At 34.0% G+C, this 243,793-nt stretch overlaps 16 protein-coding genes across 19 annotated transcripts; 9 read left to right on the plus strand and 7 right to left on the minus strand.

Moving 5' to 3' along the window:
• Nucleotides 1-28,846: 28,846 nt before the first annotated feature.
• On the minus strand, nt 28,847-56,709 carry LOC149909959 (anoctamin-1-like). Of its 2 annotated transcripts, none has more exons than XM_090120070.1 (21): nt 56,160-56,709; nt 51,767-51,864; nt 49,643-49,750; nt 48,292-48,508; nt 47,806-47,871; nt 45,729-45,797; nt 44,004-44,164; nt 42,873-43,041; nt 42,088-42,208; nt 40,783-40,894; nt 40,147-40,307; nt 39,664-39,800; nt 37,639-37,905; nt 36,900-37,103; nt 36,357-36,505; nt 36,036-36,121; nt 35,513-35,718; nt 33,684-33,844; nt 32,768-32,870; nt 31,943-32,165; nt 28,847-29,514 (listed from the first exon to the last, which is right to left on the minus strand). In XM_090120070.1, exons 1-21 carry the CDS (start codon nt 56,388-56,390, stop codon nt 29,363-29,365), a joined length of 3,201 nt encoding a protein of 1,066 aa, XP_089976196.1. In that variant the 5' UTR covers nt 56,391-56,709; the 3' UTR covers nt 28,847-29,362. The 2 variants fall into 2 exon arrangements, with proteins under 2 accessions (XP_089976196.1, XP_089976198.1); XM_090120072.1 differs by having other exon boundaries at nt 29,379-29,514; nt 31,910-32,165.
• Nucleotides 56,710-57,559: 850 nt separating this feature from the next.
• On the plus strand, nt 57,560-70,967 carry Stt3A (catalytic subunit 3A of the oligosaccharyltransferase complex). The gene is made up of 13 exons (XM_090120082.1): nt 57,560-57,826; nt 58,106-58,273; nt 58,645-58,805; nt 59,342-59,539; nt 60,232-60,423; nt 61,040-61,193; nt 61,534-61,611; nt 62,095-62,255; nt 63,013-63,177; nt 66,673-66,861; nt 67,271-67,490; nt 69,052-69,240; nt 70,737-70,967. The coding sequence occupies exons 1-13, from the start codon at nt 57,724-57,726 to the stop codon at nt 70,880-70,882; spliced, it is 2,124 nt and encodes a 707-aa protein (XP_089976208.1). The 5' UTR covers nt 57,560-57,723; the 3' UTR covers nt 70,883-70,967.
• A 1,882-nt stretch (nt 70,968-72,849) lies between these two features.
• Nucleotides 72,850-77,230, minus strand: LOC149909961 (uncharacterized). Its single transcript, XM_090118433.1, has 7 exons — nt 77,048-77,230; nt 76,759-76,922; nt 75,853-76,030; nt 75,230-75,387; nt 74,709-74,880; nt 73,383-73,510; nt 72,850-73,027 (listed from the first exon to the last, which is right to left on the minus strand). Exons 1-7 carry the CDS (start codon nt 77,094-77,096, stop codon nt 72,896-72,898), a joined length of 981 nt encoding a protein of 326 aa, XP_089974559.1. The 5' UTR covers nt 77,097-77,230; the 3' UTR covers nt 72,850-72,895.
• A 354-nt stretch (nt 77,231-77,584) lies between these two features.
• Nucleotides 77,585-84,198, minus strand: LOC149909962 (exonuclease 3'-5' domain-containing protein 2-like). Its single transcript, XM_090120073.1, has 10 exons — nt 83,902-84,198; nt 83,257-83,413; nt 82,211-82,411; nt 81,644-81,873; nt 81,382-81,534; nt 80,770-80,972; nt 80,062-80,227; nt 78,800-78,961; nt 78,111-78,281; nt 77,585-77,840 (listed from the first exon to the last, which is right to left on the minus strand). Exons 1-10 carry the CDS (start codon nt 84,087-84,089, stop codon nt 77,771-77,773), a joined length of 1,701 nt encoding a protein of 566 aa, XP_089976199.1. The 5' UTR covers nt 84,090-84,198; the 3' UTR covers nt 77,585-77,770.
• Nucleotides 84,199-84,547: 349 nt separating this feature from the next.
• On the plus strand, nt 84,548-87,216 carry LOC149909963 (putative ATP-dependent RNA helicase DDX23). Its single transcript, XM_090120074.1, has one exon. It carries the CDS (start codon nt 84,662-84,664, stop codon nt 87,152-87,154), a length of 2,493 nt encoding a protein of 830 aa, XP_089976200.1. The 5' UTR covers nt 84,548-84,661; the 3' UTR covers nt 87,155-87,216.
• On the minus strand, nt 87,186-90,510 carry LOC149909964 (uncharacterized). Of its 2 annotated transcripts, none has more exons than XM_090120075.1 (7): nt 90,411-90,510; nt 90,181-90,341; nt 89,343-89,509; nt 88,971-89,080; nt 88,360-88,495; nt 87,847-88,016; nt 87,186-87,383 (listed from the first exon to the last, which is right to left on the minus strand). In XM_090120075.1, the coding sequence occupies exons 2-6, from the start codon at nt 90,339-90,341 to the stop codon at nt 87,847-87,849; spliced, it is 744 nt and encodes a 247-aa protein (XP_089976201.1). In that variant the 5' UTR covers nt 90,411-90,510; the 3' UTR covers nt 87,186-87,383. The 2 variants fall into 2 exon arrangements, with proteins under 2 accessions (XP_089976201.1, XP_089976202.1); XM_090120076.1 differs by having other exon boundaries at nt 87,836-88,016.
• A 556-nt stretch (nt 90,511-91,066) lies between these two features.
• On the plus strand, nt 91,067-108,286 carry LOC149909965 (uncharacterized). The gene is made up of 3 exons (XM_090118435.1): nt 91,067-91,291; nt 97,816-97,989; nt 107,589-108,286. Exons 1-3 carry the CDS (start codon nt 91,225-91,227, stop codon nt 107,675-107,677), a joined length of 330 nt encoding a protein of 109 aa, XP_089974561.1. The 5' UTR covers nt 91,067-91,224; the 3' UTR covers nt 107,678-108,286.
• Nucleotides 108,287-116,540: 8,254 nt separating this feature from the next.
• On the plus strand, nt 116,541-131,849 carry LOC149909966 (actin nucleation-promoting factor WAS-like). Its single transcript, XM_090120077.1, has 12 exons — nt 116,541-116,884; nt 120,099-120,326; nt 121,350-121,449; nt 123,771-123,929; nt 124,535-124,651; nt 124,989-125,159; nt 125,975-126,058; nt 126,836-126,934; nt 129,039-129,256; nt 130,231-130,320; nt 131,027-131,208; nt 131,718-131,849. Exons 1-11 carry the CDS (start codon nt 116,798-116,800, stop codon nt 131,177-131,179), a joined length of 1,506 nt encoding a protein of 501 aa, XP_089976203.1. The 5' UTR covers nt 116,541-116,797; the 3' UTR covers nt 131,180-131,208; nt 131,718-131,849.
• Nucleotides 131,850-135,227: 3,378 nt separating this feature from the next.
• On the minus strand, nt 135,228-145,069 carry LOC149909967 (uncharacterized). Its single transcript, XM_090120078.1, has 5 exons — nt 144,777-145,069; nt 141,968-142,100; nt 140,768-141,872; nt 139,776-140,604; nt 135,228-139,689 (listed from the first exon to the last, which is right to left on the minus strand). The coding sequence occupies exons 1-5, from the start codon at nt 144,894-144,896 to the stop codon at nt 137,005-137,007; spliced, it is 4,872 nt and encodes a 1,623-aa protein (XP_089976204.1). The 5' UTR covers nt 144,897-145,069; the 3' UTR covers nt 135,228-137,004.
• A 525-nt stretch (nt 145,070-145,594) lies between these two features.
• Nucleotides 145,595-148,680, plus strand: LOC149909968 (protein arginine N-methyltransferase 9-like). The gene has a single exon (XM_090120080.1). The coding sequence runs from the start codon at nt 145,714-145,716 to the stop codon at nt 147,910-147,912; it is 2,199 nt and encodes a 732-aa protein (XP_089976206.1). The 5' UTR covers nt 145,595-145,713; the 3' UTR covers nt 147,913-148,680.
• Nucleotides 148,681-149,729: 1,049 nt separating this feature from the next.
• On the minus strand, nt 149,730-164,039 carry LOC149909969 (PAX3- and PAX7-binding protein 1). The gene is made up of 16 exons (XM_090120081.1): nt 163,742-164,039; nt 163,154-163,281; nt 162,534-162,788; nt 161,806-161,947; nt 160,182-160,283; nt 159,375-159,510; nt 158,932-159,121; nt 158,573-158,696; nt 158,135-158,323; nt 157,214-157,389; nt 156,869-156,933; nt 156,444-156,610; nt 155,898-156,078; nt 151,752-151,885; nt 150,636-150,810; nt 149,730-150,299 (listed from the first exon to the last, which is right to left on the minus strand). Exons 1-16 carry the CDS (start codon nt 163,899-163,901, stop codon nt 150,245-150,247), a joined length of 2,379 nt encoding a protein of 792 aa, XP_089976207.1. The 5' UTR covers nt 163,902-164,039; the 3' UTR covers nt 149,730-150,244.
• Nucleotides 164,040-164,467: 428 nt separating this feature from the next.
• Nucleotides 164,468-171,509, plus strand: RpLP0 (ribosomal protein LP0). Its single transcript, XM_090120083.1, has 7 exons — nt 164,468-164,598; nt 164,780-164,870; nt 165,163-165,399; nt 166,276-166,432; nt 169,492-169,616; nt 170,355-170,591; nt 171,081-171,509. Exons 2-7 carry the CDS (start codon nt 164,817-164,819, stop codon nt 171,219-171,221), a joined length of 951 nt encoding a protein of 316 aa, XP_089976209.1. The 5' UTR covers nt 164,468-164,598; nt 164,780-164,816; the 3' UTR covers nt 171,222-171,509.
• A 3,175-nt stretch (nt 171,510-174,684) lies between these two features.
• Nucleotides 174,685-202,834, minus strand: gzl (godzilla E3 ubiquitin protein ligase). The gene is made up of 12 exons (XM_090120090.1): nt 202,432-202,834; nt 198,162-198,353; nt 185,590-185,756; nt 183,971-184,062; nt 180,024-180,126; nt 179,196-179,304; nt 178,639-178,813; nt 177,486-177,637; nt 176,748-176,846; nt 176,546-176,592; nt 175,986-176,341; nt 174,685-175,080 (listed from the first exon to the last, which is right to left on the minus strand). The coding sequence occupies exons 2-12, from the start codon at nt 198,276-198,278 to the stop codon at nt 175,025-175,027; spliced, it is 1,473 nt and encodes a 490-aa protein (XP_089976216.1). The 5' UTR covers nt 198,279-198,353; nt 202,432-202,834; the 3' UTR covers nt 174,685-175,024.
• On the plus strand, nt 192,798-196,255 carry LOC149909972 (uncharacterized). Its single transcript, XM_090120155.1, has 3 exons — nt 192,798-193,056; nt 194,083-194,097; nt 195,387-196,255. Exons 1-3 carry the CDS (start codon nt 192,798-192,800, stop codon nt 196,253-196,255), a joined length of 1,143 nt encoding a protein of 380 aa, XP_089976281.1.
• A 3,525-nt stretch (nt 202,835-206,359) lies between the features above and the next one.
• Nucleotides 206,360-214,276, plus strand: LOC149909973 (carcinine transporter-like). The gene is made up of 12 exons (XM_090118444.1): nt 206,360-206,443; nt 207,445-207,665; nt 208,080-208,263; nt 208,804-208,933; nt 209,354-209,482; nt 209,691-209,883; nt 210,201-210,306; nt 211,247-211,479; nt 211,873-211,952; nt 212,286-212,461; nt 213,583-213,737; nt 214,198-214,276. The coding sequence occupies exons 1-12, from the start codon at nt 206,429-206,431 to the stop codon at nt 214,235-214,237; spliced, it is 1,662 nt and encodes a 553-aa protein (XP_089974570.1). The 5' UTR covers nt 206,360-206,428; the 3' UTR covers nt 214,238-214,276.
• Nucleotides 214,277-216,298: 2,022 nt separating this feature from the next.
• LOC149909974 (solute carrier family 22 member 3-like) lies at nt 216,299-243,571 on the plus strand. 2 transcript variants are annotated; one of them, XM_090120085.1, is made up of 12 exons: nt 216,299-216,492; nt 227,523-227,755; nt 235,791-235,968; nt 238,052-238,181; nt 238,519-238,647; nt 238,853-239,045; nt 239,632-239,737; nt 239,974-240,206; nt 240,451-240,530; nt 241,047-241,222; nt 241,730-241,884; nt 242,472-243,571. In XM_090120085.1, the coding sequence occupies exons 1-12, from the start codon at nt 216,490-216,492 to the stop codon at nt 242,530-242,532; spliced, it is 1,677 nt and encodes a 558-aa protein (XP_089976211.1). In that variant the 5' UTR covers nt 216,299-216,489; the 3' UTR covers nt 242,533-243,571. The 2 variants fall into 2 exon arrangements, with proteins under 2 accessions (XP_089976211.1, XP_089976210.1); XM_090120084.1 differs by lacking the exon at nt 216,299-216,492 and adding an exon at nt 225,432-225,518.
• The last annotated feature ends 222 nt before the right edge of the window (nt 243,572-243,793 follow it).

Below are 243,793 nucleotides of genomic sequence, written 5' to 3' on the forward strand. Positions count from 1 at the left end.
CTTATAAATCATGACAGACCTAATCTAAACCTAAATTCGATGGCAAAAGGCCCTAAGGCTGGAAAGCCATAGAAGGTCACCCCCGTGCTCTTGAAGCTAATCAATAAGTGAAATGGATGTTAAATCACATGTCCCACAAACTAATGTATTGTCACCAAAACTTATTGCTAAATACCAATCTCTATTTGTTCTTGTCGGTACAGATAATATAAAAGAAAGTGACCAAATATGGAATATACTTACGTATCTCAGTTCCATAATACTCCGGTACAATCAGAAATACCCGGTCCTGGAAGGCTTACGTGGGGTCACAGATCCAACACGCAGAGACCCTTTCGAGAATTAATCATTGCCGGCGTTAGGGGGGGGCGTTAATTCGATATCGATAAAAAATAAAAAACAAATATATATATATATATATATATATTTGTTATATATACATATATTATACAAATATATGTATATATATATATAGGAGCTACAAAACTTTCTACGTCGTTAGCTCTGGGTAACGCTAAAGGAAAGATGAAATTAATATAATTTTACTTGGGATCAGCAAAAATCTAACACTTGATATTGCTTCCCTCAAGTGGGCGCCACAATATTTTCGCCCGGGGTCAGTGGCCCTTACGCCGGCACTGACTTTAATGTGATGTCATTATTACGCATAATTTGCACAAATGTTGTAAAATCTTTTATGTTTAACAATAATATATATATGCCCTTAAGTCGGTTCGAGATAAGAAAAAATTGAAAAGCTTCCAGTTTTATTTTACTGAATAAAGATTAAACCTTTACTGGTAGATAGTTAAAGTTATACCTCATATCATTTCGCTTTAGAAAATAAATTATATTTTCACCCACATCAACAAGCAATAAAAACTATCCTCTTCAATTTTCACACCCAATGTCGACACGCCGTCGGCTACTTTTATATACCTACATTCGTAAAATCTATGAAATTTCTTTGAATGTTATTGTAAATTTTAAGACAATAAAATGGATGAGCATACTAAATTGATGAGCAATCGTGACCTTGATTAAATTTTTCGCTTCATATTATATCATTACTAGATTTCCGCGGGCGGCTTCGCCCGCGTTTTCAAAGAAAAACCCGAATAGTTCCTGTTCCTGTGGGATTTCTGGGATAAAAAGTAGCCTATATGGCTTATTATGGGTCTTAGGTGAAGACCCTACCTATAGGTATATCAAGTTTCATTGTAATAGGTTCAATAAAATTTTGCATTTATAATATTAGTTGGATTATTTTTCCAATAAAATTACTTTACATGAAAAAATTACCTATTCTATTGTAACTTTTTAATTTTAATATACCGACAATAGACAAAAGACATATTTTATTGAAGCACTAAACACATAAAAATATAACTCCATACAAGTTAACGAACAACGTCTTCTAACAATAAAGCAATAAGCTTATAACCTTTTATGTTTAACAATAATATATATGTGCCCTTAAGTCTGTAACAATTTTAGGTTGTATTGATAACTTCGAGGTAAGAAAAAATTGAAAAGCTTCCAGTTTTATTTTACTGAATAAAGATGAAACCTTTACTGGTAGATAGTTGAAGTTATACCTCATATCATTTCGCTTTAGAAAAATAAATTAGATTTTCACCCACATCAACAAGCAATAAAAACTATCCTCTTCAATTTTTACACCCAATGACACGCCGTCGGCTACTTTTACATACATTCGTAAAATCTATGAAATTTCGTTGAATGTTATTGTAAATTTTTAAGACAATAAAATGATGAGCATACTAAATTTATGAGCAATCGTGACCTTGATTAAATTTTTCGCTTCATATTATATCATTACTAGATTTCCGCGGGCGGCTTCGCCCGCGTTTTCAAAGAAAAACCCGAATAGTTCCTGTTCCTGTGGGATTTCTGGGATAAAAAGTAGCCTATGGCTTATTATGGGTCTTAGGTGAAGACCCTACCTATAGGTATATCAAGTTTCATTGTAATAGGTTCAATAAACTTTTGCATTTATAATATTAGTTGGATTATTTTTCCAATAAAATTACTTTACATGAAAAAATTACCTATTCTAACTTTTTAATTTTAATATACCGACAATAGACAAAAGACATATTTTATTGAAGCACTAAACACATAAAAATATAACTCCATACAAGTTAACGAACAACGTCTTCTAACAATAAAGCAATAAGCTTATTCGAACTAATTCACTCCAACCAACGTCGTCATTGTACACACTACACAGGTGAAAGTTTCTGAGCAAATTATTGCAGAAATGTGGCTAGAGATTTATACGAACGTCAACAGAATCATCAATATTGGAAACAAGATAATAAAACTGAATGGACGTGATATTCGATTGTACAATAGAAAAACAAACCACATTGCGGTTTTACATGCTTAAACGAGTTTAGTTATTCTTTGTTTTTTTTAACCGTAATTTAAAAAAAAATATTCGATGAACAAACTTTTTTTAAAGCAATTGAAAGTTAATCACTCGTAATCCAATTAGTTAAGTTATTTTGTTAACTATGTAAGTAATATGTAGTAATGTTAACATTTTTGTCATCTTTAATAAGAAAGGGGATAGCTGTATTTTACAAGTAAATTGCTTGTAGGTATTTTAATTATGCCGTTTTCAATCTCTGGATAATAATGGCGTGATGAGTTTCACAATTACATCCATTTGTCTGAAGTTTTCAAGCTTTTACGTGCTTTTAGAAAAGTACGAAATACTAAGTAGATAATATGCTATTTTCATTTATTAATTACTAGATTTCCGCCCACGGCTTCGCCCGCGTTTTCAAAGAAAAACCTGCGTATCTCCCGTTCCCGTGGGATTTCCGGGATAAAACCTAGCCTATGTATTAATCCAAGTTACCCTCTATATGTGTGCTAAATTTCATTGAAATCGGTCCAGCAGTTTATGCGTGAAAACCATACATACATACATAATTACAAACCTTTCCTCTATATAATATGTATTAGTAAGTATAGATTAGTATAGATATCTAACTCGATATTCTATTAAAGTACACTAACTATACTTGCATGTGAGTTTTCATTATAAGAATGTATTCCATTTACGTTTTGTATGTATTTTAAAGTACGTATTGATGTGAACAAAATATTCGCCAACATAACAAATCAAACGCGAGATTCATACCAGATTCAACACTCGTCTCGCAAGCGTGATCGATAAAAAATAAATATCAAATCATACATATGAAGGAGTACATCGGGAATAGACGTATTGCGGTCGTAACTCTTGTCGGATGGTATTTGTGAAAGAAGAGCGGACTTCATTGAAATTGACCTTGTGATCCGACCTCTGCGGTGTAACTGTAGAACTCATATACGGTGACGTGAGAAACTACGATATTTCCCTTGTTTATGGCCCGGCTAAGTGAACTCTTATCTGGCTTTAAAAATAGTATTTTACGTACCTGTGTTATTTGATACTTGTCGGAATTTATTAACAACTCGTGATACGTTCTGGACAACCTTTGATCCCGTTGGGAAAATAAGTTATTTTAAAATGTTGCTTTTAAGGAGCAATATGTTTTGTATAATTTCTTAAGGTACCCACCGACCTTCAGTTAAAGATGTATAAAATATTGATGTTGAATATGTACATTGTACAACCCTTTATAAACTTCACAAAATATCTTCAATAATAACGCGGCCTCTACATTCTCGAATCAAATTATTCACGGATTATTCAAGTATCATGAAAAATACTTACATATTTGTAGAGAGTTTTTAAAACGGGATTTATCCTGAAATTACATCTTTTGTAAAAGTACTTACATATAGTTATGATATTGTGGAAAAATTTTCTTCAACATGTCAATTATGGGATTTTCCCATAACATAATATTATAACGTGCTATGAAAGAACTTATACATTGTATATTCTATGATTTAGTTAGTCCATTCAATTACTCAACCCCTTTTAATTACTTAAAAATCTTGCATATTTTATCGAGCGAGAGCTGAAACTCTTTGTACATTTTAGATACACCTCAATCTCTTAAACCCATTTAATTAAAGTAAATTTGTTAGTTTTATTCAAGTTTTATTGAAAAACTGTATTTTCAATCTGTCTGTTCACCGGAGCGGTAGAATTTTACACAAATACCTTCACAGGCCAAAGCACACGGGTCGATGGTACAACTAAAATATGTATATTGATTTATTTAAACGTAAAATGTTATTTATTTTATGTTTGTATGATTGTGAGAAATCTTGGTAAGTGATTTTATAATGTTTGTGGAGGATCGTGGGAAAACAGGCAAGTTCAAGAACCAAAAAGGTCGACCACATTTGCCAGTTTGGCCAGCGTGGTGGATCATGGCCAAAAACGTCACAGCAGAGGGAACAATCATCAAATATTATATTATGAAAATGATAATAATATATTTAGTTCTATTATATTCATGTTCTTTCGTGGTCTATCGATTTCATTACAATGGAAGTTTCTCGGTATTGTACATCTGACTAACTGCTGTTTTATGTGTATAAAAAGACAAAAATAGACATTAAGATATATTTTTTGACCTATAAACCAAAAATTAATGAATTGAATAAACCAACATTACATTTGCAAAAATCTGACTCTAGCACGCGAGCAAAGCCGAAAACTAAAACTAGTCAATAGTCATAAAACCGTTCGTTAAATTTAAATGAAAATTCAATATAAAATCGTTTCATTTTAAGTAAATTACTTAATTCAATTATATTTGGTATGAAAGCTACAGTTGAATAATACCTAGGGTTACGATTTAAATTTTCCATTACTGCAGAGGTATTAGTATTTTATTCATTTCGATTTAAAAGCACGTGCTATTAATATTATAATGCCGTAATATAGTATTGAATATGAATCAGCTCCATCCAATCACTGGGTACATAATTTACCAGATTTCATTTTTATTACTCGCTCCAAGAATTGTATCAATTATGTTCGATTTACGGAATAAATAACAAGAAAATTATTTTGTTAAATTAAAATTATGTTTACGGCAAAATCCAAGAGCAAAATGTTGTCAATTATATAATGTTGTCTAGGTTGTCTAAATAAGAAGAATTCCAACCAATACCCGCGGCCCCATCATTAAAGCGGCTCGACGGAACACAGTGGTTATGTCATGTCGGTAAAAATCCGACATAACCACGGGTATCTTTGGAAGATTTCCCCACTTAAAAAAAAGGTTATCCAAATAAAGAAAAACACTGTCATGTGTTATTAGTTTTTATATAGAGTAGAAAATTAAAATCAAAGTCAGTATTAAACACCTTTTTATGCATCGGTGCGCTTCAAATTAAGACTCGGTATATTCAATAGGACCTAGAGTCAATACCCATATTTGTTACAATAATTGATTTTCTTTACGGACAGGTAGATTTCCGGCCTTGTGTGGCATGAAAGGCCGTGTCTTTTTATTTTCCACCAAATCTTTCAACTATAACGCTCATTCACCAAGGAGACGGTCTATCAAGGTAAACAATACAAAAAGTACAACAATAAACATCATCAGATTAACGATTGCAAGAACTGTGCTAAAAACTTAAAAATATGGCCCTAAACCTTGCGAATAATATTACTATAATATCTGTGCTCCAAATTTCCTAGTAAATAATTTGTTTACGTTGGAAGAACCAACCGGAAAACGTAGTATAATTGTATTATTATTACACAATATAAAATAGGGAATATTATTTATGAATGAATTGCAATTTGTATCTGATCATACGTAACGATCATGTCATATGACGAAATATGTTGTAAATTTCCTTGTAAATATGCGGGAATTGTCACGTACATTGATTTGGTTATTATACAATTAAATCCTTACAACAAAAATTAAAAGCATTGTGATAATAATATTTAAATTGTATATCAAAATACATCTATGTATCTTACAATGATTCTAAAAAATGATGATAAATGATTCTAGTTTATTGAATACATCTCGTCAATCTCAATTTCAACAAACAAACAAATTCAAAATAGATGAATTTTGTTTGTTTGTTGAAATTGAGATTTTTTGAATAAAAACTATTATAAATACTTTATTACCTTCATATCAAAAACTCCAAGAACCATTACCGCTATAGCCACTATATCTTACCAAATATAGTAAAGGTTCAATGATACCTCTCCGTGAAGATAAAATGACAGGTACTTCCACTCAAAATGAAATCATACTCAGCTGTGTAGAGGTAAATGGATGTCATATTTACCATGTAGTAAATTATAAAGAATAAACGTAAATATATCACAGAATACATAATAGTAGCTAAACGCTACAGAACGGACCAAGGAACGGACACTCTCCGCCTCCCGCCAAAGTTAAACTTACCTCACCCCCGCGCGATCAGACATAAAATGGGCCATATTTTTCTGCAAGGACGATACGCAACGAAGATTGACAACATTAATCAAATTGCCAAGTAATTTTATTATTTTGGATTTGTGATTATCGTTTTCGTAGAAAATGGTTAGATATTGTGCTGTTTACGGATGTATTTCATCAGAAAAACGCGAATTTTTTTTACGCTAGTCACAAATGTGCCAACCATAAAGCGTTAACACACACATTTGCAGTCTCTACAGTGTGACTGTCAAAACGATCATTTTGTATGGAGTGTCCGGGGTGTGAATATATTAAACTTATTATAGATATTTATAAGTTAAATTTCAGTGAACTTTCTGACTGCGAAGCAATAGTATCGTAAAAATTCAAATAATTTGGAAAATCCAAAAGTGCACGCCTCATATTTTTTTTTAATAAATATTTATCAATTATTATTTTTGTTTATTTAATAACAATTAAACCACATCGAATCAGACCCTGGAAAATGAAAGGGTTCTATTCCTGAGCATACTCAAGCGTAAGAGAAAAAAAAAGACTCGATTAGTAAAGTATTTCGGTCGCTATCGTGTTAACAAGAAAAAGGATCCGCACATACAGACACACGGACGTCGAAGACAGAACTTTTTTAAACTGTTTTTTAACTAGTTTAAATAACAAAAATGACATCAAAAATATCATGAACGTTAAAAATAGTGTTTTTTCTTAATATGTGTGTGTATGTATTATCTTACAAGTGCAATGTATGATACATAAAGACATTTTAAGTTTGAAAAATCAGATGTTTTGCGCGAAGTGACAGTAGTACCCACCTCAACGCTTCGCTTATGAGGCGTGCAATAATGTCTAATAGTTATTAAGTTAATTAAACTACTTATGTGGCTTTTTCATCAACGTTTTTAACGTTCAAAAGATAATAAACATTTTCAGCCTTATCAAACCAATTAAAAACAAAATACCTTTATAATTTAAAGTTACGAACAAAGGGTTACCGTAATACCAAACAAAGAAGACCCATATCAAAAATATTATCGAAATGTCATTACAAAATCGAGAAACGCCCTTTACATAGTCTCATAGTTTTATGAAAGTTACGACGGAAAATTAATTAAATTTAAATGGAATCTGAATTTTGATTTAACATGTAAAATTTCGGGTTAAAGAATGGTTTAAGTGCGTAATATCACTTGGCGAACATAAAATATCTGACAATTTTTCTTCTTTAAAGCATTTGAAATCAGTTACAGTCAAAGCATTAGAATTCGAATGATTAAACTAAAATTACTAAAAATAAGCTTAATATTTTTTGTACTTGTAATTTTTTTCCTTAATTTTCATCAAAAACCAATTTTTAGCTTTATTTCAACCAGCCAACCTTCCTTCCTCGTATGAAATACGATATATATTATATGTGATATAATGCTGTATTAAACCACATGGCCAACTTCAAAGACTGGTCAAGTGAGAATAAAAGCGTACAAAAGCTTTGCTTTTTCCCACCAGTAATATACACTGCATGTTAATTAAATGATTGAATAATTACGAGTAAAAGCTGCTTTGCAGAATGAGAACCAAGTATTACGTATAGTATTATATTATCTGTGGTATTACTAGACATACGTAGTATAATATTACGAAGGAATCGATTTTCGGATCTCGCTTGCAACTACAAACAAGATACAAAAACATACATAACGTGTAGGATTTGTTAGTTTGTCAATCTTTATGAAAGTGTTTCTTTGTATATTTAATGTTATAGCGATTTCGCTATGTAATTAAACAGCTACCTATAGTTATCCTTTACCAACGTATTAAAGTGATATAAACTGCAATATTCTGCGTAATAATTTTACACATACAGAACAAATCTAACCTAATTTGTACTGCCATACAATTTAACTAGCACACCTAAGTGTTATATATGGTATCAATTTATAAAATAAGTGAACGCCATTACTGATATAAGACAGCAAATTTAATCAGCTGGAGAGGCGACACCACTCTACCATATTACTGTTCCCGCCTCAATATTGTCAATAGTACCGTGTTGCCAACGACTTAAAAACGATCTTAGTACTCTGTGTATTTATAATATGGTTATAAATACATTAAACACTTGACCGTAATTTGAAGCTTACTTCATTGAGAAGGTACCTAGCTTTTTCCGCCTATTTTGCCCTCTCTTTCCGTTGTATATATGCTATCTCTCTCGCACACCTCTCCACCAGGTGGCGGGGCGCACGATAATGTGCGGGCGCTGGATGTTTTTTCATTGGCGTCTAGCTTCCGCCGCGAGAAGGTTGTCTACAAGACTACAACCTTGGTGCTATTAAGTATTGCTTAAAGCAAGTGCTAAAAGTGTTAAAAAGTGTATCCCGTCGGATCGGTACAGTGAGTTATTTTTACATCTATTCTAATAATATTTTACTTAAAAATGAGTAAAAATCTTTAAAGTCAACGGTATAATCGTTGGACTTTATTTAAAATGCTGAGGTTTTTAATGAATCCTTCAGCAATAGTTTATTTTTCAATATGCTTAAATACTTAATAGCATGAAAAAAGATATTTAAAATTAACGATACAACCGTTACATTTTACTTGAAATAGTAACTTTTCTTTTGAAATATTTCATTATGCAATATGTACTAATTAATATTTGAATTTTTAATACTGTGAGTAAAGCTATTTTAACGGTGTTACCGTTCGGCTTTACTCGAATCGTTAATATTACTTTTGTGATTATTTGATATTACTAGATATATCAAATACCCTCTCTTGTATATAGATATTTTTAATTATTTATTTCATTTTTAATAATGTGTTTTTATTACAAGGTTACAAGTGAATTTTTCTTGGAAAAATTACAATTAATACCTACTTAGTATGGATATGAGCCAACTCAAAGCTTTACAGGCATACAATCCATTGCTACGACTTTATTACATTGTCGTTATCGCTAGGAACGGTTCGGAATTCCTATAATAGTTTATTACTAAAAATTATCGAACGAGATGAGTCAGCTCCAAGAAGTCACGACATGTCAGAACATGTTGTGATATTATTTTATAAATCGTACGGGAGTTACAGCTCAACTGAATAATGATGGAATTCGCTCATGTATAGTAGATACGTACCATGAATGTACCACACATTCAAAACTATCCGTAGTCTATACGTGTCCTTTTATGAGTATTATTCTGATCCGTTTTTATGTGAAAATATACATATTACACACGGCTAATTTGATTGAAAATTACGTTTCCTATGTTTCAAATGATGCAACTTTTTTGTTTAAACGAGTAAGTACCAAAATTTTACAATTAAATTCTTTGTTTTACTGAACTTGTGCTGAAAGGGTTATCGTATAATAATTATCGAGATACCTTAATATAAATTAGATTTAGATACATTTATTTCAAAGGATTTACAATTCACTTCTAACGTTTTAGAATAATATTATAAACTTGTACACCTTGACAAAAAGTAAAAAATTGCGGGTGAGTGGAGATTATTTTGTTCAATTAAATATAACGTCCTACGACGGGGTTGCGTTCGTAAGGAATGTTAACGGATATAAAGCAACTAAATGTTACATCGATTGCATGAACAAAAATAAAAATGAATCGAAGTTCATTTTAAAATTTAGTGAATTGATTTGAATTATGAATTTATTAAATAGTTAGTTCTTTTTTATATAAACATAATAATTAATTACCATTGTCAAATCAATTCTTATTAATTCATCCTGGACAGTTGTCGCTAACATTGGAAAATAAGTTAAAGGACCTTGTTAATTGCTATATTATTTAAATGATTATTTACTGCTAATTTTATATTAGCACTAAGGTGTATTCTTGCTCGAAGCAGAATACATAAATGTGGCCACTACTCCTCGCAGGGGTTAGCCAGGTCAAATCCACCCTCGCAGGGTGTCTCTTAAGCATTTTTTGGCAGGCCCTACTTATTTCTAGTTACAAACATCCCTCGCGCAGCTGTCGCTCTTTCCCTGCGAGTTTCCTGGTGCAAATATATATCGGCCCTCGCGGGGCTTTGATTACAACCGTCCCTCACGGAAAAGATGGTGCAAATATATATCAGCCCTCGCGGGGCTTTGATTACAACCGTCCCTCACGGAGAAATGGTGCAAATATATATCAGCCCTCGCGGGGCTTTGACTACAACAGTACCTCACGGAGACATGGTGCAAATATATATCAGCCCTCGCGGGGCTTTGATGGCGATTGGTGCAAATATACAAAGGATTGATCATTAAAATGATCATAGATATTTGCTTTCGTCAACGAGGACCCACGAAAGAAGTTTTGGATATGACCGTATCGGATCTTCACTCTTCTAAGGTAGGTAGAAAAAGGTTTTGAAATCTTCTTCACAGTGGGCAGTATAGTAATATGACCTAATAAATACAATAAAGGTTAGAGACGTCAAATAATGGGCGCATGAAATTGATACTTCGTATCCTAAAAGTTTTACGCGTCAGGAATCAGGAAACCACCATTGGTTTACCAATTATGGAAATTGGAATTGAACAAATCGTATTTACCAATGTAAAGCCTATTCACAACAAAGGAAGGCGAGTCGGATCAAATATCATCTCGCAGATGATTTGTGGTGGTGGTTTCGAGGATTGTCACCAAGCCTTGTGTCAACGGTATGTGTGGTATCGTCATTCAATGGCACTAGCCGACCAATTTTCATATAAAAACATCGGAAGAGATTTTTTTAATCGCAAAGCGATTGAATGTAACAAATGACGATTGATTCAAAATCAAATTTCAAATTTCAAACGATTGATTACGTATATTTGACCTCTCATAGGCCTATTTTAGTTGCCCGGTCTTGTAGGCAATTTATTTGACTCGTTTTTCAACCCATTTGACCTGATTATTGCACCCATGAGATTTTTCTTCAGGGCTCAAACAATAAATCGCTGAGGGATTAGGATAATCGTTTGTTAGACAAGTTTCTTGTCATCCCACCAGGATTATTATATTGTATAATAAAGTTATATACAACTATTTACGTAAAACGTTTAAGTACTCAACGAATACTGAGAATACTGACTGTTGAGTTACATAGGATAGAGGATAAATAACGGAAAGTCAATCTATCCAAACAAAAGCCTCTTATTATTAGATATTACTTGGAACCCCTACCCTAACGAGAAAGCTCTGCCAAATGACTGTTCATTTCTTTGCTTTGAGGGGGGGGGGGGGGGCAATAAATGAAATGCAGTAGGTACAGACTATACGGCTTTTAAAATATAAGTCTGGTAAGCGAACTAAACTTTGCTAGTTTAGTTCTTGCTATATCGCTGTCCGTGGCTGCCTCGCGTGTTTACGGATGAATAAAGTAATGTCCTGTCTTCGCATCCACAGCTAACTGTCCTATACTGTCATAATCTTAACACAGATTCATTGGACATAGCTCCCCACGAGCTCTGTTCTTCATTTTTGCACTCGCACAACTGTGGACAACACGAGAGCAATGCCTGCATTGGTAGCAGTTACAATCAAGGGCTAGCAAGGTAGGCTAGCCATATTACGGATGTTGGAACAACCGACTATATTTAGGGCAATTTTCTTTGTCCAGTGTAACGTTTAGACTGTCGTAGCATTCCTACGGAACAAAGATGGGATCAGATCTGCATCCTTAATGAAGTTAATCGAAAGGAGATACTTTCAGACGACGATAGTACTCAAAATCCACCATATTCCAGAGCATAATAATGCATAGTTAAGCTTATAATCTCTCTTGCCATTATCCTGCAGCAGAATTCCTTAGCGATAATTTGTTCTCGTAATGCTGGGGCCACACTAACGTCTAACGTCTAATGCCCTTTATCGCGATAATTATTCCGATAATTTTTAAGGCGTTAAGTGGGTGGCTACACTTGAACGGTCAACGTGAATGCCGATTGTTGGCGATAAAAACGGCGTTAATTTTACTAAAATTCTAGCAAGATGGACGTAGTGTGACCGCTTCATTGCGTTAATTCTCGCGATAAAGCTATCGCCTCGCCAAACGGCAATGTTAATGCCGTTGTTAAATCATACTGGCTACACCTAAAGTTAACGTCCATTATCGCGTTAATTAATGGCATTTCCCGTTAGTGTGGCCCCAGCATTAGAACGAGCGAGGTTGTTACGATAATATGAGAAATCCTGTCAGTTAGAGACCTGAACGACGCGATAGAGTACCGCTATTTCAGTAGTAGTAGCACCTAGAAGGGTGAAGGTATTCTGGAAAGCGGAACTGAAGGCCCGGTCAGCAGCACCAGCCACCTAATAGACAGTGTTCAGTGCTGCACCACTATAATCTGCAAAATGACTCTGACGGTATGAAAATGTGGAGTACATTTTCAAAATATCAAATGATATAGTTGGAATAAAAATCCTATTTGCCTCCGTCTACCCAAAAGACGTACGGAGTAGCTAGTAGTAGTTGGTTGAATTATAATAAGTATAGTTAAAATCCTTTATTACTGACTGGATAAATTTGGCTCTTTTCCTATCTGACGTTCATATAGCTGTTGACTGCCTAGTGTTATGCACAAACACTATTATAAATAAGTCACGTTATGTAGTCCCGAGACTTTCGGTATATAAGTTCTGATGTAAATCATAATTATATCTTAAAACTGAATTGATTAAAAGTAACGTACTTAGCTGTAGTAATTGCAGTTTTGGGACACAGATAAGCTCTTTATCATTTTAGTCTCTTGGGTTCAGTATATTTGTTTCCAGTACAGAGTTTATGACCTATCAGTTTTAAATAAATAATTCATGCATTGTACTGAAAGTACCAGCCATGTTTAGATTATGATTGCGACGTTGGCTCTAAACATTAAAAGATACCGCACGGTTTAGTTGGATGTTAAAAATCTGTTTTATAATTTAAACCATTTACCTGTTTTGTTATTTTAATGCCTTATTCAAGGGGTGACCTCTTTTAAATTTACTTCTGACCCCAAAAGTAAGGACCAAGGTCTCTTCTTGTCCGCTTGTAGCAGGTTGGGTTAAAACTGTGTGAGTTGAGACATTTGGTAATTCTATGTTAAGATGATTCAATGATGCTTCTGCAGAGTTCTAATTGAATAAATAAAGGTTTGAGTTTGAGGTATTTTTGCCTCGTCGGGATCAGCTGTTGCTTCATTTTGTAAGTAACATCTAAATGCGTAATTGAAAGTCGTTACTGGCGCTTTCGCAGATTTACGCTAAAGATAGTGGAAATTGTAGTAACTTTAACTTTTCAAAAAGGTTAACTAAGGTACGCTTGAACCAATCTCATAAGTTCTAATACTTTTAATCATTATGATTAACTTTTTGGTTCTTATTTGATTAACTTTTCATCTGGGATTGTTAATATATTATATAAAATAAAAATTTGTGTGATTTATTAGTAGGTATACTATCTGCACACCTTACTCTTTCAAATAAAGAAATAAGTAATTACTTATGTATTCAAATTCACATTGGCGTCACATTGTACACCAGGTGGGTAACAAACAGGTCTCAATGAAGTAAGCTTCAAATTACGGTCAAGTGTTTAATAGCTGTGTTTTACCTGAAAATAAAACACATATTAAATACTTACCTATATTTGAAGCTTACACTTAACGTCCACCTGTTGTGGATTTCGACTCAATGAAAAAACATCCAGCGCCCGCACATTATCGTGCGCCCCGCCACCTGGTGGAGAGGTGTGCGAGAGAGATAGCATATATACAACGGAAAGAGAGGGCAAAATAGGCGGAAAAAGCTAGGTACCTTCTCAATGAAGTAAGCTTCAAATATAGGTAAGTATTTAATATGTGTTTTATTTTCAGGTAAAACACAGCTATTAAAGAAATTAAAATTTAAAAAAAATAATTGCTAAAATTAGCACTGTGTTGTTCAGAGCTACCGAAAAATGGACAGAATAATGAAAGTCTACATTAAATAATATTTATGTTCCATTTCGAAATGAGAGAAATTAAAACTGTTTATCCGCGATGCTTGAACAATAGAGTGCGGCACTACACGATATTATACTAACTCGTTTTGTAGATGAAAATTCATATGATAATGCTAAAGGTAGGTACTTATGTAGTAGAAAGTCGTAGTCGCATGCTATCTTGTCCTAAAGATCGCTTCTATTTCTACAATGTGTAGAACTTATACAATATGTTTTGTATTACGTACCACCCTCTAAGGTTAAATAATCACATACATCACATCACCTTATCGTTATTATATTGAGATGTAGTGGCAAATATTTTCTACTAGCGACCCGCCCCGGCTTCGCACGGGTGCAATGCTGATACTAAATACACTACAGAAAAACTGTGAACGTTGTATATAAAAACAAAGCGGCCCGCTCCGGCTTCGCACGAATATAAAATATGTAGCCAGGCGGCCGGCCGGTACCGCCGCAAACGCTACGTCCCGCAATTTTGAAATCTGTAATATCTTCGAAAGTATTCACTTAAATCATACGGTGTAGTGGCCATATAGATCTATATTAAATGAACAATGTATTCAAGGTATTTAATTGGTTAAGGATTAATGCTGTATTGGTTAAAATCGCTTCGAAAATTAGCCATTATTTGTCGTAAAAAGTAAATGATAAAAAAAAGTTATTGTGGGTTATCCATAAGAGATAGACATATACCATCCCGGACTTTTCTGTAGACCTTTTCAATGTGTATATTACTTAGTACATTATTTTGATAAAACTCGTAGGGTTCAGCCTGCGTTTGCAATGTAAGCGGAAAAAATGTAATTTTTTACGACATCACATTAGAAACCTCAAAAATAACAGTACTTCTCCACTATTAAATGGATGTTATTATACATATAAACCTTCCTCTTGAAGCGTACAAAGGTACATAGGGATATAGGGACATAGGGACAGTGAAAGCGACTTTGTTTTATTATTTATACTATGTAGTGATGATGATAACACGACTCATTTAGTAAAGTATGATATTTTTAACAAACGATGAGAAAGTTAAGAATGAAAGAAAAATTTCAACTGATAATTAATCGTCAAGATGGTTTATTTGAGCTTTCCGGTTCAAAACATTTTAATTATTAATTACATAATTAATAATTAAAATATTGATTTGAGTAAATGTTTTCCGTATATTATTGAAAATAAGTACGTAAAACGATAAAAAACTTTCATCTAAAAATCGGGTAGCTCTATCCATCAAGTACCTATTTCCTATCCTTTGGTTTACGTTTCAGTAAGGTTTTCTTCCGGTACATTTTCAATGTAAACAATTTGTTTTAATGGTAATGGGTGCATTGACCTCATCTTGTTTACATCTATACATCTTGCGCGACATTTAGTACTTTTCAATTTTATTGATGTGAAACTTTATGGTTAGTAGTTTTATTGGTATAATACAATACATTGTTAGTTTGATTTGAGGCCATATTGTTTGTGTGGAAGTTGAAATGTAATAACGGAAAACTAAATGAAAACGGTTATTGTAAAATTGGATTGAACGTGAATTGAAGTGTGCGATAGTTACATATTTATTCGTCATATATGTTTAACTGAATTATAAGAATTACCAAGATTATTATTTTAAAATCATCTTGAGACAATGTTACAATATATTTTGTAAAAGGGAATAAACAGAAAAATTATAATAAATTTGTTCTAATAAACAATTAATAAAAACATCAGTTATAGCTATTGTATACGAGATCTTTCTCACACAACATTCTCTTGGATAGTTGGTTTATCTCTAGTAAGATAGGCACCAAGGCCGATGCTTGTAACGACATAGATCATTTACTAATTATTCATTCCTCTGTTCATAGAGTATTGTTTATGCAATAAACGTCATCTTGTGAGCTTTATCTTGGCTTTATCCTTGTCATTAATAAGGATTATCTGCACAAAACAATATTACGTATGTGTCGTCAGTTTAGATCACATTTTTCATATGCTTTTAACCTTATGATAAATGAAAATGGTACCTAAATATTAATCTTCTAATGAACATTTTTAAGTATTGGTACTAGTAGTACTTATAGTATTATCTTCTTATATATAAAAATGAATCGCAAAATGTGTTGGTAAGCGCATAACTCGAGAACTGCTGAACCGATTTCGATAATTCTTTTTTTATTATATTCCTTGAAGTACGAGGATGGTTCTTATGTAGAGAAAACGTAAACATGTACCACGGGCGAAGCCGGGGCGGACCGCTAGTATCAAATAAAATAACAATCTAGCTCTACTTCATTTTCTATCTGTGTAACTTGTAAGTATCCGTAGCCCTATAAATTCGATTTCAAGTTAAATCTAGGCAGACAGACGGGCTGACTAAAGCTAAAAATAAATATTAGAGAAATTTTCATTGCATAGGAACAAAATCACTTTATTCTTAAAGTATTTCCGATAAAAGACATTAATATTACCTAGCTTTATCTTACATAGCTTTTAGAACCGTCTTTAATCCGTCAGTCCTCGGATCACAGACACAATAGAAAATCTATTGTGTCTCGGCCCGATCGGGCCGCTCGGTGGTCAATGGGTTAAAATCTTAGCTACCCAGACGAACTACTCAAGTCATATATTTCGCTAACAACACCTATTGAAGCAACAGCTTTCGCAAGCTTTACCGTTTGAACTATTACCATCCAACGAACTGCACAAAGGTAATTAAAGATAAACATTTGTCTAATGGACACTCACCGCTCGACCACTATACAGAGACCCCTGTCTCCATGCAGCCACAATAAGATAAACAAGAAAGCGCTTCAATTAAAGGGGTCAACGTATTTTGGAATAGCAATTTACGGATATTATTACAAAGAGGTATCATCAACTGAAACGCTTGTAATGGCGCGGTTTTAAACAATTAAGATCAATCAAATTAATGTGATCTAGTGGTGTCGCTTGATGAGTGTTTAACTATATATACCTAGATACGTATCTACTTGTTTTGAAACACAAACACAAATATTATTCCTGTAGAAGATACGATTTTGATTTATTTAATAGCAATTAGTTTTCGTGACAGTAAACAGATTTTGCAATGTAGAGTCGAGAGAAAGTCTTGTAATTAATTTTGATATTGATTTAAATTTAAATACATTATTTTGAACGAAATCTGTAGGTATAATTTTAACTATGCCATCGACTTTGTCTCTTAAACGATTGTCATAAGATATTTTAAATAAGATTTAAACAAACACCCTTTACTGTGTGAAATGACTATATATTTCATTCTATTTGCCGCATTAGGTGATCAATTCACATGAAAATAATAAATAAAAACATTTTAAAAAGCCCTTGTGTATCAAGAAGTACCAAGAAATACTTCGTAACATATTAATTGAAGAAATTTCGCACACAACACGCTAACAAGCGATGCCCTATAACATTCCCTTTATATTAAATTTAGTATTAAATATCAATTAATTTCGTCTTTCATGTGAAACGTGTTGAAAACTATGGATCGTATAAACCGAGTATAAAGGATAAAGCTCTCTAGGGAAAAGTATTTAATGGATTACGTCTGGTCGTGTCGTTGAGGAAGAAATTATAATAGGTATATCCGAGAATTTTCTGGAAGCTTGCGTTTATTTGAAATATTATTTTTATGTTAACCTCTTGTGTTTTTATATCAAATATAAAATTCTATGAAAACGGTTAGTTTTTTTGTGTTTTATTTCGCGAATATTCAACATTTCGAAACACAAACTTATGGTTTAGCTTGCCTTTTAGCCCATTGTAGTTGATTACCTACTTGCCTTCAACCAAAATAGCTATGACACATGCTCTAAAGAACTGTTAAATTTTTATATAGACACATTTATCAATTGTCTACGAGCCACAAAGTATCCATACTTAACGTTTAAGTTGCCCTTATCTTAAGTATGGAAGTAATACCCTAATGACAAATCGATAGGCTGATAGCCCTGTGACACGCATGTTTTTAAGTCAGTTGTAGACATGAAGTTAGGAATTCCACCACAAATTTTATCAATATAATAATGATGATTTATATTTTGAATCAAATATACTGTTATTTTAACATACCTAGCGTACAATTGAGTAAAACATTGGTATGCAATAAATGATAAAATTGTATAAATTGAATAGAATATAAAGGTAAGCAAGTAACAACCTAGGTAACTCGCTAGGTATTCATTAGTTCTTATCTTATTAGTTGGTGATGTTGGCGTAGTATTTATTTGCGACCTAATTTATTCGTTAACCCAAACAAGGAAAAGATATATCGTACCTACAAGTTAAAATCTGAAAATGGTCGTGAATGAGTACATGTCCAGCGCAATTGGTATCAATTTAATAGCAATTTGATTTGTAAATACAATATACATGTCTGATTGTTGTGTAGAAAAAAACAAACATTGGTTAATTAAGACTAAAGTCCACTTGATTCAACAAAGGCGATATTGTAAAACAAATGAGGAAAAAGGTGAAAATAGGTTTCATGTTAAATGAAGTGAAAAGGTATTATAAACAGTGGAAGCATTTCTCACAAATCTTGCGTAATGGGGTATGTGCAGTTGACCTGGTTATTACAAATTATAAATGTCTTTCCTAGTAATATTATGAACACGAAAATTTGTATGGACGTGCGTTTCTCTTTTATGTGGAATATTCTGGAACCCGTTTGAATTTTGATACGAAACACAATTTAAATTATGGCCCTGATACTTATTATACTATCAAATACATGAGGCAATACACCCGACCTCCAATTCGTCGGTTTCTTCCTAGTATTTCATAGTTATTGTGTAATTTCTTTTTATTATTATTTTTGCCTACGTGTCTTAATAAATCGGTGGTTAATTCAGATGGCATCATATTGTTTTCGCAATATTTATAACTGTTTTCTGATGTGCTAAATATATAATATTATATAGAGGGCATTGATCCAAACATTATGACACTCCAGCTTCAGAATGACAAATCAATTAACAACGCAGAAAACGTGTGAAAAATTGAAAACTACCTCGATCTTTTGCAGTGTTCAATGAACTGATATGAAACATTATCTTTCAACTTACTAGGAGTGTCTACTAATGTATACCTACATAAATAAATTAAATATAGAATTAAACATTTGTAATAACTATCACCTATAAAAAAGTCGGTTAAATAGACTGTACCCACTAGATTATACCAAAACATAAGATTTGCTTAGTTTGAGTTGAAATAGTGTTGTATCTAGGCATATTTATTTATTTCATTTTATCCATTATAACATGAGCATGTTATTAGCCTGTTAACCTTCGACAGGTTTTGACAAAGGATGGGTTTCCAATTGACGGATTGTTTTGTTTGAGTTCTCTTCAGTCTAGACATAATTTGAGGCATTATTTTCCTCTCATTTCAAATCTATACACATATACAAAAGTCGTGTTAGTTACACCACTTATAACTAATGAATGGCTGAACGGATTTTATTGATTTGCCTCCTCCTGAATTAGAATATAGTTAACTTATATACCTACCACAAATATAAAACGAATTGTATAAATAAAAATGTTAAACATGTTTTTCATCTATGTTTTAAAAATAAAATAATAACCCAACTGTGTAAACGACTGCTGACCTACGACATCCCTAAGGACATAGAAAACTATCTAATTTACTTCTGATTTTTTTAATAATAAAACAATATTAAAATAAAATATTAATTTATTAATTCTATTTGCTCTTCAAAAACTGAAGAAAATCAAATATAATATGAAAACATAGATATTAGGTACGTCGAAATCTAGGTACATTATGTTTGTAGATGTAGAGACAGTCATTCTACGTCAGGTAGGTATAAATTGTATTGGCAAAAATTACAATTTAATATTTCTCATTCTGTTAAATATTAAATTATATTTTTTGCCAATACAATTTTATGATACTGATATAGACTCTTAAACACAGATTTCGTTAAAAAAAATATAGAGCAGCTCCCTTATAAGAAATACGGGCGAAAACCAAGAAATACAAAGTTTTCATTTCTTCATTGCGACCGTATATATACGTCTATGTATCAGTAAACCAAACCAAATCGTCAATAATTGAAAAAACATCTCCATCCATACTTAAAGGAGCTGAATAAATTTATTTCCGTATTCCCAAACGCAATCATTACCTATTCTGTTTTCATAAACGCGTTCGATACAAGAGCCTCCAATCTGTTATCGAAAATATCAGTGTTTATCGGTCCTTGATAATGGTCTAAAAGCTCGAGGCAAGCTATAGGCATAGATAATATAATACTATACTAGCTATAGATATACAGTGTAGGGCAACGCAAATATTTTGCTATACGATTGAAGGATTTTTACTGATGTGTATGTAAAATTGAGTGGGGAAAATGTATTCGTTTTAATGTAGCTGTCAGCATAAATTGTGGTACGAATACGAACGTCTGTCACAAATGTTTGATTATACTTGAACGAAGTATTTCAATATTTTAATGGTTCATGCTCTGCGCATTCGGTTGGATTGTGCCTGGATGTTCAATCGATATGATAATACATATCTATTGAATGATTTAAAATCTCTTGTTTTATAAAATTACACATAAACCATATTTAATTAAACAAAGTATAAGCACAGAATACATAATACTAAACGCTAGTATAAGTTAAGGCTCTATATTATTGATTTAGGTATTTACTACAATTAGAGGTCAAATCAGGTCAAATGGATTTGACCCAGACCATGATATATGTCCATATCGTTATTAAAAAGGGGTAAGGACGACTAATTTAACTGTTACTAAGAAAGTCGGTTTTAATGAATCAAAATTTCTAACAAATAATCTGACTGAATCGAGACAACTATACGTATAAAAATAAAACCCATTTTCCTTGGTCGCGGCATCACGCTTGAACGGGTGGACCGATTTCGATAATTCTTTTTTTCAGACATATTCAATATTTTTTTGTTATTCCACAGCAATATTTATCTTTGTCTCAATCTACGTTATAAAAACGTATCTATATACCTATTCATAATTTCAACAAATTTCAAATATTCTTATTGTTTTATCTCTACATAATCTTGAGAGAGCACCTGTTCCTTTCTCAGGAAAATGAAAGAAAAAAAACATGTAGGTACCTATAACGTAAAACAATGGAATTTTAAATGATCAAAGATAATAACTTTATCTGATATATTAATGCATCTTGCAATTAATTAAATGCAAATCGTGACAGGCATTAGAACAAAGAATCAACCACTTTCCGTATGTTCTATTGTATTTTAATGAAGGAGATAATATCGTATCGTTAAAAGTTTATGTTTTGATGATGAATAGATAACTGACATTTTCATACAAGAGAAGAAATTAACTAAAGTACCTAACCTCTATGAAAAAAAGGTATACCATGGTCCATGACGCCTTAAGACAGTTTTAATTCCAGTGTGGGAAAGTGATGGTGGTGATAGCTCTGCCATTATTCCATACTGGAATTAATACTGCTTTAAGACATCATGGTATCTCCTTAGTAGAAAGTTTTAGTTGTGTTAATATTTTTATTATATTTCGTTGGATTTGTATCCGCTTAGGTCTATTATTCAAAAAGTTCAAAAATTTATTTTACAAAGACTAAAGTGCATGCATTTGGGCGGAGCCAGGGCGGGCCAATTAGTTATTATTATAAATATTAAATAATATTTATCGTAAAATTTTTCGATTTTCTATACTTAAAAGATAAGATTAACTTGTAAGTCTGAAATAATCTATAATATAAAAATAAAACGCCAAATGTGTTGGTAAGCGCACAACTCGAGAACTGAAGCGAAAAACTTAACACGGGCATTGAAAAGTGAAACCATTAAGAATTCAATATCTTATAATATATAATCGTAACACCTGTTTAGCAACATTACGAAGCATTTTCCATTGTTAAACAATATATTGATACTAAGAAATTAATATTTACAAAATTGATACAAAAAATATGGAAGAGAAATATGGATTTAAATCTCCTTACCATTTTCTATAATATTACATCACGTCAATAACAAAAACTATACATAAAATGAAACTTGATAAAACTTCCGCGAAATCCGCATAACGAATACAACACATGTACTCCCGCTTTGAGCAAAAACTAAACTGAATCGAGTATGTAATTGTAGCCTCTTCTCAAAACAAAATACTAAAGTTGTCCTAATAGACAGATATTCGTATCATATCTTATCATTGGATTCAGCGGATTTGTAAAACCAGCTTTACAAAATGTTATATTATTTAGGTATGCATTGCATAATTACCTGTAGCAATTTATGAATGAATCTTGCTAAGTAAATATAACATAAATAATTAATTAGCCTCGGATAGAATATTACATACTATACGCTGTGCCGCGCGGTTTTACCCGCGTGGCCCCACTCCTGTTAGTCTTCCCTATCTAACACCGAAAGAATTTTTCAAATCGGACCAGTAGTTCTCGAGATTAGCGCGTTCAAACAAACAATCATACAAACAAACTCTTCAGCTTTATAATATTAGTATAGATTAATATAATTAAATCAAACTCTACGTAAGGTAGAGCTGAGCTCCTATCTCTATTGGAAGGTAAGTACGCTCTTTAGGTCCACATGACACTAATTATTAGTAATTGCTTACCTACAATAATAACAATTTATCATCAAATACAAAGCTACCACTGTGTTTTTTCTCATGTTAATAGAGAACATGATTGAAGTAATTACAGCAATTATTTTTAAATAGGTACATGTAAGTTATACCAGGGAAAATGATCAGTTAATAACACGCTTGCTTACAACTAACGATAAAAAATCAAGCAATGTTTACATTAAATTCCAAAAAACCTTTACCAGTCGTATCATAATTTCCTTGCGTGGTACTTGTATTCAATTAGGACTCAAATGTAATAGAAACAAGATCCTACGACAAGCACAAGGAGCGATTAAATCGAGACGTTTTCATTACCGCGTGTGTATGTAAGGTAAGCTTCTGTTATCCTACGCGGTAACCAACTTTATTAATCACTTCGTATTGATTCACGGTACAAACTTATGGTTACAACTTCCTATAGAACAAACGAAACGATAGCTAAAGATATATAGGTACGTAACTTATAAGTCATAGGCTTACTTTGTGCGTAACTTTCTCGATTGTTTTTGGGAATATTCAATTTCATTTTAAACGAAATGAATTATGAAATCCCGAATTGAATGAATGTAAAACTTATAATGGTCAGTTTGATTAGAAATTTTTCTTTTATTCTGTAGAATGTTACAATAATTACGGTCAGGTTATAAAAACAAAGAAAACTTTGATTGTTAGAAAATGAAAACTCAGATAGAGTCATAGAGTTATATATTAATTTTGTTATTTGAACTTGTTCTAGTGGTTCAAATACATTTATATTTATAGGTACTGATACACATAGACTTTTCATAAGAAAATAGTTATAGGTATCTCATAATCTACCACCGTAAATTTATTAAATGAAACCATGAATAAAAGTTACAATTCATTATAATAACATTCACAATATTAACAAACACCAGAAAATGGTGTAATTAACACTAATTCTAATTAGGAAGGAGAATTTTCTTTTAGCTAAGCCCTGTTATAAAAGCCAGACATTTACGACATCCCCGCTATTTCGTCGCGGCCGCCTGTGGCGTAATGGCTAAGAGTGAGCCGGATTTATGATACCAAACAGTAGGATCAATATCTAAAGATAAGGTTTCTGTGGACATTATCGTTACTATCTAATATCCAGAGATGTAACGGAGCTTCGATTCCGGTTCCGTTAAGTCGGAACTTCCGATTATTATTACACTTTCGGTTCCGACTTCGGTTCCGATACTTTTGTATCGGATGTTAATCGGAGGTCGAACGAAACAAAACGGGCGGCGCGCGACGGCCTGTGCCGAACAGGTTCATACATGTCGCGCGGGGAATCCCCCGATTAAACTTTAAATTCATTAATTTTATCTTTTGTTCATTTGGAATTATGCCAATTTTTTTTCACAGTTGTTTTTTATTATATAATAAAAAATAAAAATGAAAAGAATTGACTATAAATCATGTTTTATTTGTCCTTAAACAAACTGACCCTGCCTCCGATTTCGATTCCGATTTCGATTCCGATTCCGATTCCGATTCCGATAAACCAAATTTGAAAACTCCGATTCCGATTTCGGTTCCGATAAAACTACCTCCGTTACATCCCTGCTAATATCTATACTAATATTATAAAGCTGAAGAGTTTGTTTGTTTGTTTGTTTGAACGCGCTAATCTCAAGAACCACTGGTCCGATTTGAAAAATTATTTCGGTGTTGGATAGCCCATTTATTGAGGAAGGCTAAAGGCACGAGCGGTACTTATATCATCACGTTAAGACCAACAGGAGCGGAGCCGCGCGGGTGAAACCGCGGGGCGAAGCTAGTATTGTTTATAACTGATTATAGTGTGTGGTAGAGCGTAGGTAACAGCGCGATAGATAGGTCGGTACATTAGTAGTGTGTTTAGATATAAGCCTTCTTGTGCCTATCAATTAGGACAGTAAAAAAAGAAGTTATATATATGCTCTGCATTTTTTTATTGTCAATTCAATGTGTCATTTTTCTTACACTGAATGACGTACTCACAGGACGTACTCAACACTTGTTTTAGGTGTTAATAATAATTAATAATTATTGATTATAGGTAGGTACATTGAAATAATAATGATTAGGTGCTTTAATTTTAATGGCTCCTACTATCAAAAACGAATGAAGCTGAATCTTAAGTTTTATCATCAAACTACAACGTATATATCCTTATATAAATATATGATATACACATACACATATTCTAAATTTCCATCGTCACCCTATTAACGTCACATAACGTTGGTGATACATCATGGATTTTTCTCTCGTCATACAGCAGACGTCATCACCATCTCACCATTTCAAACGTTTTCCTTCCACCTGCATTCCACGCATTATGGTGCATTTACACATTCGTGTTCGCCATTCGTAAAAACATTCGACGTAATATCGTTCAATGTATACGAATGTCGTGGCGAACACACATTCATCCAAACTTTGATTATATCCGAAAAACCGGTTTTATCACGAATACGCAAATCTAAAGGCGAATTAAGAGTGCACTGTTTACGATACTCATCTCGCTATTCGCACGAATGTGTAATGCACAATTAAACAAAACTTACCTACCTACTACCCGTGAAGTATCCACGTGGTATATCTACACTAATATTATAAAGAGGAAAACTTTGTTTGTTTGTTTGTTTGTTTGATTGTAATGAATAGGCTCATAAACTACTGGACCGATTTTAAAAATTCTTTCACCATTCGAAAGCTACATTATCCACGAGTAACATAGGCTAGGTTTTATCCCGGAAATCCCACGGGAACGGGAACTATGCGGGTTTTTCTTTGAAAACGCGGGCGAAGCCGCAGGCGGAAAGCTAGTCTAACAATAAAGACTAATTATTCTGTCTCTATAAATTTATACAAATAAATGCTATAATAATAGTGCAAAATAATTATCAAGTCTTTTAGTTATCAAGTTATTGACTACAGTTACGCTCTCGCATATAACTAGACAATATAAGCAGCTGTTCAAACAGCCAAAACATAGCATACATTTGAATAATAAATGGCCTCTCATATCATAAATCATTTTGAATCGAAGCACATGTTCACTTTACGTAAAGCTATTTCATAAGTACTTTGCATATTTTATTATAAGTGGCTAAAAATATGTGTATAAAAATATTACGAATCATTGCTAAATCGTTTATTTATAGAGATTGTATAATAAATCAAAGAGAATACAAATACTACGTAAGATAATCAATTATTATCAGACACGCCCGTGACTTCGTCCGCATGAAGATTTTTGTGTGCAAGCTATATATTAGAAGTTTGGAAAGGTAAAGTTTGTCCACAATAAATTAACCCCTAGTGAACATTTCATTTAAATCATAATGTAGTCTTATTGTACTTTATGTACCTTCCTCACAAACATAAAATAACAAATTTAATTTTTTTCATTTTTAGTTAGTTCGATTCCCGGTCGAAGCAAGTGAATTTTCGAAAATCTTTGAATGCAGTTCTATTTCTTTTTAAAAATAAAGGAATGTTTCCTTTCAGCAAAATTCGCTATCTCCAGTATTTCAAGTACTTTCCCTCCAGGGCCCATCGCAAATTTCCACACTGTTGTGTAAACGCCTTTTCACTAATTAGCCTATTTTTCAGTGACCACTTTTAGTAGAGTATAGTATACGGGTAAAGGTAAAGGGTCGAAAAATAAAACACCAAATATCATTAAACTTTCCATATATTGATCATAAAAATTGTAAAGCATCTCACATACACAACAATTCCAGTTAAACGTTAATAACAGACATCAAAAGCTATTCTACTGGCAACACTAACAATTAGCGTATCTGTGTAAACCATAGATAACAACATATACATGAAAATTATTTAACACATTTGCCTGTGGCTTATAAACTGTATTTTTAATCTTAAAATAAATTAATTAATTTATATTTCTTGTAGCACAGCCAACTAAATAGTTTTACTTTTATTTGGAGTTTTTAAAAGAAATTCCTTTCTAAATATTTAGGATGGCAATAATTTATTGTCTAGTATATAGAGCCGAGCCTTTTGCGCGTGTGTTGCCCTACATAACACGATGGGTTACATATTTCTTTGATTTGGTTTGGTTGCCAAATCTTAAAATATACAAACGGTGTGATGAATTGATCTTTTTTTATATATTTGAAAAATATTTAAAACATTGATGTGACGTCCATTTTTATGGCGATTTTTTTATGACACAGATCGCAAGAGACTCTGCTGTCGCCATCTTCACATTTGAATTTAGTCTTAAATTTCAACCCAATAAAAAACCTTTTAATTTTTTAAGTGGTCATTATTAATTAAATTAAAATTATACATTCCTTCATTCTCACTGATTACTTAGGACTAGTAAACATTATTCATACAAAATCGATATGACCGTGACAAAAGCACCATCAAATAAAACGCATAAGCCTCGAAACCAAGTTAAAATATATAAAAAATATACTTTAAAAAGCTTGTTTGTGCATGTCTTTAAAAATAGTTCATGTATATAATATATGTATCTATTCATTTAAAGTTGATATATTGAACACGTTTGTAGCGAAAAAAGAGCATTAACAATTTATATAATTACAAAAATACGTTAAACACTTCTGAATATACTTTAAAAGCTATTTGAGATTCGATAATACATTTATTTAATAATAATAATGAACAAATAGGTGATAATTTTTGGCAAAATATAAACACTACAATACACATACAATTTTCTTCACATAATTTAATTTGTTTAAAAAATTACACATCATTAAAAAATTAAAAAGTAAAAAGTAATTAGATCTAATTTCATCTACGTGATTTCATTAAATAAAACCATAACTTGAATCATTATCCTCGTATTATATTTTTATGATATGACAACTCTGTTAATATAAAAAAAATGTGTGCGTGTACTAGTGTACACACGTAAGAAGAGAAACTTCTTTATGACCTTATTTTTCAAAAAATAATTTACAACTTTACAGAAATACGTCGAATCACGCGTGGCAGGGATAAGAAAAAGATGGCGCGTAACGGAAAATATCACGCGTAACGAAGAAATGTTACATTATATTTTTTTCCAACCCCGATAAAGAAGTTTCACTTCAATAAAGAAGTTTCACTTCAAAAAAATCCATTTTTATGAGATTTTTCTCCATTCTCACTAAACCCCGACTTAGAAAACGTCCCTTTCAAAAACATTTCATTTTTCTTTTAAGCATTTAAGATATTTATCATCCAAAAACACATCCAAACATAAAAAAAGTATTTTGGCAAAATATCGTAACGTCAGACTTGAGGTCTACTAAATTATTAATACATTAGCATTAGTAATGCCTTAACAAACATGATATATTCATTAAGTACATTGAAATAAGATCCTACTTCGAGACAGACGAACATTTTATATATTCAGTTCAACTTGGTCTTTATTTAGTTAAATATCATCAATTCTGCTCCATATACATAAAAAAACATATGTCGACACATAGCCTAACACTTTGATACACTTTCCCAAAAATCCGAGAAATTTTCTATATTTTTACTGACTACCCTCGTTTTAGTAAACTGTAGTCTTACATTTCCTACTCATTATTCTTACTTACAAGCTTTTGAACACCGATTTAACTTAACACTACTTTGTTCTTTTCTCTCTTACTCGTAGTTCCAATGCGTTATAATGTGAGTGAACAAAACAATAATAAAAGTATTAAATATCGATTTTTTTTCAAAGTGGGCACAAGACAGCCCAAAAACTTTTATGTGGCTGATAGCTTACACGATAAAGTAATTCTTAAATTTCAAAAAATCTTCGTAATACTTGAAATCATTAATAATGTCATATAACACTTAATGGTTCTTTATAACTTTCTCAGAATGAAAAATTAGACCACGTAATAATTGCCTATGGTATTTTATAACACTTTTGGCCGTGTGCTAAAATAACAGTCAGTGCCAGAGACGACTCATAAAATTTCTGGACATGTAATCACGTGGTCACGTGCGTCAACACACTTCAACACATGTAAATACATGTAAACACACGCTAAAACGCATCAACACACATCAAAACGTGTGAATACGCGTTAACACGCATCAACACGTACCAAAACGTGTGAATACGCGTGAACACGCATCAACACGTGTCAAAACGCGTCAATACACATCAACACGCATCCACACGCTATATAAGTGTTGGTTCGTGACCAACACTTAACACGCCAACACTTATCAACAACGCATCAACACATATCACGACTCACACAACACTCGTACTACCGAAAATTAGAAACAATATCCACACCTCAACACGTTTCACACATCAAGACATGTCAAAACCTGTCCCTCACACGTGTGTGGATCTCCCGGTCTCAGTGTTCGGTGGAATGACATGTTTGGCCAAGTCCCGAATGTCCTGATGTTCGCCGTGCGCTGCCAAGTCAAAGTCCGAACCGGATAGCGTGGCTATGTGATTCCAGTGTGTATCTTCTGTGTCACCTGCAATATCATAATAATAAATTAAAGTAAAACAAGTCATATGTAGATACTAGCTGTGCCCCGCGGTTTTACCCACGTTGCTCCGCTCCTGTTAGTCTTAGCGTGATGATGTATAGCCTTCCTCGATAAATGGGCTATCTAACACCGAAAGAATTTTTCAAATAAGACTAGTATTTCCTGAGATTAGCGCGTTAAAACAAACAAACTCTTCAGCTTTATAATATTAAGTATAGATTAGGACTTAGGATAGTTTTTTGAAATGATAAAAACCTATTTTGGTCATCTTTACTGAGTGTATTTAGAGTTTAGATTAAGTTGTGAATTTGACGTATTCGTACTTTGTAGAAATTCTATTCGATTACTGAGTATAAGATATGTATCACATTGAAAAATAATTCAGTGATGCAATGGTATATTATCATTTGACTTATCCCTGCCTCGAGACAGACAGAATAAGAAGCATTAAATTACATAATGTGTTTCTAATGTATAAATATTTTATCAATACATTAAATTCAGAAACACGTGAATATACAGACTTAATAAATGACAAGAAAAATTAAATCATCAAAATATTTGCAAGATTTGCAAATTTTATCTTATCTACTTTGCAAACCAGTAAAAAATCAACTGATGAAACACTTTGTGCGCTTTACTACCAAACTCCAGTCAAATATCAACTTAAGAAAGCACCTTCTGCGCTCTTCTACCAAAATATGCCTTCACTCAAACAGCGTAAAGCCGCCAAAACTACTTAAAAGCTAGTACTTTAGCTGCAAACCACCACATTGTCGCAAAATATATCATTCGAAGCATTAAACTATGTTTAGTGTGACAATGGTGTTAAGTGTAGTGTTAAATGCACTTTCTTAGTGTAAGTGTTAAGATGCACTTTTTTAGTGTAATATGATATTTTTTGGTGTTAATTTCATTCCAATCATGCTATTATGTGATGGTAAAACAAATCACTCACATTCTGACGAACTCTGGTGAAACCTTACGCCTTGAAGTGTTTAAGCTTAGAAGTAATTAGCAAGGACATCTTATTTTTGTAAATATGTATGGGACATTTGGAAATTTATTTTTATTTTTTGATTGCAATTAATTGACGCGAATCTTTTAGTCTATGGTAGGCATAAATGACGTAATTCAATATTTTTTTCACACTACCCTCACTTTTAGACTTTTTATGTAAATATCAGGAATGTTGATGAAATAATAGATTTACATTCCAAAATGTGCTATAATCGCGTTTATATTATGCATCAATTTTAATTTTAATTTGTAAAATTATTATCGTAATAAAAAAATATACTTAAATTAACATTTACAAAAAGGTTACTATCTCAACAAAATTAAGATTTATCAAATTATTTGATTGATGTCCTTGCTATAAGCACCATATTGTGTATAATTTCACACTGACCGGCTTATCTGTCCAATTTTACAGCAAATATTTTAAAGCCCTGAAATTTATTGATACTTACGTTTATCCCAATATATGTATATCCCAATATATCCGAGGTATGAATTATTAAATTAAGCTGAAATTCCCTTAAGCAAAACTGTTCTTCTATTTTTTATTAGCGTATAATCGCAGTTATAGCTAAGCGAGGTTATTTACAAAAATATATTGAGAAATCTTTAATTAGACTTCTACGAAATATAAACCCTGTATCATAAAGCTCTTTTTCCCTTAGATTGTATTCCACTTTTATAGAATTGATTATATCTATCTACTTTATGTATGATAATGAAAAAAATGTTCTCTTTTCAAGTAATGATATAGGCACAAAAAATCACTAAATTAGTTGATGGACAAACCATTCTCAATCTAACAAACTTTTATAAATAATGTTACTGAATCTACCAATAATAAAATCGAAACCTTGTCAGTGTATCACGACACACAACACAGTCTTTTGTACGGTGTTTGCTCGCTGCTTTTAGATTTATTTATTTGAATGATATGAATGTATATTTGTTATTAAAATATTACTGTAATAACAAAATAATAAGAAAATTGAAATCTGAACTTATAATGGAAATCGGAACATCCTGGATAAGTCAATCAAAATATGGAATTTGTATAAAAATAACTTTCTTTAGATTTAAATTACAATTCCTTTAATAGCACAAACCAAGAATTAAATGGAAATTATTAATTTATTTTTTGTCGAATATATTATTTTTGCTATATTATTTATCATTTCTGAATATAGATCATATATTTACCACAATTTCAAAAAGCAAAAAACATATCTTTTTCCAATTATTATCTTATTTTCCCACAACGCTTCTTAAGCCAGGACGCACCACAACCAAAAAAAGACCCTATATATACTCAAACAGCGAGCAAACACCGCTGTTAGTACAGCACACAGCCAACGCCTACCGGAGAGACCGTGTAACTAAACGCTGGTGTGACCTTGCGCGGGCCCTGGGGTCCCTAGAGGCCCCATCGTCCTCAACGTGGGTCCCTCGGGGCCCCGCTCATCCCGTGGGGTCCGGGATGCGATGGACCTCGCTCGTGTCTCTTCCATAATGAAGCTGTTGATGACGTAAGCCTCGCGCCGGATCCGGTCACGTAACTCGCCGGACATGTCCGGTATCGCCCACCGGACTACTATCATCACTAGCGCTACTACGTTCTGGAATAAAGGAACGTATTTTTTTGATAGCACGGATCATAATATGCGCGCACACACGTACGCAATATGCACGCATACATGTACGCAATATGCGCGCACACACGTACGCAATATGCACGCATACATGTACGCAATATGCACGCATACATGTACGCAATATGCGCGCACACACGTACGCAATATGCACGCATACATGTACGCAATATACGCGCACACACGTACGCAATATGCGCGCACACACGTACGCAATATGCACGCATACATGTACGCAATACGCACTCAATATGCATTCATACTCACGATTTCACATTTACTGTTTCTTCCCCACTACAAAATTTATTTGATTCAGTCAAATGATTCCAACTTTAATTAAAGAATTGCCAACAAAGAAAATTAATTCAAGATGAACCCAAATTAGTATAAACATTCAAAGTTGTATTCTTCTGTAATATCTAGAATATATTCATTTTATCTTCGCAACTTATAAAGATCGAAACAGAAGAGCTTTTTTTAAATCACATATTTTTTCTATCAATAATGTGAGATTCTTGTTTACTTATACCCCAATTCTATAAAATTTTTAAAAATCAAATAATTCTCACCTCAAAAACAACGACGAACGCAAGTCTAGCTCCCATTACATGCCAGTACCAGTTGGAGTGTTCGTAATCGTCGCCCTCCTTGTAGTGCCAATGGCCGGGGTAACTGATAGTAAAGAGAAATTTTCAATTATATCTATACTTCTATACTAATATAATAAAGAGGAAAGGTTTGTAATTATGTATGTATGTATGGTTTTCATGCATAAACTACTGGACCGATTTCAATTAAATTTAGCACACATATAGAGGGTAACTTGGATTAACACATAGGCTAGGTTTTATCCCGGAAATCCCACGGGAACGGGAGATACGCAGGTTTTTCTTTGAAAACGCGGGCGAAGCCGTGGGCGGAAAGCTAGTATTGTATATTTTTATTTATAGGCGCTAATTTAAATACTATATGAAATATCTAGAACGAAAATTAATGAACCTAAAACACACAACAACTATGCAGCATAAATAATAATAGGTCCTTATAACATCAAATCAACATTTCAATGAATAAAAATCCCTCGATTAGGACATAAAGAAGTGTCTATATTCGGCAGTTATTAATTTGCTTCTATAATAATCTCACCTAAAAAAATTACGAAGAACTTATTTTTGTCGGATTTGAGAACACGTCCCTAATCAAAGCTTTTCACACACAAATCATAATATAACCCTACTAGGTTTCCGCCCGTGGTTTCGCCCGCGCAGTCAAAGAAAAACCCGCATAGTTCCCGTTCCCGTGGGATTTCCGGGATTGCGTCATTTTCCCGGGATAAAAAGTAGCCTATGTCCTTTCTCGGGTATCAAAATATCTCCATACCAAATTTCATGAAAATTGGTTCAGTAGTTTAGGCGTGATTGAGTAACAGACAGACAGAGTTACTTTCGCATTTATAATATTAGTATGGATTTAAACACCTCTCACCTGCACATAGACTCATTATACGTAGACCCTATAGGCGGGTGCTCCAACACGGTCACGTTGAAGTCCGTCAGCGTGTGGTTCACGTATTGTCGGAGCGAACCCGTAGTATAGTGGTATACTAGACGCGGGATGAAGTCCGATGTGAACGCTATTATGAAGCCCTGGGGGGATGGAATTCATGTTTATATTATGTACCCCGCGGTTTCACTCGCATTGCTACGCTCCTGTTGGTCTTAGGGTGATGATGTAATATAACCTTCTTCGATAAATGGGCTATCTAACACCGAAAGAATTTTTCAAATCGGACCAGAAGGCTGAGACTAATGGCAGAGAGTAGAATAAACGCTAAGGAATAGAAACTGCTATCGCTAATTATTGACATATGCTCATGACATTTTAGTAATGGTTCGGTCACACTACCAACGACGACGACGACAACGACCAAAATTCCCATCCAGACAAAATTCGTTCAAAATAAAATATTAAAATTTCCCGACATACTGGTACTCGAAAAGAAAAAAATTTCGAGGTCAATTAATAAAAAGATAGGTTTTTTGTGATTTTCGCCGAGATGGTAAGTTAATCGTATAATTACCTGGGACCAAAATTGTAGATCATAAAATTATCTATAAAAAACTTCCAATACTTTTGTTTCTAGGAAAAATCTATGTTTTCATTCATTATTCTCAAAAAAAAAATTCCAATCACCAGAACGACAGGAAATTTTAATATTTTATTTTTAAGTGTGTTTTTCACAATTTTGTTAAATTGCGACTGGATGAAAATTTTGTTTGTGGTCGTCCTCGTCATTGGTAGGGTGAACAAATCCTTAGCGAAATATCGTACGCTTATGACAATTAGTATCGCTAGCGGATTCTATTCCATTGCGTTTTGACGTTTGGCTAAAGGGGCAGTAGTTCCTGAGATTAGCGCGTTCAAACAATCAAACAGCTTTATAATAGTAGTATAGATAAAGATGTTTACTATATGGAAATAAGAGAAATACTAATTGTCTATGTATACTCTCTATTATACATGGTGTAGCGTCATAACCTAAGTGGAGATAGAGGACGTTTAGGAGGTCCAGAAAACTGCATTTTGTGTGTAACGTCTTCGAGGTTTTCGAGATAATCGATATTTTCGAAAATGTAATAAATTACACACTTTGCCACTTTTTCTGGCGGTAAAAAAATGGAGGACTTATTTCAATATTTGTTTGGCATAGCCATGGACGTATAAAAAAGACGGACACCGTATTACGAACAAACAACGTGAAGCCACCATAGTAAGCTAGCGATCGTGTAAAGACAATAAACACGCACACACTCTCACCATAGTAAGCTAGTCGGCCGCCATTACGTCGTGAACTACCGACTGATTAACTGCGTCACTGTTTCACAAAAAATATTTAAAATGCCGTCTTGTGTGGTTAAATGGTGCCGCAACAGTACAATTTTAAATAACAAAACACAAGGGATTACATTCCACAGGGAAGCAAGTTATTTCTTTTATGTTTTAATGACAAAATTATTACGGCAAAATTTATAGAAAAAAAATACAGCCGCCATTGTCATCAGGACAGCTGTTGCCATGGCAACCTGGCACACACACATGGATGTTTCGCCGCCATTACTAGGCTTCACTCAATGTTTAGGCGATATACCGTCCGTCTTTTTTTATACGTCCATGGGCATAGCATTCCTGGATAGATGGGCCATCGTGTATTAAACCATCGATTCTAAGGGAGTTGGAGAGGGAAAGGGAACGAGGAAGGGATAGCTTTGTTAAGCTGTGTGTGTGTACTGTGTACGAGTGTTGCAGCAACTCACGTTAGTGATGATGCTGAGCTTCCCAATCGAGTCCAGAATGCGGAACCAAACACCGATATCGTTGACCCTCTGCGGCACGGGCCGGCGGTAGCACGACAGGAACTTGGTTGCGTCCAGTCGCATCTCTAGCACGTTGTTGATGAGCGCGAATAGAGGCGCCAGGGGAAACGCAGCCACGAATATTGTTACGAAACCGTACTGTAACACTGTAAACACGCAAAATATCAAGCTGCGCTTCGCGGTTTCACTCCGCTCATGATGGTCTTAGCGTAATGATATATATAGCCTTTCTGAATAAATGGGCTATCTAATACCGAAGAGTTTGTTTGTTTGTTTGTTTGAACGCGCAAATCTCGAGAACTACTGGTCGGATTTGAAAAATTTTTTCGGTGTTAGATAACCCATTTATCGTGGAAGGCTATAGGTATCATCACGCTACGACCAACAGGAGTGGAGCACTGCGGGTAAAACCGCAGGGCACAGCTTATAAAATTAGTATAGATATAAGTGAAAGCATACATACCCATTTCTAAATACTCCGGAAAGAGACCCATATTGCCGAAATCTACCAATTTGAAATCTTTCACCCACTGCAACCGGCTTTTAATCCTGAAAAGATAACACAATTTAATATTTCAAATACTTATCATTTTACCATAATATTGTTTTTTTTTTAGTGAAATTTCTGTAGGCGTGTTGAGAATAAGATTTCAAGGTCATGGCAATACCGTCATGTCATGGAGTAAGGCGAAGATTTTGGTAACTTTGAATCTTGTCAAAGAAGTTTCACTTCTGCCACGTGTGCTTTCACACGTTTTTTTTAAACCACTTTTTTCACACGTACTTGTTTTTCCTGCCAATAGTTCGTAACACGTTCCACCACTTCAGCAGGTAGGGCATCATCATCTCTACTATGGTGTTGATGAACTGCTTGCCGACCATTATGATCGCTAGCTGGATGGAAAGTTCTAGGAAACAGCCTCCAGGCGAGCACTGAGAAAAATAGATAAATTTAGTTTAAACGTTTATTTTTCATATTATTTATTTACGTTTTTATTACTTTACGTTTATATTATTTACGTAATATAATCGAAGTTTATACGTTCATATGACTATTTATTCCTCAACTCTTTTGTAAGTCATCATCATTCATCGCCAAGTAAAAAACGATGAAAGGAAAAATATTTGCCACACATTTTTCCGAAAAATTTGAACATATACATTATACAGAATCAAATGGTTGTTATATGTTACATATCTAAAAATTCTACTTTTTTATTAAGATCATAAGTTGCAATTTACTACAAAAACCACACTACGAATTGAGATCCCCACCGTTTTCAACTATAATATTGTAAAAGCTACCTCTTATATATAAGTGACTCACCTCCTCCTGCCTGTGCCCAAAGAACCGTATATAATCCCCTGGACGTCCCACAAACTTGCCTTTAAAGAACGCTATGTAGAATATCGACGCGTAATAGTTGACGAATTGCAGTAAATATATCTTTAGTGTTAACGAATCGTCGAATTCTGTTTGCGTTCGTAACAGCTCTTTTTCCGTTAGCCATTCAGCTAGGAATTGATATATCTGGAAGTTGTTTTAAACAATTAATAATTTGATATTTTACTGTCTAAATAATGCCATTAAAAATTGTATGATTTTTCCCTATAAATAAACATGTAGATATACATAAAGATAAACATGTAGCAGCCAAAATTTATTTAATAACGTTACAAAACAACATAAAAAAAAGACGGGTTGCACTCCGGAAGTGCCGGCAGAAGTTAAAACTTGATTATTAACGTTCAGCATGTTTGATATTTTGGAATGGTATCCGTCTTACGCATGGAATATAAGGGCTAAAAAAAAAAAACATCCGTCTTACGCTTTTTCGATCAGGCCACGTGTCCTGACGCGAGTTTAAGATTTAACCCAACGCCGCTAAAGAAGTTTTCACTTCAAAAATCTTTTAGAAACAAATTATTTTTTATGCCTTTAAATGTCGTTTAAATTGTTCAAGTAACATACGGAGAAGCTAACATACTTGTGTATAATCAATATTTAACTATTTTAGAACTACACTTTAAAAACAACAACAAAAGTGAAAACACAAAATACTCACATAATTAAAAATACATATAAACACAAGATTGATACACGCCGCCGTAGCCGTAGTAAACATGATCGGGCTATACGTAATCAATGCATTATCGTTCTGTCGCAAGATGGCCGCACCCAGTAACGACATGCGGTATAAAACCACGCCCAGTACTGTGGCCAGAGCCAAGAGCACCAGGAGACAGACCACACTGAACGACATCAGTGCTGCCGGTAAGCGCATTCGCCAGAACGGTACCATTGGTTCACGTTCGCCGGTTACCACGTTCAACTGTGGGGAGATAAATAGAAAATCTTAATATATATAAATCTCGTGTGACAATGTTTGTCCTCAATGGACTCCTAAACCACTTAACCGATTATAATAAAATTCGCACACCATGTGCAGTTCGATCCAACTTGAGAGATAGGATAGTTTAAACATGTAGGTACCACGGGCGAAGCCGGGGCGGACCGCTAGTGTTATATATATTTGACCTAGTTCTGTGGCCAGAGCCAACAGTAACAGAAGACAGACCACACTGAACGACATTAGTGCTGCCGGTAAGCGCATTCGCCAGAACGGTACCATTGGTTCTCTTTCGCCGGTTACTACGTTCAACGGTGAGGAGATAAAAATCCATACTAATATTATAAATGCGAAAGTAACTCTGTCTGTCTGTCTGTTACTCAATCACGCCTAAACTACTGAACCAATTTTCATGAAATTTGGTATGGAGATATTTTGATACCCGAGAAAGGACATAGGCATCCCGGAACTCCCACGGGAACGGTAACTATGCGGGTTTTTCTTTGACTGCGCGGGCGAAGCCGCGGGCGGAAACCTAGTGTTATATATATTTGACCTAGTTCTGTGGCCAGAGCTAACACCAGGAGACAGACCACACTTAGCCAGAGCCAAGAGGACTATCAAAACCACACTATTATTTACAAGGCTCTATTTGATCCAGTGCTGTGACCAGAGCCAAGAGAATCAGAAGACAGACCACACTGAACGACATAAGTGTGGCCTGTAAGCATCTTGCCAGAACGGTACCATTAGGGAACCGGTAGGGAATAATTTACAAGATTATTTAATTATGTATTTGACCCAGTACTGTAGCCAGAGCCAAGCTGGTAGCTGTACTAGTGGACAGACCACACTGAACGACATTAGTGAGCTCGGTAGAGGCGTTGCCAAAACAGCGCCATTTGGAGGACTTTAGAAATACAAAGTAACAGATAAAATGCACCTACTAAATATATTCTTACATTTAATTTTATAATAAGTCATGTAATGCCTCTCTGAAAATGCGCCCTGTGAAAACGCGGCACCAAATGTCCGAATGTCATCGTTATTTTAACATGTACTTGTCTCGCCAAGTACTGCGGTCACTGAATACCGCAACCAATAGAGCTTATACTTTTACTCTCTCTCTCTCTCCTCTCACTATTATCTCACTCTCTCTCTTTCACATTCTCTTCCTCTATCTCTCCCTCACTCTCGCTCCCTCCCACTCTATCTCTCCCTCCCAATTTCTCTCTCTCACTCTCACTCTCTCTACCTCTCTCTCTCCCTCTCACACACTCTCCCTCTCCCTCACTCTCTCTCTCTATCACACTCTCTTTCATTATCTCGCACTTTCTCTCGCCCTCTCACTCTCTCTCCCTCACTCTCTCTCCCTCTCCCTCTCTATCTCCCTCTCACAAACTCTCCCTCTCTCTCTCTCTCACTCTCTCTGTCTCCATCTCACTCTCTCTCACACTCTCTTTCATTATCTCTCACTCTCTCTCCCTCTCTCTTTCCCTCGCACTCTCTCTCCCTCTCTCTTTCCCTCTCACTCTCTCTCCCTCTCTTTCCCTCTCACTCACTCTCTCTCCCTCACTCTCTCTCTCACTTTTTCTCACTCTCTCTCTCTCCATCTCACTCTCTCACACTCTCTTTCATTATCTCTCACTCTCTCTCGCCCTCTACTTCTCTCTCGCCCTCTCACTCTCTCTCCCTCTCACTCTCTCCCTCTCACTCTCTCTCACTCTCACTCCCTCTCACCTGGGTCCGTTTAACATGCGCCAATCTCGCCAAGTACTGCGGGCGCGGGTGCTCCTCGTACACGTCGAAGCCGGTGAGGTCCCAGCGGTGCGTCATCTCTGCTGAATAACGCTTCCATAGCTCGAGAAAACATGCCGCTAGAAGGTAATAATATTATTTTAGAATCTCTTTCCCTTTCTCAATCTCGTATTGTCTCCTCCTCTTTCTCTTTTTGGCGTTAAGTTTTATTTAGGAATTCAACAAGCAATGAATCATCGGTATACTATTGCAACTAAATCTGGGAATGATAACAATTGTATCTGATAATATCCTACCAACAAGTCATATGTCCTAAATAAGATTTTAACACATTCGTATCATGGAAAAATTTACGATAATAATCGTTAGGAGAAAATCATGAACAGTTTCTTCTCAAGACATTATCGAACCTATCTTTTAACAAACAAATTGTAAATAAATATAAGAAAAGAAAAATTCACTCACCCCAAAAGCTCATAAATATAGCGAAGAACACAGTAGTGGAGTTATCAAATAAATATGTAATTCTTGACTGTAAACACGTCGTATTTAGGTCCCAGTACTCGCATAAATAATCACATTGAGGACACATCTTGATCGTAGAGTTGTAGTTGCATACGTCTTCACTGTGGATGAAGAAGTTAACTTTAAATAAAAAAAAGACGTGTGGCACTCGGGGACTGCCGCGGTAAAGCTATTGCATGCTATGCCTTCAAGCCACACCTCCGCGCCCGTCCCCGTGGGGAGCGTGAGGTTTTTCGTTACGGAATTTCTGGATTCGGTCCCCGCGCTCAAGGCCCGCGATAGAAGCTATGCAATAGCTTAAAATTTACTTTTAGGTAGTTTTTATAAATTTTGGAAAGATTTCAACAGTAGTGTCACAGAACATTAGAAATATGATTTTTTTATTGAATGAAGGGGGCCATTTCAATCTAGCTGAATTAAATGTAAAAAAATTCACACAGTTACATAAAAATAAGTTTTTTTGTAACATCTGTTGGGAGCCAGTGAACCGAAAAAAGTACGATTATAAAATTATCATCTCTAGCTCATATGCTAAATATATTATACTATATTTACTAATTACAAAATAAAACAAACCTCGGAGTATTAGAGTAAACAGTAGCAGCTGAATAAATCACACAGCAGAGACCAACAATGGACGCAGGGATCAGCATGTGCGTATAAAAACCCAACCACGCGAAATATAGACCTATTGTAAAAGTTTAACTATAAGATTAGTTTTTTTGAAGCGAAACTTCTTAAGGCGCGATGAGAGTAAAATTTCGGTACAATTTTGGTATCTTTGAATCAAAGAAGTTTCACTTCTGAGACGTGTGCTTATCACACACGCTCTCTTTTTACACTGTTGGCATTTTATCGATCAAATATTATTGAGATCTAAAAATTTATACACAAAAAGTGTTTTAAATCAGCAGATGATAAATGTATTTAAGTCAGTAAATATTCAAACATAAATAAATGTAGGCAAAATCATGGCTCATTTTTAGCTCTTGAGTCAAGGTAACTTTGGACTAAAACATATAAATAAATAAATATTAAATACTAGCGGTCCGCCCCGGCTTCGCCCGTGGTACATATTTACGTTTTCTCTACATAAAAACCATCCTCGTACTTCAAGGAATATAATAGAAAAGAATTATCGAAATCGGTTCAGCCGTTCACACGTGATGCCATGACAACGCGAAACGGGTGCAGACCCGCCGCCTTTTTATAGCTCCCGCCGCGAAGCGCGTCGAACGCGGCAACTGATACACAAAAATAATCCTTATGGCTGCATGATTCTGTATTCACGCGCGATGACTATATAGCGTATTTCATGTATAACTTTGGTGTTTCTACACCGATTTACATGATTCTTTCACTATAACCTGCCCAGGAGTATGAAGAATAATTGTGCCAAATTTGGTTAAAATCCGTCGTGTAGTTTTTGTTTCTATAACGAATATACAGACAGACAGACAGACAGACAGACAGACAGACAAAAATTTTACTGATTGCATTTTTGGCATCAGTAGCGATCCCTTATCACCCCTTCATAGTTTTTTTTTAAATATATTTCATGTACAGAATTGGCCTCTCTACAGATTTATTATAAGTATAGATTATAGGACATTATTACACAAATCGACCTAGTCCCACAGTAAGCTCAATTAAGGCTTGTGTTGTGGGTACTAGGCGACGATAAATATAATATTTAATAAATACATATATATAGATAATAACACCCAGACCCAAGAACAAATAATTGAGTTCATCACATAAATATTTGCCCTGACCGGGGATCGAACCCGGGACCGTCGGCTCAGTAGGCAGTTACTTTACCACTGCTCCAACCTCGTCGTCATATCTTTTTACATCGATCAAAACATAATCATTACTTACCTATCTTAACACCAAAGTAATCCTTAACATAATCCAATGGTTGATATTTGATGCATTTGGACACACTAGCCCATTCCGTGTATAACAAATGTCTCATAGAGCCGGGCGTTTTTAGGTCACCCTGCAAACATAATGAGGGTATTTTGTACGTCATTCTTTATATAAATAAATAAAATATTATTTCAGGACAATTTTCACACACGGCACGATCTGATCCCATACTAAGCTTTCGCTTGTGTTATGGATACCAGATGGCTGATAAACATACATATATAATTTTAAATAAATACTTATATAGATAATTAACACCCAGACACAGAGCAAACATCTATGTTCATCACACAAATATTTGCCCCGGGTGGGGATCGAACCCACGACCTCTGGCTTGGAAGGCAGGGCCACTACCAACCAAGCCAACCGGACAGTCAGATATGATAAAGATATAATGAAGTATTATATCTTTCTAAACATAGGAAAACTGACGCAAATATTGACGGATGTATCAATGCACAGACCAACCTACAAGGATTAGATACTTGAAATGTTGGCCCATGCATTACTAAACATAAGTACAGATATGATTTTTTAATGACACAGTTAGCAAAGGAGCAAACCACCTGATGTTAGTATCCATTCATGATCTAGCAACACTGACTATACAGCAGTTACTTTGCCGGCTTTTCAGAACATATACCCTCTTTTCTTGAAGGCCCCAATCCTGTCACTTGTGAAGCTAAACAGACAAAGTATTATAAGCCACCATTTATTATTTTATTTATACTCACATCATGCAACGGATAAGCAGCGCTATACACATTTTTCGAGATGAGTCTCGTGATACCGAACGCAAAGTCATCTGTAGTGGCCTCTGAGTACTTCTTGCGGTCCAAAAAGAATTGGACTATGCGGGACCGGATAGATGGCGTCCAGAAACAATCGGAGGTTGTGTCGAATCTGAAAGTATTGGTAGTTATTTACTTCTTGTATTTTAGTTGTATATGGAGAACTAAAATTGCACTAGGAATGGGAAAAGAAGTAAAGGACGTCAAATGAAACGTTGGGAAGACGATCTGAAAAAAGTGGCCGGCTCAGAGTGGATGCGAACAGCGAGAGATAGAGAGAGATGGAAGTCTTTAGAGGAGGCTTTTGTCGAAAGACAAACTGTTAATTATTGAAACCCATTGATAGGAAAAAAGTAATAGTTTAAGAAAATTGTGAATATTTATTGTAAAAGATACAGTTGTAACTATTGTAAAATATTTAACAGTGATAAAGGCTTATTTTATTTTTTATTTTTATGGAGAACTAAAATTGCACTACAAATATCTACTCTATTCTAAATCACTTTTTTATTCAAACAGTTTTATCTACTTATTCAGGTACACAACCTCGGTAATAAAAATTACTGAAAACGGTTTAATCAGTGTGTGTTGAGAGATAAATAGAACAGATAGTATGTAGATATATATACATACATATCTGTACATATGTGTTGTATTTTTAAGCCATTATTATTAACTTCAAGAGTAGGTATTAATATTACTTATTTGTATTTGAAAAAAAAATATTTAATGGAATTATGTCTCAAGTAGACACATCTTCTTCTCTTATATATAAAAATGAATCGCAAAATGTGTTGGTAAGCGCATAACTCGAGAACGGGTGGACCGATTTCGATAATTATTTTTTTATTATATTCCTTGAAGTACCAGGATGGTTTTTATGTAGAGAAAACATAAATATGTACCACGGGCGAAGCCGGGGCGGACCGCTAGTTCAATATGATTAGTGAGTGAAAGAGTTGGTAATATATGACATAATTAGTCTATTATTACAATATTTTTATATATTTTTTTTTCACAAAATCATTTCTTCCAGAAGTAATATTAGCACAATGAAAAATAAATAAATCTTACAAGTACTCCTTATCCTTGGAATAAATGGCTGTGAGTCGGTGTTTCCTTTCCGGGAATAATTTAGGATCGACCCTGATCTTCGACATGACGTTGTCCCAACATGCATCTATGCTGTCCAAGAACGAATTTGTCTTTTCTGGAGCGTCTTTTAACACTGAAAACTGGAGAAAAAGTAATATTTTATTGAGGTAATTATGAGATTTAGAACAGATTTTCAAATCTACATGTAACATTGATATGAATCTTCGTTCCTGTGTTTATTTATCTGAATTACTTTTTTTGGGCAACGACTAAACCTGACTAAATTCAAGCAGTTTTTTAATCGTATGTAGTCTGCTCGCAGTTTGAGCGTACAAATTTAAATAAATTACTAAGTTTTAAAGTTCACACAATTAATTTACTCTCAATAGATATTAAATATGTCTCCCCTACATCTTAAAAGGTAAATCTTAATTTCTAAACCGGACAAGTAATGATCTGTCGACATGAAAACAACACGATGCAGTTTTAATCTGATCTTAGTCATATGATATGACAGCGTCGTTACACGGATTAATTGTTAGTATTGTTATAATATGTAGTATTAATATGGGGATATCAGGAATATGGCAAAAATGTTAATAAAAGATATTAGGGAAATTTTTGATTAATAGAAAAACCATCTAAAGCTTTGCCTTATAGTTCTGGAAAAAAAATAAATACCCTTTATTAAAATGTCCACAAATAGTAAAGGAAGAAACAGTAAATTTCATTTACATTTTTTTATATTAATTCTACATTGGGACTATTTTCATGCATACGATGCTAATGAAATCGATTCCATCAATAAGCTAATGACTGCTGCATTACCCCTGTTTATAACGCATGCATGAATAAAAACACCAATTTTACTACACAATGACGCAGGCAAATTGACCCCAAAAATCATAATCGTTTTCACTAAAAACTTTGACCATCATTCTGAAGAAAGGTTAATTCTAATCTTCCCAATACACAATAATACACAATAAGAAATATTAACAGACTATTAATTCCGCTTCCCACCAATTTCATTCTAACAAAAGTCGCTACAGAGAAATTCTACAAACATGATATGGTTATAAATTGATAATTATATTACTTGCTAGTTGCTACAGATGTGAGATATGAAAAAATATCTACTGCTACAATAAGGTTTCTCGACTTGTGGACAACTAAATACCACTACCATGTTCACTGGAGAACTTAAAAAAATATATGAATCCTACTGTGCTAAAACTATCCCAAATGTATGAAATAAGTGTGAAACTTTATAAACAAACAATATGGTACAAAATGTCGAACAACTTTGATATTTATTCATCCTGCACCCTAATTAAAACTTATCATTAAGGACTAATGCATAACCAGAGATAAGCCAATCGACTGAACCCACAACACTAATAATCAATATATTAGTTACATATATACTTTAGTAATAGTTTTAGTACATTTTACAAGCTCGCATGATTTATGGTTCATCCACACAGAGCCAAACTTCCCAATATGCCATTGACTCAACACAAAATACTTCTACATTCACGCGCTACTATTCTTCATCTAGTTGGCTTAAATGCCCAAATCTTCCACATCTAGATTATCTACTCAAATCTAGAGCTCTGTGTGGACACACCATAAAGCGATAGACAGTTAATCCAGCACTCCAAGCGCGGTTAGCGAAGCCTCGTGATCACGACAGCTGCATACCTTAGACATATACATGGCAGCGCTCAGTATTGCATTCGTCCGCCCACTTTTCCGTATCTTACTGCAGTCCTAATGAACGTACTGACCATTAACACACACGTCTACACATTTATCTATAACCTTTGGGTACTTGACTATAGGCATTTAGGAAAGTGTGGTCAATAAAAATAATATAATGAACTATAATTTACACTATAATAAATTAGTTTCTACTACTGGACAAGATTAAGCGTATCCTTCAATAAAAGTACTTATTTCAAAATGTTTAAAGTTGTTCTACATAACAGGCTCTTATTAGCAGGATCAATTAAGACTCAAATAAGATACTAATAAATGCACAATGGGCAACCTTAAGGTGCCGATTAGCATATTTCATTTACAGAAACAGGATAGGCATTGAGAAACAATTTCGATCAACGCCTTAATACGCCTCTTCCATACCAACCATATTATAAACACACGAGCAGATAAAATTGCAAAATGAGTTTTGGTTTCGTTTAAGTGAGTGAGTATAGGATCTAAGTCAAGTACCCATTAAGGGGAGGCTCCCTAACCTAATTTCTGGCACTGAGAGACCGGTTAGACCGCTACGCTGCTAGACGCTATCACAGCCGTAATAAAGTTGAATATCGCGTGCGCTCTTTGATCGCGTTCGAGCTCGAAACTGAATCTCGTAAGTCTCAATTCTCTTATTTCGTTTATAACTAAAGTATTAATTGATCTAGAGAAAAAATATCTTGCGATTGGATAGTAAACTACATCTGTTAACATTTATTTTAGACATAAAGTCCAAGTAAATCTTAAAAAAATGTAACAATCCTTAAAAAAGGCATAATTTTTGAATAAAAAATGAATCGAGCGAAAATGTTACATTAACGTAACTGTCTTGGAAGAAAAAGACCCAAGTTCCATTTGGATTGTATGTGTGACTGTTTCAGAATATAGGCATGACGAAAGATTTTCAAAACCTCTTCCATAATGTGTGTATACGTTTATTAAACAAGAAAAACTCTAAATTTCGCTAATATACTTAAATTTAACGAAGATAAAAGCTATTTTTCAAAAAATATTTATTAACTGTGCTAAAACAGCTCACAGGTGTCATGGCGTAGGCGTGACGTCACTCTTACGTAAATACGTAATTATCTGTATGCATAGCGAAGTAAAATTAAACAAATATTTAATTATAAAGTGTTATAGAATCTAATTTCAGTTTATAAGTGGTGTGCAGTATTGCAATGTGAATCTACATAAAAATAATACCCAAAAAAAGTGTTAGTAATTGTTTAAAGTGAGAAAATAATATGAAATGATTGTATAAATTTCACGCAGAGAAACCCGAACCACATATTCGTGAATTCGCAATTATATTTCTGTTCTGAGTCGATAAAGCATATGTGAAAAAATTGAAAATAAATAAAAATGCGTATTCTCAGCATATTCATAACAACAAAATACACCTGCCGCGAAGTTGTTGTGAGTTGTTTACGTAGACGTGACGTCACGCGTGTTTCAGTCAAAATGGCCGACTGCAGAATTTCAACGTTTTATTTTATTGATAATCTCATTAATCTTAATGTTTTTAATATTTCTAAGTCACTATTTTTAATTTATATATTATACATTTTCCCTTAAAAACACTAATTCGAACATTTATGGATACTGTCGTCATGCCTATTGCAAATTCACATAAAATTTAGGGAGCCTCCCCTTAAGAAAGAAGGTGCTATGTCAAGCCATGTAGTTTAATATAACCTCATACGCACATATTATTAAACACATTAATTTGAAAACGTGCAAATATGATCCATCCAAAAGTTCTGTGCGTTACTCACAGAGAAAGATTATAGTCCAAACACGTGTAAGCTAAAAGCAGTCTATTTGAACCATATTGCAACACGTCACATTCAACCTACAAGAACTATTTTAAATTTTTAACAATCCAGCTATTACATAGAAAATTGCATAATCGATTACTACTGAAAAATAACTCCTATTTCTTGAAATATATACTGAGAACATCGCAGCATTGTTTACATTTCTTAATAATATTGATTTTAATAATATTAGGTCTTACCTTCATTGGCATCCTAAGTTTCAATATTTCACTATAGTCTCTAAGTACAGCTAATGGTGCATGGATCTGAAAAAAAACATACATTGATTATAAAATAGGATAAGGGTGAGAAAAAGAAGAAATTAATAAATCCGTCATGAAAGTAAAATAGATGAAGAATCATTTACGTAAGTATATGACAGTACTATTATTTACAGACAGCTGAAACCTGATAGAATTAGACCTTAATAACCTAAATTGGCAGCGTAATGTCGCTCCTCCTTTAAATTACAGCACATTAAATATACTTATTTAAATTTTGCTGCCACTTTCAATTTTTCGCGGTTATCATTATTCATTCAGCGTTATTACTATTCCCCAAATCTACTAAATAGTAAATTTAGTAAACGAATACTATACGAATAAAGTACTCCTTCTCCCAGTCAGCCCGTGCAGATTTGTTGTGGCAAAAATAAATGGCTAACGAATGTCTTTACCGAAATGTACCTTAATAAAGCTCAACCCATGCAGATGCTCCGGGGCCTCTCTTTCCAGTTGCAGACCTTCATTCTCCAGGTTCTGCTCGAAGATCCTCCTCTGTTCAAACGCCTCTCGAGTGGTAGCATCTTCCTTATGCGCCTCCCAGACCAACACGAAGTCCACTGAACGCACCCCATCGTTGAACGTAAGAGAGGGGTTGTTGAGGATACCCCCCATTACTATTCTAGAAGATTAATAGAGAGCTTTCATTATTGTAGCCAGTTTAAAGTATAGTTGACCAGGAAAAAAACCCTTAAATTAAAAAAAAACTCGAAGCCTTTTATGGTCTTTTTAATTTTTTTTTATATGTGAGTTATTTCTTGTTTTATAATTAAAGTGGAGATTTTTAAAACAAACACATAAATTTTAAAATTAAACACCTACCATCGCCAGGCATGCATGTGCACAAGCGTTTTAATTGAAAAGCAGACATTCACAAGGCACAACAATGCATAGGTTAGTAATCATGCAATAAGCTGTATGAAGGTTAGCTTCATCCGGACAATAGCGACTTCACATTTCTCCCATGCAATACATATAAGGAAACAAAAGACTATGATTTTTTTTTTCACAAACATCCAAAAGTAAACTATCATATGACCTTTCTTTCTTAAACTAGGTATATAGCAATTTTCGTATAACTTTTCAGTAGTGTATCGACATATATTATTTTAGGATTTTGATAGTACCTCAAAACGTAAATAAGTCTTAACGATTATTTAGTGATTTACCAAAAAATATGTCGCTTTGCCCAATATAGTCAAAGAAACGTGCAACGACTTAACAACAAAAATTATTTATATGAATTATGTATAACAAGTTAGAAGTTAGTTAGTCAAATGACTGTCGTTAAAATTCATAGGCACTACTTGGACATATCATAATAGTTAATACCTATTAAATTTGTAGAAAAAGAACTGAGAATATTTAAAGAATATCATTGTTATATTTTTTGTCAAATATCTCAAATGTGAACAATAGTTTAGCAAATAGAATCATTATCACAACTCGTTTGATACGATTTTAACGGACATAAAGTGGACATTATGATAAACATAAATCTACACCCACACCTTTTACTCACATGCGTCCATATTCTACAAACACTATAAACATTGATATTATCAGCTCATTTAAGCTCATGTCACCAAGTAATGAGCGAGAGCGACCAATTACTCCAATCTACATTCATCAAAACGCCAGCTAGTGGCCAAAGCTGGGCAATACATTTGTCCAACTACCTAGAGTAGCGGTTATCTACAAGCAAAGTGCCAACTATTTGTAAAATGTCTGGTGGTGTTGGGCCAACGTTACTCACGAGCAGTGGTTGGCAGGTTTGCCATTATTGTTGGCCGAATCGAATGATGTAGGCTGGACGCCACATCCGCAGTCCTCCGCTGTTTTAGTCGATGCTTCGCTTCCATCCCTGTAATTTTTTATGGAACTATTGCCTATAGGAGACCTTATGTATATCTTAACACGTTCGCGGACAGTACTGGTTTACAGGTTGCAGCTACTGAGACACTACTTTTTTTCATACATTGCCCAGGGGCGTAGTGTTACAACACATGGTTAAAAAACCATATGATATGACAGAACGGATATAGGCGTAAACGTCGTAAGTACTCAGCGTCAGATTCATAGTCACCATCATCAGCAAATGGGTATGGACTCGATTCAGGGGTAGACGCTGCATCAAACAGGTCTTGAAGACGTTTTTGTTCTTTTTCGAACGAGTCTCGAGACGCCATTTGCAAAAATATTCGTTACAAATTTAGTTCAACAAAATCGTGTTCACAACAAACAATAGCAACATAAATATGTTGTTTACATAAGCAACTAGACTTGAATTAGTACATCCAGTATGAGTAAAACAATTAAATTACGTTGGAAACAAAATACTCATTTTCTAAACAACAATTCACACGCGGCACGCGGGATCACCGCAGCGGCGCAGTACTCGACTAACCGTATGCAAAATAGACGCCCACGGGCGTAGTGTGCGCGGGGAGAGGGTTAAAAAAATATGAATGTATGCGTGGAAGTACCTTCCTTTGACGAATTTTTGTAAATAATGCAGTGACAGTACAAAAGTCGTAATTATACCTGTGATGACAGTACAACATGCCGTTCTTTATGATAGTATGAAAAATCGCTCGTCGTTTGGCGTACTGATTTTATGCAAGTAAAAACTGATACGTCGACAGACGTACTGTCGTATCACTTTTAGCTGTCTAGACGCCAGTGGTCGTTACTGTCCGCGAACGTGTTAATAAGCAATCTTTTCTAATCCTGTATCTCGTTGGCTAGATTATTACGATCGATGGTATAAAAAGAATGACTTTCAGACTACTACATTGTGAACAACAAAACTACCTAATATATAGTAATAAGTAAACCAACAATATATATAATACCTCGTAATTAACTTAATAATGACGAAGCTCCAAAAAAAGAGTAGATTTATTTTCCGGAACAGTTGGACAGGTTGGACTTTAACATTTATTCATGTAGACGTACTGTAATTGCATTGAGTCATTTCTCGTCTCAAAAATCACAATCAGAATTCAAATATCGATGAATCGCAGTGTGTAAATTAAGTGATGTCATCAAAACACAATAAGATTAAAGAAGGTGAATGCACTGACCATTTAGACAAATTGGGGTAGGTATTTAAAATTTAAATATTCCATTTCATTAAATTTATTTTCAATATAATTAATAGAAATACCTTTTGGCTTTTTTTAACAAAAGTGCTCCTTTATTCCTTTTTTATGCTAAATAATGTTAATTGTCCAATTGTCACATTCAATTATTTTTAATTCAGCCTGACTAAAACATATCCAGGCAATTTTTTATCGATAAGATAAAAGTAACTAACTTAGTATTATAATAACAGATTTTTACAATTTGTTACTTAAATATCAGAATATGTACAATTAATTAAAATAAGTAAATTTTTATTTTTATTTGTTAGGTAGGACATAAAAAAAATTATCATGCATGTTAAAGAATACAAACAAAACCAAAATCAGTACAAAAGATTAGAATTACTTAAAATAAATCCCACGCCATGAATAAATTAACTGAATAAACAATATTTATTATTATTTTGTACATTATTTCACTTAATTAATTACTTAGTTATTACTTATTACCGACAACAACGAATTAATAAACTTGTTACCAAAGTTGCTTATCATTTTGCAATATTTTTCCTGGTTCATACGTTTGACGTAAACGTAAAAAAATGTGGATACCTGTGGTGGATACGTTGATCGTTCGATACTCATATTATAAACACTAACTTTTATTCCAATAAAAAATAATAACAATTTAAAGCGGTAAATCATTTCCATATTCAAAATTTTGACATAAGACCCACAGATAACAACAACAAAATTGGCGGGAAGCGATTCGAAAATTTAGAACAGGAACTCACCGATCCGTGTTCATATCCTGCGAGAGGTTGTCCTGATAGGTGCTCAACACCGACATGGCGTGCAAGTCGGCATTCCTCTCTTCCGCCTGCTTCTCCTTCTGCCCCAAATAATACATTCCTGTCAGTCATGCTCAATACTCATACGCCAATTTTACAAAATCACCTTGCGCGTGATAAGGCGGCAATGAATTTTAATCTTTAACCTTGAGAAAAAGTAACAGATTTGTCTTAATAGACGCAATTACCTGTTGCGATAAAAACAACTCTATAAAATAGATTAATGTAGTAATTTTTACAAATTCAATCGACTTAGGTTGATAGTAACAACTGCAACATACGAATACATACTTAGCAACAGCTGATCTTGGTTGTTATATTTACGACTTACATTACGATGGATTTTTTATAGTAAATAATATTTTTAAATATAAAACATTACACATTGACATAAAATACAATAAATTAAGCAGTAACAAGCACCAATTTATTTCCCCAGTAAAAAATTACGCAAATGAACACTCATACTTTCTAAGTTCAACCTTACATAATCAAACACACAAACGATAACAGAAACATATCTAACAATAAAACGGACGAACGAAAGCCTAAAATACCGTACATTATAAAAAGACCTGCGTCGATTTCGCATCCTAAATATCTGTCTCCCGCCAACATCGTAAAGCACATAACACAGCACGTCTATAACACTCCTTGCGATCATTTAACTTGAACACTGAACGTTGCAAAAACACAGAGACAAGACCAAAGAACACTGACCTTGGCACCGCCACCTCAACTGTGAAGCTGAATCATCTGTATTTGATTAACACTCGAAGTCTACTGACGATCGTTCAAAACTTGATAAATTTTATCATTTATATCAATTTTATAAAATCCTTAAAGATAAGGGATTCATCTCACTTCTACTTTTCTGATTTGATAGTTTTCATACTAATTTATATGTGTACAGTTGAAATTTTACTTCGTAAATTTATGGATTATGATAATATTATACTATAGGAAGATTTAACACTTTCAGTTTTCACTCTATCACGATAGAATATGTTAAAAGTTACTATCACACTGTAAGTAATTTTTTATTTTATTCTAATACCTAATTAACGATAAAAACGTTCACTATTTGCCTTCAACAAAAATTTTGTTACAAAATTCCACGCACGTTTAAATTACTACTGGTTGAACTGGTAGACAACGAAAACCTTCGACACCACAAAATTATAAAAAAACTATAGGTATTGATTTCAATACTTTTAATATATTATCATATTCCAAATTACAGTAACGAGAACCAATTCTCAAAATAATTATCCCGTATTTTCTAAGCTTAATATCGCTTATAATTATCTCTATTTTACTTCTTTCTCAAAAACAAGAGAGTGTCAAATTTTTATTATTTTCAAAAACACGGGTAAACGAACCGCGTCACGCGCACCACTGTCGCGTTATACACCACTTATCTTCATTAGCCAAATGCCTTGGGATTACCATTTCCAGTAATGACTCAATATATTGACTTTTCATACAAAACACACCTGTTATTCCCGTGTTTTAAATTCATAAATTTAAAAAGCAGGACATTTAAGTTAGTCCCGAAAGATTATATTAAATACTAGCTGCGCACTGCAGTTTTACCCGCATTGCTCTGCTCCTATTGGTCTAGCCTGGACACTAGCATTCCTCAATAAACTAAAAATATATATAACACTAGAGGTCCGCCCCGGCTTCGCCCGTGGTAGGTACATATTTCGCAATAAAAGGTAGCCTATGTCCTTTCTTGGGTATCAAAATATCTCCATACCAAATTTCATGTAAATTGGTTCAGTAGTATAGGCGTGATTGAGTAACAGACAAACAGACAGAGTTACTTTCGCATTTATAAATGAAGAAAAATATTAGTATGGATTATAAAATTTAAAATTGATTTTTCTTAAATTAGACAGTTAATGAGATAAATGCAGTCAAGCAAACAAACAATCTCTTCACCTTTATATTATTATGTAAAGAAGTATAAATTTCCAGCCATAATACTGCTTAATCCTCAAGTATATAATTAAAATCAATATAGACTTCAGCAAAGGCTTGTTACTTGATATAAGCATTAGATGTTAGCACTTACAATTTACATTGAGTCATACCTATTTTACAAGGTAGCTTAGGTATGTTATTCTGTGCCTAATTTACCACATTAATATATTTATATAGAAAGAAGAGGAAATAAGGGATAAAACTAGTATTAAGATTTATTATCCCAGGTTTACCAACTAACGTGTAAAAAAAAAGTTTATGTACATGTTACAATCTGAATATTCTTTCATAAAGATATTCTTTCATAAAGATAGTTTAAAAAACTTGACACAGATATTACACTCAAATTTATTTTTGGTAACCTAGGGCTGACAATTTTTCAGGTACACTTGAGTATTGTGTCTATTAACATAATATAATGCTTTTATTATTTAAATTGAACCTCTGGCGTAACAAAATAAATTTTTGGCTTCTGATTACTTAATTGGGACTTTATGCTAATCCCTAAATTCATTTTATAAATAAATTATTTTCTATTATTTTGCATTCAAATGCATTTTAAATGAGAAATTTTTAGAGTATAAAAAAGTTTGAACACAAGGATGGATTGTACCAAACGGCAAATGACCCGGGTATGAATCTGGCCTTGTGATTACATTTTTAAGCTATTGCATAGCTTTTATCTCAGACTTTGAGCGCAGCAACCGCGACCGAATGTAATAATTCCGTAACGAAAAAACCTTACATCCCCCACTCCAACCGGCACAACGATGCGATGCTATGCAATAGCTTTACCGCAGCAGTCCTCGAGTGCCACACATATTATTATCTATTTTTTTTAAATTTCAATTTTTTAATAAAATATTTTAAAGGAGTGCTTCAACCATAATTTATTGTGATCCACATCATATCATAAAATATCACACTCTACAGCAAATAGTCTTTTTTCCAAGCAACATTTATACTACCCTACAAACACTGATAACAGAACAAATAAAATTAATTTGATTGCTGTGCTAAGCTCCACAATCAAATAACTTATATTCTATTATTTTTGTTATATTAATTATTGATATAAAAATATTGAAGGATGATCCTAAATCATTAACAGATTTCAAATGAAAATACCTACTCATAAGAGAGAGAGTAAGGGCGTATTCAGAAAGAAAGCTGGCAACTTATAAGCGCTTACCGGTGCTTGTCAGCGCTGGTTCGTTCTACACAAAGGAAGCAGGTTGAAGCAGACCAATACAAATTTTATATGCAGCACCCAGCGCTGATAAGCGCGTGTTGAAGCTTGTCGGAACTTATCGGCGCGGGTTCATATATTTTCCTGTGTGGGTTACCAGCAAGTACCGGTAAGCACTTATAAGTTTCCAGCTTTCTTTCTGAATACGCCCTAATGCTTGATAAACAAGTAAATCCCAGTAAATTGAGGATGATTCTAAATCATAAACAGATTTTAAATGAAAGTACTCATAAGAGAGATTAGGCCATAATTACACTAGCTGAGTAATGCTTGGCAAACAAGTAAATCCCTGTTAATTATTGAATGATGAGGTAATGAGTATGAGTATTCAATTGTTTTATTTGTTTATGCCTCAAACAATTTCCGTCAATAGATATTATTAATCAACAATATGAGGAAAACAACTCATTTGAATCACATTCATATAGTGCATATTCATATTTCAATAGAATGGGAATTTATTTTTATTGGTAAAAAACAATCTTAATTCTCTACATTCTACAATTTTATAACTTATAATCACACACACTTGATAATTAATGTAAATATTTCCCATAGATATTAATTTTACTTACTTCTAATTTAAATATTGCTGTTAGACAATATAAATGACCCCTATGGGTCTGGTCATATAGCTTGTTAAAGTGAAACTTTTATTACATCGTCTCAAACTTTTTGGTCTGTGTAGCGCATGTCGCGTGTATCGCGGCTGCCGAGTAGGTATACCAACTCGGCAGCCGACCGACACGCGACATGCGCTACACAAAGCAGTGTTCGGAACCGTTCGAACAGTTTCACTTTTACCGTGGTTTCATAAAACCACACAACATTTTTTTGTTATTTTATATTATTTGTCTATTCAAACTTTTATAAGACTAAATGATGAAAGCATGATATTGTCATGATCTACTTCCAAACCACTATCCGTAAGCATATGCAAGCCTGATAAAGCACATTACAATATCTTATTTATACTATAATTTGATAAAGCAATGCCTCAATACATATTCAAATATTTGAAATGCAATAAAATCACCCTCATTTTGCAACCTGCATATATTCATATACATATTTAAATTGTAAGAAGACTCCACTTACTTCGAGAAGGTTCTCATCTCCATCTTGGAACAGCTGTTGGAAGGCGAGGTCATTACGTTGAGCATCTGATAAGAACGACTCCGTTTCAGCGGAGTCCGAAAGCTTGTGATGAAGCTTAACGGTGCCAGCGAATATCGGCGTCGCTATCTTTGGTGTGAACACATTTTCTTCCGGCCGCTCCAATAAAGGTTTCGGGATGTCTTCTTCAAGGGACGGGTCGCCGTCTGACATCACAAATATAAAAATCGAGCACAGGTATCTATATCAAAAATAACCTTTGATATGTCATAATTCTACATTAGGCTTCTGAGGACACGATTAGTCACAAACGGAAGGAACATAAATCTTTGTCACGGCTTTAATTTACTCTAGTATCACAAAAATTATCACACAAAATAGTTTCAATCAAAACACGTATTTCAGCGAATATATATAAATATTTTGTAGGTATTATATTTTAATTCGTAAAATGATGAGAAGCAAGGGACTAGACAAGAATCAAGAATCGAGATAAATAATTGGTAGGTAATTGTAAAACAGTGGGGATTGGGAGGACCGTCCGACCGAGGAACGGAGGAAGATCAGACGTGACGTATGGTTTGACGTTTCTGCCTTGACGTTTAATTGCGCTCGAGTCCCGCCCATGTCCCGCCCGACAGCTGATTGTTTTCCCATAAGCACTTATTACACCATCCTAAATTGAGTTACTAAGTCAAATAATGAAGATCATGAATGTTTCAGAAATTATTTACAATAATTCATTCAAAATCTTTTTATTCTACACACAATAAAATTTCGTGCTATTGTTAATTCAGAAGCAAAATACTTATATATTGTGAGGAAGTCTAATACTTCCTATTTAAAAAAATTATAGGGCGTAATCTATGATATTAAGAAAAGTACATATTATGATTTCAGATTCCTTGTTGTGATAACAGTGGTAGTTTTCCAATTACAGAGCATAATGCGACTCAGTGGCGCACAATGCTGAATTATGCTGATGCTTAATTGGAACGTGAATTAGTTTTCAAATGCACCAAGTATATAATAAAATGCAAGTATATTCCTGTAAACAAATTAGTTTGTAGATTCGAATTCTGAAATGAAATATATTCACATTTTAAATGTGAAATATAAAAAAAGTCAATGTTTGTACCTTCATCCATACTTATATTAATTTTTTTAACACAATTTGAATTAACTTTGATTATTTCGAAAAAACTACAATGAAACGAAAACTTTAAAATTTTTTCCAACAATTAATAATATTACTAACGGTTACTAAAATCTCAATTTAGAATGGTGTAAAGTAAGTGCATTTATTGTTTTTTTTAATGGTAACTTTTCCTACCAATTGCCACGCCATTGGTGTAATGTCAATGTCATGACCGTTCACCGTACCGCGTACGTCAAATCGTAAGCTCTTGCATGCCTGCTTGCGTCGGCCTTTTTAATTTTAGGATAGGTTGCCGGTGAAAATATTTTAATCATCTCTCTAATTTAAAGTATTCATAGCATATATGTGTTGTTTGTAAGAAATCAATAATAAAAAATCCAGTCCAAGATGACTGCGGACGTGCAAAGCAAGGCAAAAATGCCGCATCTATCTTCCGATAAACAACTTACATTTATAAAATTAGCTGTTTTATCAATGGCAGCGATATTATGTGAGTAAATTTAACTATGTCAGACCATAATAATCGAAAAAAAATACATAAGTTTTCGTACATATTTAGTTATAATTAAATATTTATGTCGCTTGTGTATAACACTTACGTGGTCTTCCGAAGCCGCGTTATCTATTTAATTAATGATAAATGTCTCTAAACAAAATAAAAATAAGATTTCATGTACGAAATTTTATGAGTACGATTGCTATATTTACATTTTATAATAATAATTGTGAGTCCATTGAAATATTTTTTAATATAATATTGTTTTTGTAGCGTTTGCAACACGGTTGTTTTCGGTGTTACGGTTTGAAAGCGTTATCCACGAGTTCGACCCATACTTTAATTATAGAACAACTAGATATCTAACTGAAGAAGGATTTTATAATTTCCACAACTGGTTTGATGACAGAGCATGGTATCCACTAGGAAGAATTATTGGTGGTATGTATCCTTGTTATTTTCTATATTTATAAAACAGAAAGAACTGCATAAATTTGGTGAAACTGTAAGAAATTGTTATTCATAAAAAACATATTATTTTTGGAAGGAATAAAAGGTCTGCAATACCCTAATTTCATATCTATCATTGTTTCCCATTATTACATGTGTGGGACCAAAAAATGCTTTGCTTTTTGATACCAAACTTATTTGAGTTGAACAAAGATACCAAGATTTGCATACTTTTACATATTAAACCAGTTTTATTGTGTGTTATAGACCTATTATTTCAATATATTAAAATTATTTGTATGATAAATATATGTCTTTAATAGATGCGTTTTATCTGTATTTATACTAAACTTCTTTCATAGGAACCATCTACCCTGGCCTGATGGTGACATCAGCTACACTATACAACATTATGCAATTTCTGAATATCACCATTGATATTCGAAACGTCTGTGTGTTTCTTGCACCATTCTTTTCGTCACTCACAACAATTGTGACATACTTGTTGACTAAGGAACTTAAGGTAAAACACTAATTGTTTTATAATGTTACTAGCCGCTCTGTGCGGTTTCACCCCCATGGCTCCTCTCCTGTTGGTCGTAGCGTGATGGTATATAGCCTTCCTCGATAAATGAGCTATCTAACACCGAAAGAATTTTTCAAATCGGACCAGTAGTTGCCGAGATTAGCGCGTTCAAACAAACAAACTCTTCAGCTTTATAATATTAGTATAGATTATAGATAAAAAATATCTACAGATTATCTTATCGTTCCATAAAGATTGATTTGGAAGTTTGATAAATTAATAGACATATACTCAACAATATACATACTGTTCCAATTTCTAATTTCAATAAAATAACCACCATAAGAGAAAGATGAAAGATGGGAAACAAATTAAGGAAAATAACTTGTTTTGTTAATAATCTTAATTTCATGCGGTTAGTGTTTTCAAAAGTAAAAATTATTTTTGGAAATAGAGCTGATAAAAGCACATTAACCATTCCTTTTTTTTACCATTTATCAGTGTAATTATATTCTTATATTTTACTGTTTTAGGGAGAAGGTGCAGGCCTTGTAGCGGCGTCTATGATAGCAATAGTGCCTGGGTACATCAGTCGTTCAGTTGCTGGCAGTTACGACAATGAAGGAATTGCCATTTTCTGCATGTTGTTAACATACTACTTTTGGATCAAGGCTGTCAATACGGGGACTATTTTGTGGGCTACTATGACAGCTCTTGCTTATTTCTACATGGTAAGGACTTCTTAATGCTACTAATTATGTAGGTATATATAGAATTAAGAATATTTTTAAGTGTCAATGGCTTTTTTAGAATGGAGATAAAAATGAAGATGATGATGAATTATTATTGTGTAAAATTTATGTACTAGCTACAATTTATATTCTACATGAAGGCATAGGCATAGTCATAGTACTTAAAAAAGTGTATTGATACTTAATTTTTCAATATTTTTGATGCAAATTGATTGACTATGTTGACCATTTTGGTCCAATCTTTACATCAATATGTAAGGACTGCAAAGTCAATCATATATCAAGAAGATGAAAGTTTCACACTAGTGAGTCAAATTGACTTTTTAGTTTTTGCACTTTCGTACAAAACTATAAATATATTAGACTATAAATTTAACAGCCATACGACATTTCTGTCTACAGCTGTAGACAGAAATGTCGCAGAAATACCCGCAAATTGAAAAGAAATTTCTATGCAAATGAGATGTTTCGCGGTAAAAAGCCTTTGTCTCTCTAGCCTCTGAACTATCTCCGGACACAATAATCATACCATGGAATCCCTATGATGCGACGTAAAATTTTGCAATTTTACCTGACATATGGGCTAAATATAACACTCGATAGTGTCAAAAATGCTCTCAATAGTATCAAAATTAAAACAAAACTACTGTCTAATTCACGAATATTTGCAGGTATCATCATGGGGAGGTTATGTGTTCCTAATCAACCTGATACCGCTCCACGTGCTCGCGCTCATACTGCTCGGCCGCTTCTCCGCACGAGTGTACGTAGCGTACAGCACGCTGTACTGCGTCGGCACGATACTGTCCATGCAGATATCGTTCGTTGGATTCCAACCGGTGCAGAGCTCGGAGCATATGTTGGTGAGTTGGGTTTGGTACTGCTAGGGAGCTTCTCTGCACGAGTGTACGTAGCGTAAAGCACGCTGTACTGCGTCGGCACGATACTGTCCATGCAGATATCTTTCGTTGGATTCCAACCGGTGCAGAGCTCGGAGCATATGTTGGTGAGTTGGGTTTGGTGCTATTTTTAATGGCATAAGATGGGAAAAAATGTTAAATAAAAAATTGGACATATGGCGGCCTTTTCGCTCTTATATTTTTCTTCCTTATTTTATAAGACCAATTTTACAAGAAAATTTTGGTCATGTTATAAAATAGATTCTTTAACAATAATTGTGGATTTTATTACTGATAAATTCCATAGTAATAATTTAGATAATTTCTACAGTAATAACAATACGTACTATTTCATACTATCTGCTTTTAGCAATTAATAAATCATATCAATAGCTTTCAAATCAAAAAACATACATGTATGTCGTACATGCATAAATAAGTTAAATTTCATATTAACTACTGAATTACTGATGTCAATCAGGCAGTTAGATAGTGTTTTATAAAGAGCCTTTAAATAAATGGCTGATTTAGGTAGTTCACTGCAACATATACAAAACTACTAATAATAATATTTTTCCAGGCTCTAGGCACGTTCGGTCTATGCCAGCTATACGCGTTCACGGACTACCTGCGTTCTCGCCTCTCTCCGCAGAACTTTGAAGTGCTGTTCAAAGCTCTGCTCACTACTTTGCTCGCTACTTTGGGCACTGCTGTCGTTGTGTTGACTGTGACTGGTCAGTTTTGTTATTTTTTGTTTATATGTGGTACTTATGCATAAAAAAATTAAATGCGATAATATGCATATTTTGCAGTTTTTGCCAAACATTATTCCTTCTTTTATTTTAATAAGTGTATTGAAAACAATGCATTCTTATACATTTTTAAAAGTTGATTAAGGCGTCGCCCCGGATTGGTTTAAGACACGGGTTCGAATCCCGCTTCGTGTTCGAATTTTTTATATTCTTTAAAAATTTATATTAATGTATATTTATAAAGCATTCTCTTTCTTTCCATCTAAAAGTTCAGTTATAGGTAGTCGCATTTTGATAAAATATTATGAATTTCTTTTTGCAGGTAAAATTTCACCCTGGACTGGAAGGTTCTATTCGCTGCTCGACCCCTCATACGCTAAGAATCACATTCCCATTATTGGTAAGTTGATTTGGGTATTTTACTTTACTTTGTATTATCTTCAAAATACAGCCACTGGATTATAGCTTTATTTTTTGTAAATTCAGTATATTCATACACAAGGCATGATTATACACGCTATTGACATTATTTTAAAATAGCAACTGCAGAGGAGCTAGACTCCTCTCTGTAGAAACTGCTTTACGAACCTGTGGCAAAAGTGCTTATTAAACAAATATTTGAGTTATGATTATGATAAAAATAACGGATTTATAAAGAATAGAAAAAATTCTATCACGAGGCGGGACTCGAACCCGCATCCTCTCACGCCGATCCGGGTGGTTGAGTTGATCAGGCATCCGCCCCGGATTGGCGTGAAAGGATACGGGTTCGAGTCCCGCCTCGTGATCGAATTTTTTCTATTCTTTATAAAATATTTATAAAGCATTTGAATGCCATAAAACCAAAAATATCAAATTCATAACACATTTGTGTTAATTCCAGCCTCGGTAAGCGAGCACCAGCCTACATCCTGGTCCTCGTTCTACTTCGACCTGCAAGTACTCGTGTTCTTGTTCCCCGCAGGACTGTACTTCTGTTTCACAAGGCTCACCGATGCTAATATATTCATTATACTGTATGGTGTGCTGAGTATTTATTTTGCGGTGAGTGTAATCTTAATATATATATGTATGTATATAAATCTCGTGTCACAATGTTTGTCCTCAATGGACTCCTAAACCACTTCACCGATTATAATAAAATTCGCACACCATGTGCAGTTCGATCCAACTTGAGAGATAGGATAGTTTAAACATGTAGGTACCACAGGCGAAGCCGTGGCGGACCTCTAGTTTTTTATGTATTAAGTTTCATATATTTTGCGATGGGTATTGTTAAAGAAAATTGCATTTGATAGTGATTTTAAAATGTTTGTTTGTTGTAAGTTATCTGTATTCTATTTTTTTTTCACGTCTAGGAAAACTTAAATTATTATTAGAGAAAATGTTTGTTGTGTTCATTTGTATTATCAATTAGATCTTTGCACACGGTTGTATCGAATTTGACTGGTTAGGTAAAAGTTTAAAGCATATATTATGTTGTTCTAAGCTACACTATGTGATTTTTATAAAATATAAAGGGATATAGATAGCGTAAACTACCAACTAATATTAATATAAAATCAATTTTTTTTATGGTGGTTTTTTGTATGAACAAATCTTTTTAAAATATTTTGTCAAAAACTAACCCAAAAATACCATACAATGATGAAAAATCGAAGCTAGAGTGCGTAGAGTGAACGTCGAGTATCTCCGTCGACTCCGCACAATGATCTTTACACTTTGATCGCTGACTAACCAACTTATAACCTAAATAACCAAAACCAAAATACCTAGAACTCATATAAATACTATTTTTCAGGGTGTCATGGTCCGTCTTATGCTGGTCCTAGCTCCAGTAATGTGTATAGTCTCTGGTATAGCCGCTTCGAGCTTATTGAGCCTTCACGTTAAGGACATAGAGCCGAAAGTCGAAAAGCACGATAAGAAGAAGAAGCACGAAAACAATTTGGTGTTTAGGTCTGAGGTAGGTTGACTTATTTTATCCTATACACATTGGTATAAGAGAGAATTCTGTAGACTCGAAAAAAATATTAAAAATTTAATCATTTAAGGCTGCAGTCTAGCAAAATTGCGTTTTCAACAAGTTATTTGACAATTTTTTCCCGGCTAATGAAATGATAAACTGAATTTTTTTTCTTGTTTATCAATTAGTGTTATATACGCAATGCGCGTGAATTTTTTCACATTTGTAAAGTTACTTTATGTTACCTTAATCAGGCCTTCAAGATAAGTCTCTTTCCCCCAAAGACATTTCGAGCTAAGTTTGTGCACTCACTACGTTGCAACCGATTACAATTTACACAATCTGATCAGCACATTATTATCCTTATACAGTCGTTATTAAAAACTGCTGAATACAATTGCCGAAAAACTTATGATTTTCTTAATTAGAACGTTATAAATTCATTAAATTTCCCATTTTTTGCCTTACAAAATCTATTGATAAATACTGCTAAAACTTATTTTTTCCATTAATTTATTCGAGTTGGTTGAAGAGCAATGAGTATTAATCCTTTAAAAATTTTTTTTTTTGAATTTTGATAATTCTTTAAATATTAAAAAAATATTTAAAATAATTAGGAAAAATCCTAGCGAATTTCTTTAGTCGCGCTCCTTGGGCCGGAGCGTTCTGACGTGTGCTCTACGCTCGATTTTCCTTCATACCGAAGTGAAAGTTGCTCTACTTCATTAAATTTAATATTTTTGTTAATTGATTATTTTTATCTTAGTTTTGTGCAAATATTCGTATTTTTAAACATTTGATTTCGATATGGAAAATAAACGAAAAAAATACGCGTGTAACTACATACTAGAAAAAAAATTATCTTCGAACATAAAGTTAATGAAACCAAATAGATTGCAAAGGTAACAATTTTTGGCAACAATTTCTTTATTTTACGGGGTGTCAGTAAAGGGGTGTATATTTCTTTAAAACTAAAGTAAGCTCATAAATTTTCTTATAATATAATTTTTTTGAAGTTCCAAAAATGTTTATTTTTCGTTTGAGAAATACGAAATATAATATAAACTTGTATTGAGAACTTGAACTTCCCAAGTTCATGCGAGGAAATCCCCATACGGGGAAAATGATTTGTTTACTCCAAAATTGATCCGAGGTTTTTTAATTTTTTCTTCTAGTCATTTTCAACGTAGCGGCATGTTGTTTGATTATTAATTTTGTAACTTAAATACAGGATGTTGGTTTTATATTCTGATCTTACAGACGCGCTGACAAATTTAGTCCGCCATTTCTAGTTTAGTCTACCAACTCTAAGTACCAATATTAAAACGAATGGATTATCATCACATCATCAAAACTCAGATGTAATGGAAGATCACAATAACATAGAAAATTCAGTGGGTGTTGAGAACTAAACAAACAGAAGTAACAGAGACGCGAAGAATAAAAAAAGAGGACGAAAACGATAATTCGTTGATGCTTTCCCTTTTCGACGTATTGTTAGGGTACATCACCAATCTGCAAAAAACAAAACTGATGATTCCCAATTGCTGATTAAAAATGAAAAACAAATAATCGACAACAGTGGTGAAAATTTGCTGATCACAATGAAACATCCTTCAGTAGTAGCAGATTTACTCATTTAAAATGTATCGGTGAACAGCGTAAAGGAGAGGAGGACAGGAAAACATTATGAATGTGGATGGTGGATTGTATACAGGGTGTAATCGATAAGTATGTGCAGGCGATTATGACGTTTTTATTGCAGGTATCAAAAAACTTAAAACTGATATCGAAATTACTTTACCTAATGAGCAAAATGACAATAATAACTTTTTAAAAGTATAACGAGAAATATCTAAAAAATTTACTTTATACACTCCCATATCAAAAAGGGAAAATGGGACTAGTAGAAGTTAAATGTCTAATTCCGGCAAAAGACATGAATGCGGAAGATGCGGTTAAAAAAAATTTAATATTTGAAATACAATGCAAAAAATAACACTTTTGTCATAGATAAGAATCATGACTATTTTTTCCAAATTCAGGGACAACTAAACGTTGCAGAAGCAGAAGTCTGCTCATTTGCTGTTTGGACTGGAGTGAATCATTCGTTAAAAATAGAATATATAAAAAAGTATGTAACGTTTAGGCAAAATAAAATGATGGACCATTATCAAGATTTTACATAAATTGCCTACTGTCAGAATTGATTGATTCGAGACTTCAGCATTCGATGCCCATCAAGGACCCATCCTATATCATTCAAGCGATTGAAAAAAAAGAAATAAATCCAGTGCAACCGATAAAGCATCAGAATGCTAGCAAAAGATTTATTAGGTTTATCAATATAAATCTATATATTATACATAATATAATAAATCTGTAGAAGACGCGAAGACTGACATCCGCGCGGACGGAGTCGCGGGCGGAAGCTAGTCAGAAATAAATATCTTTTGTTTTCATTTGCGTATTTTTCTATTTTATAATTTTTTAACACAAACACTACATTTTTTTTATTATATACAAAATTTGTTTATCCGCTTTATTAGTTAAACTGAACAACTTTCACTAAGAAACTTAGGTCGAAAAAAATGTATAGAGGTATGCATTTTGTATGGAAAGCTTATTTTTTTTATATTTCGTCCAAATTTCTTTGTAAAAGTTGATCAGTTATATAAACTTGAAGTTGAAGATATCAATAGAAAGTATTCGCAAATTTTGTGTACTGATAGAAAAAATCACCCGGTGTAATTTTCACGAAAATTGTTTCAAATTGTCTTTTTTGGTACTTATTACTAATATTAAATTATACGAATGATTTAATTTTTAAAAATTAAGTGGAGCAACTTTCCCTTAGTACATTTGTATTATTTACATATAGGATGACAGGATGCATTTGTTTGCACTACTAGACCAAGCCCTTAAGTACTGTTTCAAATACTTTTGAGTTTATTTTTATCATATATTTATTCGATTAGATTTTTGTGTTTTTTACACTTAAATTTTGAAAGAGGCTGTGGCTAACACACGATATTTTAGAATGCGCCTATTGTCAGTGTTTTAATTTGTTCTCATATTTTTATATTCTAAGTGTTGTTCCTCGTGTATAGTAATTATTATATGAATTATTTCTCCTTCTATGTGGAGTTAATAAACGATAAACAAATTGTGAGTGTGTGTATAATTCGTGCTTAACCCAAAAGGTACTGGTGTCTACATATTCATTTACACGCACCACACAGAGGCAGGTACTGAAATTGTAACAGAAGTAAAATGTATTATTTTTAGGTACTTACATATTTGATAGTTAATTTGCGCTAAAAAAAAATTGTCGTCCATTAAAAAAAAATAACTGAATTGATAGGAATATCCTCCTCCATCCTCGCTGTAATTTCGTCTACACTTATTTCCAAAACGTCCAAGACGAAATTTAAGAAAAAAAAATGTTTTTCGCTATCCACAAAAACAAATAAAAAAAATTCTTCTTTTAACTAGGTGGGCGGCGTGTTTGTATGTGTGCTCGGTTGTCTGCTCGTGTCCTACGTGTTCCACTGCACGTGGGTGACGTCAGAAGCATACTCCTCCCCGTCTATAGTGCTGTCTGCGCGTGCGCATGATGGCGCTAGAATTATATTCGATGACTTTAGAGAGGCGTACACTTGGCTCAAGATGAATACCCCGCAGGTGAGCTTTTTGTTGATTTAAAAAAAAGTGTGTGTGCTGAACACGTGTCAGAAGTGAAACTTCTTTCGCAAGATTCAAAGATACCAAAATCCTCGCCTTACTCCATGATGTGACGAAATTGCCATGACGCGACCTTGAAACTTACTTTCAACGCGCCTAAAGAAGCAAAAAGTGTTCAATAGAATTTTGTTGGAAGATTGAATTTTTATCACATTTTTTATTAATTGTAAAGTACCAACTTATGATCTGTTTAAGAAAATATTCGTTTTAAAAGCATAAGCTACATAATATAATATACTTTTTTTTTGTTACAATTTTAATTATTGCCCACAGAAAGTACAAATAGATTTTCGTACACATACTTTACATATTTTCAATATTACTACCATTCTAATATCCATAATTCCAGGACGCAAAAGTGATGTCCTGGTGGGACTACGGCTACCAGATAACAGCGATGGCGAACAGAACGGTCATAGTCGACAATAATACTTGGAACAATACGCATATATCCCGAGTGGGCCAGGCTATGGCGTCTACAGAAGAAAAGGCGTATGAAATTATGCAAGAACTCGATGTAGATTACGTTCTGGTGATATTTGGCGGTCTGGTCGGATATTCTTCGGATGGTAAGTGCTTTGTTTTAAGGTAAAGTCCAGTCGCGGAGCAGGAAGAATTTCGTACAATGACCTCTTTACCTACTGACAGTGGTCACAAACATTTTTGAATGAAGTGCAGTTTACATGAAATATTTAGAGGAGAAAATGTTTTTTACTAACTTATTAAATAAATGTCCTTTATTCATTTACAATACTTTTTAGTTACATTTTAATTTTTTTTCAATAACCACGATATACATATTATACGATACGTTTTGTCGTGACTCAAGGACAATAAAAAAACCACATGCAATCAAGAACAAACCTTACGCTCTCAGGTTAAAGGTTTACAATCCCTAAGGACGGCGGTCATTGCACCTGTGCGAGCAAGACATTATATTTACACGGGAGTGACAGTGACAGGTAATAACAGGTTAATGTACGAAATTTTTCCTAGTTCGCGTCCGGACTTTAGTTGGTAATGAAGCGGGGAGAGTTTCCACTGAGGAAAAGGAATTTATAAAAAACTAGCAAACCGGGCGAACTCCGTTTCGCCACCAGAGACACCTTTTCTTTGCTATAAACCTCATGGAGCCCGAGACCTTTCCAACGAATGCAAAACCGTGGAAATCGGTTCGTGCGTTCTGGAGTTATAGCGTCAGGAAGGAAAACGCGACTTTTTATATAGTAGATTTAAATTACTAATCACAGTATCACAGATATACCCAATTTTTGCAGACCCTTATTATGATCTATATGATCTATTATGACAATTATACTTACAATCCCCCCCCCGCAATTTAGGTAATTATTCCCTTTAATGCCATGTAATCAACAAGCTTTCTCCGTTCTTTAAAATTCTTTATATTATATGCGACGCTTATTATTGTTATCGCTTAACAGCGGTAATGCCTATATGACTATTATGCTTTACCAACACAACATACATACATCCACCGTACACATAACACACAGATGTTGGAATTGTCAGTTCGATAGCCCCCTCCTCCCTTAAATAATAAATTTCGCATTTTTTCACCTACATATTTTTACGATTTTTCTCCTGTACCTTGTATTACCACTATGATACCACCTCACACCATACAAACATCCACAGACATAAACAAGTTCCTCTGGATGGTGCGTATCGGAGGTAGCACCCCCCGCGGTGCGCACATCCGCGAGGCTGACTACTACATTTATTATAACCTCCCTTTCAATACACTATCTCACACTTTATATACCACCTATCGTTATTATTATTTAGCAATATACTATACCTACATCCACCATACACATAACTGGTATAGAGAGAATTTTTAGTTAGTCCCTCCCCTTGGTTAACGACCTGCGAATTTTTGAAGTGAAAACTTCTTTAGCGGCGTTGGGTATAAAATCTTAAACTCGCGTCAGGACACGTGACCTGATCGAAAAAGCGTAAGACGGATGGATATAAAACATGCTGAACGTTAATAATCAAGTTTTCACTTCTGCCGGCACTCCCGGAGTGCAACCCGTCTTTTTTTTACCTACCTTTTAGATTATGAGATAAGATTTTTCGCACTTATTGTACACATCCAAACATCCACAGACATAAACAAGTTCCTCTGGATGGTGCGTATCGGCGGCAGCACCCCCCGTGGCGCACATATCCGCGAGGCTGACTACTACACACCGAGCGGGGAGTTCAGAGTGGACGGCGACGGGTCGCACACACTACTCAACTGTCTCATGTACAAGATGAGCTATTATAAGTTCGGCCTCGTTTATACGGAGGGTGGTGAGTGCTTTTGAAGTACATATGTCGTATTGTGTGTATAGACATTTCTATGATGTTTATAAGTGTATTGTCACACTTGCCAAATATAATGTAATATATGGAATTTGTAAGGGAAGGCACTGCCTTCTGAGATACAGGTAATTACCTAGTTCAGAAGGCAGAGCAATATTGTAATGTTATATTTAAAGTTGCTAATAAATATTATTTTATTTTTATCGTACAGTCTTCTCTTGTGCTTGATAGCCTAGCGTGAATAGTATTTTGCGGGAAAAATATTATGATTGAAAATTTATGCAATAAAAAAATTGGATCTTTTATGGAAATCGAAAACACGTCATTTTACAAAGCTTTACAAAGATAAAAAATGCTTTAAAATAGGGATGTAACGATACATGATTTTGCCGATACGATACCGATACCGATATTTGTAGTAATGTATCGGCGATACCGATACCGATACCGATATCGATGGCTTGGTAGAAAAATAAATAGTGAATTATGCATAAAAAGTTACCAACATTTAACAGAGACAACTGTTAATCGTATTCTTTTAAATAAAAATGCCAAATCAAAAAACAACAAATTTATTTTAGTATTATTATTTTACGAAGTCAGTTAAACTTTAAGTAATACACATACAATCAGTACCTAATAAAAGTTTACTATATAATTGGTTGAGTTTTTTCAGAAAACAAAGTGCGCACGCGCGGGCGGCCTCCCGCATCGTTCATTGGACGCGGATTTTTGAATTATTTGATATCAAAAAAATTGGTTGTTTGTAAAGTAGGTTTACGATCGAGATGTTTACGTGATAACATAATGCAGTGGCAGCGCTCGAGATGAAACGGGAGATCGGTCCGTCTCTCTCTCGTTATACCTGCGATCGCGCTCGTGAGGTTTTGGTGTGACACAAGTTTATGAACATGTCACGCGACTAAAACGATTTTAAAAACGTTATCACGTTAAAAGTTAAAAAAATTCAAAATTATTTATTTCTTTCCTTTACATAAACAAATTTGTGATTGGAACACTCCTTGTAAGCAAATAAAATGCTTGTGTCAGGAGGTTCCGCTCTTCCTTAACACTATTACAGAAACAGAAATAAAACAATATGAATGAATACAATGCAAAAACATAAAAGAAAAGAAATAATTTAATAAAAAAATATCGGTATCGGTTGATTTATTATCGGCGATACCGATATATCGGCTTGCCGATATATCGGCCGATATATCGGTATCGGTATCGGTATCGTTACATCCCTACTTTAAAAATAAAAATTACAAAACTCATATTCGTATGTTACATTTGCGTTTTTTTTGTGTGCAACACAAAAAATCATAATCACTCTTATTTATTCGACAGATTAAGAAGTCATCCTTTCATGAAAATCTTTCTGGAAATATTCTTTTTATTTTTTATTTCCATAGACGATTAAAAATTAAAAACTATACAATAAAATTGGTAATTTTAATCAAGTCTCTTTTCTCCTATAGGTCGGCCACCAGGCTTCGATCGAGTGCGCGGTGCTGAAATTGGGAACAAAGATTTCAACCTAGAAGTACTAGAAGAAGCATACACAACAGAACATTGGCTTGTTCGTATCTACAAAGTGAAGCCTTTACCTAACCGTGGTGTTTGATTAAAAAACATTCGATCAAGCCCAATGTATACGTTATAAAATCTGTTCTAGTTCAAAATTGTCGCAAATTTATTTATTTCATATATGAGATTTTGTAAAAAAAAAAAATTCAGTTTTTTTTTAAGTATATCTGTGCTAGTATTTTTAGTGTTCAAATAGTTTGTTAGGGTCTTGATCGTTAGAAAATTGTTACCTAAATTGGTATCAATAGTGTTACCTTTAACATTGCTAGAGAAAATGTCTAAATTTTATTTTATTAACCATTAAAATTATTTTTATTTTGTATGTCTAAGTAAATCTAGTGATGTTGAAAAAATGTTCGAAGCATTCCAGACTCCGGTAGTAAAATGGAGATATCTGGAAATTTATTTAATATTTGTAGCTCTCTTAAAGCTAAATTTTGTCACAAAAATGTCACTAAAATAACCTTTATACTCTATGAAATAAAGGTCTAAGTAAATATAAGATTTTATCGCAATCATAAATCTAGTGTTCGAAATTTTAATGAAATGAAATCGACTGCGCACAAAAATTAGACGATTAGGGCATATTGTAGGTGCAAATTATGGCAATGTTTCATTTTTTATTTTTTTATTAAACGATAATCGACAATAGAATATTGATTTGTTTGAAGTTATAGAAATAAATTGTATTTACTGCCACGTTTTATGAATCGTATGTATGATAGCTAGGAAGTGTTGTATAAATTCATTTTCTATTTGAAATAAAATTATTATTAATAATTCGTGTGTTTTATTCCAATAACCAAGTTTTAGTGCATTGTGCACGCCTTACATATATACATTCATACCTCTATGTTTCGAAAATACTTTTTCATAGATACTTATATAGACTACAGGCCCATGTTGAAAAAATTATGGGTCATTTGACCCACCACCTGACCTATCTAGAATGATATAAGAGCATAAAATAATAAGATTCAGCACTATGACGTCACTCGTAAGCTGTCCACCTGAGTGCAGGTGAGAATTCGAAAGTTCAGGTAGAGATTTTCTCCCCTTGTCTCCATGATTTTTGTACGGCGTTGCGGAATAATGGCTTAAAAGCAGTATAGAAATAGTATGACACAGATGCCGTACTATAATTAGACAAATAAGGTTTCGTTAGAAGCCTCTTCATCGTCCGCTAGATAACTACATGCTCGCTGGTTATAGATTGTATGACGTCACGTCAAATTGACTAGTCTACAGCGCCCTCTATAGGAAATAAAGAATTTAAAAAAGGTTGTGTGGGGTATCAATAATTATTATCAAATGAAAGAGCTTTCGTAGCACATTTCAAATATGTAAACACCTAACATGAATTCAAATATGTAATACTCAAAACTTCAAAATAACTAAGAAAAATAATGTTTAAAAACTAAAACCTTACCTGAAATAATGGCGCTTTCAATTTATGCGTTTGTTGTCGGCCGGCTGCGGTGCGGCAACAGTGCGGCGCCGGTACCGCGAACGCTCGCGGCTCCGCACTGAAAAGTGGATCGTCCGTGCGTTGTACGTCACGCTCAGCTTCGGCACCGCAGCCGGCCGACAAGAAACGCATAAATTGAAAGCGCCCGAAGAAAATAGTCTCGAGGCTCTTCTTCAAAAACCCGATATCATTTTGTGCTACAATGACATAAAGGGTGGGTTCGATGTTGAAGAATGTAGATCGTCTATAAATGTAAAAAATAAAGTATATGCCTTGAGCATGTAGTGCCTACTTGCTCGAGTTGTTTGGTTATCGAAAATGAGCTATTTTAGTCTTAAGTATTACATTTTATTTTATTTTTTGAACGAAATACAAATTTATATTTCCTTTTTTTATGTTTCCAATGTTATAAGATTGACAAAGCTAATTTTATAGTTATAGGCATATAAATCGTGTGTTAAAAAAAATAAAAAACGCACGATTTTTTATTTTATTGTATGTGTAACACATATTGCAAGTAAAAATAAAACACAATATTCTCAAAAAAATACTTTATTATTATGAAATATACATTATTTTATGTCATTCCACACAATCTTCTTCGCCTTGATCTGAGCAGTCCTCCGGTAGGAAAGTATCATCGTTGTTATAATTACGTTTATTTGGTCGGAATCTTTTGTTTCTCACTTGTACCGTTTCTCTGCGCGGGCCGAGCTGAAATTTAGAGGGCAATTTGAAAACTCAAAAACTACTGCATGGATTTACTTCAAATTTGGTATGGAGATAGCTTAAGACCTGAGAAAGCACATAGGATAGGTTTTATGCTGGAAATGCCACGTTAATGGGAAATATGCGGGTTTTTTGACAAATCTTCTATATAATATATAAAAATGAATACTTATTTCCCTTGGTCTCGGCATCACGCGTGAATAGGTGGACCGATTTTGATAATTATTTTTTTATAATATTCCTTGAAGTACGAGGATGGTTCTTAACTCACCCATGATACTTATAATAATTGTTTTTCTATAAAAAAAATTAACATATGCCAATAAATTGAAAAACACACCTGTTGTACCAATCTGTAAGGACCAACGCCATTTACAAATATATCTTTAAAGGCTCTATGAAGCGGTTTCTTCTTAAGAGTTATACACTGCTCTCTCAGGGTTTCCGATACACCTTCAGGTAGATCGACTGTGAAAAAAAAAAATTGGTTGTCTGTAAAGTCGGTTTACTGACGATAGTTGAACGTGACAACGTCCGATTGTGCTTCTTTGTCGCTCGTTCCGCGCTCTCGCTTGCACTTCAAGCTTTACATGGAACGCCTCAGAGCGAGGTAACGCCGCATGAGTCATGTTTTTTCGTGCGTGCAGCCGGCGCTATCGAATTATAAGACGTTGTCACGTCAATGATAAAACAAGTGTAAATTATTAAAGTTGTCGGCACGTAACTTGACCACTTTTTCACGTAGTTTTCACGTATAAGCTTGCGTGTATAAAAATGTACTAAAACTTGATGCCCAAACTTCCCCCACCATGCTACTTTTTTACCAAGAAATTTGCCGGGCAATATAACTTCTTTTTCTCGTCTAATTTTAATTTTTTGTTGAATAAAATTATAACATTTCTTCAATTCATCTATAACTAGTAAAAACTAAAAAAAATTAATAATATAAACAACTCTGACAACAAAACAATTCGTTAAAACTAAACTGATAAAACGACAGGTGGACATATCATACCACTAAATGGCAGGTTCCAATCGGCAAAAGGAAAGTGGGAAGGCAGAAGAAGAGGTGGGTGGACGACATAGAGAACATAGCAGACAAAAACTGGATGCGTATGGCCCAAGATAGGGATCTTTGGTACAAGATGGAGGAGGCTTTTACCCATAAGGGGCCACCTAACAATGAATAGATAAAAAACTAAAATGTCATATGTATATGTATTAATTATTAATTGTAAGGTGGAATAAATATAGCTTATTATTATTAAACTGATAAAAAAGTATTTCTAATATACATCTACGGCCTTACTAATAAAAAGTTAAACAATGGATAAATTTCTACTATTTTCTACCATAGCTGTGTCCTGCTCTTGCTCACATGAAACGTCAATCATAAAAACAAGACAGGTTATTGCAATAACTAATCCATTGCATAGCGAATAGCATTTTATTAGTAAGACCGTTAGTTTATAAATGATTCAAGCCTCTTACTCAATGAAAATTTAAAATTAAGATATGTTTAAATTATAGTTCATTTTCAAGAATTTTGATATATTTTTAGCAACTTAATTTATTTATTTTCAAAACTCAGTTTTACAACACAATATAAACTACATCATAATGTTGCATAAATTGTATAAAACTTAATAAATAATATATATCTTACCTTCTTTAAAGGACATACTCTTTGGTCTAATATCGCACACTCTATAGTCCAATATAAGAGTGACGGGAAGCTGTTCATCTTGCTCCTCAGCATCACTCTGAGCAAAGAACGCTATCTCCATGTGAGAACTGTCTAGCGTCTTGAATAGTTTACCGTCCACTGTTAGTAGTTTCTGAAAATTAATAAGAATGATTATTTTTAATAAGCTCTGCTAAAAGACCTAAGTAAAATAGGCAGATAGGGCTTTGCTTATTAATATAAGCAAAGCTATATACTATAAGCTTATTAAGCTATAAGCTTATTAATATATCAATTAATATTGGGAATTTGTTTATAATTATATTAAAAAGTAACCAAATAAACACAATGTAATAGATGTGAACAGCCTGATCAAATTATTATATCTTTACTTTTATCTAAGAACAACAGGAGCAGAGCCACGCGGGTGAAACCACCAAGCGCAGCTAGTATTAGTATAAATCTTTCATGCCATTATAAAACAAATATTAATTATTAATTACCTTCAATGCTTCATACTGCTCCAATCTATCATAATATGCAAGTAAGGCTTTCTTTATTGCATTCAGACAATCTGGCATCATGACATTATCATAATCTTTTATTATTGCATTTAAATTGAATCCCATTGGTAGAGAACTTTTTGTTACTTCTTTGCCTCCTGTAATAAGGAATATAATAACTCCAGTGTGTTAAAAAAGAGTGTATGTGCCGAGCACATGCGTCAGAAGTGAAACTTCTTTGGCAAGTTCCAAAGAGACCAAAATTGTCGTCTTACTCCATGATGTGATGGTATTGCCATGACACCTTGAAATTTTACTCTCAATGCAGAAGAAGTTTCACTTCAAAAAAACTTTTTCCTGTAGTTAAAACATGTATGCAAAGAAAAATCAATTGTATTTTCAATTTTAATGGATAATAAAAATATAATGTAATATTATTCCCTTTGTTTAACATACACCGTAAATAAAAAAAAGAACAAAAAAAAAAGATAAAAACATTTATCATTTTAATTTTTAGATGTAATAAATTTGCATGAAGGCTGAACATGCTGAGAAACTAACTTGTAACATCTATGTAAACCATTTTTAATGTAAAAAAAAAATGTATTTGAATTTGAATTTACCTGTTTTCATTTCAATCCTCAGTCCGTGTTTGATCTGATGCTCAGAGAGGTGTTGCATGTGGTACACGATGCAGCAGTGTTCATGCATCACATACGACTGAACCTCCACACCAGTTAGTAGTGTTATTAGTTCTATATTTCGCTTCATCGTCTCTACTGCTGCGTTTAACATTATTTTCTATAATGTACATTTTTAATTAATAGAGGTAGGCTTTAACAGGGAAAGTGTTATTGAATATATGCAATACTAGCTTGCCACCCGCGGCTTCGCCTGCGTTTTCAAATAAAAACCCGCATAGTTCCCGTTCCCGAGGGATTTCCAGGACAAAACCTATCCTATCTCTCAAGTTGGATTGAACTGCACATGGTGTGCGAATTTTACTATAATCGGTTAAGTGGTTTAGGAGTCCATTCAGGACAAACATTGTGACACGAGATTTATATATTATATTAAGATGTATACTATTCAATTGTATATATCTAACTGTATATAACTTTCCGACGAACCAGAAGTTATAATATTGATTTTAAATCACATTTATTGATATGTTTGTGAGATATAAGCATAAGACAAAAATAAGAGCAACTTTAATTATTACACCTCAGTATGAATATCCTACAAATATTATAAATACGAAAGTTAGTGATGATGGATGGATGGATTTTGTTACTCTTTCACGAAAATACTACTGAACCGATTACAATGAAATTTGGTAGGTATGTAGTTAGCTGAAGCTGAAGACTCAGAATAAGCTTTTCACATAGGCTTTTTACCCTGGAAATCCCACAGGAACGAGAACTATGCGGGTTTTTCTTTGAAAGCGCGCGCGGAAATCTAGTATATTCCAATTTAGTTATAAATCAATTTCTGAAAAGGCACAAATTATTGCAACTTTTGTAACTTACGTGAGGTTTCACGAACGCATCTTTCTTTGGTTTGGGTGGAGATGCTTTGCGTTTGTATGCATGACGCTGTATTTGAAACAATTCTTCTTGCTTAGAACGTAACTTCTCCTCTAATTCTTGTATTGTTTGCTGAATTTCTTCACAATCTTCCGGCACTTTAGTAGCTGAAGTAGGTAAATACTTATTATAAATTTGCAATACGTAGTGGTAGCTTATAAATTATATCCTTACTTATCAAAGATTTAAAATAAAAGGTGAGTAGTTAAGTTCAAAAACCAAAATAACTTACCGCCTTTACGAAAAAGCTTTGTTATTTTTAACTGTTTCTGGTTAGTCATAATTAAATAGGCTTTTCTTTTATTTACGATATATCTTTGCACTATAATCGTAAGCAATATTTATAAACGCAAATAGTTTTGTAAACTTTGTTTTGATATTCGTAATTCGTTTTGGTTTTCACATCACGGTTACAAATTTGAAATTTGATTTTGACGGATCAATGATCTGACATTTGACAATTGACATTCACTGCAGGGTGACCATCTCTTATAGTAGAGGCATAGACTACTTCTTAAAACAACAAGCAATTTGTACAATATTAAACCTCTGTGATTAAACCAAATTAAACTGACTTGCCGATGTGAACGTGCATTAAGAAGGCGTGCGAAAGGGGTTTTCTTTTGAACGCTTTGTATCCCTCCATCTCAACGGATTATGATGAGATTTTTATAATAGATTTTAGTATATATTTATTCAGATATAAACACGATATAAACGACCGAGAAGCCATCGGCGGAAAGGTTGTACAAAAAAAAGACAATAAAAATACTAGTAAACATTTATTATAAAAATATTATTCTAATATTTACAAAAATATCCAACATTCGATATGCATGTTACTCTTTAGGCTTTACTATGTAAAGACATCCAGCAAAACCGGAGTATAGATTCTCCTGTACATTCATTAGATGAAATATATTCAGACATATTTATTATTCCTCGTAATATTTTTCTATAAAGGCATCCCGACCATCTTCATTTCATTTTCAGTTAGTCGACCTTCTGATAGACGTACTCGTAACCTGCGTATCAAAAACAAACTTATTAAAAAACCGGTATGGCAAAAATAAAAAGAAGGAATAGAGTGAATAAATAATGTTTATAGATTTTTTTTTTATTTTTAAAATATATTTTAATCTAGTGTTATATTTGACCAATACTACATTGCACCTTTATGAAGGCAGCGAAGCGAAAAAAATCCAAAGATACTGTCCCAATCACCTCTATAGTCTATACCTCTTTTAAGAGCAACAAAGTATTACCAGTGTAAAAATGTTTTTTTTTTTAATTACCTCTCCTCATTATGCTTGACAGACCACAGATGCGGCATGTGCCTCGGCTGCATACAGTCGAGGAAGTGCTGTCGCCACATCTCCTCGAGGCGCAAGAGACCACCTTCTTCGTTGTTTAGGAAATATTCCACCACTTTGAATCCGTGGCACTCGTAGTCCGCGTTCTCTATACTACATTAAAAATGTAAGAAACAATAAATTTCAAAAGTAATTATTAATTCATTAAAAAATATTTTAAGTTTATATGGCAGTGATTTTATGCGTCGGTTAATAAGAACTTTTTTATAACTAAAGCTAGCAAAGATTTATTCTTAATCTTATAATCTGATTTCAGTTTGTTAATTATACTGAAATTAAAATTATTTAACTATTATTTTGACTTGAGGATGAAAAATGAAAATAGTGAACCGTAAATAAAATCGTTGAGACATTAAACATTTTTGGAAACATACTTTAACATACTCATAAAAAAAATTGATTGTCTGTAAAGTCGGTTTACTGACTATAGTTGAACGTGACAACGTCCGATTGTGCTTCTTTGTCGCTCGTTCCGCGCTCTTGCTTGCACTTCAAGCCTTACATGGAACGCCTCAGAGCGAGGTAACGCCGCATGAGTCATGTTTTTTCGTGCGTGCAACCGGCGAAGACGTTGTCACGTCAAAAACACACTAAGACTACACCACACTCACACAACAGAAATCTCCGCAGCTTCTGTCAACAGTTGTTCCGTGATCTCATCATGTTCAGGGTAGTGCAGCAGCAGAACAGTCTCTAGTTCCTTCACCCGCGCTTCAGGGAGCACGTGCTTACGCGATTGGTAGAGTAACGCGCGGGCCGCGGAACGGATCTTTCTAGAATGATAGTTTTGTCTATGACTTTGATGTATACATGGTATACCATAGACTATAGTCATAGACAGTATGTACTAGCTGCGAAAAAATATATAACGAAGTATATAATTATTATGTAATCGTGAATTATTTGTTAAATGTAAATTCAGAATAATACTATTTACATTGGGCAACATTTTGATCCGATCTTTCATTGACTTCTCGCATAATGGTGTTGGATCATGCACAAATAAAATAATTTGGAAAATCCAAAAGTGCACGCCTCATAATTTTTTTTTAATAAATATTTATTAATTATTATTTTTGTTTATTTAATAACAATTAAACCACATCGAATCAGACCCTGAAAAATGAAAGGGTTCTATTCCTGAGCATACTCAAGCGTAAGAGAAAAAAAAGACTCGATTAGTAAAGTATTTCGTTCGCTATCGTGTTAACAAGAAAAAGGATCAAAGGAGGTTTTTTAACTAGTTTAAATAACAAAAATGACATCAAAAATATCATGAACGTTAAAAATAGTGTTTTTTCTTAATATGTGTGTGTATGTATTATCTTACAAGTGCAATGTATGATACATAAAGACATTTTAAGTTTGAAAAATCAGATGTTTTGCGCGAAGTGACAGTAGTACCCACCTCAACGCTTCGTTTATGTGGCGTGCAAAAATCTATTTTTAATAATTATAATCTTTTTACAATAATTAGTCTGTCAGAAACTCATCTGCTGTACAATAAACACATATTTTTATAGACTAGTTGCACCCCACGGTTTAACTCGAGCGCGCGAATGAGCTTTTTTTAATCGTAATGTTCCTGTGGGAATACCAGTATACAGTTACTCCTTATACCATCAGCTATCTGTCAGTGAAAGTCCCGTCAAAATGGGTACAGCCGTTCCAGACAGTAGCCGGAATAAACAGGCAGACAAAAGATTGTAAAAATAATAAATTGTAATAATAATAATGTTATATCTACAGTGTATACACTTAGAAAGAATCAGTCATTTCAATATTACAAGCTGAGAGAGATTACAATATAAATAAAGAAATAATAATAATATACAATATATATAAATATATAATATAATGCACACAAACATACTTGCACTCAGCGTCCTCAATATATTTGGTCTTGTCATGCGACGCGAAAGGCGCGTCACATAACAGCGCTAGTCTTTCTCTCACCGCCTGGTCTAATATATTGCTGCGTTGGTGACATAATACGCATAGTAGGAGTACGTCGTGGGACGAATGGTCTTTCATTACCTCTGGAATATAGGTGTTTAGGTTAGGTATGTGATGCAGGGTTGCCCAATATTAACAAAAGTATTTTGTTCACTATACGTATACAATATACATATTATACTTTCTTGTATTGAAAAGAAATTAAAAATTTAAGGATACAAATACTTAATAAGTACAAACTAAAAATAATACTAATATGAAAAGTTATTCACGGCAAAAAAACATTAAAATATTTAAAAACGTGATGTTAACAATTAAATATTCACTTTGCCTGTAAGGTTTTTTTTACACTATAACTAGTAAAACTTGCCTAGTTTCCAAGAAAAAGTACTTATAAATCACATACTTAATCACAAACCCATAATAATTCCCACTGAACATGAACACACACACATACACCAAAACCCACCTGGAAAGTGTTTCCTATACTCTCTGGGTACAACATTCTTGCGTATATACGAGTTATCCTCCCCGCAGACCACGCATCTATTCTGCTTGGTGAGTTGATAGTATTTACCCATGATTCCCAACAAACACAAACAAACATACACACACCAAAACCCACCTGGAAAGTGTTTCCTATACTCTCTGGGAACGACATTCTTGCGAATATACGAGTTATCCTCTCCGCAGACCACGCATCTATTCTGCTTGGTCAGTTGATAGTACTGACCCACTCTGCCCACAGAACGTCCAGCTGGTTCAAACCGTAAGCGAACTGTGAGCGGATCGTCTGACACTTTGTCCGCTAGCTCTTTTTCTACATACCTAGAATTGGTAAGAATGTGTATACGTGTAAAACAATATTATACTACTGCACGGTACATTTGTATTTTACTTAGAAGTTGAAATAAAGTTTTGTATAAATGTAGTAGTTATATAAATATTATCAACTAGCGGTCCGCCCCGGCTTCGCCCGTGGTACATATTTCGCAATAAAAGGTAGCCCTTGTTCTTTCTCATGGTCTAAAGATTGTCTGTGCCAAATTTCATCAAAATCGGTCCAGTAGTTTATGCGTGAAAACCACACATACATACATACATAATTACAAACCTTTCCTCTTTATAATATTAGTATGTATAGGCATATAGTACTTTTTATTCAAGTACTATGTCGTAAGAACTAAGAATCCTATTCTCTGTTTTCCAAAAATAAAATAGAATATTATCAACTCACCAAATAGCCTTTTTCGTGTCACAAGTGCACAACAACTCTCCATCTGGTGCTTGTAAGAAACAGTTGTGATATAACGGTTTAGACCGAATTGCATATGGATACCGCTTGCTGAGAACTAAATCCTTGTTGGGTTTGCCTTCTTTCTCTTTTAATCTGAAAATCAATATACAGGCAAAAAGTGGTATTAAAAATAAGTAAGTAAGTAAATATTGAATATAAAATAATTTTTTGAAAGCAAATTTAACCATAACTCAAAACTTACCCATTCTTGACTTTCTTCGTTACTTTCGTTTTGAAACACACATCTGCGTATTTCCAACATAAATCGTTCAAGTTTTCCCAATAATTCTTGCTTCTAAACCAGAGCAAACCTCTTCTCTGATGTTTGTTAACAAGATTAACGAATATTTTGATTGCTACGTGCGCGTCTGCTGCAGCATAGTTGATTTGACGCTCTGTTAGTTCGGGTGCCGCCCAATCACTGCAACGAATCTAAAAAAATCAAGAGTTTTATATAATAGGGAAGACAAATATAAAAACAATATTGGAGGAAGAAAACAGACATTACACGGCGAAAAACATGAAGACACAAATTCATAATATGTTACACATACATATACTATGGAGAAAAAACAAAAATATATGTTTGCAAATGAGAAATTTTATGACAATTTTCCATATTAAAGTTACATTATCCCTGACATTGAGGATATTTTATTGCAGACCAACAAAAAATATATTGTAATAATTAATATATTATTTTCCTTATTCTTTTTCTCCTAATTTTTTACTTTACACATTTGTACATAAAAATGAGATAAAACATTACCCTCCAAGTCTTATCTAAAGTTACGCCCAATAATGACAAAGAGAGTGCCGCCAGTCCTCCCGAATCGTAACCACAGAGTTCCACAATATTCCGTATGTCTAACGTAGACCTGATGAACACTCCGTAGTCCGCAGCCACATACTTCGCGTCGTCGACTGGTGCTACACCGACTTTGTATATTTTCTCATCTTCTAGAAGATCCTGGAAAGTAAAAATATTCATAATAAAATATTTTCTATAATCAAAATAATATTTCTTTAATTATGGATTGCTTGATTCAGTGAGCTGGGCATAAAAAAAAATAGTTTGGAAAATCCAAAAGTGCACGCCTCATAATTTTTTTTAATAATTATTTATTAATTATTATTTTTGTTTATTTAATAACAATTAAACCACATCGAATCAGACCCTGAAAAATGAAAGGGTTCTATTCCTGAGCATACTCAAGCGTAAGAGAAAAAAAAAGACTCGATTAGTAAAGTATTTCGGTCGCTATCGTGTTAACAAGAAAATCCTCCGCACATACAGACACACGGACGTCCAAGACAGAACTTTTTTAAACTGTTTTTTAACTACATAGTTTAAATAACAAAAATGACATCAAAAATATCATGAATGTTAAAAATAGTGTTTTTTCTTAATATGTGTGTGTATGTATTATCTTACAAGTGCAATGTATGATACATAAAGACATTTTAAGTTTGAAAAATCAGATGTTTTGCGCGAAGTGACAGTAGTACCCACCTCAACGCTTCGCTTATGAGGCATGCAATAGAAATGACTAAAATATTTATGTATTTTAATAAACATCTATAATTCACATTTCCTAATTACTATTATTATAATAATAAGACTTTTTGTTACTTTTACAATGTTTTGAATTGTTATTTTTTTAAAGGAAAGTTATTATGTGAAGTCACAACAACGTTTATATAATGTATACTCTCATTTGTGTACTTTTTCTGTATAAATGCATATTCATTGCCATCCTTACAACACTTGTTGTAAAGAACAAGGGATCAGAAGTAATATCAAACAAAACATACCTTTAAAGATGCAGGGATAGATTTCATTTTACTCAATCGGAATAGACTGCAAAATCCATCATAAGTGGAGAGCTGAATCAAGGCTACAGGCTGCCTTTTCCCTTGCACTGTTACCCATTCACAATCAAAACCGATTGCATGGTGTAAACTGCACTTCCTGTGATATTTTAAATAAATTTACAAAATAATCAATATTCAAATGTTTGTAGTTAAGTAAATTCATAAAATTATTTAAAAATTATCAATTTGAAAAATATTGTGTTAATAAATTGCACAATTTTATTAGAATGGTAGTAATATTTATTTTTTTGTTTGTCTCAAATCTATTCTGTTCTATATTTACATAAACAATAACTAAAATAAACTATACATGACCTATATAACTAAAGACAATGACAAGACTAAGACATGCATAATATAATATGTGTTAATTATAGCTGCTCCGCGCGGTTTCACCCCCGTGGCTTCCGCCTGTTGGTCGTAGCGTGATGATACATAGCCTATAGCCTTTCTCGATAAATGAGATCTAACACCGAAAGAATTTTTCAAATCGGACCAGTAGTTCCCGAGGTTAGCGCGTTCAAACAAACAAACTCTTCAGCTTTAATATGTTAGTATAGATAAAGCAAACTTTTCCTTACTTACTTTCGAAATTCATTGACAATTTCATCACAATATGCCTCATTTTCTACAAGCTTTATATTTAAATACTTAAATGCTTCTGTGGCAGTAAGTTGTTGCTTTCTTTTCAAATAAAAATAACTTATACCAGCAATAGAAATTACTACTATAAGTGAGGTTATGTTTATCAAGGTATTAACTTCCACAGTCATTCTTGTATTTTATTTTGTACACTAATAATCATTACATGATTGAATCAGTTAAGGAAAATAAATGTTTAGGTGTATTTAAATATTATTATAGTAAACACTACAAAATAAGCTAGAAATTAGAATTCATGCAATGTTTTCCTCTAATTATTGACATTTGATATTGTCATTTGTCAAATAGCGGAGCATATTGGATAGTCTGTGGAAGTAAAGTAATGAAGTTATAGAAATATTTAGCGTGAGAAGGCCAAAAAAGCACAGAGTTTTGACAAAAATGTATGTAATAACACCCGTTTTAATTTTAGTGTCCATTTTTAAGACACACTTATTTTATAACTGAGAGCATTTCAATAAATTATCTGTGTTATGAACGTAGACGGAGGTTATGAATGTCACTTTGTGCTACAGCCAATGTCATTTGTCAAGCTATGGTTTATCAATATCAAATATGACAATATCAGTCAAAAAGTCATAACTCTTAACCACATAATATTTGTCGTCGTTTTCTCGTTACCTATTGTGAATATTTAAAATTGTTTCATGTTAGTATTAAAAAACTATTTTAATACATAAGAATGGCTCGCGATCGTAGCCCAGAGCGTAGGCGCTCAAGATCCAGGGAACGCCGTGAGCGAGATCGACATGACGAGCGGGATTCTCACCGTGACAAGAAGCGTAGGGAACGATCACGGAGCCCTAGAAAAGAGAGAGAACGTTCTCGTAGTCCAGTCAGGAAAGATAGAGATCGTTCACGAAGCCCTAGAAAGGAGAAGGAAAGATCTAAAAGTCCAAACAGAAAAGATAGAGGCCGGTCTAGAAGCCCTAAAAAACGCGATGGTAAGGAGAAGGACAGACGCTACGAAGAAAAAGACAAAAACAAGTCAAAAAAAGATAGTGATAACAAACAAGATAAAGAAGAAGTGGAACAAGTAGATGAGAAAAAGGAGGATATAAAACCAATTAAAAAGGAACCACTGTCGTTGGAGGAATTACTTGCAAAAAAGAAAGCTGAAGAAGAAGCTCGAAGCAAGCCAGTGTTTTTAACAAAAGAACAGCGTGCAGCCCTAGCATTAGAGAGACGTCGTGAGCAAGTTGAAGCAATGAGGGCTAGTGCATCTAGACCAACCATAGCAACAATAGACCTCACAGGTTCAAAGAGAGATGAAGAAAAGAAGCACAGGGAAGATAGAGAAAAAGAAAGAGAACGTGAACGTGAAAGAGAAAGGGCAGAGAGAGAGCGAGAGAGAGAAAGAAGATATGAAGAGAGAAAATCAAATGCTGAGCGTAAGAATGATGATAAGAAAGAAAAGGAAGAAGAATTAACTGGCAAAGATAAAGAAAGAGAAGAGGAAGCGATTAAAGCCCGGTATCTTGGTATAGTGAAGAAGAAAAGGCGGGTAAGGCGTCTTAATGACAGAAAATTTGTGTTTGATTGGGATGCATCCGAAGACACTTCAAATGATTATAATACTTTATACAAAGAGAGGCACCAAGTACAATTTTTCGGTAGGGGTCATATTGCTGGTATTGATATAAAATCTCAGAAAAAAGATTACAGTAAGTTCTATGGTAATCTTTTGGAAAAGAGACGAACGGAACTTGAAAAGGAGCAAGAAAAATTGAGATTGAGGAAAGTTAAAAAGAAGGAAGACAAACAAAAATGGGATGACAGGCATTGGTCAGAGAAAGACCACGATGAAATGACTGAAAGAGACTGGCGTATATTTAGAGAAGATTACAACATTACAATTAAGGGAGGTAAAATACCTAATCCAATTAGATCTTGGAAGGAAGCAGGCTTCCATGAAGATGTTATGGAAATTATTAACAAAGTTGGCTACAAAAGTCCAACACCCATTCAAAGACAAGCTATCCCTATTGGCTTACAAAATAGGGACATCATTGGTGTTGCCGAGACAGGTTCAGGTAAAACACTCGCCTTCCTCATCCCCTTGCTAACTTGGATTCAATCATTACCAAAGAGTGAAAGAATGGAAGATGCAGACCAAGGTCCGTATGCCATCATTTTGGCGCCAACTCGAGAATTGGCTCAACAGATTGAAGAAGAAACTAATAAGTTTGGTATTCCACTGGGAATCACATCTGTGGTAGTTGTGGGTGGTCTCTCAAGAGAAGATCAAGGTTTCAAATTGAGATTGGGTTGTGAAATTGTCATTGCTACCCCTGGTCGTCTTATTGACGTATTGGAAAATAGATATTTAGTACTCAATCGCTGCACCTATGTTGTCCTTGATGAAGCCGATCGTATGATAGACATGGGTTTTGAGCCAGACGTTCAGAAAATCTTAGAATACATGCCTGTGACAAACATTAAACCTGATACAGATGCGGCTGAAGATGCTTCAGTGTTATTAGCAAATTATAACACCAAAAAGAAGTACAGACAAACTGTGATGTTTACAGCCACTATGCCGCCGGCAGTTGAACGCTTAGCGCGTAGTTATTTACGACGACCAGCAATTGTATACATCGGATCTGTTGGTAAACCAGTAGATAGAACAGAACAAGTTGTATACATGATAGGTGAGAACGAGAAACGAAGAAAACTCACAGAGATCTTACAGCGTGGCGTCGAACCTCCGATCATAATATTCGTCAACCAAAAGAAAGGTGCCGATGTACTTGCTAAAGGCTTGGAGAAACTTAGTTTCAATGCATGTACGTTGCACGGAGGTAAAGGTCAAGAACAGCGTGACTTTGCTTTGGCCAGTCTTAAAAATGGTTCCAAAGATATACTGGTCGCGACAGACGTCGCCGGTCGTGGTATCGATATCAAAGACGTCAGTATGGTCATCAATTACGATATGGCTAAGTCTATAGAAGACTATACACATCGTATCGGTCGTACGGGTCGTGCTGGAAAGACCGGTAAAGCTATATCATTTGTTACGAAAGAAGATTCGGCGATATACTACGACCTCAAACAAGTACTGCTTTCGAGTTCAGCATCGACGTGTCCACCGGAACTAATGAATCATCCTGATGCGCAACACAAGCCTGGTACCGTCGTAACGAAGAAGCGCCGAGAAGAAATGATATTTGCTTAATTTAATTGTTCTATTTTTACAATAAGACACATTTTTCATTAATAAACATTTTAATTCATCAATTTCGTTTACACTGTATACATTAAATAAATAGTCAATAATGAATTTGATAGTTGGTATCACTGTAGTGGAATAGAAAATAATTCACATCAGGTACACATGATGGTATTTCATGTAAAATTATTTTATTACTCAATATCTAAGTCGTCTATGTCGTCAAGATAGTAATCTGAAAAAAAACAAGTTTAAAATATTAATTATATTCAAATTTTCCATATTTAACATTTTTATGCAAAAATTAAATTAAATGTTAAAATTGGTAATTTAGCACAAAAATTTCATGTCATTCAGTATCACATATTTTGCCGATAGAAACATGCACTATAAAACAATCTTTGCTGGAACAACTTGCACTATCAAGGAACTAATAAAAGAAAAAGATTTTTAATCTGTTTCGAAACTAGGTAGTAGCAAGAGGGCGCCACTGTCTACACGTGAGCGGTGCGTCTATACAACATATTATGTATTTACAAAATAACAAGAAAAAGAGTCAATAATAATTTTGTAGTACCATTTGGTGAACATAGTGTGCAATATTAAAAGAATCACGCAAAGGCAGTTAACAAAAAACAAGCAGCATAAAACATCAAGGCTCATGCAAAAGCAGGACACACCAACAACCTAAAATCTACCTATTCCTTTTTCTCCGCTACTTTCTCGTCTGATTCCTTAGCGGGTGGAGGCATTACAGCTTGCTTCACCGTTGACGCCAGAGAAACTGTCATGTCAACTAGTTCTGACATGTCTTTTGGGATAGACAATTCGGGGAATTTGACTTCGAGTTGAGGATCACCTGGTTTTACTGATACAAATATACATAGAATATATTACATATATAAATAATTAAGTACTTGTCTAACTATTGGATTTAATTAAATTACTATCTAGAAAGTTATTTTACTTGTAAAATATTATATAGGTAACTATAGACTATACAACAACGTCATTTGTTTTATTTCTTTTTATAAAGAAAACTTACAAAAACATAAATAATTATTTTATCTACAATATATAAATCAATACATATTTTCTCAAAAGATAATACTAAAAATAAAAATTAAATTTTAATATTGTAACTCTACTCTGATAATATTTAAATACTGCATAAACTTATGTATAAAATATATTTATCATGAAAAAATTACCTCCATATAAAAAGTTGTAAGCAATGTTGATATATTGTTTAGCCAGAGTACCATTTTCATTCATAATTTGCTTAGTTTCCTCCGGGAAGCAGACATAACCCATAGCCGTTGTGCCTAAACCAGCATAGAATATTCTCTGAAACAATATATGTTAATATCATCAAGTATTAAAACATAATTTGTTTGATATAGTACATATTGATTATTTGTATAATATCAGCATGCCTACTAATATTATAAATGTGAAAGTAACTCTATCTGTTTCTTTATCACACCTAAACTGCCACCAACTTGATAAAATTTGATACAGAAATAGTTTGAAACCTTAGAAATGACAGAGGATAGGTTTTATCCCAGAAATCCTGCAGGAACAAGAAATATGCAGGTTTACAAAGGTAAACTTCAAAGAACTTATATGATTATGGCTCACTGGCAAAAAATTTCTTAAAAAAAAAATAGAAAACGACGAAATTTTGAAAATTAAAATATATGAATACCAGGAATCTATGGTTCCCAAATCCCACCAATTATATTGTAGAGGAGGATGTCTACTACAATGTACTGTGTTGGACATATTATTGTAATTAAATAAACTATAATTGTCAACTCACCCTTATAAAACCACCTCTCAAGCCAAAAATGAATCCAGTGAGACCACCCATTGCTACAGCTCCATATCTTGTCTGTTTATTGTCTTCCTCACGCAAGTACTGGATGATCCCTTATAAACAAGTTCAAATTATTTGAATTTGAATCTAAATTCATGATATATAGCCTATAGCCTTCCTCGATAAATGGGGTATCTAAGACCGAAATAAATTTTCAAGTCAGACCAATAGTTCCTGAGATTAGCGCATACAAACAAAAAAACAAACTCTTCAGCTTTATAATATTAGTATAGATTTATAACGTCACTCTTATTCCATAATATAAATTTTAGGAGTGATTGTAAGTACCTTTTTTAACAGTTAACAGGTACTCACAATCACTCCTATCCTTAAATTCATGATAGTTATCTGCGATCCTGTGTTTCAGAGAGGATGTATGAGCTACTCCCGTCTCGAATGTCTCCCGCACAGCTGCCACTGGGGTTTGTAACACTGATCTGATGTAGCTTGTTTTGTTCTCTTTGCCTTCAGCTTCTAACTTTCTGAAACATTGTATTTTCTAGTCAGCTTCTAACTTTCTGAAACATTGTATTTTCTAGTGTTTGATTTTACGTATTATACATTTAGAAATTAAAGAGTCTCCCCGTGACCATGCTCGCTGTAAAGTGTTCGAAACGACGGGAAAATAATATAATGAATAAATTGCGTTTAATAACTAAGGCCCCAGAACCACAGACACAATAGAAAATCTATTGTGTCGTGGACTGATCGGGCTGTTCGGGGCTCAATGGGTTAAAATCCGTTAAAAAGTCTTTAATTTCTTCCTGAAACATTATTTGGAAAATAAGTTTGTGGAAATATTTAAATTGTTCTGGGTGTTGTATAAATAAGCCTTATCATATAGATAACATGTATCACAAAAGAGAAATGTCATATCATTCTGTGTGCATATTTAATGGGATTTACTTAAATATTTCTGTGGAATAGAAAAAATAAAATTTACTTTCCCTAACTACTTCTCACAATACCAAAAAGAAACACAATATTAACGTAATCATTTAGTTTAGGTATAAACATTTTATGACATTATCTTTATCTATGCGGGAATGTGATAATAACAAAGATAACACGAGAGGTTTTATTAACATCAAGGAAAAAGTGTAAGTATTGCAGATCTACTCTAATTATTTTTGTATTTAATGATATTACATACTCTGCGTAGTCGGCGTGAGGCGCTTCGTATATTGGAAGCTCCGAAGGTCTCATAGGAGGTGGAGGAGAAGGTCCCTTTGCCTCTGGTATTGGAGTTGCAGCTCCCACAGTCGGTATGAGGACCGCTGCTAACCCCGAACCAATTACTACTTTTCGAAGCATCTGTAACCAAAAATAAGACAAAATAGTACGAGTTCCAAAAGTTATTACGAAATAAATCCATACAATTACCTCGAAAGAGATGTTTCACAGGTTTATTACATAAATAAACCGTGTACAAAAGAGACAAAAACCAATGTAATCAGCTGCTATTTTGACATTGACATGTGCATAGCGCAGTTTGACATTACGTAACAGAATCTTAAGCTGAGTCTACATTACATCATTCTCTAAAAAAATAACGAAATTCTAAAATACGATCTAGAAATAGACCGAATTAACATGCTAAAGGAATTTTAAGCTAGCCATACAATAAAAATAATAAATCTTATTGTATCTTAATGAATAATTTTTACAATTTTGAAATAGTCGTTGAGATACGATTACGCTATTATTTTATAGCTGCAATGAAACAGATTATAACTTACAAATATACGCAGTAAGTATATTGTAAAAGAAACTGGTATATTCTGATAATTAAATCATAAATAAATATGCACACCCAAATTGCTAGATGTCCTCAGATTAATTTCCATATTAAGAATAAAACAGATGTCAAAATCAGACAGCTGTGATTGCTATTCCTCTGAGTGTGATTGTGATTGAAATTTGAACAGTTCTAAATCGCAATGTGTAAAAAGCTGTCATATTTTTTCTTCAAATCGTAGTTCTGTGCTTCTTTGTCTAATAATTCTTGTGTATATTATAATAGTAAACTGATTTTTTTTTTAAATATAAAGTGGCCTTATTAAACATATAAACGCGGCGTAATTTCAAAAACAATCGATATTCAAAATTTGTTCCACATTGTGAGTGCATTGTCCAAGAAGTGAATTGTTTTTTAGATTTCACGGTAATATTTTAGCGCTTCTTTTAATTATTTAAAATGTCTGGAGTGCGTGTCGGTCGTGTGCCTAAGCGCAGAAGAGCGAATCGTGCCAAGACGCGGTCAGGTAAGCGAAGGCCCGCATGAGGTGTCTTTGCTACCGCTGTTCAAAAGTGCGGGGTTTGAAATTCGCTTGGAGTTCTTTAGATTAGCTGCTTGTACCAAACATTCAAAGTACCGTCAAACTGACTTAAAAATACTAAAATAGAGCTGAAAATGTTTTATTTATTTGATCAAGTAAAATCTGTTGTATTTTTCTTGATTTTTAAATAAAATACGTACAAATATTTTAGTTGCGCGTGTATAGCATCAAAAACATTCAATTATTTTCTTTTGCAATTTTGACAAAACAGTTATACAGATATTTATCTATCAAGAAGATATTGGTGTGTAGAGGCTATCTATGTCATATAACATGTTACTGAGCACATTTATCATTAGTGTTGGTGTATAATAATAAACATAAACAATGTATCATACATACCTACTGTCGTAAAACCTATTATAAAATTTTAGTGGCAGTTGGTTGAACATTTATAACCCATTAGTTTACATAATGTACGTTAGTCTGACCTCAATGCTTTTCTTGTATGTAACATAGTGTCATTATGATGCATTGTTATGCATAATGTTTGGGAATGGAACAACTCCATAACTATGTAAACATTATATAGTATAGAATGTAACATGTAAAATATATTATACTAGATTTCCGCCCGCGGCTTCGCTCGCGTCAAAGTTCAAAGGAAAACCCGCATAGTTCCCGTTCCCGTGGGATTTCCGGGATAAAACCTATCCTATGTGTTAATCCAAGTTACCCTCTATATGTGTGCTAAATTTCATTGTAATCGGTTCAGTAGTTTTTACGTGAAAGAGTAACAAACATCCATACATCCATACTTACAAACTTTCGCCTTTATTATAGTAGCAGGATATACAGTTTAAATACATCTTCAATGCATATATTGTCATGGAATCTTGTTTATTATGCAAAAATATAAGTAGCCATATGTATAATATTGTTAATAATATTTAGTTTTACATTTTTGATACTTTGTTTTCCACCTATAGCCAATTGAGTTTTATATGCTTGATATTTTCATGAAGAGATACAATCAGGTGACCCGCTTGCTAAAAACGTAATATCCAACTTTGAGTAACAATAACATCAGTTAATTATTATTTATGTATTAGCTAAAACATATTCCCATATTTAGTATATCATTAAAATTAGATAATTATTTTGAAACACACATTTCTCACAACATTTAGCTTAAGTGAGATCAAACTTATAACCTTTGGCAGGATTGTCAAGGTCAAAACATCTGCAGCTATATTTAATACCAGCTGTGCCGCGCGGTTTCACCCGCGTGGCTTCGCTCCTGTTGGTCTTAGTGTGATGATATATAGCCTATAGCCTGCCTCGATGGGCTATCTAACACTGAAACAATTTTTTCCAATCGGACCAGTAGTTCCCGAAATTAGCGCGTTCAAACAAACAAACAAACTCTTCAGCTTTATAATATTAGTATAGATTCTCTAAACAGGAATCTTCGCACATTAAGTCAGTTTAACGGTACCTAAATCTATTATAACTGATTTGCGTTACTGGTGTACTAACAAAGTGATTGCATTGATACAGAATGCTAAGGTGCATGAATAGAGTGATGATCACATAACCATCTGGATGCAACGGTTGCAAGGGAGGACTTCTTGGAATGAAATGGTATATATCCATTTTATCGCTCTTTTCTATTGCGCTAAAATGAGGCAATACATGTACTTTTTTAAAATTTACTAGAAACTATTAATTTTTGGATGTATTTTTTAATTAGATTAATATATTTTTTATGCGTTATGATAGCATAACCCATATTATAATATATAGTTATGTTTTTATCTAATGAAAATGACCATGAAATGGTCCTTCAATCCGGATCTCATTTGATATAAATACATAAAAGAAAAATAAACACAACTCAATACTATTGCAAAATATTTCACCATTATTATGGTATGATAAAATAAAAATTCTGTAAAGATTGTAAGTATGTATGGCCTCATTTTTGTATTTTTCCGTAGTATAGTAGGATTGTGTTTTTTATAGGTTTAAATTCTATCTATTCTATTATTACCTGATAATTTTATATTCATTATCTGTATTCTACGCTGATAAATATTTGAGAGTGTTTGGCTTTAAGTTTCACTGCATGGTGTTTTTAGATGGTATTCATTATATTGATTTTTTTCCGTTCATCTACATTCTAGTCAATTGCACGCCTCATAAGCGAAGCGTTGAGGTGGGTACTACTGTCACTTCGCGCAAAACATCTGATTTTTCAAACTTAAAATGTCTTTATGTATCATACATTGCACTTGTAAGATAATACATACACACACATATTAAGAAAAAACACTATATTTAACATTCATGATATTTTTGATGTCATTTTTGTTATTTAAACTAGTTAAAAAACAGTTTAAAAAAGTTCTGTCTTGGACGTCCGTGTGTCTGTATGTGCGGATCCTTTTTCTTGTTAACACGATAGCGACCGAAATACTTTACTAATCGAGTCTTTTTTTTTTCTCTTACGCTTGAGTATGCTCAGGAATAGAACCCTTTCATTTTTCAGGGTCTGATTCGATGTGGTTTAATTGTTATTAAATAAACAAAAATAATAATTAATAAATATTTATTAAAAAAAAATTATGAGGCGTGCACTTTTGGATTTTCCAAATTATTTAATTCTATGGGAAACAACTCAATTTTTCAGTGACACAATTTTTAACACAGCTTTTAATCATAGTTTAGAGGTGAAAAGGCAAGGTAGTAGAAGAAAAAATGTTTTTGCATTTGTACGGTATTGTAAAAAAGTATGGTACAAATTGTACCATACTTTTTTACTCAAATATTAAAGGTTATGAAACTTTTTCAGTAAAAAAAAAATGATTGTAACATTGTAGTTGTAATTTGAAACTGCTATGCACTTGATATTATCATAATACAATTTCGTTTAATTTATTTCCACTCAACATTGTGAATATCAAGTAATGTTATTATTTCCTCATCTCGCCTTTTGTTAAATTGTGAAAAGCTTACCTAAGCTGTAGTACGCCGAATTAGTACAAGAATAATTAACTACTGGCAATTATTTTACACAAGCTTTATTCTGCGTAAAACTGAAACAACGTCTTATTATATTCTAAGTGCCTGTTATTATGGTATATGGTGTGGATTACTTTAATGTAACGCTAAACCATAAGTCTGCGGTTAATTTTTCACTTCGTTTTTTTTTTATTTTGTGAAGGTACATATCGATTCCGAAAATTTTTATTTGTAGCTTTCTATATCTTTCTTTCTTTGTACCAGTTACAATGTAACGGAATGTTCATCATTTTTTATTCCCTTTTTAACTTAATATCGCTAGTTTTGCGCCCACGAATTCGCTTATGGGCACTTCTAAGGGGCGAGTAGCAGTTATCCATAAGAATTTCCATCCCCTAATTCACTCGATTTTGTTTTCGGGACAATGGTGCCGACAAGGGTAACTTGAAAGCAATTTCGTCAATATTTTTGTTTTTCACTTAATATTTTCCAATTTTCCCCATACGAGAGTCGAGAGGTTCAAGATAAATAGTTAGGTATATTTTTTTCGTTAATCGGTTAAATGATTCAGCAATTTAACAACCAAACTTGCGTGGGAAATAATTAGTATTTTGTATGAATTCTTCTAAAATACTTTAATATAATAATTGCCCTTTATTAACGACAGCATAAAGTAACATCATAAATTGTTCATGTTTATATATTGTTTCCGCTACCTAAAATAATATAGGTACGTGGTCGTGCGTCAAACGGAAAATTGCCATAAATAATTTAATTAGATATGGTTCACTTTAATATCGCCCAGGGCAGGCTTATCTATTTCTTTTTACGTCATTATTGTAGATGCACGACACCTTTATTAACTTAGAGCGGTATACTTTGATGTAAATAAATATTTTGAACATTAAAACTTAATGATTTATTGAACTCTAACTATTTAATAACTCTATTATTTACACATATCCACTCAATATATTATATGTACATACCTAGGTATATCGTAAAGAGGATAGAGAGGATTATCCGCAATATTTTGGGATGTCAGTTCTGAAAATATATTTTAACGTTTTTTCCTTCAACATAGGTTGTATTTATCCTCATTTCATATATTATATATAATATATCTAACGATCCAATTAACTACTGCTAAGTTCTGTAGGATCTTTGTTTGTTTATGTTCAGAGTTTTCCAAAAATGGCGCGTTTAATAGGTCAAGGTGACCCATTTATTTAATCGACCATGATTCCATAGCAGTCAAAATAGTCTGAGAAGTATCGTCAGAACCCTCTTAACTGTAGAAATTCCATAAGGGCGGGGTTATATAAAAGTAATTGGTTTTGTTCCCGAAAGTCGAAACTTTTATAAAGTTCAGTCATAGCTAGTGCAATATAACATACCTATCGTGAAAGTAATCTATAGGTACTAATAATATTATAAAGAGGACAGGTTTGTATGTATGTATGTATGTATGTATGGTTTTCACGCATAAACTACCGGACCGATTTTGATGAAATTTGGCACAGATAATCTTTAGACCCTGAGAAAGAGTATAGGCTACCGTTTATTGCGAAATATGTACCACGGGCGAAGCCGGGGTGGACCGCTAGTTCGAAATAATTTAGAGTACTGATGTAGCTTTAAATAAGAAACAAAAAATCGTTGTTTATGCTCCTCCTGAAAGACCTCAAAGTAGAATAACTTGTTTTTTATTCATGACATTAATAAACCTATTCGTTATCATCTCGGCATTATTGAAATACTAAATTGGAATTGTTGATTGAAGCTTGATATTTTCTAAAAGCTAAATTATACGAAAGTAGGCCAAGAGTTATCGCACTCGTTAATAATTAACTGTATTGTGTGTCAACGAGTATAAATATAGGCATAGCGATGAGATAATAGGAATGGCAAAACTTACTTTAAATCTACCTATACCGTGGTATCAAAATATGGTTTATTCAGTCTACGCAATTGACTTGGCAGTGGGTAAGGAATATACCAGTTTAATTTAATTTCAAGATCAAGGATATACGAAATCAAAGAATATTAACCTCTGATACTTACTTTGAAATCGATAAAGACACGGAAGTAAAAATAAGAAAGTACGGGAAGTGGAGATGTATAATAATTTGCGTCAATACCAACAGATAGTGAGCACTGATAAATAATTTGACAAGATCAATGACGTAAAGCTTATAGCTGTAGTGCACGAAATATGTTTACATCCTGAGTCGAGTAGTGGTCGAGTGTCGTAAAGTATTGAAGTTCTGCTGTTTATCTACATACTGGATCATTCTTGGATATTGACAACAACTTTATTGAGATTAAAATGATAAATGTTCCATTTATTTGCACTCGTATAGAGTTGTTGCTGAAGTTGCAAAACTAATTCGTAAATTTTACAAAATTATTGAAATTGTAAGCTACAAAATGGGCTAAGGAAATGCTGACGTACCTATTTATTCTGACGTAATAAGAAGCCCAACTCAACTCGGTTTAGCTCAGGAGCTAAAAGTTAGATCAACAATAATTTTCTTTATTAGGTTCCATAAAAAAAATCCCAAGAATACTGGAATAATAATTCCTACTTCTAGTCAAAAACATACCGCATAGCGCATTTATTTTGTTTTAAAATTTAAATGTTTTGTCTAAGATAAAGGAAACACCTTGAAGCGTTCACGTATTATAACGAATTCTTTAAAATGAACTATCGTGCCAACATTATTTTTGAGGTCGTCGTCTATGCATTTTTTGAGACCATTAACCTTCTCTGAACATAATAGTATCTCTTCACAAAACGTTTTAATGCTATACGACGCGGTTGGCGCAGTGGTAAGTAACTGCCTACTGAGCCGACGGTCCCGGGTTCGATCCCCGGTCATGGCAAATATTTGTGTGATGAACTCAATTATTTGTTCTTGGGTCTGGGTGTTATTATCTATATATGTATTTATTAAATACTAGCGGTCCGCCCCGGCTTCGCCCGTGGTACATATTTACGTTTTCTCTACATAAAAACCATCCTCGTACTTTAAGGAATATAATAAAAAAAGAATTATCGAAATCGGTTCAGCCGTTCTCGAGTTATGCGCTTACCAACACATTTTGCGATTCATTTTTATATATAAGAAGATTATATTTATCGTCGCCTAGTACCCACAACACAAGCCTTAATTGAGCTTACTGTGGGACTAGGTTGATTTGTGTAATAATGTCCTATAATATTTATTTATTTATTTATTTATACCTAACTGTTGAATTGAAATTCTGGCTGAATTTATGCTTAGACAATTTGCTTTGTTCCATTAATAAATACGGTTAGTCTTTACTGTAGTCGGTTTTTAATTTACCTTTCACCGTCCGTCTCGTTTATTGTAAGTAATTTCAAAGCGTATAAAATAGAAAATGCATTACACAATTACACACAGAACCATTCATATCATGGTGGTAGCGGCAGATTTTATTTCAGTGCACGTATGTTTCAGTGTTGAGAATGATGGCAATCATGCAGGACAGGAACAGTGAGGAGGTACCGCGGGAGTTCCTCGAAACTGGCCGGACGGGGCGACGGAACGCCATGCCCGACATCCTGCATCCGCAAGGCGCTGAGATGACCACAGCGGATCTGCCCTCGAGGTTACAGAACCTGGTCACTACGGGTAAGTTGTATAGCATTGAAAATTGTGTGCACTATTGTGGTGGTATGTAATCAGTTAGTCAGTTAGTCGTAGAAAAGGATCATACATTTACATTACCTATAGTGTCTATTTCTCTACTATTTTCTTGAAAGTGATTTTTTTAATGAGAAGTATCAAAGTCAGTCATTGATTCTTATCAAACGATACTTATTTCGGGAATAAATTTCAAGCTGAAAAGACGACTTGTAATATTCTGATACAAGAATTATTCCGTTTCTTATTGCTCGATCTACATCTCAAGAAACTTTTCCGTTAATAATATTAAATGGATTTAATAATGTAATATGTGTATTGACGTAGTAAATACGTGGGACGTAAGCGTGTACGACGCGACGTTCACGAGTCCGGAGAGGTGAATAAACTTCTCATCAATTTTGTCATTGGAACAGGCGAAAAAAGAGCCAATTCCCAAAAGAATCTGAGATAAAAACTCAGTACAATACTATCGACATAAATTCGCATACATTTTAATGTTTTAATACTATTTAATATAATCATTGGGGTCATATAACAGTTGGTTATAAAAATGGTTTAAATATAATAATTAATTTCACATTTGATGAAGTTACGCTTAGTGAGCTATGCATATCCGTTGAATTTTTATGAATACATTAATTTATTTTCTAGTTCATTTTAGAATGCTTTTGTACAAAAACCGAAAGCTTAAGGCTGTGTACGCGGTCCGTGCGCTGTTTGGCTCAAATATGTGATTTTTCAAACCAGATTGTCCATCAACCACTTATCTTACAAATATATGAATTACTAATAATTTTAGGAAATTTTATTGTCTATGTAGTTAGTTAAGAGTTTTTTTCAATTAATACAGTATTTCTGAATACCATCAAGATAACTGATCCGATGATTACTTGATTTCACTTTTAGTGTCAATTTCGAAGCTAAAAAAATCTGAAATTGCTGACAGATCTAACACACAATTATTTTTAACTAACTGCAAAAATCCTTATTAAAATAGTTAGTTAAAAGATTTTTTATTTTGGACTCCTAACTTACGAAATTAAAATCCGAACAATGTGAATTTTTTTAGAAATTATAGTCGACAAAATTATTATTTTCACCAAGATATTTGACTTTATTGAATATAATTTATACATATTGCAATAAAAGAATGTCTTACTTATAAGATAAAATTTAAAAAATCAACTAAGGTACCTCTATTATTTTTCTAAAATTTTTTTTAAAGTACTATAAAACACTGCGCGCGACCCGATTAAAATCAGTCGGCAGCGAGCCTTTCCAGAGAGAGGACATGTTGCTCGGCGCTCTCCTGTGGACCTATGCTGTTCATAGTAAAATGATAGCGCAAGCCGCGATCTATCGTAATAGATCGCTGAGTTTTTGACTTGCGTTAAATAGAATATGCGCTCTTAAGAAGATATTCCTGTCTTTCGTTGCGTTTTAATATTTTCTGACGTTTAAATAATATCTGTATATGAATTTGTACCGTCCACTGTAGTCGCATATTATTTCGTATTCATTGGAGTTTGTTGTCACTTTTATCGTGCATTTTTTCTATACTTTACCTTGTTTTTGTATTTTTTTAGGGACAATTTTCCCATTTAGTATGTTTTCCTTTTTCCTTCCTGTCCGTATACTATTTGTATTCCGTCGAACAGGGTTGAAACAAAATACTCTTGGACTGAGAGTAACCTGATAAATTCGTTATGTTGCTATTAGGAATTATATTCCATTTTGTATATAATCAAATCAAAATGATTTTCTTTCTAATAGGAGATTTTTTATTGGAAAAATTTCCATAGAAGACCCATAGCTGCCGTGGGTTATATTGAACTTCTACCCACATCATCATCATTAAATGATTGAACTGAAAGTTTTGCCTTGATATCCATGATCTATCGACCTACTGCCAATCTAACTACGTTGCGTGTATTTGACAAGCAGTTTAATTAAAACAAACAACGTTATCTACAATTAATTGCCCTACCTATATATTGGAAGGTGTGTACTCCTGACTAAATACGCCACAGTACATTTACAGTGACCTTGTATCACTGTCTATAGTGGAGTACTTACATGCTATAGGTATTGTTGGAAACTCTAAACCGTAAAGCCGGTGACGCAAATTACACGGTGTAACTGCTTTAAGTCGCCTGTTTTATTTATGAGTATGCTGAACAGCATTTACTGTCATTACGGCATTTCAAATGATTGGCGTATCGAAAGCTATACTGAAATTCTTCAGTCTTTCGAACTATTCTTTTTTTACATTATGTTTTGGTAGTGTAGGCCCTTCAAAATATCTCTAATAGTTCAAAATATCTCTAATTACTCGAACTAAGTACCTATTACGGGAAGTTATTTGTGCTACTTGATAAAGTTAATTGTAGTTTTTAGAGGTTACCAGAAGATAATGTTATATAGGGTGTCCCAACAAGAACGCAAGATTTAAATTTGACATAAAACGCAGATACTAAAAAGAAGATTGTGAAAACTATATTATATCGTAAAGTAGACAAGATGAGGTTATGTTTGGAACAACACATCAGGGAGATAGCCGCCGCGGCTTTGCTGGCACATACCCGATCTTTTAATGAAATTTTCAATGACCGTTTTACATAAATGCTGTGGTATTTCATTAATACAGCGTCCAATTTCGTCTTTTAAGGCTTGAGTCGTCGTTGGCTTAATCGCATAAACCATCAATTTCAAAAAACCCCTAAATCGCATGATCTAGGTGGCCAATTATGGTCCCCAAAGCGTGAAATATCACGACCGAGAAATGACTGATGCAGCAATTGTATTGTTTCTCTAGCTGTATGATATGTGGCGCCGTCTTGTTGAAACCACATCCCCTCCAGCATGCAAGACGCAAATTTTTCGTCAAAATTCGCTGCATAGTGGATTCCGAAACACCAATTTTAGGAGCTTGGTGTTGAATTGAGATGGATGGAGTTTGAGCGATATCATCACGTACAGCTGCGATATTTTCGGTTGATCAACCTGGTCGAAGGCGCGTTGTTGTCATTACATCACTAACAGACCCAGTTACAACAAATTTTTCCATAAATCTCTTCTAAAAAAAAATAACGCTTGTTGAAATGTCAAACAATGACACTTTGAATGGCGTCAAATTTAAATCTTGCGTTCTTGTTGGGACATCCTATACAAGGATTCTTTTTATATTATTTAGATGTCGTGCGAAATTTACACTAAAGTTACGATAATGAGAATCTTGTCATCTATACTTTTACGAATAAATAGGATTGGGATAGGGATTCATTATTTGGTATGAACAACAGTTCATAACAATGTATAGGCAAATATGAAATGTAAAGCCAAAGGGGATTACTCAGTCACTTTCGGGCGATAACACGAGCTAATCCACATCCACCGACGATCTCTTATTATAAAAATACTAGCGGCCCGCCCCGGCTTCGCCCGTGGTACATATGAAAAATAGATGTTGGCCGATTCTCAGACTTAAGTACCCGATATGCACAGAGAATTTCATGAGAATCGGTCCACCCGTTTCGGAGGAGTATGCAGACTAACATTGTGACACGAGAATTTTATATATAAGATATAAAGGATAGAAGAAAGCATAAAATAAAATATCATCGATGATCGATTAGTTATCAAAGTTCCTTGTGTCAAATATGATTACAGTTCAGTTGAAGCAATTCCCTTTCATACAATATGTTCAATAGTCCTCGATTCATTTCTAACAACGTAATAACTAAAGTAATATATAGGAGTCGTGTTTTCCAATCCCATTGGTCTTGTCGTCTCACAATAGAATTGCCTTTCAAATTATAAATAGACTCGCCGCTCGAACGTAATTCATCGTAATTGATTTAATATTTCTTAATTAACAGAGAAGCAATAAAAACAATGTCTCTGTGGCTACTGTTTGTTTCAATTAGTATCGATTTGTGGACTCTTTAATGAGATTTATAAAAACAATCAAATAGTATTAAAATATGTATATTATTTATATTTTATAGTTCTGAATTACAAAGTGCGAGACATGAAAGGTACTTATCCTACGGTCTGACTTTAGTTTGACTTTGCTCATAATAAAAAGTGGATATTTAATGACGATATTCAGTAAATTACCAACATTGTTATCTGTTGAATTCCTTTTTTTAAGACCTGTTTTTTATTAATTCTCGAAACCTAACAGCTTTGCCTGAATAATTTTAGTTAGTTTAGTAAGAATATCAGACAATCACCATCCCCTTAGTCAGATTTCTCATTGTTGAAGACAATAATCTTTGCAGCTATAGCATGTCTTTATTTCTTTATTTAATAGCAGTGAAGACATATTCTTTGGTCTACTGATTAGACTCTAGTCTGTTATTAAGAATCTTCTGAGACCGCACTTGTATGAAACACATCTATAATGAAAAACTGTGCACCGGTCCGTGTTGTTCATCGACCAGTGACTGATAGTGAATAGCCACTGATTATTGATTATTCACGCTGATTGCTTCAAAATTAGATCCAACCGGATGGTTGGCTGAAACATCATTATGTCCCTTACTGTAATATTTAAATATAAAAAGGTGTTCCGCTTTCACGTCGTCGCGTCGCGGGATTTCATGAATTTTATCATAGAAATGGATGATCTCACAGAGACCAATGTAAATTATTCCATATTGAAAAATAAACCTTGAAAATTTCAATGGACGAGAAATCGCCACGCAATAGCGTCTAATGTAAGCAAATACTCGCTCCGAAAGCTGTTGTTTTATTCAGGAGGACAAGTCGGTAGTTTATAGTATACTATCCCTTTTATCGATATTATGCTCATGTAACAGAAAAAGAGAGAGACCTCTTCTGATTTAATAAATGTGCTACTCGATAGGAGTTTGTACATACTTAGCTTAGTCATTTGGTCAAATATATTAACATAACTATGAATAGATTTTGCTAAGTGTTGAAGATTAAAAAGTGAAGTCCCATGTCCCCTAGTGGGGTAAGGGGCAGATGCATTATACAGGGTGTACCAAAAAGTAGTGATGAACGGAAGCTGAGAGGTAGAGGACCTAGAGGGCTATCCGAATCACCCCCATGTATGTAATGCGATTTTTCGTATTTTCGGAGTTATGACGTTTTTTTTCAATTTTTCACCTATCGCCGAGTACGATGATATTTTCACTCATGCTGACGTCAATGATTGCGGAAGATGCTTGATTTTTTTTGTGTGCTAAGCTGAAAGATAGGCCAATTCAGTATGGTAACATTTACTATCGTTATATCTTTGAATGGAATAAAAAAAAGAATTAAATGGCAAGAAAGATAAAATTACCCAATATGTTCACCACTTCAAGGGCCCGTAAAAAAATAAAATCACATAAAAAAAGTTTTCCATTTGACTTTTAAAAACTTGCTCTATCTATCAGATAGCTACCCTGAAAATTTCATTTAATTATTCAGAAGGCTTCAATCGAAAAATTTAAATCTAAATGTGGTAAGTGCAAAAATTGAATTAACTTGATGATCATTAAAACCAATAAATAGGTGTTTAATTACCAGAAATTTTTAAAATAACCCCGCTGTTGCTCAATGCAAGTGCGACATCACCGTAAAAAGTTGTCTTTTAAATGTCTGAATGCCCTTTTATCATTTTTAATGGTTTCTTCTGCTACTATGAATTTCCGGGTTATTTCGTCCAAATTGTGGCATTTTCTCAAGTAGCCGAGGTCTTTTTAGTATTCCCATTGAAACAAATCAATGGGGTTTAGGTCGAGGGACCGTGGAGGCCAGGCTTTAAGGCAGGCATCACCGGCGCATGCGCAGGCTGCAACGACCAATCCATCTTTCAGGGTATCTTTGCCCTTTAGCCTGGCCTGCACGGTCCCCGGACATAAACCCTATTGATTTTTTTCCTTGGGGATACTACAAAGACGAGAGACTGCCACAATTTGGACGAAATAACCCGGAAATTCATAGTAGCAGAAGAAACCATTAAAAATGATAAAAGGGCATTCAGACATTTAAAAGACAACTTTTTACGGTGATGTCGCACTTGCATTGAGCAACAGCGGGGTTAATTTAAAAATTTCTGGTAATTAAACACCTATTTATTGGTTTTAATGATCATCAAGTTAATTCAATTTTTGCACTTACCACATTTTGATTTAAATTTTTCGATTGAAGCTTTCTGAATAATTAAATGAAATTTTCAGGGTAGCTATCTGATAGATAGAGCAAGTTTTTAAAAGTCAAACGGAAAACTTTTTTTATGTGATTTTATTTTTTTACGGGCCCTTGAAGTGGTGAACATACTGGGTAATTTTATCTTTCTTGCCATTTAATTCTTTTTTTTATTCCATTCAAAGATCTAACGATAGTAAATGTTACCATACTGAATTGGCCTATCTTTCAGCTTAGCACACAAAAAAAATCAAGCATCTTCCGCAATCATTGACGTCAGCATGAGTGAAAATATCATCGTACTCGGCGATAGGTGAAAAATTGAAAAAAACGTCATAACTCCGAAAATACGAAAAATCGCATAACATACATGGGGGTGATTCGGATAGCCTTTTAGGTCCTCTACCTCTCAGCTTCCGTTCATCACTACTTTTTGGTACACCCTGTATATCTGTTTCTTTAGACCTCCTGTGTCCTGCCAGACCGAGACATTTTTATTGCTTCGTCTCCACCGGGAATCGAACCCAGGACCCCTCGGTTTTACGCTCACGCATCAACCACTGTACCAAGGAGGCGGTCAAAGATTTGCTAACTCATAATTATCTTTTTTACAATCTCACAAAAGTGATGGCAATATTTTAATTATACACATATGTCAAAAAATATCAGGAAAAAATACATCTTATCCTTTTCTTGACGTCAACCGTACGTCATCACATATGATTATTGATTACTGCCATTTACCGTAGGTATCTATTGGATAGTCTGCATGATATTACCTTAAAGTATTCCCTAGATGTATGCAAGCATGTCATGCGTTTACGTAAATTGTCATGCAGCATGACTGCAACGATCTAAGGGCGTATTCAGAAAGAAAGCCTGAAACTTATAAGCGCTTATCGGCGCTTGTCATGTTCATATATTTTCCTGTCAGTGCTGGTAACCCGCGCAGGAAAATATATGAACATGACAAGCGCCGATAAGCGCTTATAAGTTTCAAGCTTTCTTTCTGAATACGCCCTAAACGATCATGCGTGCATGTCAGTCATATACTTGCAGGATAGATTATATAGAAAGGTTTATCAATCAGCTATCAGCTGTTTGATGAGCAGTTTACATGGCGTTTACTTTGAATGTCGATCTAAACATTCTAAATGATCATATATGACACGTAACTCATGTTATGCTGCAATACCCTTATCTTTGCTAATTATGAAGCCCTCATCTTTGCTAGTTTAAGATCTGGTTATATTTACTTAGATAACTTCTAATATCAACAAAATTACATGAGAAATACTTCTAAAAAGTAACTCTGTCGTTTTATATACGAGTGGGTTAGGTTGATGTCCCATTTCTTTGATCAATCATAGCTAGGTCACAGTTATTAAGTTCATGTCAAAGCATCAATCAAATTACGACATTTTGCCTTTCACGGGTCATGAGGCTCTATATTTTTTTGAATATATTCCTATGCTAGCCTGATGGTATGTTAAAAATGAGGGCACGTCAAGCAGTTTTCTTGATAATTTGTTCTCTCAATTTTAATTTTCATTACATCTTGTTTTTAATGTGTCTTGCTTTTGTTCCAAATTATTTAGGACTAGATATTGGTTCACGACCATTGACCGCGTGGTTAAAGGAAAATCCTATTCCAAAACCTAAACAATTGTTTGATAAAAATTCACCAAAAAAGGTTTTAGACTTTGGCGGGAGACTGTAAAAATAAAAATACATACATAAGATAGTGAACGACGAAATCATGTTGGAATATTTGCTATTTGCTTTGATATCCTGAACTAGAGGCTAAATCAGTGATGACTCGACCATATTGTCACTCCTGTAATATCAGTTATAGGTACGTGTACATGTTTGCGTATTTACAAGACTCCGCAATGCACGTACAATGAACTTTTATCGTTTATTTGCTATGGCAGATATTATCATCGCGTGACACGCTCTAATCTTAATCCCATTGTTGAATCGCACGACTGATTACTATAACAAATACAAATACTTACTGTGCTGTATACTTAAATTCCTTCGCTTCCTGAGAATATTTTATTTAAATATACATTTTTGCCAAATTATTTGGTAACTGTGAACCAGAATCCCGGTTTGGGAACCGTATCATTGTTAATTCAATAAATAAGAAGTCCTTGTCTACTCTGATGTTTCTCTTATAAAATAACGTCTGATAATATTATATTCAGAAAGTTTCTTCGAAGATGAAGTCTTGTGGCTAATATAATTTAATAATTACATTTGTTAAAAACAGATCACGCAAGCCGCAGACATTATGTCGCGCGGACTATCAAAGGCAGTTTAGATATTTTAGATAGCCGAGAACTTTTTAAATTTTCAGGCATAAGATCCTTCTTCTAAAAATAACGAAAAAAAAAAATATACTGAAACTATAGCGCTGTTCACATGTGATGTCGAGGTCGAGAGAAATACATGATCAGAGGAAAAGATCATGATGAGAGGTCAGCATGATGTGTAAATTTCCTATATCTTGTGTTAAGGATGAATGGATTTGTATATGTTATGGAATCCAGAGATAGAAATAAAGAATAAGAAAAAATGTGACATACTAAATGTAGGTAGTTGTATAAAACCAACTTGAATACTACCTAATGGAAATTGCTCAAGACGAATTACTGTTTTTATTCAATTTGAATAATGACAAATATTGGAGACAAATTGCCGTCTCTATCCAACTTAAAGACGGATCCCAAGGAGATGGAAAACACCGGTGACACCTCTCTCGCTATCCAGATGTAATTAAGCCGACCCCACGCTGATAAGAACCGCTACTTATCTCCTTGACGCAATCGAGTGTCATATGTAATCGCTAATAGCCAATAAGCTGATTATACCCTGTATTGATTAATCATGTGACTTACATAAATACTTCATTATCGGCTTTACGAGTCCTTAACGTGGACTGATATTAGCTCTTATTGACGTATTTCATAGTGGTGGCCGTAAACATGTCAGCAGTTTGTATAGATCTAAGATGATGAATGTGAGTGACTCATGGTTCATTAATATTTATGGCATTCCAGTCCTGTCGTAGAGTCTTCTAGGTATGCGGAGTTAATTGAGTGTTTCGCTCGTTCTGAGTGATATTTGCATTTTCGAGCGTTTTTAGACTGAGACTAATAATTTGTCTTTAGGCCGAGTGATTGTCGTAGAAACTTAAAATCAAGTAAAACATTTTACACAGTTCTTAGGGAATTTTCACTCAATTTGTACATATAAATATCCACACAAGATGAATAATATACAAATTACGTTACATTAAATAAGTAAGCCGCTGTCGTTTGCTTGTCGTTTCTATGATCGCATTTGTTTCCATTGTTTCTAATATTACTGATTTGCATATATTCTCAGTAAATAATGCAAGTATTTAATTATTTCAGACCCCGACAATCCCCAGCCGGGTCCCTCGAAAGCGGACCTAGAACCGAACAAAGTCGACGAAGCGACAGCTAAAAAGGACTGCAGTTGAGCTAACTATCGCAGTCCACAGGACTACACTGGACTTGCCCAAAGCTTGTAATCTCAATTAACATAGTATTACTAAGCAATCATGTAGCCCCCCACCATAAGGATTAGACGTAGCTAGTGTAGATATAGACTTGTCGATTTTGTGTTTTGAGGCTGTCGAAATTAGTGCGTATTGGTTTTGTATTTAAGTAGGTATGTATGTTGTATGCGTTTAAATGTACGCATATTGTTGGACAATATTCGTCATTTTTTTTACTTATGCGTTAAAGTTTTTAACCGTACATATAACTGCATGTTGCCAGAAAAGTTTATTTATTATTAAACTTCAGTTTTTTTTGTCTTTTGAATATTTTTGTTAAAGTTATTGACGGTAGAATTAAAACAAATGACAGCTATGTTGGTACTGTAACAAATAAATAGTACAAATATTTTAATCGATGTTTCTTTCAAATTAAACATGTAAAACAATTATAAATTAATTGTATTGTGATATATTTGAATTGTTCCTATAAAGTTTCAAGTTTAATTAATATATAATAACTTATATTGTACATAGTGAAAAGTGAGTGTTTTCTACTTAGATGTTGACAGTTTTTATTTAATAAATTTTTTTATTTAGGGCCGATTTTTCAATGCTTGGATAAAACTTATCCGTCCAATAAAGTATTACACGATAGTATTAAAATGTCACGTAAACTGTCAAATATGGGCAATAAGAATATGTTTTCAAAATGGTAGTTTTATAAATTATTCGACAATTAAGTTTTATCCAAGCATTGAAAAATCGGCCCTTATTAGAATTTAATTGAGTTCCATTGTGATACTTGATTGTTTTTAGTTTATATATTTATTTGAATGTTAACAATAGGTGGGGATACATTTAAACTTATTTTTTAACGGAATCTGATTGTTACAAGTAAATTATTTGAAATTGTAATACCCAAGTGCTTTGTGCTTTAATACAGAATTTTTCCGTTAAATTTTTCTAGTGATAATTTATTCTCATTGTAATATAAAAAATGTGAAGGTAGTCGCAACCATAGGAGTTAAATTTTTATATAATACCCCAACTCCTTATAAATACGTAATAATTACTACGATAGTCATCTAGTGTGTATTATCTATTCATAAATGTAGTTAGTTATTTGAGTGTCTCGAATTTGTATATTTTTGCATATAATGTGATTGGAGGAGCGCCAATTACAAATGTGAAGCAATTTGTACTTGCTATCAATGGCTTATGAAAGTTTATTTTAGAATTGCACAAAATTTGGCACATTACGTATGTGTGTGTACGTTTTATTGTATTGTTATACATCCTCACTGTACCTAAAGTACATCATTGCATTGGTAGGCGCTGACTCCACGAGCGAGAGAATCGCGACGAGTCCGCCCTTATATCGTCGGATAATCTCCACGAACGAGCGATAATTCCGCCGCGTATCGTCGCGAGTCGTAACGGAATCGCAGCGTTTCCGCGGCGACTCGTTACGGTATCGCCACGTTTCCTTGAAGAGAACTACGAGAAGACCAGAGGCAACGCTGAAATGACACTGCGTTTGACAGCGCGCCCGCTGCGCGATCGTCGCGAGCGCGCGGCGGGCCCGTTGCTAGTCGCGGCGGGCTAGCGACGATGTAATGACGTTTCGCACGCTCATTGCCACTCGTCGCATCGCGGCGATAATATCGCCGTGTGGAGACGGTTCCATAGAGAGTGTATAGAAATACGTGGCACGACGATAATATCGCCGCGATTCTCTCGCTCGTGGAGTCAGCGCCTTAGTGTGACAGTGTTCAAACGTTTCAAAGTACAAATTTTTATTGTTCTTGTTCGATTGTCAGTTAGGAAAATTATTTTTATCTGGTGGCACCTAATACATAATAGTAGCTAAACGCTACAGATCGGATACTCTCCGCCTCCCGCCAAAATTAAACACTTACCTCACCCCGCACGATCACGCTTTAAATGGCCCGCATTTTTCCGTAAGGACGATACGCAACGAAGATTGACAACATTATAGTCTGTCCACTATAAGAATTGCTTTTTGACAGCTCGACGGGTGATACCAGAAGTGATGTTCAAAAGATTATCGATTGTGATACCATTTCAATTATAAATTCAAAATATTATCATAAATCGAATCAGGTACGTAAATAATAATTAGAACGTAAACGTACTAATAAGATATATAATAATATGACCACATATCTATGCATTGTATGTTAAAACTAAACTAAACTAATATTTTATTATTTATTGGTTTCTATCTTACAATTTGGTTGTTAAATTATATAACATAATAGAAGAGTTTTTCTGTATCGGATATATTTTACAGAGTATTTCTATCGATTATTATAATCTATCGACCCATCATTGAATAATTCTGTGTAGACATCACTAAGTGGGCGGGACCTGTCCATGAAGTACGATAATTATTTGTATGACATTTTAACATAGACAATACAATCCTACATAGGCGTGAAGCTGTCAAAAAGCAAATAATATAATGGACAGAGTATAATCAAATTGACTTAAAGTAATTTTATTATTTTAGATTTGTGATTATCGTTTTTCGTAGAAAATGGTTAGATATTGTGCTGTTTACGGATGTATTTCATCAGAAAAACGCGAATTTCATTACGCTAGTCACAATTAATGTGCGAACCCTAAAGCGTTAACACACACATTTGCACTCTACAGTGTAACTGTCAAAACGATAATTTTGTATGGAGTGTCCGGGGTGTGCTGGTGGTAAAATGACCTTTTTTTTACTTATCAAGATTGTAACTGAAATATTTTGAGAGATCTTTTAGAAAAAGAACGTAACTTTATACTTGTATTTCAATTTAAATAGACATGTCATTCAGAACAGTTTATCTTATATATGTACAGATAATAACAGATAGTTAGTTATTGTCATCATTGTAACTTGTTTGATATCTAAGTATCTAAAAATACTCGAAACTAAAGATATGATTTCTGTCAATAAAATACTAAAAATCAAACAAGATGTTGACTCTAATCTTGGTGTTGCTATTAAAATTATATTTTTGACATAATTAAAAATTACAAGTTAGGAAAACCACCCAACTTAATTTATTAAAAGATACTTTACTTAAAGATTACTTTGCAGATTTAGAATTCAGGGTCTGAAATGAATGCGCGAAGTGATACACATTTTTAATCTGTAAATGGTTAAATGGATAATTTTGCTTTTAACGCTGCATTCTTAATCTCTCACATTAACACCATCTTTGAAATAAGCAATACGCTTATGATATATTTTGAACAAAATAATAAACAAATAAAAATCTGAATGTACGAATGAATGTGTCTTCTTAGGGTGCTTTTTCATCAATAATGTGCGAGGAATGTCTTTTTATAGAACCAATAATATAGCTTCATTTACCTCGCCTCGCACAGCACAGCTAGGTTTTTGCGCATAAATAAAAGCAAGACATGCGTGCGAAGGATTTGTGCGTGTGTATATTTATTAGTTCTATCATTTTGAGTAATAAGACATTTCAACGCACCCTCGTGCATTATTGGTGGAAAAGCACCCTTAACATCAATTTTCAACGAATTTGCCTTTTTAATTGTTTAACATCGAATCTTTCAACGGTGTCTTGTTTCAATGTTTCTATGTATTTCCTTGTTATTGATAACATATTGAACGTCACTTAAAGTATATGTGATGAAATAATGATTTTTGAGAACTTTGTTGTCTTATAACGGGTGATTTTTTAAGAGGTTAGGATTTGATTTTCAAAAAAACACAAAAAATTTGAAAAATTTGTTGTAATCTCTAATGGAATCGATAGAACGATCAATATAATTTAATGTTTGAAGATGATTTCATGCAAATGCTGGCCGTGGCTCCGGTTTAGATGGCCCATTCGCAAGGCCCAATTTCGGCACACTCTCTACAACATATCGGCCGGTATATCACGAATAAATGCTTCAATATTGGCTCCCAGTGCGTCAATCGTTGCTGGTTTATCCCTGTAGGCATAAGAAATAGTCCAAAGGCGTTAGATCACACGATCTAGGCGGCCAATCGACGGGCCCAAAACGTGAGATAAACTGTTCGCCGAAGACGGCTCTCAATTGGGCTATTGTTTCGCGTGCCGTGTGTCATGTGGCACCGTCTTTTTGTCCAATTCTTCCATTTTGGGCAAAAAAAAATCGCCAATCGAAGAAGTGCATCGCGCACTTCTTAACCGACTTCACACTCTTAACCGAGCATGCATTTTGATAGTAAAATTCAATAATTTGCAAGCGTTGTTCGTTCGTAAGTCGATTCATGCTTAAATTATAGACCAAACTGAACAAGTTTGATAAAGACACAAGACACGATTCACGCGTGATCTATCAAAAACAGTATTGCCAAAAAGAAACCAGCAAAAAAATCACCCTTTATAAACTTAGTCATATTTAAAGAATGCTGAATGTATGGGCGGGTCTTAGTATCTGCGCAAGTCATGACGTTTGACGATATCTTAAGACTACGATACAAAGTTTAAAGTGATATGAAATGGCAACTAACTTATTGTTCCTTTAATGTTATTTGTTTAAATTCAATTTGCAACATACAAAAACATGCCGAAGGTTTGTGAAGTGTCCATTTTATTAATAACTAGGCAAGTGTTAAATCGCCTAATAGATGATAATATTTTTAAATTCTAAATGGAGTACTTAAGGCCTTAGGTGTTTGTCTCGCTCTGAAAATTTTAAATATCAAGTGAACTAGTAAAACTTCTGAGATAATGGCAATGAATTTTTAATTAATTCTTAAGTGCTTCTAACTTTTGAAAACAAAATCAATAATAAGAATAGAGGGACTTTTGACAAATAGCAACATTAACAATGTTTTGTTTTTTATGAAGCAAAGGTAAAAAACAAAGCCTAAAATTAAGGTATTAAAATTATAATAAATGCGTTATTATTGACGATCTGCTGTTTTGTGGAGATTATTAGTTTTGAACAAATTTAATATGACATATAACGATTCACGGTTTGATATTTGAGTACCTTTTAAATAAAAATTGTTAGGAAAAATCTATCTTATTACTCAACAATTTTTCTCATGTCTCATTATATTATAAAGATATTAATATGTATCTAGTGAAAATTTTGTACGTTTATATTACGGCTAGGTACAGTTGCATAATTAATACACATATCCAAATAGTACATAAGACTTAAAATGTATGTCGGCTCCATATTGTATTTCGCAGACTATTAGAAAAAATAGATTTTGTTACTCTTAAAAATTTTAAACTTTCTAGTTTTATATTTACAAAACATTTATGAATGACAGTAGATAGAAGTTATTTGTAACGAATTATTGCTCTTTTAGTTCATAACAGATGTTTTATTTACAGCGCGGAAAATTTCGAATTTTGTAGGTACGAAATTCTAGTAATTAAAACGTTTGGTTGTTAGTAAGCGATTTACGTGAGATTCATTAATAAAGTATTTGAAAACCATAGGCTATTTTTCTGTTTGTGATTTAATATTTTTATGTGTGTTGCTTCCTACGTTTCGATGAATTGTAGGTAGTTGTGCAAATTCTATAATATTTTCGTTACATGTTTTACAGTAGTTTTAAATTTTACTAGAACATTAAAAATTCATAATAGTCATATTTCATAGAGAAACGCACAGTATCGAGATTTTGCGTCAATTTATAGCAAGATTGAATCGAATTGGTTTGAACATTTAGAATTAATGTATATTAATGTTGTAATTGTTTGAAATTATATGTTAATAAAGACTTATGTTGTGTGTCGATATCTTTTTGTAGAAACGCACCTAGATCGATATATTATAAATAAATAATTTACTATCGCCATGGCACTGTTTTGATTTTCTTACATTTTGAAGTATGTGCAATTTATAGAAAACTTCATGTTACAAAACTAAATGTTTTTAGGCTGTGTAAATAAAGAAATAGAAATAAACAGCACTTATATAATACATGTGTTTTATTTATACATTCGTTTATATCCTTAATTATATTAATATATATATTTTATTATCAATAGCTGTACATCATACCTACATGTACAAGTGTACATTATTGATCGGAGATGAAAAACCTAAAAGTCACAATAATTTAAAAGTTTTTAATAATCTTAAATCAAGACGATAAAAATTAACTTTGCAAAAACTACAACTTGCTACGTTATTTAATTTACTACAGAATAAGTATAGCTATGTATTATTAAACATGTTATTAATCATATTAATAAAAGCAAAGAATGACTCACTGAATCGTCATAATATCTGCCACATCCTTGAACTATTCACTGGGTACATAATATTTCAAAACAAAGTCCTCCAACACATAATATGTCCATCTCTTACGATAAACTTAAAAACTACTGTCCCAATTTTCATTATTTTCACAAATGAATACCTTGATTCTTGAGGAAAACTAGTATAGACTACAAGCCCGCATAGGACAAAAATATGGGTCAAATGAACCACCATGGGACATATCTAGAACGATAGTAGAGCAAAAAATAATAAGATTCATCACTATGCCGTCACTTGTAAGCTGTCCAACTGAGTGCAGATGAGAATTGAAAAGTACAGGTAGACTCGGTAAATTTTGGTCATATATTTTTGTACGGCATTCTTAACCATCGATAGATCCATTAAAAATAATAAGAAACCGCTCAGTGCCGTACAAAAATGTGGGTCCACCAAGTCGGAATTTTTATTTAATTTCCGAGAGTTACCGGGGGTAAATTTGGTCATTTGACCATGTACGGCATCTGTGTCATACTATTGCTATACTGCTTTTAATCCATTATTCCGCAACGCCGTACAAAAATCATGGGGACAAGGGGAAAAAATCGAGAGTTGTAATCCCCTCTCTTTCCCCACTCCAGGGGGTCATTTGACACAACACGAAATAAATTTATTTTTAAAGTATTTTATGCATAGATAATATTTTTTCATGTGCCGTACATTTTCGTTGGTTCAAAGGGGAAAAATCTGAAAAAGAAAAAAATCCATATAACGAAATATTTGCTTTATATTTTTATAATAAAATATAAATATACATTAATATTAAGAAGCTCGAGGTGGTTAATTATCACCTTGGAAAGTCGGAGTCAGGTGGAATGGACTCCGTTAAATTGATGAACTAATAAAAAAGCTATGAACGAAAAGATGTGAATTATATGCAATCAGTCCATGAATACAGGTAAAGTCACAAGCAAATGCTAGTAATATATACATATTCAAAATGTACAAGTAAAGCGCTTTCAAATGATACCAAACACTGCATATTTATCTTAACTTTATTTTTTTACTCTGTATGTTTTGTCCGCTAGAGGGCGCCACATTAGATTTTGTGAAACCCCATATAGCCTTTAGCTAGCTGGTCGTTGGTTATCCAGTGAACAATTCAGACGCCTCTAATGATATGTCATTTGTCGAATTCTGATAAGTAGTTTAGAAGTTACGAGGGAATAGATGAACATACATACATGACCTGTAAACAACCATAACCCTCCTTTTGCTTTGCCGTAGTTGGGTAAAAATATGTTAATGCCGTACTGTATCAAATGGCCATAAAGCACTCTTAAAATTGTAGCTTTCGTCGCTTTCATCAGCCTAAAAGATGTGGTCTGCACAAAAATGTACGGCATCGTTTTTTCCTAATTTATCTATGTTAATATGTACTATTTAAAACAACGGATAAAGTGTAGAAAACTATTATATTTCATTAATCTACGATGTTTAAACTTTAACAAAATTTCTGGTTTTGCATTGCTCTATAACTTTTTTTAGAACGGTTTCTTTTGAACGGCAATACTATACAACAATTGAATTTTACAATATCATGTTAAAAAAAAAGTTCCCGTACAGGGTCAAATGACCTTACAGCTCTTTATATCAAGAATTCGATGAAATTAAGATGATTATTGGTATACATTTAAAAGAACAATTATTTTTTGACGGCATTGCTTTTAATAGTACTTTTGAGTGCTAGATAATGTTTTGGAACCGAAGCCGTACTTAGTCAAATGACCCCCTGGAGTGGGGAAAGAGAGGGGATTGCATCTCTCGATTTTTTCCCCTTGTCCCCATGATTTTTGTACGGCGTTGCGGAATAATGGATTAAAAGCAGTATAGCAATAGTATGACACAGATGCCGTACATGGTCAAATGACCAAATTTACCCCCGGTAACTCTCGGAAATTAAATAAAAATTCCGACTTGGTGGACCCACATTTTTGTACGGCACTGAGCGGTTTCTTATTATTTTTAATGGATCTATCGATGGTTAAGAATGCCGTACAAAAATATATGACCAAAATTTACCGAGTCTACCTGTACTTTTCAATTCTCATCTGCACTCAGTTGGACAGCTTACAAGTGACGGCATAGTGATGAATCTTATTATTTTTTGCTCTGCTATCGTTCTAGATATGTCCCCTGGTGGTTCATTTGACCCATATTTTTGTCCTATGTGGGCTTGTAGTCTAGTAGTGTATATTGCACAGATCTAGCACGTATATTGTATAATTATGGTATAATTTCAATTTGCAGTTTGAAATAATTTTAAATTTTGAATAAACCCGCCATTGGTTTTTTTTTTGTTTTCACTCGTCTTAGATACAAGCTTTTTGGGAAGAACAACTAATGGATAAATACGCGATGATTGGAATATGAATATACGATAAATTATTGACGCTATAATATAATGAATACCTTTAATATTTTAATAGCCTTTTAAAATACATAATAATGCTTATTAACATTAATAAAATAAATAGGTGATGATTCATTTTGACATTAGGCGTGGGCAAAATTAATTTGACGTTTCATAAACTTGCAACATCAGTGTAATGATTGATGTATCGCAGACGGGATGTTGAGAAAGTAAATCATATTTATCCGTTTTAGCATGTAATTTGCATCGAATAGAAAATTAAAGAATATTTCCGTGTCTTGAGAATGCGCCTTTCGTTAGGTATAGTGAGTGAGTGCCAAATTATTAGTTGTCCAGTGTTAATACGTTGGGAATCTGTGATGAACAATATGTATGGCTGTGCCTATTTAAAGTGATTTTATGAGTGTTTTATATAAACAACAAGCAGAATGCCGAGAGGTGAGAACAGGCCGAGCGTCCTATTGTCTCGGGAAGAGAACGAACAGGTGTTTAGTCTCATAGGTCCAAAATGTCAGGTGAGTTGTATGAAAAAAAAAATGTGTCCTTTGAATTCAAGCTACAGATTACATATCACGCCCTATCTGGCGATTATCAGTTGGTTTCGATAAAGAAAAAAAAATGCGACGTATTTTTACCACTTTTTACATAGTAATTATGAATCAATTAATTATTTGAAGTTTTGTTTCAAACTTATTTTGTGTCTAAAATTTAATTAATTTATGAATGCAAGGCCTTTATGATTTTTCAGACTAATTGATGTAAAATTTATTCTTTCTTGTAAATTTATCTTTATTTCACACTAATGAAAAATAAAAACCCACATACAGTATAAAAGTATTAAAATAATAAAATATATTATTGCCATCCCACTTTCCATTCTGCTTAACAAGTATGTATGAATCACAGTGGTCATTAACTTTATATTGTATGGATTGATAATGATCACTTATATTATGTTTGCCAAAAAGATCGTAATTAAATACTTAATATTCATTACTCCATAAAATTATGAATAATATATTTTTGATTTGTCTATATCTTAGTCATAGAAAATGGAAACCGGCAAACTGTAATAAAAACAGTTTCAAATTTATCTGAGGAATTTAATATGGTAGGTATATTAAATAATGATAAGACAAAAATATATGTTATCAATGATGTATATGTATGTTCATAGAAAAATTAATCATGATCTTGATTATGATTCACAGTATGTAGATTTATATATAAAATTTATTGATAGTCCTGAATACAAAAAAGTTGCATCTAAGTAATTAAAAAAAAGGAACAGCATATTTGAACAATTATTGTTTGTACCAGGTTCATTTGGTCAAGAAAAACTATAAATACACAAAATTACATTATAAATAAGAAATAAATTCTTCAAAAAAATGTTCTCAATGCCTCTCAAACATTATTAATTTGCTTCGTACCTTATTATTAACAATAGTAGAAATTTTTACCAAAAATATAAATTTTTCATGAAATATGCAAAAAGCATAATTTGAAATTGAATTTTAAAGTATAACAGACAGCAATTGATTGAAAAATTATCCAGTGTCTGAGAAAAACAATGATATGAAACGTTAAATATGAGCTGTCCATTTTTGACGTGACAACGTCTTATAATTCGATAGAGCCGGCTGCACGCACGAAAAAACATGACTCATGCGGTGTTACCTCGCTCTGAGGTGTTCCATGTAAAGTTTGAAGTGCAAGCGAGAGCGCGGAATGAGCGACAAAGAAGCACAATCGGATGTTGTCACATTCAACTATCGTCAGTAAACCGACTTTACAGACAACCATTTGACAACAAGCGCCTATTTTTATGCAAAATAGGCGCTTGTTGTCAAGTTGCGGATACATACCGCACGTGCCTATTTAAAATCATTATTATGAGCTATCCTCTCCATTAAAGACACGGACAGCTTCAAACAGTTGAGACCGACTACTTGAAGCCGCGAACGTGCGATGAACTATAGACATTCATTCACTGCTGTACACATGACTGCTCGAGTAGTTGCGATGGCTTCAAGCCGTCAAATGCGCGGTTGGTAGTGACAGCTCGAGCAGTCTACGACCGACCCCTCAAGCAGTCCGTGTACGTCGCCCAGCCATTAACTGCTCGAGCTGCCCGTGTATGGCTGCTCTAAGATGTACCAAATTAAATTCTATAAATTTTTGGTTTCAGTATTATGTGATGCCATTAATATATTTATGTAAGACAACTCGGTATTCTTCATAGGTCATTACATTTCATTATAGAATTTTCTTTATTAAACTATTCTAAAATTTATATTAAAGATCTTTCCAAATCATATTAATTTAACTACATAAATGAAAGAAGGCTGTATAATGTATTTTCTCTTCAAACATTATTATATTTCATATAAAAACTAGAACAGCAAATCAATAAATAGGTCAATGGACTACCTTGAAATATTAATAGAAATTGTATGTTTTAAATACCATTTGTGGCTTAGAAACCACTCTGTGTTAGTTTTTACTATTACATAATACATGTGAATAGTTTATTGTCTCCACTTTCTCATTATGTAAACAAAGACTACTTTTATGCATTAATTTACAACTGCTTAGATAATACTATAGATCAAAATTCGCAAACTGTTAGGAAAGATTTTACGTGCATCATTAAACTTAAAAAAAAAGACTGGTTGCACTCCGGGAGTGCCGGCAGAAGTGAAAACTTGATTATTAACGTTCAGCATGTTTGATATTTTGGAATGGTATCCGTCTTACGCATGGAATATAAGGGCTAAAAAAAAAGTCCGTCTTACGCTTTTTCGATCAGGCCACGTGTCCTGACGCGAGTTTAAGATTTTATACCCAACGCCGCTAAAGAAGTTTTCACTTCAAAAATCAATGTTAGGAACAATTAGGAACATTGATTTCTTATATTATTGTATGTGTTACCAAGTTTTAACTTTAATTGATGTACTGTTCAAATTTATGGATATTATTTGCAATACATTGCTTGAAAGATTTCATTTAATTAATGTAAATAATAATATTTTCCAACAATCATTTCAAATCCTCTCAATGGTATTGTAACTAAAATTGTTACAAATAATCTTAAAGTTTTCAAGTAGTATTGTACGGTATAATGAATTCAATACAATAATAGACAAGCCATATTTTAACACAATAACTGTAGTCCCATAAAAACGAACAGAGGAAGGAAGTGCATTGTGAAAGTCTAGTCTGATTTGGATACTGTCATGTTATCTATGGATTTGATCAAGAAACATGCGCGCATACTAATCCTTTTCTTTAGATTCAAGTTTTCGCGCTTTCGTATTTTTCTCGGCGACTATCGACTGCCGTAACGGGTTTTGTTAGATAGACGATAAAACTCGTCATGAAGAAAGATGTCTTATAACAAATGCATTTAGTTCACATTATAATATGAATACATAGTTGATTCCCAGACGAAAATAAAAAGGAAAGGATAACTTCGTTTTACAAACGGTTTTAAGAAAATAAACAAGAAAATCGGCGAAATGTTTGTTAAAAATAATGTTTTTTTTTCTGAGGCTTTTTTTGCGGTAAACAATGGTTTGCAAATACCTATAGCCAAGGACAGTGTTTTCCTTCTGAAGTAAAATATATATTTTGAGCTTTTAAAAGTATAAATTAGGTCTCTACTAGGTCCATACATCGCTGATTAGCATTGCCGCTCAGTGATTTTCATTCGATCGTTTATTGCAGAGTCTAGCGACAGCAGTAGTACAGCTCTTCACCACGGAAGGTCCAGGCCACACAGAATGGAAGAAAAAGGACACAGGTGTGCTCTGCCTGATAAAGGACAACAGCAAACGATCATACTTCTTCAGGATCTATTGCTTATACAGGAAGACGATGATATGGGAACATGAGGTGTACATGCAGATAGAATATAAGAGTCCAAGACCGTATTTACATACGTTTGAAGCTGAGGTCAGTAACACAAAAACCTTTAAACTGTTATATTCCTAAATCCTAAGTTTATTTACATTTTGGGTAAAAGTCTCTCAATCCTGTCCATCCTTAATTTCACTCTTATCTTAATTACCCTTTGTTTTTATTCATATTGTTAATGAATTAAAAGTAAACCGCATTTTGAGGATGAGTATGCTCAGGTCTTGTTTGAGTTATGACATGTTTGATTTCCGGCTTCCCGTTATGAAGCTTTTAATAGGTATGTGGTTAACTGTAAGCTGTAACGTAATAAATAGGTCATAATTAACTTCACGATAACAGGAAAACTAGGATGATCTAATGACGTTACCCAGAACATCATTAATTAGTTTCTGGTACACAATCAGCAAAAATTTACGCAGCTCTCATCTTTAACATTTGATTTCAAAATACTGCTTAAAATATCGCCGAAATAGGAATGTAGCATTGCTGTAAATCATTGTTTTAATTGAATATGTGATACAAAAGCCGATATTTGGATCAAACGATTGACTCATGGCATGATATTCCGTTACCGATTCGTTTCGTGAATCGTGTCTGCACGCTTTAAATGTATTTCTGATATGCATCTAAAATTTCGTCTGTCGTTATTTATTAGACAGTAGACACTGTAGATAACAGTATAAGGTACCTACGTTGAACTGTTAGTAAAAAGTGGCTCCTTTTTTGCGTCAAGTTATCAGGATTCAGGGCTTAAAAATTGTCTAATAACAAAAAATATTTACTACAAGTTATAAGAAATACTATTTTAGAACTATACATTAAATATTATGTTAGGTAGGATGAGAAATTAATTTGTTTTTCCATAAGAAATTTGATAGAAATTACTCTCAGATAAGTGAATTTCGCAAAATAATTTTCCAGGAACACTTCATTTTGTTCCCGTTTCTTATCTACTTTTCAATATCAAGAAGTCTTGTTAACTATGCAAAACTTATATCAAGAGGCCCTTCACAAATCACCGATATCATAATTATTAATCTATTTAAAAATGATTTCCAGGAATACATGACAGCGTTCAACTTCGCCAACGAAGATGAAGCCAGAGTGCTCAGGAATATACTCATCGAGAAAATCGAACTGCGGAAACAGAGGCGGGAAGGTTCGTTGTCTTTAACTTTCACTGTCTGTACAGTCTGTGTATTGGCCCTCTTCACAATGGACAGCGTTGGCCCAACAAATGATCGTCGATGTTTGTCGCCATTACGATTATGAATAAACGTCTGCAATGACGGCCGATCACAGACATTTAGGCCCTCTACACTATCGTGATTGCCCAACGCTGCCCATTGTAAAGAGGGCCCATTAGAGCTAAAGTTTAGTACTAAGGTTACCTAGGGTGATGACGTCATAGATAATACAAATTGAAGATGCAGAGTTTTGAATGTTAAACACATTTGTGTTAGTTTGAATATGTAAGGAGAATAAATAATTGCGATTTACATAATAATGCTCTTATAAATCTTTAAACTTATCGCAACGTTGTTCCAGTCTTTATAACGTTAAAGAACTTGAAATTTTCTCTTTATACATATATATTTTTATAAATCCTCTTTAAATTATAATAAGATATCGAATAAAAAGAGAAAGCCAACGATATAAATAAGATTAACACTTTAATATCATTAAGATTTCGCACAATGGCTTACGTAATTTTCTAACTCTCACACTGAATGCGAATTGAATTAAATACTTAATTATAATTAGTCATTAATGCCATTAAAATAACATTATCTAAGCGTTGCGTGTGAGAGAGAAATTTCATAATGATATATCAAGGCCGTATTCTATGGAGTGATAATAAAACCATTAGTATGCTAAAATCATTAAGACACGAAATCGTCTGTTTATAGATATGATATAACAAAGCCGCTAACAATACAGTTGTGTACAAACATACACACATTTGGATGTTTTTGTATGTGCATCATCAGTGACTGTAAGATTTTGTGTTATAGTAATATTACGTACGTCAAACGAACATAGAGCTAGAGCATGAGCATTCTTTCGTGATCTTTTAGTGTAAACGAAAACCCGTATTCAGTGTTGTTCAGTATTAGAACATTGAATAGAATCTTTTCGAACGCACTAAATAATGCTCTACGCGTGTTTACACTACAAGAATTTGATGTAGTGGGGTTAGAATAAGCAATAACTGATTTTCAATAAATATCTTTCTTAAAATAGTGAAAGTCATACAGTTGGTACACTTTTAAATAAAACAAAATATAAAATATCTAGTCTCGAGAAAATGAAAACTAGGTCAAACTCAAGTTCATGAGTAATTTTCGTTAATATTATTTTAGCAATATTATATTATTTTAACAATAATAATTAATTAACAATTATCATAATTAGTTGTATAGAACACGGCACGCTTTTATAAAACTGTTACATATTATAATCAACATGAGGAAGAAAAGAGTGACCTTAACCTATCTAGGCTAGATTGGATTAAAATCTCTTACACATGTCATTATTCTGAAATTAATTAATTAAATAAAGGAAATGTTACTTACCTATTAGTTATTATATGAATGAACTGGCTATTAGATATAATTGTGTAGTTGATTAATTATTATTATTAATATAAGATGTATCGATGTATCCCACCGGTAGAAACGGAATAAAACATTATCCCGCATTCCTTTCATCTTCCATTTTTTTGTTGTTTATTTTTTATTGTTTTACCTGTTTTCCTAATGTATTGCATGTTTGTTTTATAAGAAATGCTGTTAGTTTGTATACTTTTATTTTAATAACAAAATTTTTGTTGTATCAACTCGTGTGACATTTGTGGCTACAACAGGCTATGGCTGAAAAACAGCGGTGAAAGCACTGGCCTTTTAGTCATTGCTTCCACCATATGCTGAGTCCATAGCCTTTTCGTAGTAAACTGTTATTTTTCTTGTGTATTTTTTTTGTTTATGTGTTTGATTTTTACTGCGAATAAATTCTTATTCTATTCTATTCTATTCTATTACTCTTATTAGTTACGTGTTAAAAGACGCTATACAATTAACCGTATTATTTTCGACGGTATAATGATGCATAAAAACATTTTTGAAGTGAAACTTCTTTAGGCGCATTGAGGGTAAAATTTCAAGATAGCGTCATGGCAATACCGTCACGTCATGGAGTAAGGCAACGATTTTGTTATCTTTGAATCTTGCCAAAGAAGTTTCACTTCTGACACATGTCATAACATAACTTTTTTAACATTAACATTTTATATAATGTTATGACGATTCAAAGTGCTTTTATAAGAAGTCTAATTGAAAAAATGTTTGACACGTGTGCTCGGCACGCACGTTCTTTTTTTTAAACATCATAATGTATAGCTTATAAGTGTTAAATAAGTAATTATTATACTTGCAATATGATGGGGAATAAAAGGCTTAATTATTATTATTATCTTCATAGAACGTAGACAGCGTTCCATGTTGGCGTCTCGCGCGAACAGCTCAGCGTCGAGCACGCCGAACTTATCCGCTCGCGTGAACGGCGTGACACACACGCACACGCCGCCCGTCGCAACGCCCGTACCTGCGCCCGCGCAAGTCAAGAGCAATGCTGTTTCTGGTGAGATTTTAGTCTTATTTATTGATATTATTTCCCATAGAGCGTAGATGGCGCGCAAACAGCTTCGTCTCCACACCGAACCTATATAGGTAACTAGGTTTCCGCCCGCGGCTTCGCCCGCGCAGTCAAAGAAAACCGCATAGTTACCGTTCCCGTGGGATTTCCGGAATTGCGTCATTTTCCCAGGATAAAAAGTAGCCTATGTCCTTTCTCGGGTATCAAAATATCTCCATACCAAATTTCATGAAAATTTGTTCAGTACTTTAGGCGTGATTAAGTAACAGACAGACAGACAGAGTTACTTTCGCATTTATAATATTAGTATGGATGAAATAGAATGAAGATATATAAGAACTAAATGTAATAATGAATATTCTTCAGGCTAATGATAGATTACCAAATAGCAACCAAACAAGCCAAAAATAATATTTTTGTGTACTTTTAATGCTCATAAACAGTTGTATTCGCATTCCATCAGGCGAAACATTAGCTTGTTTGCCCGCTCATATAGAAACTGAAAAAAAGGGTGTTCTTTTATACTATGATGAATGATCATTAAAACAGAGATTTCTAAGTAATCACTATAAATAATTATCCGTTTACAGGCAGTGGATACACATTGAAAGGCAAGAAACAGAAAGCGCGAAAACTGACAAAGGCGGACATCGGCGCGCCACAAGACTTCAAGCACATATCGCATGTAGGATGGGATGCTGATAAAGGTAAATAAGTTTATAGATTTATGATAGACTAGCTTACCGCCCGCGGCTTCGCCCGCTTTGTCTAAAACCTAATAAATTGTATACTGAAACCTTCCTCTTGAAACACTCTATCTATTAAAAAAAACCGCATCAAAATCCGTTGCGTAGTTTTAAAGATTTAAGCATACATAGGGACAGAGAAAGCGACTTTGTTTTATACTATGTAGTGAAGTCAAGAGTAATGTAGCTGTCTACTGTTCATACAATTTTCGAACTCGGCATTTACTATATAATTAATCCCATATAAACGAATCAAATCTTTCCTCTCTATAATATTAAGCATAAATGTATTTCACAGGTTTCGACGTAGACAATCTACCAGAAGCAGAAATGAAATCTTTCTTCTTCAAAGCCGGTATCAGCGACTCGCAACTACAAGACCACGCGACAAGACAATTCATATACGACTTTATTAATAGAAACGGAGGGTTAGATGCAGTAAAGGAGGAGCTACATGATGCTCCTAAAGGTACAAACATACAAAAATTCCAAATTGTAATTTATTTGTTGTGTTACAGTTAAAAAGTTGGTATCTTTTTATGCGTATAAAACCTGTTTGAATAAATTAGATTCAAAAATTAATTAAGAATTAGAAAAATAGAGATTTTTTTAACACATCCAAGTTATAACTTCGCTATATCTCGATTTGAAATCACAATTCAACAGTACAGCAATCTTTTCTTTGTATTATATAGACAAGGTGGATAATTGTGAACAGGGATGATTGTAAACAACTAACAAGAATATTTTTCTAAAATCAGTCAGATCAATTTCCAAAAATTTGAAAAACCGGATCTATAAAATGAGATATTATTTACAGTTAAAGAGAAGTTATTTAGAATGGGTATTAATGGCCGTTCCCAATATTCAAACTACGATTATAGATAGACAGCTATCTCTGATAGCTAGTAAGGTTCTATCTATCGTAAGATAGATACGATATTGGGAACGGCCATTACTGGCTGACAGCTGTCCAAACGTTATTGGGACGCTCAAATAGACAAATTCAAAGAGAAAAATATACCTCTAGTAAGCAGTTAGTCCTCCAGACGATAGATAGCGATCAGAGATAGGTTAGCTTATCGCTAGTAAGCTTATTGGGACGCCAAAACAAAAGATAGATAGCATTTTCTATCTTTAGTAGGGTCAAACCGAAGATAGATACGATATTGGGAACGGCCATAAAAGTGTAAGTGGAGTTGTTTCCAATCACCCCTGTTCACAATTACCCACATTGACCTAGCTCATGTACAATAAAGTGTAAAAAAATGTGTCTCTCTACAGAGGTGCTAAGCTCCCCCCCTCCCCCGCCGCCCGCCGCGCCACCCGTACCCTCCCGCGCCCCGCACGCTCACGCGCCCGCACCACGTGAGTATTAAATATGTTCATTTTTTTAAGTGAAGAATTTTTTTTACTTATGCAGATGTTAATGATTTTGGGTCATGGCGATCGTTTTAATAACGAGCTTGTACGCCGTACGGCGTTTGTTACAATTTTTTGTGTCCTTGTTTGTACGAATTATCTTATTTATAAAAATTCGTAACAAATCCCGCACGGTATACATGCTCCTCTTCACATAATAACAAAGTAAACAAATGTGTGAAATTCGTAACAAATCCCGCAAGCCATACACACGCCTACACCCCACTCCAATAAAATACACTACCGTGTGTACCAAGTTTACGATCTTGCAAGTGTTCACAAAATCACGCAAGTCATATGCGCTCTTAAGTATATAGTAATAAAGCACACAATCGGTTGTAAGATTGCTAACACGTAAGTTCGTAACGAATGCCAAACCATACACGCGCCTTTCTCCATGTTAATAAAGCACACAATCGTGTCCACCAATATTACAAACATGACTCTATCCTGTGCACCAATGTTACAAACATGAACAGTCGTAACAATTATTCCTACAAGCCATAAACGCTCTTACACCCATACTTATTAAGCACACAATCGTGTGCACATTATGAACTTAAAAACATCAAACAAATCCCTCAAGCCATACACGCTACTTTCTCCATGTTAATAAAGCACACAATCGTGTGTACCAAGATCACGAAAATGACAAATTTCCACAAAATACCGCAAGCCATTCTCGCTCTTACTCCCATACTAATAAAGCACACAATCGCACAGCGTCCCGCGCCCCGCCGCCGCCGCCCGCGCGCGCCGTGCCCCCCCCGCCGCCGCCGCCCGCCGGCCTCGCGCGCAACCCGCCGCCGAGACCGATGCAACGTGAGTATAAACTGTATAGAAAATTACTTTTGAAATGTCAATACAAAATTATTTTTCAGTCAAGTAACAGTATTCAAAAAGTTATCAGTATTAAACGTTGGGATTACCTACAGTTTGCGCAATTTACCAACTTTTAATAAAATGTGAATATGTAAAATAATATTATGAAAGTTTTATCAATTACAGTTTATATTATTGCACGCCTCATAAGCGAAGCGTTGAGGTGGGTGCTACTGTCGCTTCGCGCAAAACATCTGATTTTTCAAACTTAAAATGTCTTTATGTATCATACATTGCACTTGTAAGATAATACATACACACACATATTAAGAAAAAACACTATTTTTAACGTTCATGATATTTTTGATGTCATTTTTGTTATTTAAACTAGTTAAAAAACAGTTTAAAAAAGTTCTGTCTTGGACGTCCGTGTGTCTGTATGTGCGGATCCTTTTTCTTGTTAACACGATAGCGACCGAAATACTTTACTAATCGAATCTTTTTTTTTCTCTTACGCTTGAGTATGCTCAGGAATAGAACCCTTTCATTTTTCAGGGTCTGATTCGATGTGGTTTAATTGTTATTAAATAAACAAAAAAAAACTCGGCTGTTTTTTTTTTTTTTTTTTTTGAAGTGAATTTTTATATTTTTATTGAAATTGATTCCAGAAGATTACTGGGAACTTTAAAAATTCATTTTGTTACTTTTATTAGTAGGTACGATCCTTATAAGTATTTTAGTGTATTCAACCAACTTAAAAAAGTGTGACTATTTTACAACAATTTGAATATGAATTGTATTATTGTATACAATATCGAAGCTTTTTAAGAAATGTATAAAATACTTTTTTAAGAATTATTATCATACATAATATTATGTTACCGGCAATATATTAAAACCGGCATTGTATGCAATTCTTAGTAAATGTATGTTATTCCGAGAAACAGTCGGAATGAAATAAATTAAATTCGTCACATTACCTACTTATATCTTTAAATCTGAAATTTTCCTAAGTAGCAAACACATTTGCAAAATGTGGGTGGTTTTTGGGGTAGCTATTAACCAATATGAGGTCAAAACTAAAATCCAAGATGGCGCCGACGAAAATTTGAAATCTTTTCGTCATGGGTGTCATTTTCATGGTTTTTGGGGTAGCTATTAACGAATATGAGGTCAAAACTATAATCCAAGATGGCGCTGATGAAAATTTGACTTTTTTTCGTGATGGGTGTCATTTTCATGGTTTTTGGGGTAGCTATTAACGAATATGAGGTCAAAACTAAAATCCAAGATGGCGCCGACAAAAAATTTACATCTTTTCCTCATGGGTGTCATTTTCATGGTTTTTGGGGTAGCTATTAAACAATATGAGGTCAAAATTAAAATTCAAGATGGCGCCGACGAAAATTTTACACATTTTCGTCATGGGTGTCATTTTCATGGTTATTGGGGTAGCTATTAACCAATATGAGGTCAAAACTAAAATCCAAGATGGCGCCGACGAAAATTTTACATATTTTCGTCATGGGTGTCATTTTCATGGTTATTGGGGTATCTATTAACCAATATGAGGTCAAAACTAAAATTCAATATGGCGCCGACGAAAATTTTACATCTTTTTTCTCTTACGCTTGAGTATGCTCAGGAATAGAACCCTTTCATTTTTCAGGGTCTGATTCGATGTGGTTTAATTGTTATTAAATAAACAAAAATAATAATTAATAAATAATTATTAAAAAAAAATTATGAGGCGTGCACTTTTGGATTTTCCAAACTATTTTTATAATTATTTCCATTATATCTTATTGCAAAGATGCGATGTCAAGAAAAGCGTATACATAATTACACAATATAATTGCGTGTGCACATTTAAAGCGTATTCTCAATTCTCTATATCTCTGAATGGACTCATTAATACGGAATACCCCAAGATACATATATGTAGTACAATACGATTTCAACTTAAAAAAAAATGAAACCGCAACTAAATTTTCAAAAAGTGCTGTATGCGGCTGTATCCCAATAGTGGTAACCGTATAGTTAAACGTCAAACTATACGATCTCCAAAACAATACACTCGACAATGTAACATGCTCACGCACAGCGCCTTCGGCCGCGCCGCCGTCAGTGCCGCCGCCCCCGCCGCCGAGCGCCGCGCCCCCGCCCCCGCCGCCGCCCCCCGCGCCGCCCGCGCCCCACGCTCCCGCGCCCTACGCCCCCGCGCCCCCCGCACCGCCCCCGCCGCCGGACATGCCCGCGGAGACACCAGATTCAAGAGCCGCGCTCATGGAAAGCATTAGAAATGGAAGCAAGACACTGCGGGTGAGTCTAACTATATTGCATATGCCGGCGGATACGCACCTGCATATATGCGTGCGGACTATAAGGAAGCAATGATGCTGCGGGTAAGAGTGTTATCTGTGACTAGGTATACAGGTACGACCCCGCGCCCCCCGCACCGCCCCCGCCACCAGATATGCCTACAGAATCACAAGATAGTTGGGCAGCGCTCAAGGAGAGTATACGCAAAGGGAACAAGACACTGCGGGTGAGTCCTATATTATAGTAGCAAGTCAGAAAGGCGCACGTGTATAGAGATGCGTGCGGACTACAGGGGAGCAAGATGCTGCGGGTAGGTGTATAGTGTTCCATGACTAGTTATATAATCCCCTCGCACCAGATATGCCAACAATCACAAGATAGTAGGGCAGCGCTTATGGAGAGCATCAGGAATGGAAGCAAGACTCTGCGGGTGAGTGTATAGTCTGTCACTAGGTTTGTAGAGGTACCTGTGACAGACACGCGCGTTTATATGCGTGCGAACCAAGAAGCTTATATCTAATACACTGGAGATTGCACTGTGACCATTAACGTGTAACAAGAAAATACGCCTGTATGTTTTTTTATCCCTTTCACACCTAACTTGGCAAGTTGGTGTGAAAGGGATAAAAAAACATACAGGCGTCATTCAAGGTCATATTTTCTTGTTACAAGTTAATGTTCATACTGAAATCTCCAGTGTATTAGATATAAGCTTCCTGGTGCGAACTATAGACACTTGTTACCAGTAAATTGTAGGCAACAGAATGGTAATGGTGAGTTTATTTTATATTTTATACGATAAAAAGGAGTGAAGACATTGTTTGTTAACTATTTTATTATTAAATTTTTTTATCGTGTTAATTTTGTTACTTATATTAAATATTAAAAGTACTGCAAAGAATGCTAATTGTTATAGCACTTCCTTTCCTGAAATTAAATTATATCAAATTCTTCAAACTACTTTTACGTTACAGCATGTTGAAGTGGGATCCAAGACTTCGCTCAACGACGACAGCAGGAGTAACTTGCTGAGTGAAATTCGACAGGGCATCAATTTGCGTGCTGTAAGTATTTCGTCATTATTTATTATTGGAACTGAAAACATGAGTAAAATTTTCGATACCTACTACTTTCGATGTTCCAAAGTTTGAACAAAGCTTATTTGAAGCAATTTTAGGATCATTAATTGAAAGATAAATGAGATAAACATTTTAGGTAGATCTTTCTATACACATACACGCATACGCATGTGTGTATACGTTTCACAACGTACCTACACATAGAGTCATACAATAACACAAACCACGCTCTATGCATGTGTGTCACGATTTTGAAATATGTGTGTGTATCGCTATGTTTAAATTTATAGTTTTGCTCGTAAATGACTTTGTTTCTGAAAAAAAATAAGTACTTCGTCTGTGTATTTTACAGTATATAACTTTGTCGGTTTGTTATCTGTATGTGACTTTGTGTGTGTATTTTACTAATGACTGACCGGTTGGCTTGGTTGGTAGTGACCGTGCCTTCCAAGCCACTGGTCGTGGGTTCGATTCCCACCCGGGGCAAATATTTGTGTGATGAACATAGATGTTTGCTCTGTGTCTGGGTGTTAATTATTATCTATATAAGTATTTATTTAAAATTATATATATATGTTTATCAGCCATCTGGTTTCCATAACACAAGCGTTAGCTTAGTATGGGATCAGATCGTGCCGTGTGTGAAAATTGTCCCAAACAAAAAAAAATTAAAAATTGTGTTTTTGTCCAGGTGAACCGCGTAACAGGACCAGTAGAACCTTCCGCACCAACATGCGGACTAGCGGGTGCACTCGCTAAAGCGTTACAGGAACGAGCTCGCGCGATACACTCGTCCGACTCGGAGGACAGCCAGACCACGAGTGACGGCGAGTGGGACGATTAGCCGCGGTTTGAATTTGGAGTGCTGTTTAGGTGATTTTTTTTTGTTAGAGCTGGCTAGGAAACTGGGTAGTTATGATTATGGCTGGGGTGGTTTAAATTTGGAACACCGTTTAGGTGAATATGTTTATGTTTTTTTTTGACCTGGCCCGGGAAGTTTTTGATTCATGATGATGGCTGGAGTGGTTTGAATTTGGAACGCCTCTAGGGGAATTAAGCGGGAAACCGAACTGGTGGTTCGCCTGATGGTTGGAGCCATAAATTTTTTGTTGAAACATAAGATTCTAAATGACAACACTAGATGGTGTTGTTATTAACATATTTATTTCTTTTAAGTGGAATTTTGTTAAAGTTTTTTAACACTGAGCTGCTTACTAATCTGTATTTACCTTTTGTAAATATATTTCAATATTATTTTAAACGAGCCTAACTCGCATATTTGATCAAGATTTGATTGCAAGACCCAATAAAATTGTGTCGTACATATTAAATTTAATACTTTTATTTTTTACTTCTTAAAATAGTAAATTGTTTCGTTTTAGATTACGTCTTTACTGCGATGTCCAACGAGTATTGTATGGAAACGGGAAATCAAGCATTTCAACTCAAAAACAACCAAGAACTAATGTTATGTTTCAAATTAGTTTTAGATACTTACTATAGTATTATGTTTGTTAATTTTCATATTTCTGTACTTTCAGATTAAAATTTATTGAAATACTGTTTTATATTTTAGTACAAAATCTTTTCTGTTTTCATTACTTTGCAAGATTAAACATTAATACCTGTATTCGTATTAGAATATGATGGGAATAATAATGAATAACATTATTATTTACAATTTATAATTGTAAACACAACTATTTCTTAATAAAAACAATAATAACTTGAAATAATTTTTAATGTTCAAATAAACTTTCTACTGGTGTAAGATTCACAATCGGATAGTAGCTTGTTTGGTACAAACATCAACCAAAATCTTTCCTCTGTCTTGTATTAGTATAGATTTTTTTTAATATAATAATGTTCTTTATTTTTACACATTTTAAAAATTTTCAATTTCATTGCTCAATAAAGACAATTTAAAAAAAAGACGTGTGGCACTCGGGAACTGCCGCGGTAAAGCTATTGCATGCTATGCCTTCAAGCCACACCTCCGCGCCCGTCGGAGTGGGGAGCGTGAGGTTTTTTTTCGTTACGGAATTTCTGGATTCGGTCCCCGCGCTCAAGGCCCGCGATGGAAGCTATGCAATAGCTTTAAAATTTAAATACTAGCTCTAATTTCATTTTCTAAACCTTTTTATCGTTGTTTAGAATGTATTTCCTACTTAGTCTATCCTTTGTAACTTGCTAATAGAAAAATGTAAGCCACAAAAATTATTACTACAGTATTGTAAACCGTATAACAGTGTAACTGTAACAAAAACACATTAAATGTGTTCTTTCCTGCCCAAAATGTCCTTTCCTCACTCATTCTTAACTTTGAGCCAATGTAAAAAAGGCATATAAAGTATATTTTAATGTAATAATTTTATAATTGTAGTTTTAACGAACTGTTACTTTCTGTAAATTGTGTACATAGTTTTTCATTAGGCGGATCGACTGAAGAAAAACATTGGTGATAATATTCGATTTTATATAATTCAAGTCATAAGTGGTCAGAGGACATGCTTTCGTTAGCATTTATAATTAACAAGTATATAACCTTATTTATATGTATTAGGTTTTTTAACACAGGCAAATTTTCAGGGAGTTTATCAAAACATCCTAATTTTTAAAGCAGTATTACATTGAAAAATGAAATAGCTATCGCTTTCTCACACTGGAAATAATACTACTTCAAGACGTCATGGTAACCACCCTGAAGTCCCTGAACAAATATTATGAAAATCTATAAAGCTGAATGTTACAAAGAAATGACATTTGAATATTCTTAAAATTCATTTATCTTTATTTATTCTCGTCGATTATTTTTAACTTTTCTGTTTTATTTATACCACTTATACCTTTAATTATATGCAATAGTGTCGTGTATCTAAGGGCTTCTTGTGATGGATACTAAGTCTGCAATCGTCATATTTGTTATTTAGTAATTATTCAAAATATTTTTTGTAATATGCGAGGTTATAAGTGTTTTTTGTAATTAATTAAATTATAAGCTGTTCGACGATAGCAAGCATGTCTAAATATGTAAGATATTATTTAAATTTGTATTATGAATAGTTTATACTTTGTAATCACAAATACGTTTAATCATCGTAAGTAATTATTGTTTGAGTTTTATGGTTTGCAGAAAATGGTCAAATATTTTAAAAGTAATTGTTACTTGCGTATATATTACGTTACATTGATTATTATTTCACCTATATACTGGTGGATTGGTCTCGATTTGAAATTACAACAATAAAGTTTATGAGTACACACAATGTGTACGAAATTGACTCGGAAACGCATGTATCAATTTAATGGTAAATGAAAATAAAAAATATTTTTATATAATTAGTTTTGTATTGTGTCGGAGTATAAGTCCGACGGTGACTAATTGAATTACACCTGTAACACTTCGTTGACATAATAAATTATTAATAACTATAACAATGGTTTCATTTATCTGACCTTATCCGAATTTTAACCAGCTGCTCATGCGCTTTCATCAGCGCTCTTCACAATGAGCAGCGTTGGCCCAACGAATGATCGTCGATGTTTGCCGCCATTATGCCGATTATGAATAAACATCCTCCAATGAAGACCGATCATAGCTATATGCACTTAGGCTCTTTACACTATCGTAATTGCCTCTGCTTGCCCAACGCTGCCCATTATGAAGAGGGCCCATCAAACAAAACAAATGAACGTCTAAGTTTGCACCCATGTTCGCCTCTTCCGCTTCACAGTCGATGTTGGCCAAATGATCGACATTCATTGCCGCCTATGTGGCAGTTTACTGCTTTTTTTAGCAGGATTGAGCCCTTATTTTAATTAGATAAGTAATTAATTTATCTTTAAACTGGCATTCCTTTATGTTTTCAGAAAAGTAGATAACTACACACATCAAAAAAGTCTAGGGATATTTGGTATTGCAAAAAAAATATCTCAAAATCTATGACGAATTTTGTGATATTGCAAATGGAAGAACTATACCACGATATTCAAGTTTTACACAGAAGTTTTAAATTAGCTTGCACACTCGCTCGTCTCTAATTAGGTATGTCAAACATGCTCAGGATATGTTACAACAAATACTACCTCTAAAAGATTTTCGGCAAAATTTAACTACGGCTCAACAAATTAAACAACAAATTTGTCGAAAAAAAAATGGCTAATTTTAGTCAAAATTTATAGATTTCTGACAAGAAATGAAGATCCTTAGGAAAGAATAGAAAAATTAACATTTTGATGAAAATTTAAAAAAAACATCATGAAATGTTTTTATTATTTTATTATTATTAAAATGAGCTATAATTCTTCCATTTACAAGATCACAAAATTTTCCATAGATTTTGAGATATTTGATGCAATGCCAAATATCCCTAGACTTTGTCTACGTGTGTACTGTTAGTAGTCAGTAGTATCGATATCATTTGGATAAGTTATAATAGGTTAGTACTCTTTCATAACTTTCGAGGAAGAATATACGCTTCTACTTCTTTGAGAATTGCAGTAAGTAGGTAAATCACACTTAGACCGCGCTGCTTCGCTTGGCTGCTCGCTGTACGGGCATCCACCTATTGACATTTGGTCTTGGACGATGGGACTACATTTTTTCGTCCTATACTACTAATATTATAAAGCTGAAGATTTGTTTGTTTGAACGCGCTAATCTCAGGAACTACTGGTCCGATTTGAAAAATTCTTTCTGTATTAGATAGCCCATTTATAGAGGAAGGCTAGAGTAGTTATAGGCTAAATATCATCACGCTGACTAACAGGAGTGGAGCAATGCGGGTGAAACCGCGGAGAACAGCTAAGTTATATAAGTATGGCTGGACGAACAATTCGCTTTTTCCTATCGAGATCTCAGGGGGTAAATAAAATAACGTTTATCTATTCATACGATTTATTTTATGAGACAGGTATGTTATCACAAAAAATAATATTATACTGAGGAAAAAATAACAATCTACCACATAATCTAATTTAATCACACATACAAAGATTCACCGACTTCAGAAAGTTCTAGTACCTACCATTTTTAATCTGACCATGTTCATACTGGTAACAAAAATATATCTGCCAATAATTATCACTGGGCACACCCAATACCAACTCAAATTTTAATTATAAATCAATACATGATATAGGTAATCATATTTACAAAATGTTATTAATTTTCAATTGATGGAAGAGAATTTTTAGTCATATATGCACTGCAAACTTAAATATCACACTTCTTAATTCTTATATCCAACTAAAATTGAGTTAAAATACTCATATTCCTCAATTTATTAAATTTAAATAACAGCAGCTATCTTATGTGTTTGTTGATCAAATAGCTATTTCTTTTTTTTTCTAACATGTCATTGCATTGCTAAACCAAACTGTAAACTTTAGAAACTAAAATCTAATTTAACATACAAGCCCACAGCTATCAATATTCTACATAGATGATTTCCTTTGGCAAATATGATATTTAACATGATCCACACTTCCCTTAAAATAAAAAAAATTTGAAACGACACATACATAATTTTATGTATTAAGGTCTCTATACAAAACATTTGAAATACAGTTCGATTCAAACTTAATGGCGGTTCGGAAGTTAGGTGCAGGTGCGAGTGCACGTGCGCACAGGTCCCTTAACGTCCCGCTAATACCTAAAATTGTTTTCTGCGCATCGGTTCGTACAATGTTCCGAGCCGCCATTAAGTTTAAATTGTACTATACCTGAATTTACGACTACCGACAAATTTTATATTGCTTAATTTATATAAAAATCTTAACATTATCTAGCAATTACAAAGTCACATTAATGATCGAGTTAATCTAAGGAACGCAGTATAAAATTGTCCATGTGCTGAATGGATTATAAATAAAAATATTCTACAAAAGTAACACTTAAATCCAAATAACTAGTGACTTATCTACTAATACTTACAGCTAATACAATATGGCAAATATGTACAAAATGGCAGCCTTATAGCTGGTGAGATTTTATTATTTACAAATGATTTATAGGTAATCTAATCTAAAGGCTAATGGAGGACACCCCCTCTATGATATGAGAACGAATCCTAAAGAGTGAGAAAAAGCACCAAAATAAACTAGCGTAAGAAAAACAATTAAGTTAGATAGATTTACAGGTTTGACCTGTTTACTTTATGCAAATAGATTAACTGACTGTTTTAGCTGTTATTAATCAGGTATATGAAATTTCAGTCATATATAATCACATTACTGGCCTAAATTAATATAATGGAAAATTATTTTTAACCAAAAGAAAAATAGCATGATTCCTAATTTAATATATAGTCACAAATTAAACAGTTATATTTATTTGCAATACAACTCTGCACAATACATGAGAATCATCTTAAGTATTAATTTTAATTTGATATTTAATAAATGTTTGTAACTACCAGTATCTACACGAATAAGACATTTTTTATTTATGGAACAACTAGTTAATTGCTATAATATATATTAGTGTTATTTACAAAGGCATACTGTAATTTATAGGTACTAAACTAAATGCAAAATTAGATATTGTAATAATTGTACTCTGAAACATATCAATAAGTACACTTACATCCTAATAACTGCCTTCAATAATCTTAAATCTTACAATTAATCACTTTAAACTAGACTATAACAATAAAACCTCGATAAACACTAATCGTCGTCAATAGTAATTACCGTAAGTATATTATTTTCAAAACCCACCGAATCATCATCGGTGAGTTCAACTACATCTTTGTTCTCATTGCTGTCTGCTTCTTTCTTTTGGTACAGAGACAGCACGTCAGATATTATTGGCGCGTGAGCCATCTCATGTATCGTGCTCTCGGCTGTATCCGCGGAATTCTGACTATCTTCATTCTGAGGATCGTCCATATGACTATTGACGTTATTCTGAGGCAATTCCCCGTTTTCCTCCTCAGCATTTTCGCTTTCATAACCGTAAAACTTTTCGTCGTCTTTCTCATCTACGGGCACATACGAGTTGATCAGCTGCGGCAGGTTCGCGTCACTCGTAAACACTTTCGATGGATCACTGTCTTCTTTGTCGCACGCGTGTTGCGAAAACAGTTTCGAAGATGTAAAATACTTCCGGCATTGTTGGCATTGATTTTGCAAATGTGCCCGATAATGATTGTGCAAATTCGGGAACAACCCCGAGCACACCACGCATTTTTCCGGTTTGATCGTGGTCCGGTAATGCATCTTTTTGGTCGACTTGTGCACGTTCTTCATGTGACGGATGAAAGGCCCATATTTAACGAACGCCTCTCGACAAATGCGACAACGAATCGGATGTTTTTTATATTTTCTACTTCGGTGAGAAAACGCGTGTATATTGAACGCGTCAATTGTTTTAAATTTGAGAGGACAAAATCTGCACGATATAGAACCGGATCCTTTGTGTAGTATATCGTGTACCTTTTTAGTTTTGAGCGTGAGAGGTTTGAAGCAAAACTGACACTCTTCATACTTCGGCCGAATATCGTTCTCCGCGTTCTCCAAAACTTCATCGTCACTATCGATGTGACAAATGTGGTTGTCATAGTCGACCCGCGAAAAGAAGTATTCACCGCACTTCTTGCACCTATTCTCCTCGTGATATGCGAGATGTCTGTGTAGATTGTAAAAGATTTTGTTGCAAATATTACATTTCTCTTCGATAGAATCTTTCGGTAGTACGACCCACTCCTTATTGTCGCCGTGAACATCTCGCATGTGATAAATAAATTCGCGGAACTGCACAAATGTTTCATCACAATGTTCACACTTTGTCGGATTCTCCACATTATGTTGGGATAAGTGATGATTCTTATGCTTTCTATATGTTGTCATGGTGTTGAACTTTCTGCTGCAGTAAAGACATCCATAGTACCCTATAGTCCTATGATAAAGCTTGTGAGTACTGAGGGCATCCGAATTTTCAAATACTCTAAAACAATAATCGCATACAATTTCCTTTTTGCTCTCTGAAGCTTCTTTGAACGACTTAATGCCGTGCTGAGTTCGCATGTGGCAGTCTAACTTCACTTGAACATGGAATGCCTTGTAACATATATGGCACTTCACTTTTCTAGGATATATTTCAGTATCACCAATCAATTTCTTTTTCTCACAGCTGAACGCAAGATGGCCTTCCAAGAATCTCAGCGTACTGAAGTAATCGAAACAATAATTGCACCGTAGCGAATTATGGTAGTCAATGTGCCGTTCGAAATTACCTTTGGATGCGAGTATTTTGAAACATATAGAACATTGCAGGTCTTTCAAAGGTCCATCGAGGCCTGCATTCTTTCGATCGGCAATCCATGTCTCGTCTATATCGTGTGCGTCTCTCAAGTGATAATGCAAGTCATAGCCTCTTGTGAATGTGTCATCGCAGTGAGGGCATTTCAGAGGTTCATCAATGTATTTCTGCGTCAAATGTCCTTTGATGTGAATGCGATGACTTTTTAGCGAAATTGTTTTCTTCCCACAAAATTTGCACTTGAAGAACTCTGGTTTCCGAAGATGAGCCTCTTCGTGGTGTTGCAGACGTCGCGCATCTAAGAAGACCTTAGCACACAATTTGCACGGATAGTACATAGGCGGGGGAGCATCCGGGTCGTCTTTAATCATTTTACTTTCGGGGTGAGTTCTTCTTAGATGACGAATAAGCTTCACCAAGTCTGGGTAGTATCTTGTACAAATTGGACACTTTACTTTGTCCTTTCTGAGTTTCTCAATCCTCTTCTTATGAGACTGATGGTCAAAGTTATGACCTTTGACGTGTCTCCGGTAGTATTCTTCTGCGATAAAGCCTTTACCACAAATATGACACTTAAACGGACCGTTATCATCTTCGAAATGGGTTCGAAAATGAAGTTCGAGGCGTCTCTTGTTTGTAAACTGTAAAGTGCAAATTTCACACTCATGCCGCGCACCGAACAGTAACGTCTTCGATTTGTGCCAACTCATGTGACATTTGAGCGATGCTTCCGAATCACACACTTTACCGCACATTGCACACGTATGAGAGCCATCAAAAACTGTTTTGTCGGCCGTGTTTGGTAGTTGAGAACCTATTATCGTATTATTTGCAGATTCCCCGCGCTTAAAATGTATGGCCATATGTGAGAGATAAACTTTTCTGTATTGGAAAACTCTTTTACAAATAGCGCACTCATAATCTTTATTCTGGAAGCGGGTTTGTTTGTGATAGTTCATATGCGCTTGCGCAGCGCGCAAGTGTTTGCTCTTTCTGTTGCAAATCGGGCAAGTCAGATGTATGGGATCTAAATTAGTGTCATGGTAGTGTTCTCGCATGTGTAGTTTGTAGTGACAATTGAATCTGAAGGTCTGTGAACAAAAGTTAAAAGGCATAAATTTATTGACATTGTACTGCAAATATAATGAAAGAACGATAATGTAAAGAAAATGCTTACCTCTTTGCAAACGAAACATTCGAGTTTCTTCTCAATATTGTTGCCGACATTAGTGTGCCAATTCATGTGCCGCTTCAGTGAAATGAGCGTGGGCATCACTTTATTGCACGTGGGACATGAGAACACGCCCGGCGCAGTCCCGGCGGAAGCCTCCCCAAAGTCGCTGTGACTCTGGACATAATCCAGGGGCTCCGCCTTTGTCACAACGACTTCACAAAAATCCGCCAAGTCCGGCGTTGGCGCCGTGATCTTCGGCGCTTGCTGCTTCATATGCAATCTGTGCACCAGTTTAATATGACTCGCGAGTCCGCTACAACTCTTGAACTGTTGCTCGCATTCCATACAAGTGTACATATTTCTCGGCTTTATGTTCGCCGATATGTGTTTCTGATTGTGCTCATATATCGCGCTCACTTTCATTTCCAAGTCACAAATGAGACAGCGAACGGCGCAGTCTTTGAGATTTATCTTCGCTCTCTTCGTTCCAGAGGTCATGTTGTGTTTGGTTCTCTTGTGTTGGATGAGTAGACGTTTATAAGAAAATTGACGTTCGCAAATATCACACGTGTTGTCTTCTTCTCCGTGGCTCGATTCGGAATCGGACTGGTTTAATTGATCATAATTCATCGACTGACTCAATAACTCAGAAGTGTCTCTATCTGGTGGTTCAGTTTTTACATTGACATCTTCAGCATGTCTAGCCGCATGAGTAGATAAGGCTTTTTTGTATTTAAATTCTTTTCCACATATTTCACATTTGTATGGTCCGCTCGTTATTGATGAGTTGTATTCCGAATGTGCAGAAGCTGAATCATCCAAAGTACTAGCCCTGAAATTTTAAAGATTATAAAACATAGGAATTTTAAATTCGGATAAAATGTAGGGAATAAAGAGACCTTCAATAACAATTAATAAAATCATGCAGATTTATTAAGTTGACTTTATCCGGAGCCCAGAATATGGCCATTGATATACAATTCCAAAAAAATTACCGTGATTCTTCATCGCCTACATCTTCAACAGCTTCTGTATTGCTCATGTGTGTAGCTAAGTGCGCGATAAGAGCTTCTTGGCTAGGGTACTTTGTGGAACAAAAGCGACATGAAAAATTATTGGGTGAAGTGGGTTCATTCTTTTTTACAGTAGTTACGGGAAAGAAATGTGCTTTTAAATGCAAGAAATAACTAGCTTTTTTCACCAACGATTTGTTACAAATTGGGCACACAAATGAAAGCGAATCGTCTCTTTTAGGACACACACGAAAGTGTGCTGTGTAGGAATAATAATCGTTCAATGGTTTGCGACAATAAAAACAAGGTACAGAGATTTTCCCATTTTCGATTTGCGTTGCAGGTGTTTCTTTTTTAAGAACTGCAGCGTGACAAACTCTCATATGTTTTTCTAAATTCTCGATATTTTTAAACTTCGTCGAACACATTGTACAATCTATTTTGTTTTTTATCGGCACAGCATCAATAGGTTCTAAGGAAATCATAAGCTCCTTATCGAGTTCAATTTTTCCACACACGTCCACATGTCTCTTAAGCATTATATTCAATTTAAATGTTTTGCCACATTTTTCACATTTAGAAACATCTTCGACATCGTGAGCGTCGTTTTGCGGAGTCGGAGTGCTGTCCAGAGGTGGAGTGCTAAGTGGAGGCGGAGCTACAGGCTGCTTAGGTACCACAGTCTTTCTTTTGCTATGGCTTTTTTTGTGTGCAGACATGCTAATATAACTTTTAAAGGATTTCGAACAGATATCGCATTTGAAATCTAGCGGTTCATCTGAGTCTGTCCCAGCAGAATAGAATGATGCGCTGTTATCTTCAAAATCTGAGTCGTCTCTGACGTCATCACAAACTTTTCGTTTTTTCTGAGACTTTCGCAGTTCTTCAACTCGTTTGGAAGTGCCAGGTTGATAATCGTGGGAAAAACTACTGTTAGATGTATTACCGATGCTCTCTCCGCTTCTCTTGCGCACTCTACTAGCGGGTGTTACTTTACTTTCTAAGGACGAAGATGGTTTAGAAGCGTCTGTTGAGAAGGCGGAATCACTGCTTTGTCGAGCAATAGGTGGTGGAGTTGAACTAAAACCTAAAATGATATAATTATTGAATAATGTTAATAATTTTAAAATTTCAGAAACACAGTATAGGTATAATACCGCAACTACAAAACAAACTACTGACCTGGTGGTGGAACATAATTACGTCGCAACTCTTGATCTGACCTTTCACATTGTTGTTTAAAAATATGCGCACTGCTTAACTTCTGAATACATTCGCTGCATATTTTATCGGGGAGACCGTCGCCTTCTTGTATCTAAAAAAGTCGTCAATCATTTTAAAGAACTTACGGAAACGTACGTAAACTTACGGAATTTTCGTCATAGACCCGAGCCATCCCACGACTGTGTGAAGAATTGAAATCCAATCAATCATGAATTTCTTTACATGTTTATTTTGAAATTTAAAGATCTAACAATGCCCTTAGTCTTATCTGTTAATTCATCTTATTATGAATTCGTATACGTACGAACACGAGTACGTACACGAGTACGACCATCGGGAAGTCTATCATCATAACATAATATGCTTCATGGCTACCTCCTCAATATAACTAGTCTTATTTGCAATCTTGTTATATAACTATTTCATTTTGACCGAATCTAGAATGTATTCATCGAATCAACGTAATAAAAAAATATTACTATTCAAGCAGAAATACGTTCTATATATCGTTATCTTACGATCAAATTAAAATAATACATTAGTATTCTAGGAAACCTGCACAAAAATAGACAAACAACAAGATAAACACAATAGCTTTGGAAACATAGACATCAGATCAGAAATTGGATTAACCAGAACAAGGCACATAAGTCTTCAATATAAGAAGACTGGAAATCACAATGCGACGGAGACGGAAGGTGTGAAAATTTTAAGTTAGATAGTTAATAGTAGATGAGCGTTGATAATAAGACATTCGAAATATGCGCTACGAATTCAGAACCTGCCGTCGTATTTTAGAACGTCGTTTTAAAAGAATGAAATATATGTAGGCAAACAATTAGTAGATAAACAACAAAAAAAATAAACCAATTCATCAGTTACTGACCCAGTAATTGGATTATACTAGTATAACAATACTAAGGGCAAGGGGATAATGAATGAGAGGATGGGTTTATTTGTGAACTAATCAAAAATCATCATTTTACTTCATCTGTCAATTTGAATTGCCCATAAATTAAAATATTGAATTGAATTGAATTTGAATTTCCAAATAGCCACTTTTCCTTCAAAAATTTCACAAATAAATCCTCACATTGCTAACATTGGTACTTATTTGCAGTATCTACATTAATTACTAATTTAAAAGGATTCCAAGGAATAAAAAATTAATTAATATAATTATACTGGTCATAAGAAAATTATAAGAATAGAAGAAAACCAACAAAGACAAAAAGCATAAATATAAAGACACCAACTTAAAATTCAAATGAAAAAAAAAATGAATGAGAAAATTATAGAAATCAAGGCATTGAGATCTAACTTAACTAAAATATCAAAAATAATAGACTGAAAGGAAAGATGAGTAAAAGAAGAAAGTGAAAAAGGGACTAGAGCAAGTCAGGATACAAAAGTGAATGAAAATGTTTAAAGGGATGAAGTAAAGATCTGAATAAGAATAGTTTTAAACAATAATAGTGTATGAGTTGAAGCTGGAAACATTGCGTTAGTAATAAATGCAAATTCACAGTACAATCAAAAAATAAAAGCTGGGTTAAATAAATTTAATAAAAATCAAAGAAAAGATTATATGTTTCTCTTATTTAGTTTAATATTAAAAAATTATAAACAATTTAAAGACGGTCATAACTTTCTTAATGATCATTCATAGATTTCAGATAAGGATTTCAAAGATTAGAAGAATACAATTGTAAATAATATATTAACAGATTTATGAATCAAACAGTTCACTTAAAATCTAAGGTTATAAATAAACTAAATCATGAAAGTTATACGGAACCAAAATTCAAATCTGACCAAACACAAATTATTTAAAACTTTGTTCTGAGACTGATTATATTGAAACTGAAAGTCACTTGTGTATTTATTCATTCAATTCAATAATGCCTTTATGGTATTTGTTTAAAGCAGGATTCTCTTTAAAATCGGGTATCATGTAAGTTTCTGTTGGTAGTCAACTACTTATATTCCTTAATGGAAGATGATGTTACAAACCTATTGTTAATAATTTTTCTATTTTGAGAGTACATTCATCTTTTCTTGTTTTATATACAATTTTTCAATATAATAATTAATATGAATGAAGAACTGTTTGATTTAATAAATTTCCTTTATAATAATAAATATCATTCCTCAATAATATGTGATTCAGTGACTATTCATTGCAAATGTTTTTGGAAATTTTCACTATCTCTAAGTTCAATTTGTCTGATAAATCTGTTTCAGATTGTATTTTTTTTCTTCATTTGTATCATTCAAGTATTCCTGTAAAATTGTAATAACAACAAACACTCCTAACTACTGTTATCTTAGATGTTATAACTTTATTAACAATTTAGAGTTAGACAGTAAAAGATTGGAATGGGATCAACTTTGAACCAATCTTTAATTTTAGAAATAAATTTTCTCAAAAATTTATAGAAAAAATATTACTGGCCTTAATTTATGAATATCAAAACAAATCATTATGATTGCTTTTGGTATGAATTTCGAGGCCATGAATTAAATTGTTGATACCAATAAGATAGAAGCAGAAACAAGAAATTTTGATAAATTTAACAAATCAGACAAACCATTAAATATATTTAATAAAGAAGATAGAGCTTATAATAAAAATGCAATTATTGATGTAATTGATGAAGAAAGAAGTCGCCAATCTGTGAAATATGATCTCGCAAATAAGGTATTGAAAGAAACAAGATGGTTGTCCCGGTTTCGTATTTCTGAAAGTTGATAACAAGCAACTTACTTTAACCCGCGCACATTCCATAACCATCTCGGCGAGTTGCAAATTGTTGTCCACCGTGAAGATGGAATAGAAATCGCCAAGCTTGAGGCAAAGCCTGCATTTTCCAAGCTTGAGTGCCATATTGATTTGTTCACAATCAGCTTCATTTCAATCCAACATCACATCTGCTGATAAAGATCTTTAACTATTATCAAATAACATTGCTTCATGATTAAACGCACTTAAATTATAATAAATTAATAAAGTTTAATGAGAAACTATGATAACATGATCGAAAAATAGAAAACAACTTACAAGCCGGTAAAGTAAACTCCAATTCACGTTCACGATTTCACGAATCACAATTAAGAATTTTACTTCATAGAATCGAACATAGGTCGATGAAAGTTACCTGTTATAAAATAAAATACTAAGAAGTATATTTTATACATATAATTTTAACAGTTTCATTTCTTAAAAAGAGCAAACACAGACATAGTTTTTAGTAACAGTTTATTTATTTATATGTACTGAAATAATTGATCAATTATACATCTAAAATATTTTGTTCATGAGATTGCTATATAGTTTAAAAAAATTCTAGTTTTGCAAGTTTTCTTTAAAAACAAACATTATGTTCAATAATATAATAATATTTACAGTAATTATACCCACACACAATGGTAATACTGTGCCTTAATAATTGCTTAAATTATTAATTATTAATATTGAACTAAAAGACATGTATCAATGACCAAAAAGAGACTTAAAAAATAAACGTGACAAAAATATTGACATTTCCAATTTATTTGTTTTTACTTTTTATTTGTGTTCAATGTTCATCCGCCAAATATTGTTTCCACTGTTTCTGTAATTAGAAGAAAGAAAATTTTATAAATACGTATTAATATAAACGTTAAAATTTTAGTAAGTGCTATTTATCGCTTATATTGTAGAAATGGGCACCCCAACTTCAAATGCACGTGAATACATTGATTATGGACGACAACTTTCTTCAAACGAATGTTATGCAAAAGCCTTTGATATGTATATAACGGCTTTTGAAAAAAATCCAGACTTAAAGAATCTTTACGAGCGCGAATTTCGTAGTGTAATCAACAAGTTGAATGAGATGTTAGCTGCGGGAGATAAAACTGACGACATATTTTGTAATTTTTCGCGAGCCATATTTTTATTTCCTGGTAACATGTACCTGTTGAATGATGTCGGTAAATATCTCTTCAAGTTTGGTTTCTACTCCGAAGCGTGGTTTCACTTTCAAAGAGCTCTTAAAATTGATGCCGGCTTTGTAAATGCAGAAAAGAACCTGAACTCCGTAAAAAACCTGATGGTTGAACGATGGCACTTTAAAATGTTAAATGATAAAATACGCAACGAATCTTATCGCGCTGCAATACATGATCTGATTTCCGAGGGGACTGATATTGTTCTAGACTTAGGGTCTGGTACAGGCCTTCTTTCTCTGTATGCTAGCGAATGCAACCCCAAGTCTATAACAGCTTGTGACAGTTCTGAAGTTATGGCCAATCTATCCAATGCAGTTTTAAATGATAATGCAGTGAACATTGAATTTAGTGTTGTAAACAAAACTTCAACTTCATTGAATCATTTTGATATTGGTGGAATGCATAATGTTCTCGTCACAGAGTTGTTTGATGCCGGTCTCTTTGGAGAACATATTTTAAAAGCTCTAGATCATGCATGGCAGAATTTGCTTCACGAAGATGCTAAAGTTCTACCTGCATCTGTTCAATTCTATGTTATGGGTGTTGAATGTCAATATCTGGTTGACAAATACCAGCTATGTCAAGTTGCAAAGGATCTCTTGAATATACCATCATTAACTGTCCATACTTATCAATATGATGAAACATATGATTGTGAAGACATCACCTTATTTAAAACGCTAAAATATATAACTGAACCAAAATGTTTAATGTCTGTAGATTTCAATGATTTTAACAGTATAGAGGATCACCTTCAGAATACAGAGCCTTATATCACGCAGTTAGCTGTAAATCAGAGTGGAGAGCTGAGCACTATTATTGGGTGGTTCAATTTAATTTTATCAGACAAATACAAACTCACAACTGACCCCAGATCTGACAATAGAGCTACTGCATGGGATCATGCAATATTTTTTGATCACATTCCAAAGAAGGTGATTGATGATCAAAGATTAGTGTATAAATTTTCATTACAATCCGGTAGAATAGCACTTGTACCGGACTGCAATGTTAAAATCACTAGAATTTCAACAGAAATCATTCGCTTCTTAAATGATACTGAATACATAAATAAAATTATGAGTTGCTTGGGACTGGCCTGCGTGTATCTGGGTCAGTTAACAGAAATGTCTGATATGAGCATTGCTGATTTAAGTCCATTTCCCATATTTGGATTACAAATGTTAAAGAGAGGTGCCAAATCCCTGGTTTGCTGTGTGAAGTCTGAGGCGGATAAGCAATTCTTTGATGAAGTTTTTAAAGCTAATGACATTGATGAAAGCAAGATAACATTTTTATGTGGGCCAACATGGAATACAGACTGTTTTAATGAAGATAAATACCATGCCATCTTCTGCAATATTCTAGAACTTGCTGGAGATATAGACTTACAATATAAGCATATTAGCCATTACTTGAGACAGAACCACCTACATCCTGGAGGTCTGTTCTTACCGTCAAGAATAACACTAATGGCACAGATCGTTAAATGTGACTGGTTTGATGTTACTAACAGGCTTGATGATAGGAACGTCAGTAACTACAAGATAGCTGAACATATTAATAAATATCAAGCGTCCCAATGCTTCTGCCTTGATTTTTCTCTTCTAAACCACATTCCATTATGTGACCCGGTAGATTTAGGAGAATGTATGAATATGGCATCAGATGTGATTAATGTGGGTATAATAAGAACTGAAGATGCTAATGGTGTTTTCTGCTGGTATAATGTAGAATTGATGGAGAACATGGGAGAAATCAGTACTAAGAGGCCTGGAAGTTTTATAGATGGTACTGCATTCTTGGCAGATCCCCATATATTAATGAAGAAAGGTGATATTGCTAACATATTGCATTGTGTTGATACGGATGGATCGTTCAAATTAATGCTGGATGTTGAAGCAACATAAACCATGATAAACGGCCTAACGTGAATGAAATACTAAACTGGAATCAATGGGGTAAGAGATATAAGAGAGAAAATACTAGTCACGTCTAAATGTTAAAGAAATTTACATTGTAAGCTATATCTTTAAATGATTGTTGTGCCATAAAAGTTTAGAAACGGTGTAGCCAGATATTGTCTATATATGTTGTATTAATGGTAGAACTATGGATGTTTTTCCTCTGAATGTCTTGTTTGTCTAAGATTTTAAAGTGAAACTTTTATTACATCGTCTCAAACTTTTTGGTCTGTGTAGCGCATGTAGCGTGTATCGCGCTGCCGAGTAGGTATACCTACTCGGCAGCCGACCGTCACGCGACATGCGCTACACAAAGCAGTGTTCGGAACCGTTCAAACAGTTTCACTTTTACCGTGGTTTCATAAAACCACACAACATTTTTTTATAGGTTCGATCCTATCAATAATCTTCAATATTTATTAACACACAATTTTAAATTACATTATTCATGAAAAATATGAGATGAACATTAATATAATATTATCACATATTAGATAATAATTTAAAATTGTTCTTTCTAATTGTAGCACATTTACACCTAAAAATATATGCTCATTGATTTCTAATAAAGTTAACTAAATTAATATATGATAATAATTGTAATTAGTTGTGTTAGAAGATAAATCTGAAGACTTCTAGTATCAAATTCTGTATACCATGTCTAGGAACTTTTTGGCGATGTTTACAATAAGTGTATAACAACATGTAATAAAGAATTTTATTCAAACAAACTATATTGTTTCATTATATTAATCATGACTGTTACTGGAACAAAAAAGCAAAAATCAATTAAAATTTTCAAAGAATAGAAAAAACTTTCAGTACTATATATTTATCTAAGGATTCTAAAGGAAACCCCGCGCCTACTATTGAGAGAATTCTCTCAGAAATGAGATAAAGAAAGACGCGGGTTCGAATTCCGCCTCGTGATCCAATTTTTTCTATTTAATTCTTTTAAAATTTATATTTATAGTTAACGCATTTGACTGCCATAAACCTAAACATCAAATTCGAGCAAAATTCATATAAAAAGCTCCATTGCGACGTGAAAGACTTACAAACAAACACAATTTCGCATTTATAAAATTTAGTTAATATAATAAATATTATCAATAAGGCGCTGCGCAAATTCTAATAAAATAATCTATTGTTATAAACTTTAAAAGACTTCATACATAAAAGTGAAGTCCCGTGTCCCCTAGTGGGGTATGGGGCAGATACATTATGCATAATCTGTTTCACTATTTATTTTTACTTCATGCATGGTAAAATAATAAAACCACATTTAAAAACCCATCATTTATTTCTCACATCATTCGCAAAACCATACATTACAACATATACAAATCGAAATGTATCACATTGTTTGAAACATTTGACAATTGTAAATAGGTTCTCATAAATTGGTGTTTAATAATTATTATTTTTTAATGTAAGATAAGACACAATACAAAAATAAATTATAGAATTTAAAGAATACATTGACAATTGTTTTCTCAACAATTTCATCACTTTGAAACTACAAACGCAAAAGAAATCGTGACGGAAAAAAACATACTGACTTGCTTATTTATTTTTTCAATTTCTCAAAGAAACTAAAGTTAATCAAAAACAAATTTAACACTTGAAATATTAATTCCCACTAGCATTCGTACAGTTGTCAATTCATATTTGGCAATCCCAGATAATCCAAGTAGAACTAGGTATGTTTGGAATTTATTATTATTTTAAACAGTCCAATTAAAGTCTGAAACTTTAGATGATGTTATAATTTGTAAAAAGGTGTACATTCGATCTTCAAAAACGGCACACTAACGCACAAACCGTCAAAGTGAGATGGCATGACTCAATTATCGTGAGTAAAAAGAGACAAATGAAGTCAATACTGCCTTAGCCACATTACCGCTCGGAACACCTTTCTACTTATAATATCATTGCATTCCATTAAATAGTATGCAAAAATAACAACTATATTTTTAAGAATCGATAAATTGCCCTAATAAAGTAGGATATTCTTTCAACTTTTATGGTTTTTTGGCAATAATGTGTGGTCGCATCTATTTCTTTATAAAGATAAAAGATGATGATGATGACTAAAGATGCAACCCAGCTATGATAGTTTTACATTAAATTATTATTATTGCAAATACAGGGCATTATTGATTCAGTACACCACAATAATGTGTATTTAATCCTTGTTTTTATGAATATTTCACATTAATCAGGTATGGAGAGAGTATATTGATATACTCGTTAATTATTTCCACGACCGTTGGTGTCATTCTACCGCCTTTGCTTCCGCTAACACGGCTCTTGCTTGTTCCAATGCTTTCCTAAAAAAAGTGATAAGAGAAAAATTAGTTTTAAATCTCATTTAAGGGGATGAAATGATGATAATAAAATAAATAATTTATGGTGACAGTGATACTTATTTTAATTTATTTTTTAATTTAATTTATTTCGGATAAATTTGCTACTGTTTGTAGTGCTGATATTGGTTGATTGAATGCTTGTATCTGATTGATATTACATTTTATGAAGTCATTGATTGCATGACTCTTGTTGTTATAAATTGTTCCTGCAGCCGAGATTTTGCCTATTGGTGTATCATGTATGTATTTTCGTGTTTTTAATCGAACTGGTGATGTCTAGTAATGATCAATACTCACAAATGCAGCGGATTATCCGCCTGTAGCCTCGACAGTGCCAATCTGGCCAACTGTGCGAGTCGTTTCAACGCTCGCACACGCAGTTTCCCAGAACGAGGTAGTGTATGCGCAAGCGCAGCCGCTACACTGCTCAGTTGTGGCCCACCGCCTGCGCCCGCGCCGCAACAGAGAGTTTCTGTTGGGGATAGTATTATAAATAAATAAATAATAAATATTTCAGGACAATTTTCACACACGGCACGATCTGATCCCATACTAAGCTTTCGCTTGTGTTATGGAAACCAGATGGCTGATAAACATATATAATTTTGAAATAAATACTTATATAGATAATCAACACCCAGACACAGAGCAAACATCTATGTTCATCACACAAATATTTACCCCAAGCGACTCTGGAAGACTTGCCCAATGAAATCAGCAAGGTCAACAATGATTTGTCTACCATTGTAAACTGGAGCAGGAATTTTGGACTATTATTAAATCCATCTAAAACACAGACAATCATCATTGGGAGTTGTCATACGTGTCAAGGATTGATTGGGCAGCTCTTCCGGATGTTTTGTTGGACGGCATACAGATCGGTTACAGTACCCACGTAGAAGCTGAAGCTGAAGAAGAAGATCGCTACCTAACGATAAGGCCACTGTTTGTTCACATTATTTTCCTATTAGCTGTACTTTATGTGTCTCTATTTTTTTGTGTGTGCAATAAATCACTACATAGTATAAAACAAAGTCGCTTTCTTTGTCCCTATGTCCCTTTGTATGCTTAAATCTTTAAAACTACGCAACGGATTTTGATGCGGTTTTTTGAAGTGAAAACTTCTTTAGCGGCGTTGAGCACTTTTTCTGTAATGGGTATAAAATCTTAAATTCGCGTCAGGACACTTGACTTGATCGAAAAAGCGTAAGACGGATGGAGAGTAGACAGCTATCCCTTCTCTACTACGCGCGTTTTCACTTCTGCCGGCACTCCCGGAGTGCAACCCGTCTTTTTTTTAATAGATAAAGTGATTCAAGAGGAAGGTTTTAGTATATAATTTATTAGGTTTTAGACAAAGCGGGCGAAGCCGCGGGTGGTAAGCTAGTTAAATAAATAAATGAGATACTGCACCAATGAGCGCGAGTGCGGTGCGGTCCCCCGCGAGCGGGTGCGGCGGCGCGCACAGGCACAGCGCGGCGCGCAGCAGCCGCACGCCCGCGCCCACGCAGCGCCGCCAGAACTGGTTGCCGCCGCCCTCCAGCACGCTGACAACCATTCACAGTTCTATCATCATCAGCCCATATACATATAACGCGAATCATGTAAAAAGAACGCTGGATGAAAGTGATGAGGTTGTGTTTTTGGCATATATCGAGTTTAGCACGAAAGTTATTTGCTGCTTATTTTATTGTTGAAGTAGGCTCTCGAGTCGTGGCTTCGCAACTACATATTTGTTATTCTTATACCACCTCATAACACCAAATAGACCAATAAATCGCCAATGCGCAGCTTAACCGTCAGCGTTCTTTTTACATGACCCGACCTATACGTTCCCACTGCTGGGACACGGGCCTCCTATGAGGGTACAGGCCATAATCCACCACGCTGGCCAAGTGCGGGTTGGCGGATGACACATGTCGTCGAACTTTTTTTTTTTAATTCTTCGAAATGTCGGTTCCCTCACGCTGTTTTCTTTCACCGTTCGAGCAGTGGTGATGTTACAACATGCGCAGATAAATTGAAATTATGCGGACCCCGTCTCAATTAATCCGAATCGATTATTAACCCCGGACTTATCGATTCGAAGTCTGAGGTCTCACCACTGAGCCACCACTGCTCTTACAGTTCTATAGTACAGCCATTTTAATAGGCAACATTTGACAGTTCAACAAAATTCAACATCGTAACCTAGTAACGGCCACATAGAATAATATGTTTTGTTAGAACTGCACATTTGCATAACTTTTATCAATTACGATTACATATTTATAATAATAATGACCGATTCAAGTAATTTTAAGATTTAATTTTACTGATTAACCATTCGAAATATAACAAACAATTTCTGATTTAAAGAACTGACGTCGCTACTATTTTGTGTCAATAAACCTTTTTTCTTTTTAAATACCAGAGACGTTACTCTAAAAATCGAAATCTGACATCTAGAATAGAATGCATTGATTACTTGTGAATAAAAACCGGCCAAGTGCGAGTCGGGCTCGCGCACAAAGGGTTCCGTAGCAGCAAATATAATAAATTACAGTTAAATCAACCTATCTCAAAAACTATAAGAGATACTTTGATCAAACCAAAAATCGTTGAAAGAGTTAATTAGCATGCATCACCTCTATTTTTTTTAGAATTTTATACCCCGTAGTTATAAAAATAGAGGGGGGGGGACATACTTTTTACGACTTTGAGAGCTGATATCTCAAAAACCGTTCACTTTAAGAAAAATGTTTTTTAGAAAACTTTATATCATTTTAAAAGACCTTTCCATTGATACCCCACACGGGTATGTACATCGAAAAAAAAAATTTCATCCCTCAGTTACATGTATGCCCCACCCCCAATTCTTTTTTTTACTATTTAGTGTCATATTTTTGTAGCGGTTCATACAACACATATTCCCATCAAATTTCATCACTGTAGTACTTATAGTTTCCGAGTAAATCGGCTGTGACAGACGGACAGACGGACAGACGGACATGACGAAACTATAAGGGTTCCGTTTTTGCCATTTTGGCTACGGAACCCTAAAAATCATCATAAATTAATAAATTCGATTGACAAATGTTTCAAATCCATATCGATTAATTCACTTTAATCGATGTTGTTAAGCAAATTACCTCTCTTCGAAAATAAAATTGATAGACGTCAAATGTTGCCTATTAAATTGGCTTGACAATAAAAACCTTAATGACTAATTGTTATTGCAATAACATGAGTTGTGTACTACAAATAACAATCGCTTATACATAAACTCTTAAGCGTTCTAACAGACTAACGGCAAATTGTGAACGGCAGAGGCCACTTCAGCCGTCGCCACCCGTCGACGGCAGCAGTCGATACGTCGACAGCTGAAGTACCCACTGCCGTTCACGACTTGCATTTCGTTTGTAAGAACGCTAAGAATTTTATAGACGAGCAATTTCGATATAAAAATAGTAATCCAATAACCAAAATTCGGACAATGTGAAATTTGTGTGAAAACATTTAAAAAAAAAATGCCCCGGACCAAAGTTATAGTTATTTCTAAATTCGGTTAAGGGCCGATTTTTCAATGCTTGGATAAAACTTTTTCGTCCACTTAAAGTATTACACGATAATATTAAAATGTCACGTACTTAAACTGTCAAATATGGGCAAGTAGAATCAAGAAGCTTATATCTTATACACTGGAGATTTCGGTATGAACATTTGACGTGTAACAAGAAAATTGTTGTGTTCTATCACTTTCACACCTAACTTGGTATTGCCACTGTTAATACGGAGTTTTCCCAAGGCTACTATGTATGCTGTAATATTCTGTGCAAAAGGTTAGTTTTTGTACATGAGTTTGTTGATAAATTGCCAACAGCGTCATTCAGAAGCATTGTTGGATGAGACAATTATTATTTATGCTAAATAAAATAAGTATCTGAACCAATTATTAAAAAGCGATATTCCCTGATTATGGGTAGTTACCATAATAAAATTGTAGCAACTCTCACTTTGACAATATGACATAAGTGTCAAAAAAATTGCGTCGCTTCGAATATTTAAGTTAATATTGTTGCGTATTTAATAAATATTTTCCGAATATTAATCATGTATTGCATTGTGAAAAATTGCAGAAGTTTTTGGACACCAAATTTTGGCCTATAATTTCACAGGCAAGTGTATATTTACGTTATTTACAATATTCCTCAATACTCATGCATTTACCTGTTTACAATCATTTTAATGGCAAAAATCGTCAAATTTATCATCATTTTACTAAGCAATCATGTTAAATAAGTTCTTTTCCTAATATGTACTTTCATCAACTTTTCATTCAACAAGTTTTCAACAAACAAATTTAACAAGTAAGGTAACCATGATGATGGGTTTTTACGGATAGCGACGATAATATATTGCTAAACAATATTATGATGAACATTTAGAACACAATTTTAAAATTTTTTATACTAGTAATGAAACAACACACGACATCGGTATTGCACTCACATATTGTGGTTTGTTCTTTTTTACATTGAAATTTATACTTTTTAACCTAATATTTTTTTGTTTTACGTATTTCAGCTTTCCAAAAATGAAATAAAAAGAAATAAATGGCTGTCCATAGTGCCTATCAAGGGTAAAATTTATCAACATGCCAGAATATGCAGTTTGCATTTTAAGCCTGAGGATTACGGTCCAGAAAAAAATACCTTTTGAAAAGTGCTATACCTTTTTATTTACCACATTCTTGTTACTGCGTCTCAACTGATAAAGTAATTTTAATTATATTATAATTAACCACCATGAAACCATTAGTAACCGTAAGTACAGCTCCTGAAAGACGTACGAATTTCTGAGAACTGTAATATCGTTACCACACATCAACACTAGCGATGCAACTCTCCCTTTGGAATATTGAAAAGTTTTAGACTGAAGCTTGAGTAACCAAAACGATGTTTTAATGTATGTAGCACTCATTTTAATTAAAAAATCGTAGTATGAGATCAAAAGTTATCAAGCGTTATTTAAAACTATCATTCTCTACCAATTGAAATGGTATGTACCTATAAAGATGAGAATTATTCATGTAAGTTGACCAGTAATATTATAATATAAATACTGTTAAAAATATATGTCGTTATTATTTATAGACCATGATTTTTAGTTTTTTTTATTTCGAAAAATCCTGAATATACAAACCAGTGTGGTCACCCACAGAAAGAGACAAAAAACAACACTGACGTCATTCAAGGTTATATTTTCTTGTGACAAGTTAATGGTCATAGTGCAATCTCCAGTGTATTAGATATAAGCTTCTTGAGTAGAATACATTTTTGAAATGGTAGTTTAATACGTTATTCGACGAATAAGTTTTAACCAAGTATTGAAAAATCGGCCCTAAATCGGTTCGATATCTTCAGTTTCGATATATAAAAATAAAATGTTTTTTCAATTGTGTTTATTGTCGGACTTCGAATTTGTCCAAACACATTTTACAACCCCTCGATTACCAAACTTTAAACATTACACTACAAACTAATATTACACATCATTAGCACTAAAATCAACACTTACTGCGGCGGCAAAGTGGGCAGGAACACGTCATTGCTCAACGCACTAGTCAGTCTCGAAGAAACAGCCTCCGAGAGCTTCTTCAGCGAAGTCCGTACGGGTAACTCCGCGGCGCGCAGTAGTATGTTGCGGAGGCGGATACACGCACGGACTGACATCGGGTCCCATGCTACTTCTACTAGCTCTGAGAACGAATTATATTGAGTTAGTCAATGAATTATTTATATAATTAATAAGTCAACCTTATAGGTTGAAAAGAAAGTTAGTTGGGCTCGAAAAGTTATGGGCATTGTATATTATTCGACATTTCTGTCGTCAATGGTTGCAAGATTTTGTTACTTGATCATTAAAATTTATGCGTAAAAGCTGAAAACAGCAGGATTATGAATGTAAAAGTTACACATAAATGATTTTGAATAGTACCCATTATTTTAAGAAATGCTAACTTAAAGAACAGGCTTTACACAGGAGTACCATAATTTAAATCCAAAGGAATATCCTAAAATATTAATAAATTTAAATAATCCTGTCCCAAAACCAAAATCTCACCTGTGACCTTAGGCAGCACGACCTTATCCACGATAGTTGGCACCAGCATCAGGTCCACATCTTCCCTTACTGTATCCTCACTCACAACTATCTCACTCTCTTCCTCCGAGGAGGATTCTGAGTCCTCTTCATTCTTCTCCGACCGGACGCCGTACATCATGAGGCATCTGTTATTGGTAATAGGAAATGTGTTTAGGAGTTACTTTGTCAACGTTTAAAAGGTTGTTGTGGAAAATAATAATGGATACGATAGAATATCCTTTAAAAATATTCATGAACTAATTAATAAAGCATCTAATTTATCAGTTATTGGTTAGAAAAAAATATGCAAAATAACGTGTCATATAGAGGTGTATTTTATTTAACTCTTGATTATACGAGTTTGAAAAAAAACTAATATTGAAATTAAAAAATATAATGCTCACTTGTACCAGTCCATCCTTTCATAGTCCTCATTGTCTTCATCGGCCAAAGGGTTCCAGAGTATCAGCTGTAAAAAATATAGTACGTGTAAATATAGTATTCCGGGAACATGTATTGTCTGTACGATGAGGTACTTAATCGTACAGTACGAAATAAAAAAAAGGTTCTGACACCAGCGGGCCAGCGAGCGGCACACGCTAACGTAGCCGCGAGTTTTGTGTGACTTCACAACGTTTGTGTTGAGTATTTTTTTGGTCAGTGCGTTTTTTATATGACGTCACAATTTGTCTCGAGTAATTTTCATTGTTTTTTAGATTTTTTGCCATTTTTTTTTCTTATTTTCTGACCTGATGCCTCACATATGGCGCTAGTAACCTCGGCAGGCAGTCCGCGATATACGCGTCTCCATACAGAGCGGGATGCTTGCGTCGCCAGCGGGCCAGCTCGCGGCACACGCCGCGCACGCTGCGCCACGCGGGCAGCGCGTCCGCGAACAGAGACGCGGACAGCTCGCGGATCGTTTCTGTTGTGATATAAGATTTATATTTTAGTAAAGCGTAGTTTTTTGTGTGAACAATTAGTTAACCAGTTAAGTCTGAAAAAGTATAAAATCCTGGAAAATATAAATGAAGTGTTTAAATTTTTATTTTTATCTCGACAACAAGATGTCACATATTTCTTTAATTTTCGTAGTGATAAGTGTTGATTTGCAAGTTATAAGAGATCTCTGAATTGCACAGCGAACGTTATGCAGTGTGCACTGTCAAGTGACCAGTCGACTGTTTGCAGCATTCAATGACTGCATCGTGGTGCATACAACACACCAATCTCGTGGCGGCGGGTCGTTTGGTCGGCGGGCGGCAGGTCGTCGTCGCTGGAGTCCCCGTCGCGGTGCAGGTGCGCGGTGCCGGCCGCCTCGCGCCGCTAGTGCTCACCAATCTCGTGGCGGCGGGTCGTTTGGTCGGCGGGCGGCAGGTCGTCGTCGCTGGAGTCCCCGTCGCGGTGCAGGTGCGCGGTGCCGGCCGCCTCGCGCCGCTAGTGCTCACCAATCTCGTGGCGGCGGGTCGTTTGGTCGGCGGGCGGCAGGTCGTCGTCGCTGGAGTCCCCGTCGCGGTGCAGGTGCGCGGTGCCGGCCGCCTCGCGCCGCTAGTGCTCACCAATCTCGTGGCGGCGGGTCGTTTGGTCGGCGGGCGGCAGGTCGTCGTCGCTGGAGTCCCCGTCGCGGTGCAGGTGCGCGGTGCCGGCCGCCTCGCGCCGCTAGTGCTCACCAATCTCGTGGCGGCGGGTCGTTTGGTCGGCGGGCGGCAGGTCGTCGTCGCTGGAGTCCCCGTCGCGGTGCAGGTGCGCGGTGCCGGCCGCCTCGCGCCGCAGCCGCCGCGCGCGCCGCCGCCCCTCGCGCTCGGCGCAGCGCCGCCGCTTCTCCTCGCTGTCCGCCGGCTTCGCGGCGCCCGGACGCGCTGTGCACACAGACACGCATTCAGTTAGTTACGCCACAATTTGCAACATCACGTATTTTTTGCAAAATTTTGTCATGAATACTCTACACCGATTGGTCGACGTGACACCATATTACATATAAAATAGCCTAAAAAAATGAACAATACATAAAAATTTTTTTTTTTTGATATTTCAAAAAAAAAATCTGTTACAATTTTTTATTAGTTTTTAGTTTAAAAATCTACACACAATAATTATACATACTATACCTGCCAACGCCAAAACATCTTGCGCCTGATCTCTAACATCCGCTCTTCGTCTCTCGACGAGGAATTCGCAGCGGCGCTTGTGCAGTAGCAACGCTCGAGTTTCTAGCGCTTCTAGTTGTGGCATCTGGAAAAAATTGAATATTATGCTTATTGGAGTGACTATGTTATTTGATGTTAATATGATTTTATATCTGTCTAACCTATTGCAAGGATACAAACAACAGTTTCATTAAAATAAACCACGAAAATCAGGCAATAAATGTCAGTCATTTCAAAATTATTTACAGTGGCTTCTCGCGACATTCCTTACATTTGTTTTGAAACATTACTTACAGATAATATAAACAGGGGTTACAAACCTTTTCATCCAAACACTCGATCAAATCGGTGATATACCCTCTAACAGCCTGCGCTCTTTTATACGCTGCGTCTAGTTCTTTGCATTTAGCCGTCCTCAACTCTTGTGTTCTGGCCGCTTCTAGAAGTTTCTTGTTACATTCATCACGCTTTTTTTGTGTCGCTTGCCGCTCTGTTCGGAGCTCGTTCAGTCTGAAATAGATAGAAAATAGTTTTTGAGATTCATAATCATTACAAAATTTACAAAACACAAAAATTTTATTTGATGATTGGGTTGATGAATATAATTTGCTTGTGGTCTTTTGAAAATTATTTTTTTTTTTGCACATTCTTAAATTTTTAAACACATTGTTTATTTATTAAAATCCTACATTTTGTTAATAATGCCATACGAATATAATTTGCAACATGTACCTCTTATTTCTCTTTATAAATTTATACGTACCTCTTATTCAAAGCATCCACCAGTTCTTGCGCAGTGGCGGGCGGAGGCCCATCCGTGAGCGGGCGCAAATGCGTTGCCTCCAGCCGCGGGGGCGGAGGCGCCACCGCGAACGGGTTCAGCTCTGTGGAGCCTTCGCCTAAAGAAAAAAATTGGTTGTCTGTAAAGTCGGTTTACTGACGATAGTTGAACGTGACAACGGCCGATTGTGCTTCTTTGTCGCTCGTTCCGCGCTCTCGCTTGCACTTCAAGCCTTACAGAACGCCTCAGAGCGCGAGGTAACGCCGCATGAGTCATGTATTTTCGTGCATGCAGCTGCTATCGAATTATAAGACGTTGTCACGTCAAAAATGTGGGGTAATGTTTCTGTGGAATGTATGGAAGATAATTGATTGATTGGAATATTAAAGGGGCAAGATACAGTTTATTTTAATTTGACTGGCGTAGTGTTAAAACGTACTTGTATTAATTGTGTTTAAATGCATTATTCATAATTATTGCTTGTCATTGTCTAATTTTAATTGTTATTTTTCACTTTTGTCAAAAATTATAAAATAGGTCTACTGAAAGGTTTCATTTTACTTTACACAAAAAAAATACATTTTCCAGATATAACCGTTTTGTTTATATAAAATTTCATGAAACATTAATGAATAGCCACAAATCAATATTTCAACAATTAATAAATTAAGTGATAATAATAGTACAAAATTTCTAAGACATTTATCCGTGCATTCTAAAAAAATACCTTTACACCCACTAAATAATAAGAAAAACCTGACAATAGACAAGGAATATATGTCACCTCACCAGTTATATCCGCAATGGATGGAACAGCCTTCTGCATCTGCTGCTCCTCCCACTCCTCACCCTCGCTGTTCATCTCATCATCGGGGATGGCTGCCGTGCCACCTGGAAAATTAGTACTCATAATAAAATGACATGTTCAGAGATTTTAGTACTATGTATAGAAACTTAAATAAAAACTTCTCCATTCCTCTAATTTAATTTCTCATGTCCTGTTGTCTGGAACAAATAGCTGCATAGCGATAAGGCCAATTGTTTAATTGTATTCTTAGTTTCAAAATTGTAAGAGCAAAAAAGTATTAACAAACTAGTTTTTCAAAGAAAAACCCGCATAGTTCCCGTTCCCGAGGGATTTCCGGGATAAAACCTATCCTATGTGTTAATCCAAGTTACCTTCTATATGTATGCTAAATTTCATTGTAATCAGTTCAATAGTATTCGCGTGAAAGAGTAACAAACACACACATACACATCCATCCTCACAAACTTTTGCATTTATAATATTAGTAGGATAGGATTATTAGGATAGTAGGATAGGATAGGATAAATAAAAATATTTGTTGTAATTGTTCCTAAAATATACCACTGATGTCAATTTCCATAAAACACTATGCCGAGATTGCACTCTCTATGGCGCTGACTCCACGAGCGAGAGAATCGCGGCGATATTATCGTCGTGCCACGTATTTCTATACACTCTCTATGGAACCGTCTCCACACGGCGATATTATCGCCGCGATGCGACGAGTGGCAATGAGCGTGCGAAACGTCATTACATCGTCGCTAGCCCGCCGCGACTAGCAGCGGGCGCGCTGTCAAACGCAGCGTCATTTCAGCGTTGCCTCGTAGTTCTCTTCAAGGAAACGTGGCGATACCGTTACGAGTCGCGACGATACGCGGCGGAATTATCGCTCGTTCGTGGAGATTATCCGACGATATAAGGGCGGACTCGTCGCGATTCTCTCGCTCGTGGAGTCAGCGCCTATGAAAGACTGAATAAAAATAATAAATTATGTTAAGTTTTAGTGCTGATCAAGACAATCTTTCCACTACCATGAAATGTTAAATTCATTATGATTTTGAAAAATTATTTTGTTTTTTAGTCGCATATCGAATACACACTATTAACCAATTTTAATCATACTTTCAAGTTTCACATTCAAAATTCACATCATCACTACGTAGTATAAAACAAAGTCGCTTTCTTTGTCCCTATGTCCCTTTGTATGCTTAAATCTTTAAAACTACGCAACGGATTTTGATGCGTTTTTTTTTAATAGATAGAGTGATTCAAGAGGAAGGTTTTAGTATCTAATTTATTAGGTTTTAAACAAAGCGGGCGAAGCCGTGGGCGGTAAGCTAGTTATATTTATTACTAGCAATCCGCCTGCGGCTTCGCCCGCGTTTTCAAAAAAAAACCCGCATAGTTCCCGTTCCCGTGGGATTTCCGGGATAAAACCTAGCCTATGTCACTCAGAAATGATGTAGCTTTCCAACAGTGAAAGAATTTTTCAAATCTGCCAAGTAGTTTCGGAGCCTATTCAATTCATACAAACAAACAAACAAAAAATCAAACCTTTCCTCTTTATAATATTTGTATAGACAAGACAAATTCGATATAACTTACGTTTAGGCTTATCGCTCGGCAGCTCCAGCCCCCTGACCTGAATCCTGCCATCTTCCTCATCCTCATCATCATCATCTTCATGTATCAGCCGAGGCCCGCGTCCTTCCGACTTTATTGGAACATAGTCACCGAGCTCTCGAGCCTAGAAATGGGATCGGTTGCTGTAGATTTTGACGCACTGTGTTTAGGTTGATGCGACATGGTTAAGATGTGATATTATCATGTTACTAAGGAAGTGTTTGAAACATGAATTATAAGGTATTTAATTTTTGCTTTTAGTCACTTATAGTTTGATGGCTATGTATTGCATTAATTTAAAATTAAACACGACAATATATCTTCAAAATTACACCAATTATTTATAAGTTATAACCATGCCATTTTCATTCAACCCAAACACCATTACACTTATATTACTTAGCTTATAAAAGTTTCTCGACAATTCCAAAATATTTAATTCATATACAAGTATTCTATTTCTGATTTTTCTAGTTGCTATATAAGTAATATAGTTTGTAAATTTAATAGAAGACAGTTATTTTTTCAACAATAGTTATAAAACCTAAATCCATTTAACACACATAAAAACGAATTTGCAATCCAACTTAAAACTAAACAGCTGCCACCCGAAGACCGCCCATGACCACAGCTGTCATCTGCAAGACGAATTTATTATGGTGTTGTGAATCCCAATCGGTGGCCATCTCCTAGTCCCTCACCTCTCATACCTGCTGTCGCGTTTTTCTTGCAGCGTGGATGAGCGCCGCGTCCGGTATGTGTCCCGGGGCAACCGCGAGCGCCGCGCGCACGGACTCCGCTCGAAACTGATGGAATCCCCTACTATCCTCATCTTCGTTTGCACTCTCTTCTGATATGTCCCCCGCTCCGTCAGCCGCTAGCGCTTCCCGACCAGAGAGTATCAACCCTTCGAGGGTCACCTTCTTTTTTCTCTTTGGGACTTCCTTTACATCTGGTGTGGGTTCCTATTTTAAATAAGGTGTGATAACTTATAGGTTGTATTATATATTAACTATACATTTGGTTAGTTGATAGCTGCATTGGTTTATACTATAATATTTGTACAGAGGCACAGAAATAAATGAAATATTTGGGTAATAGACATATTAAATGCAAACTTAGAGAGTGGCTAGTAACATTGTGAGAACTATCAAAGTGTATGCAGTTTATATATACTAATTTAAATTATAGTTGTAGAAGCGTATTTCTCAAACAAATCAACGTTCAAATGCAGCTTTTTATACAATTCTATTTCAAGTCATTATTGATATTTTCTTATTGATATGTTTTTCGTTTTTTTTGTTGCCAGTTAATAAATTAAAATCATTACCTCAGTCACATTATTGTCAATTTTGTGATTATCACCCTCAGGCTGTACACGTTTCTCCTTTTCCCTGCGTTTCGATAACCTCTTACTTTGTGACGACTTCTTTACCTTAAAAACTTCACCATCTTCCTCTGAAATTGATAAGAAGTATAATCAAGGCCTTGATACATAAAAAATGTGCATTTTTTCAATGTTATTTTTTAATTAGGTGAATACATTTTTATCACTATGTTAGTACATACTGATAGTTGAGAATTGAAAAAGACAATTATGCATTGTGCATAACATACAAAAAATAAAGTCCAAATAAGTACGAGGTAATAACAACGCTAATAACAACGGTAATACTTCACTACCTAGTATAAAACAAAGTCACTTTCTCTGTCCCTATGTATGCTTAAATCTTTAAAACTACGCAACGGATTTTGATGCGGTTTTTTTTAATAGATAGAGTGATTCAAGAGGAAGGTTTTAGTATATAATTTATTATGTTTTAGACAAAGCGGGCGAAGCCGCGGGCGGAAAGCTAGTAATCAATAATTGGATTAGGAGGTTATAAACAATTATAATGAAGCATAGTCCATCTCAAACCTTCGTCGACGAAACTTAACAATGACGGAGTTTTAACAGGTTTGTTTTCTTTTTTGTTACTAATCACTGGCGGTGGCGGCGCCTCCGGTTCACCATCTTCATCGTCGTCAGCACAAAACACGCGTCTTTGAATTCTTTTAGGCTTGCGAAATAACGACATTTTAAGTCGAGTAAATACAATATTAATTTACTTATAGAAAATCTAAAAGAAAAGACAAAATTGAAACAAATTTTTCAATTGTAAGTCATATTTGAATTTTTTATAGCAGTATTTATTGCAGACCAAGCCACCAAAAGACAAAGATGTCAAATTTATATGGCATACGTCAGATGTCATGAGATTCTATCGTAGCACAGATAAGTAGGATCATAAGTTGCCATAAGAGAAAAAGGAGAAGAGTAGTTTATAGTTTATGGTATTTAGTATACTACAGTGATGCCACAACCACTGCGCAGCATATTAAACTAGATAGGACTGTAGTGTGCTCTACGTAGTATATTGTTGACGCTATTACAATCTTGTAAAATTAGTAAATAACTTCTGGAAGATAGAAAATAAACAGTAATACGATAATATTACTGTAAAAACCGCTATTTTAGCATCAAAATCATCCAAATTATATACGATTTGTCCAGCTTGGTGTTTTAAGAAAAATCGTTGATGAACTTTCAACATAATGATTGAACATTTTTGTATGTAGAATATTATATTTAAGTACCTAAGAATTATTTATCTGTAGTCGGTAGCCATAAATTATAGAGTTAAAATTTAAATGCAAAATAATCTGTCAATTGCAGATTTGACATTCTTATTTGTCCCGCACGCACAGGAATTGTGCGTTTTGCGTTTTGTCTTGGTACGTATTTAAAATATCAAAGTAAATCTTAATAATCATTTATAATTTGTTCAATATTATAGTCCTGCCTTTTTCTGTATTACATTTTGTGTGATTTGTGCACTTTATTTTGCCTTTTTTATTTCTAAATCCAACATGTATAATTTGGCGTATGTTTCATTTCGGCTTAAATCTTTTGCAGTCCTTAAATTTCTCCGAAGTCCCTACACACAGACACGATGGGTAGGGAGGACAAGGCTACTTGGAAGACCAACTACTTCACCAAGATTATCGTAAGTAGTACAAATTTTGATGTTTATTATTTATCAAAAACGGCGTGCCCCTGTACACGGGGACACGTCATTTTTGTTCACAGTTTTAGGTTAAATTTCTTATTTGTTACATGCTATTACTTTATAGAATTCTTACATATTTAGATTATTTTGTTGTTTTGATAACTAGTAAATACGAACATCACCTCACCATCACTTATTTCTAAACGTTCAATAGCCGACATCAATGTTCTATATTAACAGTAGCGGCGTACACAGCACAGCAACTAACTAACTTATTTATCCATTTCAGCAATTACTGGATGAGTACCCCAAATGTTTCATTGTGGGCGCCGACAATGTGGGCTCAACACAAATGCAGCAGATCCGTATCTCCCTCAGGGGCCACAGCATTGTCCTCATGGGCAAGAACACCATGATGCGTAAGGCCATCAAGGACCATCTGGAGACCAACCCAGCTCTCGAGCAGCTGCTGCCCCACATCAAGGGCAATGTCGGATTCGTCTTCACTCGTGGTGATCTTGTAGAGGTATGTATGATTGATGAATTTTAACGTGATAACGTTTTTAAAATCGTTTTGGTCGGGTGACATGTTCAGAAACTTGTGTCACACCAAAACCTCACGAGCGCGATCGCAGGTATAACGAGAGAGTGACGGACCAATCTCCCGTCTCATCTCGAGTGCTGCCACCAATAAGACGTTATCACGTAAACATCTCGATCGTAAACCTACTTTACAAACAACCAATTTTTAATTTTTAATATATCAATGTTCAGTTGATACATTGATGCTATGATAAATGTAAAAAATATAATAAGGCTTGTTGGAAACTTATCTGTCATCATTAAAAAAGTAATTTTGATGCATTAAATCTGTTAGTGATAAACAGTTCTTCAATAGCATCTGTTGAACTATCTTTGAAGTAGCTAAATACACATGCAACTTTCAATGCAATAGAAATAAGAATAAATATTCAACTTGTATGTCTGTCCTAATACCAGGAATTAATTAATTGATTTTCTGGCTTCGCTTTCAGACTAAAGTAATTTCTTCAACTCTATCCTAGTGTGATAGTTTATTTGATACTAATTGCACTGGCAATTTGGAGATACATTTTATTTTACTGCATTATCCTTACATTTAGAATTTATAAGCATATTGAAAAGTTTAAAGGCATTGTGTATCTTGTAGTTGTTATATGCATACCATACATAAAGAACGATGATAGTCTTGCATACCTAACATAACACAACAACCACAAAATATTATGTTCTATTCATAAAAAATACTTTTAGATATAAATTATAAACAAACAATTGTAATAGTCTTTTTCAATTGTCAGAAATACACACACTTTATAAAGATCCAATTTCCTCAATTAACTAATCCTAATACTCTGTACAGGTCCGCGACAAGCTACTGGAGAACAAGGTGCGAGCCCCCGCGAGGCCCGGTGCCATCGCTCCCCTGGAGGTCATCATCCCCGCCCACAACACCGGTCTCGGTCCCGAGAAGACTGCCTTCTTCCAGGCTCTGTCCATCCCCACCAAGATTTCCAAGGGTAAGAGATTAGTTTATTTGAACATTTCATTTATTAATTCATTGAACCCCGAACGGCCCGATCGGTCCACGACACAATAGATTTTCTATTGTGTCTGTGATTCCGGGGCCTGAGTTATTAAAAAGAAACAACTATTTCAATATGCAACAAATTTTGAAAAACATCAATACCAAAAGGTTAAATTGAAAAAACAATAATGCATTTTCTTTTTCAATTGATTGTGTGATTTAATTAAAATTTAAATCAACATCATTGAGATAATATTACTACGTATGGAGGAGACACCACGAACAAAATCTGTGCGCCATTTTTTTGCTCTAACTAAGTTTTAAAAATTATTATTTAGTTAGGTACTTAACGATGAAAGTTATTCCTTTGCACTTTTCCGTATTATTTGTGCAATATCGTAACACACACGAAGGCATGTTTGATGCGTTTCACTTTAAAACCATTAAAAAATACCGCTCAACATACGTCACATGACGTATGTTGAGTGGAACATAAGTGATGTAGGCGGTGTCGTCTCCTATTAATATTATCTCAATTAGGGATGTAACGATACATGATTTTGCCGATACGATACCGATACCGATATTTGTAGTAATGTATCGGCGATACCGATACCGATACCGATATCGTTGGCTTGGTAGAAAAATAAATAGTGAATTATGCATAAAAAGTTACCAACATTTAACAGAGACTCAACTGTTAATCGTATTCTTTTAAATAAAAATGCCAAATCAAAAAACAACAAAACTAATTTTAGTATTATTATTTTACAAAGTCAGTTAAACTTTAAGTAATACACATAAAATAAATAAATAAAAAACACTTTATTTGCACACACAAAACATAACAAAATCAAACAACAATAATATACACTGGAGCGGTACAAATAGGCGGCCTTATCGCTAAAAAGCGATATCTTCCAGGCAACCTTAGGATATATGAAAAGTTAGAAGAAAATGAACAATTGGATAGTAGAAGGAGCATAGCGAAGCATTATAAAAGGTGCAAATAAAAGTAGGAAATAGTTACATAAATACAAATATTAATACATTATATATTATATATATAGCGAATAATAAATATCAAATAGATAAGAACGTATGAAACATTTAAACGTTAGTTGTGAAGATAATGCTGTTTGACTAGATACTTGAAAGAGCTGATAGATTGAGCTTTCCTGATGTTTAACGGGAGCGAGTTCCACAACCTTACAGCTTGCACGGTAAAGGAAGCATCGTAAAAACGAGTTTTGTGAGCGGGCATGCGAAGCGTAAGGTTGTCCAAGGAGCGTAGATCGAGTTCATGGGAAGAGCCCAAGAACACGAATCTATTTTTAAGGTAGGATGGGGATCTAGGATCAAAAAGGATATTGAACTGGAGGGAAAGGATGTGAGTATTCCGGCGAAGTCGGATGGGCAGCCAATTGAGTTTCGAGCGATATTCTGAGATATGATCATATTTGCGCAAGCCAAAGATGAATCTGATAGCAAAATTTTGAAGTCGTTCTAATTTGTTAAGTAGCTCCTCATTAAGGTCTGGAAAGCATGCATCACCATAGTCAAGGATAGAAAGCAACAAAGACTGCGCCAAAACAGTTTTCGTAGGAACAGGTAAAAAGTTGCGCAATCGACGTAAAGATGACGTAACGCCAAAAACCTTACGGCTTACTTGTTTTATGTGTTCGGTCCAGGATAGGGTTTGATCGATATAAATACCAAGGTTTTTAACCGATGTACTATATGGAACTGGGACTCCATCGATCGAAATAAGAGTTAAATCCGGAAAAGAAATCTTAGAAAGCAAATAAGAACTGCCTAAAATAATAACTTGAGTCTTTCCAGGATTTAATGTGAGACCATTATAAGCCTGAGTCCAGTCGACAATGGATTGAAGGTCAGTGTTGATGCGAGTAATCGCTTCTTCAAGATTTTCCATTGACGAATGAAGGAAAATTGTAGATCGTCTGCGTACAGATGGTAGAGAGAGGAAAGTTTAGAAGAAATAGAGTTAATGAAAATACTCAAAAGGAGGGGTGACAACACGCCGCCTTGAGGGACGCCAGCAGAAACATCACACCATGAGGAATAGGATTCATCCACCCGGACGCGCTGCCGTACAATACAATCAATACGCTATATACAATACAATACAATACGCTGCTGCACATACAATCAGTACCTAATAAAAGTTTACTATTGGTAGAATTTTTTCAGAAAACAAAGTGCGCACGCGCGGGCGGCCTCCCGCATCGTTCATTGGGCGCGGTTTTTTGAATTGTTTGATATCGGTATCGGTTGTTTTATTATCGGCGATACCAATATATCGGCCGATATATCGGTATCGGTATCGGTATCGTTACATCCCTAATCTCAATGATCAACATGCATCTTTTATTTTTGTAACATTTATATATTATTTTAAAGAAGTTTGAAGTAAAGATAAAAAATTAAATAATGGGCTACTTCAAAGCTATATTTATTATTATAAAAATTATATAATACTTATGTCTGTCCTAATACCAGGGAATACAAATATAGATTTTCTGGCTTCGCTTTCAGACTAAATTGATTCTTCAATTCTATCCTAGTGTGATTTGTAGTGGATCAATATTGCACTGGCAATTTGGAGATACAGTCCACTTTTCATAGAGCAACAACCTTTCACATATTATTCATTTCTGATAAATGATTAAAAATGCCAATCATAGAAAGACCACATAGTAAAATTTGTGTCATGTGCAAATTATTGTTTAAGTATTTATATCATACTCGAGACCATGACGTACAAAAAAAAAGTTTTGTATGTTATTTTCAAATTCAAATAGTAATGTCCTTGGTTACAATGACTTTTCACTCTTCTGAACATTAGTTTATCATAAAACGAAATTAGAGCCATAACACAAATTTCGCGATGTGGATCTTTTACTATGACAAAATATTTTTGTTCTATGAGCATTTTCCATCTATAACTGTAAATATTTTACTCAAACATTTAGTTATTCAATTAAATATTACATTTGAGTTTTATTCTAACAATGCAATCAATTTCAGGTACCATTGAAATCATCAACGATGTGCACATCTTGAAGCCCGGCGACAAGGTTGGCGCCTCTGAGGCCACCCTCCTCAACATGTTGAACATCTCTCCCTTCTCATACGGTCTTGTTGTGAAGCAGGTGCGTTTTCTTTTAAATACTTGATTTTATTATAGAATTTATTGATATTATGAGTTTGTAGTTGGTATTAACATTGGATTAATTTTTAAAATTTACTTACATTTATAGATTTGTTAAACTTAGTGCTAAAGTTTTGTGTATATTTCGGTCTTAAATTCTTTAATTGAATAAAATGAACCAAAGCGTTGAGTACAAGCTGCACACAAAGTGCAGGTTGACAATTAGACTTTGGAAAAGTATGTGTATGTGTAGTAATCAGGGTCAGACCGTAATTCAGGTTTTGACTTCCAGTGGATATACAGACATATTTTCCAACATAAGTATCACAATAATTTATTCAATTTTATCCTGCAACCATTTCTTAAATAATAATAATAATTAATAACGGGCATTTCTCCGCAACTCGACGTTAAGCGCCTTTTAAACCATGTATTATGAATATATGAACAAGCTTAGATTTTCCTTTTCTGTCAGGTCAAATTTTATTATTTTGATTGCTAATGATGAAATTCTGTTTTCTATAAACCTTACAATCGCACAAGTTTGTAAGAATGTAATGATACTTGGCAATGATGTTGTTCTAATATGTTTATAAGAATAAATAATGTGTTATAGAAATAATTGCGTTAGTCTTGAGTTTGTCCCAAATCAGCAATTTTAACAGAATTACCTCACACTGTTTATAAGTATTATATTAACATCATAATGTGCCATTATTAAATTACTATATTTCCCCAGGTGTACGACTCTGGCACCATCTTTGCGCCCTCAATCCTGGACATCAAGCCAGAAGACCTCCGCGCTAAGTTCATGGAGGGAGTGGCCAATGTAGCTGCTGTGTCTCTGTCCATCGGCTACCCCACAGTGGCCTCCGCACCACACTCTATTGCCAACGGTTTCAAGAACCTGCTGGCCATCGCTGCCGTCACAGAGGTTGAGTTCAAGGAAGCGACCACTATCAAGGAGTTCATCAAGGTTTGTATGGTTTGGTAGTAGTTTGGTAGTAATTATAACTAATTAAAATCAAAGTATCTTTATTCACATTGAAAATTATCAATTTTGTAGTGGTATGATTAGTTTTCGAATTAATATTGAACATTTTTTTCTTGTTTAGAGTCAATTTTAAGTTAAACAACAATGTAATTTGAAGAATTATAAAAATAAATTGAAGAAATTGATTAAATAGGCAACTTCAAAATGTTTTATCTGCTAATTAAAAATTGATGAACTTTAAGACGAATTGAAGAAATTTTCGAAATAGGAAACTTAAAAATGATATACATATCTGCCAATTAATTAGTCCTTGATCAGGTAAATAAATACACTTTTAGTCGGTAAGAATCCGACATAACCCACGGCTCCTTCCCCGGGGGCCGTGGGTATCTTTGGAAGATTTCCCCACTATAAAAAAAAGGTAAATAAATACACAAAAACAGTAATTTAATATATTTTATCTATTCCCAGGACCCCAGCAAGTTCGCAGCGGTTGCAGCGGTCGCAGCGCCCGCCGCGGCTGCTCCGGCCGCTAAGAAGGAAGAGGAGAAGAAGCCCGAGAAGGAAGACTCGGAGAGCGATGACGACATGGGCTTCGGACTCTTTGACTAGACACATAGTCATCATACACGTGGCTATAGTCATCATACATCTGGCTATAGTCATCATACACCTGACTAAAGTTATCAAACACCTGACTAAAGTCATCAAACACCTGACTAAAAGAGCATATGTCATCAGCTCTTTGACTACATGTATTCAATCTTTTGTACCACTTTTGTCACATTTCATTGTCATTCAGTTTCCATAATGAAACATCTGTGGCTGCTCGTTCGTTTGCGCCGCCGGGTGGGACGCCCGTATGGCGGCCTTATGTTTGAATAAAGCTACTTTGATGGATTTTTTGTGTTTTATTTTATACCCATTTGATAAAGTATACTAGTTATATCAGTAACAACTTTTGAGCTTCTGATCCCTTTATTAGGAAAAATAATTTAGATATGAGACAAGTAGCAAGCTATTATAAGTCTACCAACCAATTTATCAATCTATAATTCTCTTTCTATTTATTATTACTATTATATTTACTATTTCTCCTGAAAAACAGTTCTTACTATCTTAGGAGCCTGGGTCGCTCTAATTTGTAAAATGTTTTAAGTGGAATAAATGATTTATTTATTTATTTATTTATAATATAAAGCTGAAAAATCTCTGGAACTACGGTTCATTAAAAAAATATATTTTATTGTTAAAATTCATGTACCGAGGAATGCTATAGAATATAGGCTATTATCTGCACAATAGGAGCTCTATACGATAATATAATACCTGCTCTTTGAGAGCAATGCAGGTAAACCCGTGGGACACAGCGAGTTAAAAATACCTATATAAAAAAAATCGCTCAAATGGTGAACTTAGCAATCGGTGCACTTCGCAAATGGTAGCGTAGCCCTTGGTGCGTGAGTCCGACTCGCACTTGGCCGGCTTAATTTTATTCTAATTCAAACAAGCCTAAGCAGTCAATAAAATCGTTCCAACTTAAACTAGAGATAGATGTGTACGCCGAAGCTATATTCTTACTAGTTCCTCAAATGATAGGATATTAAAACTAATATCTAAGCATTTTTCCATATCTAATCAAATGAGATCGGTGTAGAACAGGAGGTGCCATAAAAATATTTGTTATATCGATGCATTTACAACAAATGAACATAGAGCTAGAGCATTCTTTCGTGCTCTGTGTAAACGAAAACTGTGTTGTTCAGTATTAGGCATCATTGCATAATATAATCTTTTCGGACACACCAGCATCGAAAGAATGATCTTACACTAAAATAATTCGACATAGTATGATATAGTATAATGAGCATTCGCTCGTTTGATGTAAATTCACTAATGATTTACTTATTGTTGTACTTAATAGTACACAAAAGGGATTAATATAGTAAGTCCAAATTTTGGACTCCAAAAGGCGAATTAATATGACGGAATTATCTATAGGTAGTAAAATTGTTTCAGCAGATTTTAATGATCTTAATATTATGTATCTTATACGCCTCTAGAAATTATTAAAAAAAATTGTATAAAGTTTTGAAAACCCACATCCCGGACACTCCATACAAAATTATCGTTTTGACAGTCACACTGTAGAGACTGCAAATGTGTGTGTTAAGAGCTAGCGCGCACGAGCAACTTTGTCTCCGCAACTATTTTGTCTTCGCAACTATTTTGTCTCTCCACCCATGGGCTAGTAGTATAAAAGTGCGCGCACGTTGCGACGCAACTCCCCATACAAATTGATGGGAGAGACAAAATAGTTGCGGAGACAAAGTTGCTCGTGCGCGCTAGCTCTAACGCTTTATGGTTGGCACATTTTTGACTAGCGTAAAAAAAATTCACGTTTTTCTGATGAAATACATCCGTAAACAGCACAATATCTAACTATTTTCTACGAAAAACGATAATCACAAATCCAAAAAAATAAAATTTCTTTAAAAGTCAATTTGATTAATGTTGTCAATCTTCGTTGCGTATCGTCGTCCCCTTAGACAGTGCGCGCACGAGCAACTTTGTCTCCGCAACAATTTTGTCTCTCCACCCATGGGCTAGTAGTATGAAAGTGCGCGCACGTAGCGACGCAACTCCCCATACCATTGATGGGAGAGACAAAATAGTTGCGGAGACAAAGTTGCTCGTGCGCGCTAGCTCTCAGATCATTAAGGTCGTCCCTGTAGAAAAATGTGGACCATTTTTAGCCTGATCGCGCGGGGTTCATGTTTAATTTTGGCGGGAGGCGGAGTGTGTCCGTTCTGTACTGTACTGTCGTTCATGTACGTAGATTTTCAGAAAGATTTCCTTGCTTTGTTAATTTTTATAGATTTGATACGATGGTCGGGATGTAAAAAGTGTATAGGGTATTACAAAAATAAAAGATGTATCCGTGTCAAACGATTTATTTCTTTGGTTATATCCTAAGAACTTAACTGAACATGGTCATCAGAACATATCATCACAATAGTTACCATTCCTAAACAAGCGCTTGAAGGACAAACCTAAGTTAGAAAGCGTTGAAATAAATATAAAATAAAATTTAACAATGAAATTATAACTGAAAAAATGGTACATAGTAGCACCGTCTTCCATAGTTGTTATATACACTAAAGATAGGTACATTATAAATTTAAAATACTCTCAAATAAGTCCAGTTTTACCTTAGAACATACACTAGATACAGTTATTACAGCTGATAATCGAGCTCCAAATTTATAGTCGTATTTTCCAAAGTAAATCCTAAAGATACCCAGATGGACAGTTTTCACGCGCACAAAATAATATTATGTAAGAACTATGCTATATAAAAACACGCGAATCTGGATATAGCTAACGTTTTCATCTACCGGACAGACCGTTATATTATATTACCACTAAGTTTATGGCTGGCTATAAAATATGTGCTAACCTTAAAACTATAACTTTTATTTACAAATATATCTGCACTCAACATGGACCGTAGAAGACTTGTAACAAATTTCACGTTAAATTAATTACAATTACAAATTAATGTAAAAAATTGAAGTCCACATGAAATTACTTCGTACGGTCCAATGTAGTCAATATATTACAAACAAATATATGTATAGATACATCCGACTTTATTACATTGTTAGAAAAAATCGTCTAAATTCGGTGTGTTCCCAGAAACTTGATTATTGCTTTTTATTCGATAAATATACAGGTTTACAATAGAATAAATTTATTAACATATATGACTACCTGTCTTATAGAATTTTAAGGAATTCATACAATATTCAATTGAATTTAAACTATATTTAATAAAAGATTGTCAAGGTAAGTTTTGACTAAAAAAAAAACACTTAAAAATATGATAACAGTAAGAGTACATAAATAAGGGAAGTTTAATTTTGAGAACTAGACACATAAGAAATGTGATATAATTGTATGCTTTCTGACCCAAATTCTGTAAGACAGGTCAATTTGTTATTCACATCGATTCAAATATTTTATATTTAATAATTCTCGAAGTCATAACTGCGCCAAACAACAACAAACACCGTAACCGTTGTTTCTTCTAAACAGATAAATAATCCAAGGCGGAAATTAACCTATTACAATTCTTATTACATCACTTCCGAAAAAAACACAATATACAACGCTCGTTGTAGTATTTTTCACTTGATTAATATTATTTTTCTAACAAATTCCTGACATTCATAAAAAAAAAACAAGGCAATGATTTAAGACGTTTTATTCGACATAAAATTCCTGATTGATATCATAGATATAACAACAAGAATTGACCTCTTATTTTAAACTAGGTTACCGCGACTGCATTGTCTCGTGAAAAATATGAAGTCGGGTAATAAATAGTGTTTTTTGTATAAAATAATTGTTGCTCATAAATTGACAATATGTCCGTCTGTGCTGTGCTGAGCGGGCAGGGCTGCCACACCTTGAAAAATAATATCACATTATATTATATTATAGCAATTAAAAATGATACTTATTGTGTAGGAGTAAGGTTTATATTACAATGCAGTTTATAAAGAGTGTATTTTCGAAATAATGTAAAAATTGAGTACTAGTGTGTTGTAACGGAAAATGAGCTGTGAGTTCTAGAAATTTGTAGGATGAAAACAGGGAAATTTCAACATTTTTGGGTAAAAACGAATAAATAAAAACTACAAACTACTTTCTTAAAAAAATATATTAACTTAAATTATTTAAATTATTTGTCACAGCGATAAAAGAGATCCATGTATATAAACTACTACAAAACTAAATGTATAAATTTTAGTTACATGTTCAATCGAATACAAGACAAAATGGTTTACTATTTATCAAGAAGAAAAATAAATCTTACGTACTAAATAAAATTAGAAGAATTAAATAATAAATTTAAGTATGTAGCTATAAGTTTAAGTCTTTTTTTCAAATATAAAATGGACTACAACACCTTATATAATATCCTTAATAAAAAAATAAGAGTTCAGAAGTAAAAATAAAGTTATTCATTTGAGCAACCAGTTTAGCTCAAAAATTAGCACGAAAACTATTGTCATTGAGATCATTTGTATGAGAATTTAAAAAGCATAATAGGAACTATTTTTTTTATACGCAATAATAACGTCACGCTCTCGACGACGCGGACGTTACGAATGCTTTGCGTGCTCGCGCTTCAGAATTCAAATCTAGAATTCAAATTTAGAATAAGAAAAAAAAAACAAATTTATATTTAGCTCGTCTTTCAAACTCCGAATCCAATCATCAAATTCAAATCCAATTTAAAAAATCCCTATTCGAACTACAGCCAAAAGCTTCCCAAATACGCGTCAACCGGCGAGTGTCCATACTCACCGATCTCTCCTTCGCCACCATTGATCGACGGCTGAGCGGGCCGTACAGTCCTTACTGGGCCAGCTTGCGTTGAAAGCTGGCTAGCTTGGTGCCCGAGCGAGCCAGCTTGGGGCCCTGGCGAGCCAGCTTGGTGCCCTAGCGAGCCAGCTTGGTGCCCTAGCGATCCAGCTTGGCGCCCTAGCGAGCCAGCTTGGTGGCCGAGCTGTGGAGCGGCTTGAGCGGGCTGAGCGTGAGCGGAGTGAGCGGAGTGAGCGGCTCGCTCACGCCTCTCTCGACGCCGTGAGCGACGCCGCTCTGAGCGAGGTAGTAGTGCTGCTCTTTCGTCACCGTCTACTTCACGCTCTACGTCTACTACACTGTAATTTAGAGTTTTTTTTAATTATAAATAGTGTATTGTGTAGTGATAGGCAGCTGCAATACTGTAAGAAAAGTTAACCGACTTAAAAATGGAGTAGGTTCTTAATTCAATATCAATTCAAAATAACTTTATCAGTAGAATAGTGAATATTTTAAGACATTATAAAATTATTTAGTAAAAACGTAATTCTATATACACTTACACTTGGTTAGTGTTACTTTGTTCATTGTCTTCACCGGGCTGCGGCTCCTGCACAAACGAAAAAAGACAATTAACATCACGAATCAAATTAAAAAGAACGATGAAGTCAGTACAAAATTAATTCAGTTTTGTAAATAACTAGCCATATATTTTTCCATTTCATAACATTTTCTATATAAAAATGAGGGTAGTTATAAATTCACCTCAGCATTGTTAGCAGCTTCCCTGCGCAGTCGCAGGTTGGCGACGTATCGAGCCGCACGCACGAACGGGTTCTCACGCTGCTCTTCGAACGTGCCACCCTGAAAAATCATTAATATTAATAATATTTAGAAATTTATTATTTTATTTGTTCTCTTTATTTTCGGGTGTTTTTGACTTTTTAATTTCGGTTATAAAAGAAAAAGTGAACAAAGTTAATCATATTTTTTTTAATCGTTGCAGCAATAACCGCGGGCTGTGAAGGCATGGAAGAATGTGGGCGTATATTACTGTGTGTCTTGTATGGCATAGATATGAGTTGTAAGACGTGTGGTTCGAAATGATAGATTACTTATGTTTTGGGATGTTACACGTTGAATTTGCTATATGACGAGTGTAATGTTTGGCGTGTCGTATTATGTTTATTATAGATGATGTCTTGTATGTGTTGTGTTCTATATGGCGTGTTGTTTGAGATTTGTTGCTTGATGTGTATTGTATTGTATAATAGGCCATCTACACGTCTGCTGAACTACGTGACAAACAACGAACACATAGGGACAGCACTATACGAAGAAAAGAGATGTACTTATTTCCTTCTCGCTTTGCTGTATAGCGTCGTGTGTGTGTTGTGTGTGTGTTGTGTGTGCGTTGTATGTCTCTTGTACGACGTGTATACGTGTTGTAGAAGTTGTGTCGTATGTTATATAACATGTGTGTGTATGTATGTATGTGCTCACCTCAGTGGTGTCCCGTCGCACGAGCGGCTCGGTATCACTGGAGTCGCAGTCGGACTGCCGCCGCTCGCCCGCGGTCAGCACGCGCCGCTTGCACACGGGACACACGCGCCGGTTCTGCGTCAGCCACGGGTCGATGCACTTCGCGTGGTACGCTGCAAACAGACAGACATACATCTATCTATATATTATATAAAAAAAAGACGGGTTGCACTCCGGGAGTGCCGGCAGAAGTGAAAACTTGATTATTAACGTTGAGCATGTTTGATATTTTGGAATGGTCTTACGCTTTTTCGATCAGGTCACGTGTCCTGACGCGAGTTTAAGATTTTATACCCATTACAGAAAAAATGCTCAACGCCGCTAAAGAAGTTTTCACTTCAAAAACTCAAAGGTGACTGATATAGTGATCTATCAACGCACAGCCCAAACCACTGGACGTATCTGGCTGAAATTTAGCATGCAGGTAGATGTTAGGACGTAGGCATCCGCTAATAAAGGATTTCCCGAAATTATTGCGAGAACAGGGAAAAACAGGGATGCACGTAGAAAGTCGTGGGCGGAAGCTAGTTTGAAGATAAATGTAGAAATCTATATAATAATGCTAAAGGACCAGTAGGTCCGATTAGAAAAATTCCGATAGATGGCGCTATATACAAATTCATTTTTGTATATAGCGCCATCTATATATTTCCAAGTGATTTAATTTCTCAATTGGGCAGTATAATAGATTTCTTTGTGTGGAGGAAGGAAGTCCTCCGTCAAAAAAGGGAGGAACTTCGACCAGTCTACTCGACTAGCCGGCTGTTAAGGTCTCAATGAATGATGTCGGAAAGTTGCATATATGCTCTGTAGCGAAAACATTTCATTTACGCGATTAAAAGCGAGGTGTCACTACACTTTAATATTATTGAACTAGATTTCCGCCCGCGGCTTCGCCCGCGTTTTCAAAGGAAAACCCGCATAGTTCCCGTTCCCGTGGGATTTCCGGGATAAAACCTATCCTATGTGTTATTCTGATGTATAAGCTATATTGTGGTAAAGTTTCATTCAAATCCATTCAGTAGTTTTTACGTGACAGAGTAACAAACATCCATACATCCGTACATCCATACTTACAAACTTTCGCCTTTATAATAGTAGTAGGATTACTTACCATGTGCACAGGGCAACACTCGTAGCCGCTCCCCCTCTTGGTAATCATCAAGGCAGATCGCACACGTGTCGTAAGGGTCGCCCTTACTGAACTTGCACGTGGGGATCTTCTTCAACGAGCGGTTTGGTAGGCGATGTCGTCTGGCACGACGACGGTCTTTTATGCATTTCACTATCTGGAATCGGAGATTTGTTTATAAAAAATATATAAATATAGTGACATCATATCACAAAAATTACAAAATGACACCGACCAGACTTCAAAAAATACTAATTCAATTATTAACATCATTTAGAGAAACGCTCATCCGTCATATGCACTACAAATAAAATGAATATAGCTTAAAAAAAATTGAAAAGCATGCTTTAATAAGATAAATGTTGTTACCGATTCTTGATGAATGTACAAAATTTGAACTAAATCTACCCAATTTAAATGGGTCAAGATCGTGTCTAAAGAAGTTAGTTACATCGAAACATACAGACATACAGGTGAAGCTTATAAAAGCGTGTTAATAAAGAAACATATAATAATAAATAATAATATTCGTCACTCACCATAAATATAAGTATGACGATGAGACACAGCACCACCACGATCGCGAAGGGCAGCAGCAGATGCGTGTTGATGTTGAACGGCAAGTCGCCGTTCACCATTATATAATAGCTGGAAATGTTCATGCCTGCGTTAATAGCATCGCGTGGGACAAAGTGAACTTCATTGTAATGGAACGAAGTATCAAAATTGCTCGAAAAGTTCATGCCTGCATTAATAGAATCGCGTGGGACAAAGTGGACCGTATTCCGATAGACTGAAGAGTCAAAATTGCTCGAAAAGTTTATGCTTGCGTTAATAGCATCGCGCTGGACAGAATGAACCTTATTGCGATGGCACGAAGCATCAAAATTGCTCGAAAAGTTCATGCCTGCGTTAATAGCATCGCGTGGGACAAAGTGAACTTAATTGTAATAGAACGAAGTATCAAAATTGCTTGAAAAGTTTATGCCTGCGTTAAAAGCATCGAGCTGCACAGGTCGACGTTGTAAAGTGAACCTTATTGCATCTTTTGAGGTATTTACTAGCATCTCGGTGAAACACGTTCTTTATCAGATTCAGACTTGAGTCTTTTCCAAACCTGTATTTATTTCTTTGTATAAAGAAATTACCTATAACTAATATGCAATGCTATATGTTTTTTCTAGTGTTTTATCCACAGAAAAAGTTTTTAAATTACTGTTCTAATTTCGCCTAATTTTATGCAAGTATGTGGATACTTGCATATCTTATGATAGGCTTTAGGAGCATTATTACTCTAATTATTAGAGTCTAATATATTTTATAATATTAGAGTCTAATATAATAAAAATTAATAATGCCAAACTTACCGATTAATATAAATATACTCTTCGGATAGTATTAGCCCGGCGAGGTCGCTCACGAACACCGATGGGATCATTATCCCCTCGGGGTCCTTCGCTGACATAGTTTCTGTAATAGAAGTAATCCATATTATATGAATTTATTACGAAAAATAAAAATTTAATATGAATTGGAGTACATAAATATAAAAACGTTTTGAAGTGAAACTTTTTTAGGCGCGTTGAGAGTAAAATTTCGTCGTACGTCATGGCAATACCGTCAAAGCACAGAGTTAGGCGACGATTTAGGTATCTTTAAATCTTGCCAAAGAAGTTTCACTTCTGACACACGTGCTCGGCACACACGCCCTTTTTTTTCATAGCATCGACAATTTTCCAGGCAAAATCACCATAAATTGCGAGTTCAAGCATATTTCCGATATCTTAACCTAACTTCCTTTAAAAATAAACAATTTTTAAAACAACAACAAAGTAGATAACATCCATATGAATTAAAAGTCAATACACCAATCCATTCAATGCCCTATAACATAGTTGTTTTACTACACTTTCGTAGTTTTAGCGTTTTTTCCTTACAAATAAACAATAATATAACATAAACAGTATTCAGAGTGCAATGTGCGATAAAACTCATGTCCGCATAACTGTAGAACTCATTTATTTATATTTTATCTTTACAACTAAATGTCTTTAGCGCGAACGTCTCGTAAGTATTTTATGTTCCTCGCAAATGTGGTTTTGCTACATAATATGGAAATTTATTTTTTTTTTTTTTTACTTTGTATAAAGTGTAAAAAACATAGAAGTTGTTACACAGGTGTTATTCAAATATTAAGATGGCTCTATATTTAGATTATACTAGGTTTCCGCCCGCGGCTTCGCCCGCGCAGCCAAAGAAAAACCCGCATAGTTCCCGTTCCCGTGGGATTTCCGGGATTGAGTCATTTTCGTCGGGATAAAAAGTAGCCTATGTCCTTTCTCGGGTATCAAAACATCTCCATACCAAATTTCATGAAAATTGATTCAGTAGTTTAGGCGTGATTGAGTAACAGACAGACAGACAGAGTTACTTTCGCATTTATAATATTAGTATGGATTCTACACTAGCTGTTGACGACCGCAACTTCGTGCTACATGCTGGCAACCCAAGTTATTAATTTAGGTATCTGTTAGAGAATTTCATGGAAATGGGTCCAGTTTTCAATATAAGAGGTCGGAACAAAAAAACAAAGATTAAAGAAATTTGTTTTTTGATACAGATACCGTAGACATTTTCTTTTATTTTTAAAACTTTTATCACTGCATAATTTAGATAAGAGCAAGGATAAAACATGTACTTACTGGACATAATATTTGGAGGATATTTTTGGATTAAAATACCGTTATTATTTCACAGTTTTAAAAACCTTTTAACACTGAGTTTTCAAACAACGTCGTATACGTGAGATATGGTATGTACTACAGAAAAAAATGATAATCGAATAAAAATAATCTGTACATTCAATTAGCGACTCATAAACATTTCTAGGTACTTTTTGTGTTTCATACTCGAGATAATAATGTTGTGTTTGTTGTTTTATTGATATAATATTTATTAATTTCATTTTAAAGAGTTTTTGAATTGCTACAATATTTTCTATTAGTTATGTCTTTAAGTATGGTCATAAGGGGTTATGGTAAAACAACTACATATATGAGTAGGTATTTTTAATACCTACTCATATATGTAGCATAACTTGATAATCAAAATTATTAGGATTTGTCATGTCACTCTAGATTCAAAAAATGTCCCAATGGCATATCATGCCTTTCTCTATTTTTTTATTTTTTGAACACAACTGTCATGAAAAGATATTAATATTTTGTTTCTTTTATTCTTCACTTTCACATAAATAGTGTTTGAAATAAAACAATATAATAAGTCCTTTGAGTGTTACATTAACCGGCATACTAACTTTATCACTATTTCTAATGAACACAAGTACTATTAAGTTTCAAAGTAAACAGTCAGAGACAATGTGTAGTACAATACAGATAAGATTATTTAACAAGTAAAGTTTATTTAAGGACATGGTTATAATAGCTCTATTATATTTTCTTTTATTAAACCGCGTAACGAAGTTTATTTTCACTAACTAATTATTAAGTACAAACTATCATCTCAACTACTGATAGAGATCCTTTTTTTTACTATAAAGGTTTTTTTATTTATGATAAAGATAGATTAAAGATTTTTATTTATGTAAAAATACCCAAATATAAAATGCCGCGTATAGTTAGTTTATACGTCATATAAAAGTAAAATTTAAGGTACCTAACCATTTTGTATATTCAAACCGCAAACGGTGTAGGAACGTATGAGGAAATCGTTGTACAATGAAAACTTTGACATGTGACATCTACCAACCCGCACTTGGCCAGCGCGGTTGAATATGGCTCAAAAAAATTTAAATAATATGTATAATAAAAAAATTGTCTGAAAGCGCTAATCTCAGAAACTAAAGGACCGATTTCGTATTATTGCGTAATATACACATTGCCTCGACACATGTATTCAATACAATCCGTGCTACTCAAATTACATACACGCACACATACAAATATAAATTTACGAAGTCTATGACCTGCCTCAATTACCTACATGTTAAAGAAGGGCATACCGCCCTATCGTACCCTACGACATTGAACAAAATTTAAAATTCCAATACAATTATTCGTTTTTTGCACTTTTGAATGTGGAATACTTTTTACAAATCTTATATATAAAAATGAATCGCAAAATGTGTTGGTAAGCGCATAACTCGAGAGCGGCTGAACCGATTTCGATAATTCTTTTTTTATTATATTCCTTGAAGTACGAGGATGGTTTTTATGTAGAGAAAACGTAAATATTATGTACCACGGGCGAAGCCGGGGCGGACCGCTAGTACCTAATATAGGGGGTTATGAAAAAAGAAAATATCAGTAGGCTACATAAGTTAAACGTAAACAGAGAACTTCAAAGATAAAGTGATTATGTTCGTTTGTTACGTTTAGAATCCTAAACAACTGGAACAAATTAGATGAAATTTTGAATACCACTGGAAACGACTCTTAGTAGAAAGTTCAAGTTTAAATTCTGTTTTCATCGTAACATATCTGATATCAAGTTAAATTAAGAGATGGACACTTAATAAGACGATAGCGTAACTAAAGCCGCAGCCAAAGAACTATAGTATCAAATTAACTACTCACAAAATCAATAGATTTATCCATGGTAACAATCCAGTAATACACATACAAAAAAAAAACAACAAAAAATATAAAAAAAATCAGTAATGAGTGCTTTTAACTTGAAGCACTGTGACACACTGGTATCGACTCGGGGATGGCCTGATAATGAGCTTCATCTCAATTATTATGTAGTTCAATGGACATTATTTATAATTATTGTTATTATAGTATGTATAAAATGTGGTATAAATATTACAGGACGAGCCCATAAGTGCACGATTATCACTACATAGCATAAAACAAAGTCGCTTTCTCTGTCCCTATGTCCCTTTGTATGCTTAAATCTTTAAAACTACGCAACGGATTTGGATGCGGTTTTTTTTAATAGATAGAGTGATTCAAGAGGAAGGTTTTAGTATATAATTTATTGGGTTTTAGAGAAAGCAGGCGAAGCCGCGGGCGGTAAGCTAGTAATTAATAAATCGTGTTTAAAATCCGTTAGTATTTAATTTCTGAATAGAACACTAATTTCAATCAAAAAGCAAAAATACTTCAGAACAAGTGTAGACCACTCTACCATTTTTCTAAACGCCAATAAAACATTTATGTTCTCTGACATGCACAGTTCCTCATGATGTTCTTCTTGACATTTATGATTTATGTTTGCCCTAAATGCTAATAAATCATACTATTTAGTCAATAATAACCACAAAACGTGTTTATTAATCCAAAAAACATACCAAGATCACTAGAGTTGACGTTATGCACGATCGCAGCATCGAAGCCGGCCGCCTGCGCGTTGCGAACCTTCACCTCGAAGCTGCAGTTGAATCTGATGGGACAATCCAATTATCGGATCAATGTTTATACCTTGACAATTATATGAATTGTGTATCTAAAGTAATATTATAAAGGGGAAGAAATAGAGGATATTGTGTAGCTATAGTATCTATGGTAATATTAGAAAGTGAATAAATAAATGCATTTGAATTTTAGCCGCCTGCGCGTTACGCACCTTCACCTCGAAGCTGCAGTTGAATCTGATGGGACAATCCAATTATGGGGATGAATGTTTATCCCTGAGTTATAATATGAACTAATAATAAATTAAAATATCTATAGTAGTACGTATTACATTTTAAGAGGGAAGAAATAGATCTAGTGTTGAATGACCTCGCCTTTTTTAATATTTTGCTGTTATAGTCTACTAGATTTCCGCCCGCGGCTTCGCCCGCGTTTTCAAAGGAAAACCCGCATAGTTCCCGTTCCCGTGGGATTTCCGGGATAAAACCTATCCTATGTGTTAATCTAAGTTACCCTCTATGTGTGTGCTAAATTTCATTGTAATCGGTTCAGTAGTCTTTACGTGAAAGAGTAACAAACATCCATACATCCATACATCCTTACAAACTTTCGCCTTTATAATAGTATTAAGATTAAGATTAAGATGTATCGAGGAAGGTTTTAAGTTATGACCAATAGAAGCGGAGAAAAAGTGTAATATAGTTAAAAGATCTCTTTCTAGTATTATCTTCGCACTCCTCCGAAAATATTTTTATAAATTTAGATTTTATATTTATTCATTTATTCACTTTCATACATATTAAACTTACAGTACAAAATATACCAACACGTATGAGTGGGTACGAGTAAATTTCATACCTCTAGGTGATTTTCCTGGCCAAACAACATGTTTAGATTAAACTAGTAAGCGATAACGTTTCTGTTGTCTACATTCAGAAAAGAAAATTTGAGTGACTACAGTTTTAAAATATAACTACTGAAAATACTGCTAAGGATAAAGGTCACGCGCACTTTGCGATGACATAAGAATTTACACATCGGTGCACACTGCTTTTTGTGATACTTAATCGTTACAAAAATGGTTGTATTCTGTTTAATATAGTTAAACTAATAAAATAAAAATAAGTGTAGTTAAATATATGTAATCCAGAAATAGAATCATATTATGAAATGATCTAGGTGTTGATACAATACCGTACAATATATGTAATTTCTTTTGAAGTGACATCATTATCATATTATTATTGGTGTCAAGTAATTTGACCTTATTATGTAATCTGTGATGTAATCTATCAAAAAGTGTATCTAACACAGGAAATTAAATATATTTATCTTTTTTTATATTTCTAGTGTTCTTAAATTTAAGAAAGGCTTTCTAATAATAGGTACTTCACTAGTATGATAGAAATGAAATACAAACGTTTTTCGGATCGATGTTTGTTACTCTTTGTAAAAGCCTCACTAAATCTGAGTGAATTTAGTAAAGAGAATATTGTTTAGATAGCTCAAAGGCATCACATTTCCAGCTGAAACAAATTGAACATAAGTTGCTTACCTAGCCACAATAACAATCCACTTCCCAGTGAAGTTCTCTACAGTGGGCGGCTTCCCCAGCGGGCCGCAGCCGTCCGCCGGCTCGCCCGGCACGAGGAACCCGCGCAGCCCATCCGGGGGCACTTCCGGACCGAAACTGGCCGGCATATCCCGGAATTCTTCCGCTATCTGTGGGCAAAGATATATCTTATGTTATGTTATGTTAAAAAATATTACAGAAAGAAATTTTGTCCCTAAACGAGAGAAATATCTGCGTATTCTTCTGCTATCTGTGGACTGTGAAGGAACTATTAAATAGCTTTTTTTTGTTATTTTTTTTATTCAAGTGCAATGATTTGTGGTATGCCAAACATTTTTTTATGTGTAAGTAAAGATGTTTTGATTGAGAACAAAATATAAGTGTACCTACTCCGAAAATAACCAGTTCGCTAGTAGTTCGAGGGCAAAACAGGAAGATAAGCTCTATAGATTGAGGTATCAAATATCACCATCCTGCCTTTGCGCTGTTTTTTTTGCACCTATGCAGGCTTCCTAACCACAAGAACGGAACTGTCCAATGCGGTTTTTTATTGTTATTTTGAACCCGTGCAGGGGTTTCTACGTCAATAAAAGAATAACATACTAAAAACTTGCTTGATCATCTATTACCTACCATCTGATCATAAATATTAACATTTGTGAAGTATTTTTTTTTATTTTGTGTCAAGGAAAACATAGTTGTTCAGATGTCAAACTACAAAAAATCATTTATCGTTCCGTTATACTCCATTAAATATATTTTCGGACACATTCTACCGATTCTTCTTAAACCATGAACTAAATTACTTACAAAATGCTGCAGCCCCACAATTTGCAGTACTTGTATCGCGTTCATAGCCAGACGTGGTTTCATTTTGCCACACAATTTTAGCACTTCACATTATAATCCCTAGAACTGTTTTGGCCTGTCAGCCTATCCCACACTTACCGGGCCCGGACGCGTTTTCGGTATTCATATATGATTTATTTACTTCTTGTTTACTTGGGCTTCATTTATAAACCTTGATTCGGATATTGATTAGTACATGAGATTAAATTTTATGTGACCTTAATATTTTATGCGAATAATATTCAAGGAATTTAAAAACTTTACGTCGTTATTTCACCGACCTCTAATTACCTATCTTACTGGCTTCAACCGAAACTGTAACAAATCTTTCGTATATAGTCTAAAAGAAGAAGAGCACTGAAGTCTAAAATGATTCCTATTTTATATTTATTAATGGATTAATAAAATAATTCAAACGTGTAAAGATATGTTGTGAAAAATTAAATAATATCATGTGTATATAATCAGGTGGCAGAAATTATTGAAACGGGTTTTACATTAAACACGCTTTATACGAAATTGTTCATTATTGAATTTAATTCTCATTAATTATTTATTAATTATTAATTAATATTATTTTAAGGGCCATAGTATTTGATTAAAAATAACTTTTTATCTATAAACAACACTCGAATGCCACACCGCAAAGAATCTTCAGCCTCGACCAGCTAATCTGATATCGCAGAATATTATCTCAGCAATAGAATATATTGACCTACAATTGTGAAATATTAATATAGGTCCTGTGAAGAATGTTGTGAATTTTCTTTACTTGCAAAAGTGATAGGTACGGTATTGAATTAATGGGGGGCGGCATGTTGATGTTCAGTCGATTTTTTTTATTCCTAGACTTCCTTTTTTTAAAGGACGAGAAAAACGTGAATTTTGGTTAAACACAAAGAGAATCTTTCATAATAGTGAAACAATTTTAATATAATGTAGACATAGTAATATACGACGATCGTAGAGGCACCGAATATTTTTACGATTATTGAATAAAAATATCAGAGACTAAACTAAATAATAAGGATGTAAACAAAAAGGAATGGAATTTGTATCCAAATATTTAAATAGCCCTTTTACTTCATTAACATTATATAACAATATGAGACTAATTAGAAATAAAACCCGGAAATATTGCCTGCGCTACTCAGTTATTTTCCATTGAATTTTTTTTCAAAAGAAGCATGTATATTTCTTAAACAACCGATCGCAAACTAATCAAATCCACCATGTATGTAAAATTATATCACTTTTAAGACAAAAATCTACACTAAAAACTATTATTTTTTTATTTTTTTATTATGAAAAAACCGCACCAAACACTCATGTACCACCGCAAGTAGTTACAATGCAACTAGTTACTTATAGTTATCTATTGGAAACATTCCCTTAATGATAGATAAGATACTGTCTGAACAAACACTGGATTACCAGAGTCCACTGCCATTCAATTGGTCATCTATTATTTATAGAACTATAATATAGTAAGATATGGAAACAATCAGAGAGAAATAAAATGTCGCTTCTGTCTGTCCTTATAATAGGACATATGGAATCATAGGATATTATGGAATCAGAACATATTTTCAACAAATAGGCATTTTAAATATTTCATTTAATAGATTAACCTTAATATTCAATAGAGCATATTCTTGATATAAAAATGCGTGATTGTGAAAAATTTCACTCTCGTTCAAAATATCCAGATTTTGGAAAAAGTGGAAAATTTTTTTGAACCTTGGCACATATGAGAAGGAACAGAGTTAAAGACATAGAAATCTAAATAACAAGACACTAGAAGTCGTAAGCGCGCGTGACCTTGTCGCCACTCAGGTGACTTTCACAACACCAGCGTGTTCGTCACTGTTCAGTTGCTCTGGAGACGTATGTGTATAAACATGGTGTGTTTCAGCATATCCCATTGCGGAAATTCTTCCACAAGTTGTAATTATACTAATAAAGGAATAATATTTCATCGGTAAATATTTCTTTTTTAGAAATAATGCCGTTTTTCCTTAAAATTATAGAATATTTACAAGTATTACGAGTGTCACCATAGTAATCGAAATAACAATGAATGACACAGTCTACCATTCTTATTATCACGTTTAACACAAATTTCAACCTTATTTCTATGAGTTTATGTTCAAAGTTATATCTATTGAAAATTGACAACTTCTGTTGTAGAAAAGCCGATTTTTTTCGTATTGGAACAAAAAGAAACAAAACGTCTCATATACTTAGGGATGTTATTCTAAAATAAACCGTAAATTCGTGCGTTAGGATACATATTAAAAAGCTTAATTTAATATTTAAGGTAGTTTTCACTAAAATCAAGCTGTCCAATAAAAGGCATAGTTTACTTGTGTGTACTGTTTAGCTTTCGGTTTGAATGTGTTGATTTTGGCGACAGCGGTTTTCATATGAATTATGACATTATAGCACTTCTATGTGTCTTGTTATTTAGATTTCTATGGTTAAAGACATTTTACAATCCATTTAATGTGTGATTTTCACGTTAAATTAAAAATCTTTTAAATAGAATACATAAAAAAATATTTTAAATTTTATTAAATGTAACAGAAAGGGGAAGGTATGATACAGACGAAGACCTTTTATATGAAACAAAATAAATCAGGAAACGTGTCATCTGATGATGAATGATAAATGATGTCGTATATTAAAATACGGAAAAAATAAAAGGGGAACATTGGGGTTTATTGATTCAGTAAACATACATTTACTGAGCAGATTATAACAAAGTAGTATAAACGACCAGACAGTGCGAAATTTTATACTATGAATAGATTACGCAAAATTATCAGACTAATAAATGAGGTTAAGTTCATACTAATTAAGTATTTATTACCTTGCAGCGTTACATTGTAAGTGTAGTACATGAATCTAAAACTAAAGCAGTACCGTCAAATGTGGCTACTTGACCTTTACTTGGCAACTTGACCACACCTTCCGCTTAACAACAAAATATCAAATTTTGTAGAATTGAAAGCAAATTGACCTAACGTATCGATGTTGGTAGGTTTTTAAAATATTAATTGGCAACATATTTTAATTTTAAAGCGGTAACGCTGTTGGTTCTCGCAATATAACGTATCGAAGTGTGACTGTGACTAAGGATCTTTTGCCGGTGTCAGTATTATTATGTTTGTAGAGCTTAAACTGCACATCTCAGGTGAGTACAGTTTTGATATGTTGTGTAATAAACCCTAGAGATTGATTTTACAGTGGGAACTATCCAATTTTAGGCTCATCTGTCGAAATATTTGCTTGGGCATTGATGCCTCAGGTTAGGTCAAGTTGCCATTGACCGCTGCGTGGCAACTTGACCTACGCCTAGGGTTGACACAAAAAATAACGTGACTGCATTTTTTCCTTTTTTTATCTGTTTCGAGTTTTGCATAGTAAAATCAATAAATTTGCTGCAAATTTCGGACAATCCAGATACTTATACTCTCTTTGATGACAACGATTTAGCATATTTCTAATGAAAAATAAATGTTTCCTTACCTATTAATAAATACCTATAAGTATTAAGTAATATACATATACATATGTATTAAATTTAGTTTAATAAATAAATAGTTCATTAAAATTTGTGTCTTGTTTGTGACAACCCTATCCGACATGTAATGCTTTGTATGAAATCATTACAAATCCCGTGGCAACTTGACCAGGTAGCCAGAGCCTAACAGTTTATTGTAAAGCTTCGGGCTGCAATATTTAAAAAGTCGAAGAATTAAAAAGTAATAGCAACTTAGCCTAAAACAAGAATGTTAAGCATCTACCTATGAAAACTGATGTGCAAGGTCAAGATACCACATCAGTGTCAACTTGACCTGTATTACATTTATTTGTAAATAATGTCAGATTCAATATATTTTAAAGAAATACCTAGTAAAAGTGAATGATGAAATCATTCATGACATGAATAAATCATAAAATGTTAATAAAAGTTTAATATAAATAAGTTAGCTAAGAAAAAGTAAAAAAATGTGGTCAAGTAGCCACATTTGACCGGTATTTCTTATCATTAAGGTGATGAATTAATTTTTCTAACATTTACGGCCCCTTTCAAACCTTCGTAATTTTTATATTATTAAAGTTGTCGTGATGAAAATTCTTGACAAGAAAGTTCAATAGTAACACAATACGTCTACCGTTTTAGAAACATGATTCCATGATATTTTCTCGATAGAAAAAAAATACAAAGTTATCATTGTTATTTTTTTTTAATCTCTGGCATCTTCAAAATAACAATCGTAAAGTTACGACTTTTTGGATATTAACTACATATAAAATATACAACCTATACGTCTACCGTGTTAGAATTTTGAAATATGCGATGGTTTTGAAATAAACAAGAAATACTTGAAATTAGCGCGCGACCAGCCAATATAGCGAGAGCCGCCCTGTACCTTCCTACCCCGATCGCTGCACGAGTCATTCCCGCTACGGCCGTCACACGGGGAACTTGTGTCGCTCGCGCAATCGTAAAAAAGGGTGACAACACGATAAGACAAAATGAGACAAATGGGGACAATAAAGAAAATAAGAAGAAGAAACATAAAGGTTGGAGGAAAAAGAATGCTTACAATTATAACAAATTAATGAAGTAAGTTGGTTTTATTTTAAATTTGATGATAATTGTATTATAGACGATGTTTGATATGTACCCCTGTTTTAAGTACATAACGAATGTGTAAGATTTTTTCATTTATAGCATAAATAATCTGTTCAGAAATCCGGAATCCAGAAGCAAAATAAACCCACTGATTGTTCACAATGTGAATCCACTCCTTCGTAAGTACCTTTATTCAGTCAAAAAAGTATGTTATCAAAGCTCTACTGCTTTTATCGCATGATTCCTTTTTTAGCAAAAAGCAACAAAGTGCAAAGAAATAAAAAATCATGGTGAACTTAGTGGAAGTATGGTGGACATAATATGGAACAGGAGCTCATTGGAGTAGTATTATATTTAAAAAAAATACGAAATAATTTCAAGAATTACATTTCTTAGAAGGTGGTAGATAAGTATGTTGTATAAAGAATTTGATGTTGATATTTATTTCATTTATACTTACTACACCTGTGCGGGAAATTGCTTAGTAATAAAACAGGTTTATATTCATATTTACATAGTAATGTGATTTTTCATTTCGAAAAATTTTGTGTAAGTATATTAAATTGAGTTCCTGGGTGATCTGGAAACACAATTGGGCCCGGAAGATGGCGCTGCAGTCACTCCTCCTAATGACATGAACCGATTTGGATGAATATTTGTGTGCACATTTCATTTTTGTGGGATGATTGGTTGATTCGCTTTCACATTAGCTAATATTATGTATTTTTGTTGTTAGAAAGTAAACTTAATTTAATGTTTATAATACATTATTATTGGTATAAATAAGCCAGTGTTCGTCTCACATTGCAACCTATCGATTCCGCCGCGCGCGCAACCGTGTACCGTTGCACTCCGTATTATAATTTGATATCTCCGAATATGTCTAACAAAAACTTAGAAATCTGTGTTCGCGAGTTGAATAACACTGTTATACTTCTACAGAACAAAGTGAACTCATTGGAATTGCTGATATTCGAACAAAATATCTTATTGAAAAATCTCCTTCAAACTCATCAAGATGTCAATACGAAGGTACTTCTCGGATCAGCTGGTCAAATATGCGAGCCTGATGCGGGTACAACGAAGCAGCGTCCAGTACGTCAGACGAGACTTCGTGCTGTTTCTTCTGTCCCCGCAAGCAAGCCTAAGGTGCGAACAGCGAGGAACATGTCGCCCATCTCAGCGCCCGCCCCACCGCCACTGCACGCGATACCGAGTGACGTCGAGCCAGCCCCTACTACAGGTACGGCGTACGACTCGAACCTCGTCTCGCAAGCGACCGATGCCGCTGATACAAATGCGAGCATCGGTACTAACAATGAATGGGTAACAGTGAGACGCAAGCGAGTTTCTAATTCGTCGAAGAATGTAGCTCGTGGTACGGCCGCGCCTGGGACGACTTCACTCGAGGCTGCGGAACGTAAAAGCTATCTGCACGTTTATTATTTAAAATCTGGTACAACTGTTGAACAAGTTATCAATCATCTGCTCGTTATCTGCCCCAATGATAGCTGCTTCGTCGAACAGTTAAAACCCCGTGGAGACTACGCTTCCTTCAAGTTAACTGTCCCGACTAAACATGTAGATATTTATTTGTCACCATCTCACTGGGCCGAAGATGTGCATATAAAGCCATGGCGTAGTGGATTTCGCAAAGAAAAGGACACCCAAAAGCCGTAAATTTAAATCCCTCACTATGTTCTACCAAAACGTAAGAGGTTTACGTTCAAAGTTAGACAAATGTAAAATATCAGTATTAAGTGAGCGCTTTGATATATACGCTTTGACTGAAACTTTTCTTAACAGTGGTGTTAGTGATTCGGAAGTATTTCCCGCCGGTTACTCCTTGTTTAGAAAAGACAGAGCTGACGATTCTGGATGGGGTGGAGTTTTATTAGCCTTTCGTGACTGCTACAACGTCCAAAACATTAGTATAAATAGCGGTGATCTAAATTGTTTAGGGTACGCGCAGACAGAGAGCGTTCTGCGTTCCGCGTTCTACGTTCTGCGTTCCGCGTTCTTTGTAATGTGAAGGATCTATATAGCGCCGGCGCACACAGAACGCAGTTAGACCGCGGCGGTCATTCGGAACGCTTGCGTTCTCGCGTTCTCTGTACAGAATTACAAAGAACTCGCGTTCTCGCTATGGCTGGTCCGTCTTCTCCAATTGGTATCTTGTTTTTCTATTTCAGATTTTACATAGTCATGTAACTCATTGAAGCTATTTATTGACATTCGAAAATAAATATAAAATCTTTCTTCATCTTGAAGCAGCTCAGGGATAAGAATACTAAATTCTCCCATATCACCTCTTTTCGTGTTGATAGGGTGTACCCAACATTTTCTACTTTTTTTTGACTCCTCTAGACTCCACAAAAGCAAGGCTTCATCTTCGGAAGATGAACTTTCGAGAGACATGTTTCACGTCCGGAGAGTCACGAAATAGAACGCAAATGTCTTGAACGGCTCCTGTGTGCGCTAGAACGCAGAACGCAGAACTGACGAACGCAGAACGCAGAACGCGGAACGCAGAACGCTCTATGTCTGCGCGTAGCCTTAGAGATTTTAGCTTTATCCGTTAAAATTAAGTACATGAATTTTGTTTTTTGTGTTTTGTACATACGACCTAGTTCCAGTGATGAAATCTACTGTAAATATTTTGAAATTTTAGAAGACTTGTGTATTCGATTTTCGCAGCATAAAATCATTATTTTTGGCGATTTTAATTTAAACTCTGCAAGTAGAAACGTACTTACTCACTATAAAAACATGTTAGCATTGTGCAAGTTTAGTCAAATTAATACTGTTCCTAATGTAACCGGTAGTATGCTAGATTTAATATTGTGTAATTTTAATACTGATTTACAATTGATCGATGACCCGCTACCGCTTGTACCCAAGGATAATTATCACCCCCCGCTTTTAGTAAAATTAAGTTATTTGAGCCAACCACAGAAATACAAAACTCCGTCTGTGTGTAGACAATTTATCTTGCAGTCTAATGAGTGGAATTTTCGTAAGGCGGATTTGAACAAACTATATTCGCGTCTCGAATTATTAGACTGGCGTGATATGTATGAATATGGTAATGTAGATGATGCGATTGAATTATTTTATAAAAAAATTTACGAGTGTATTAATGAATGCGTTCCCACAAAACGCAACCCCACATTTAATTCAAGATTTAACTACCCAGTATGGTTTACATCAGACGTAATTAGTAACATTAAAACTAAATATTTTCATCTAAAAAAGTATAAAGAAAATGGTACACAATTTAATAGGGAAATGTTTAGATATTATAGAATTAAGGTTAAAAACTTAATACATATTGCTTATTCTACCTACACGAATCAATTAGAATTTAACATAAAAAATGATCCATCAAATTTTTGGAATTTTATTAAACAACAGCGCTCGTCCCACTCCCAGCGTACCGAATATGAATATAACGGGAACCTTGTCTCAGGTGTCGACGCTGTTAATGCTTTTGCTACTTATTTCCAGTCGGTCTTTTTGAAAGATAAACCTCAACTTAGTCCGAATAACATCTGCTCACATCCCGATAAGGATTCCTCGCGTGTATCTATTAGCTACATCTCTAAGTCCGAAATACAAAATGCTGTTCGACGTCTTAAACCACGCTCATCTGCAGGACCCGATGGCATTCCTCCTTATCTCATTAAGGACTGCATATCTGTTTTTTTACAGCCACTTCACTTCTTATTCAACATGTCGCTTTCGTCCGACACATACCCTAATGAATGGAAAAAGTCGCGCATTACACCAATACCCAAAAGTGGCTGTAAGTCCCAAATTAATAACTATCGCCCTATAGCTGTAGCTTCTTGTTTTGGAAAATTATTAGAGATAATTTTAAATAATAATCTGACGAATCAGATTCGCTCACTCTTGTGCGATCCTCAACATGGATTCCGGTCGAAACGTTCTACGACAACAAATCTCATCAATTTTGTCGATTATACTGCAAAAGCACTCGATAAAAAAAGACAGGTTGACGTAGCTTATTTTGATTTTAAAAAGGCTTTCGATCGCGTAAATAATGATGTTCTTTTATCGAAATTTTCTAAATTTGGTTTTACACCCAAGTTGATAAAATACTTCGCTAACTATTTTGATGGTCGCGTCCAATACGTCCAACTCGGACGTCGACGTCTACGTTCCGATCCTTATTCGGTGCATTCTGGCGTAAGTCAGGGCAGCACCTTAGGACCTACTCATTTCTTGGTCATGGTAAACGACCTTCCTAATGTACTAAGATCAGCCCAATGTCTCATGTTCGCAGATGACTTAAAACTATTTTTAACTATCGAATCTTATTCCGATTGCTTATCTTTACAAAATGACATAATAAATTTGACTTCTTGGTGCCATGAAAATCAATTAGAATTTAATATTTCAAAATGCAACATAATGACATACACTCGCTCGCGTTCACCTATTGTATATCCATACAGCTTAGAAGGCACAACGCTGCGCAGAGTCGACCACATCCGCGATTTAGGAATACTTTTTGACAAAACGTTAACGTTTAATGAACATATTGAGGCTGTGTGTCAAAAAGCGTACAAATCCCTCGGCTTTATCGTACGGCAATCGGCGAGGTTTCAGGATAGAAACACTGTCGTCGTATTGTACTCGGCCTACGTACGCAGTATATTGGAATACAATGCAATAATATGGAGCCCTCACGAAAAGAAATACACTCTACTGCTTGAGAGGGTTCAAAGAAAGTTTGCTCGTTATTTGTATTTAAAACTTTACGGATATTATCCTTACATGTATCCATCTCTTTTCGTAATAGGCATGGTTGGCTTAAATACACTTGAATTGAGACGAAAACTTGCTCTCTTAATTCACTATTACTTATTATTAAATAATCGCGTCGACAATCCTGTCGCTTTGGGTATGTGCGGGTTGTGGGCGGCGCCTCCCGGCGTGTCGCTGCGCCGCCGGCCGTTGTTCGCGGAGGCCTGTGTGCGGACGCAGGCGGCCGGCACCGCTCCGACACACTCGGCCCTTCATCTGTTAAATCGTGTGCTAGCCTCCGATGCCACAATTGACATTTTTGCTAGCAGTACAAATACTGTCCTAGACCTCTGTATCAGGTACTTGGATGCACATAGTATGTAACTCCATTTTGTTTGTATTTTTGTTAACATATTGTTACTAAATTCTATCATCTATGTATGCTTTGGTATTATTACTGTAAGTACAAAGAATGATTCTGTTTCAATAAATAAATAAATAAATAAATAAATTGCTGTACCTGCCTACCTACCCTACCAGGGACTAACTTTGTTCTGGCTATTTTATTTTGATTATTTGTAATGAATAATTACAATTATAATAGAGTGCAAAAAATAAATACATGCGTCAATATATTTTGTGTTTTTTTAAACAATTTTTTTATTTAAAAAAATATCATTCCGACCGCGGCTTTGCCCGCGTGGAATTAGATTATATCGTGAATCCTGTCTTATCCCACAGAAGTGTTCAGTTCGGATAAAAAGTATCCTATGTGTAAATCCAGGCAATTAGCTATATTTTATCAAAATTGGTAATGTAGTCTTGACGTGATTAAGTAACAACTAACAAAAAAATATACAAATTAACATCCAAAGTTTCGCATCAGTTTTACTGTATTAGTGATATCTTCCACTCTTGACTTTGACTGAGAAGAATTAGGGTTTATAACTTCTTTCAGAAATAGTACCTTTCATTTCTGGGCATGACGTAATATCTACGTCAGCATCAAATTCTATCTAAATCCATTCAGTAGGCCGCGTTATTGAGTACCATTTCATTTTTTCAGAGTAACAATATTTTTTTGTTATTTTAAAGATTATTTATAACCTGTATTATTTTGTAATAAAGTAAACATTACGAAATAATAATAATTATTAATAATGTCTAAGTAGTTGTTAAAAAGAATATTATTTGTTTATAAGCAAGAAAATAAAACCAATAAATCAACAATTAAATATATGTATAAGAATATTATAACTGTATGACGACTCCATACATGTTTGTCCCGAGTCGGCCAGCGGCAGCGCGGCGAGTTTGCAAGAATGACTTCGCGCACACCCGCGTTCGCGATAGCGAGCTATTAGACTCCGCCCGCCAAGCAGTAGATTTTTTTTTGTGTATCGTCTTAAGAATTATACTGATTTTCTAAATTTTAAAACAGCGCCAATATCTCATCCAAGTTTATTTAAGACTTCATATTCAGCAACACTTAATATCATTGATTTTATTTGTTATAGAAAACACCAATAACGAGTGTATTTTTTATTTATTTATATAAAGATTACACTATAATCGGGTTAATTATCGATTTCCGTGTTATAATTAATCAAAATACGTTAATAATATCACCATTAACTATCGTGTTGTCGATAACCACAGAAACAACTAGCTTAAAGCTTATGGGTGTTTCACTAATAGGATTGTGGATTTGAAGTCCCTACTTAGTATTGGTTTACATAATGCTTAATTGTCAACATAAAAGGTAGCAAATTACCCATGTCTTTAGAAGGGATTTTCTGTGTTTGATGTTTGTGCTTGATAGAATGAGCTTTTATGTGCTGTAGTTTTTAGAGTAAATGTAAGATTATATTTTATTAGAGACATTTATTATAATGGATGTATTTTTACTTGTCTCTGTCACAGGTAACTTAAAATCAGTCCTTGCCAATAGCGTAATTCAATAAAGAGCCTAGGAAATTAATGAAACAGCTGATTCAACCAAAAATTCTCACTTTTTATTAACTGACCATAATGCATATATTTATTGGACTCAGATATTATTTTTATGCTATAGTAATAGGATAGCAAACGAGCAGACGTGTCGCCTGGTGTTGAGCGATACACGCCACCCATAAGCATCCACTCCACTGGGAAGTGGATGTGTTGCTGTCCTCGGGAAAGATAGACAAATAAAGATTTGTATAGCTACATCGGATTTCATCCATCAGAAACATGACTACAGTCTAGAAGAAGTAATGGAAAATACTTTATCGATAAATAGTTTACTCACCGTATGTGGTAGATCCTGTGTGTACACAATAACATTGCCCTTCACGTACGTCAGGAAGCCCAACAGCCCGAGCAGGCAGGAGTTGATGGATGGATGCATTGTTCTAGCACATTCCATCCACGGCTTATTAAGTTTGGCGCGCTTTCACGTGGATTCTTCTCGGCTTTTGAGGCTTTCTCATTGTTCTTTACACTGTAAAGATAGATTTTAGTTCATAATGTGTTTTGTTTGAATACAACGTTTATGTTGATCATAAGCCCTCATTCAAGGATCATTGCAAAGTTTCTTGATTAAGGGTTTACTGAGGTACCTAGTATGGTAGGAAGTGCTTATGACATTATTTTAGAATATATGTAGTTTTAAAAGCGTTATTTTGCTACAGTACTTGGGCTGATTTCGTAATATTGAGAAAAGGTGTGTCGATTCTACGAGCTATTGATAAGGCGCGACTCTATTTAGAAAGACCGTCAAAGTGATCAATGTACAATTTAAAGGATTACTATTATTTTATATATTATATTTATATTTTTTTGGTGCCAGTACTACGCATCGGAATAAACTTGGTAAAAATAAAAACGTCATGAACTCTCCGCTTTAATAATATGGAGTTATTTATACTTTATAATTAATATAAACATATTATTGGAAAAGAAATCCTGGGTCTTCATTGCATAACATTTAAATTGTATGTTTGTCTTCAGAAAGTTGTTGAAACCAGTTTTGAGAGGAATGTTCTTGCCATCTAATCTTTATTATTGAATAAAGGATAGCTGTATGAGTTCATTGCTTTTTACATTGTGTCTTCTCATACAATTTGTTTAATATTTTAATGTTTATATAATAGGTACTAGCTGTGTATCCCCGCTTTGCCTGTAGGACACTGTCTCAGAAACCCAGAAACCATTTTGGGCTTATGCACAATACTTTTGTGAAAATCATCACAAGATTACAATAACATATAAATTGGACATTTTAATAGGTTAATATATTAAATACATTTGAAAATATTGTAAAAAATATTGATAAAATGACAATTTATGCCCATAAGCTTTTGTTCAAAAAATAAAATCACGAAAAATATCAGATTACAAGGTTCCAGTGGGTAAGGTTAATTTTTAAAATTAAGTCATGTCAAATACATGGAAGGTTATTATACATAAGCAAAGTATAACATTAAATATAAATTACTTTTGCGTGTTGAATCATTGAATATTAATAATGAAAACAATTTTGCACGCCTCATAAGCGAAGCGTTGAGGTGGGTACTACTGTCACTTCGCGCAAAACATCTGATTTTTCAAACTTAAAATGTCTTTATGTATCATACATTGCACTTGTAAGATAATACATACACACACATATTAAGAAAAAACACTATTTTTAACGTTCATGATATTTTTGATGTCATTTTTGTTATTTAAACTAGTTAAAAAACAGTTTAAAAAAGTTCTGTCTTGGACGTCCGTGTGTCTGTATGTGCGGATCCTTTTTCTTGTTAACACGATAGCGACCGAAATACTTTACTAATCGAGTCTTTTTTTTTCTCTTACGCTTCAGTATGCTCAGGAATAGAACCCTTTCATTTTTCAGGGTCTGATTCGATGTGGTTTAATTGTTATTAAATAAACAAAAATAATAATTAATAAATATTTATTAAAAAAAAAATTATGAGGCGTGCACTTTTGGATTTTCCAAATTATTATTTAAATCAGTTTGATTCACGAAAAAAAATTGTTTATTCTATTTATTTGTTGATAATTGAATCATTTGGATTAATCACTTCCTGGATAAAAAAAAAAAAACAATAGATTTCAGACACAATTTGTAGAACAGTATTTTTTTTAATATTGTTTGTTAGGCCATTGGCACCTTTTACTGGGTTATTAGACTCAATTGAACCTATCATCAATACTTTATAAAAAACTACAATTTTGGCAGACAATTCATTAAAATAGGTTATCATTCATTTACATTTATTAGCTTTGTAATGAAAAATTAACATGTGTTAATTCACTATTGTCTTGTATTGTTTAGCATAATGAATGTGTCAAAATATTTTAGTAATTATTTTTATTTAATGAAAAATATATCTGTATATTGTCTAACAACTATGAGCTATGTAATTTTTTTGATAGTGAATTTATTAATTACTAGCGGTCTGCCCCGGCTTCGCCCGTGGTACTTAAAAGGTAGCCTATGTTCTTTCTCAGGGTCTTAAGATTGTCTGTGCCAAATTTCATCAAAATCGGTTGAGAGGTTTAAGCGGGAAAGCGTAACAGACAGACAGACAGACAGAGTCACTTTGCATTTATAATATTAATATAGTAGGGACTAGCTGTGCCCCACGGTTTTACCCGCAGCGCTCCATTCCTATTGTTCATATGTTAATGATATATTATAGCCTATAGCCTTCCTAGATAAATGGGCTATCTAACACTGAAATCATTTTTCAAATCAGACCAGTCGTTCCTGAGCTTCCTTCAGTTTTATAATATTAGTATAAATTTTATTATTTTTATTTGTATTGCATAAATGTTACTGATTACTAAACATTTGCTTAAAGTTACATGTTTTTTAATGTTATGGTTAATTTTAGGGATGTAACGATACATGATTTTGCCGATACGATACCGATACCGATATTTGTAGTAATGTATCGGCGATACCGATACCGATACCGATATCGATGGTTTGGTAGAAAAATAAATAGTGAATTATGCATAAAAAGTTACCAGCATTTAACAGAGACTCAACTGTTAATCGTATTCTTTTAAATAAAAATGCCAAATCAAAAAACAACAAAACCATTTATTTTAGTATTATTATTTTACAAAGTCAGTTAAACTTTAAGTAATACCATGTAATACACATACAATCAGTACCTAATAAAAGTTTACAAACAAAGTGCGCACACGTGGGCGGCCTCCCGCATCGTTCATTGGGCGCGGTTTTTTGAATTGTTTGATATCGGTATCGGTTGTTTTATTATCGGCGATACCGATATATCGGCTTGCCGATTAATCGGCCGATATATCGGTATCGGTATCGGTATCGTTACATCCCTAGTTAATTTATTATCGTGGATATTAAAAACATGTTGTTGTCATCCTAAATTGTCCAATATCTCTTCTATATTCTATAGATAAGCACAATATTTAATTGGTTTCATAACTTTTATGGAATTGATAGATTGAATTATATTCTAGATATTGCAAATTTAAGAAGTTTTCTTTTATAATTCAATTTACAGATAATTAAGAAATATAAAATAATACTTCCATAAACTGTCACACAGCTTTATCACTAAGGGCCGATTTTTCAATGCTTGGATAAAACTTATTCGTCGAATTATTTATAAAACTACCATTTTAAAAACGTATTCTAATTGCCCGTATTTAACAGTTTATGTGACATTTTAATATTATCGTGTAATACTTTATTGGACGGATAAGTTTTATCCAAGCATTGAAAAATCGGCCCTAAATATATCAAATGGTTTTGGTATAGTCAGTGAAAAAGCTGTTGTTGCAATTAAAAAACAAGACATTTATATTCATCTTATAACTTGCAAATATGTACATCTATATATATACAAGCAGGAAGCAACAATTACCGCACACTAACCTACATAAAACCATTTACTATAGGGCTTCCCATTTTCTAGGTCTCTCGGTCTATCCCTGACCGACACAAAGGTTAGGGGTGCATACTTACAGATTAGATCTTATTGCCGTACATAGTGACATTTTTTGATGCAATATTGTGTGGAATAAAAACTTATGTAACAGAATGCAGTGGTGCATTTATGTTAGCTGGTAGTTATATAAATTTCAAGTAAGGTATATGTAGGTTAAATTATAATAAGTACCTATATTGCTTTTAAAATTATACAATAATGACTATCAAAACTATTTGAAATAACTTGCCAGATTTATAATAATTTTTTTGGTATATTTAGGAGGTCTTAGAACAAGTAATCATCATTGATAACTTCATAAGGGTGCATTTGTGGAACTAAAACTAAATTTGGTGGGTCAGTATGGTACTTTCTATTATTATTAGGCAATAAATTATTTTAAATATAAACATTATATTTTTAAATATCTAGGTTAAACTGCATTACTTTTGTATTATATTACGAAGTTGATTAATATATCATCACATCTAATTGTTCCATTGTTTTGCTAATTACATGAGGGTTTAGGTGCTATACACACACAATAATTAACTTTTCTATAGCTAAGGTCAAATAATGAAATTTAATACATACCTATAAATAACAAGTGCAATCTTATAATGCAACTAGCATCAATACAGTTATGAAATGCAGCACAAAACACGCATTATATATGCTTGACTGCTGTTAAATTACGTGTTTCAAAATTGCAAAGATTTTTTCAACACTGGCGTTACCATTCTCATCTTAATCACTTATCAAAACATATTAAGCACACTCAGATAAAGATTGGCACAGATAGGTCATTGGATATTCTATAACTCGGAATTGTTTGCGAGTGATAACAAAGCAGTTTCGTAACAAAAACATTGAACGCGAATGAACATTTCAACGTGTTGTTTTTAAATGAAGCCCGATCTTCGATATGGGCCGTGGAGTGCTGGTTTAATCCAATTTAGCGTCGAGACACACATCCCAGCAATGAATCACGTGTTGACAATAATAATAAAATTCATTTAGTTCGACATTATTATGGGTACATACACCTATCGTAAAACTTCGTCCATTATTTACATCTAGATACGAATCACTTGTACTTACGGTAAATAGTAAAAAAGCCGTCTTTGTATACATTAAACTTATAATTTTGCGAAAATTAACACTATTTCGACGAATAATCGATAAAATGATTAACTTTATTAGTTCGTTTTAATTACGACTGATTCACTCATAGATGGAAAAAATGATGTCAACTGTCAAATCGATTGACAATAACAATGTCATTCTAAACGTCAGAACATGTTTTTTTTTACTTTTATAATAATACTGTAAGATGCCTGGAGTTTGGTAATATAAGACGTAGTTTTAATGTGCTACACTGGGTTACAGAAATTTGATATTTTCACAGATATTTTCATATCCACCGCAAGGCTAAGAGGGGATTTTAGCACCCTTAGAGTGGTACTTATTCAAATCGACTATAAGATTTACAAGGTGTACCATATTGTGAGAGTATGGACATAACATAAGGCATGGACACTGTTGTCATGTATGGTGTAGCTATGAAAATATATTTTTAAAAAGACTTAACTTAGACTTGGTCTTTAATCTTGCCTAAGCACCTGTACCTAATACGGAATATGTACTCGATTATAATGACCTCTACTGTAACTTTTAGTGAGTCAAAATTTACTTGGATAACAATTATTATTGTTAAATCTAGGGAATGCAAATACACATTCAGTCTGTAACGCTAAATTAAATTAACAGGCGTGGTAATTTACAATGAAATACTATGATGGCCTTTTGTATCCGTAAGTGTTTGTATCCGTATGGTACACTCTAACTCTAGAAAATAGTGTTGCGTAAATAATTATTTCTAAATACTATTAGCGAATTTACAGTATTAGTAGTTCAATTACTTGAACTATTTCTAATCTTATTAACACATATTAAACATAAATGAACATTGAAGGGCGGAGTACCTAGGTTATCCAATTGCATTTCATCCATATTATTATAAAAATACAAAGAGAATATTTTAGTGAAATTACTTCATAATACCTATAATCTAAGCCTTTAATAAATAAAACCTGAGTCACCGACATGCACAGTCGCCAGATTAGCACGTTGAAGTGGCAATGGGCAGGGCACCTAATGGTGCTAATGCCCGTAGAACCAATGGCCGTTGCGTTGGGGCAAAAAAGTTCTGGAATGGAAAAAGTTCTGGGCAAAAAAGTTCTGGAGGCCACGTACTCGGCGACGAAGTGTGGGACGACCTCCCACAAGATGGACAGATGACGTCCGAAGACCGAAGGGAGCCGCTGGATGCAGGCCGCCTCGCCGGTGACCTTTTGGTAATTTAAATAAATAAAAAAATAAATAATTTGGAAAATCCAAAAGTGCACGCCTCATAATTTTTTTTTAATAAATATTTATTAATTATTATTTTTGTTTATTTAATAACAATTAAACCACATCGAATCAGACCCTGAAAAATGAAAGGGTTCTATTCCTGAGCATACTCAAGCGTAAGAGAAAAAAAAAGACTCGATTAGTAAAGTATTTCGGTCGCTATCGTGTTAACCCTTAAAGCTTTTCTGTCACTTTTTTAGTACAGGTACTTATTGACGTGTAAATCTTGAACGTTCCAAAAAATCTAGAAAATTGACTACGTTGGAGAAAGTACGATAACAATCCTTTATTTTTCTCCTACATGCCAATTATAGAAAACATTTAATTCGTGTGCTAGGTGACTGTTGAATTTAGGGAATCCCGGAATTAGTGATGGTTTGTGTTTCTGGTCAATAATAGCTTTAATGAAATAGTTTCCATGTTTGATTTGATTTAACTTTCAGGTGAGATAAACTGTTGTTTTTGCTATAAAGATTATTAAATATTCAAATAATTCTATGACAAAATATTCGAAATATAGCTGGTCCGTTTTTTGGGACAGTGCCGTAGATACAGGTAACTAGGAACCCATTGGCATGTCCCAAGAAACGGACGTTGCCATGATTCGTACTTTAATAAAATATCACTTTTATTGGATTTTCTTGCTTTAGAGTCTTTAATTATATGTAGAATTATTTTTAATTAAGTTCAAAATGACGAATATAATCTAAGACCAGTTAAATCTGTTGGGTCTACAGTAGAACCGGGAGTTCCTCGACCTCCACATGCATTTCGTCTAATTGTCCTAATCATCGGCCAAATATCACTTCACATTTTAGAAAAACCATTATTATTTGTATTAAATGAAACTAACGGTTACTTGACACGAAATAATAAATGTTATATAACATTCCACACAACTAAATAGTGTGATTGAGCTCGAGAGGGCTCAATTATCATTTGTTAGGTATTTAGTTAAAATTGAAGAATTTTTTGTTATAATAGATAGTGAAAATACTGTGATACAATAAAACAATAAAACACTACTTGAAATTGTTTTCAATTGTGTTATATTAAGTGAATTTTATTTTTTTTCATTCTTATTTTATAAGCTGTATGACAGCGTTGTCCGTTTTTTGAGACAGCAATGAAGACGGGGTTCTTGGCAAAGGCCGTTTTAACGGACATCCTGAAAAACCTACTTACAGGATTTTTTATTTATTTTTTTCTCTACTATAGTATTTTTTAATCAATAACTATCACTAAAACCAATTCAGGTCATATCTGGGTACATTATTTCAGGGCTTGCCGTGTTAAGGGTTAACAAGAAAAAGGATCCGCAGTCCGCACATACAGACACACGGACGTCCAAGACAGAACTTTTTTAAACTGTTTTTTAACTAGTTTAAATAACAAAAATGACATCAAAAATATCATGAACGTTAAAAATAGTGTTTTTTCTTAATATGTGTGTGTATGTATTATCTTACAAGTGCAATGTATGATACATAAAGACATTTTAAGTTTGAAAAATCAGATGTTTTGCGCGAAGTGACAGTAGTACCCACCTCAACGCTTCGCTTATGAGGCGTGCAATAAATATTATAGAACATTATTACACAAATCTATCTAGTCCCACAGTAAGCTCAATTAAGGCTTGTGTTGTGGGTACTAGGCGACGATAAATATAATATTAAATAAATACATATATATAGATAATAACACCCAGACCCAAGAACAAATAATTGAGTTCATCACACAAATATTTGCCCTGACCGGGGATCGAACCCGGGACCGTCGGCTCAGTAGGCAGTTACTTTACCACTGCGCCAACCGCGTCGTCGAAAGTTAATATAAGGTATTGAATTTTAGGTAATTTAGTTTTAAAATAATTGTACTTAGGTCTAGAAGATGTCTATTTTTTGGCACGCCTAAACAGCGAGTCGGTTTTTATGTGAGTAGTTGTGACGATGAAAAAAAAAATCAAGAATGTTTGGCGCCAAAAAATCTGAAAAATTCATGGAGCGTTGTATCAAGGTGGTAACGAAAATACGAATACATATATGTTGATTTGGAAATAAATAAAAAACATGCAGTCGGGTTTTTGTTATTATAATAACAATTCTTGTTTCAGATTGAATCCGTTTATGATAAATAATAATTAAAGAATCGATCGATAATCGATAATTATTAGAAAATGGTGTTGCTGAGGGTAAGAAAAAAAAGGTGGTTACAAAACTCAAGATAATAATTATGAGAAACGAGAAATGGGTATGGCCCACAGGTATGGCCCATGTTTAGAACGATAAGTTTTTTTTCCAATAAAAACGATAATCATTCCCTAGCCTAGCGACCGATTAAACACTAATGATTAGTATCAATGTTATACAATTACCTTAAATAGTGATCAAATATATTAAAGATAATCAACGCATGTATGATAAAAGATTGATAGGACACATTTTATCAAATAATTATAATATAATTCGGAAATTGATTTATAATTATTTTAGTACAATTTACAATCGTTTTGCAATCGTGCAGTAAAGTATAAATGAAAACAACTGAATTTATGATTAATAGTATTCTACATTCATCATTGTGTGGACATATTGAATTATAAGGGTAAGTTTGATGTGAATAAATAAAATAATGTAACTTTAACGTATGAATTAATTGGTATTAATATAAAATGTTCAGAAAAAATATGATAAGTAGCCCAGTTAATCCTAGGAACAATTTGCATTAAAAATACTTCTGTGTTGGATAGTTCCTATAAAGATTATGCAAAAGCTAGAAAAAGTTTTCTTTTGAAAGGAAACTGCATACTGCATAGGTCAATTAGATCCATGTAAATAATTAGGTAGTTCGAAGTTTGAACTTAGCAGAAACATGGAAGTATTTGGAAATATAAATCATTTTTCCCGCTAAATGTAAAAAAATAATCGTTACGTTTAGTCCCTGTAGAGTGTAGACTATTTTGTGCATTACTAAACATTAGTTAGTCACTGTAGAGTGTAGACTATTTTGTGCATTACTAAACATTAGTTAGTCACTGTAGAGTGTAGACTATTTTGTGCATTACTAAACATTAGTTAGTCACTGTAGAGTGTAGACTATTTTGTGCATTACTAAACATTAGTTAAATACTCATGAATTTACTGTTTTTCAGTCTCTTTTTCTTAAAATTGAAACTAGTTTCCCTTATTTCAGATGAGTCCCAAAGAAGAATCAGACAATATAGGTTCTGCATTGGAAGCAGTTATCGCTAGTGTTGGTGAAATAGGGCTGTACCAACGTTTACTATGTATAGTGATGTTACCGTTTGGTTTCGCGTGGGCGTTCTCGTATTTTGTGCAAATGTTTATTACAGCTACACCTCAGGAACACTGGTGTAGAGTGCCTGAATTGGCATCGTTGGATATTGATCTCAGGTAAATACGATATGAAAGGGATAGATAGTAAATTTACAAATTGTATTTTGTTATAGATATGTACCTAACTATAATATAATAATAATTTATTTTTATCTTATTTTTATGCTTATAAGCATTTTCTTGAGCGTTTTCAGTAAGGTATTATTACAAGTATTATGAATCCTTAAAAGGATGCTTTTAATCCCTTAACAATAACGTACAGTTTACACAAGTTAGTTATAGATGATTTTTACCTCGATTTCTTAAGGATTTTTTTCCAGGCAAAACAACTTTTCAATGTAAGCTCCTATACAATATTTTCAATTTTTTAAATGTACCTAGTTTTTCGATGTTTTTTTTTTCGTTTTCACGTTTTTACTCTCTAGAGTAAATAAGAGTAAAATATGGTAAAGCAAATTAACGATCTTTCAGACGACAATTATCGGTACCGTCTACAGGAGACTACGATGTTGATAATTGCATGATGTTCGATGCTAATTGGACTCAAGTGTTGGAGACATTGCGACCACCTGATGCCAATACACCACTAGTTCCTTGTCAGAATGGTTGGGAGTTTATTCTTGAAGATATCCCTTATTCTACTGTTGTGAGCGAGGTTGGTTTTAAAGAGCTTTTCGATAAATTTGTAAAATGTTCAGGAGAGGATAGAAAATAATATAGAAGTAGCAAAAATTTGATATTGCAATAAATTGATAAAGCTAAAATACGTTTCTGTTATAGTTACGTATCTTTGGTATAGTGATTTGTTTTGGCTATGGGGTAATTTCTAAAGCTGGTAATGTTTGTTAATAAATTTGAATGCTATTGTGATCAAATAATATATCTAAACAGTAATTATAATCCAACAATTATTATCTGATTTTTACAAGCTTTAGAAATTATCCCACATTTGCACTATAAGCTCTTGAGCTGAATCCATACTAATATTATAAATGCGAAAGTAACTCTGTCTGTCTGTCTGTTACTCAATCACGCCTAAACTACTGAATAAATTTGCATGAAATTTGGTATGGAGATATTTTGATACCCGAGAAAGGACATAGGCTACCTTTTATTGCGAAATATGTACCACGGGCGAAGCCGGGGCGGACTTCTAGTAGTTTATATAGCTAGAACGTTTTCTATTTCCTTTCAGCGCGAGTGGGTTTGCGATAAAGCTAGCTTGGTGCCTTGGACGCAATCCATAAGTTTCCTTGGATCAATCGTCGGTGGTATACTATGTGGTACATTAGCGGATAGATATGGGAGACTGCCCGTTCTAATATGTGAGTAAGGTATAATATAAAAATTCTCATGTCGCGGTGTTTGTAGTTAACTCATTCGAAAAGGCTTAACTGATTTTCATGAAATTGATCTGAGTATCGTACAACATCTATTTTTCATTCCCCTCTCAGTCTTTTTTTGGCTGGCAAGTGGCAGTTTGGTTAATGTGTTTGGTCAATGTGATGAATATCGCAATTGCAATTGGTTCGTTATTCAAATATAGGGTCGCTGTAAATTCTAAAATACCGTCTAGCGAAGAATGGCCCCCATTTTTATAATTGACAGGAATTTAACTCTTCTCTGTCCAGATTTTGCCATAAACACATGGGGATACCGGATACCGAATAAATATGTCTATCGATTTGTTGCAAATGCAAGGGTAGGTAACCAAGTACTTTACATACCTTTATGGTTATTTCCAGTGGCCAACGCGTTTGGTGCCATAGGAAATATTACGTCTATGTTCACGTCTGGATTCTGGGACTTTGCAGCTTGTCGCTTCGTCGCCGGAATGTGTGTGGACAGCTGTTTCATACTCATTTTTATTCTTGGTAAGTAAGATGATTCAAGAAAAATATAACTATACTATCGTTAAGATTATTTTTAAAGGATTCGCAGCTGTTGCTCTACTGCAAAATTTTTTGGAAGTTTATGTCTTCATCTTTAAATGCTGTATTATTTTAGACTATTAATTATTTTAAAATATTCTTAGTTAAAATTTTCTTACCTATTACAATAAAAAATAATAAATATTTTCAGTATTAGAGTACGTGGGAACAAAATATCGTACTGTAGTATCCAATTTATCCATAGCCCTGTTTTTTGGAGGGGGTTGTATTTTACTCCCATGGATAGCTCTATGGGTCTCTGATTGGAAGTTACTTATGATAGTTACTTCTATACCAATGATTGTGGGATTTTTCGCACCCTTCGTGGTACCGGAGAGTGTGAGGTTTGTTTTTTTATTAATAGTTAATTATGTCCGTATTATCCATTTTATTTCTGTATGTTTTTTTATATCTCTTTTTTCTATAAAAATAGATTAAATATTAATTAAATAATTATTCAATATTAAAAAAAAAATATTTAACTTCCAAAAAAGTGGAAATATACAGCTACGTAGGTACGGAATAGGACATTATACATAGAAATTATAATTATTGTCTTTTTAACTAATTCTAAGAAATTTACTCTCTGATACTTATAAGAGTAAGAAAGAAAGAGATGCATTTAATTCTTTGCCCAATAAAAAAAAACTTATTATTTTAGATGGTTAGCGACAAAGGGTCGGATTGATAAAGCCGTTGAGGTGCTGAAGAGATTCGAGAAAATTAATGGCAATAAAATACCTCAGAATATGATGGATAAATTTATTGTGAGTTTTATATGTTTTTGTATAGTAAATAACAGTTTGGAAATTGAAAGTAAAGTTTTTCATTCAGTAGGTATAGTGTATAGAGTGTGCGTAGAGTGCAAATAAAATTCTTTTAATTTTGATTGTTTCTGTTGAATCGTTACAAATGAGAATAAATTTAATAACGATAAGTGAAAATGTTGAATTAAAGTACAAAATTAATTCAATGATTTCATTGCACAGAACATTTTTTTGTAAAAATGTGTAATAAATTGTATATTTCGATATTCCTTAGGTACATTCTCCAGGGAAATTACCACATTTCTTATATTTACTAGCATCGAAAGTGAAAGGAAACTAAACATGATCACAATGCATGATGTTAAAATTAATGACACATGTTCAATCTAATAGGAGTTTTTGAAGTGAAAACTTCTTTAGCGGCGTTGGGTATAAAATCTTAAACTCGCGTCAGGACACGTGGCCTGATCGAAAAAGCGTAAGACGGATTTTTTTTAGCCCTTATATTCCATGCGTAAGACGGATACCATTTCAAAATATCAAACATGCTGAACGTTAATAATCAAGTTTTCACTTCTGCCGGCACTCCCGGAGTGCAACCCGTCTTTTTTTGGACAAGGTACTTGTCCCACAACTTTTTACAAGCCTTCGACCTATTTTTTAGCCAACCGCTATAGACTTAGACCAGGGCATCTCCCTGATCCTCAGAACATTCTCCCTGGCCATTAATGCCACCTAAAAATACCTAATACGCAATTACTTACATAATTTATGCGCGAATGCGGGATAAAAACCCACGTTTTTCACTTTGCCAAGGCACGGCTTTGCAAGTTTCTCATTTATAAAGCATGAAATGAAATGTTGAAATGGTATAAAAACTAAACATCCTAGAATAAAGAATAAAGAATAAAATAAATTTATAGGTTATTCTAATTTCAAGCTTTCCGCCAAAAACTCCAAGGACGAAGACCACGGCATCAGTCTGATCTTCCGAACCCCGTCCCTGCGCCGCATGATGCTGTTCCTCGTGTTCACGTTCATGTCGGTCGCCGTGATGTTCGACAGCATCACCCGCATGGCGGAGAACCTTGGGTCGAACTTCTTTGTTACTTTCTCTGTCACTTCTGCTACGGAATTACCGTCGATTGTGGTTCTTTTGCTGCTTTTGGATAGGTATGTATTTGGAAACCTACCTACAGTTTACGGTACGGTACGGTAACCTACAATTGGTTGTCAATTTAGTTTTTAGAGATTTTACCATGTTGTTCCGATAGCACGTATTTTATGGAGTATCGTGAGGTATTTAGATCAGCTATTATAATCGTAGTTCAATTACTTCGTTCTGTCTTTATTTGCCAATGACGTCTTCTAAATTAACATAAGTTAAAAAATAATTTAGGGATCTTTTATATAAATAAAAGATAAATAAAAATCCCTAAATTATTTTTTCCAACTTTAATATTTGCAAGACTGATTAACGAACCTTGATGTTTTTTACCATACTTTTGCATAGGTCAAGCCAGATTCTTTTTTTATTTCGTAAGTAGGTATTTTACCTATTTTCAGGTTAGGACGACGCTGGCTGGTGTTTGCGCCAATGATGGCTGCAGGTGCCTTATGCCTCATAACTGCGTTTGTACCTAGAGGTAATTTTAACTCAATTTCATGGAAAAAATTATCTCAAATGTTGGCTTAATGTTGGCAACGATCAAAACTCTTTGTGTAGCATTAAAAATAATAAAAAAATCTAACATTTTATACTGAAAAGTTCAACAATGGCCTTTCAGTTGAGAATCTATATCCTTTCAACGATATTTTGGGACTTCTTTTTAGGGAATTATATTTTATTATTTATTACGAAGCTAAACATAATTATATCTTTAAATCACTCTATTCCCACATCTTATGAAACCAATTTCTCAAACGTTTTTTCAGGTATAGTGAGGATATCAATTCCTACCTTTTTTCCTTTATTCCAGGTACAATATCAGTATCCCTAGCGGTAGTCGCGCGGTTTTTCAACAACATGTCGTACGTGGCCATTACCCAATGGACGCCAGAACTAATGCCGACCGTAGTGCGAGCTTCTGGCGCGTCGTTTGTGCACATTAGCGCTTTCGCTGCTGTCATTGTGACGCCGTTTATTGTGTATTCTGTAAGTATTATTTATAACTAGCGGTCCGCCCCGGCTTCACCCGTAGTACATGTTTACGTTTTCTCTCCCTGAGAATCATCTTCGTACTTCAAGGAATATTATAAAAAAAGAACTATCGAAATCAGTCAACCCGTTCACGCGTGATGCCGTGACCAAGGGAAATATGGATTCATTTTTATATACGCAATATCTCATGAAAATTTATTACTACGAAACAAAGGAAACTTTTGCATCGATCTATCTTCTTTCCCCAAACCAACACTACCTGACAGAGCCATCCAATGGCCAAAAAATCTGTAAGTTGGTGACAGCTAGAGTAGCTTAGTTATGAGAACATCATCATCAGCCCTTACATGTTCACACTGCTGGGACACGGGCCTCCTATGAGGGTACAGGCCATAATCCACCACGCTGGCCAAGTGCGGGTTGGCGGATGACACATGTCGTCGAACTTTTGATTCCTTGACATGTCTGTTTCCTCACTATGTGTCTTTCCTTTGTGTATTTACTATTAGCAACAGCAACGCTCTTCAATTTAGCGTTTGTAATAATGAATTACATAAAAGCATTAACATGTTTATTACATGAAATACTTGTATGTTCTTTTTTATTAGTATTTCCTGCCATTTTGAAGTTTATAGGTACATGTTTTGGACATTAACAACGAACATGGTCACGGTCAGATTGACAGAGATGCAATAAAATAAGAAAAAACTAGATTTTCGTGTGTGGCTTTACCAGCATAAAAACAGGGTTAACAGACACAAAAAACATATAATGAAATCGCGCCACCTTTCCATACTTAAGTCTACTTGCAGGTGGAAACGCGAAATTAGACTTGCAAGCTGCTGTCAGACAGACTGTCGGACATTTCTTGCGCAAGTTTTCTTGCAGATGGAAAGTTATATATAAAGTTAGGATTAAACCTTGTTTAAATTCAGTTTATAAGGATTTCATTTGAAAAATTAAAAAAAAAGAACAATCAAGGGGAAGCCTCCTCTCGAATTTAATTTCTAGAAGAACTGCTATTTTTAATTAATCTTTTATTTATTAGGTATTCTATTATTAATCTTATTATGTATATATTTTATTTAATTATTTTTTTTTAATTAATCTTACAGGACCGAGCATGGGAAGGGCTATCGCTAATCATAGTAGGGGTGGTGGGGCTCAGTGGGGCTTCTCTAGCGCTGGTGTTACCTGAGACCAAGGGGGAGAGGATGCCGCAGACCTTGGACGAGTGGGAGGTGATGGCGAAGGTCCAGCCGGTTAAGAAGTAAGTACAACCGCTTTAGCCTTTACTCTTCAGATAGATAATATATAGATTTAAAAACTTAGATTAAAAAATAAAAGGCAGATGGAGGCTTGAGCGTCATTTCCCTATAGCTGAAAATGTTCCCAATTTTTTACCCGACTGCGGCTGAAAGAGGTTTATGTTTTTCGAGTGTATGTATGTAGGTGTACATATTATAATATTTCTTTGGCACGCTTTACAGCACAAGCCACTGGACGGATTTTTTATTATTTTTTTTTCGCGAATACGAGAAAAATGTCTGCTCACTCCTTTTTCAAGACTCTTATTATCAGTCTTATTAGATAACTCAAACTCAAATATAACTGAAAAACTTGGAAAAGATGAGTAATTTAATCTCAATCATTTATTGTGAATAATAATTAAAACAAATGAGGTACCTAACTACCTATTTCTAAAACATAATTGGATTCTTCTTTCACAGAACGCAGTCTGCACCCCTCGGCCAAATCGATCCCAGCTGATATAAGGTTATTTATTTAATAAAAAATGTTTTTGATAAACTTGTGTTTTTATTAAAAGGGCTCCAATTCCGAATTATTTTCCTCTGTTTCCGAAAAAGTGACAAAACCAATTTGATAATATTTAATAACGAAAATAATTAATTTATGCAATGAAATAAAATATAACAAAATGAATATGATAATTTTCTGAAAATTTTGTAAGTAGGTCTAATAAATTTAATAATTTATTGACACGGCGTATACAAACGCGAATATGAAAATAAGAAGACCTGTTTAATTACAGATGGTTCCATTTATTTTAACAAGTACCGATTTTTAACGAGTTACACGCTCATTACCCATGGTGTTAATTATTTGGAAACGTACCTTATTATCATTACAGTTTTTTAAGCTATTGCATAGCTTCTATCGCGGGCCTTGAGCGCGGGGACTCTCTGTAATAAGTATATTATTATGGCGGGGACCGAATCGAGAAATTCCGTAACGAAAAAACCTCACGCTCCCCACTCCGACGGGCTCGGAGGTGTGGCTTGAAGGCATGCTATGCTTACCGCTGCAGTCCTTGAGTGCCACACCACACGTCTTTTTTTTTATTTAATTATAACTTTATAAGCTATACTTTCCATGGCAACTGCAGAATTATTGTTGTGAGTGAAAGTTTTCTTCATAACTGTAAAAAAATACAACCGTTTAGTTTAGTTTAGATAAGAAGTTTAAATAGGTATTTTTAACAATTAAATATTTTGTTCATTTAATTACTCGTGTAACGTGTTATATTTTGAACTTAACTAAATATTATTGTACGAAAAAAAATATTTAATCCGACAGCGAATGTATGTAAGTTATGTAGGTACCTACTTACGTTTATAATACGGTAGCTCCTTTGGTAGCTCAAAAACGCTTCATTACAACTTTACAAGTACATATCAACAAATACCGACGCTGTGCGGCGCCCTTTTAATTGCAAACATCCTGATAACTAATTCAGGTCAATTACAATACGCCAACCATATAAACCTCTGTGAGAACTATAACATAATCCGAAGTCCACGATTGGTCGTATGATTAGCTTTTTAATTCGTTGTTTTGGCGGGCTTTTGATCACTGCTTTCGTGCCAGTATCATAGTAATAATCTAAGGTAATAATCAAGAAGGCTTGTAATAATACTTTAATAATAGCTCAATGGCCAGTATTAATTACTGATGTTTTTTTTTAATTTAGGTACATATTTTATATCGTCAGATTGACTGATCAACCTACATAATATGTATTTACTTTGTGTATTTACCTTTAAATTATGGCTATTCGTCTTACTTTGCATATATAAATAAAATAGTACAAAATCCATCATTAATTATTCGTGTTTGCAATGTATTGAAATGTTTTGAAATTCAATAAATATGTATAAACGTTTTGACCTTAAACCTCCACAAAAAAATGACAAAAAATGGTTTATTATAACTTCATACTAGTTACCTAGTTATGTGTGTATACAATATTGTTATTACCCTGTGTATAAAGTTATTGTGTCAAGGTAAGTAAATAAACGTAAGAAAACCTCCCGCACTCATGTCTTCATCCTATCTTGAGACTGATAATGGATTATACGTAATAATTGTAATTAATTTTTATATGATTCGTTTATGACTTTTATCTCATGTAAATAAAAGATTGTATCATCCGACCGTACGGTGCTTTAAGAATTACTACAAAAAAGCTCTATTCTATATTGTGTAGAATTCGTAATACTTACAGGTACTTGCAGTAGCCCAGTTCATTAAATAATATTTTGAACAGGTAGATTTAAAGTCAAACGCCATTGGTCCATTCAATATTTGCCGCAATGCGCAGTCCTGCCAGTTCAAAAACGGATACTTTCTCTCGTTTGAAACTACTATAAAAAATAAATTCTTATCTTGTAAGTAATGCCCACTTGAGAATGCATTTAAATGATTTCATACTTTATTGTCTTTCGCACAAAGTTTAGTTTATATTTAGAGCAAAAGGTCACTGCAGTCATTCACACGAACCGAACATGTGGTAGTCCGTAGTAGCTAGTACACTCGCGCCAAGGCTTCGGATGGCCGCGCCAAATGTAATTCCATTTTTAAAATTCGAAAACCCTTCCTTTTACTTTTTTTATTTTTTCATTTATTGTCTGTGGTCGCAAAGTGATTATAAACAAATGAGGAACAATTTAAAATTTTATCGCCCGCAGCTGTTGTTTTGAAAATTTATTCACCAATCAGCCATGGTAAGTTGGCAAAGTTCCAATTATTATTACGTTAAATTAGGTAGGTTCATCGTTTAATTTGGCGTCATTTATCGTAAAATTGTTTATATGTTTCGATATCTCATATTATTATCGTCAAGACATTGACTATATTTTTGCAAGTTGTAACATAAATAATAATTTAAACATAGGTAGGTAATTTAAAATATCACTCACATCACTCATACTACAGTTGAGTAAACAAAATGCGAATAACGATTTATAGCTCTGAATTATTGAACTAATGGAACTACGGATTCGGGATTTTTAATGATTATTACCTACATCTACATTGTGCATTAGCTTTTAGCACATAAGATCACTAGTGTCGACGCATCAGTTAAATCTAGTTCAGTAGTTCATACCTAAACATGCAATCCAAATCATTTTTATGACGTATCAAACTGTATCAAATACATAAATATTATACAGTGACAATACTTGTAAACAGAAAATGTAACAATGTATAAAGCTCATTTAACCCATAGATTTAACCATGATTGTTAGTTAGCAAAATTGTACATTAGGTAGGTATGTATTCTTCAATTATTATAAAAATAAAACCTCTTATCATTTTGTCGTATACTTATTACAATTATTATTACCAGAACCAATTAAAAATGTAGATCGATATATCTAATATCTATGCATGTTATCAATAATAATAATAGTAAAGTTTTTACTTTTTGTGTTAATAAATTATAAAATAGTCGTGTATCGAGTATATTATCACAGTATTACAATATTATTTAATAATCAATATTCTAAATTTCTAACTCACGTAAGTTTACACTTGTTGGTCATAAAAGCTATGAGACGGTTCTTTTTTCTTCATGAAATTCTAGAACTCCAATAAAAAAGAAACGAACTAAGACCGCAGAGCTATCAGCTAAGGCCTAAGACTAACGGCATGCTAACGGTAAGTTAAAAATGGACTTTAAATTGATTCAATGGACTTTTATCTTTTAGCTGAAGATTCTGATTACAATTTTCTGATACCTACCTAGGTAGGTAGGTATGTCGTTTGTTAAATTTTAACTGTTTCGTAGAAGGATGATTAATGTAAACTTTTACATTTTTTATTGTTGTAACGTAAATTTTAAACATATCTGAAAATAGAAACTTATCGCACATGAACTAATCAATTATAATGCAGAACACGAGTTTAGATTTTTATTCAAATCAACGGTTAAATAGGTACTTTAAATTCACTATTTGTATTTAACAGTAAACAGGTATTTAACATATATGAATTCTTATCATCATTCAATCAGTATTCGAAACGAATATTACGGGCCCGTTTTTTAGCAATGAACACTGTTAAACAAATTGTTACATAAAAATAAAAATTAATAAAGCATTTCAATGCCATAAGAGCAAAAAAAAACAAATTCAACAATAAAAAAAATTGTTACTTTATAAACTTATCTAACTACACTAGTTTACTATTTTTAACCGAGACTCAGACGCGTTTCTAATGACGAATCCCAAAAAAGCCGGCCGCGGCGGCTCTCAATTTGTAACGTATATTTTTTATTTTTTTTTAGATTCAGACAGACTTCGTTATTCACGGCTATAGTGAAACGTTTGATTATTATCTAAATTCTGAGCCGTTGCAGAATGAATGCTACCACAAATGCTACTATTTTTTGTTAATCAGGCAAGGTATAGATACCTACTCTGTCGAGATTAAATTTGTCAGGTGAACAACAGTGAAGATGAGGACAAAAAAATTATTTAAATTAAATTATATTTAAAATAGCCATAGTAACTTTGATATATAAATTACAAGGTTCGTGTTCGATCCATTTGATATAGGCAAGCTTTCATATATGCGAATTTACGAATCACAATTATTATTTCCAAGAAAGGGCTCATCTGGTTACCAAATAGCTAAATTTCGATCTCCCACGGCCTGCTATAACGGAACAAACTTAAATTCAAACATTTATTTATTCAATTAGACTTCTTCTAGAAGCACTTTTGAATCGTAATAACATATTTTAAACATTTACTACTGATTCGGGAAGCAGTATCTATCGAGAATAACCGGCAAGAAACGTCCGTCTTAAGTACAGCAGTAGATTATAAATAATGTTGATAAGCTAAAGATAAAATATCTTGGAATCTGCACGGGTTTAAAGACCCTGCGGTGCCCTAAGCAAGTTTCTTTCGTTAGTAATAACTATGTGTTACGTTATTTATGTAACTTATAACCGATCTCAAAGAAGAAGGAAATTATACGTTGGATTATGTGCATCTAGGTACCTATTTATTTGACTGACCGGTTGGCTTGGTTGGTAGTGGCCCTGCTTTCCAAGCCTGAGGTCGTGGGTTCGATTCCCACCTGGGGCAAATGTTTGTGTGATGAACATACACATGTTTGCTCTGTGTTTGGGTGTTAATTATCTATGTATAAGTATTTATTTAAAATTATAAATGTAAGTATGTTTATCAGCCATCTGGTTTCCATAACACAAGCGAAAGCTTAGTATGGGATCAGATCGTGCCGTGTGTGAAAATTGTGAATTGTCCCGATATATTTATTGGAACTTCCTACGAATGTAGCGAAAATTTGTAAGAATGTAGAGTTTCCCCTAAAAACACATGACCGGATTGGATGCAATTTGGTACAGAGATAGATAATATCGCAACGCTACCTTATACCTGACGTTGCAATTACTTATGGGCGACGTTGATTACCTAACATCAAGTGCACCGTTACTTTGCTGGTTGTATTGTATAAAAATATCTACGATCTGCAGCATAAGGGCTAGGTAACCTAGGTACCTCGCTCCTGGTCACAGATCTAGCGTATCGAACTATAGCATAATATTAACTTAAATAAATGTTATAGAAAAATAATTATTATAGAAAGAAAGAAAGAAATTATTATTCAACGATGTACCAAAGCAATTTCTTTGGTCAGCATTACTTGGCGTTATCCATTTCACAAGAATAACAATCAACTGATAAGTAAAAATCAAATAGAATGATAGATGATTATATCTCTGTTCACACTTCACAGGCTGGTGCGAAATGATGACATGTTCTATATTTACAAAACTAAGCCAATGTTTTGATACATGCCGACCATATTCGTTAATAGTTTATACAATAAAACTGAAATAAAATACACATAATATGCTTGACTAAACACTTTGCATATAACACGTTTGTTAAATATGGAAAACAAAAAATTTGAATGCATTTGAATTTTCATTTTAACCTTTTGAAATCGTTAATTTTGGATGACAATGGCACAACAATGGTGGACAATGGCTTTAATGAAGAAAAAAGTTAAGGTATTGTCATTTGCTGCCAAAATACTGAGTTTGTAGTTTAGCAATATGATACTATATAATACCATTTAAATGTTTTTTTTTATATTTTTTTACGTAGCGTAACTGTCTCTCAAGAAGCATTAGGTTATTTTTTTACTTTTTCAGAAATATGGAATTTATCATCCAAGAGTCGAGTTCAAAAGCCTGATAACAATTTAAGTTTATTATTTCAATTGAAATTCAGAGGTTATATGATAATTGATAGCAATAATTATATTTATATACTATATGTAATTAATTAATGATGCAAAAATATCGCTTAATTGTTGCCTAATTGGACATAATTCTGTGGGTGGTCACTTACAGGCTACCGACCTTATTATTATCAGGTACCTTGTAGGTATTATGCAACTAAATAACAAAAATGAAATAATATAATCTATTCCATATATCGTTGCATAATAAACCAATCATAAATAATATTTTCTTTCTACAGTTTCACACTCACATTTATGACGAATAAATCACGCGCTAATCTCAGGAACTACTGGTCCGATTTGAATAATTATTTCGGTGTTAGATAGCCCACTTATCGAGGAAAGCTACCTATAGGCTATATTATATCATCACGCTAAGACAAACAGGAGTCGAGCGCTGCGTTACATATAAAATTTTGACAAAAACAAAAACAAAACGAACGCACATAAGCATACAATTACAAGCTATGTTCAACTACATGACAGAAGAATTTCCTCAGAAATAAATAGTCTCCAGGTACATATATCAACGTTATCTCTGAAATGGCACTGCTATGTGTATAATTCACATTACAATGTGTACACAATACACAATGTATTGTGTACAAAGCCAAATTTACATTACGTAACCAGTCTCATGCATAATGAAATAATTAATAAATTTTAAGAATTTTTTGTAATCCAACAAAATTATTAAGCTATTGCATAGCTTCTATCGCGGGGACCGAATCGAGAAATTCCGTAACGAAAAAACCTCACGCTCCCCACTCCGACGGGCTCGGAGGTGTGGCTTGAAGGCATGCTATGCAAATTGCAATACTGCAATATAGCTTTACCGCGGCAGTCCCCGAGTGCCACACGTCTTTTTTTCTGTGAAAACATCAGAAGTAGCATATTGGTCCATGGTTATAATGATGACTTTGATCCGTTTTTGTGAGTTAACCAAAATGTTAATTCTAATTCATTGTGTTCAACCATCCGATAATATTATCTTCAAAAATATCCGTTTCATAGTAAAAAAAAATATAAACATTAATATTTCCCGATAAATCTGTCAACTCATTGCACTACGTTTAATGAATGGTTCTGTACAATATAACCTATCAAGATTATTTTAAAGCTCATAAATAAATAGTTTAGAATTTAGACTCTAGTTTATAATTTCATTATGAATTACTTTCGTTGCGTTGTTCTGCAAATGTCCTAGGTTGGAATAAAGAAGAAAATATCTCTTGGACCGATCGCGACAGTACGCATAAGGCCCATTATTAAACTATACCGGTAAAGGGTAATTAAACGATAAACGTAAAGTTAAACGATAGCAAAAAACAGCCCACCTATATGTACATATTTCTCAGCACATAAGACTATACATACTATGATTTTATACGCAAGTTATACGACATCATAAAATTTTCAGCCAGATAATAAACTGAATAGTTTTATGAAAGAAACCTCGAATATTTGTATAACATAGGATAATGATGGTAATACAATCCTAGCAAAATGACAATATTTCTGTTCCCCATTTAGCTGCTGAACCCTAAAATGAGATCATCAATATTATGATTGACAAAAAAGCGTCGTACGAGTGCCTAACAAAAAACCTATTACATAATATAATATTCGTATTTTTTGTACATATATCATTATTGAAGACCAATGATATGCTATTTAGGTATATTTGAGGTTTTGTGGTATATAATAAGTAAGTACTTATTATAAAATCAAAATTTGCTGAGATAAGATAGATGAAATAGATTTTTATGTTTATTTCGTGTAACTAATATTACTATAATACATACTAATATCTATATACTAATATTATAAAGCTGAAGAGTTTGTTTGTTTGTTTGAACGCGCTAATCTCGCGAACTACTGGTCCGATTTGAAAAATTCTTTTGGTGTTAGCTAGCTCATTTATCGAGGAAGGCTATAGGGTATATATCACCACGCTACGACCAACAGGAGTGGAGCCACGGGGGTGAAACCGCGCGGAGCAGCTAGTATATTATATATCACCAATCCAAGTATGTACTTTCTAGATAACGATATTATTAGATATTAGGTATTTAATTATTTTATACCTATGTAAGTAAAGCATATTTTATCTTGCGAAAATATAATAAACCTCATCCAAATTATTCAAGAAGGAGTCTGAATAGGAGAATTATTATTGATCTTGTAGAACCAAAAGCTTTCTTTCTTTTGGTTTTCTTATGTAGGTACATACACGTTATTGTAGCCTAAGAAAATGCTTCCTTGCATGTAGGTCAGCATCTGACCTGCATGTGTAGTACAGATTATTTATTCAGTCCGTCTGTCTGTCAGATAAACATGATGGCTGATTGTGTCTTGTTGTACATAATTTACGAGGGGAATTTTTGCACAATCTCCGAGAGAAGAAAATATAAGTTTTATGTAGGTACATACTACATAATATGTCATTCAATGTGTATTGACAAAATAGATACTGATAACAATGATTTTAGGTCTTCTAATTATTCTGTGAACACTAATTTAAATATGATTGTTTTATGGAAATACTAGCTTTCCGCCCTCGGCTTCGCCCGCGTTTTCAGAGAAAAACCTGTTCCCGTAGGATTTCCGGGATAAAACCTATCCTATGTCCTTTCTCGGGTATCAAAATATCTCTATACCAAATTTCATGCAAATTGGTTCAGTAGTTCAGGCGTGATTGAGTAACAGACAGACAGAGTTACTTTCGCATTTATAATATTAGTATCTATGGATCACTATGGATAGATTTCTGAGGTTTTGTTTATAACATAGAAGAATAGTAATTGTAAGGCTTTACTCTAAGGCAAAGGAAGCTCTTTCCAATTCCGCTAAATCCCGATTATTTTATTTTTCTTTAATTATTCAAATATTTATAAATTGCATTTTTAAATACGTATTATAAAAATTGGAAGTCACTTTATGAATTTTTATTTACCATTTTAATTAGTATGAATCCTTTTTATTACGTTAATAAAATATTATGTACATATATGTATATATCTTTTAGTTATTTTCGTTGCGTTCGTTCTGTCAGGACGGTCGGTCACCGGTTTTTTGTAAAAGATTTTATCATTACTTTTTATTCCATATTTTTGCTTCTTGTATTTACGTTTATGTTGTATATGAATAAAGTAAGCATAAAATTATCATTATACATCTTAATAACGTGCTCGGTCAATTGATTTGCTAACTGTACGCACGGTTTAATCTACAAGTAGGTAACTGTGATGAAGAGCTTTTGAAGGAACTTTCTAATGAGGCGCTTGAAGTTTATATTTTATGTTTTAGTTTGACTTATATTTGAGGTAAAAAATCCGTAATTCATAATGATAATAGTGATCCTTGTGTAACCTTTTATTTACCTTCAAATTTTTTACCACTCACGTACAAGTGAAGTAAAATAAGACATTTAATGAAATATTCAGTCATAAAGTGCTGTAATTGTCGAGGAAATAAAACTTCAATTTAACTGCAGCTAAACAATTGTTAATTTTACTGCATACAATTTTATGTTATGACTTATGAGCTTAGTGATGGAATACGTATGAGAATGTCGTGTTTGCGACTAATTATGTTTTATACTTGTAGTACAATGTTATAATGACAATAAATTCTATTGATAGCACTTGGAAGAGGAAAAGAATAGTGTTATCTATCAATCTATATATCTAATAGAGTAATAGAGCCCACAATACCGAAATAATATCTGAAACTTTTATTAGATTTATATATCTAATATTATATTGTATCTATTGCTGCTATTTTGTATCGGTTTAACTTGCTGGTGCTCTGACGTCACCCTTTAGTTTCTGTGATCTGTGGACGTCACACATATACATATTTTTTATTTCTATCCCCAGTTGCAGTGCAGATAGCAATCGATTGAATTACAATTGATATAATATACCCGAGTAATATACGATTGAATTGTCCAGAGAGTTTCTATGACGTCTTATAGCAGTTTCAGCAGTGTGCGAAATTGATGGCGCTTGAGTTGACCTAGATGACGTATATATATAGCAATGTTATTTTTACTGGAACTAATACTGTTTAAAGACATCATGGTTCGCGGGCAGCTTATAATCTATCAATCAGCATACAAAAAAAAAGACGGGTTGCACTCCGGGAGTGCCGGCAGAAGTGAAAACTTGATTATTAACGTTGAGCATGTTTGATATTTTGGAATGGTATCCGTCACGCTTTTTCGATCAGGCCATGTGTCCTGACGCAAGTTTAAGATTTTATATCCAACGCCGCTAAAGAAGTTTTCACTTCAAAAATTGATAAAATCCACTATGCTACCTACTGTATAAACACACTCGTATTTAATATGATACCTATAGGTATATGATGATACCTATGAATAGGTATGATATGATATTTAATATGGTATAGAATAATTTTGCTCTTGGATCTTATATTTGTAATTTACGAATACCATATAGTTATTTTTAAAGGAAGGTCACGAAAAGATCCAATAAATGTCTTTCCATAGTAACCACAAAATGGTTAATGAAATGTAGGGATTTTTATTACTCTTTCACACAAAAACTAATTGGATTGGGGCGAAATTTGGCACAAAAATTATTGCAGAGAAATTGTCTGCTTGGAGTTTCTCTACCTATTTTTACCATCTATTGTTCCCTTTCCTTAATACCTAATATATTTTGTCTAGAAGAAACTTTGTCTTGAAGTCGAAGGACTTGGCTTTTTACCAAAATTAATATTGTGTTATTTATTTTTTTACAAAGATGAATAGAAATTTAATAAATGAATCGAAAACTGTTTATCCTACAAGTTCTTCTTTCCTTCTTCTTCATACTTTCCCTAATATATACATCACTTTGGAACTTCCAACATAAGTCACGTTGCCAGAAAAGCTTCGTCACATTATACATGTTATAAACTTAACTTGCGATAAACTTTTGACATCGTTTCTAGAATTTAGCAAATGATAATAATTATTACTAGCAAATACTTCGAAGAAAACAATAATTGATGATCGAGGATTTCTAGTACTTATAGCAAGTGCCGGCAAGCACGTTTAGTAAGTTTGAAAGCATTCCGTTTGCGGCTTCGCCCGCGTCGTCTAAAACATTACATAATATGATATACTAAAACCTTCCTCTTGAACCGCTCTATCTATTCAAAAACCACATCATAATCCGTTGCGCAGTTTTAAAGATCTAAGCATACTCAGGATCGGATAGACGCGGCATACGACTTTTTTTTACATAATGTTTGATATAGATGAGAATAATATCGCATCATAAATTGATATTTTATCCAAATACGTTAGTATGCGATACTGTCCATTTTTCCGTGTGTCATTGATAACAATTTTATCAGCTAATATTAAAAACGTCCACGTGCAGTAGAAGCCAGTGTGGAATAACATTTGGACGTGCTGTGTTCTAACATGATTCTCAACGATCTAAAAACCGAGGTTAGAAAATATTTCTAATTGTTTTTCTACACCACTATTTCACTGTTACCGTATAGTTGTTAACATGACTACAACAATTGGCATTGCTAATTAATTCTATTACTTCTTACATAACTTTTATTTTATATAGCACTTGTTTATTTTTAACATGTTCTTATCTATACTCGTTTTTCAATTAAATATTGTATTGAATGTATTCAGTAATAAAAAAAATATTCAATGCAATTTTATTTTAAACGATTCAGGCTCAAGGGCATGGTTAAAGACATGGACGTATAAAAAAAGACGGACGCCATATTACGAACAAACAACGTGAAGCCACCATAGTAAGCTAGCGATCGTGTAAAGACAATGAACACGCACACACTCTCACCATAGTAAGCTAGTCGGCCGCCATTACGTCGTGAACTACCGACTGATTAACTGCGTCACTGTTTCACAAAAAATATTTAAAATGCTGTCTTGCGTGGTTAAATGGTGTCGCAAAAGTACAATTTTAAATAACAAAACACAAGGGATTACATTCCACACGGAAGCAAGTTATTTCTTTCATGTTTAAATGACAAAATTATTACGGCAAAATTTATAGAAAAAAATACAGCCGCCATTGTCATCAGGACAGCTGTTGCCATAGTGTTGCCATGGCAACATGGCACACACACATGGATGTGTCGCCGCCATTACTAGGCTTCACTCAATGTTTAGGCGATACTCCGTCCGTCTTTTTTTATACGTCCATGGTTAAAGATACAATCTTTTACCAATTTCATGACTGTATTCATGGGCTTTGGTCAAAGGTTGCATGCAAGTAATTGCTTCTCTTTTGTGCAATGTAGTTATATGTACGGAAAATAAATACTGTAATTTTGTTTGTAGTTAGCTATATTGTTCATGTATGATGCCAATTTTGTTTAATCACTATTCGTAACATAGTTTAAATTGACCATACCTACTTGAATACTTACGTGAACATTTATACAATAACAACTTTATGATCTGACTAGCTTTCCGCCCGCGGCTTCGCCTGCTTTTTCAAAGAACAACGCGCATAGTTCTCGTTCCCGTGGAATTTCCGGGATAAAACCTACCGTATATGTTAATCCAAGTTACCTTCTTGTATATGTGTGCTAAATTTCATTGTTATAGGTTTAGTAGTATTTACGTACGTGAAAGAGTAACAAACACACACACACATCCTCACAAACTTTCGCATTTATAATATTAGTAGGAAATATTTAACATGTAATTAGTTCTATGGGCTGATGTTTTCATGTGATCTTGATTTTAACGTTTTTCTTTTAAAGTAGATAGTTATATACTTATATGAAGTTTTTTTTATAGGTAATATGTATATATTAAATGGAAAAGCAACTAAACCGTTCATATACCGATAGATTGTTGATGATATTGATACATTTGTTGTTCTACATCTACAATATCGAATGGAAGTAATAAGTGATAGTCAGTTGAATGAAACCAATATACAATTTATTGATTTGTATCTCAGATTGCTCATAACAAAAACAGTGATTTTATATTTATTGCACATACGTATAGAGAAAACAATAAATAAACAACATTGGATACGTCATATCAGCAATCGTTTGAAAAACTTGAATGAATAAAACATGGATATTAATATAGACAACAAAAAAAATCTGTTCAAAAACGATTTAAAATTCTGATTGTTAATATTTCTCTTGTTTTAATTACAAAGGTGCCTCTAGGCCCTCTACATTAGCCAGCTACTAGTTATTATTCTGTGACATTAGGTACCTCTCATTTGTTATTACCGGCCACCGGGATTCATGCCTTCTATAATGGGTTAAAACTTAAATTCTTAATAAACAACCAACATTTGTAAGAATATTAAAAAAATCAATCATGAGCGATCTTCCTTCGATTAGAATGTCCATCGCCTCACCGTGATGACGCTTTCGATCGCAAAATTAAAAAAAAATCAACATCAAAATAAAGTTTTATACCATTTATCCCTTTTTACAGGATGTCAAAGAAGAACTCAACAAAAAGGCGCCAAACGATGACAGCGACGCGTTGGACGCCGTCATCTTGCACATGGGCGAGATGGGCCTGTACCAGAAACTCCTGTTTGTCATGATGGCGCCGTTCGGAATATTCTTCGCGTTCGTTTACTTCGTGCAGATGTTCATTGCTGCTACACCACAGAACCACTGGTGCAAGGTGCCTGAGTTACAGCACTTGGATGTCGAATTGAGGTATGGTTAAAAGTTTCAGTAGGCTACCGATAGAGCTTCGGATTAGATAGATATTTGTTTGGGATTAAAAGTACAATACAATACAAAATTCTTTATTTAACACACACATACAGAAGAAAAGAAAAAGAAAAGAGAAAAACATATAAGATACAACATGTTAAATAGGCGGCCTTTCGCTTTCAAGCGATCTCTGCCAGGCAACCTTTGGATACGATTAGTTTTATGAAATAGAATGAGATAGGTGTTGTTCAAATTAAATAAAATTAAAAAGAAAACAGACAAAAAAAGAAGTTAGTTGTTTGGTGGGAATTTAAATAGTATGTAACTGCATTATCTTATAATTTATGCAATCGTCTTAATTTTATTTTGCTTAAAAAACGAAAGGTAATTTGTCATTACATTGTTTCTAACACTGAAATTACAATTTTGATTAAATTAATTGTTTTTACAATTATTTTTTATACTTACATAATGAAAAAAGGTAGATATTACGGATAACTGAGAATAATGTTAACAAACGTTAAAGTATTCTATTTATGGTTTTCCTTTTTACCTAGACCTAGATTTATCTAATGGTTCACATATTATGTTTACTATGTTGCTTATTAATATTTAACTAAGGGCCGATTTTTTAATGCTTGGTTAAAACTTATCCGTCCATTAAAGTATTACACGTTTTAACATTAAAATGACACGTAAACTGTCAAATACGGGCAATTAGAACACGTTTTTAAAATGGTAGTTTTATACATTATTCGACGAATAAGTTTTAACCAAGGATTGAAAAATCAGCCCTTAGTAATTATACATTCTAGTTACCCTCCCAATAATAACGTATATATAACAAAATTATGCACAAAAACCAAGCAGGTAACAGCCAAAACATAGCAATATTATAATTAAAAAAAAATAACCTTTGTTCTTGACCTTGTATAAATTTACCCCCAGCTATAAGTTCCCCCTTACTGGTACCGTTGCCATGGCAACTAAACTGTAATCATTACGTAGCTTTTCCTTTAATTAATTGCAGTGATTTAGTTTAACTAACGGCTTTTACATCAAACGAGCGAATGCTCATTTTAACCCAAGTCGACAGTCGTAGAGCAATTTTCGTTGTTATTAGTGCGTTCAAAAAAATATATGCAATGTTCTAATACTGAACAACACTGAATACGAGTTTTCGTTGTCACTAAAAGATCACGAATGAATGCTCTCGCTCTAGCTCTATGTTCGTTTGATGTAAATGCACCGTTAACATATATGATATACATATTTTCTAAGTGAAATATGCTACAAGAATATATAGCTTATAGTTATATAATAAATGAATTAGCATTACCAAAAATATACAAATATAATATCTAGGTAGGTTACTTATTAGTTAGTATGTATTGTATTAGATATAATTATTAAATATTGACTGTTGAAATTAGTTACTGTAAATTTAAATACATAAGTAAGTAAAAAATAAATATTTGAAATGATGATACTCCCAAAATTTTATCATGCTGGATCTATTGGTAACTAGCGGTCCGCCCCGGCTTCGCCCGTGGTACATGTTTACGTTTTCTCTACATAAGAACCATCCTCGTACTTCAAGGAATATAATAAAAAAAGAATTATCGAAATCGGTTCAGCCGTTCTCGAGTTATGCGCTTATCAACACATTTTGCGATTCATTTTTATATATAAGAAGATAAGAAGACTTAAGATTATATTATAATACCTATGTGCAAATAAGTAAATACAGAAAAAGATAAATATATTTGAAATGATGATCTTTCCTAATTCTTATCCAAAATTTTATTAAGCGGGATCATTTGGAATTAAAAAAGCCTGTTATATTTCAATAAAATTTGGATTAAGTGCGTTATCATAAAAGGAAATTGCTCTTTTCAAAAAATTCACTCTTAATAAAATACATAAATCTTGTCATCCATAAAGTAATAAAGATCGCAATCGTACTAATCGTATAACCATTTCATGTTTTCGGTTCATGTACAGTTTAGCTCAGACAATAATTTTGAAGTGAAACTTCTTTATCGGGGTTGGAAAAAATTTTAGTGTAACATTTTTTCGTTACGCGTGACATTTTTCCGTTACGCGCCATCTTTTTCTTATCCCTAAAATTACTTAATTAATTCTATAATTTCAACAGTCAATATTTAATAATTATATCTAATACTAACTAATATAGACTAGAGTAGATAATTTTTGAAACAAAAAAAAAATCGCAGTCGGATGAAACCCATTACAAAAGGAGGGGAATATGATAAAAATGTAAGGAAAAATAAATTACGGTCAATCCGAGTTCGGGAAGCGGGAGGGGGGAGCTTTTAAGAGAAAAAAATGGTTTCTCTCGATTTCCGACAAAACTACAAGTCCTATAGAAAAAAGTTCTATGGCAAAGTTGTAGGTAATTAAAAGTTCTACAACTTTTGTATTCACAATTTTTTCACATAACCTAAAAATTTAGGTGAAAAATTCAAAAAACCAAGTTTTTGGTCTTTTATTTCTATCTACTTCAAAATTTATTTTTTTTCTACGAAATTTGGTGGAAACTTACTCTATTATGTCCCAAATACACTGTAATTTATTTGATCGAAAATATTTATTTTTTCGCCTTATTTTGAATTAATACCAAAAAAACAACCTAATTTTCAATCGAAAAGTCACCCGTCAAAATATCAGCTTTTTTCAGAAACTTGGGGTGCCTTTTATTCATTGAAATCTCTACTTTCATATGGTGTAAAAAAAATAAACACCACCATAGTAAATGTTCTCAGGAAATGCATACAAACAGTCTGAAAATTAGCTTTTACTAAATCAGGCATACTTCTCGAACTACCTGAAATGTTTTTATCGACACCATTTTGCTTTTGAATATGCTGTAAAATATTAAACTTAGAACAGATAATTATTTTTCTTTTGAAATATTACCGAAAAGCCGATACAAGAGAAGATATAGAGTTCAAGAATTGTGCCTGATTTAGTAAAAGCTAATTTTCAGACTGTTTGTATGCATTTCCTGAGAACATTTACTATGGTGGTGTTTATTTTTTTTACACCATATGAAAGTAGAGATTTCAATAAATAAAAGGCACCCCAAGTTTTTGAAAAAAGCTGATATTTTGACGGGTGACTTTTCGATTGAAAATTAGGTTGTTTTTTTGGTATTAATTCAAAATAAGGCGAAAAAATAAATATTTTCGATCAAATAAATTACAGTGTATTTGAGACATAATAGAGTAAGTTTCCACCAAATTTCGTAGAAAAAAAATAAATTTTGAAGTAGATAGAAATAAAAGACCAAAAACTTGGTTTTTTGAATTTTTCACCTAAATTTTTAGGTTATGTGAAAAAATTGTGAATACAAAAGTTGTAGAACTTTTAATTACCTACAACTTTGCCATAGAACTTTTTTCTATAGGACTTGTAGTTTTGTCGGAAATCGAGAGAAACCATTTTTTTCTCTTAAAAGCTCCCCCCTCCCGCTTCCCGAACTCGGATTGACCGTAATTTATTTTTCCTTACATTTTTATCATATTCCCCTCCTTTTGTAATGGGTTTCATCCGACTGCGATTTTTTTTATCTTTTCATTATTTTCAAAGGCTTCTACCCCAGTCTAATATAAGTAGTCTAGTCAGTCTAGTGCTACCTACCTACCTACCTACCTATTTATTATATTTGTATATTTTTTGTAATTATTTTTTTTTTGTAATTAATCGATCACGTATAAAAATACAGTACGCATTTCTTCATTGTTTGCTTAGATTAGAAGACGCCATTATTGATATCCAAGGGTTTATGTTTGTTTGAAATTGTATCGCGAATTACCCACTTGATATTAAATATTAATAATCTGATAACTGTTGTCATTGAATGATTGCGAAACATATTACAAGATAAACGAACGACGAAGTCGACGCACATTGATGATCCGTTATCAATTTAATATGGATTTATTTCTAATAAAAGCATTATTCATTACCTATTTTAATAAAAAAAATGTGTGCGTGTACACACGTAAGAAGGGAAACTTCTTTATGACCTTATTTTTCAAAAAACAATTTACTATATGCAACTTTACAGAAATACCTCGAATCACGCGTGGTAGGGTAAAGAAAAAGATGGCGCGTAACGGAAAAATGTCACAATGTCACAAAGAAAAATTGTTACACTAAATTTTTTTCCAACCCCGATAAAGAAGTTTCACTTCAAAAATTGTGTTTGTCTATATTACTGTTGGATAGAGTGATGTCGGCTGCGGCCTGCGAATTATCAAATTATTGTACCTAAAAAAACTAATACTGTGTGATTGTGGATATGATAAACTGCAGTAACTGTGTTATGCACCGCTGACCGCGGTTTAAATGGGTTTAACCCGCATTGCTCCGCTCTTATTATAAGTGTATGAATATTGTATATAATGTAGGTATACATATAGATAGGTACGTAATGTATCTAATACAGAAAGAATCGGTCCCGTAATTTCTGAGATTAGTTCAACCAAACTAACATATAAAATTACAAACTCTTCAGCTCTATAATATTAGTAAAGATTTGTTTATTTATATGACGGAAGAAGGGCCCGAAGGCTATTTTTAAAAAGAGTGACGTCAGCAATTCTGACGTCACCATCATCAGAGCAGACGCTCACACTCGAAGTAGAACGCCTGTAGGTATTTTTACTGCCTTTTTATTTCACGTCGAAATTATAGAGAGAGCTCCGAACGCTCCGACGGCCGGCGAGTGAATGTGCTCTGTGCCGTCGGTCGCTCGTATTTAAAGCAAACAATGACTCACAAGAATTAGTTTGAGTGTTGCCACTCGAATTTTTACAATGAATTTTCATCAGTTTTAACAAACATTAATTATTTCGTTAATTTAATTATTTCATTAGTGGTTGATTAATGAATCAACCACTTATTTAAAAAGATCAAAGTAAACTTTAGCTAGTTATAATTATTTAGTAGTTTGAGGGTAGTCGTTTATCGTCGTTGCGCCGACACGGCCATACTGACAGGCGGTGCGCGCTCTGCACCAGCCTCGTTGTAAATGTCTCGTTGTAAAAGCAGGTCACTAATGCGCTGGACTGACCAAGTGAAATCTGCTATAGGAATTTGTGTATCAGACTGCACCAGACAGTCTAGTAACAGGAAGACATGGCGGGAGATCGTGAGGAAAGCTGTGTCCGCCTCCACTACCATGGATGTCTCAACGTGACCACAACCACTCTGCCAAGAGTGAATCGACAAAGAAGAAGAGAACGATTCTCGGCGTATTTTGTGTCGGTTCTCGGAGAGTCTCGAAGGTTCTCGTAGATTTCTCGGAGGTTCTCGTAGATTTTAAGTCTAACACGGCCATACTGACAATCGTACGTCCTCGTACGCCTTTTCTCGTATTACAACACTACGGTAGTTCATCTCGGGATTTCAAAAACACACTGCCTCGGCCACACTGACCTTTCAGAATACTGAACACTCCACAGACACAGTCCGTTCGCGTATCATGTGATCAACACCTACTCATTTGTGATATAGGCAGATTCTCGAAGGTTCTCGTAGATTTCTCGGAGGTTCTCGTAGATTTATGCTTATCACAAAGAGAGGCGCAGCTCAGATAACACACACAATTCCTTCGATGAACTACACTCCCGTTACAATTATCCACGTAACAAACTTTTACTTTACACAACGCACGAAAAAACACAAACGCCAGTATGCCGTTACAAAACTACGTAAACGTTTAACATTTAAAAAGAGAGAGCTTGAATTCTATCCCACTTCTGATGACGGAAGAAGGGCCCGAAGGCTATTTTTAAAAAGAGTGACGTCAGCAATTCTGACGTCACCATCATCAGAGCAGACGCTCACACTCGAAGTAGAACGCCTGTAGGTATTTTTACTGCCTTTTTATTTCACGTCGAAATTATAGAGAGAGCTCCGAACGCTCCGACGGCCGGCGAGTGAATGTGCTCTGTGCCGTCGGTCGCTCGTATTTAAAGCAAACAATGACTCACAAGAATTAGTTTGAGTGTTGCCACTCGAATTTTTACAATGAATTTTCATCAGTTTTAACAAACATTAATTATTTCGTTAATTTAATTATTTCATTAGTGGTTGATTAATGAATCAACCACTTATTTAAAAAGATCAAAGTAAACTTTAGCTAGTTATAATTATTTAGTAGTTTGAGGGTAGTCGTTTATCGTCGTTGCGCCGACATATATGTGCAAATCGTTGTCTTGCAAAATTTTGCAAGGCTTTTTGTTCCTAACCTAGACCTGTCGACCTAAAGTCTAACAAAATAACACTTAAACCTACAAGTCAAGATTAGCGGATTTGTATATAACTTCTACCATACTAGGTAAAAGGTATTAAATAAATGTTACAAGGCGCGAAGGCTCGACTCCTTATAAATTATTAACATCGAGTACCTACATTGCAATGCCTAATGGGAATATAAACAACCTTTTCACCTTCCTTAAGAAAACAATATATTTAATTATTTACGATTCAATTCAGAATGTAATTCCAATAGCTATTAGCTTGCTCGAACTTTTTCTTTCTTTCCTTATTTCTTCTGTGCAATTTTGCTTCCATATATTACTTGTAAATTATAATGTAAATGTGAGTAATATACATGCGGTAAATTTAAAAAAAACTATGAAATGCCTCCTAAATTATCCATGACCGATGGGCATGTATTTGTAATGTAATGGTATAAAAAGTTATTTAACGTTGAAAACAAATCGCAAATTACGCAAGAAAGCTTCTAATCGTAATCGCAAAAATAATATTCCTATTTAACGCCTAAGTTTTGTTTCTGCAAAAGAAAGTAGCCCTTGCCAAGAACGCGTCCTTGTCCAAGATCAACTCATTTCTATATAACCCCTCGTTTTCACCAAAGTATAATACATGTATTTTACAAATATGATGCAATGTTTTCGTTTCTCATAGACATGTGTAAAACATGTTGTATACAAAATTTGATACATGTATGATAACTTATATGAAACTTGTTGGTTGAAAACTTCTAGTTGCCTACATGTTTATGACCTCTTGTTTTTGTTGTAGCAATACTTGTAGAATTCGAGACAAATTCAGTCGTACCTACTTGTATAATTTATATTAATAAAAAAAAACTTTTGTGAGATGTATGTATGTTGAAAACTTTATCCAACAAACATGGATAAAGTTTAAAACTTGTTTGTTACTAGTATTATACAGAAATTGCAATAAAATAAACAATACTTATCTAAACCACGACTGTATTTTGTAGGTGAGAACGCTATCAATGGATTAGACAAGTTCTAACATGTCACAGACTTCAGTGTAAACGCAAATGAGTTTTATACTTGTATAAATACTTGTGGGCTACAAAGTGTGAACGAAAGAATGTTTGAGACAGTATCAATACATTTATAAAACATATAATTATGTTTTGAAAAGTATTCTACAAGTTTTGTATCAAACTAGTATTTAACTTGTTTCTTGGTGAAAACGAGGGGTTACAATTCATAAAAATCGATTTGTCGGTCGTGACTCGTGAGTGTAGAACGTTTTATGTATGTTTCTTTTTTACGATCGGCAAATAATAAATTTAGATAAAATTTGAATATATTATGTACTCCAATGATGTGGACAAGTACATACCCTTTCGAACTTATAGATAGCATTTTTAAATTAAACCTCTATCTCTGCAGTGGGAAAATATGAACTGATTTTAATAATGATGTCTGATGATAATGAATAGACGTTAATGTACTGAGACAAAATACGGTGAAGCTTTAGAGCGATCTATCACCACCGTTTTCCCGAAGAACATTGGGTGGGGCCTTCAAGAATTCTAGAAAAGAGAGACCTTATTCGTCGAATAATGTATAAAACTCCCATTTTAAAAACGTATTCTAATTGCCCGTATTTGACAGTTAACGTGACATTTTAATATTATCGTGTAATACTTTATTCGACGGATAAGTTTTATCCAAGCATTCAAAAATCGGCCCTTAATAAACTTTTTCTATTTCAGACGGAACCTTACATCCCCACGGATCGGCGAAACATGGGAGAAATGCCTGATGTATGATGCTAATTGGACGCAAGTGCTCCTTGATATGGCCATACCGGTGAACGCAAGTATGGTGCCGTGCCGAAATGGGTGGGAGTTCCAGCTAGGAGACATTCCTTATCATACTGTTGTTAGCGAAGTGAGTATCTCAAACTCAAACTCAAACTCAAACTCAAACTCATTTATTTGGCACCAATTTTACAAAAATAAGGTCTCCATGTATCTCTAAATAAGTAATAGTGTGGTAGGTATTTTAATTTATAATACTGTGGTAATAGCATAAATTCCTAAATAGTTACTTCGTTATTCTGAAAATAACTAATAGTTTGTTACTCAAAAACAACTGGAATGTTATTCATAAATAAAAAGTTTTCTGCCAAGTTATTCCTGAGTGACATAAGCAAAAGGAATTAGGGACATAATTATTAAGAAAACTACGCCTCTTCCAGTTCCGCCATTTTTTAATTTTATACATGTTTGTTCAAGAAACGTTTGTTTTTTGTTCGCACATAACCTTAGTTCCTTCACACAAAAACATAGGTGAACTTTTATGATTATTACGGAGATCTCTACCTAAATAATAATATTTTGGTAAGGTACGGTTACATCATAGTAGAACATATATATATTTATCTTATATTTATAATTAACTAGTAATTTTTATTCTTTAATTGTTATTAATCTGTAACTAGAATATTTTGTTTACGTATTTTATACTTAATACTTGTATGAACTCATAAGGGAAGGCACTGTTTTCTGAGACACAGGTATTAACCTAGTTCAGAAGGCAGAGCAAAATTGTGAACTATGTAAAATTTAGAAATTAAAGACTTTTTAACGGATTTTAAACGAGATTTATTCATTCTATTATTTTCCCGACGTTTCGAACACTTTACAGCGAGCGTGGTCACGGGGAGACTGAGATGTTATACGTCTTGACGGTCATTCAAAAATTGTTGTTTGTAAACTACCTCCATAGTTGGTATGTGGAGTATTTTTCCGGATGTTGGCTAATACTATGTAAAATTTGCTAATAAATATTATTTTATTTTTTATTATTTTATTATCATACGATAGTCATAAATAGTTACCGGCGTATTGAGATGGTGAGTACAATAATAGCAGTAACATTAATAAACTGGAAAGCAAAAAAAGAAAGTAATGGTCAGTTATTATTGGTTAAGGATTCTGATCGCGTTACTAAAAATAATTGCCATAATCAGATTATGGGGACGCATACCAGCCATAACAGTCGAAGTCATGCAATCATTAAAATAATGCGCAGTGCAGTTCTAGCGTCAAATTTTCAGAGAAATAAGTATTGTAAAATATAATTAAAATATTTAATATAATCCCGAACAATTTTGGTTCCGCAACCATGCAAATAATGTGTATTTCTTTTTACGATGCCTTTAATTTTCTGACGTTGCCCATGCGTGAATGATAGCTTGTTTTAATTACAACAGTAATAAAATTTATAGCAAATGTAAACTTAATGTTTTGCTTTCCCGTGTTAGTAACAGTTATTTTTGGAAGACTATTTTATTTTAACTGTGAATCACAATTGTAACAACTGAAATCGAATGAAAAATAATCCTGCCTATAAATATGGTGGGTATTTCTCCGTGGATTTTGTGTTTTGTATTGTTGGAAGAGGTTGGAAGATATATTTTCTTATTAGCAGAACAATGTGATGCATAATGGCAATTTAAATATACCTATACAGTATACTATTGACCTTCACTACCAAAGTACAATAATCTTTTAATGACTTCGATTTCGAATATGAATGCGAAATTACAAAATCCAATATTGTTTCTTTTAAATTATCATTAATTTACTTAAAATAATACATTTTTAGTCTCTACGTACAAAAATGTATTCGGTTCCCACTCAATTTTACCAATTATTATTCTAAATAAATAAGGAAGTTCCTAATTCGACTTGTTTTGGGTATATTACCTTTGAACTTCTGGCCCTGTCCATTTTTGTGTAAGTAGTTCCTTTTTGTAGCCAATTTTAAGGCGCTTTAGATTTTTTCGAAGAACTAAAAGTTTGACGACATGTGGCATCTGCAAAACGGCACTTGGCAAGCGTGGTCATAGTTTGAACCCTCATAGGAGGTGTCCCTGCCGTGGGATCACATATGGGCTGATGATGGAGATGATTATGATGATGATGATGAAGTCAATTCTAATTTTCTTTATTTTCGATACTTTTAGCGTGGTTGGGTGTGCGAGAACGCTGGCTATGTACCCCTCACGCAGGCGATCTTCTTCGGGGGTTCCACGGTTGGTGGCATATTGTTCGGTTGGATCGCGGACTACTACGGCAGAGTGCCGTCCTTGGTTGGTAAGAGTTTGTATGTAGGTGAATGTCTGGTGATGGAAATTTCTGGAATAATCCTATTGATCCTGTTCTAATTCGAACTGAAGATTTTTTTTTTAATCTTGACTGGTCTCAATTTCATCTTAGCAAGGCTGTGTACATATACGATTATAAGCGAGGGTTTCATTAAATATTATAAAAAGTCCTTTTTTGCTTTACATTAGGTTTTGCTAGTCGATTATCATAAACATAATATTTTGGCTATTTTATAAATACATATCTAAATTTTCTTTTTCTGGACACACAAATATAGGAAGATCTTATTCTACAATTATTGATATTTGATAATATCACATTCCAGGGGCAAATTTAATAGCACTCGTCGGTGGTATAGCAACTATCTACTCTACTGGAGTTTGGGACTATGCGTTCTGCCGATTCCTCGTCGGCATGTCGTATGATTCTTGCTTCATGGCTTTGTACATTTTAGGTAATTATTTTTGTAATCACTTACTTAATTGCTTAAGAATGTTTTCTGATTTTGACTCAAGCCCCAATGTCATTCGTTTTTCAATAAATTGTGATCCGTCAGCTTATAATTTAACGCATTATTTTTCGATAGGTTATAAATCTATCGAAGTTAAAACCTTTAAAGTTCGATTTGATAAACGTTGAATGTCTAATGTCACCTCTAGCGTTGGAGTACGTGGGTCCGCGGCACCGCACATGGGTGAGCAACATGTCAATCGCGCTGTACTTCGGCGGTGGATGCTTGGCGCTGCCCTGGCTGGCCGTGTGGGCGGCAGACTGGCGCCTGCTATTGTGGGGCACCAGTTTGCCCATGGGCGTGGCGCTGCTCGTGCCGCTCGTGGTGCCGGAGAGCGCGAGGTGAGGAGGGCACTGCTGTGGGACACCAGCCTGCCTTTAGTGTTCCGCCGTTTCAACCTTAGGACGACAACTGTTGGGCAAAAGACAGAAACAGAAAGATCCTCCGAAGGTTTCCAGTACGACCCACCACTTTACTCAAGGTGGATGCACAATTATCCGAACGCATCGAAAGACTAAGAAAACAATATTTCTGAATATTTCAATCTTATATATAAAAATGAATCGCAAAATGTGTTGGTAAGCGCATAACTCGAGAACGGCTGAACCGATTTCGATAATTCTTTTTTTATTATATTCCTTGAAGTACGAGGATGGTTTTTATGTAGAGAAAACGTATGTAATGTACCACGGGCGAAGCCGGGGCGGACCGCTAGTAATAAATACAATTGTACAATATCTTCTTAGTCAGTTCATTATACCCATAATATACCTATCCTTATTGGAAACAGATGCTAATAATTCCTTTTCCAAATGTGGTGTTAACACACACTATTTAAGTGCCGTTAAATAGTGTGTGTTAACACCACCGTTAAAATCAGTTAACATTTGTACTACTATGCTAATATTTATTTTATAAAATTTACAGATGGTTAGCATCTCGTGGTCGGGTAAACCAAGCTGTAACAGTATTGAGACGTTTCGAAAAAGTCAACGGAACCAAAATTCCTGAAGATGCTTTAGATGAATTCATTGTAAGTATCCGTGAAAACTTAACGAAAATTTTACCTGTCCTGTAATTTTTACCGTTCCCTTTGAAATTCTTGGTTTCTTTTTTGATATTTACTTATTCCACAAACACCCATTATACCCATGTCTCCAATTTTATAACATATTAAAAGATCTTTTACCACTAAACAACCATATCATATCATCATTTATGTAGTCAAACGACAAATAAAAATTACTTTTCTTTATTTTCTATTCCCAGGTATCAGCAAGCCAAACCCGTCAATCCAACGAGTCCATAAAGGACGTGCTAAAGAGCCCTTTGCTCCGCCGCATGTTGTTCCTCATGATCTTCGTGTACATGGCGTGTGCGTTGATCTTCGATGGTCTGGTCAGAATGTCTGAGGGCTTGGGATTGGACTTCTTTATTACCTTTACGTTGACATCTGCTACTGAAATACCGTCGGTGGCTTTGTTGGCGCTGGTACTTGATAGGTAAATGTTGGTCTTTAGTTTTTGTCTTATATGTAAAGTTGGCTGTAAAACTTGTATAGTAAAAGTTGTATAATTATCCAACTTCTGGTAGCGTCTGTTATCAATTGATAATTAAATAACATTTGAATGATTTCCTGTTTTCCTTCAGTTTGTTTTGAAATTAGGATTAAAGTATTTTAAACTTGATTAAGAATAAATTTTCGTATCATCGTTCAGCTTTTAAGGGTAACTTTTCCCTTCTCAGATGGGGTCGTAGAAATCTCGCAGCTGGACCACTGACTATTTCTGGAACTTTGGCTCTTATTGCTGCTTTTGTACCAAAAGGTGAGTTTTTCATGACATTCTATCACTGAAGTATAAATTATAATAGAACTATAGAAAATATTGTTAAAATATTTTGTGACTTTTCCGAAGCATTTGACTTTGTAGATCATTCAACTTTATTACGTAATTTAGTTAATATGAACTAAATTTCTTCATAAAGAGCTTATTAGTAAGAATCTCATTGCTTCGTAACTTCAGAAGTTCAGAATAGAATACAAACCGTCGCTGTTGTTAATGGTGAAAGATCTTACGGTGTATCAATTATTGGTGTTCTACAGGGATCTATGTTAGGTCCCATTTGGTTTCTATTTTATATCATTGGTTTAGCCCCTTATTTTCAAATATGTTTAAAATTGTGTTGTTTTAAAGATACATCTTAATATTGATTATGTAGGATGACATGATTTAAATTTTAACAAAGTGAACAACGCGTACGTACGTTAATTATTAGTATAATTTACTATTGAAAGCCAAAAAACATTTTGAATGTGTCCATTACTTGAATCCCATTAACAGGCATCCCCCAAGTGACGCTAGCGATATTCTCTCGGTTCACAATAAACATGGCGTATAACGCGGCGATCCAGTGGTCGGCTGAGCTGCTGCCGACCGGCGCGCGGGCGTCCGGCTGCTCGCTGATACACGTTAGTGGCTATGTGGCGACCGTGCTGTCGCCGTTTGTTGTGTTCTCGGTGAGTATAGCGGAAGATATTTGTTTTTAGAATTTTGTGGGTAGTTTACTCAACTATGTGATGAGAAATCTGATTCAAATTTGTAGGCTTCAGTTTTAAAATTGTATCTTCTAAACATTCGGCATTGCAACTGATGCAAAGCAAGTTTGTTCCTAAGATTTTTTTGTATTTTGCGTTTAGTTTTAAAAAGTAGGTAGTAGTCAATTTGCAGGCATAAGTTTCAACTTGTTACTTCTATTAACTCGTTTTAGGATATATAAATTGACAAAACGACGAGATATAAAATCCTTTTACTATCAAACATGTCAAATGTTACACAGGTTAGCTTCTATCGCGGACCTTGAGCGCGGGGACCGAATCGAGAAATTCCGTAACGAAAAAACCTCACGCTCCCCTCTCCGACGGGCGGAGGTGTGGCTTGAAGGCATAGCATTCAATAGCTTTACCGCGGCAGTCCCCGAGTGCCACACGTCGTTTTTTTTATTTTGTTTGTATGTATGTGCACAGGAGCGCGTGTGGCGGTCGCTGCCGCTGGTGCTGCTGGGCGGCGCGGCGCTGGCGGCGGGCGGCGTGTGCGGCGCGCTGCCCGAGACCTGCCGCCGCCGCATGCCGCAGACCGTCGCCGACGCGGAGCGCACCGTGCGCGCCTACACCTGCTGCGGGTATGTTACAGTACAGTACAGAACCTAGTGGCACTGCAGTACGGTGACACTGCAGTACGGTGACACTGCAGTACAGTGGCACTGCAGTACGGTGACACTGAAGTACAGTAGCACTGCAGTACGGTGACACTGCAGTACAGTGGCACTACAGTACGGTGACATTGCACTTTAATAAGTACAGTATGACTACAATACAGTACAGTGACAATACACTATGCTGCTGTATAGAGACTACTATACTTAGACAAAGTGTGACTACCCTAGACTACTGCAGCACTGCAATATATTGACACTACAGTATACAGTACAATAAACTGTATCGTATAACATACTACCTACAACTGGATATTAATTTAACTGATCGTAAATGTATCACGTGTTTCACACTAATCGCAGTTTGGTTAAATTTATTTTATTAATTAGTGACTTTTTTATAAATGTAAATGTGTGCTGAAAAATTATCGACTTGATCATAATATTTACTTTTCTAATTAAGCACAGTAATATTACCAAAATTGATATATTCTAATTGATTCCTTACTCCTAATAAGTACCTAAATATTTAATAATCACAACTATATTTTCAGGTCGGCAGTCGACGACGAAATCTCAGCAGACGAAGGCGAGAAAGACAAGGCTGTAACTTAGTTTATTTACTTAGCATTTATTGAAATAAAACTCAATCTCCCAAAAGGGTAATGTTTGACAGACACAAGCGATGAGCGAAAGCGGGAGCGTCTTATGGAGTTTTTGAACGTCTGTTTTTAGGACGTAGTTTACCAACAATATGCATTTATATTTTATAATGGTACTTATTATGGCGTTGTTAGGCTATGATCCAATTCCTTTACACAAACAGCAAAGATTTTTAAAAGAATATTTGCTTGTGAATCTATCTATAAGTAATGTTATATTAAATACGGAGTATTAAATTGAGATTCTATTTTACATGTATTTAATACAAAATTTGAGTAAGTACCAATTATTATTAATGTACAAATGGCACAACATTTGACATTCTCTTAAAGCTCGCTCAATCCGCGAATCGCTTTCTTTGATATCGTGATCTTACCCTTAACTTCCACAAGGCGCACGAATACTTGAAAGAAGTATGTATTTTTATTGTTACATAGTTTCAGAGTTATTGTAAATTGGTACCTAATTTTATGGTTGTACTAAATATGTATATTATTTTTACATTTATTTTGGTATTTGATTTTAACTTTCAATAAAAAAATATTAGACTGTAATATTGCATGCCTTACGCTTCTTAGTAACTACTTATTCATAAAAAGAGTGCGTGTGCCGAGCACACGTGTCAGAAGTGAAACTTCTTTGGCAAAATTCAAAGATACCAAAGTCGTCGCCTTACTGATTACTCCATGACGTGAAGGTATTGCCATGACGCGACCTTGAAATTTTACTCGCAACGAGCCTAAAGAAGTTTAATTTCAAAAAGTGAATATTGATATGAATGAATAAAAGTACTCTAAATGAAAGTTAATAGGTTTATAATTAAATACTATTTCCTTGCCTTGTATATTACTAATGTTATATATAAGATATACAATTTTAAGCACATGCATCTGGTATCATCTGGTATGCTCAAAATGTATAAACATCTTATGATTTTGTCTGTGATATTAAATGTCAATAACATTATTTTGCGGAATAAAACATAAGAATTGTTAAATTGGTGTTTCATTTTGATTCTGTGACCTATCCCATAAATATAGTACCTAATAGTTAAAAATATATGTACTTAAAATTTTAATAATGTTATTACAATTGTATAAATTTATAAAGAATAGAATAAATGCTATTATTTCCAATTAATATTTGGCTATTTTGACCTATTTACCTTCGTACTACGAACTGCGAAGATAAATTATAACTTCTACAATATACC

The sequence above is a fragment of the Colias eurytheme genome, chromosome 3 (assembly GCF_061535395.1).
Source record: "Colias eurytheme isolate Ceu_HAF_F1 chromosome 3, ilColEury1 Martin Lab GWU primary, whole genome shotgun sequence".
Lineage (NCBI taxonomy): Eukaryota > Metazoa > Arthropoda > Insecta > Lepidoptera > Pieridae > Colias > Colias eurytheme.

What these genes read in the sequence shown, in the direction of transcription:
- LOC149909972 (XM_090120155.1), top strand. Translation starts at nt 192,798, where the DNA reads ATGTTCTACCAAAACGTAAGAGGTTTACGTTCAAAGTTAGACAAATGT.
- RpLP0 (XM_090120083.1), top strand. Translation starts at nt 164,817, where the DNA reads ATGGGTAGGGAGGACAAGGCTACTTGGAAGACCAACTACTTCACCAAG. An exon ending in CTCGTGGTGATCTTGTAGAG is followed by an intron (nt 165,400 to 166,275) that starts GTATGTATGATT and finishes TACTCTGTACAG; the next exon opens with GTCCGCGACAAGCTACTGGA. An exon ending in CCCCACCAAGATTTCCAAGG is followed by an intron (nt 166,433 to 169,491) that starts GTAAGAGATTAG and finishes AATCAATTTCAG; the next exon opens with GTACCATTGAAATCATCAAC.
- gzl (XM_090120090.1), bottom strand. Translation starts at nt 198,278, where the DNA reads ATGGAATGTGCTAGAACAATGCATCCATCCATCAACTCCTGCCTGCTC. An exon ending in CGTCAACTCTAGTGATCTTG is followed by an intron (nt 180,127 to 183,970) that starts GTATGTTTTTTG and finishes CTTCTATTACAG; the next exon opens with AAACTATGTCAGCGAAGGAC. An exon ending in AGTGTTGCCCTGTGCACATG is followed by an intron (nt 177,638 to 178,638) that starts GTAAGTAATCCT and finishes GTCTGTTTGCAG; the next exon opens with CGTACCACGCGAAGTGCATC.
- LOC149909969 (XM_090120081.1), bottom strand. Translation starts at nt 163,901, where the DNA reads ATGTCGTTATTTCGCAAGCCTAAAAGAATTCAAAGACGCGTGTTTTGT. An exon ending in GCCGAGCGATAAGCCTAAAC is followed by an intron (nt 160,284 to 161,805) that starts GTAAGTTATATC and finishes CTAATTTTCCAG; the next exon opens with GTGGCACGGCAGCCATCCCC. An exon ending in AGATGTTTTGGCGTTGGCAG is followed by an intron (nt 158,324 to 158,572) that starts GTATAGTATGTA and finishes CTGTGTGCACAG; the next exon opens with CGCGTCCGGGCGCCGCGAAG.
- LOC149909966 (XM_090120077.1), top strand. Translation starts at nt 116,798, where the DNA reads ATGCCGAGAGGTGAGAACAGGCCGAGCGTCCTATTGTCTCGGGAAGAG. An exon ending in TCATAGGTCCAAAATGTCAG is followed by an intron (nt 116,885 to 120,098) that starts GTGAGTTGTATG and finishes CGTTTATTGCAG; the next exon opens with AGTCTAGCGACAGCAGTAGT. An exon ending in GCGGAAACAGAGGCGGGAAG is followed by an intron (nt 121,450 to 123,770) that starts GTTCGTTGTCTT and finishes TTATCTTCATAG; the next exon opens with AACGTAGACAGCGTTCCATG.
- LOC149909965 (XM_090118435.1), top strand. Translation starts at nt 91,225, where the DNA reads ATGTCTGGAGTGCGTGTCGGTCGTGTGCCTAAGCGCAGAAGAGCGAAT. An exon ending in TCGTGCCAAGACGCGGTCAG is followed by an intron (nt 91,292 to 97,815) that starts GTAAGCGAAGGC and finishes CGTATGTTTCAG; the next exon opens with TGTTGAGAATGATGGCAATC. An exon ending in ACAGAACCTGGTCACTACGG is followed by an intron (nt 97,990 to 107,588) that starts GTAAGTTGTATA and finishes TAATTATTTCAG; the next exon opens with ACCCCGACAATCCCCAGCCG.
- LOC149909964 (XM_090120075.1), bottom strand. Translation starts at nt 90,341, where the DNA reads ATGCTTCGAAAAGTAGTAATTGGTTCGGGGTTAGCAGCGGTCCTCATA. An exon ending in CCTCACGCCGACTACGCAGA is followed by an intron (nt 89,510 to 90,180) that starts GTATGTAATATC and finishes ACAATGTTTCAG; the next exon opens with AAAGTTAGAAGCTGAAGGCA. An exon ending in TGAGAGGTGGTTTTATAAGG is followed by an intron (nt 88,496 to 88,970) that starts GTGAGTTGACAA and finishes ATATTGTTTCAG; the next exon opens with AGAATATTCTATGCTGGTTT.
- LOC149909959 (XM_090120070.1), bottom strand. Translation starts at nt 56,390, where the DNA reads ATGTCAGACGGCGACCCGTCCCTTGAAGAAGACATCCCGAAACCTTTA. An exon ending in TCCAAGGATAAGGAGTACTT is followed by an intron (nt 43,042 to 44,003) that starts GTAAGATTTATT and finishes CAATACTTTCAG; the next exon opens with ATTCGACACAACCTCCGATT. An exon ending in TTACTTTGGTGTTAAGATAG is followed by an intron (nt 40,895 to 42,087) that starts GTAAGTAATGAT and finishes CTTTTACAATAG; the next exon opens with GTCTATATTTCGCGTGGTTG.
- LOC149909961 (XM_090118433.1), bottom strand. Translation starts at nt 77,096, where the DNA reads ATGACTAACCAGAAACAGTTAAAAATAACAAAGCTTTTTCGTAAAGGC. An exon ending in AAAGCTTTTTCGTAAAGGCG is followed by an intron (nt 76,923 to 77,047) that starts GTAAGTTATTTT and finishes TACCTACTTCAG; the next exon opens with CTACTAAAGTGCCGGAAGAT. An exon ending in CTTACAGATTGGTACAACAG is followed by an intron (nt 73,028 to 73,382) that starts GTGTGTTTTTCA and finishes TCTAAATTTCAG; the next exon opens with CTCGGCCCGCGCAGAGAAAC.
- LOC149909973 (XM_090118444.1), top strand. An exon ending in AACTGCGTTTGTACCTAGAG is followed by an intron (nt 211,953 to 212,285) that starts GTAATTTTAACT and finishes CCTTTATTCCAG; the next exon opens with GTACAATATCAGTATCCCTA. An exon ending in CGCCGTTTATTGTGTATTCT is followed by an intron (nt 212,462 to 213,582) that starts GTAAGTATTATT and finishes TTAATCTTACAG; the next exon opens with GACCGAGCATGGGAAGGGCT.
- LOC149909963 (XM_090120074.1), top strand. Translation starts at nt 84,662, where the DNA reads ATGGCTCGCGATCGTAGCCCAGAGCGTAGGCGCTCAAGATCCAGGGAA.
- LOC149909974 (XM_090120084.1), top strand. Translation starts at nt 225,492, where the DNA reads ATGATTCTCAACGATCTAAAAACCGAG. An exon ending in GTGGTGCCGGAGAGCGCGAG is followed by an intron (nt 239,046 to 239,631) that starts GTGAGGAGGGCA and finishes TAAAATTTACAG; the next exon opens with ATGGTTAGCATCTCGTGGTC. An exon ending in TTGGCGCTGGTACTTGATAG is followed by an intron (nt 240,207 to 240,450) that starts GTAAATGTTGGT and finishes TTCCCTTCTCAG; the next exon opens with ATGGGGTCGTAGAAATCTCG.
- Stt3A (XM_090120082.1), top strand. Translation starts at nt 57,724, where the DNA reads ATGACTGCGGACGTGCAAAGCAAGGCAAAAATGCCGCATCTATCTTCC. An exon ending in ATCAATGGCAGCGATATTAT is followed by an intron (nt 57,827 to 58,105) that starts GTGAGTAAATTT and finishes TTGTTTTTGTAG; the next exon opens with CGTTTGCAACACGGTTGTTT. An exon ending in ACTAGGAAGAATTATTGGTG is followed by an intron (nt 58,274 to 58,644) that starts GTATGTATCCTT and finishes CTTCTTTCATAG; the next exon opens with GAACCATCTACCCTGGCCTG.
- LOC149909968 (XM_090120080.1), top strand. Translation starts at nt 145,714, where the DNA reads ATGGGCACCCCAACTTCAAATGCACGTGAATACATTGATTATGGACGA.
- LOC149909967 (XM_090120078.1), bottom strand. Translation starts at nt 144,896, where the DNA reads ATGGCACTCAAGCTTGGAAAATGCAGGCTTTGCCTCAAGCTTGGCGAT. An exon ending in TAATTATGTTCCACCACCAG is followed by an intron (nt 141,873 to 141,967) that starts GTCAGTAGTTTG and finishes ATATCATTTTAG; the next exon opens with GTTTTAGTTCAACTCCACCA. An exon ending in AATGTTTCGTTTGCAAAGAG is followed by an intron (nt 139,690 to 139,775) that starts GTAAGCATTTTC and finishes TTTTGTTCACAG; the next exon opens with ACCTTCAGATTCAATTGTCA.
- LOC149909962 (XM_090120073.1), bottom strand. Translation starts at nt 84,089, where the DNA reads ATGACTGTGGAAGTTAATACCTTGATAAACATAACCTCACTTATAGTA. An exon ending in ACGAAGAAAGTCAAGAATGG is followed by an intron (nt 81,535 to 81,643) that starts GTAAGTTTTGAG and finishes ATTGATTTTCAG; the next exon opens with ATTAAAAGAGAAAGAAGGCA. An exon ending in GTCAAGCATAATGAGGAGAG is followed by an intron (nt 77,841 to 78,110) that starts GTAATTAAAAAA and finishes TTTGATACGCAG; the next exon opens with GTTACGAGTACGTCTATCAG.